Source organism: Syngnathoides biaculeatus, chromosome 6, assembly GCF_019802595.1.
Source record: "Syngnathoides biaculeatus isolate LvHL_M chromosome 6, ASM1980259v1, whole genome shotgun sequence".
Lineage (NCBI taxonomy): Eukaryota > Metazoa > Chordata > Actinopteri > Syngnathiformes > Syngnathidae > Syngnathoides > Syngnathoides biaculeatus.
The window spans coordinates 22354880-22643237 of NC_084645.1; the positions used below are offsets into that span (position 1 = coordinate 22354880).

General features: G+C 44.1%; 4 protein-coding genes, 1 long non-coding RNA gene and 2 pseudogenes across 18 annotated transcripts in view; 3 read left to right on the forward strand and 4 right to left on the reverse strand.

Annotated features, from left to right (window-relative positions):
• Positions 1-20310: 20310 nt before the first annotated feature.
• sema3e (sema domain, immunoglobulin domain (Ig), short basic domain, secreted, (semaphorin) 3E) lies at positions 20311-54005 on the reverse strand. 2 transcript variants are annotated; one of them, XM_061822745.1, is made up of 17 exons: positions 53235-54005; positions 37250-37410; positions 37023-37082; positions 36689-36808; positions 34795-34888; positions 34531-34647; positions 31800-31942; positions 31558-31672; positions 30406-30475; positions 30189-30333; positions 28868-29093; positions 28427-28518; positions 26574-26615; positions 26182-26348; positions 25199-25266; positions 24953-25086; positions 20311-22900 (listed from the first exon to the last, which is right to left on the reverse strand). In XM_061822745.1, exons 1-17 carry the CDS (start codon positions 53371-53373, stop codon positions 22403-22405), a joined length of 2391 nt encoding a protein of 796 aa, XP_061678729.1. In that variant the 5' UTR covers positions 53374-54005; the 3' UTR covers positions 20311-22402. The 2 variants fall into 2 exon arrangements, with proteins under 2 accessions (XP_061678729.1, XP_061678728.1); XM_061822744.1 differs by having other exon boundaries at positions 25199-25269; positions 53235-54004.
• On the forward strand, positions 32596-219215 carry LOC133502210 (uncharacterized). 6 transcript variants are annotated; one of them, XR_009795395.1, is made up of 7 exons: positions 32597-33192; positions 38620-38793; positions 50765-50861; positions 50965-51037; positions 163750-163872; positions 169557-169728; positions 218975-219215. It is a non-coding gene; the product is annotated as an uncharacterized LOC133502210 (long non-coding RNA). The 6 variants fall into 6 exon arrangements; XR_009795396.1 differs by lacking the exons at positions 50765-50861; positions 50965-51037 and adding an exon at positions 130875-131079 and having other exon boundaries at positions 32596-33192; XR_009795397.1 differs by lacking the exons at positions 50765-50861; positions 50965-51037 and adding an exon at positions 218236-218362 and having other exon boundaries at positions 32599-33192.
• Positions 69243-91982, reverse strand: sema3ab (sema domain, immunoglobulin domain (Ig), short basic domain, secreted, (semaphorin) 3Ab). Its single transcript, XM_061822747.1, has 17 exons — positions 91862-91982; positions 81303-81463; positions 80922-80984; positions 77401-77520; positions 76315-76405; positions 75562-75681; positions 75043-75185; positions 74586-74700; positions 74430-74499; positions 74207-74351; positions 73898-74117; positions 73722-73813; positions 73605-73646; positions 73036-73193; positions 71697-71764; positions 70709-70854; positions 69243-69814 (listed from the first exon to the last, which is right to left on the reverse strand). Exons 1-17 carry the CDS (start codon positions 91980-91982, stop codon positions 69299-69301), a joined length of 2391 nt encoding a protein of 796 aa, XP_061678731.1. The 3' UTR covers positions 69243-69298.
• Positions 114197-114315, forward strand: LOC133502797 (5S ribosomal RNA; annotated as a pseudogene).
• On the reverse strand, positions 154196-206428 carry sema3d (sema domain, immunoglobulin domain (Ig), short basic domain, secreted, (semaphorin) 3D). The gene is made up of 18 exons (XM_061822746.1): positions 206182-206428; positions 190941-191185; positions 184343-184503; positions 181071-181133; positions 180866-180982; positions 179706-179799; positions 179308-179436; positions 176786-176922; positions 174786-174900; positions 172469-172538; positions 172249-172393; positions 170916-171138; positions 170131-170219; positions 169865-169906; positions 166636-166793; positions 163957-164021; positions 163710-163849; positions 154196-158481 (listed from the first exon to the last, which is right to left on the reverse strand). The coding sequence occupies exons 2-18, from the start codon at positions 191146-191148 to the stop codon at positions 158062-158064; spliced, it is 2376 nt and encodes a 791-aa protein (XP_061678730.1). The 5' UTR covers positions 191149-191185; positions 206182-206428; the 3' UTR covers positions 154196-158061.
• On the reverse strand, positions 181478-181596 carry LOC133502805 (5S ribosomal RNA; annotated as a pseudogene).
• A 12456-nt stretch (positions 219216-231671) lies between the features above and the next one.
• The window catches only part of grm3 (glutamate receptor, metabotropic 3), a 90516-nt gene continuing 33829 nt past the window's right edge, over positions 231672-288358 (forward strand). For 2 of the 8 annotated variants that reach the window (XM_061823136.1, XM_061823128.1), the window contains exons 1-9: positions 236580-237066; positions 238781-238893; positions 248237-248395; positions 248507-248599; positions 249574-249682; positions 267436-267564; positions 267661-267832; positions 272077-272176; positions 280948-281003. The gene's annotated coding sequence lies outside the window, so the exon portion shown is untranslated. Of the gene's footprint in view, positions 231909-236579; positions 237067-238780; positions 238894-248236; positions 248396-248506; positions 248600-249573; positions 249683-267376; positions 267565-267660; positions 267833-272076; positions 272177-279417; positions 279553-280493; positions 280534-280947; positions 281004-288358 lie in introns of those variants that run through there. The other 6 variants (XM_061823133.1, XM_061823130.1, XM_061823132.1 and 3 more) reach the window with 6 other exon arrangements.

Below are 288358 nucleotides of genomic sequence, written 5' to 3' on the forward strand. Positions count from 1 at the left end.
CAGCGGCGGACGGACGGAGCGACGATCAGCAACATCGTCCAGAGAATGATGGGTTGAGGAGAGGAAGAATAAAAAAAAAAAAAAATCCCTCCGCAGTGCGCATGCGTTGCATCTGACAGGTGATCACAATGCACGGCCGACGAAATTAAAGGGACCGCGAGGTCTTTTTTTTTGAAAGATCCACGTGACTCACGTGACCGAACGAAAACCCGTTTTAAAAGGCAGCTATTGCAGTATTAGTATTTTTTTTTTTAAACAGCACACATGCATCGAGCATATAGATATTAATTAATATACTTCTGGTATGTTGAAGATGCCATTGGATATTTTGACGTACATATCTACTGGACACTTTTTTTTCCATTTTCTATTTTTATCATCCTTAGACTCTCAGGAGTGTATTCCTGAAAGAAATCCTTTAGAATAATCACAAAATGCACTTGGAATAATATGTTGCAAATAATGGGGTTATATTATGAATTATGACCAGTATAATCAGAATTATCATTATTCATACTATTAGTAGCAGTACTATGATTACATAGCTGTGTACATTTGATTGGAAATATTATGGGGCACAGTATCTCATTTTTCTCTCTCCCATAATATAAGATGTCATCCGTCAAAATGTCCAAATGCAAAATGGCTCCGTGGAATATAAGCCCACCCATCTTTGAATAATCACCGAAATGTCAACCTGAGATGGATTTGTCATAACGTTGAGGGGGGGGGGGCAAATTTCTGCTTGCTCAGCATTTCGGGTTGGGATACACCAAAGCCGATGTGCTGCTGTCCAACAGCAAGGACAAATGTAAAAAAAAAAAAAAATCCAGATTTTTCTTTTCATTTCATGAGCTGTTGTTTTTTTTTTCATGAAAACATCCATCCATTATCCATTTTCTTTTCCGCGTAACCTCGCAAGGGTCGCAGCAGTCCCAGCTGTCAAAGGCCAGGAGGCGGGGTACACCCTGAACTGGTTGCCCGCCACTCACAACCACACCTTGGGGCAATTTAGAGAGAGGATGTGGGAGGAAACCGGAGTACCTGGAAAAAACCCACGCAGGCACGCACGATGGATCAGCTGGTAAAACGTTGGCCTCACGGTTCTGATTTCTCGGGTTCAATCCCAGACCCGCCTGTGTGAAGCTTGCATGTTCTCCCCGTGCCTGCGTGGGTTTTCTCCGGGCACTGGAATACTCTAAATTGCCCCTAGGTGTGATTGTGAGTGCGGCTGTTTGCCTCCATGTGCCCTGCGATTGGTTGGCGACCAGTTCAGGGTGCGCCCCGCCTCCTGCCTGTTGACAGCTGGGATAGGCTCCAGCACTCACGGCGACTCTCGTGAGGATAAGCGGAAAAGAAAATGGAATGTGGATGGATGTTTTCATGAAAAAAAAATCCCAACAGCTAATAAAATGAAAAAAAAAATCTGGAAATTTATTTTTTTACATTTGTGCTTGCTGTTGGACAGCAGCACATCGGCTTTGGTGTACCCCGACCCGAAATGTTGACCAAGCAGAAATTTGCCCCCTTAACGTTATATAAGAAAATAGATAGATAGATAGATAGATAGATCCATCCGTCCATTTTCTTAGCTGCTTATCCTCACGGGGGTTGCGGGAGTGCTGGAGCCTATCCCAGCTGTCATCGTATATATATATATATATATATATATAGAGAGAGAGAGAGAAGAGAGAGAGAGAGAGAGAGAGAGAGAGAGAGAGAGAGAGAGAGAGAGAAGAGAGAGAGAGAGAGAGGAGAGAGAGAGAGAGAGAGAGAGAGAGAGAGAGAGAGAGAGAGAGAGAGAGAGAGAGAGACGAAGAAGAAATAACGTTTGAGTTGTTGTCATCAAGGTCCCACACCCCAAAAAAAACAGATTTTTAATAGCTCTTCAAGCCAAGCGATCAGCCCGTTCTGAAGGAGGGCCAAAATTTGAAGGCCGAATTTTGAAACTTTGACTTTTGCTGTACAAACCACTTTTTTTTCCCCACTAAATCCAATTTTCAACTCTGCCTCCAGTTAATATTTGCACAACGGATGAATTTCTCCTCCATTGGCGCTGGAGTGTGAATGAGATGCGGGGGAGGAAGCGAGAGTGAGACGTGCGAGCGTGGGAATCCTGCGTGATGTCCTGATGAACAATAGTCAGAGATCATTTTCATTCACTTTGGCGTTTCCAGCTCATCCTCATAATGCGGCGCTTCAATCAATTGTTGCTGTATGCTGACTTTTGAAAATCAAACGTGGGGGAGAAAAGCAAAGAAACAGAAAGGTGCCGCAAGCTAACGCTCGTAAAGTGCAACCTGCGCTCTCGAGAGCCACGCTCAAATCCCTCACAATCGCTCAAGCGTCGTCAAGTCGAGGGACGAAGAGCGAATCGTGTGCTTCCCCGTCCCGCTGGCGTCACGCAGCAGTCGTGAGCTCAATATGCATTTCATACATTCGCGCACAGACGGGCAAAATGGCCTTTTTCACGCCATCACGAAGCAGGAATTGATAACTGATACGGGCAGATGGGTAATCGTTCCACTTCGGGAACCCGGTTCAGTTCGACCCATGCTGTCTTTATACTGTACCGTCTATGCAAAATTGTTATAAATTCTCAATCACGATCCCCGTTTTTTTTTTTTTTTTTTTTTTTTGGACCCAAATGTGTTTGTCTATGCAAATATTTCAGATACTAAAATGTATTTTTTTCTGTAATCCTGCCAACTAATTAAGACAATGTCTAATTTTAACTACTTTACTTTAATTTTAAGTTTAATAGGAGCAGTGATAATATTCCCAGCTCAATTTGACCCAGCATGTGTTTAATTATATTATAGTGTCGGGAGGGCGGCACGGTGCCTCAGCCGGTAAAGCGTTGGCCTCACATTTCTGAGGTCCCGGGTTCGATCTCGGACCCGGATGTGTGGAGCGTATCCCAGCTGTCAAAGGGCAGGAGGCGGGGTACGCCCTGAACTGGTTGCCCGCCACTCGCAATCACACCTAGGGGCAATTTAGAGTCTCCGATTAATGTTGCATGTTTTTGGGATGTGGGAGGAAACCGGAGTACCTGGAAAAAACCCACGCAGGCACGCACAGTGGATCAGTTGGTTAAGCGTCAGTTCTGAGGTCCCGGGGTTCAATCCTGGACTCGGATTTGTGGAGTTTGCATGTTCTCCCTGTGCCTGCCTGGGTTTCCTCCGGGCACTCCGGTTTCCTCCCACATCCCCAAAACAGGCAACATTAATTGAACACTAAATTGCCACAAGGTGTGATTGTGAGGGCGGCTGTTTGTCTCGATGTGCCGTTGCAATTGGCTGGCAACCAGTTCAGGGTGTACACCGCCGCCTGCTCGTTGACGGCTGGGATTAGCGCCGGTGCTCTCGCGACCTTCGTGAGGATAAGAGGCTCAGAAAATGGATGGATGGAAGGATATATTTATCTGTACAAACGTGTTAGAAACTAAATAGTGTGACGATCGTTCTAACTCACAAGGGCAATCCAGTACTTTATCCCCACCCCCCAGGAACAGTAATCATATTTGTGGATCAGTTTACACAGGGCTTGTTTAGCGATACTGTAGTGTCCGAAACAATCTATTCAGCCAAGATATGATGATTGTTTTTCCCCCATTCAACAATGAGGCAATGGTGAGTGTGGTAAGGAAGTGAAGAAACTGGTCCAAGCGGGGTGGAACTGTTGGCGGAAGGTGTCTGGTGTTCTATGTGACAGAAGAGTCTCCGCTAGGATGGAGGGCAAAGTTTATATAACAGTGGTGAGGCTGGCCATGATGTACGGATTAGAGATGGAAACAACAGGAAATAGAACTGGAGGTGGCAGAAATGAAGATGTTGAGGGTCTCTCTAGGAGTGAGCAGGTTGGATAGGAGTAGAAATGAGCTCATTAGGGGGACGGCCAAAGTTGGATGTTTTGGAGGCAAGGTTAGAGAGAGCAGACTTAAGATGGTTTGGACATGTCCAGAGGCGAGAGTGTGAGTATATTGGTAGGAGGATGCTGAGGATGGAGCTCCCAGGCAAAAGAGCGAGAGGAAGATCAAAGAAAAGGTGGAAGGATGTCGTGAGGGAGGACATGAGGACAGTGGGTGTTAGAGAGGAAGATGCACGAGCTGCGGCGACCCCTAACAGGACAGGCCGAAAGGAAAAGAAGAAGAAGAACAGATTAACAAAATGTGTTCCTTTTAAGAAGGGCAAAAACAGCAATAAATTAGGAACACTTGTCGAACAGCCCTCGGACTGGATGTGGGGCTGGATGCAGCTGCACCTCATGTTGCGGCCCGTCAGCGTGCATTCGCTTCCACGGGTGTTTTCAGTTCCGACATTAGAAAGGCGGCATCGGCTTTTATGCTGGATTTATATTCTCTCCCTTGCACATTCAACTCACACACACAGCCTCTCCCTTCCAATCTGTCGCTGGCTTTCCGGCCGGCTCCCAGTCAAACAAACGGAGCTCACAAGCAGTACTTATCGCTCTCATTTTAATTGGGCCGACACAGCGTAATGCACCGTGGCGGTTTCCCTTTTGGATGCGACTGTCGTACTCGGGCCTGACTAACTTCTGCAGATAATCACAAAAGTCACCCCCAATGACATTGGACAGATTTTTTTTTTTTTTTTTTTTTATCCAAGACTCACCTTTGGCGACCTTTCAGGAAGGCGAAGCAGTTTTTTCCCGGCATGTTTTTTTGTTTTTTAGCTCCCTCTGTGGTAAATGGCAGCGACGTGTGTATGTGCGTTTGTCTGCTGTGTGTTTAGGACGGGGGGGTTGTCAGCGTGTAATCAATACAGTAATATGATCAGGTACACTTCGGCGCTGTCATTAAATTTACATATCCACAACAAGCGGGGAACGTGGATTCGGCGCCGACCCTTGAGCATAGCGTCAGCACGTTTGACGTCACAAGCAAGACTGCTGCTCTCACTCGCCCGTACGCCGTGACTGTACGCTTTACATAGCATGTATTTTATTGCTATGTGATGCTGCTGACTATGGGTTTTTTTTTTTACGTGACGTCACCCGTTGGGCTGCCTCGAACGGCGGCCATTTTCGATCCCTGAGCTCCGTTACTCATACGTAGGCAAGTTGGACGACATTATGTTTCGAACTGCTTTTATTGAAGACGCGATCGACAGCACATCGAGCCCAGACTGACTATTAGGGTACCTGGGATACACACATTATTGGACTCAGGACTGCGTACCAAAGGCGCAGTAATGTGCCCTTGATCTTTTACTCTATGTGACGGAAATCACGAAGGAGGATCACTTACCTGGATGCTAACACGGAAAACGAAAGGCGGTGCATTATTTTTTTTTTTTTTAACATCAAGGAAAACTCCATTTATTCAATTTTTTTCAAAAACCAAAACCTGCATATAAGTAAATAAAGATGATTAGCCACACAATGAAGTTATGGGAAAGTTTAGTGGAGGCTAGACTCAGTATCTGCGTGCAACAGTATGGTTTCATGCCGAGAAAGAGTTCCACAGATGCATTATTTGCCTTGAGGTTGCTCGTGGAAAAGTACAGAGAAGGTCAGAAGGAGCTACATTGTGTCTTTGTAGACCGAGAGAAAGCCTATGACAGAGTACCAAGAGAGGAACTGTGGTACTGCATGCGCAAGTCTGTTGTGGCGGAGAAATATGTTAGAATAGTACAGGGCATGTATTAGGGCAGCAGAACAGCGTTGAGGTGTGCCGTTGGTGTGTCAGAAGAATTTAAGGTGGAGGTGGGACTGCATCAGGGATCCGCGCTGAGCCCCTTCATGTTTGCTGTAGTAATGGATAGGCTGACAGATGAGGTTAGACTGGAATCCCCTTGGACCATGATGTTCGCAGATGATATTGTGATATGCAGTGAAAGCAGGGAACAAGCGGAGGAACAGTTAAGAAAGATGGAGACATGCACTGGAAAGGAGAGGAATGAAGATTAGCCGAAGTAAAACAGAATATATGTGCGTGAATGAGAAAAGTAGAGGGGGAAGAGTGAGGCTACAGGGAGAAGAGATAGCGAGGGTGGATGACTTCAAATACTTGGGGTCAACAATACAGAGCAATGGAGAGTGTGGTCAGGAAGTGAAGAAACGGGTCCAAGCAGGTTGGAACAGCTGGCGAAAGGTGTCTGGTGTGTTATGTGACAGAAGAGTGTCTGCTAGGATGAAGGGCAAAGTTTACAAAACAGTGGTGAGGCACGGCCACGGTGTACGGATTAGAGACGGTGGCACTGAAGAAACAACTGGAAGCAGAACTGGAGGTGGCAGAAATGAAGATGTTGAGGTTCTCGCTCGGAGTGAGCAGGTTGGATAGGATTAGAAATGAGCTCATTAGAGGCACAGCCAAAGTTGGATGTTTTGGAGACAAGGTTCAAGAGTGCAGACTTAAGATGGTTTGGACATGTCCAGAGGCGAGAGAGTCTGAGAATGGAGCTGCCAGGCAAAAGAGCGAGATGAAGACCAAAGAAAAGGTTGAAGGATGTTGTGAGGGAGAACATGAGGACAGTTGAGTGTTAGAGAGGAAGATGCACCAGATAGGCTCAGATGGAAAAAGATGACAGGCTGTGGCGACCCCTAACGGGACTAGCCGAAAGGAAAAGAAGAAGAAAACCTGCATATAAGTTCACCACAAGCAAAGCGAAATGCTTATTATTTGTTTAAAATTTGATGACACTGGAAGAAAGACAAAAGAATGACAAATGAATGTAATGTAAAGAATTGAACACTTTGTGCATTATGAATGCATTGCAGGCCCATCTTATTTCCAGATCTCAGCCACCGGTGGGAGGGGGGCATAATACAGTCTCGGAGACCCAAACGAAGAAGAGTTTCACAACTACTGTAAGTGACTGCTTAATTTGGTGTCTTGAAAAACTCGTAAATTGTGTCACTCATACCTGAAAGCACTGTTATGGTTTTCAAAATATTGAGGAATTGTCCCCTCAGTTCTAGATTGAACCATGTTCCAAGGCGTATTTTTATGCATCGTCCTTTAAAATGCGCAACCATGTGACGTCGTCACCAGCCATCTCCTTTCTCCCGTCAGCAGAAGCATCCAAAGCCTCTCTCGTGCCACCCAGCCAGTCCAGAGTGACCACGGCTGTCCGGCACGCTAAAAATACTCTTAAAGAGACATCGGCGCAGTCCTAATCGCCGCTTCTATTCCGGTCTCGTTTGGGTCCTGACAGGCCCCCTCCCGAATCAGCGAGCAGTAAGCCGGTTACAATGAAGAACTCGAGTCCAATAATTGATGTTCATCCACGACCTGACTGCCAAATGGAGGAGAGGTGGTACATCTGGCCTCAGAAAAGGCCCTTATAGAGTACGAAATGAAAGTCAACAACGCGTAAAAGAGAAACGCGCGGATACGTGACGCTTGCTTCACGGAGGGAATTAACTGCTTTTTAATGGTCGCTGCGCGTGTCGTGTCCTCGCCAATTCGAGCGCGTGACGCTCGTCAGACCGCTGAAAGGGGAACCGATTACTCGTGTGTCGCTGGAAATATTCACATTCACGGAGTAACGCTCGGAGACATTTTTGCCCTTACAGATTTAAGATGTGTAAAAGACATTACAGTGGTTTCACATACGTTCCCGGAGCGGCCATTATTTAGGAGTTATCACGATAGATTCTCTTTTGGAAAAAGGCTTTAGGGAACGATTAACCTAGCATGCACCTTGACATGTCCCCACAAATGCACAAATCTCAATTTGAAGAAAATGCATAGATGGATGGTATTGTTGTAGTTTTGGGGTCAATTCTTGTACGATCATCGTGAAATGATAGTTTTCCCCCCGTGTTTGTGCTGTGTTTGACTCGCCCGGCCCACGAAGGCCACGGGACTCTCGCAGCGTCGCTTTCGGCTGCGACGTCGAATAACACCTCGTCTGCCTCGCACATTAAGACCGAGAAATGCTACCATCTGGTGTGTACGCGTGTGTGTGTGTGTGTGGTTGCGTGCTTGTGTGTCCACGTCGAAGTCAACCTTGCAGAGGGAGGAGATCCATTCGCTCATCAAATATTCACCGGCGAGGCTCCCAGCAGCTCTGGCGTTTTGGCCTCGCTGCGGCTGCCTGATGGATGCGTTCACACTTACGCTGTTAAATGCCAGAAGAGCTTGACTTGCTGCGTATGTTTTGCTCTATAAAGTCCATGTAGTTTCCCTTCAACTACACATGCTAGCACGCTATTTCTCACTTCTCTTTTCCGTGTTAAGTCGGGCGTATTATGAGGCGGCACGGTGGAGCAGCTCGAACGCTTTGGCCTCACAGTTCTGAGGTCCAGGGTTCAATCCCTAATGTGGAAGTTTCATGTTATAACGTGATATGTTTCATATTATAATGTTGTTAATTACACATTGTAATATGAATCGTTTCAAGTAATGTAATTTGTTTCATGTTTCACGTTATAACGTGTTTCATGTTATGACGTAGATTTGTTTGATATTATAATGTAGAAAATGGGTGGCACTGTGGTCCAGCTGGTAAAGCGTTGAACTCACTGTTCTGAGGTCCTGGGTTCAATCCCGGACCCGTCTGTGTGGAGGAATTTAGAGTGTCATGTTTTGCATGTTTTTGGGATGTGGGAGGAAACCGGAGTACCTGATAAAAACCCACGCAGGCACGCACGGTGGATCAGCTGGTAAAACGTTGGCCTCACGGTTCTGAGTTCTCGTGTTCAATCCTGGACCCGCCTGTGTGAAGCTTGTTTGTTCTCCCCGTGCCTGCGTCGGTTTTCCTCTGGGTGGGCACTCCGGTTTCCTCCCACATCCCAAAAACGTGCGACATAAATTGGACACTAAATTGCCCCGTCGTCGTGATTGTGAGTGCAACTGTCGTCTGTCTCCACGTGCCCTGTGATTAGCTGGCGACCAGTTCAGGGTGTACCCTGCCTCCTGCCTGCTGACAGCTGGGATAGGCTTCAGCACCAGGTCGCTGTTTGGATGACCCGGTGGATGGCATTGAAGCAAATACTGCCTAGACAGCAGTTCGTTGTGTTGACGGACGGGTAGGGTCTTGGTTTCAACATGCAGGTGGTCGGTGGAGGACGCAGCGGAGGGCTGCAATTTTGGCTGCCCTGAAGTTCCTTCCAACGGCTGTCGGCTCGGTTCGGTGACCAGATCGTGGCGGGGTAGTTGAGCAGGGGCCGTCCGATGGTTTTGTAACTGGCGACTTGCAGTTGGCTTGGCTCGCGTCCGACCACAGCGTCTCAAAATCTACGAAGTCTCTCCTTGGCAAACGGACATAGACCAGTTTGTCGGCACCAACGGACGGATGGACGATCAACAATACAAGCTTGGACTTACTGAACTCCAGACATCGGACGTCACCAACTTCCAGGCTGGCCTACAAGCCTCAGATCGTCCTTGGTGGCTACCCGCCTCCAATTCACAACGACGAACGGTCTCTGCCTCGGGAACCACGCTCCGTCCAACTGCGCTCGGGCTTCTGTCGCCTGCTGAACAGCTACAAACCACACGACACGCAACGCCCGTTCAACTGCCCGGCGCGCCCTACTACGCTCACGGCAGAAGATCTATGGCGGCAACCGACCGAGGTGGCCGCTTTCCTCCGGCTGTAACGCTTTCGCACGATTGTCTACGTCGACGCAGCAACACTGTCACACTGACTATCACAACAACATAGGCTTCAGCCCTCCTGCGACCCTTGTGAGGATAAGTGGCTAAGAACGGGGGGGATCAGCCGGAACAGCAATCGTGCTGCGTAGCCATTAGCGTGTCTTACTGTCCTGGAATCAAACCTCAAACACTAATGTAAAGCGTCGGATTTAAGAGGTGACGCATGCGAATGAGGCAAATCTTTCTTCTCAGCGTGGCACCGGAGCGCCTTTATGACCACTTAACGGGCATTAAGTGCGCTTCTCAAAAGATTTGAACGGATATTTTGGAAGATGCCGTAAGAGGGGGGGAAAAAAAAAAAAATCTCCTTAACGCGCTTAATCAAATCACTCACGTAAATCCGTACATTTGTGAACGGAGGTCTTTGCGGCTCTTGTAACGTTTCTGCTACTAAGGAGCTTTATTGCAGGCTTAATGGCATTGTTGCGTTAAGAACATTACTTATACTTTTATATATCTGCTTATAAACAACTAAATTAGCAAGCGTTAGAACACCTCAAAACGTTTTTACATACTGTTAGCAATTAATAAATCAATCGCTTTTTCATCATTATTTTTCATGTGTATAGACTTGTTGAATGTTTTATGGAAATGAGCCACCGCTCCCCAAAATGGAGTACGTCTTCCGTTGCTATGACAACCGGGGGCAGAGCTCGCGGGTTGTGACGAGATGAGCGGACAAAAAAAGACAGGCGATGAAAGAAATGATGAAATTAAATAAAATTGACTGAATTGTCACTCACTTTGCCAGCAAGCCGCCCAATTGCGTTTCTCAATTAGTGCAGCGGATCCTTGCGTGTGGTGCATGCAGCAGACATAGAGTACCACTAAACATAGATCCACCATCTTCTAACACTGAACCCTCCCACAACACTGCAGGTCTGCTTAACCTTTTACCTTTGACATGATAGTGCGTCCAGATAGCTAGCAAGGGCTGGATTATGTACGTTTGGAAAAAAAAATGTGATATTTGAGCTTCAAATTGTCACTCGGGTCAAGGAACAGGTGAGGCGTTTTCAGACGGGTGTTGCACTTTATTAGCGGATCGGTACCACGAACAAATGAGGTCAAAATCCGTTTCTAAATAACGACAACAAAACAATGAAGCATGCGGTATAAACTTTTGAAAAATTACCTTGTTTTGCTTTGCGCAGGCACTAATCTAAAACTCAAATCTCATCTTTATTTCTTTTTTATCTGTAGCTAACGTTCAAAATTTGAAACATGAATGATAAACACGAATACAATGAAAATAGATCTGATTTTTCCTCGCTTTGTCCTGTGAAGCTCCTTTCCCCAAAATTCCAGCGATTATTCATTTCTCTCGAGGACCTCTCAGCCTCACTTTACGTGACATTGTCTTAAACGTCATTTGATTGATTAAGGTCTACGGTAAAGAACACAATGTCAATTTTTTTTTTTTTTTTGGACGTCTTCATCATGTTTTCATCTGTTGGCGTTTGACTGTTCGGGGCCAGCTGTTGAACTTGGGAGTGATGTAATGGCAATGGCGGAGGGATAAAGAAAGAAAGACGGGATTAGCGAGGACTGGGCAACCGCGAGCCGCTCCCGACAGAGTCACAAATGCGGTGATTACACCCAGATTAATTGCACGCCGCCTCTCGCGCGCATAACGCCCCTGGAGTTATGTAAACATACAAGCGTCCGCGGGAGTCGTACAATTTGCAAAGGAAAGCCGGAAATTTGTCGCTACGAATGCTCCGTTCGGCCAAGCTGACATCATTCCGTTGGTGCTGTGCATGTGTTTCGTTTTTTCCAAAAGAATGCACGGTGCCAACACGGGTTAAAATGGCTTTAATCCCAAAAGTGTCTCAAAAGTCTTCACAGGCCCACATTTCACCCAAAAAAAAAAAAAAATCAACGACACCCCCTGGTCTGGACTTGCCAGCCGGTGACGACTCTGTCACACCATGACGTTCTGGTCAACGTTCTCTGAACATTTCAATCGTTCTATTTTTCGACGTTCTCAAAACAGGATGACACATCTGGCGTGTGATTAACGTGTGTCTAACGCATGACTAACGTGTGTCTAACCCACGAGAAGCGTGTAACAGCGACCAAATAAGATGCCCCTAGAAACCATTAGCGTGGGCTAACGTGTCACTGGCGCGCGACGAGCGATTTGTCAACGTTAGACGAGCGTGTTGAGCGTGTGACTAAACGGGTGAATAACGACAGGATAGCGTTTTGCTGGCGTGTCATTTTTACAGTGGAACGGGAACGAAAACGGTGGAAATTTCATACTTCAGTGGTTCTCGTGAGTTTGAACAGTCAGCGTCATGCAGCCTAGACGAAAAAAAAGGTGGGGTGCGGACTTCAGCGACTAGCGCTGCAAGTAAGAATGCAAAGCATCGGTTTATATACCCAAATGCATGGACGTTTTGGGAAACGCTCGAATGACGCTCAATGGACGCCGAAAGGACGTTCGTTTGACTTTAGTTACACGCTGCGTGCGCTACATGATTGTTCAGTGGTCGTTGACAGGTCGCCAGTGAGTTGTTCACTGCAAAGCAAACGATTAAGCGAGAACCAAGTAACGCTACAGTAACCACTGACTAACGATAGCCAAACGCGTGCGACGCTCGGCGAACGTTAGTAAAACGTCCCACGAACGTCCCTGAACATTCTGCAGTGTTTAAAATTAAATGTTGATGAACGCTGGTCTCGGTGAGAACTTTTGTTCAATTTTTTTTTTCCGGACCGGCGTTCTCCGCCGATTCCCAGCGATCATTGACGTTCACTAGCGTTCAAACAACGCTCTTCTGGCGCTATCTCGGCGACAATGGGCGACTACCAACGTTTCCTCAAACGCTATAAAACGCTGACCAGAACGTCATGGTGTGACGGTGCCTTGAAGGAAAACAAAACAATCACTTTAAATCCTTGAGAGGGATGACAGACCGAGGGTTCCCCGTTCCAGGCTGCAACGGGCGACGAGTGAGCAACATTAATCACATCAGGTAATGCTATACAATGTTAGTTAGTCATTTAACAGCCTCGCTAGCTTCTCTCCTCTTTGAGCAGGAAAGAGTCGTAGGACGTGTAAAACGGCAGTAAAACAGGCCAAGATTCAGATGTTAGTGGGCCAGGTACGGCACGAGGCTAACTGCATACTCACCCTCTTTCCCTTGTCACCCAACGAGCAAACAAGGCGAGGGGGAGAGTCAAACCGACCACACCAACAAGCTACCAGACAGCGGATAGCTGGGCAGTGCACGAGACTGGAAACTGCTGGCAGACCTGGACAAGAAGTTTTGCTTTCCAGCTGAGATTGCAACTGCCACCCTATGACCAGATCTAATGCTTTGGTCTGCCTCTCTCAAGCTCGTCTACGTCATCGAGCTCACAGGGCCCTGGGAGGTTGCAGTTGAGGCGGCGTATGAGCGGAATGCAGGACTTGCGGAGGAAGTGCAACAGCAAGGCTAGAGAGCAGAGGTGCGATCGGTGGAAGTTGGCTGCAGAGGGTTTATAGCCTCCTCAACATCCAGGATACTCAGAGAGATGAGAGTCCGAGGGAAGGCCCATCGGCAGGCAGACCACCCAGTGGGTCTGGGTAAAGAAGAAAGACCCCAATTGGGCCTTCAGGAGAACTTATGGCACCTAGTTCGGGAACCTGGGACGCCGGGATTCACTGCTGAACCCTCTCGAGAGTGTTGTGGGCTTATCAGCGAAATAGTTGATGATGGAAGGAGGCCCACTTGATAACCCGTAGGGTGCCATCACTTATTTGATTTGACTTGGAGCCGAAATATGCATAAATACAGAGATATTAACATCCGGTCTGACATAATACATCGAGGTTTTTCTTAGAAATAAGCCTAAAATCGAAATTCAAACAGTCTACAGTGGGGCAGTAATTCCCCCAAGGTAGGATATTCCGGCGGACTGAACTGGATCCTGAATGGTAAATCCTCTCGAACCGGGTGGTTGAATGAGCGTGAAGGTTCAAATCTGATTCTGTTTTTCTGTGTTTCACCCATAATTGCAAAAAAAGCTGTAGGGATTTGCGAGTTTGGACCTGCGCGTGTTCACGAATCGAGGAAGATATGAAGACAAAAGCTACCCAGTACCACAAGGTTTTTATATGTACGGGTCCATGGTAGAAGTGGCCGCCCCCCCACCCACCCCGCAGCCTGGTCCTGGGCCGGGATGGTCCTTATCTGGTTTTGTTCGTCTCCACCGCAACGCAACGGGAGAGGACTATGGCGCCAGCCGATTTTCTGCGTACAAAGATCAAGAACAACCACCGGCTCCACAACACATCCTTGTCTGATTAGCAAATGGGCAACACTTTATTCGTTGATTAAATGTATAAGGCCATATTTAAGCAAATAATGCAAGTCTTCAATGCACATTAGCGACATCGAAGCATTTCCGTTTTCCACTGGTGCGAATTTGAAGGTTGAACCCTCGTTTGTCCGTGCGGTCCATTATTTCCTATCGGGGAGAATTTTGCACAACACCCGAGGCGCCGTGTTCCGTCTTTGAGGTCCCAAAGCCAAAGACGCGTCGCACGAATTCTATCATTTATTCAAAATGAAATGAGTTCTCCCAGCTCTCTCCGGTGCGTCTTCCGCACTCGCATCTGCGACCTGACCCACTTGGAGTTTGGCTGGCTCGCACGGCAAATCGTTGAAAGCCTTCCCATCGGGGAGGCCCGCTCACAACTGCAAAAATGAAGCGACCAGACGTGAGTCATCCTCTGGTTTTTTTCATTTCGCACTTCTTTAAGTGCTTCGCTCACGTCAACACGCTCTCAAGGTGGCAAACTTCCCAGGTTTGCCTGCGGCTGTCTTGAGGGTGCAATTTGACTCGTTTTACCATTTGACAGGAATAATAATGATTTAAAAAAAAAAAAAAAAAAAAACACCATGAATGTTATTCTTTCACCCCGGCACGTTAGGGTTAGAAAATCCAAAATCCATAAAAACTGAATTGAAAAAGGAAATTGAAAATGTATTGTCAAATGTGTGGACACTATTTTGGGTCAAAGCTGCTCCAATTTTTTCACATGCTTTCAACCCTGTGGTTTATGTGGTGATGCGGCTAATTTGTGCGTTTTTTCTAATGGCCGCAAGGGGGCGTTGGAGAAGAAAAGGTGGAATATATGTGCCGAGGAAGTGATATTTTCCCGTATGTTTTTTTTTTTTAGTCTGTTAGTGCTGTGCTAGCGTTGGCGCTGTGCACGCATGTTTTTGCTGTTACTGCCCCGTGTCAGTGACTTTTACTGATATGTTTTTTTTAACTGGCCCTGTTAGCGCTGTGCTAGCGTTGGTGCTGTGTTAGTGTGTTTTTGCTGTGTTACTGCCGCATCTCAGTGACTTTTGTCAGTATGTTTTTTTTTTTTTTTTTTTTAAACCAGCCCTGTTAGCGTTGTGGTAGCGTGTTTTTGCTTCGTTACTGCCACGTCTCAGTGACTTTTATCGGTATGTTATTTGTTTTTAACCGGCCCTGTTAGTGCTGTGCTAACGTGTTTTTGCTGTGTTACTGGCGCGTATCCGTGACTTTTACCGGTATGTCTTTTTTAACTGGCCCTGTTAGCGCTGTGCTAGCGTTGGTGCTGTGTTAGTGTGTTTTTGCTGTGTTACTGCCGCATCTCAGTGACTTTTACTGGTATGTTTTTCATTTTTATTTTAACCGGCCCTATTAGCGCTGTGCTAGCGTGTTTTTGTTGTGTTACTACCGCATCTCAGTGAATTTTACCGGTATGTTTTTTTTTTTTTTTAACCGGCCCTATTAGCGCTGTGCTAGCGTGTTTTTGCTGTGTTACTGCCGCATCGCAGTGACATTTACCGGTATGTTTTTTTTTTTTAACCGGCCCTGTTAGCGCTATGCTAGCGTTAGCGCTGTGCTAGTGTGTTGCTTCTGTGTTACTCCCATGTCTCAGTGACTTTTACCGGTATGTTTTTTTTTTTTTTAACCATCCCTGTTAGTGCTGCGCTATCATGTTACTGCCAGGTCACAGGCACTGTTTGGATAGAAAAGCTAAGGTATATTATTAAATTCTGTGTATTCTGTGTACCATCTTTCTCCGTAAATATCTCATGTTTCAATGTGGGCACATGCGGCTTATAGACAGGTGTGGTACAAAATACTTTTACCTTTAGAAATGTAGTGGGTGAGACTTATAATCGGGTGCGCTCTATACCCCGGAAATTACGGTATTTGATATTTGAAAATATCCTCACAGTGTAAGTTTTGCAATTAGTTTCTCAAAGTACTAACGCAGCCGGGGAGTGTTTTGAATCATGAGTATGAAGCATAATCCCGTGTGTCTCCTTTTAAGGCTTAAGCGCAATCACATGAGCTGAGTCTCGTTCCAAGCCGTCGCCTTCTCCGAGACGCCACACACAAGACTGAAGGCAAACAAATTGTCGTTTTCCGGCGGCTCTTTAATGTATTAAACGTGAGCATCTGCGCCAGCTAGATAACGCGCATCGACGCCGCAACGTGTCTTTATGATTTCACGTTCTGTTTGCATTCGCCGCTTGTTTTGTCTTCCCGCGTCCGTGTTTGCCAATGCCAAATATGCTCTTTCTTTCCCACGGAGGGAAGCGTCCGACGTGGAAGGACGAAGCTTTGCTGCCGGGGCGCCGGGGCTGTTTGTGGAGTTTATCGAGGGCCCCCCGTCAGCTGCCGGATTCAGTGTTTAACCTTCACGTTGGGGGGAGGGGAAAAAATAATAAAGGCTGGATGAAGTTAAAAGGAGAGCTTTGTTGTCCGCTTGATGATTCTAGATGAGTATACGCTCCACACAACATGTCAATTTTGACCGTGGGCACGAATCCACAATAATTGCCAGTATGAAATATGAAATGTAGATAGATCTTTTCAATGATTTCTACATAATCCCATTGTTTTTGTCAATGACTTCTGGTCAAAGGTCTGATCAGTTTCTTGCACATTTTTGATACTCTGAAGTCGTACCTTTTTGGCAGTAAAAATTTGTATAAATGACCATTCATATTGAATAAAACATTGATTGTGACGGTGATGTAGCAGCGCTCTTTTGGCTTTAGTTTTCTTCCTTTACATGAATCAATGAATGTCCATATTTAATGACATCACCGAGAGTGTCATTTTGTTTTAATAACAAGGGTCATTCGTGTTGTTTAAGATAATAGAAAACTTTACCTTATTGATTGTAGAGTACAGTACAGCGATGCCTGAGTTCTCAACCAGAAAACGGTTCAAGAAGTGATTTGTTCGAAAACCGAATCGACGTTTCCCATTACAATGAATGGAAAAAGGAATAGTGTGTTCCAAGCCTAAAAAAATTAGGCTTTTTAAATGCATTTTTTTTAACCTTTCCTGATAATGAACTGCATAGTAGAAATACATGTATAGTTTAAATACTTTATGTAATAAAACAATTTAAGAAATACATTTATTTTTTCTTAAAATATATGCTTTAGTAGTTTGTACTTTGACTTTTGCTGTATCTGTAGCGACTCGGCTCCCGGCCTTGTCAACTTTTTTTCATTAACAAAAGAGCAGAATAACTTTAAACAAGCAACTTCCCTTCTTTGGAGCCATGATTGGGGTTTAATACGGTAGTCCTCCATCACTACCCGGAGGTGTCTCTGTACAGAGGCTGCGTTATACAGAACAACAAAAGTGCGCTGGTTGCGCCGCGCGTGTTATGTCATTTCCTGGATTTTTCTTCGGGGGGCGTTCGAATTGACAATAGCAAAACACGTCGTGGGTGGGCCAGCTGCTTGGGTCACGCGCATTGTGATTTACGGGTTTCGTCGGGGGCCTTCGAGTCCTGATTTTCATTCGAAAACAGAAGAAAAAAAAATCTCGAAACGTTCGTTCGAAAACCCGATTTTTTCCAAAACGGGGACGTTCGAGAACCGAGCCTTTACTGTATATTGTTTTGGGAAGGGAGAAACAAATTTAGGAATAAAAGCAATATTTTCCTTGTCTTTTTCCTCTTCTTGTCATATTGGGCGTGACTGTTGCACTTTTTCTTCCCCTGAAAAAAATGTTTTCGTTTAAGATGATTTTCTTTTGTATTTAGTTATTTTGTTTGTTATTTTTATGTATTTTAGTGATTGATTATTCAAATAATATTGTTTGGATTTGTATTATATTTTGTATCCGATGCAAATATTTAAAATGAATTAAAATCAAAATAACTAAATACAGCCTTTGAATGGCTCGCTCAAATGATGTGGATTTGCACACTAGTAGCGACCCACCCAGAATAACGTGACGTTACACTGAAAAGTTCTATGAAATTGGCCTGTTGAATGTTTCAGTCTGAAGCTGTCCGAGCCTACCATTTATGTGTTATTTATTATATTCATCTCTAAAATTAAAAAAAGAAAACCTTTCAGACTTGACAGAGAGAGAGCAAGAAAGCACTTTGCTGAGGAGGGAAGCGTGTTGAGCTGCTTGAGAGCCTGTTGCTATGGCAGCCATATGGAATCCATCAGCGGCATGAATTCCATCCTCAGATGCCTTTAGCACCCCGCTGGCTCAGGTGGACCACGGTGGAATTTGAATGAGTGTGAACCCCCCCCCCAGGCAACACCCACCCCTCCTCCCAACCGTGTGTTTTCTGGGTGCAATCACAGAATCCGTCACTAGCGCATCATTCCAAAGAGACCGCGCCGGACCATTAAACAAAGAAAAATACGCTCCGATGACCGCATTGACCAGACATCAGTCAATAAAATATGCCCGTGCACTATTTTGCATTAATCAATTTGACGACTTGAGTCAGATAATAAAATAAACATACGCTCTAATTTCCATATGTTTGGCTCGAAGGGTTTCAGAAATAGTCAAGTCTGTGCATCCCTGAAGGTCTGCCAGATCTTGCGATGATTGTTTTAATTTCAAGTGTTTCTTCTTCTTCTTCACGAAACGGAACGATTAACACATTTACTGCCGGCCATTTTCAAAGCAGCGCTCCTGATATTTTTAACCATAATTTGAGCGAGCCACATAAAGTTGTGTTCTGCGATAATGCAAACATCAAATCCACAAAAAGAAAGTCCAGACCAGGGGTGTCAAACTCATTTTTCTCACGGCCCACATTGTTGTTCCGGTTTCACTCGGAGGGTCGTTATGACTCTGGAACAAAAATATTTAATCATCTCATTATCTTTACGTCATCAATTTATGAACTAGTTTTCGAATCAGAAATCAGGAGTAATGTGTTTTTCCAACTATTCGTGTTTGGTAACGCAAAAATGCTTGTAATATCTCAACTTTATCATTTATGATACAGGTATATGATAATTTGAAATTTTGGTACAGATTTTTACAAAAGTCATGGAAATTGACACTCTAAATGTGGCTTCGCGGGCCACGTAAAATCACGTGGCGGGCCAGATCTGGCCCCCGGGCCTTGCATTGGACACCCGTTGCCTAGCCTCTCCTAAGTTTGTTTCTATTTTTTTTCTGTTTGAAAAAAAAAAAAAGTTTGGTTTCACCAAAATCGCCGGTGAAAAAAAGTGACTTTACATATAAATTGCATTTGTGACACGCACTCTATGAATCATCAAGAGCAAGACCAAGGAAATTTGATGGCGACATGATTTATTTGCAGCTACACAACTAAGATCTCCACCGTGAGTCACGTTGACTCACCACATTGTTCAAACCTAACGTCAATATTTTTTTTGACGCGGCATTTGTCATTCACACCATGAACTGCGTCACCTTTTCTCACAATCTCGACACACTACTACTGCTACCCGCTGCAACACATACTTTTGTTTATGCGGCATTTTGTCATGGGCATGGCCCAGCCACTGGCCTGAGGGGCGTGGGCTGAGTTTGTTCCATAGTCTTCGGAACCTCGTTTCATGTTTTTGGATACTGCCTTTAGTTTAGTGTTATTGTGCCTATGCCTTGTTGAACTGCTCCACCTGGTATTGACCTATTTCTGTAATAAAGCCACTCTGATCATTATGTCTTTGCTTGGAAGTCCTGCATTTGTGTTATAGTCATCTGACCTTGTTTCATGTTTTTGGATGCTGCCTTTAGTGTAGTGTTTTTGTGCCTCCGTCTTGTTGGATTTCTACACCTGGTATTGACCTATTTCTGCTAAAAAGCCACTCTGATCATTATGCCGTTGCTGCATTTGTGTCCGCCCCCCGTGCCGCTGGGTCATGACATACTTTTACAGTGAATACTTCGAGGGTCAGTGCTAAATCTCATCTAGTGTCCATAATAATCAACATGCCAATTTGCCATTTACCTCCTTATCTTTATCTTCCACTCCGAAGATGTGCTGATCTCAAATCCAAAAGTGATGCAACCCCGCCATCTACAGAAATCTGCTGATCATTACACTTGTTTGCAAACCTAAATTTGACAGACAACCTGGGTTGGAAAACAAACTTGGGGAATTCATTCATCAGAGGGAGTAAACGGGTAGATTGGAGTTGATGAGTCGAAACGGCCACAGCAGTGAATGAGTTAAAGAGGTGCGTAATAATGAAAGAAAATGTGTTGTTGCTACAGCATAAATATAATATTTATATCATGTGAACTGAAAATATGTGGTCTTTAGAGGGTAGAGTTGCTGTGTTTTTGTTTAAAAAAAAAAAAGTAAAATCATCTCCATTGAAATTAATTGAAATTTTAACATTTCCCCCCTAATAATTCGCAAATGGGACAATTATAGATTCATCTGCTACAAGTGCTCAAACTGACTTTTATTTTCATCGATATCATGATTACAATTTAAAAAAAAAACCCTCTGGTGTTTAGCATAGTGGTTTTGTATCATCCTACTGTACATTGTCAATGAAACACAAACACAAATAACAGTATTTTTCCAGTTTATGTACCCCTAAAAACTACATAAGCCAGAACCAAGAGAATAAATTATCATCATACACCGGCATAATATTATTAATCCAAACAATATTACAAGGCCTTTACTTAGAACACATATACAACTCCAGGAAAAAAAAAAAAGTGAGACCGCTGTTAAATTATTATTGTTATTATTCTCAGTCTACACACCTCTGCTCAAATTTTATATACAAAAGAGACCAGAAGTTCAAAGTTTTTCCCACCAATATTGTGACCTACAACCTGAACATCTCAAGTGATTAACAAAAAAATAAATAAATCTTCATGAGGAGAAGTAAAAACAAACCATTGAGGTTGCATAAGTTTACACACCCTGTTGTAACTCAGGAAAAGATAACCAGACACATTTAAAGAGTGTAGTCACGGGTGTGCACACTAATGCAACTATATTAACCCTGTATTTTTTTCCCTTTGGCCTTGTCAAAAATATTTTTCTGTTCCTATTCTTTTGAATTATCCACGCTATAAGTCACATATGTAGTTTGGAAATTATTTATCTTGGTCACAAGAACACTGCATTTGAACCACGGTGTGTAGACTTTTGTTATCCACCGCATACGTGTGAGTAAAACGAGCATTTTTTTTTCTTTTTTTAGTCTTTGACAATGAAATTCCAATTACAAATAATATTAAGAGCATTTTTTTGCCCCCAAAAATAAAAGCAAACTGGTCAAAATACCTCCCAGAAAATCTCCAGTGTTATTTTGGTCCCTTATTTCATTTTTATTTTTTTTTCCAGAGCTGATTTTTATTTTTTTGTTAAATGTTTTGTCTGTCGTAAAGATACAGTGAGCTCCACATGCAGTGCGTATACAGCACTAGTACATTTGCAAAGAGACGGGCAGAGTACGGCGGGGTCAGTCCACGGTAGCTCGTATTTACAGTTTGTCTTGTCTCGGCGGATCAACGTCCTTGTCGCTTAATTGCTCGGCGCCCTCTTGCCTCGGAGAAGGGGGGAGCCCCCTCGTTTTTCGCACGACCGACTGACACCCCGACGGTGACAGATCATCGCTTGACGGCGCACAAAAACGGCAAGTGCTGCATTTATTTTTCATTATTATTATTTTTCCAAGTCGGTCTGAAAACAGGCTCATCGAACTGTCTGAAATGTAACAGCTACCACCGGAATTGAGTAGGAAGAGTACCAAAAGTCAAGCATTGGAACTAAACCTGTCCCTTGCCGCAAACGTGGTGACAAAATGTCCTGGGTTTGATTCCGTGGTACTATGTTTTTATTTAGTTTTTTGTTTTGCTTCCCTGCATTCTAAAAAAAAAAAAAAAAAACACACATGCACGCTGAGTTCACTGAAGACTTTGAAATTGTTCATTGGTGAAAATGGGAAGGTGAATCCGTGCCCCGCGGTTGGCTGGCGACCAATCCGGGTTTCACTCGGCCACCCGTCCACAAGTCAGCTCAGGCAAGCCCGAATTAGGACAAGCGCTATAGAAAATGGATGTCACGTAAGCTATGCTAAGCTAAATTGCGCTACAGCCACGCTACGGTGCTACTCGTTTGTGTGACATAGCGCTGAAACGGAAGTTCAGAACTGTGCTACGGTTTTGTTAGGATGAAAGCCTTTTTGGGCACCCACGTGTGCCTCACAGGTGAGAAGTCCCATGTCGGGTCGTGCACTTTCCTACCACATTTGGAAAAACATGCATGTTTGGTTCAGTGAAGACTAAAATGTTCATCGTCGCACATGTGGGTGTGAATTCGTCTGCGTGCCGTGTGACTGTTTGGCAACCATTCGAGGGTGCGTCAGGGATGCACCCACCATCGTGGGATCAGTTCCTTACTGATGGCCATGAACAGAAAATAACTGTCTGTATTATTTACAGTTCTTCTTTTGGAAGGCAAGGGGGGAGGTTACAAAATCCTACTATGCTCTCTAGCGAACGTGAGTGTGTGTGTCCTCAGGTATCGAGTGCGTGCCTGGGGGCTCGGTGGCCGCCGTCCGCCGCCCTGGCTTTAGCTTTCTTCTCACCGCTCGAGAAGGCAAATTTCTTTTTGCTTTTCTTGCGCTTCTTATCGGGCCACCACACCCTCTCACAATATTCCTCAACCCTCTGGGCGTCCCTGTAGTCAAGCAGCTGGAGGAACTCCTTGTACCACTGCCGAGAATGGGGGCCCGGCAGGGAGGCCGGGACCAGGGTCCTGGAGCTGAAACCGGGGCCCGCCGGGGGATTGGCGGGGGACCGACACGGGGCTCCGCTTCTGTCTCCCGGTCCGTCCTTTGGCCCGATGGAGGACTCCAACAACTCCCCGCTGAGCACGCGCAGAGTGACGCGCAGAAGCGTATGCACGTAGCCGTGTTCCACCGTCTGGCACACGTACACGCCGGCATCGGACCTCGTGACGCTCAGAAGAAGAAGCCCGTGCGAGGTCCGGATCACACGGTCGTCCTCGTGAACCTGCGTAGAGGGACGAAAGATCAGTTTAAGCATTGGGGGTTCTCAAACATTTTGGGTCTACGGACTCTCTCCTCCCCCCCAAAAATCAGAGACAGTCCAATTGTTAGCGGTATAAAACAGCTTCTCGACTGTTTTCTGAGGAATTGCTCACTAATTCTATCTACCAAACTGCTCGCTTCTTCTTCTATTGATGATTTCCTATAATAATGCATGACAAATTACCATATTTTCTCGTGTGTAATGCTTACCCCTGTATAATACGCACCCAAAAAGATGACCTCAAAATTCCGGAAAACCCTTCTACCCATATATAATACATAGGTTTTACAATGCAGGATTTTGCTTCTACCCTTATGATCGAAACATGAAGTATCTTTTTTTGTTGTTGTGGATTTAAGCATTTTATTTGAACGCATAATACTTTCTTTTTTATTTACTTGCTCTTATTTTGAAATTCGCAGCTCTGCTTTTATTTAATAGATGAGGAAACCCACAGTTGTGCTCATATGTTGGATTACCCAGGCAGAATTTGTAAAATGGATACAGTTATTTAAAAAAAAAACATGCAGGGCCAGGTGAAACAAATTTCATTTTATTTTAATGGGATTCAAATTAAATTCAAGCTTTTCAGAAAAGCATTATCATTAAATAAAACATATCCATAAAGAAATTAATGACGGTTGTTTTTCAGTCATCAGATGTACTTAAATAATTCACAAATTCTGCTAGGGTTAAAAAAAAAAAAAGGGCATTATAAATGAGAAATTACATTATTTTGCGCACCCTCAACATCCACCCTACAGATACCCAGAGGTACCCGAACTTCAGCTTGAGAACCACCGGTTTCGATCCAATATTTCCGTACACAAGCAACCATAAAATATTCGTTTTTTTGCGGCCAACAGAGTATCCTGTAATGATTTCCACTGGTTCAGCGATGCAGAAAACTTAATAATCTTTCATAGACATGACTGAAATACCGGGACATTGAAAATCACATATAAAACAATAACTTAGTTTATTTTTCCGATGTAGCATTTCGTCCTCATTTCATTTCCAATCGCCTCGGTTATAAAATATTATTCCCCAGTGTACAGCTCAGTGGCTCCATAGTGCCGACGATAATACGAAAGATTTGAAATTTGCTTTCTGTTGGATCCTGATGTATTTTTTTTTTTTTTTTTGTGCTGTCCAAAGAATTTAATAGATGTAGAAAAGTTTTAAAGCACTATCCTGAAGTATGAAATGAACTGGGACTTGTCCAAAAAGTGGATTATGTAATCTATACTGCAGTATTTTGTAGTGTTGTAAAGTGCAATATACCAGAGTGGTTCTCAAAACTTTTAGAATCAAACCAATTATGATCTATAAATCCTTAATACCCCCATAATGACCAACATTAAAATATAGTTGCAAATTAGGCCATATTGGTCATCAAAAACAAGGCGGTGGTTTTATTGCCCAAAAAATTATTATTATTGTAAACGACTGTGACATTAGTCTCAGTTTTAACCCTTTCCAGGCAGGGGTTGCAAATTTGCAACAGGTTTAATATCATCGAAAATTTTATTCTGAAAGTATCCGATTTTTCTCTCTTTTGTCCAGAGAGGGTTCACTCTGAGCAAAAATGTAATAAAATGAACACTTACTCTTCTTTCTGATAAAAATCTAAATGTATTCTACTTAAAACTGAAATACAATTAAATACAGTACCTCACCGATGTACTGAACTGGATAAAAAAAAAAAAAAAAAACCGCTATAAATTAAAGAAACACCGAAAAAAATCTGTCCAATTTGGTGTACCCCAAAAATCATCGCTTTGTTATTGAGAATCCCTGGACCGGCACCTCGTTGGCGTGTTTCCCTGCAGTTGGATCCAGTACTTTTTGCCAGCAACTCGCAAAAACCCTGCGCCGCTGACGTAATCCGGCGGCCGGCATTTAAAAACACACCCCGTCGTCGGCGCACATCGGTCGGACGAATTGGGAAACGCTTCTTCCACACAGGAAATGCACGTTGCCGGATAAATCTCATAGCTTTGTGTCACTCGCCTCTCGTTTGTCGTCTCCATTTTGCAGGAACCACAGCACCTTGGCGTGAAGCGATCGAGGCACGCAGCTGAGCAACGTGCCGTTGCCCTCCACGCCGAACACCGTCTTCTCCTCGGATTTGTGCCACTGCTCACCTGGAAGGAACAAACGGGGTCAAACGCGGGCTTGCTGCCCCGCCGTCCGGCACCCTTTGTACATATTTATACGAGATTTCTTTGCGCCGCGAGTCTGCTCTTTTCCGCTCACCGTCGATTTGGAGGCCGTTGCACAGCTGGACGGCGTTGCCATGGCGAATATCCTGTCGCCTGAATCGTCTGCTGAGATGGAAGGAGCAGAAAAGAAAGAAGAAAAAGAGGCAGAGGCGTTTCAATTTGAAGAAAAAGGTAATAGAGTACAAATACTTTGTTACTGGAGTTGTGCAGATTTTTCAGGTAGCTGCACTGGAGTGTTTATTTATCTGAGAAATTTTTACTTGTTTTCTTTATATTTGAAAAACAATATACATCTATCTGTACTCTACTCCTTACTTGGCTTGTGACGTGATGTAAATTATTATATTATATTTCATGTCTTGTGCCAGCCTAAAAAAATCGCCAGTTTCTGGCATTCAAAAAGTCTCCAAAATAAAAGTTCTCATCCATGAGCTAACATGGCGATTTTTTTTTTTTTGTTAATCACTTGATTAATTTTATTAGCCGCTTATCCTCATGAGGGACGCGGTAGTGCCGGAGCCTATCCCAGCTGTCATCGGGCAGGAGCAAGGGTACGCCCTGAATCGGTTGCCAGCCAATTGAAGGTGATCTGTCATATGCATGGCCAAGCCACTGCCCTGGGCGGTGCTGCCTGCGAGGGTACGCAATCGTTTTGTCGTGCTTCCCACAGTTACAGCGTGTCTGAGCACTCAAAGCCTAGTCTTGTTTTTCTTCCCGTTCTCAAGTATTGCCTCATAGCCATCGGACCTCATTTGGTGCCTTTTGGACCTCGCCTCTAGTCTAGCGTTTGTGTGCCTCTGCCTTCTCGGACTGCTCTGCTGTGTATGATCTTGATTTGGAATTGAACCACTCTTAATATCATGTCCTCGTCTTGGAGTCCTGCATTTGGGTCCGCCCCCCTGCCGCTGTCCCATGACATGATCAATGTATTATTATTTTTTATTTTATTTTTTTTTAACCCAGGTAGCATATCTATATAGTGCGTGAGTACTCTTTCCACCTCCGCTTTACGTTTACCTCTTGGTGTAGACTCCCGGTGGGTAGTAACTGGAGCAGGTGAGACCATCCCAAGCGCAGTAGGGGTCTCGAGCCAGGCAGCAGTCGGCACATTCGGAGCCGTAGAGGGCGCATTGGTGCAGTTTGACCTGGGCCACGCCTGCGTCTGAGCTCACGTACAGTTGTTGCTGGAGTCCCACAAAAAACAGGGATAGGAAGGATGTTTGATCCAGTCAACAAATCCAAGGCCAGCCAGGACTGATGGCTTGAAAACGGACGGCTATGCAAAGTGGTGCAATGTTATCATCTTGTGGTTACAAAGCAGAATTGCAGGAATCATCATTTTAATGCACCCAATAGGAATATCGGGTGGACTGCAATTTCCCAAAATGCACATAGATATCCAGTCTTACCCGTTTAGGTGATATCACAATCTCTTTTATTGGTGCTGGAACCTGCGAGACAAAACGACAAATATTTGTGGTCATACATTGTTAGTGCAGCGATATACTTTAGAAGACATAAAAAAAGGCCTTTTTCCTTTTGCTATATAGAATTAATTTTAGGTTCACCGACTGTATGTGTCAATCGTTGTTTAAAAAAATAAACAAACAAACCCAAACTTTTTTTTATCTTGAGCAAGATTTGAAGGAACGCAGTCATGCCAAATTTAATCTAGATCATCCACGTGTGAAATTGAAAGCAATATCAATCTTTTTTCGCGCTTATATTGTTGGATTTGAAGAAACTTTGATCTTTGCATACAGAATTACAAGATCTAAAAAAAAAAAAAAATGTTTTTCAGAACTGGGTCTATTGGGTCATTGATTTTAAACAAGTTCTACGCTTTGTATGCAAGTGCAAAAGCCGTTTTGCTGGATTAATTACTGTTCGGCGACCATTTACCTAAATGTCAATATGAATGATTGGTCTGTAATTACTTTCATTTGGATTCCATTAAACCTGAAATTTCGAAAGGTAAAAGTAAAGGCAAACTGCGTATTGTTGTAATGTCATTTGATGAACGTTTTGAAGATGAAACATCATGCCTGCTTTAATCTGGATCTCTCCATCCCATTTTTTTTTTTTGTTTGTTTTTGTTTTGCTCAGGTTCCGGGGATGTGGGGGACATTGAGTCCGAGTGGACCATGTTCCATGCATCTAGGCAAGGCAGTCAAGCCGGCCGGAGCTTCGGTCGTACTGTGGTCGGTGCCTGTCGTAGCATTCAATCCCTGAATCCTCGGCGGGGTCCTCGAGAGTGCGTAGGGAATTCGCCCAACCAGTCTACATGTATTTTGTGTACTTGGAGAAGGCATTCGACCATGTCCCTTGGGGAGTTCTGTGGGGTATGCTTCCGGAGTAAGGTGTACCGAACCCACTGATACTGTTATGGTCCTACCGGTCCAGCCCAGGTCCCCTGCACAGCTGCGTTGATGAGGAACCGCACACCAGCGCCTCGTCGCTGATAATTAACCCCAGTATAATTAGGACCCAGAGGACGGTCTGGCTTTGCCAGATCGTTGCCATCCATGCCTCGTTCCCGCACTTCCGCATTCCTGATCCTGAACCCCTGCGTACCGACCTTCGCCTGTCCTCCGACCAACCCCGTAAGGTTGACGCTCCTGATACTTCTGCTCGCTCTGAGAGACTCTCCGACATTCGACATTGGAACGAATAAAGACCTTCCTTTAACTGCCTTCCTGTCTATCAAGTCGTGCATTTGGGGTCGCCATAGCGTTCTGGTTATGACAGATACGGGCCGTGTGGTAACTTCCGGCAGGTTGTGGAACTCATATCCTTTTTTTGTCACCAATTCTGTTCATAATTTTTATTTATGCAGCAGAAATGAGTTTCCTCCACAGGGTGTCCGTTCTCTCCCTTAGAGATAGCGTGAGAAGCTCGGTCATCCGGGAGGGGCTCGGAGTCGAGCTGCTGCACCTCCACATTGAAAGGACCCAGATGAGGTGGCTGGGGCACCTGATTCAAAAACCTGCCGGACGCCTCCGTGGTGAGGTGTTCCAGGCAAGTGCCACCAGAAGGAGATCCCGGGGATGACCCAAGACACGCTGGAGAAACTAGATCTCTCGGGTGGCCTGGGAATGCCTCAGGATCCCCCTGGAAGATCTTGATGAAGTGGTTGGGGAGAAGGATTTCTGGGCGTCCCTTGCTAAAGCTACTGCCCCCATGACCCAAACCTCACATAAACGGTAGAAAATGGATGGATGATCCAGATTACAACCAAACTACGCTGTTGCCGTGTTCGCACCTCAAACACTTGCAGCTCCTCCAGCAGCACCTCCTCAATTGTGTTGGCATCTTTGTTGTCGATCGTGATAACTTTGAGGACCAGCCCGTCATCTGAAGGGAAGAAACCGCAACGGTGGATTTATCAGCTAGTTTCTATCGTATGAAAAAGGGTATCAAACCATATCATACCCAATCCTACCGTTTCTCATGGTTTCAAATGATAGTTACTAAATCATATCATTATACCAGAGTGTATCCCTATCATTTTGTTGCAAATCCTTTTATTGCCATATCATATTGTATCTCATACCATACTGTATTGTACGAGATCAGAATTTGCAGATGCATGTGAAATTCGTATTCACACTTTAATACATTGCTAATTATATCCAATACGAGAGCTGGATCTTTTAAAATGATAGCTATAATTGTAAGCGGAGTATCCAATCAGGAATCTTACCCGTCCCAATGTAGAGAACATGGTAGTGTCCGTCCTGGGCTTGGACCCTGTCCACCGCAATCTGGGTCAACTTCCTCCTGCTCGGCTCTGTTTGCAGGAAGACCGGCCTGTGATGTTGCGGCAGGACCGGACGATACATCACCGGGTGTGAGCGCACGAAGCGCAGAACCTCGTCAGGAAACTCCTTGGAGCTGGAAAATCCTCCGCCGTTGACTTTGCTGGCACACTGCCCGCAAGATGACGGATTCAGCAGAGAAAGTAATGAATTGCACTGGCACAGTTTAGCTGTTTATGTAACAAAAAGACGACACGCTGCGGTCTGTGCCTGCACCCGGAGCGACATGACCTACAGGGTGTAGCTAACGTTCAGCAAGGTGTTTTACATGCCCGCAGTGATATTTCATTCAAAAGACACGAGTCAAAGAGAAACAAAGTGTGCCGTGAATGTATAATACTGCAGCTTTTGGAATCAAGTCAATAAGCCTATGAGAAATATTAGCCAATAAGCCAGTTCACAGGTGTCGGAACAACACATCTATGAATTGTTTTTACCAAAATACACAAAGGATAAAGTATTGCGGTACACTATCACTGAGTACTTTTTTTTTGGCCTCGACTCATCAACCCGTTTTGAGTCTCATCTGAGCGGCTTTCCTTACTATGAGGACGATAGACAGCAGTAAAGGGGTGACCACCTTTCGAGTCCAAAAAAGGGAGTGAAAAGGGCAAAACTCATCCGAGCCCTTGTAAATTCAGGATGAACATGGATTGTATTTCTCTCCAGGAAGCAGAACATCACCAAGTCGCCAAATTACATTGATTGATTAAGGTATCTTGACATGGCAACATGGTGACCTTGTGGTGAGAGGGTCTGACTCAAGAGTACTCTGTTCTATTCTCACCTCTGACCATCTCTGACTGTGTGATGTTTGCATATCAAACAGACAAGCTGCCAATTCATGGATGGAGAAACTTTGTCTGCGGATTACAAGTAATTGTGTAAAAACAAAATGAAACTTAATTGTGGAGTTCCTCAGGGGTCAATCCTGGGACCTCTGTTGTTTGTTCTTCCTGGAGGCCAGCTAATACAGTATGCAGCTATGGAACATCCTACCACAACATGCATCGTTGTGGTGGAACACTCAGATCTACATGTCAGTAACCACAAGGGATCACGAGCCAGAATATTCAGACCCCGCCACTGAATTGCACCGATCAGTGAGTGGCTGAAAAACTTTTTACTTCAGATTGAAATTGTTTGTCAAAAAGTCGCTCCATGGCTGGTGACCCAAGTATTTGTATAGATGTAATCAAGATTTACAGAGCCAGGTCGCGGGTAGGGAACGCGGTCCTCAGAAGGTGTCCAGTGATGCTCAGGTCTCTCCCGGAAGGCGAAGGGACCGTTAAACGCGGCTCGGATATCGTCCATGTGATAGACACACACTGCGTAGCCTTTAAACACCGCGCTGCGAAAAGGAGACTTTGATTACCAATCGGTTTGTCTTCATGTCATGAAATGGAAGTGTCCGCTGCCTCACCTTGTTGTGCTAAAGAGGCCGAAGATTTCCGGGTTTTTCTCGTCCTTTTTCTTGAGCACATACACATCCTCTGAAAAACAAAATGTCGGATTTATTGTGAAAGCTCGAACGAGGAGAGAAGGTTTTCATTAGCGTAACCCCGCCAGGTTTTCCATTTGTTTAGAAAAGCAGACACTTGATATTGCGTCGTTTCAAGAATGTGAATGTAAGAGCAGAAACTGTAATGTCTCGGTTTTTGGAACAACATTGTTATAATTTGACATAATTATAAATTAGATGTGAACTGTGGGATATAACATGCTCACGTATGTAAATCTTTTTGACTGTCATGTGATTTGAGTGTAAATGCCAAATGCTGCCTCCGAATTTGACAGTTAGCATTTACAAAAATAATCTTTACATACATATGAAGATGCCCATCATTTGTGTTGAACACTTTTAACCAGGATCTGGTCCAGAATCTATATTTAAAATTTGACATGAAAAATGTTTTACATGTATCCACCAATTGTTTTTTTTTAAATGAATTATAAGAGAACCGACTCTGTCGAACTCATTTCAATCTGGACCTGGTCTGGCTCTATAGCTCTGCAAAACATTTCTAGTTTTAATTTGCTCTGTGATTAAAAACTGTCATGGAGAACCAAATTTAACCCATTCATGGGCAGGGTGGCAATTTTTTTGCCTTATTGAGATAAAAGTCTCAGGCCACAATCGAGGAAATAACACTTTTTTTTTTTTCATTTATGGTTAAGTTATATGATAACTTTACTAATTTATCATCTTGCTGCCTGTGAGAGGGTACTCGGGTTTTCTTAGTAGATTGTCCCAAAAAACAGAACCAGAATCAAATTAAAATACTTAAATATTTTGATATACTGAAGGATATAATGTGTGAAAATCAAGATGTCCCAAAAATGGGACACTGCCCACAAATGGGTTAATATGAATAATATTTCGATTTGCACTGATGCCTATATAGTATACCTGTCAAATCCCATCCAACAGTATCCAATTTCAGGTATTTATACTTACATATGATCATAATTCCTGAGAGACAATTAAGGATTTATGGAGTTTATCATCATATATCCCATCCCGTATAGGGTCCGTATGGACTGCAAAACAATAATGTGCGCCGCGTAACCTCACCAAGTAAATCAAAGTGAGTATCGATGCCGTCGGTTCCGGCCACGGAGCAAATGAGCCGAGTTTTCAGAAAGGAGCTCCATCTATTCACCAGCATCCTCTGTCCTCCTTGGTCATTCTTGAGAGGCGACAGAAAAGAAAATGACGGATGAGTGCAATCTCAACACTTTTGCTTTCGTGATGAATTTTATCCACAAAGCAAAAAAAAACAAACAAAAAAAAAAATCAACACATCAGAGCCTTACCGCACAGACTCGTCCGACGCGGGTGTAGACGGCTTTGTGGACCCCCTCTATATCCGCCTCGCGCTCGGTGAAGAAGAAATAAACTTTGTCATCATCCCTGTCGTCGTTGTCAGGGATAACCGCTGAACCGACAAATCTCGGTTCTGCGGAGAAACAAATTTGAAAGTTGTGCGAAGGGAAGTTCAACGTATGTTGGAGTCTGCAACTTTCGGTCTTGCAATTCTACATCACAAAAGTCGCTTTAAGAGGCTGTGGCTCAATTTTTCTTATGGTCTCGGACGTGTGGAAGAAGTTTCAAGGTTATCTGTACAAAAGTTGTTACACGGCGTACGCACTTTGAAATGATGGAAAAAAAAAACTTGTAAAATATGGGAAAAACGCATCAGTTGACAGTGAAATAACTGGGTAAGACAAGATTGGACTTACAAAAAACCAAACAAATTTTTTTTTCCCATATAAAAGTTGTTATAAGATGTACACAAATTGAAATGATTTAAAAAAATGTATAAAATATACGTATAAATTGACAGTGAAATAATTTGACGCGCGTGCGAATTAGAGCTGAAATGGGTAAAATGAGATTGGTTTTACAAAAAAAAACTTGTTTTACATTTTCTTCCCGTAAAAAAAGTTGTGTTTGTTGTTGGCGTACACAATTTGAAATGATCAATACGTGTGGGAAATGTATAGGTTGACAGGTACGCTATGAGGGCTCTGTGAGCCATATGGAATCATAAAAAGAGCCAGATAAGGCTTGCAAGCCACAGGTTTCCGACCCCTGCTGTATGGGAATGGAACCCTCGCTGAATAGACCACAACACTATCGAACACGCATTTTTGTGGCCCTGGATGTGAATGCTCTCGCTGCTAGAGCATCTCATACTGTACACGTGATTACTGTCATGCGCGCAACGCAAATGACGGATGTCAGACAGTTTGTCCGAGTGGGCTTGCCGTAGTTTGCCGAGTCGACGTGCGCGTGTGTGATTGTCAAACGCCAATCTGTTGGCGACACTAATTATGAAAACGCCTTTTATTTGACAAAGCTCGCTCAAAGAAAGAGAATGTGAGGAGTACCGAAAGTTTGAACAAGAATGGACGGCGCTTTGTGGAGAGAGGCGGTTCTGCCGTGTGTCTAAATTCACAGGTGGGGAGTGTGCCAAGGGATTCGTACTCGACGTTGCCAGTAAACATTTCGACAACTTCACGTGAAGATAAGTTATTCAAGCGAATAAAAGACACGCCTTCGTCGGCAAGAACTGGTCACCGTCCGACCAGCATGATGGAAAATCAAATGGAATGACACTCACGATGAATGGATGGAAGTTTCAACACCTGCACGGAGTTTAATAAACGGCAGGAAAACCGGACAGCACCAGAAGTCGCATAAATGGTAAGAAGTACTTTTGTCATTTGTTAGCAACAGCGTAACAACGTTACTTATAGACTTTTTGTACTCTAAAAGTGTTTGTCTTGCATAAATGCGCAAATACAACTGTATTTCTTTTTTTTTTTAGAAAATATTTTATGGCTCTTTTGAAATGACATTTTAAAATATTTGGCATTTATGGCCCCTGCCACAAAGTCAACTTGGGAATGGGAGTGCAAACAGTTGTCTGTCTTTAAAGGTCCACTGTCATGTAATGCGTGATTTTTTTAGTATGTTATTAATGGGGGGAAAAAAGACAGCCGGAATGGACCCATCCATTTTTTTTCACCATAAAACATGATTTTGGCGTTGTGTAACTCCCGCCATGAAAATCCTCTCGAGGGATTTGTTTTTGAGAAGAACCAGGAAGTGACGTTTGTCTGTTTATACTAGTTTTACCTGCTGGAAGGAAGCTCGTTGTTCCTCCGTGTTGGCCAAAATGCCGGCTCGTTCTATTCCTGGATATTCATTCCTCGTATGTTTAAAAAAAAAAAAAAAAAAAAAAAAGACCCGGTTCGTCGTGAAAAATGGATTGCATGGGTGCTAAGGACAAGAGCTTCGTGGGTTCCAAATGACAGGTAGGTGTGTATACAGCTACTAAAAAATACAATAGTTGGGGGACGGGACGTAATCCTGTCATAACGTAACATGTACGTAAATCAGGGGTGCTAAATGTGTTGATGTGCGCGGCGGAAGGACGGCCTCAGGGATGGGGAGGTGGTTTGGCCGGGCTCTCCGCCCTCCGGCCGCCGGTGTCCGGGCGCCCCCTAGCTCCCCCCCGCCTGGGATGGGTCCTCCGGAGTACGCTACATTTCTGTCGGGGAGTCTGTTCTTAGTTAGAAGTGATCCGCGTATCATCAAAACTTGGCTCGCAAATGATAAGTTAATATTGCCCAGGTCACTTCAATCGATTGTGAGATGTTCTTATCTTCGAAAATTGCTTCCGTGTTCCATAGCAAGTTGGCGCTACGTGTTTTCAACGGCGAATGTCCCGGTTTAACATCTGCTGATGGCCACCACTTGGATGTCGAATGAGACTTCTGCAACTTTGCCTATGGATGACACGCTCTCCACTCATATCTATTTTTTTTCGTATAGACGACAAAGTGAATAATATTATGTCTTTTTCATGACAATATCTACTTTAGAATGTTTATAGGCATGGCAGTGGAGCTTTAAATATCTGCACATATACCCTGCTGCACTGGTGACTAGCTTTGACCGGATCCAGCTCCCCACGACCCTGAACGGTCCACATTTTAGAAAATGGATGGATTGATGGATGGATGCACACCAACTAACCATTGAGCTGCTGCCTGTCATCCCTCTCAGTGCGCGTGTAGGTTCGGTTGTTGAGTCGACATAAGGCAGCGTCGTTTTCCCAGTAGTCTGTGTAGAGGCCGACATACAACTCTCCACCTGGGATAAAACAAACAAGCACGACAGGCTTGTCATGCATCCAAAACAGAAAGACCACAAGATGGCAGCATTGAGTGGTTTTAAAAACAAGCAACCGGAATGTGGCTCTGGGATCAAGCCCCCCCACATTTGGGAGTTTAGCCCCACCTGCGAGCGTGGAGGTGCAGGGACTGTTGTGGTTGAACGGACACCGTCCTCTGCCGCTCGCGACGCTCTCCTCTTGCAGGGCGAACAGTTTGTCCTGTCAGTACAAAGCAACGCGCTCAAAAACCGCCACAATTTCAAGAATCCAAGCAGACCAATAAAAGCTGGAGAATGTGAAAGAATGTGGAATTTTGGCTTTGAGGGAAGGAAACGTGACGGATGAGCCAAAAATGAAGGCCGGCTGTTTTTACAGGTACACGAGTTCAACACGTGCGCGACTGATCTTGTGGCGCACGCATGCAACCGCCGATGAGCAGCCCGCGGCTTTACGACAGTCATTGGCGGATCAGGGCTGTCGTTGATTTATACGGAAGGTGCTGGAACCCCCGCCGTGCTGTGAATTTGGCTTCTGAGATGAACAAATGTAACAAAGGCCGGCTCCGGGTCACCACTCGCCAGACGGGGGGGAAAAAAAAAAAGCTCTCTCACTCACGTTTGCATCTTTAATTCATCGATCTGTGTGTGTTTTGGGGGAGGGGGAAAGCAGGGGGAGGGGGTCCCCAGAGATGAACATGCAAACTTTTGCATCGAAGATTTGAAACCACAACTATCTGTGAGGCGTACGTGCGAACCGCATGGCCCCACGATGCTGACTGAGATAGGATTCTTCTTTTTGTTTTTTTTTTTTTGGAAATTGGCATTTCGAAAAGATTTGTTTATGAATGTAGTTAGCCCACACTTTTTGCGGGGGATAAGGATTGGGCTAGACAGCGAATAGTGAAAATCCATGGATAATTGACGCCTAATGTAAATGCCTTGAAAAAGAAAATAAATACTGTAATTTCCAGACTATAGAGCGCATCTGATTATATGCCTCACCCACTACATTTTTATAGGAAAAAGCATCTTGTACATACACAAGCCGCCCCAGATTAAAAGTCGCATGTGCCCACATTGAAACATGGGCTATTTACAAAGAAAGATGATACATAGAGTTTTAGTAATATACCTTTTAGCTTTTCTTTCTAAACAGTGCCTGTCACGCGGCACTAACACAGCAGCAACACGCTAGCACAGCGCTAACGGGGCCGGTTCAAAAAAAAAAAAAAAAAAAACTATACCGGTAAAAGTCACTGAGACGTGGCACTAACGCTAGCACAGAGCTAACCCTGCTAAATATTTTCTATAGAAAATCTATAGAATTTGTACAGAACAACTTATTCTATAGAAATTTTCCTGTGATTTTTCTATAGAATTTCTATACTTGGATCCTAATGTTCAATAGTTCTTTAGAAGTTCTTTAGAAATGTTCCATAGAAAATTTTTAGCAAGGAACAGGGCCGGTTAAAAAAAAAAAACATACCGGTAAAAGTCACTGAGACATGGCAGGAACACAGTAGCACAGTGCTAACCCTGCTAAATATTTTCTATAGAAAATCTATAGAATTTGTACAGAACAACTTATTCTACAGAAATTTTCCAGTGATTTTTCTATAGAATTTCTATACTTGGGTCCTAATGTTCGATAGTTCTTTAGAAGTTCTTTAGAAATGTTCCATAGAAATTTTTTAGCAAGGAACAGGGCCGGTTAAAAAAAAAAAAAACATACCGGTAAAAATCACTTCCTCGGCACATATATTCCACCGGTCTCACTCTCACCTTTTCCGTGCGCCCTTGCGGCTGTTTAGAAAAAAGTGCACGAATTAGCCACACAAGCTGCAGGGTTGAAAGTGTGTGGGGGAAAAACTCACGGCTTATAGTCCGGAAATTACGGTAAGTATTTTTTTTTTTGTTGTTTGGGGCTTGGCGTGGAAAAGAATTCCAATGACCGGATTTGATGAATTGGGCATTACGTGGCTGAAATATGCAATGCGTTGGCAGCACTGCGGTGACTCACCTTGGCCGTGTGTCCCACATGGACCAGCGCGCAGATGGGGTTAAAAGATGCCGTTCCGCACACCAAGAGATGGGTCTGGTTGTACTGCTGCAAGACCTTGATGTAGTTTGCACACTCCATCTGGTGGAAGAATTAGGAGGAATAAATCGCCGGGGTGAGGACATTGCATCATCGGGGGAGGGAGGGGGGGGGGGACGTGTCGTGGAAAAATGCCAGACGTTTACTGCATTATCAATGATGTCAATAGGTCAGGTGAAACCACGGTCATTGGAGCGCCGCGAGGCCTTTGCATGCGGTGATTTACTAACTGTACCGTATGTGGTTTTCGACTTACCTTTTCCCGTCCCTTCATCAAGCATTCTTCGATTTGAGTTTCAGTACTGGCCCACTGGATCTAGGGGGGGGGGGGAGAAAATGGATTGAATTAACTGTATAGCATTACTGACGTTAGCTAAAATAGGACTTTGCATTCTGTCTGGTTTTAAGGTCAAAATATTGTATATTTAGTGTCATCAAAATAGGTGACGGGTTTATGAGTTCATTATCTCGGACCGGGACTACCTCTCGGTGGTGCGCGTTGACCTGGTCCAGGCTGAGGGAGAACAGAGCATTCTTGGCCCCGACGTAAAGCCTCTCGTGGCCCTCGTCCAGCAGCACGGTCTGGGGCCGGAGAGGCACTCCGCTGCCCCGGAACACCCAGGTTCTGTTCAGCTGCCAGAGTTCTGCCATAATAATATTAAAACGAGACAGCCATTGAAGATTAACCAAAATGTGATTATGATGGCAGTTTGTATTATATTTCATGTTGCGCGAAGGTTAGACATGCTTTATTAACCCTGCCGTGTTGATGTGCAGTCACCACATCAACGCTTTTTGTTTTTTGAGATAAGGGAAAATATTTATAATTATGAGACTTCTGATTTTAAAAAAGGGATTTGGTTAGTTAACCTTTTTACAAATGGTTGCATGTCAGAGTGTGCTGAATACTTTGATTGTGTTTCATGTTTTACTCTTGGAATGTGTTATTCAACACCTCCAACTAATTCGTTCTCTATCAAGTTTTCCGAATTTTCGGGGAGGAAAGTGGTTTACTTGTTTGCGTGAATAATGTACAGATGAGGGGGAAAAATTTAAATTTTTTTTTAATTTTTTTTTTTAACAACTTTATTCCAAGTCCATGTTTTATTTTTTTTCTCTCTCTTTCTCTCTCCAATTTATTGTTGGAGTTGCGACCTCGTTTCTGGTGTTTTTACACAAACATGCTATTAGGTGGCACGGTGGCCCAGCTGTAGAGCAGTTTTGAAGGGCGGGGTTCAAATCCCAGCCCCGCCTGTGTGGCGTTTCCATGCTCTCCCCGTGCCTGCGTGGGTTTTCTCCGTGCACTCTGGTTTCGTCCTACATCCCCAAAACATGCAACATTAATTAGAGACTCTAAATTGTGTGATTGTCAGTGCGGTTGTCTGTCTCTGTGCCCTGCGATCGGCTGGCGACCAGTTCAGGGTGTACCCCGCCTCCTGCCCGATGGCAAGTCGGATAGGGTCCAGCTCTCCCGCGACCCTTGTGAGGATAATCAAATGGATGGAAAGCTTCAAGTCTACACAAGACTACATCTGGCCATCACAGTTGTGGTCATATCGCTTGCTGCACTTGTCCAGCATTTAATCCAATCATGTCGGCTTTCACGACTGAACAGATTTCTTTTGAATCTCATCACATAATTTTAATCAATCACATTTTTAGCTAGCTCGACCAGGCAAGCAGTTGCGAATGGATTCTAAAAGTACCTCAATTCTGGAGCTATAATTAATGTCACCAGTTTCTGCCACTGAGCTGAAACTGATATAAAATGGACAAAAAATGATTTAGGTATTATGGAAATTAAAATGTCCGTGTGTTGACTATTTAAAGTTCTTCGCTTGTCCCGGTTCCAGAATGTTCCGGCGGATGTTTCCTTCCCAAAGGAATACAAACCTGGAAATACGACCTGCAGGACGGCACTTTGGCTTTAAATGCTCAGGTTACATCGGATGACTGCACCAGGAACTCAAGGGAAATAAAGGAGGGATGGACTTTGTCTTTTATTATATCGCCGTACGGCGGTTTCGGTGAGTAAATGCTCTCGGTTAATATTTAATATCGTCGCTTCTGCTGCAGGTTGCTCTATTGATGAAGCCGAATTGAGTTTATTGTGACAACTATTGATAATAGCTATCTGTGAAGCAACTTCCCTGCGGACTTTTTTGGGATGGCGTTGCCTTCCTACCCAGGCACTGTAACTTGAATTTGTACACAAGTCACAACACGCTGTAGTCTTGTAGTAATCTCTCCTAGCGCAGCAGTAAAGTACAGTCTTAATAATGGAAAACACTTGTACAACATGAATATTAAAGTGATTAGATTTGGGATGTGATGATGGATGTACATACTACCGTATTTTCCGCGCTATAAGGCGCACCACATTATAAGGCGGAACTCCAATGAATGGCATATTTTAAAACTTTTTCCACATATAAGGCGCACTACATTATAAGGCGCACCTCCAATGAATGGCATATTTTAAAACGTTTTCCATATTTAAGGCGCACCACGTTATAAGGTGCATAGAATAGATGTAACAGTAGAGGCTGGGGTTACGTTATGCATCCGTTAGATGGGCTGCGCAAAAGGCTCAATATTGATCTATATATAAGGCGCACCTGATTATAAGGCGCACCGTCAGCTTTTGAGAAAATTAAAGGCTGCAGGTGCGCCTTATAGTGTGGAAAATACGGTATAGCCCATTGTAAACATGCATTCCCTCTTAAACATTTTTCAAAATCTTATATTGCACCTAATCTTTTATTGTTATCGCCTTTTTATATGTGGTTCACGAAAACCGAAATGGGAGGGATATCATTCGCTTGTAGATAAACACCGCAATTCCGAGATGTATGATAGGATTGTCTGAGTCATATGCGCGCATATTGTCCCACGTGTTTTTAATTCATCTCCCAAACGAATGGCCGAGAGCAACAACGGAGGGCTTTCTTTTAATCTCATCACTTCCTCCCATGTGGCAAGCCTTCCTTTTGCCGTCTTAAACTTTAAGTGTGTCACCTCGTGCATCAAGTCTGCCAGTTATACAGCTAAAAATGCCAGCTCTGCAGTTTCCCGGGGGGGGGGGGCGTTTAAGGTTCTCTGAAGGTTCAAATATATTTGGTGCATTTGTGTAGAGCAGAGTTTTCCCAAACTTGGAGTCACACTCAAGAATTAGTTGTCTATCATTTACTGTCAAAAGCAATTTTGCTGATCATGTATGTTGTAGATATGTTTGTCGGTGTTCTTTAAAATTATGCCAAGAGGCTATTTGAGATATTTTTGCAAATTTTGGATGGAAATGAGCATACACATGCGAGAACACTCCCAACTGCATACGTTCAGCAGAGATCTGCGCCCGTGTTCAGTATGCACACAAGTGGACGCACACAAACGTGCGACTGACGACGTGATTGAGCCGACAGGCTTTTCCGCTAAACCTGCTCGCCATGTGCCGCGTGAGCCCAGGGTTCGAATCGGCGGAAACCCCTTACAAAAGCTTTAAGGGCGAAGTGATTGAAAAATAGTTAATATTGAATCCGGTGTGCTTCCCGTGAGTTTCAACGGCTCTGTGTCTACAAAAGAGGAAAAAGAAAAAAAGCGTTTATTGTTCTGGAAATGTCTGAACCAGGTGTTCTTGTTGGGGGGAAAAAAAAAAAATGGTGACCTGGTGTGTGTTAAATTTTGAATGGTTTACACGGGCAACAAGGGGTTTGAGTTAAGTAATTGGCAATCCTGACACCAGACCTAAGTGAATGGGATTTAATTACTTCCATTCCTGTAGGAGTGCATGTTGAGCAGTTTTACTTACACACAAAAAAAACAAAAAAATGTCGGCCCTGTTGGAGCTTTTTTTGAGTGAGGTGAGAAGTTCACATCGCAACACAGCGTAGGATAATACAAAATGTTGCGAAGACTAATTATCACTATTACAGCTGAAACGAACTTGAATAAAATGATTCCAAAAAAGTTATAGCAGAATTTCCATTGAAGCTGGGAGCAGCGATGATTTTGTGTAGAAATAAGTCATGTCGATTAAAAAAAACAAAACAGCAAAACAATCCATTTATTGATATTGTCCAACTCCCAGAATCAGAATCAGGTTTAATGGCCAAGTATGTAATAACACACGAGAAATTTTTTCTCCGACATTCAGCACTCTTATTACCAAACTGTCTGATATACATTGGATCAGATTTCAAATTTGAAAAATGAGCAAGGTTTGGCCACTGCCAAGAGGTGCAAGCATTTAAGTTTGAGTTTTTGTCACTGGCATTTGCCAGTTCGTTGCCTTGTGTTAGTGAGTTGCATTCACTGCCTGTGGGACTCTCCGGTTCTACACGTAAGTTAGAGTAACCCTAGTCACAGCGATTCTGTGCCCTTTTGTTTGATCCTTTCCTGTTGAGTTTTTGAGTTTCCCCCATAGTCATCAGACCTTGCTGCCTGTGTTTTGGATCCAGCCTAGCCTAGCGTTTCTGTGGCTCTCCCTTGTCAGACTACCCATTTTCCGGAATAAACTTCATTGAACATTATGCCCCTGCCTCGAAGTCCTGCATTTGGGTTTGCTCCCGCACCGGAGGTTCATGACAGAACCATATAGAACCCCAAGAACATGAACTATACTATAGGTGCAAAAGCGCCCCAACATATTTCACCTTGACTGGAGCTGCCTCACACATCTGCCAGATGTGATTTAAAATCATTACATTGCTCTGCTGACCTAGAACAATAATCCATATAAGTTTTCACAAAACGAGTTTAGAAGCGTTAAGTACTGAAAAGTATCATCTTGAGGTGCTGTGCTCAGACTAAATAGTTCACTTATGTGGCCCACAACAATGTCGAACTTTGTTCGAGGTCTTGCTACCTGCTGTGGTTGCAGAGGCTAATTGCTGGATTTGCTTTCCTACCGTCTGTATATTTTAGCAAAACGTGATCACAGAAAATGATGCGGGCAGCATTTATCCCATTTTCTCGTTTCAATCAGTGCACAATCCCACCCCCGTTTGTTTAAAATAGGATTAGGTATCCGCAGAGGAGTGGGTGAGTGCGAGTAGTACTTTGTTGCCATTAAGGTAGACATGTTGAAATAACAAGAACTGTTTGTTTGAGTAGCATTGGGTCTGGAATTGCTAGGTGCTAGCGACCGAGGTGCTGTGCGGTGCGAGTAGTCATACATGCTCCCTGTAATTATCTAATCAGCACACATGCAGACTCACATCTCCCCTCGGTCGGTTCTCAGTTCGACAGAACTTGGCACGAAGCCTGCATTCCATTCTGATGCTTGGGTGTCAGTCTGGCTCACAAAACAAGGAACTCATTTTTGACGCGCACTGAAAATCTGTTAGCACTTATTTAGATGACAGACGTTGACGGCTATTTAAAGTGATGACGTAAACGGCGCGCATGCCGCGTGCTAATCCACGTCTCACTTGTCTTTTTTGATAACACGAGGGACAACTGCCCTTGAGAAATTGGAATAGGAAATAATCGCAGAAAAGTGGAAGGAAGAATGAGGACAGGAGGCATGGAAGTAAAAGAGGAAACAAAGGAAGTTAGAGAAAGACGAGAATAATGAAATGGCAGTTAAAGGTACCCTAACAAAGGAAGGAAGGTTGGTGTTATTTGACAATCAAGGAAAGGACAAAAAAAAAATTGCAAAGAAACTTTGTAAGGAAATGAGGATGGTCGATACACTAAAATATAATGGAGGAAAATAACTAGATTGAAGTTGTCATCATTGGTGTTGGGGCAACAAAGCATTGTTCAAGTGTATTAGTCTGACAGGTTCTGAAAATAAAGTGTTCTAAGCCTTGTGGTCCTTCACCAGATGCTCTGAAGCCTCCTGCCTGAGGTAAGCGGATAGAAGAGTGTGTGTGATGGACGTGGTGAGTTTTGGATAATGCAGCGAGCCCTTTTTCATTTCCGGGTGGTGAAGATGTCTAGTGTTGGGGAAGCTGCCCCCCCACAACATATATATATATAAGGGAGCCATTACCAGCCTTCGATGTGTAATGTTTCCAGTTATGATTGACATCCAACAAAATCTATATCGATTTGTGAAGTTAGGTCAGCTTCAAAAATAATTTGACGCAAAAACGTCTGCCTCAGAGCTCAGCCCGGACTGCCCTGGAAACCACGTTTCACACGGACATTTATCGTAGATGAACGCAGTGTTGGACCGCTTAGAAACTTTGCCAAATACAACAAATGACACTGTGAGATGGGTAAGGTGCATATAACATAATTTATGAATGAGCTGAATGGTGGCTAGTGTTTTTTTTTTTTTTTTTAGCTAAAACGGTATTCACTAGCATGCTCATCATAATTGCAATAGCTAACTATTTAGCATTTTGCTGTCTCATATTCTGTACACCAAATCTATACCATAAACTCAGTACCGACAGCCTTATGCAGTTAGCATCAAAGGACATGCCTCATAAATGAGAATAAAATGCACGTTGGTGATTAAGGGCTTTGGGAATTATTGAACGAATTATCAATGGATAGATTTCCAATGACGTCACCACAGTCCTTAGACCAAATGGATAAATTAACGATCGGGAAAAAAAAATTCACGCTTCACCTGCGTCGTCTGACCTGGATGACACAGAAGGTGGCGCCATTGGAAACCTATCCACGGGAGAATCAATTTGAAAACGATTTAATTGTGACAGCCCTAATTGCAAGATAAATAATTTGGTGGAAAAGTAGGAAAGAGGTCAGAAGGATGGAAGGAAGATATCAATGAACTATGGAACGAAGACCAGCATAACCAAATACAAAATAAATGCTTCCTTTCTAAAAAAAATCCTGTCCAAATAGTTTTTTTTTAACGGTTTAACTTATTACTATGATTAACCTGACTGCATGCGTATTATAAAGCACAACAGGTGTGAGCTCCAATCACGCTAGTCGGTCTCCTGTCATTACGCAGCTGTAGCCGCGGCTTGAACCGATAAAAAGGCAACGAGGGGGATTTTCGCATCTCGTCTCGCTGCTCTTCCTCCTCAAACTTTTGTTTCCTGTCATCCAAAGCCAGCCAGGACTTTCTTTGCCACTAGCTACAGATGTGAGAGGAGGCGGAGGAGGGTGTTCCTCCGTTGGCCGAGATCACGCATCAAATGGAAAACCTGCAGAAAAAGCCTCCCCCGCCCCCGAGGCGGAATCTTTCATCTGATACACGGTGAAAGGAGGTGGCGGGCTATAGATTCGGCGCTCTGCGGTCCCGGTAAACATTTGCATTCGTCTGGAGTCTGCGTGGAAACACTGAGACTAACTACAATGCGTTTGCCAGCGTGAGACCTATTTTTTCACTCGCACGTCGCTAAGCAGAGGGATTTGAGTTGCACGAACCAGATCATGAAAAAAAAAAAAAAAATCAAAAAAACTTTTACTCGTCATTCCATCCACTTGGAAGCTTGTGTTTTGTACCAGAAGTAAAACCGGCAGAGTTTTCTCACTAACTGAACGTCTGCTAAAAGACAAACAGCTCTATTAAAGGTTGCAAACAGACCAACTGAAGGAATGAGTCTGCTGTCCTTGTGGTCTTCAGTGTTACTGTGGTGTCCCACAGGGAGCGGGGTGGGGTCAGGAGGTCTAGGGTGTGTTGCCTTTATCGCAAACAACCTTGTGCTCAAGATCCCCCCCCGTGCACGTGGTGGTGGGGTGATGTCACTTTGTTAAGATGGGTTCCACATGGCGGGTGAGAGAGGGAGCGCATCACCCACATCGTTGTCACATTTTTCAAAGACAGTTGAAGCAAATCTCAGCTTCTCCTCGTCACTTGCGCTGAATGTCAGCGTTCAGGCCAGGACGTGGATTTTAGTACAACGATCTTCGCCGTTTAGGTTCCTCTCGATTTCTAACAATGTGTTGCAAGGCGACGTTAAATGTTTTCAACAAAGTGCCAGAACCAATATTTCACACTGTGCTGATGATAAACTTAGCCCAAAAAAACAATAAAGTAGCATGTGTGATTTTAAGATTTAGTTGCATATTTAATGTATATATATCTCGTTGTATGATGTTTAGTGACAACAATTGGCATTCTATTCTTCTAATCTATAACATGATAATTGAATTGATAAGTGAATGGAATGGTAATTAGCATTTTTTTATTTAACCTTAAATCTTAAATACTAGCATGGTAGTGCTAATTGCGCTTGCTAGCCATTTAGCATTTGGTTGTCTCAAGTTCTATACACCCAATTTATAATATACATTCAGTCCCAACGTATGCACTCTTCGGATAGAACTGCATCCCTTCTTCTTCTTCTTGTCCTTTCGGCTTGTCCCGTTAGGGGTCGCCACAGCGTGTCATCTTAGATGAATGCATATTTGTTTGGCACAGTTTTACACCAGATGCTCTTCCTGACGCAACCCCATCTGCATTTAGCCAGGGAGAATCTTACAGGACCTGGTATTCCCAGGCGGTCCCCCATCCAAGTAGTAACCAGCGCCAAACCCGCTTAGCTTCCGAGATCTGACAAGATCGGGCGTTCTCAAGGTAGCATGGCTGTATGCTATCGAACTGCATCCCTCATAAATGAAAATAAAATGCATATTACTGGTTTAAAATGAAAAAATTGCTATATTGGGGGAGGGATGATTGTTCAATTTGATCAGTAGAAGAATACATTTTAAAACGGTGTATTATGGCATTTCTAAATCAAGCCATTTTGAAGTTTAACCAATCCAAGTTTGACGTGCATGCAGCATTTAACTCGTCGTCACCATTTAAAGTCCATGGAACAAAGTGAATGTGGGGAAAGTCTGGTACATGTGGAAGACGTTTCTGGCAGTCGGTCACTTGTAGTTTTCTACTAATGCTTCATTATGTGAGGTCAAAATTGGTACATTTTGTCTGATATCATGCTGGGCTAAGGCTAACACCTGCATTGCATCACGTGACCAGCGCAGCACCCGTCAAAAAAAGTTCAGCATTTTAACGACGATTGGCCTGTTTTAGTCACAAACTGTGACTTATGCCCCCACCTTCTTTATCGATTATGCAGCATCAATAAATGTTTCATCTGGTCGTTTAGGCTTATTTGTTCATGAAGGCACACTTCCACGGTCGCCATTGTTGCTCCTTTGTTCCTTGTGACGGGATGGAAAGTAAAAACAGCAATTGGAAATGACCAAAATGTGGTGAGGAAATCTCACCCTGTGGCGTCCTCGCGAATAGCAGCTGTAGCGAAACCTCTGACTTGGAGAAGAACTGCAACACTTTTTCAAAACTGCGTGGGCGGGTTGCGCTGGAGCATAAAGGCGAACTACGCGCAAGAGAGCCGCAGTGACGTCAGCACGGTCGGTTTTCATGTTCTTGGTGGAGCCATTTTGTGTCCCTTAACCGGGAGTTATTGCTCAGACCCTCTTCAGTGCCAAAAAGTACAAATTTGAGGGTACCGGCAATTACATCCCTGAAGGTACAACAACATAATCTTTTTCGAAGCCCATATGTACCCTGTGAGGTCGTATCTGACACACCACGGTCCTTATTGTTTTGTTTTTTCTCACGGGGAAAAGGTCATATGGAACATTGGAGCTGCACCAGCTGCCTCCCGCCCTGACGCCTGATTAATGAGCACACGTACACGGTGGGAGGGCGACTATTCGGAGATATACGCAGACAAAATGAGGTGGAGAGATGAAAACCCGGGGAGAGTGTACGTTGAAGATATCGTTTTTCCTTCTCTGACCTAGAAAGTGTGATTCACCCCCATCAATGTCAGAGTTCCGTTTTTCCACAAGGTCCATCCAGTGTCATGTTTGAACTCCTTCTTACATTCAAGTTAATTGGGCTTCTCACTTCAACTTTTTTTTTTTTTTTTGATGAAACACACTGGTTTTCCCCTTCTTTGGAGTAAAGTAAAAGCCCCATCACTTTTCAGTGAAGTGTCATTTTGTCGGCACTGGTGGCTCTGAAATTACAGCTCAGCTGTGAAGTCTTTATTACACTATAATTGCTCCCTGACTAATCACTAATCTCAGCCCATTTTCACCAAGTATAGTTGCTTAGTCTGCTTGATGACACGGCATGCGGATTTGAACTTGAACGATAAACTGCGCTCAGGGTACGAGACCTTGTCCAAACTATTTGTGACGTGCCAACATGATTCTGCTGAGAATTACATTTTTGAGCATTGTAAGAGGTTAATTTCAAGGCAGGACATTGCAAATTGCTGTTGCCATGGTAGCGTGGACATCCATTTATTGTGTGTCTCTAAGGTTGGGCGTGCTTTTTGTCTCTGCTCATCTGGTCGGCAATCCCCTGCTTTACAGTCCAATGCAGTGCAGTCCAGTATATCTCAAGGCAGTTAGATTGAAATGAAATTACCAAACCTTCATCAGCATAACTAATTCAGTCATAGGCAGTGTGTAAATTGCTGCGTTCGACTAACTGGGGCTCACATCCCACCATTCACTCGCGTTCTCTGACACATGGTCCCTATGAAACGTTTCATTACCATCGCAATTTATGACTATTTTGCAAAAAAATAATAATAAAAAAGACTTCTGTAGTCCGGAAAACTGTTAAAATGCTGATCTAGTATAGAGTACAGAGCTACGGAGCAGTTTAAGGGACATTGAAAAAAAAAAAAAAAAACTGGTTTCTCATTGTAATGAGTAAGTTACTCATTACAATGAGAAACAGGTTAGTTTTTTTTTTTTTTTTTTCAATGTCTCTTTCAGGGCTCCGTCATAGAGACATCAAAACTACAACAAAAATCATTTTTGTTCTATAGAATTAATCTGCACTAAATTTTGAATTAAGGAGTGTAATAAGATAAAGCATTTGAGATGCGTTGTTTGCTGCACCGTAAAACGTTAGTGAACCTCTGCTCTAAATTCAGCTTGGAATCTTGGCTGTTTACCCGGGACGGCGTTTGATTGAAGGAGAAACTTGGAATGTCTCCCGTTTTTATGCTTATCTGAAATGAATCTGTATAAAACACACTGTGTGGAGTGGAGAGTGGAGAAAACTGTGAATGCGAACATGAAGGCATGCAAATATTTGACTCCTTAGAAGGTCGTCCAAGACTGATATGCAGATTAACCTTGAGGAATTCATGTGCAGAAGTCGGCAGAAAATTGATATGACTCCTATTGATCCAAGCGGGTTAAGCATACAAGGTTTCAGCACTCTTCCAGGATATCACAAATAGTTTCAGGGTATTGAATTAATTGCAAATGGACTGTTCTAGTTGTCCAAAAAGACTTTTCACCTCTTGTCCGAGCGGGCTTCATCAGTTCATGCACGCGTGCCGGATAGGACGGCTCGAGCTTGGGTATTGCTTTGGAAAGCAATCTACAGTCACGAAACGGTATCACTCTCAGGGAGGCAGAACGATATTCAAGATGCATTGGAGACGGCTGTTCCGCCTGCCAATAACAGTCTTTTGGGTGGAATCATCTTTAATACTCTATTGGATTGTAACAACGGTTGTGGAAGCAGGTGTTGTTTACTTGTTCAACGCTAAATTGATTGAGTCTCTTTCTGGTATTGTACGTGGGAGCTGCAGTCGGTGGCCTTTCTTGCGGATCCCCTGTGACCGAGCACATCAGCATATCCATGATTTAGATATTTCCATCCCATTAGCCCTGTCCATCACTCGCCGAGATGGATCCGGTTACTTCCGCGCCGTTATGACAGCACGTGTTATTGTAATATTTTTCTATACGTCGAGGGAGAGCATTTGAATCCGTTTCAATGTGCTCCTTGAACCGCATCCAAGCCACCAGCTTGTGAAAAACTCAAGTCTGCTCTCCCTGCGTACCACTGGGATTTTTTTTACACATGGGGAAAATATACAGAAGCCATCCACTTACAGACTGCAACATTGAGCAAGGGAACTATTAAAAAAAAGAAGGGGAAAAAAAACCATCCCTCGCTATGATGCAACGAAGTTCTGCATACACAACAACTCCATTACTGACACAATAGATTTAGTTCAATGTGTGGTCACGGATGACTACATTCTATTATACCAGCTCTTGAATAAGATCTCATTAAATTGTGAAAATGTTCACGTTTTGCTCAGCGACTGTATGTTTTTGTTTCATTATTATCATCTCATTATTTGGGTGCTTTAACAAAGTGCATGTTTCTTACAGCAGATATCGATCACTAATCCTGTATTATTAGTATTATAAAACTTGCATGTCCGTTTCCCTTTTAGACGTTCACAGGAACACATTTTTGGCACCGAGGATTAAATGTACTTTCATAATTCATACTATGCATTCTTTTGCACTTAGACGTTACGATGCCAACATGAATTTGAAGAATGAAAATGTGTCGCTAATCCAGATGAATATTTGAATTTGATTCTTTAATGGCACTGAGCAAAATGCTTCGGTAGTACTGAGTATCAAAATCTGCCTTTCGGTACCAAGTTGCGTACCTGGAGATTAATCATGTAATCAAGATCTGCTCATGCTGTCTGTGATTGTTTGTTACATGTGGTTGCGGCACGCAGGAAAAATACATTCCCTTATATGTAATAATTTAAAAAAAAAAAAAAAAAAAAAAAAACTGTTGCTAAGGCCAGCAGCACAATCCCCTGAAATGTCTGACCGTGCATGGTATCAATTTACCGGGAAGGCAAAAGTTGATCCGTGTTTAACTGCAAGAGGATCAGACCGTAGCCGTCCGCCTGTGGACTTCACAGAACCAGAGCGGCTCCGTTTCATCTGAGACTTCCTGGGATCGAGCTGTGTCTGGGATATCGACAGGTAAGTTTGCAAATCTGGCCCAACTTCTTTTTGTTCACCTAACATGAATATAACTCAATATGTGCATCTTGCAGTGAGTTAAACTGGAATTTACGTGATGTTATCTTTGAATATGTGTGTAGATTATTTTATTTTTATTTTTTTGACTATATACAATAGCTAGCTGAGTCAAAAGCAAACTAAAATGTGTCAAGAACAGATGGAACATTCAAACGTTTCTTTTTGTGAGAACTGATATCTGTCCATCTTATTTTCTGAGATGCTGATCCTCACGGGGGGCGCAGGAGTGCTGGAGCCAATCCCAATTTTCATCGGGCAGGAGGCCGGGCACACCCTGAACTGGTTGCCAGCCAATCGCAGGGCACATGGAGACAGACAGCAGTCGTACTCAGAATCACTCTTAGGGGCAATTTAGAGTGTCCAATTAATGTTGCATGTTTTTGGGATGTGGGAGGAAACCGGAGTGCCCAGAGAAAACCCACACGAGGACGGGGAGAACATCTAAACTCCAATCAGGTGGGGCAGGGATTTTAACAGAACTGCGAGGCCAACGCTCCACAGCTGCGGCATTGTGCCGGCTAGAACTGATATGAAATTGGTATCGATAAAAGCATAATTCGGGTACTATTATCAAAGTGATGGTCTTGATACCGGTATTGGAAACCTTCGATTGACGCTTAGCCGTCATCACCGTGTGGCAAAAGAATCCATGTGTGGTTAACACCATACTGACTGTTTTTCATGCGTTTATTGTCATTTTTACTGTACCACGCCTTTAATCTGTTGGACTGCGGCACGTTCCGAGTTGTATATAAATTTGGGATAGGTCGCCACCATAGAAAAGTAGATGCCCTCTACTGTCTTGTTACAATAAAAGGAATAAAACAATAGTTTTTGTGTTTGGATTTCATACATGAAATATGTACTGCTTTTACTTGTAATGCACTCAATTGTTTCAGTGGATATCTCAGTCTGTCCAAAAGAACTACCTCGCCTGAGTTGAGTGTCTTTAATATTTTAAAAACAGGACGCAACGTTGGAAAAAAAACAAACCAAAAAAAAAAAACCATTCCAATAAAAGGAACTGTACTTGCTCGCACAGCCTCGTTTGTGTCAAAGGATAACTATGGATGATAACCTTTGGGAAGGTCAAGTTAGCAAGTTTACACCTTCTGTAGAAGCTCACCATGAAATTTTAACACTTGGAAGTTTGATTTTTAAGGTGCGGATGGATAATAAACTGTCTTCCTTGTTTTTCAGCCCGATTCAAAACATCTTACTCATACCTTTTTACGCGTGCAGCCCAGATGAATACTGCTACACAGATGTAACTGCTGACCCACAAATTTTATAAAAGGTCCACCAGCACCGTGTTTATAAGTTATTGACCGTTCAAATTCCACACCTATATCCAACCATGACTAACAGGCTTATGTGGAATTACCACTCTGTTGCTATAGAGATCAAAGAAATGTGTGAGAAAATGACAGTTTACTCTGCAGAGATAAATCCCTTCATCAGCAACATCACCAGGTAAAGCCCACCTTTTCTCTTCTTATTAATACATATAACAAAGTATCTGATCGTGGAATTAGAAGACAGTCACATTGTGGATTCTTGGCCACTGCAGCGCCATAAACCCAACAAGGGAGCCAGTCTCTCGCAGAACCGAGGGCTTCAAATGTGCACAAGTCGCAGACTTTGCATGTTGGGATAGGCATAAATCTTTTGCGAACATCTCACGATGACAAAATAGAATTTCTATTCACGTTAAAAAAAAAAAAAAAAAAAAAAAAAAACAAAACTAAAAATGGCGCCTCTAGTTTTGACTCAATGCAGACAAAGATTTTACTTTAGTGTCCCTGTGACTTATTTGATCTTCTGTTAGGAGTGAAGTACTGGACCACTTTACTGCTCAACTTACTGGAGTAATTAGGTCAGTGCAGCGGGTAAAGTAAAAATCTTCAACTTTGTGAGAACAGAAAAAGCCTTGCAAGGAAATTGGGCCGGGCTTTGATGTAGTCCAGCAATTATTACAGGAATTTCCCAACATTTTTCGATGGGCCACTTTTCAAGCTTTTGGAAGTCCTTCCAACTGGAATCCCATAGTGCAAAAAGGGGATGGCAAAATTCTTCTAAATTTCACCAAAACAATAGTTGTACGGTACTTAACAAAAGTAAGGTTCTGAATTGACAGCATTGGGAACTGTCGGAATATTTCTTGTATATGACTATATTATATTGAATGACTTCCACTGAAATGAGAGAAGGGAATTTCCTCGTCCTCATTTATTCCTCATTCATAATGGTCAAATGTCGCCAACTCACTGTAACCAAAAGTCTGCTGCAACACTTTATGATACCCGACGGTCTCTCAGGCAAACGGGGACTGAGCCCAAATTTCCGTGACTACAGTAATTGAAGCCGCGCTAAGATTAAAACTATGAGCCCAAAAGACTAAAGCACTTCAAACACAAACATCTTCATGCATTCTTGTACCTTTTGAAAATTACAGTAGAGTAAATACCGTAAAGAAGAATAGTTTGGCGAAACCTTCATGAGCTAAAGCTGGTACGGGCAGCGCCGTCCAGCAACTCCTGCAGATCGTCAATCACAAGTCTCGCGATCGCTGATCATTTGTTGTCTCCATTAAAGAGATGCTATACAATGCAATTAATCAGTATTTGAGACAGTATTTCACCATAAAATGTATATTTTTGCAAATGAAGCGGTACCTCTACTGACGAACGTCTCTCGTAACGAGAAATTCACCTTATGAAATGCCTCCTCGGAAAAATGTTGTATATGAAGAAAAATTCAGGATATGAAACGAAAAAAATAAACGCTGGATTCGCATCGCCCCAAATTCCACCAAACGTAAACATCCTTATCTTGGTTTGTGTGGCACGATAGCGCTACGCTCCCATTGACTATCGCTGTAGCATATTCATGGCATCCCATCCACTAGGAGCGACATCAATGTTTACCCATGATTCATATCCTGTATCCTGGTTAGCGTGGGATAATAGAACTGCTCTCCCATTGGCCACAGCCGTGGCACCTTCCTGGGATCCCATTGGCTAGGAGGGATGTCATGATGCTTTTGTTTCCCTTGGACAGTCACGTGTCATGCTATCACAAGCTAGCGCACATTGGAAAAGTAAAATCCTTTTGTGAGTGTTTTGTTTGTGTTTTTGGAAGCTTATTCATCTTTCTTCACCATGGGCCCCAAGAAACCTTTGTGGAATTAAGTTTGGATTGGAGCGGATTAGGCTATTCACATGTAAAAAGCGCTTCTACTTGTGAAAAATTCATGTTTCAAAACAAATTTCGGAATGAATGAATTTGATAAGTAGAGGTACCTCTGTAAATATTTCTGGAAAAACTGAAGATCCCCCCCCCCAAAAAAAAAAAAAAAAAAACAAACAAGCTGAGATTAGGTGAATTGGTGAATATTGAACCAAGAACATGCAAGGTTACAATTCTTGAAACGGAATATTACAGAATGCAGTGGATTTGCAAATGAGGGCGTAATCTGGGAAAAGGTACTGATGACTGTTAGTTTCTGTTTCCCGGTTTTTGTCCATTTTGGCACAGACACAGGGCGAACAGCTCATTTTAAACATTGATCCACTTCAGGAACATTATGTGCCATTTGTTTGATCATCTCTGCCACTTTGCCAACAGACAACAAGGCACACTACTAGACACCACACTCCACATTTCTTACCTTTGTGTGAGAGGCGTATTCTGGGATAAACACTGTTTGCCGTCTCAACCGTGCTCAAAAACAAATACGATATCATCAGTGCCAAAAAGCTGGTCCTCAAGCAGTCCTCCATCCTCTTAGGAACAAGCTCCACATTCATCTTAAAAAAAAAAATAAAGCCTGCAAGGGACGCCCAACACGAGCATCAGTGGAAAGACCGTTTTCCCCTGAGCTAGACGATTAATAATCTTGGCGTAAACTATGCAAAAGGAGCATTCTTGAGCGTAACTGTCCATTTATGGATCATCATCGTTGCTCGCGCCACTTCCTCCCAGTCTCCTTGCTCCCTAAAAGCAGTCCGCTAGTAGCCGCATCCACCCACAAGCTTGGTGGACAGCGCTGACTATTATTCTCGCTTGCTCTTAGTAAGCGGGGAGAAGACCGGTCCAGTTGCTGCCTTCACGCTGCAGTACCCACTGCTCTCCATATGTTGGTCCTTCTGTTTGTCTGCATGTTGAGTAGGCTGCGTTCTTTCTCACTCCAAAGCGAGCAGTAGGAAAAAAAAAAAAAGAAGAATCCCACACACGTGATCAATAAAATCACTTCACATTAGTCTTTCCCAGCAGGCAGGAAGCGTTGTAGTGCGTCTACTCCACTTGAGTCCTCTGGAGTCAGTCATTCTCTGGACGGGAGCCCAGGAGAACGCCTCAGCGGGAGAGGGGAGGAGCGGGGAGCCTCGCGCCTGGCGTGCGCTCGCTGTGTACAAGGCAGGAACGTGAAGCTTGTAAAAGCTCTGCCCAAACAGGAAGGGAGGATCCCGAAACCTCACCTCTAAAGTGAGTCAGTAAAGATGATTGCGCAGACCGCTACCGATCTGGCCGGGCGCCATCGTACGTGTGCTCGGTAATGACCAACTTTGCTGTTCAAAGGCTGGAAATATCTGCCCGGAACCTCTTGCGAACTGTTTGAAGGGGTCCCTGTCGCTCGGGGGCAACCGGTTTAAGCGAGGCCGTTTCATCCCCGTGAGGAGCTGCCCTTTGAGGAACGCCGCCAGGTTCTCTCCTTTCACCGCCACCTTTTCACACTCTGGCCACAGGGCTCAGCCGGCCGGCATTGTCGCTTGCCGCGTTTTTTCTGTCTTGTCCTCATTGTGTTGCCACAATTAGCACAGTTGCCGTTGAATTTCACGTGGAAGGTGATCTCGTGGCGAGGATCTGGCGCTCGATTTCTTTGTTCTCCCACTTTGTTTTATTTCTAAACCCAAGAGTTTGGTTTTGTTACTCTTTTTTTAAAAATCTCTTTTGCAGCTTCTTTTAAGTATTAACAGGAGTCGCTTGTCCCATGACGAGGAACACCCGACTTCCAAATATCCAAACGTGTTGAAACATCCATCCTTCCATTTTCTTTACCCCTCATCCTCACGGTGTTGACAATTTTACACTTGTTTGACGTGACGAAATGTCAATATTTATGATTCTAACAGAGAACCTTGCCTTGTAGGCTTTAAATCTACTAAATGAATTCATCTAAAGCCTTCCAGTTCTTGCCCTATATGAACTTTGTTGTTTTGGCAGTGTTTGGATTGAGCTGGGCGATATGGCCTTAAAATATCAGATGTGATTTTCTATTTCATTCGAGAGACCCCCTTTCCATTAGGGAAAAAGAAAAAACCTCAAAGGATTTTGTTAAAATTAAAGTTTACTCTGTGGTTCCACGACTTCTCCCGGAACCAAGCACAGGCCATATACTTTTGTTCAACAGTGTAATGAATCTAACACAAATGTTCTCGATAGGATTGTGGAACAACAAAAGCGTCCCTGAAAACTGACATTGTTTGTATCTCTGAAAATATATTAAAAAAATACACTCCATACGTAGAAATATACTGTCGAGATGGATAATAAGCCCGTCTGCAACTTGAAGTGACGATCCAGACATCCAATTGGGAGCGCCGTGACATCCCGCCCAAGACATCTGTTTTCTCTTGACAATTCTTTTTCATACCTTCACGGTGACACCAACATGAAGTCATGTTAATCACTCTCGTGCAAAGTATTTCATGGATGTGGAAGGAAGAAAAACTCCCTCAGTTTCTTGGATAATGTTACGGTCTGAAACATTTCCCAGTCTTCGCTCATGACATTGGTTAGCAATTTTGGAGCGCATCCTCCAAAAATAATGACTTCAATGAGTTTTTTTTTTCTTTTTTTTTTTTTTAGGAGTTTGACTGCTTCAGATGGAGGTAGATGCAATGCGTTGGGAGTATTACGTTTCAGCTAGAAGTATAAATTGAGACAAGCCTGGATCGTGAAATTGCAATTGACGGCATTAGCTGTAGCAGCTGCAGCCCGGCCCCACGCACCAATGTGGGGGATCTGGTGGCTTCGACTCCCACGTTGCACCTGTTCCCCGGAGAACAGAAGGACTTTGTGGGCTCGCAGCATACGCAATCTCTGTTTTTGCCGCTCCCTTGTCGCAATTATAGGCTATCGTCTGCTGGTCAGGGCGAGACAACTGCTCAGTGTCAGGGGAATGTGGCCCGAGCGTGACACACTATCGCCCGTCTGGAGCCGAGGCATTTGCGTCCAGCGCGTGTATTAGCCTTACAACCCGACGAAAGGTGCTCTGCGGGATTTTGCCTAAACCCTCGGACCAGATGAATAGCCATTTAAAGGGGGCTAATGTACATGGCCGGTGGGCTCAGGATCCGTTTACTCCTTCATCCCAGTCTAACAGATCTAATCAGTCTACATTCTACCATAGATGGCAACAGTCCTGTCTGCCACATTTTGCTTCGTAATCCCCCCCGCTCGCTCAGTTTCCACTCCCCACCGCTTGATTTGTGTCAGACTTGTAGTGCTTGTTCCCTTCCATGTAGCACACATTTCTCACCGCAATAATAAAAGAGATAAGCGCTTGGTCATGATGGCCTTGAAATATAATCTTTTTCTTTTCTTTTCCCTTCTTCAGTTACATAAACAAAAACAAATTATGACAGTACTCATGACATACATTACTTGTTGGCTTTCTTTGTTTTGGGGATCTGTTTTATTTGTGTTGTGCTTTAGAATTGTTGCCCTCGCAATTAACTTGCTTCTACTCCTCCACAAAAATATGTCCCTTTTGTCAAAAATGTGTATAAACAAACGCACGTGACTACACAAAATGAGCCATCAAACAGCGTAGCGCGGCTGCTTTGCACGCGTGTCGTCGCGGATCCTCCCCGCACCACGTTAATCTCCTGCTCTTTTTACTTATAGAGTCGTACAAGTGAGGCAAAGCAAAGTCATTTGTGCCGCAAAAGGTTCCAACGTTGCTTTTCGAGCCTATAAATAGGCAGCATGTTGTTGGCAGTGTTCTTCCTCCAGACCTCTTTTTGTGTCATACACAGAACAATATGAAAATTATTCTGCTCAAGTTGTTTATTTGTTACCAGCAATCAATCTCGCTTGTAACCTTTTTGTTCTTTTTCTAATTGTTGTTAAAGGCCAAGTGTCATCCCTGTAAACATTCGAAAATAGATATTGTAATGAAAAATACATATTATTCACTTCAATGTCTATACGAAAAAATAAATGTGAGCGGAGAGCGCGTCATCCATGCGCAAAGTTGCAGAAGTGTCATTCTCCGACATCCAAGTGGTCGCCATATTGGCTGCATCCTCTGTTCGTGACGTCATCCGGACATTCGCCAATGAAAACGCGCGGTGCACCATAACTACGGGAGACTAACACGCCCCTTCTGACACAGAAGCTCTTTTTTTTCGAAAATGAGAACACCACACAACCGAGTGACGTTACCGCGGCGATATTACACAATTGTTTCGAGCCGTATTCAGATGATATGCGATCGTGGCCAAACCGCCTCCTGTCCGATCCACTTCCGCGGTGGAGATGAGCCACCGGCGGCTCATCGCAGCCGGCCGGTGTGGCTCATTTTCGGCGCCGAGCTTGCTTATCACGAAGCTGAGCCGTGCTGCTTTAGGGGGTTGTTCACAGCCGCCGCAGTACACGATGAACAACACCGTCGAGCCGGGGCGCTTCACTGCGTTGTCGCCGAACGCGGCTAAGTGACGCAGAGCCAACCCGTGCAGCTTTAACGGGTTGTTCACAGCCGCCGCAGTATGCGGTGAACAACACCGTCGAGCCGGAGCGCTTTACTGCATTGTCGCCCAACGCGGCCGAGTGAGGCAGAGCCGACCCGTGCTGCTTTAGCGGGTTGTTCACAGCCGCCGCAGTATGCGGTGAACAACACCGTCGAGCCGGAGCGCTTTACTGCATTGTCGCCCAACGCGGCCGAGTGAGGCAGAGCCGACCCGTGCTGCTTATGGGGTTGTTCACAGCCGCCGCAGTACGCAATGAACAACACCGTTGAGCCGGGGTGCTTCACTGCGTTGTAGTCGCACGCGGGTGAGTGCTGCATTGTGAAAGCGTTCTTCAGAGCCACCGCCATCTGGGAGCCCGTGCGTGTCATGATCCTGCCGCTCCAGGACGAGCTGTGCGGGTGTCCGCGCAGGTGCGCTGATTGGAAGGTGCACACCTGCGCCTCATGCAGCCTGATTATGCTGTGGATTTATATGACCGCGATGACAACTGGCCGGCGCCAGTTCGTTGATCTTCATGTCCCGTTCGTCTGCTCCGGTATCCTTGATTGAACCTGTGTGTACCGACCTTCGTCCGTTCTCCGACCAACCTTGTAAGCCTGACTCCTTCGTTACTTCTGCCTGCTTTGATTGTTCTCCTGTGTACCGACTCCTGCCTGCCCGCTCACCTGCTCTCTTCGCCCGACGTCCCAACAACCGCTGCTGCGCCGGACTGCCTGCTCGATCCCCTACCTCTGCATATAATAAACGTGTCTCCTTGCATCTTCCGAGTCGTGCATTTGGGTCCTACTCTCGTTCCGATGGGTCGTGACGGTGCGCTTTGCTGGCGAAGCGATGCAGCAGCCCGACGCCGTCCGACGCGTACATCGACACATTTCATACGGGTATCATTTGTTACGTGATTAGAGACGGATTACGTGGTCCGCCCCAAACAAATTTTTTTTTTAGTAGCTGTATACACACCTACCTGTCATTTGGAATCCACGAAGCTCTCGTCCTCTGCACCCGTGCAATCAATTTTTCATGACGAAACGGGTCTCTTGCAAACTTATGGAGGGTAAATCAATTCTCCAGAGTGTTCAGGCAATGTCCAGCATTGCAATGAGCCGGGATTTTGGCTAACACGAAGGTACAATGAGCTACCTTCCCCGAGGTAAAACTAATGGAAACAAACGAGTCCACTTGAGGGCGGGTCTGTCCTTTACGTCACTTCCTGCTTCTTCTCGAAAACAAATCCTTGAGAGGATTTTCATGGCGGGAGTTACAAAAAGCTGTATATGTCAAATACATGTTTTGTGGTGGGGGAAAAAATGCATGGGTCCATGTCGACTGTCGTTTTTTCATTAATAAAATACTAAAAATCATGCATTTCATGACAGTGGCACTTTAAGATGACTGTGGTTTTGTAACATAGCCCCTCTCTGTTTGCAGCCATTTTGTTGTTGTAAGCTGCGGAAGGAAGCGAAGACATGGATTATGAAGTGTTTTGTTTTTTTTTTTTAAAAGAAAAAAGTTTTACATTTGAATGGAACAATAAGTTTGATGAATCGACCGAGCCCTGGAGGACTTCATTGAGCTCAACGGGATTTTCTGGGGCATTCGCACCACAAGTTCCACTTGCGTACGCACCACTTCATCATAACAGTCCCGATTTGAGGAGTGACCTCATCGAAAGCTCCGTCACCTTTGGGTTTTCAGGCGCTTTAGTCAGCGTGAAAAGCTCCTTTGATTGAGTGCTGCAGTCTGGTGTTTGTTTGGATAGGCCCCGTCCAAATGCCCGCCGGTGTTCCTTTTATGCTGTCCGAACACAGCGAAAATATTTTCGGTCATGTTAATGCTGTGTCAATACACAGAAGCCTCTTACACGGACAGAGACACTCCCCACAGATGCGCCGCGAGTGACTTTCGTGAGGAAATGCGCCGAAAAGAAGAAGGTCTTAAAGCTGGACTGCGAATGGAGCGAGCGCAATTTATGCCGACAAGACTCCTAAAACCGAAAAATGAATCAGGTCTCCTGCGTCTGTACCTCAGCTGGTAGATACGCCGAGCATTTACACAGGTGGCCATCGCATGCGCCTTGAGCGTGGCCCATGACTAGAAACACACTCAGAATTTTAAAGCAACAGGTCGTGATAGTAAAAGCTTGGAAATATGTAGCGCCTTTATCACCACGGCGACCCCCGGAGGGGACTTTAATGGTTTATGATGGATGAGGAGATTGGAATTTTGAAATGTTAGCAATAGCCTTTGTGTCCTGCTAATGCACAGTCTATATTTATTTTTTATTAAATGTTTTGGTATTTGGTTGCTTGGTCAAGCAGAATTGAGGCTCGATGTCACTTTTATGCTGGAACAGTGTTACTGCGTAACAGCTTTTTTTTTTTTTTTTTTAACTGGCGCTTTAGATGTGAATATTTTGGAAATGTCATTTGAGCAGAATTGGTTTGACAATGGGGAGTGATTGAGGAAGAGAAAAAAAGACAAGACACTGGCAGTCAGAAAAACAAACAGAACAAAGCCTTGATTTCATACTTCAATTTCAAATGGGCTTTGGGTTTTATGCAGGACAATGGCATGACAACCTGTGAGGGACGAACAGGACACTGTAGGATGGGACATGACGGGGACAGGAGCGTGAGGGAACAGGAAATAGGGTTTTGGACTGGTGCACGGTGGAAAGTGGGTACATACGGTCTAATCATCTGGAAGAAAAACGATTGCAAGTGAAGTTTTCAAGGTCGTAGGAATCGTTGATAACAATTTGGGAGTTGCCGCATACTCATCGATTTGAGTATTGGGTGTGTATCCGCAGATAGTCTCACATCCACAACAAATATTAGGGATGTCCGGGAATTACTGTGCCAGCACGATAGAAACCGATGACGGAACCCCCACCCGAAAACGGCCCGTCCAACAGAACACCCCCCACACCAAGGGATCCGGGGAATTGGTCAAGCAACTCAACAACTGCAGCACCCCTACAATGCTGCTTTCTTCAGTACACCAACGAACGAGAATGAGAACACCGAGGAGGAAGCCATTGCTGTCTAACAAAAACAGTGCTGCACATTTGAAGTTGGCTAAAGAGCACTTCCACAGCACTCCAAGCAAAATATTCTGAGCACAGATGAAATAAAATTGGAATTGGGAGGAAAACACAATGCCATGTGTGGAGAAAAATGGCACATCAAAACTGTATTCCAAGTGTGAAGCCTGTTGTTGATAGGGTCATATTTGTGTGCTTTACCACCGCAGAGCCTGGACAGCTTGCTTTCATCAATAAAAAAAATGATTTCACCAGTTAAAAAAGAAGATCTTGAGACCATCTGTCGAAGAGTTGAAGCTCAAAAGAAGATGGATGTTGCAACAAAACACTGATCCAAATGAACAAATCACAATCAGAATGGCTGTAGAAGAGGAAAATATGTATTCTGGGTGGCAGTCAAAGTCTTGAATACGGTTCTGTTGAAACCCCGTGGGATACTCTTGAGAGAGCTACTTTATACCAAACATACTTCATCTCTTACATGTTCCTCCCTGTCCTGTTTATGCTCTAAAATATGAAAAACTATAACTGTGTTATTGGTTTAATCAGACTCATTTTCTTTATTCTTATGATTTTGATGCTCAGACCACATTTTATGAGCAATTTATGCAGAAATATTCAGAAATGCCAACGAGGTCACATACATACTTATCATTCCCTGACCCCTTATGCACGATATTGCTTATTAACAGATTTTTTTTTAGTTTTTTTCCCTTGAATTTTCCTCGTGTGTTCATCATATGGCGACAAGTGCAGACTAAACATCTGCCTGCAGTATGTACTTAGGGCCCGGTTTCTTCTCGCTCGCTACCCCGGATGATTGATGCCCAAATCAAAATGACCCACATCTCCTACAACATCAAAGCACGCAGACATTAGCGGATTGCTGGAGTATAATAACGTTTGAGACAAATATTACAAATATTTTCCATCCAAACGGTGAATATAGGACATATGCTGACGTGTGTCTCCTTCATCAGCATGAAACTTGCGCAAAGCCTGGCAGCACCACCCCAAAAAAAAAAAAAAAAAAAAAAAAAAGGCGATTAAAACGACACTCCGCAGACATGCCGAATCTTGAAGCCTCCAAAGTCAAGCAGAATTATTTGCGTTATTTCAAACCATTTTTTGCCCCCCAAGGAGAGTGTTACAGTTCGGAATTAGTCTAAGTTAACGCTTAACAGACTAAAATGTGAAAAGGGAAGTTAACTACAAAGCTGACATCAGAAGAGCTCACTGTCGCCCACGTGGCAGGCACATTAGTTTTATGGGTCTTTTTAGACCTTTTTGTGTATGAGTTTTTTAAATTGTCCCTTGTAAAATAAATGTATTTAATGATCTAAATAGCATTTCCTAGGTCTTAGTATTTTTGTTCCGTTATCAATTGTCCCGTGAATTTTGCCAGGTATTCTGACGAATGGATTTTGCATTTTTAAACACAATAACTTGTGCAGGTATTTTTCATGTTCTACGATACAATAATATATCATATATATAAAATTTTGAGTGCGTATGGCACTTAAAGAAGCTGGAAAAAAATATGATGATGATTTGAATTCTTTCCTACTTTTGAGTTACATTTTTCTGGACAGGGGGGCACGGTGAATCAGCTGGTAATGGGTCGGCCTCACAGTTCTGAGGACCCGGGTTCGATCCCGGCCCCGCCCGAGTATTCTGACGAATGGATTTTGCATTATTAAACACAATAACTTGTGCGGGTATTTTTTTTTCCACTTGGTGTAGCCATTTTTCATGTTCCACTATACAATAATATACGTACATTTTGAGTGTGTACGGCACTTAAAGAAGCTGAAAAAAAATAGGATGATGATTTCAATTGTTTCATACTTTTGAGTTACATTTTTCTGGACAGGGGGTCACGGTGGATCAGCTGCTAATGCGTTGGCCTCACAGTTTTGAGGACCCGGGTTCGATCCCGGCCCCGTCTGTGTGGTGTTTGCATGCCCTCCTCCCCCCACCTTCCTGCGTTTTCTCCGGGCACTACGGTTTCCTCCCACGTCCCGAAATTATGCAACATTAATTGGAGACTCTAAATTGTCCGTAGGTGTGATTGTGAGTGTGGCTGTTTTTCCTCAATGTGCCCTGCGATTGGCTGGCAACCAGTTCAGGGTGTGCCCTGCCCCCTGCCCGTTGGCAGGTGGGATAAGCTCCAGCACTCCCCGCGATCCTCTTGAGGCTAAGCGGCAAAGAAAATGGATGGATGGATGTATTTTTCTGTATAATTTAGCTTGAATTCAAAATTGGACCTCTTGTTGCATTTGGATTTGGTGGTTCCCCTACGCGTGTCCTGTAATTACCGCAAAAAGGCCGTTTGAGCTTAATCAAAAGGACAACAAACACATGTAAGTACTTTTGAAACTCCTTTTATAGAAGAAGGCTGTTATGAGATCATGATCTTTTTGTTTTTGGTAATTTTGAAAAAAAAAAAAAAAAGACATCTGTTTGGTGTAAGCAAGCCAGAAACTAAAGACAAATGAGTTATGTTATGAGTCAATGGTTAAAAAGAGTTACCCATATCCATGAATCAAGCGTTGAGTCACATTTTGTATCCCTCGTGAGGACATCACCTTACTTCGCTTGCTGGGTCCAGCTTTCCGAATGTATTTATTTTTGTAATCCCCGACACCTAATCAATGTCCGAACTCACGCCTTCCTTATCTCCGCCCGACGCCTCGCTCGCAGCAGTTAGCGGCACCGTGCGGTGTCAACCGTTGGCGAGAAGACGAGGTGAAACTGGGGAATGTCATTGGGAGCGCTGAGGCGAAACCTTTCCTCCAGATGTCTTCCTTCTGGCACTGTTAACGTGTTAAGCCTCAAAAAATTACTGGCATTGCTCGAGGTGGCGTTATCAGTGACCTGTGTGAAAATCCTCAATTTACGGACATTGCGGTGTTTACGCTTCTTTGCCGTGATTGATTGATCGCCCGAGTCTTGCATGAGGAAAATACTCCATATGTCAAAACATTGGTGAGCATTTATAGTTTAAATCCCTTCTAAAGGTTAAAAATTAAAAAAAATAAAAAGTTTTAAATTTGACACACTACAAAGAAGCTTTCACAAATCTGGTGAATTTGAATGATTAAAAAAAAATACTAAAAATTAGGCTTTAAAATTTTGAATACTCACAGCTGACAATGAGGCACTCCAAAATGGCCACACCGACCAAAAATCCAGGTCAACATCAGCTGTCATATATTACTTAAAAATAATAATGAATTTGTGATTCTGCCTTCTGCATTTCTCTTTCTGACATGTCCATACAGCTGACAACGAGGCGCTCTAAGATGACCGCAGCACCCCGAGACCTGGTCCACGTTAGTCGTCATGCGTGCGGGGAAAAACAAAAAAAAATCACTGTAACGTGCACTCAGTTTAAAATAAGGAGCTCGCAAGCTGTCAAGTTTTATCAGATGTCTCTCTCTCTCTCTCACCCAAGAGAGAGAGAGAGGTTTTTTTTTTTAATAACTTTATTGACCATCAGATATATGCAGTACTACATCAAAAAACATGAAAACACGATATAAATACTCGCGTATAAAAATAAACTAGCTTTTGTATTCAGATATATGTAACTGTGCAGGACGGTGATGCAAAGGAAATTCCTTTCTCGGAGCTGATCAATAATGATCAAAACCGATCGCCTAATCAGCGAAAAATGTAAATTATCGGCTGATTGATAAGATATGATTTAGTGATTGTTTTACGATATTGATTCAGTGATTGAACATGATGGGCATTTTTTAATTTCCTGAAAAGTTGTCATTTTGGAGATGCGATGATTCCTCCAAACAGCAACGATATAGTACATTGTTCATGTAATTACATTGTATTTAGTTTTTTTAACTCACTAAAATGAGAAATTTTCGAGTTATATCTGTAGTATCAATTTATTTTGGTTGCGGTTCATGCAACAACATCCCCTTTGAACGGAAAACAAGCTCTGAGTGAGTGACAGGGTTAACGTACACATCAGAGGTTTTAGTGCCAGAGTTCCACTTTGCAGCGGAGGGGGGGGGGCTCACGAGGGGCTCGCACACGCTTGTTATTTCTCACCGAGCTAATGAACAGGAGGTGTCGCGGGTCAACTTTAAGGGTGCGTGTCAGACACGTTTCGTCTGTCACGGAGGTGTCCGGCCACCCTCAGCTGTCGGCCTCAATGGAAAAAGCAACACATTTGTTTTTCATTCACATTCCATCCTTTGGAATTGAAAACATGAACATGAAAAGAATACTGAAAGACATTCATGACTCCAAAATAGCTCCATAAAAGTTACATTTTGGTCCATCAAACCAAGTTTAGGAATCCATGATCTAGAAGCCAGTGCGCTCTCTCTCTCTCTCTGTCTCTCTCTCTCTCTCTCTCTCTCTCTCTCTCTCTCTCGTCTTTTAATGTGTACTGAAAATGGATGGGTGGATGTTTATATCATTGTTGTGATGCATATTATTCTGTATAATACATTTGGAAATAAAGTCTCTGTATGTGTGATCTGGCAGCACTGTGGATTCAATCCCCGGCCCCGCCTGCGTGGAGTTTGCACGTTCTCCCCGTGCCTGTGCGGGTTTCCTCCGGGCACTCCGGTTTCCTCCCACATCCCAAAAATATGCAACATTACTTTGGAGACTCTAAATTGCCCATAGGTGTGATTGTGAACGCGGCTGTTTGTCTACATGTGCCCAGCGATTGGCTGGCAACCAGTTCAGGGTGTACCCCGCCTACTGCCCGTTGGCAGCTGGTATAGGCTCCTGCACTCCCCGCGACCCTCGTGAGGATAAGCGGCAAAGAAAATGGATGGAAGGATGGATGTTAACAAGTTCAAATCTGTATGGACGTCCTGCTCCGTCTTCCCCATCAACCGATACTTTCTATTTCTTCATCAGATAAGGATAAATCCGGGAAATCAGCGCTGACAATAACTGTGTAGGATTGAGCACATGACATGTCACATTGCGCACCGAGGTCAAGTGACGCGGCAAAATATCAGCGACCGGGAACATTCAAAATCGCCAATATAAACAACCTCAAATGATATCTGATGAAAATCTTTTAAAAATTTTAAAGTTACAGTACCAATGACATGACCTATCTGTTACATTGTTATTTTCAATGAGTGGACTTCCCCTTTAAATTCGGACATGGATACTATATTATACCGATACTGATAATCAAGCGATACAATGGGAAAAATGTAAAAAAAAAAAAAAATCAATGCAAAAAAGATGGATTCATGGATAAGAAAACGTGTGGAAAATTTGTCTGCATTGGGAGTTTGTGTGTGTACCGTCCTTGAGGAAGCAAGACTCTTGCATTCCAGCTCAGGAAGAACTGTGTGCAGCTTTCTTCGCCTCCATCTCATTTTTTCCCCCCCTATTAGAGCAACACACATGATACTCAGATCTTTACTTCTTAAACCCTTTATTACTTTGTTAGCCGGCACTCCCACACGAGCGTCGCAAAAACCCCCCGCGAGAGTTTCGTAGCGGTAAAATAATCCCGTCTGTAACTTTTCCCTGATCTTGGAATGTGACTCACTTTTTCCTCTGATGTGTGTCAGAGTCAAGGTGGACGCCTCCCTCATCCACGTGTCGGGGAGTCGACAATTTTCCTATCATGTACTCAGAAGTTTCATGTACTCGGACTGTTCGGCCGCCAGGGGGCAATCAAGTCCTGCATTGAAGAGCACTTGTACTCACTTCATTAACGCTCCTCGAAATGATTCAATTGCAATACTTTCGGGGTGTAAAAACTGGACATGATGCAAGCCGTTACACAGAGCACAACTGCAGTGCAGTATATAAAATACTGCCTTTGCTTGTACTGCTCCCTCATAAACACTGGAGGGCAGTCGAGCTGCACAATGCAAATGTCTTGTTGATTCTTGACCAGACGTTGATCCATTGTCATTTTGGGAGTTTGTCAAGGGTATTTCCAAGTGTTTTCGCACTCTTTGGGCTATACTTGCGGGCGAGAAGATGCCTGAAGAATGGAGAAAAAGTGTGCTTGTTCCCAGTTTTGAGAACAAAGGTGATGTTCAGAGCTGTAGAAACTAAATAGGAATAAAGTTGATGAGCCGCACGATGAAGTCGTGGGAAAGGGTTGTGGAGGCGAGACTCAGGACAGAAGTAAGTATCTGCGAGGAACAGTATGGTTTCATGCCGAGAAAGAGTATCACAGATGCACTATTTGCCTTGAGGATGCTCGTGGAAAAGTGCAGAGATGGTCGGAAGGAGCTACATTGTGTCTTTGTGGATCTAGAGAAAGCCTCTAACAGAGTATCGGGAGAGGAACTGTGGTACTGCATGCGCAAGTCTGGTGTGGCGGAGAATATGTTAGAATAGTACAGGACATGTATGAGGACAGCAGAACAGCGGTGGGATGTGCCACAGGTGTGACAGAAGAATTTAAGGTGGTGGGACTGCATCAGGGATCTGCTCTGAACCCCTTCCTGTTTGTTGTAATAATGGATAGACTGAAAGATGAGGTTAGACTGGAATCACCTTGGACCATGATGTTCGCAGATGATATCGTGATATGCAGTGAAAGCAGGGAGCATGCGGAGGAACAATTGGAAAGATGGAGGCACGCACTGGAAAGGCGAGGAATGAAGATTAGCCGAAGTAGAACAGAATATATGCGCGTGAATGAAAGGGGCGGAGGAGGAGGAGTGAAGGTCCAGGGAGAAGGGAAAGCGAGGGTGGATTACTTCAAATACTTGGGATTAACAATACAGAGCAATGGAGATGGTGGTAAGGAAGTGAAGAAACTGGTCCAAGGAGGTTGGAACAGCTGGCGGAAGGTGTCTGGTGTTCTATGTGACAGAAGAGTATCTGCTAGGTTGGAGGCCAAAGTTTATAAAACAGTGGTGAGGCAAGGCCACGATGTACGGATGAGAGACGGTGGTGGCACTGAAGAAACAACAGGAAGCAGAACCGGAGGTGGCAGAAATGAAGATGTTGAGGTTCTCGCTCAGAGTGAGCAGCTTGGACTGGATTAAAAATCAGATCATTAGAGGGACACCCAAAGTTGAATGTTTTGGAGGCGGGGTTAGAGAGAGCAGACTTCGATGGTTTGGACATGTTCAGAGGCGAGAGAGTGAGTATATTGGTAGAAGGATGCTGAGGATGGAGCTACCAGGGAAGAGAGCAAGAGGAAGACCAAAGAAAAGGTTGATGGATGTTTTGAGGGAGGACATGAGGAGAGTGGGTGTTAAAGAGGAAGATGCACGAGATAGGCTTGGATGGAAAAAGATGACACGCTGTGGCGACCCCTAACGGGGCAAGTCGAAAGGAAAAGAAGAAGATAGAGTAAGGCCGATCATGCCCGGTTCTCTGAATAAAACTCGCTTTGTGAATTGTTAGTATTCAGTCTGATTCATCACATAAACTCAGTTATGCAATTCTTTGGGCTGTGTGAGTAGCAGTGGCTGTAAATTACGAGTACGAGGAGAAGGAGGCTGTAGTATATGGAAAAAGACACTTAATGAAAGCATTATTTTATGAAGAGACATTTATTGGAACAGTAGACTACATCACCATGCCAAAGCAGCAGCAGAGTTTGAGATCCGCGCTCGGAATTATATATATTATCTCTGTAAGATCCTCATCTTATTTCGTCCAAAATAGACGATCAGATAAGGCTTAGAATGCTCCAAAGACGACATACTGATGTGCTGCACGTTTGTTTCTGTATACATTGTTGCTCGGTATCACGTTAGCTGGTGTGCGGACATTTCAGATGAAATCTTCTTTATACACCCCGCCCCCTTTCGATAAGACGGTATAATAATACGCTTCGGAATAGTATCTACAATGTTAACGTCGTGTTCTGTGTGCTCACCGTGGTTCGCGTACATTTCTGTCTCGGTGAAATGGGAGCGCTACGAATAGTAGTCACATGCACAAGCAGGCCATTTCCCCAAACACTGAGAATATCGTCTGTATTTACATCATGTTCACAGCTACATTCCAGCTTGTGCGTGTGCTTCATAAGAAAGACTGAACATTTTTCACGTGGCAAGGAATATTCTGTTATTGCTCAGTGCAGATCTTTTACCGTCGCTGACAAATATCTCCTTGATATTCCCAGTCCTAAAGTTTTTGTGATCATACGCTTGGTCCAATAAAGCAAAAAAAAAAAAAAAAAAGAAGACTTTTCTAATAAAAGTATTTTCACTATGCACATAGGAGTATCTGCAATAAATATACAGGTAGTATAAGGTTATTATTAAATGTCGGGATAACTGGTCGCATTTCATACACAAAGACGACGCGTTTGAAGACTCCTCGGGAACGCTGTTAAAAATTTGCCGAGATGGACAAAACTGGAGCGTACGACAATTCTGTTTGTGAAGCTCATCTATGGCACAGACGGATGAGTAGAAAATGGCTTCTTAAATAAATCTCTATTAAAGCAAAGAACATGAAAAAAACACGAGACACTCCCTTTTAGTATGTCATACACTATTTACAGGTTTTCAGCTACATATTTGTGGTGATTTTGCGTCGCTGCCCGGTGTCGTGCGGTGCTCGGGCTGTCGTCTTGTGCTTGTACCGGCACCTTCGTGAAGCCGCGTCGCCTCCACCAGTTCAGTAGCATCCGTGTCGTGGACGTTCCATTTTCATTGGACTCGCAATGTCTACCACGTGATCTGTGTGTTCACTTCTTCAGCTTTTTTTTTTCTTCTTCTTTTTTGACACAATTGTCCCAAAGCAGCCGAAACCAGCTGCGATAACGTGTCCCCCGACGGGCCACAGCGCCGCTACGCCCGTGGACGGAACACGGCAGCTGGCATTTTGGGGTGGAAGGAATAAACTTTCAATCAGTCACTGCGGTAGGAGTCCGGAGCTCGGTGGATGGGAACGGCCATGAGGGGGGACAGAATGAGAATCGGGGTTGTGCTTTCAGACAAAGTTTCTGGGTCAGACACTGCGGGGGGCCCGCTCCAGCTCGTGGGTCCTGCGGTTGCGCCCCTTTTGCCTCTCTTGAAGATGTTTCCACTTGGCTGCCAGGCCTTGATTGTGCATGTGGTTGTGGGCATTCAGCACCGCCTGCTGCTGCTGCTGCTGCTGCACCAGGTGAGCTTTCTGCTTCTTGTGCTTGCGCTCCCGCTTCCAGACTTGCTCACAGAACTCGTCCACGCTGTTCAGAGTCGGGTGGTTGACCAAAGACAGGAAGTCTCTGTACCATAGCCTGTGATTTTCCGTCTCCCGGCGGAGCAGGAGGTCCTGCACCGACGCGTTGGCGGCGGCCTCGTCGTCGCCGTTCAGCAGACCTTCAAGGTGTTCGCCGTCAATCACCTCCAGGGTCACTTTCAGTAGCGTCTGCATGAAGCCGTGCTCCACTGCCTGGCACAGGTAGATGCCGGAATCCTTCTTGTTGAGCGTGCGGATCAACAGACCTTGTTCAGTGCGGACAAAACGTTCCTCTGATTTAATCTGCGGGGGGGGGGGAAGAGAACATTTTCAAATAAGCAATGCCAATATCACGATCCCCTGAAATTCCAATTTTTCACCTTTATCTGATTATTTTGTTATTATTATTATTATTATTTTCCATTTAATTTATTTACACTCTTTCACAACATTTTTATGACTACATTATATCATTTGCTACAGGTTTTATTTAAAAATATCTTTTAGGGGGACTGGAAGGTATTCATTGCATTTCCGTTCCTTTCAACGGGAAAAATATTTTGTGGGATAAAAGCCTGGGAAGGGAACGACTTCAGCGCAAAAGTGTATTAAACGTTACGTAAATTTGAGTTGTTATTGGATGATTCTGTCCACCATTGATTAAAGTGAGGGAAATCTGTGCATTATTTCACTCGTCGTCAGCAATTATTTAGCCTATTCCTAAAATTTAGTACATGTAATCCATTTTTGAATTGTGTAGGCTTGAGCTGTTATTCAGCTTCCTTTAGCAGATAGCAGTACCTCAAAAAAGGTTTTTGGCAAACTTGCTGACTGCTTGCGTCAGCAATGGGAGGCGCTGTCGTGTTGCATCCAATGATCACTCAAAAATAATAATAAAAAAAAAAAAAGAAGAAGAAAACGGCGTTGATGGAAAGTTTTGCCAGTTTTAACTGTGACTTTTGAAAGTCACGCTATAACTTGGAAAGGATAACCGGGACATACAGGATGTACCACGTCAAGTTCGGATTGACTTTACGCGTCACTCAAATTGACTAATATCCGATCAGTTTTTCATGCACATTCCGAAGAGACCCGATTCTGGTCTGTTGTCATCTGATTCGTGATTCGTCATCACACATTTCATTTTTTTGCCACTTGAAATGAAAAATCCGATTAGATTCAGAAAGAAGCGCCCACCTCCTGTTTGCGCTCGTCAGGTGAGCGCTGAAACTGCCAGTAAGTCAGCGCTCGCTGCGACTTGGGGCTGCACTCCAGGAAGGTGCTGCTGTTCTCCACACCGTAGATGTTCTTGTCCTCCAGGGTTTTCTGCTCGCTGAACTCATCTAAGACAAATAACCAGAGCGTATGCTGTAAGTATCTTCTGTTTATACCTCATTTCATTGACTGGAGTTCCAAAACTTCGAGACATTCTGGCTCATGTTGGAAATATACTGTAGTCCGTCGTCCAATTTTGCACAATGTGAAACACATGTTGGCGTATCAACTAATCTCTGTCATGTAACGTAATACGGTCATTTTACCAAATCATTTGAACGCTACGTCGACTTGACAGGAAAATGTTCAAGGCCGGTCCGTCTGTACCTAGTAGTCACAATGGAGAATACTAGAGTTTACAAAACAGTTTCTTATGGACTATTTAATAACACTTTTAATCTTCAAATATCCCCCCCAAAAAAACAAACAAAAGGTTATCTGATCTCTTCAAGGATACACTGGACTCTCAGATTACTAATGCAAAGAATAGACACCAGAAACAAAGTAGGTAAATCGTAATACATCTCATTACTCATCAAAGATACTTTGCAATGTGTTTTATAGTTCTTCAATTCCATCATTGAGTCCAAATTAATCTGCACACTCGACATAGTAATTAGCATGTTATGCTTGTAGTCATTGGCTTAGGGTCTTGCAAAGCTTCATAGACTGACTTCCATTTCTACTAAATTGACGATAGTCACGCATCTCAACAATATTTGAATATAACTTGATCCGTGAAGAAGCCTTTGAGGAAAAATGTGGTTTACTGTCCTGTGATTGGCTGGCAAATGTTCAGGGTGTACCCTGCCTTCTGCCCATTGACTGCTGGGATAGGCTCCAGCACTCCCATGCCCGTTGTGAGCATAAGTGGCTAAGAAAATGGATGGAGGGGTTATCATCATCGTACCGTTCTGCTGCAGATCTGAACATTGCGTGAGAGGGTCTCCGTTCCTGATATCTTGTCTCCTGGTTCTCCTGTGAAAGCACAAAGGCCGGTCAAGGGCTGACTTTTACGCTTGTGTAGTTTATGAATTCCGTGGTTGGAGTTTGGGCCTTTGCTCTGTTGGTGTTGAAGACTGATTTTTTTCAACATCAAGTCACTGTTGCGTGTTGAAATCAATAAGCCCCGTGGAGCTTTGCGTGGGAGTAAAAAATGTTCACAACATCCACAGCCTCTTCTTCTATTCACACTGACCTCAAATATGCAGATGTTCAGAACGACGGGCTATATTGCTTTTGTCCAACGATTTGATCATAACTTCCACTGTAGCTTGAACACTGAGTTGTTTTTTGAGTTTACTGCTAATCGTTTGACTCATTTCTGTGATCAGCGCCCAAAGGTTTGCCTTAAATTAAATGAGATGGCGTTTCAAGTACATTTTGTGTGGTCTTGCTGAAATTGTTCGACGCTTTCGGTTCGTGTGTCAGTCGAGTTCAGCAGTTGCATGAAAATACCGACAGCGTGATCATTTTGGAATTTTCATTACTTCATCTCGAATTGAATCTTACTCATTAAATTCTTCGACCTGATCAAAAGATAACTGCTCAAATATGTTTGCTTCTTGGCAAAAATAAACCTTCCATGTGGTAAAAATCAGCTAAAATAATAGCAACTCTTTTCGTATTAAAATTAAGTTCCATGCACGTGTTGCCATAGGGTGTAGTCCAGACCTGGGCAAGGTACAGCCCGAGTCTCTGACTGGCCGTCCCGGTGTTTGTGATGTCAAAATAAAATCTAAACTCTTGAGTCTTATTGTGATGTGCGCGTGTGTGGGATGTGCAAGTCCGCAGCGGCTATGACTTGTCTGCCAACTTGGTGACATTTTGCAATATTTTGGGACTTTTCCGACCCCTCCCGACAACTCTTTTTTTTTTTTTCAAAAACGGAGACTACCGACAATGCCAACACTATTTCTTCCACAGCGGAGGGAAGCGTCCTCAAAATATGCACATAATCCGTTTTATATACTGTGCATCTTGGTTGGATTGTAATTCATCATGATATCGTCATGTGTCACTTTCAGGCGCATTATGTTTAACCACTTTGTCAGTCTGGCGATCGACCTATCTACAATATGTTCTGATTTATTATTTGGGAGCCCATTGCCCTGAAAATGCCAGGGTGCTTCTAAAAGGGTAGACAAAAGTTACACACATTGTTGACCGTTCCAGTGTCAGGCATGACCCATTTGGAACATTCACTAACCCCGCCGCAAGCGTGTTCTCGTTTAAGACGTGCCGTGTACCTCTTAGCCATGGGGAAATATCTGGAGCACTCAGTCCCGTCCCATGCGCAGTAGGGGTCCCTCGCCAGGCAGCACTCGGCGCAGGCTTTTCCATAAATCTCACAGCGATGCAATGGCATCTGAGACACGCCCATGTCTGAGCCCAGGTACAGTTGTTGCTGCACAGATAAATCAGTTGACGTTATATCAATCTTATTTCTTTTTTTCTAAGAATAACAAAACATTGATGATCTGTGTCAAGGTTCTAAACACTGAATGGTGAAGTGACTGCACTGCCTTAATTTCCCAGTCAATAGAAAGCATTTTTTTAATCTTAACGTTGTAACAGTTTAACGCTGAGGGTGACGTCTGCTAAAGGGCTCATTTCAGATAATCGCACCTCATTGTCATTTGTATAAGCAATCAAATGTTTTGTTCATAGAAACGTTTGTTTCCTGAACGTGCTATAAAGTGAAAAGTTGAAATAAAATGATTATAAATCAATGCCTCTGATGTTCTGTGGCACATGCAGCTTCTGGAATGGATCAACCGGTTTTCTTTCAAACTTGATTTGTGTTTCTTGTAAATACCTGCTTTGTTGAAAGCTCTATAGCTGTGATGGCTGTCGGCTTCTGGAAAACGCAATATTGAATGTTTAGAAGACTTGCAAGGATAATGATGATAGAAGTGAGGAGAAAATAGCTTACTCTGAAAACAGACATTTCCTCCAGCAGCACTTCCTCCAGGTCATGCCACGAGCCTCTCGGGATGGATACGACTTTCAAAATCGTTCCTACATCTGGTACATAACGGCAGTATGCAATACTCACTTTGTCCGGCTTTTTACAATAAGCTTAATTCTGAACTCTGAGAATTGTTATACCTGTGCCTATGAACATGACATCGTACTGCCCATCTTCTGCTTCGACTTTATCCACTACTAGTTGCGTGAACTGATAGTCCACGTCGGTCCTAACTATGATTGGTTTGTTGTTGATCGGGTAGACGGGGTTGAACATGGCCGGGTGGCTTCGGGCAAAGACTACCACTTCATCGGGAAGGTCCTTGGTTGTGTCGAATCCTCCGAACGTCTTGCTGGGACACTGCGGGTGCAGTGAGTCATTATCACAATCATTCCATTTATAGAGAATGAAATTATTATTTTTTTTTTTTTTCAGAATAGTACACTCACTGTTCCGGGGCGTGGGTAAGGAACTCGTCCCTGGAAGGGGACCCACTGATAGTTGGGACCGTCTCTATGAGCGTAAGGCCCCAGGAAGACTCGGCGGATGTCAGTCATGCTGTACATGCACACGGCTGAACCTTTGAAGATGTTGCTAATTGTATGGAGAGAAAACTTAAACTGTGAAATAAGTTTTCACAACGCAATTTTTTCCCACACTCGTCCACCGTACCTGGATGTGGTGAATACCGCATAGATGATTGGGCTCTTGGGATCCTTGGTGCTGATGAGGAAAACATCCTCTGAGAGGCAGAAAGAAAGGAACGTATAAAGATATTGACAATGACGGCACGGAAACATGCAATGTATGCAACGGTAGGCCACTCACGCAGTTCATCAAAATGTGTGTCAATTCCGTTACTTCCCGGGACGGAGCAGACAAGGCGAGCTTTTAAGAAGGTGGTCCACTTATTCACCAGACTCCTGTGTCCCCCTAGGTCGTTCTGAGTAGTCAAGAGCAGTACTTTTAATTCCAACACAAGTGCTGGAGCGTCCCCAAGTTCAAGAGGTTGGACCACCAGTTGCCGCTACTGTGACCAGAGTGACGAGAGTCTTTTCCTCTCAGTTTCAGCATTTAGTGTTTTTCCCAGATTTCTATCACGAGGAATGATTTTACTTTGCACAACAAAGGACATTCTCCTCTGAGATCCAAAAATAACCATAGACAACTACCTCTGATAGCAACGATTATACCAGCCTCTCAGACATCAGTCAAGTGTTCCCCCACCCCCAAATTAGAAGGCCCCTTCACATAATGTAGTCGGAGGGCCAACTATTGTTCATACTTTGCAGAGCTGGCCGATTCGAGCGTGTGTGGCTTTCCCGGCGTGTTCCCCGTCAATGGCGTTCTCTCTGAAGAACAGGTAGATCTTATCATCCTCCGGGTTGTCGCTCTCCGGAATCAGATGAACACCGACGAACCTGGGATCTACCCCAAACATAGATAGATATACATTAAGCAAGGCACGTACCAAACTCCCCACGTTACTAGAATAATACAATATTGTGCATTATCGGGCGTTTCAGTGTTTTCAATACCTTTTGTTCAATTAATTACATGCAAATCTGACGTCTGTGATTGAAGTTTGTTTCATGTACGCCGTCAGCGTAAGCACAACTATATGAAACGTGTTTCATTTGGGTAGTTGCACCTGCAGTGTAAATCCATCTTTAGTTCTCCATAACTTTTAATCCTCAATCTCTCACAGAGACATTTAACTCTATTCCAAGGGTGTCGGAAGCAAGGCGACACATTCCTGCATGATAGCGCAGGAATGAACTTCAAAGGGGAACTCTTATCTCACCGTTGAGCCAGCGGGAGTCATGCTGCTCGGTCCTGATTGGGTGATGCTTTCCGAGGGTCCGGAAGATGGCAAAGTCCCGTCCCATGAAGTCAGCCGACGTACCCGCATACAATTCCCCATCTGAGAGCACAGGGGAGGAAGTGAGCGGAAGCAAAACAGGGGAGAAACGCTAAAAAGTATACTTTCCCATTGGAAAATTACTCGTCACGTGATAGATATCTGACGAAAAAAAAAAAAAACACGAGGGTAAAAGTGACATGAATGCAAAGAGCAGAGGCAAAAGAAGAATGGGTGGGATGAAAACTGAGTTCATAATAATGGAGGGGGGTGTCCATAATAAGGTTGGGGAGAGTATAGACAGAAAAGTAGCGATGAGGAGTGACAGGCTGGAAAGCAGCCATCTGTCAGGTTAAATGGCGTTGATGTCACAGAAAGTGACGGGCAATAATTGCTGGCAGATCACCGTCTGGCACTTTGTTCACCAAATGCTGACCACTTAACACAACACAATAGCTGTGTCATCCACGGTAGTCACACGGCTACCTCTAAAAAGGAGCCATCCGGATTGAAGTGGTTTCGTCTCGTCAATGAGGGGCTCCCAGTGTGTCAGTAGCGACTCCATAGCGTATCCACTTGGAGTGAATGACAGACTAGCTAGCCCCCCTTACCATTCATGTTTAACATGGAGAAAGGCAGAGGGGGTTTTCAGGACTTTATTTTGATTTATTTCTTTTTTTAATGTCTGGCACTCACCGATCAGCACGGACGCGGTGAGCAGTTTGGGATCATACGGACTTTTTCCTCTGCCGTTTTCGGTGTGAGGCAGAAGTCGGAAAACGTTGTCCTGAGTGGGGAAAAGAATTGCGAAGTCACTGTCGGCAGTCATTGGGTATCCAAATTTTAATGAAATGAAAACTACGTTTGAGGAAGGGTTGTCACTGGAGTGGACTTTTCCATCTTTGGCGCTATATTTCTCGCACGTGGTCAGATGAAGTACATAATTTCCAAATTGCACCTTGTTCAAGAGATATACTCTTCATTGACTCCTGCGCCACTCTTGAATTGTCTTTTTGAAATTCTAAGATTACAAAAATTCCCGTGGGTGTGCCGTCCCATACTTTACAACCCACAAAACTTTGCAGTTGTGCAAATCATCCCGATAGTTTGTATTTGGTAACCCTCAAATTGAGTCTGCCCTAGAGCCAGTTTCACTTGGCAACATGGAATTTGGTATGAAGGAAATTTAGTTTTATTGCAAGCAAATTTGAAACACGTGTTAAACAGCTTCCTCCTTGCTGTGCGTCTGTGGTTGTTGCAGTCAGTCTATCAGTTTATCTTCATCGCTTGACATACATTGGTATATATTTTTGCTTATCTGTATTGTTTTGTTTTTTTTTGCTGCGTTTTGCTTTCTTTAATTTACATCACGTTAAGCACAACAGTTCGCTGTGTTGTTCTTAAAGAGCTCTATGAATAAATATGGATTGGATAAATTGTAATACTGCGGTAGCATTGGCTGTTACTATTAAAAAAAATCAATACAAAGAACCACAAAAGACATCAAGTTGAGGAATTAAAAAATGTCCCTGGCCACCATTGGCAGAGTTACAGTGTTTGGGAAAAGAAAAAACTCTAAAACGATTGCGAGTAGCCATTTCTATGACTCAACCACATTTTAAATAAACTTGTGAAATGTTTTAGTTTTCAGTGTTACTCAGTAACTTCGACACGCTTACAAAAAGATTTCACTAGCTCGCATTCGTACACACACGTGACATGAGTCATCTAAATTTCTAAAAGTGAATTTGTTTTCGAACCTTTGCTATTTCGAAGACGTACCTCTAATTTCTTTCCCACTTCGAGGTAGGAACACACTGGGTGGAATGCTCCGGTTCCACACACGTAGAGGTGGGTCTGGTTGAACGGTTGCAGGACCTTCACAAAGTTTGCGCACTCTCTCTGCGGGATAAAGACCAAAAATAAGCAATCGTTTCGGACCGGTTTCGGGACTCATGAGGCTCTGTTATGCTTGATCTGTGGGATGAACAAACAAAAGCCAAATCCAGTAAGAGAGCTGAGCTCACACAGAACTGTAATCTAGCGTAATCCCACAAAAGAGTTCACTATGTTCAGATGTAATTGTAGTTGTGTTAAACCGTGTTGGTCCTCGGTCCAGTTCTCCAGTTTCACACAAACGTGTTTCCCACTTTGCCGGAACGTCACGTTTGATCTCGCAGTGTAACTTCTTATGCAATTATGATACATTTCACAAAGCGAAATTAATGAAAAGAGACCACGTTGAAAAAGATCATATCCCTCTCTAGTATTTGACAGGTGACATTACTCATAACCCTTAATTTTACAGACAGCCATTTATTATTTATTACGCTCCTCGCATGTAACATCATATGTGTTTGTTTCCACTGTGCTGCTGCCATATGGCATATTTATTTCCTTGTGCACTCTTGCAGCACATGGTAGGCAGACCTGACCTCAAATGAAACTGTGTCATCACATATTTAAGAGGGCATCAAAAAGAAAAAGGGGGGGAAAAAAAGCCACAAATTATGCATAACTAAGCTCATCTGGCTTTAATGGGTCATATGCGGACAGTTTTTCAGCTGTCACACCTCAGGATTTGACGTAAATTTGTGCAACCAATGCAGTGTTAAAAGTTAAAAAAAATGTCATCTAAAGTACTATACAGACTGACTGATTTCTAAAATTTTTGTCAATTTAAATAAAATGTTTGAGAGATACGAGCATGGCCAGAAAATAAAAAAAAAAAAAAGAAACAGGAAGAAGTGAGGCTAACTGTTAGCTTGTCTCGTGACTACATTGTTTTCAAACACTTTGCCTTGTTATTTTTCTGTTGACTACTAGGTCCTATACAGTATATGTTTGGCAACAAGTCTAAGCACTTCCTTCTAGTTGAGGTCAAAGGCGGAGCCCTACGGCAAGAGACTGGAACAAAGCACAGTTAGTTTTTTTTTTTTTTTCCTACAAGATGTCTTCAAGAGCTAAAAAAGTTAACCTTGTCCATTAGATTTACAAGGCTACGTCGCTATCTGCCACCACGAAAATGGACATAAGTTTGAAGTTGTTTGCCTCGTGTATGCGAGTACGACAAAAGATACTGTGACCAAAGATAATAAATACTCTGATTCTCGTTTGTAGCTAGCCAGCAACAAGCAGCTCATTTTATCTGATAGAATTAGATGGGCGACGTGTTGCTCCCCTCTGGTATATTCGTGCAAGCTAACAATAACTTGGCAGTTTGCTGCATTATGTCATCGGCCTGTTGTTATCGCTGCACACACAAGAAATAAGATTGTTTTTCAGTTTAATCACAAGACAACAAACATCAGGACTATCGCTCAGGATAAACTTTTACAGACATCCGAGAATTGGCCGTTAGCTAAATTTGATTGCAAAGAAATTGTGGTAAACGGGGAGCAAAGTCCAAAGGCGAAGCTCTCAATTTACCAGTTGATCTATGTTCCTACTCTCACTTATGGGCACGAACTGTGGGTCGTGACCGAAAGAACAAGATCCCGGATACAAGCGGCAGAAATGAGTTTCCTCCGCAGGGTGTCCGGTCTCTCCCTTAGAGATAGGCTGAGAAGCTTGGTCATCCAGGAGGGGCTCAGTGTCGAGCCGCTACTCCTTCGCATTGAGAGGAGCCCGATGAGGAGGCTGGGGCATCTGATTTGGATGCCTCCTGGACGCCTCCCTGGTGAAGTGGTCTGGGCATGTCCCACCGGAAAGAGACCCCGAGGACGACCAAGGACACGCTGGAGAGACTGTGTCTCTCGGCTGGCTTGGGAATGCCTTGGGATCCCTCCAGAAGAGCTGGAAGAAGTGGCTGGGGAAAGGGAAGTCCGGGTATCCCTGCTGAAGCTACTTCCCCAGCGACCCGATTTGGAAAAGTGGTAGATAATGGCTGGATGGATGATTGTGGAGAGGAAACATGATCAAAATTGGCCCAATTATCAGCATGACCCTACCCATCTATAACATTACGAAATATCACATTTTCTGAATTTTTCCACTCTTGTCTCCATAGTCACATTTTGTATGCACTTTTTTTCTCCCTGCTGTATAACTCTGAGTACATCCCAGATATTCTCATCCTTTTCAAATTCTTACCCTGTTCTTCTTCCTCTACAAGGGCTAAAAAACCCTTCGAGCCACTCTATTCATCGGTGCTCTGTTTACTGATACCAAACGATGGACATTATGGTCCTTCAAAGCCTTTTCTAAAGTGGTCTAACTCAGGCATGGCATCTTAGTGCACTAACATGGAGCCTTGACTATGCTATGGACAAAATCAGACATAGATTTATTTCAGTTTGAACTAATGGAAGAGTGCTTTTGTTTTTGATAGTGCCGCTTTTATGGTTATAGGTCCGGACTCAAGACAAAACGGACTTGGAATGGTGTCTCACTCAACAGTGAACTGAGCTGTGGGTTATGGTCTTTGGACTGTAATGAATACATTAAACTACAATTTGCAGCACAAATATGCACTGCACCATAATGTGGCTCTTCTTTTCCTTTCAGCTTGTCTCTGTCGGGGTCACCACAGCGTGTCATCTTTTTCCATTTTAGCCTATCGCGTGCATCTTCCTCTCTAACACCCACTGTCCTCATGTCCTCTCTCACAACATCTTTGGTTTTCCTCTCGCTCTCTTCCCTGGTAGCTCCATCCTTACCGTTTTCCTACCAATTTCCTCACTCTCTCATCTCTGAACATGTTCAAACCATCGAAGTCTGCTCTCTCTCACCTTGTCTCCAAAACATCCAGCGTTGGGTGTCCCTCTAATGAACTCATTGCTTATCCTATCCAACCTGTTCACTCCAAGCGAGAACCTCAGCATCTTCATTTCTGCTACTACTACACATTACTCCACTGTAATGTGGATGATCCTGACTCTATGTATTGTTCATGCTTGGTATCCTAGCAGTAAATTACACTGGTGTATTGGAGATCCACTAGGCTTCACTCTTTTCAACGGAGATCCTGGAAGCTTTAGTGGCGATGGAGGTAAAATTCTGTTCTTTGACTTGGTGCTGACAGAGATTACCATCAGACCTCAGGCAAGTGAGCCTGTGTGTTCGCCGCATGATAGCTAGAAATATGAATGGTATTATTATGCTCTCTCAAAAAACGTGGCCAAACTTATTCTCTTTGCACTATTCTTTGCAGAAGTAGACACTGTGTACAAAGGGGATAGTTATGGCCATTTCAAGGAAATTACTAAGTAAATTGAAGTTATTTTGGTCATCAATAAATTGATTTGATTACCAAGGCTATTTTTTTTGGGGGGGCTTGAAAAAAAAAAAAAAAGTTGAATTACCGAGAGATCTTTTCCGGCCCACTTGCATTCATCTCTCCTGATGGGAGACGCCGGCCAAGGGATCTGCAAACACAAACCAAACAGACCAAAAGAAACATTCTTTTAATTCGCATATGTGTGTGCGTGTGTACAGTACATGCAGGTTGAAAGGGTCACGCCACGATTTGTTCTCCACTTTGTTTCAGTTTATTCTATTATTCATCCAGGTGAACACAGAGCAGCTAACGTGGCCGGCACAGCGTGCGATGGCGTGCGACAGTGCCGCCTTGTAATATTAATGAGAGCCTTTCCGGTCGAAAACCCAGCAGAAGAAGCCCGAGGTACATTCGCCTCTGATTGCAGGAAGTCGGCCAGACACAAATCTGAAAGGGGTTGTTTTACCTGTACGATGTCTCTGCTGATGTTGAGGAGGTTGAAGGAGAAAATGTGGTCTTTGGCTCCCACCACCAGTCTTCCTTTCTCCTCATCCAATAGGAAAGTGTGGTAAGACGAACTGTTGGGGAGCCCTTCAAACGTTACAAGGTTGTTGGACTCCAGCATGTCTGCAAGAGACGTTTGAGTGTTTTAAAGACTCTATGACGAGACAGTCACTCAGAAAACACGAGTTCTTTCTTTCAAGAGATTTCAAATGTCAACTTCACTCCCATCAGTGTCTCTGCTTGGCTGTGTTGTGCCAGTGATTTCTGCTTAGTATTAATGATTATTGTTGTGAACAGATCGACTATTACAATTTCCAAGTGATTCATCAATTGTTGCGTTTGAAAATATTTTTGGAAGCACTTAAGAATCTCTCTTGAATGAGCTGAACTCCTGTTTCAGTTCCAGTGTTGTAAGGGGGAACTCTGTTTACAACGGGTCCTACTTATTGCCGTACTTCCCGTTTTTGATTTCATTGTCTTATATTTTTAGTACAATTTAGTGATAAGACTATGATACGCACAAGGGATGCGTCATGCAGGCTTGGTTATCGCCATACAGTATTTACTTATCGTATAGTGTTTGAGTGTTTTGTTTGGGATTCACGGCCTGTATGGATTCAAATTTATACAGACTTTACAAGTGAGTTTGTGTGATCGTCGACTTCAGAACCAGACTTGATGACAAATTGATGGTCTACATACCTCCCATAGGTGACATTTCTTGGAGACTGAATCAGAAGCGCGTAAATAGTTACTTTTATATTACATTTATGTTTGATGGATTAAAAATTCACCAAGTTGTGACTACTTATGTTTAATGAACGAACAAGCAGGACAATTAGAAGCCAAGAATGATGACCTTTGATCAAATATAACCAAAGTGGCGTCAGAGTCCATCCACCAATAGAGACTACGAACAAATAAAAGACTCTTTTCTCCTCCGTGTAATTGAGTACACCATCAAAGTACATTTGAAGTTGTCATACCAGGTTGCGGTATAACATGGTGTGGCACCGATCATGTCAGTTTTGTCACTTGCGCTAGAAATTGTACAGCTGAGGCAAGGAACACAGCTGGCAAACACTGAGGAGCCAGTGCCAGGCTCAACAGGACTGGCCAGGTAATCCCAGTCCTCGGAGCCAATGATCAAGCTGCCTGCATAGTGAGGGTCACAACCTTCAGAGCAGCCAAACAGAACTCAGTGCGCCTGCAGTGTAGAACTATGAGGAATATTTAACACGGGAATATCGTCCGCAGCCCAAACTGCAGTATTTGCAGCATAACTCCTCACCACAGCTGCTATTAGAGCATATTAAGTACGGTCTGCAGCTCACGTTTTGCTGCGTAATCGGAGGGTCTGCCAAGATGACATTTGCTTTCACAGCGGAAAGCTCAACTTGTCTGAAAACGACAAAAACCATCATCTTTGAGCAACCTGTAAGCATGCAATTATCACATTACGTCCTTTGTGTAACGCAAATGGAGAAGGCGATCAACTCTGACGTGTGAGAATTCAACGGAATCTTGACAAATGAGCTGAAAACAAAGATGCTTTATGGGCAGCAAATCTTGTACCACATGCACATTTTCCATCTAATTATTTTTTTTACAGCACTACTGTATACGTTCAGCTATGAAATATTTCAGCGGGCACAAATATTCGGGCACCCAAATTAATCATAGTTAGTGTACAGCAAAAATATAAAATATTTACTCTCACTCTTAAATGATTCATTTTCAATGTCAGGTATTAGCTTTACTTTGTAATTATAATACAAAAAAAAAAAACAGTCCGTTGTGCAAAATATTCCTGTTTGCTTCCTGATGGTATTGCTTCGATTTTATTTATTTTTGTAGTTGATTTTCGGCCTTCAACACCCAGAGGAGAATTTTGAAATGTAAAGCCAGGGGGGCCGTGTTCACCGTACAAACCCCCACCTACGGACTCCCCGATTGCCGTCATTTGCCGAGAACTTGATACGTAAACCCCACTTCGTAAATCCGCGGGGGATTTGAAAACATTCCAGAAGTTGCGCAAGCAGTGAAAGCCAGATAAATTTGAAAAATAAATATGGTAACTTCATCGTCGTGCGTCCAGGATGACAAGTTTTGAGCTACTACTGTCAACACGGCCAGCATCTCCAAAAGTTGTCGCTTAATTCAAGCCAGTCCAAAGTCGCATTCCACATTTATGTTTCTCCTCAAGTCACGGTGATTAATCATGGGTAAAACTACTCGCCTGTTAGTTCTTTCGCAAACTGCACAGTCACCTCCGCCCGTTTCATTTTCCCCTCCACCGAGCCTGCGGTTGTAAATGTGGATTGAAATATCCATTACATACACGATACAATAATGCTATACGAACCTGCGTCCTAGAGACAAATTTTCCGCTTCGCAGCTCTATAATGACGGTCCGAGCTTAATGTCACATGTTTAATTGATGAGTGCACTGAATGAAATGGTGATTTCGAATTACTCCACCGCCGATGATGCGGTCCACGATTATAAGCAAACATTGCAAAACTGCCACCTTGCAGAAGCTGCTGCTGTGGTGGCCCAAGAACAAGGACGGGGTTCCAGTTTGGCCAACTTGTGCAAACTTGACAAGCCTCAGAGCGGATTTTTTTTTTCTCAGTCACGAAATACTATCACGCAATATCCACCGTTGAGGATATTAATATTGAGCTCGTGCACGTGACGTCACCATTTTCACGGCGCCATATTGCCGGTCAAAAAGAGCAGCTCGACAGTGTGTGGGACATTGAACCGGAGCAGAATATTCACAATGCCCGAGACTTGTTGTGCTGTTGATTGTTACAACAGACGAGACACACATTCAAAGAGATCTTTCTATAGAATATCAGCTGAAAAGACGAGAAAAGATCGATGGATTTCGGCAATTAAACGTGGTGGATGGTGCCCAACCAAATACACACCACTGTGTAGCGATCACTTCATTTCAGGGAGGAATTATTCTTCTCAATCTCAAATTCCCAAGAAGTATTTAGAATGCCAAGTTGGCTCATTTGAGAACAATGCGTTTAAGAAAAAAAATGAATAAATAATACGACAGGGTGTCGTCTCCAACCTACACGGAAGCGTTTTGCGGCCACACGTTAATCTTCGGTAAACCTCTTTCCTTTTTTCTAATATGCATTGTTCTCAAATGAGTCTCATGCGTTTTTAAAAAAACGAAAATAAACCATCCTTCACAGAGTGGTTAACGTGTGGCCGCAACATGCTTCCGTGTACGGGGGCTGTGCCTATCCCAGCGATTTATTTTCTTTTTTTTAAATGCGCATTGGACTCATTTGAGAAGAATGCATATTAAAAAAAAAAAAAAAAAAAACCATCTCTCTCTGAGAAGTTTACCAAAGTTTAACGTGTGGCCGGAAGACGCTTCCGTGTACATTGGAGACGGCTCTCTGTCTTTTTTTTTTTTTTCCCAGTCATAGTTAATGAATGCGAGTTTGTGTAAAACCAGGGGTCATTTATTTCAATATTAGTTTTTGTATTGAAAAAAATCTGAGTTGCTCCATCACTATGTGGTATTTATTTATTATTGATTTAGAACAGATCCAGCAATGAAGTATTTGTATGCGTCCAGACTTTTCTACGCTTTCAAACTCTTCCGTGTAAATCTCGCCGACTTACCCACCAGATACATGTTTATATCCAGTTGTCCAAGACAAGCGGAAGCGGGTTAACAATCCACTTTCGTATCGGTACAAACATCGACTTCGCCATTAAATATGGGTCCTCCATGACAAGTGTCTCTAATTTTTCCACGTTCCTTCATTTATTATCACCTTCTAAATGTTTAACGGTATCGGACAAAACTCTGGGCGACGTGCTGTAAGTCATATTTTCGTTTTGTTTCAACAGACTTAGCATTTAATGAGGCTTTGCGAGACCGGCAATATGGCCAGTCATGTGATTTCGGTGACGTAGGTGCATGAGCTCGATTGGGGAGTCCATCGTCCTAACCTAAGTATTCCCTCGTCCTTTGATATCTTTAAAGTGCTGCACAGAACATGTATCAGACATCAGCCAATCCCTACTGTTGGAGGATGGAAAGATCAAAAATACATACTGTCCATCATTTTTTTTTTTTTTTTTTACATGTTCGATTAAAGGCCTGCAGGGTAACGCACGTTTGCAAAAAGACCGTGTTGCTACCTGCATTCTGTGCAACGTAAACATCAGCTGATCCATGAGAGCTTTACATCAGAGTAGTGTATACAACTACAGTGTGGAGCTTGTGCACATACAAGTTATTCGAAGCTCATCGTCTAGAGAGAGACACTAAGAATATCGTTTGTGCCATGCGTGTATGAAGCCCGCTGGGAGTTATTAGAAAGAAACGGGATGTTTGTCCCCACGTGGTCTGGCCCGCCGCATGTGTGGCGGTTGGCGTTAGCTACAAACATCCATTTCATCTGGTTCAAGGTGGAATTCCGCAGTTGAAATGTGTGCATTTCCATTTTATTGCATCCAAATGAGTCGACCTAAAGACGGGTAATGGCGTACAAGCAGGTGGACTGGCGGATGTGCGGCTTTCGACAGGTGTCAGCTGCCCCAGCGCCAAACGTTTTCTCTCAACTGTCCACCTACAGTCTGGCATTTCCTCTTTCCCCAGCTGCTTTGCCCTCACTTTCTCTCCCATGCAGCTCTTTTAGCTCGGTAAGTCTTCGTGCTTCTTCTGTGGCACAGAATTTGCGAGCAAGGAGAAAATCAGCAGTGGGACTGCAGACGGAATGAACGCCAGGAATCAACAGCCCCATGTGAGACTGATAAAAATAAAACTATTTTACCCTACATTCTCTCGTTCTCCCTTGAGCGGGGGGCAGTGCAAGTCTTACCTCAGTTCTTCCAGAAGAATCGCACAAACACAGGTGGAAATACTCTATTTGTGAACACTGATGCGTCGCTCGTAGAACCGATCGTGTGATCGCACAGGTTGACAAAACACATGCGGACGTACGGTTCACATACGCTTGAGTAAATGCGCCGGTGAGCTTCATTAGTCGAAAATGTTCTCGCGTACAAAGACGCTGAAATGCAGAAAACATCTCTGCAATCTATTTCTGCTTTATTGCGTGCTGGTCGGTCTGCTGCTAATCCAGGTGCACGTGGGAATGTTGCAGATGTCGTCATTCTCATTCCGCTGGCTTCAGGCCTCGGGACGAGGTGGCAGTGTCTCGAGCTGCTTTTCAACCTTGTGATTCAGAAACGTTCGCCTCTTCTGACTTTCCTTTTGGCTGTTTTTGTTCATCTGTTCTGATGCCGAGACCGTCCTGCACGTGTTGGAGTCGGTCACCAGTCTTCCTGCCCCTTTTTAAACATATTGTTTAAAGTTGTGATTGTGTTCCATGCCATAATGTTTCAAGCAAAGTTGTCTCCCTTGTTGCACCCTCGTTGCTACTTTTTTAATCCCCTTAATTTTCCTGAAAATCTAAGGAATGCATGTATACATTCTTAGTAATGTTACCTTTTAGAATCCAATAACCGGCCCAAATGTAACCTTCTGCTGTCACATCCCAGCGGTACGGTGGCATACCAAAATGCAGGACTCCCAGGCAAAGGCATAATGTTCAGTGGGTTTTATTCTTAACTAAAGAGATCCACAATTACACAGTCCAAGAAAGCAGGATCCAAAATAATGAGAAACAGGGTTCGATAACTATGAAGCTAAGTAGCGGGGTAACACGGGATGCGGTGAAGCATGCTCACTAACGCAAAGCAACGAACTGACAAATGCCAGTGACAAAAACTCCAACTTAAATGCCTGTCTAATTACAGTCCGAATGTGAAATAGCTGTGACAGGTGTCACCGCCCAGAACAGTGGCCTGGCCACGCCCCTCTTGGCAGTGGCCAAGCCTTGCTCGTGACATCTGTACTATAAGAGTATCTGTCCACATTGAAACAAACAACAGGTGAATATTATTTTGTATCACCTATCATTCCCCTTTCTTAAGAGCTTGTCAGAATTAGAATTGTAGGTAACTGGGCCCTTTATCAACTAACTTTGGACAAGTGGCGCAGTACAATTCACACCTATGGACAATGTAGTGTTTTCAATGAAATAAAGATACACATTTGTAAAATGTATGAGGCCAGAGTACATATCATTTCAACCACGTCAACCAGCTAGTACTGACTACCGGAGACCAATTCCTTGTGTGTTGTTACCCACTTGGCCAATAAAGCCGATTCTGATTCTGATTATCTGACCCAAAGTCCCTGGTACAAGTCCAAACACTCCAACCGGTGTGTTTAGTAATTCTGTACCGGGTTGCAAAATTAATTTCATTGAATTCAAAGTTGGAAATTTTCGATGGGCATGAATGGAAATTTTTAGGAATAAATCATCCATCCATCCATTTTCTTAGCCGCTTATCCTCACGAGGGTCGTGGGGAGTGCCTATCCTAGTGGTCAAGGGTCAGGAGGCGGGGTACACGCTGAACTGGTTGACAGCCATTCACAGGGCACATGGAGACAAACAGCCACACTCACAATCACACCTAGGGTCAATTTACAGTGTCCAATTAATGTTTGCATGTTTTTGGGATGTGGGAGTAAACCGGAGTGCCCAAAGAAAACCCACGCAAGTACGAACTCCACACATGATGTGCGTCTGGGATTGAACCCGGGACCTCAGAACTGTGAGGCCAATGCTTTACCCGCGGCGCCACCCTAATTCACCAAATTGAGTGTTGGGTTTTAAGAGATAATATTTTTTAATCTCAATATACCATAATTGGGGAAATTATTTTCTAGCATATTACACATTTACAAACAAACTTCATGAAAGTGCCGTTGTACTTTTGACTTGAGTGAGCAAGTTACAATTTTTTCATTCCTAGATAATTCCATTTTTTTTTTTTTTCATTGGAATTAGTAGCAAACATGACACAGATTTAATCCCCTTCCAAATTTACTGGAATTTTCTACGAAACACCCTATGAAATGAATGGAGTAACTACCATATTGTCACTCCTTGGCAGTTAACACCCATTTTTTGGGGGGCTCATAAAGGATCCGAATGGCATTTTAGTTCCAGGACGATGAATCGACCCGCAGGCTGCGAGTTGTCCTCATCTCCATTTATGTTGTCGTTTATCATACGCAAGTGCAGTTCTTCGACGCCGCCGGCCCCTTCGGCGCCTCAGCGTCACCTCGCAGCGTGATTGTTGATACAGTTGGACCTTAGCTCGTGTTTAGGTAGCCGTGGGGTACCGTTGTTATCTTTTCTCCTGCGCCGCTGACCTTCTGGCCTTCGGCCCTCACTTCTAAAGATCAGTCAGAATCTCATGGGGTTCAGCTGGATTTGTTGGTGAGGAAATTCAATGTGGATCGGATAGTTGAGATAGTTTAGATTATGTCTACCTTATGTTTCATAAGGAACTCATACAATGGGAATTTTGAATTCAACACGTTAAAGCTACATTCCAATGCGGGAAGAGTTTGTAGTAGTTTGTCGAAGAATTTTGTAGCGGTCTGCCCGCGCCCTCGTTGGGTTGCGCACCACCTATTGACATCTACGAGTCCGAGTTCCTGAGGTTCAGCAGCCCACGTGCCGCTGATAATGCAGGATCGGACCATACGTCACTGTCAAGGAGTAAATTCCATTCTTGAATGAATCTCTGTGTGCGACAGAGTTAAAATATCACAAGTAGCTTCTACACAAGTGTCTACGTTAGTTTATTGTTCTAGTTATGTCGTTATGAATCTGTTCTTTTTGCAGTATATCTAGAAATCTGTATATTTATTGTTTGCCAATCCACACCTACATATACGCAGTATTTATAGATTAAGTTTTAGCTCTTTTGCTACACACGTTCACGTTGGATGAGTATAATCTATTTTTTCCACGTTATTTATTCAAACCTGACAATTCTTGCTGTTCACATTCACATCTGCAACTGCAGAAACAGGTTTTAACTTTACAGGTTGGCAATTGCGCTACATATTTTTAATATTGATAGAACACCTTTTTTGTTTGATGCAACACAGCTGACTATTATTATATTATTCATGTACAGCTGCCATATACAGAGCTGTTCACATTGTTTCATTTCCCGATGTATGTTTCAAGATATTTTTTTAAAATTCTTTCAATTCTTTTGTCCGGCACGGTCGATCAGCTGATAAGAGCGTTGGCCTCACAGTTCTGAGGACCCGTGTTCGATCCCGGCCCCCCGCCTGTGTGGAGTTTGCACGTTCTCCCCGTGCCTGCGTGGGTTTTCTCCGGGCACTCCGGTTTCCTCCCACATCCCAAAAACATGCAACATGAATTGGACACTCTAAATTGACCCTAGGTGTGATTGTGAGTGGGACTGTTTTTCTCTATGTGCCCTGCGATTGGCTGGCGACCAGTTCAGGGTGTACCCCGCCTCCTGCCCGTTGACAGCCGGGATAGGCTCCGGCACTCCCCGCGACCCTCGTGAGGATAAGCGGTAAAGAAAATGGATGGATGAATTCTTTTGCTCTTGATAGAGGAATATTCAAACCACCATTCTGTTCTGTCCTTCATTCCGTTCTATTCTTTTCCCGCTTTCCACTCGTGAATCAGTCTTTCGCCTATCACATGGGTAATGCAAAATTTATCTGCCGGTATGAATGATTCATAACGTGATAATCACAATCCTCTTATTGTATTGTACGGGCAGAGAAATTGTCTAGCACCTTATTTAGGGAGGTTAAAACCATAATGCCGCTTTTCTGGTCGGTGCCAGCGCTAAACAGCCCCCCCCCCTCCGCCCAAGCCCCCCACCCCCCGGTGGGTCAAATGCAAATGGGGTCCTAGCTGAGATGCACGCAATTAAATAAGCAAGTTGGCTTCCGCTGTAATGGAGATATCACCGGGTGTGGGCGTGGGTCTACCAATTGACAGCATGTACTTTTTAACTGACTGATATGCTCACAGGTATCATTAGCCATCTACAGATGGCAATGCGAACATATTTGTGTGCGCCCGTGTGTAATTATGGATCTCCCGGTGCCGAGCGAGGACCATTTCTCTTCGGGGGTAAAGCCATCTGCTTAAACAGACCTGCACCATTCATTCCGAGCATAATTGCCGCACGTTGCGGAACAGACGTGGGGGGGGGGGGGGGGGGGAATGACACGTGGGAAGAAAAGAAATAAATGACACTTGGCTGGCAAGGAGTCGACATCTGGCACCGTTTTTCACCGTGAGTACACTCCGACAAACGGCGCTTCGGCATAATTTAGGTGCAAATGGGATGATAAGAGTGGGTCGCGGGCAGATTTTTTTGTAATGAACAGTTGAGTAGGAACACGCGTGGTACATGACGCGCGCAAGAATCCAAACTACTAAAACCACAACAGCAGATTTTGGTTAAATGTCCAAATGACATCACGGGATTAGTCGTTAAAATGTGCATGTGTGTGTGTGTGTGTACCTAATGAAGTATCTGTATGGTGTGTTTGATGAAGAACATATCAAAATGACAAGTGGTTTTCTTTGCAACCGAAGTACGGTACAGATGTCAACAATCTGGTCAAATTTGACTGTTTTCCCTCCTTTGCGATCAAAGGCCCGATTATTGCAGTTCTCTAATGAATTTAGTGTATAAAAATGACTTCATTTTGTTCCCCCCATCCATCCTCGTTGATCGGGCTGATAATCATTAAAAAAAAAAAAAAAAAAGATACATAATTTAACGTAATTCCTCAAGTTGGGTGCATAGTTACCGACAGTCAGAGCCAACTTGAGCATTTTCTTCACAATTAAAGTCACCAAAGTTCAGTTTATCGGTTATTTTTGTAAGATTTGACTACGTGATTATCCTGTGGTGAGTTTTTAAATTTATTTTTCATCCCAGCTCAGAAAGCGGTCAGACTCGATGATGGTAAATTGGAAACCGACTCAAAATTTACGATCGAAAATCCGTTGTGGTTAACCAGAGTTGGGCTGAAGCACGGACTCCTTGGTCGTGACATGAAACGGAACAATAGCCAAATCACGGAGCTTTTGTGCTGTTGCCTGGACACAAATCGTTTGATTATAGTAAGAATTGGCCTCGTCTCTTTGCTTCCCTCGTCCGATACTGCAGTATCCTGCTCTGCTTTATTTCTGGCAGTTCGGATGCCCTGCGCCGAGTTACCCGTCTCGTCACGCTTGCTATAAAGATGGACATTGTGGCATGAGCGGCGTTTTGTGTCGTTCATCTTTAAAAGATCACAGTGACACCGCACTTTGCGATTTTCCCGCGTCGTGCGTGAGGTCTTTTAAGAATTGCGTTGAGGATCATTGTGTGTCGTGATTTTGTCAGAAGCGGAACTTGACAGGCAAACATGCAAACATGCCACTTGATAAATAACACATCGAGTCAAATGCAACTTCTTCAGATTAAATGATCTCGTGATTTTATGTTTTCTTGTCTTTTAGTGAAGATCATGTTTTTATTTTAAGGAAACAAAAAAAAAAAGGACTAAAAGCAGTTGGTGTCAGAATCATTTCAAGATAGTGTTGCAAGTGCACAGAACTCACCTTTGTACGAAAGTTTTAGTCGAGGGACGTTGGCCTTGGTCTGCTGGGCTCCGTCGCCCCCTTTCCGAAGTAGAACCAGTCCACAGGCCAGCGCGAAGCTGGCCCACCGAAGAGAGCCCATGGTGCCGAGGTGAGCCAGGCGGCGCCGTCCCTCCTCTGTACCCCTCCGCGGCACGCTTTCAGATCCACTCCCTAAATGTGTCCCCTGATTTTTCTGGGTCGGTCGAGACCTGATAAGCCAGTGGAAAGCCAGTCCAAGAGATGAGTTTGGAAGGGAGGGTTGCGGGGTTAACGTGTCACCGTGACGGCATGGGATCCCGTCCCGGCAGCAAGCCCAAGGTGAACTTTACTAATGGTGAGCGGAGAAGCGGCAAGGTAAATCTGCCATCTGCCCTCGTCATTTAAATCGCCGTCCACGCAAACTGAGGGAAAACACCCGTCCCGTTTGTTTTCCGTTCTGTATCCTCAGTCGTCTGGGTCGAGTTCTCGCTTTGATCCACTTTTTTCCCCCCCCCCTCCTTGAACTCTCCCTTTATCGTTGAGTTAGCGCAGCTCTATCCCGTCCACGCCGCACAGTGCAAGTGAGCACAGCTGAAGCGGACGGCGTTCACGCAGGCAGAGTGAGAAAGTGCAGTGCAAGCGGGGGACGAGAGAGAGAAGGAAAAGCAAGTTAAGGCTTATGAGAAAAAAAAAAAAAACAAAACGTAAAATATGAAGGCAGAAGATCCCGCTGCTGTCATGTTTTTTAGGGTTGGATGAGTTTTAGCAATATTTGTAACCCTTACTTGCATTTTATTACATAATTATGACTTTTTGCAGCGTTTATGTGGCCTGGCTTGACCGTTCGGCTCGGTGGCCCGCCATTGACAAATATTTTGAATATTTAGTGGTGGATATTGGCACTTCTAATGCACCATTTACATGACACTGAAGTCTGTGTTTTTGATGTAAAGATTGAGAGCGGATCTTTTAAAAATGTTCGTGGCTCAGGACGATGCAGATGTCTACCTCATGTTACAGAGCAATGTATTTTGATGTCAAGATCACTTTGACGTTACATATCCAATCTGTGTATTTACGCTGCACTCCCACTGGCAAATATCCAATACTTATCGGATTTCAGTCCACATTTTGAAGAGGTTTGTTTCGGATCTTAAGCCATCTGATCCCGTCTGTATTTTTTTTTTACATGCATCACCATAATGCATATCCAATTTATGTTACTTTGAGAGAAAAAAAAAATTAAATTGTCACTATGTACATCAATTGAGAGAGGTACTGATGTCATTTTTTTTTTTTGTGGTAGTCGTTTTCACTTTATGTACTATTTTGGTTATTTGTTTGGAATACTGTAAAGGTTGTGCACAGGTATGTAATGAGTAGCCAACATTTTCTGGAAGGCCCACTAGGCAAATATTCATTCATTTATTTTCCGTACGACTTATCCTCACATGGGTCACGGGTGTGCTGGAGCCTATGCCAGCTATCTTCCGGCGAGAGGTTGGATACACCCTGAACTGGTCACAAGCCAATCACAGGGCACAAATAAACTAGCACCCGTTGACACTCAAATTCACACCTACTGGCAATGCAAAGGTTTTTGGGTTGTGGGTGAAAATCAGAGTACCCACAGAAAACCCACACAGGCACAGCGAGAACTCCACTGCAAACTCCACACAACCGAGGCCAGATTTGAACTCGGGACTGCAGAACTGTGAGGCACATGTGCTGACTAGTTGTCCATCCTTACACTGCTCCAAATATTTTTGGGAAACAAATGAGCACAGCCGATACCAATTTTTGTTTTTCTGGTGGAAGTGGGTGAGAAATATTGCCAATATCTCCAACATAGACTGATCATCTATTGCGAAATGAACGCCTGAATTTTGATCCCAGTTGGCTTTCAAAAGCCACCCGTAAAACTGATTACAAATATCGAATAAAGCTTTTCAATTTCTCAATCATGCGGCGTTAATGTGTTGCCATGCGTTCTCTTGCCCTTGCCACGGAATGTCCTTTAGGCCAGTTTCTGCCCTCCCGGAAAACGTGCCGGTTTCTCTCGTGTTCAGATTTGAACAGACTTTCCGATTAGCTTTTGGGAATACCGACGTCTGCTATTTATTTAGATTAAATAAAATTGATTTGCATGTGCCTGTCATCAGCCCCTGACTGGGCCCGTCAATGTCTAACTACTTCAAAGTGTCTCAAAATACTTCAAAGGCAAACAATTGGGCCCATTTTGACCAATAACCAACACAAGATGGCCAGGGTAGCTTGGGGTCAATGTTTGTCAGTCCATTCTCAATTTCAGCTCTTGGGGGCAATTTTAGTCCCTAAATCTGACAGAGAAACGATCATGTTGACAAAAGGCTGGGGTCGGTCAAATCAGTAAATTTCCTGCCAGATATCCAGGATTGTTGCCAGGTATAAAAGCAAAGGACGCTAATGCTACTATATGCGATCAGACTTTAGGGCAGTCAAGAGTCTAGACCTGCTTGGGGTACGTCACAGTTTGAAAGTGAATTCTAACTCACCTGAGATGAGAGATGGGTCTGACAAGTCAACTGCATAATAAAACACAAAGGTCTTATCGGCCAATGCCATCTGACTGGTGATGGTGCCACTCACATTTTCAACTATCACATTTGGAAGCAAGTTACTTTAAAGAGTCACGTTAGGACATTTTCAATCCGAAGTAAGTCAGTAAATTATATTCAAGATTTGCACAGATCCTTAAGACACTTTAAAGTATGTTCAGTTTGAAGAACGTTCTGTATAAATGTGATCTTGGAACCATGCACGGTAGTACATAGAGTATACAGTTAAACTTTCACCGTTTCGGATTTTCTTTGGGGGGCGGGGGTGGGGGGGGGGAGCAGGGAGGGTTTGGGGTCCATGTCTAAAAGGGAACCGTGTGTTGCACTTTAAAGCCCGCCATGAGCCGGTCCTCCCCCTCTTCCTCCCCTGCCTTCTTTCACATCGACGATTATCTGTCACAATTGCGAAGAGCAGTTACCTAGTTTAGCTAGCTGGCCCTACACCCCGAAAACACATTCCTACAGATAGTCTGCTTCCCTAATCGCTTTAGAACGCCTCGTAGTTTGCCATGAGTGCACGCACACCACAAAGAGAAGGAAAGAGAGCAAATGAGAAAAATAATGAAGAAATTAAAGCCACCGCTTCGGCTGACGTGGTCGATTTTGAGCGGCTTCCGGTGTATATATTTTCGCTGCTCATGTTGTGTGTAGGCCCAGGAAAGATGTAATACAAAATAGCATCCATTTTTCCAGATCATGGAAGGTGGGGTCTCTTTAACAGTGGGGTGTGCTTTCTATGCATTCAGCAGATGCCCTCACGGCAATTGAGAGCAGATAGCAACAATTTGATACATCACTTCATGTATTTTGAAGCCTACTTTTTTTTTTAAATCATTCGACAACACGGAACAACACAGACGTTTACATTTTCAGTTAACACGGAAAGGAAATGATTATGATTGAGCAAAGCGACTAATTTAGCAGCAATAAATTAGAGCAGATGAGATGAACGGTTAAGTAGTGAAGACAGATTGACTGGCTGGCTACTCCATCATAGTCAAAGGGGGGAGTTCCCTATCCTTTCTCTCCTAGCGTGCCAAATGCGATGTCAATCTCTCAGCAAACAGCGGACCCTCAGTGAGCCCATTCCTCCTCGTGGTGCATGATAATGACTCCGGTAACCACGTTGTTGTTGAGGACCTCGAGCAGGGTGGATCTGTGTGGATAAAGAGCCATCAGACAGTGGGAGGAGAGCAGAACTAATCCAGTAGTGAGTGGATGAGGCCTGGCCGGTATGCTAATGTCCTTTGGGAGCCAGCGTCGTGCCACGGTCTCCGCTGAGCCAACTCCCCTCTGTGGGATTTTCATCACTATGCTCGGGATCTTGTAACGCAATCTGCCATTGCCGAGAAGCAATTGTTGACGATGAATTCAGACTGAATGGGCTGCTTGGGAATTTGCCCCGCACTTCCGCTGGCCATATACTTTGCATGTTAAATATTCGGGGGTGTCCTTGATTTACGAGTTCTGTTCCTAGGGCTGTAACATAATTTGTACGCAAGTCAGAATGTACAGCAACCTATTAGTAACCTTCCGCATTGGTAAATTTTTACAATTTTGGACATTTGAAAAGCCGTCATCTTGAATCACTTGACATCATTTCATGTTTTGTGAAATATGGCCAATGGTAAGAGAGGAAGAACATGAAACAAGAAGAAGAATCATGCGGAACGTCACGTGGGCAATCCAGAAAACAGGCGACCGAACTTCTCGTGTTCAGGCCGATGATATGATGGGTCGAATGCAAACTTATTCAGTATTCAGAAAAAAAGTTAGATACATCTAAACATATATTTTAGATATAATATGCAATAGTTCAGCCTCAATATTGGATGTCATCTTTGATGGGTTTTGAAGACATCTGGTCTATGACAAAAGACAGAGTAGACATTTAATGTTTCCACAGTTGTTTTGTCACGATCTCCTGGGCTTGGACTCCACCAGTGACTTGAACCAGAAAGAAGTGCTTCGTCCTATCTTGCCAGATATGAAAGTTGGCTATAACTCATCACCCAGACAACACTCTGACAAAATGTTGTCCAAGTATTCTTCCCAAGCGTTTCTTACCACATCATGGTAGAGATAATTGCAAAGAGTCTCGTGTGAGCTGGAACCAAGCCCATCTGATTTCGGAGATCCTTGAGTCTTCAGTGAACCTCCCATGAAAGTAGAAGCCCATGCAAGAACAGAGCGAAGGTGCATATTCTGCATCAGAAGCCTGGAGCTGAGATTTGAACCAAAACTTGAGAACTGTTAGGCTGATGACAAACCCCTATTCCCAAAGTGTAGGGGCCACCTTTTGGTTCTCTTATAAACTGGAACAAAAAAAAAACTAAATGAGATAAATATATTAACTAGCTGGTACTACTCTTGTCAAAGGATGGACATTGACTTGAATGTATTTTGGCTTATTCACAGCTCAAAGGAAGCAGTGTGTTTGAAGGAGGGGCGTGGGGGTGGTCTCTTTCTAAGTCGCAACTTACCTCTTGGTCTAAAGTCCCTTGGTCTTCATCCTCGTACGTTTCAAAGTGGAGCCTGACGATATCCATTGAAAACCAAAGGACCACATTTAAACAATGCAGTGCCCTCCTCACCACACTACTTGACCAAACTGGTGCCCCCCACTAAGCCTCCCACCTTACAACTCCACCTCCCCCATCTAACATAGACAGTACCCCAGTCCCCCAACTGCTTCCACGTCCACCACTCAACAGCCACTTTCTCAATTCCACCTTTTTTCGATGGTGTGGCCCCCTCCGACATTCCTCCCACTCGCTACGCAAGCATGGAAACGTAATCCTCTAAATGAGAGGATTTGGCTCAGCAAAATCAACCACAGGCTTCTAGACAAGCAAATTAACCACATTTGCCACCCACCTAAGCTTTACAATACCCGCCCACTGAGTCCCCCCCCCCCCCACACACACACACACACACACACACATCCACCCACCCAGCTGGAGTTCAGATTAGCTTCACGGCGGGGGCACTCTGGTTGTAGCAGGTAAAACACATGAATCATATTTAAGCAAGCTCAAAGCTCACATTCCAGTTTCTTTGCTCTAAATTATTACATTGTAATGAAAAAAATTAATACATTGCAATGAAAAAAAATCATTTGGCCAAAAAGTGAGTCTGCCTTGTGATATATTCTCACTCCGCTATCTAAAATGATTGACTGTACACCGTTTGGAACTTTTAAACCCCGTGCGTAGGGACCGTCGTAAACGGCGGACCTCTTATAATAGGAATTGAATTATATTGCATACAATTTTTTTGCCGCATCTTAACATTTCATTTTTTTCCTTTCATAGAAACTTGCTGTGTTCCAGTCATGAGGCTCACAAGGTCACGTGCACAAGCATGTGATAGATTTGACAACGATTTTGTTTACATGAGTGCGGGATCGTTACGCCACATATAGTTTTAAGAATAAATATTTGGACGACAAAAGCGTATGATTATGCCGCACGTAGCTTTGAGAATCAATGTTATGGCTTAAGTGGGTGTTTCTGGTGCCACAAATAGCTTTGAAAATTATTATTTTTGCTGGACGAGTGTTTGATTTTTGGCCATTATATTTTATTTAATGGGCCACACAGAGCCTGACCAAACCACACAGAGCTGCTAACAAGCGTTTTAAAAATATGATTTAATTTGGTGTATATCTTCTTTCCTGTGAATCAAAAGAATGATGATAATGAAATGCAGAGTCTCAAGTAATAATTCCTCCTTTTGCAGAATTTTTAATACGTTTCACACCTTTGTTCCACTTTTGCAGCGTTTATTTATTTATTTTTTTTTAATAGACAATCGTTGAGGCAGAGCGGACGTGGCAATTTTCTGCCTTCGGGTGTTAAAAAGCAGAGCCACAGAAGTGTGTGTAAGGCTGTTCTGCAACGCCGGGTCAGGGAGGTGAAGTTGAACACACTTCTCCCGCCGTCTTGTCACTGTCTGACTATTTATCAAGCGTCGCTGATGACATGAAAGTGAACAAGTTTGCTGCAAATTCCTCCTCACTGAAATCTGTACAAAAAGAAACTGGATCTCTTTTGTTGGCATCTTTGTGTAAAACAGCCTACACAGGTGCCATCCTGCCTCTCTTGTTCTAATTCTACCACAGAATGTTGAAATGTTGTTGCCGGGTCTACATTCTGCGTCAGGGCACTTCATACCAACATGACAATGGACTCCCGGTACATAAAACAGTCAGAGTGGATTTTCTGTCTTTGTGCTTATTTGTGTCCACCAGGGGTCGGGAACCTTTTCAACCCAGAGGGCCATAAAGCCCAAATATTTACAAATGTATTATCAAAAGAACCATATAGTATTTTAAAAACTAAGTACAGGTGTATTTGCGCATTTATGGAAGACCAACACTTTTAGAGTACAATAAGTCGGAATTATTTTAAATAACATTGTTACACTGTTGCTCACCAATGATGACAAAAGTACTTGTTACCATTAATGCGACAGCGAGTGCTGCACGGTTTTGCTTCCCGGTTTTGTTCATTGTGAACGTAATTCAGTTTGATTTGCCATCACGCCGGTACGATGGTGAACAGTTCTTGCCCACAAAGGTGTGTCTTTTATTCGTTTGATTATCTTGTCTTTATGCGAAGTTGGCAAAAGCTTGATTGGGAACGTCGAGTAAAAATGCTTTGGCATGCTCCCCATCTGTGCATTTAGATACACAGCGGAACCCTCGATCTCCATTCTTGTTGAAGACTTTGATACTCCCCATATTTTTATCGTTGGGCGACATTTGTCAAATTTTCCATAATTAGTTGTTCCGACACGATCAGCTTTAGACCCTTCTGCACCTCTGGACATTGACTGCCACGCAAAAACTACGGCAATTCACCATGTCAAACTGTCTCTATGTCATTTGCATTGCCTGCCACACCTAACTACGGCAATCCCACTAGGACAAACCTTCTCTCCACGACAGAAATCACATGCACAGTATGTCGTTATGAGGCCTCCGCGAGGCATATGCAACCACCAAAAGAGCCAAGTATGGCTCGCGAGCCATGGGTTGCTGACCCCCGGTGTACGCCATCAATCTCAATCTTGAACAAGAACAAAGACTGTGAATATGAGTTCCACCAATTGATGTATTTATAATGTACTGTATTCATTATTTGACCATATGAACCTGAGGTTATGGGAGACGGCTGTGTGTGCGGCGATGGATGGAAAAAAAAAAGGAGGGCATGTTACTCCTTGCAAACCGCTAACCCTTCTCAGTCCTGACCAGCCCGCCCCAGGCAATGTTGACAACGCGCAACAAGAGAAACATGTGCATCTTAGCCGCAAAAGCCTTGTAGCACAAACTAGGACAAAACAAAACCATAACTTATCTGACGTTGCTGCTGTGAAAACAAATTGTGGCAAAGTCTTTTCCACGCCAGCTCTTCAATTTGAGACGACACGCAAGAGTGGCACATGCAAAATTCATGACTACATAAACCACACGCTGTTGGTTATTTACTGTTTCTTAATAAAAAATGAATGAAAGCTCGGCAAAGACCTCAGAGCCATAAATTAATTACTGCCAACGTCGGACTATATCAGTTCCAAGACTGAGCTTAGCACGCCCTCAGCTTGGCGTCTACATGCTCCTCGATAGTGTTTGAAGGTCCACATACAAAAACGTTGACCCATAACTTCAGCGTTCCAATTTGTAATTCCAGGACATGTACCAGCATCATCCATCAATATTTCAATTGCTCGGGCTACCTGATTCTCGTCTCCATGGGGATCAACAACAAAAAACCACACACAGGCTCTTTTTGACAAGAGTTGCAGTGAGTGGTAGCGCCAGTACCCGCAGACTGGCTCGACTTTCCATTCTCAGGGGTTACAATGACAGCAGTATTCCTTTTTAGTAGATGTTCCACCACTTTAGAGCTAACTACATCAATAATATAAAGATGTGTTGATGACAGAAAAAAATGCTAAACCCTTTTCCGGTTGTGGTAAAACAGTCACCGCATAACCGATATGTTCTGTTTTTCATTATGTGACCATATAATGGTCAATTGAGCCCAGTGGTACAAAATTGGCACCCAGTAAAATTCAAAACAATCTGGACTCGCCCCAAGAGTTGAAGAAGCTGACAGTAAGCAAACTAAACTGAAAAGTGAATTCCAGCATTTGTAATTATTTTCACAGAACAGAGAAAATATGACTGAGTACCTTGAGGCGTTACTCCTGTCTTTATGGTTAATAGTTTTTATCATTTCTACCATGATGTTTTTTTATTTTACACTATCTTAGCATTAAGCTTACGTTGGGCTAATGGCAGTGATGCTGTGGAACTTCGATAAACATTCACGACATCTTGATATATGACTAATATGGTGATTGAGAAATCATAGTCTGACCTTTTGAATAGAAACTGTGTACTTTGCAAAAAAAAAAAAAAAAAAGCGCTACTTGACTCTACAGTCCACTTGCCAAGTCTCTGCCACGCTCTTGGAGGTTCACCCGAGCAGCCATATACAAAACGTTTGGGAACAGTAGGGGCAAATGAATCATGAAGTCCTGAAAACCAAAGCGCTGCTTTGAGAAGTAGACATAACACTAGCTTCTCAGCAAACGTGACTGGCTGTATTTCTTTCCGCTCTCTCAACATTTTGGTCTCAGCGGGACATACACGGCAGCTACTTTTTCCTCCATTCAACTTGTACACCTCTATGGTCACTTTCTGTTGCTCTGATTCTGATATACAAATTTAGTCTCCAATTATAAACTGATTTCAAGCACATCTACTGACCTGTCAGTGGTAGCACAGCGATGGTGTCACCTCTTCACATCAATTGCCGCGGTATGCCCCGGTTTATCGGTGAGGTTAAAGGCTTTCTCATTAAAAAGCAACACCAAAGTCTTTGGATTAGACTCCTGTTAAGTGATTCATTATGGGTCAAATCAAAGCGAGCTTTGTCACTCTGCATTAAAACTAACCTTCAGTCATGGAATGTCATTGGTTCGAAAACCAACCCTCATCACTCACATCAAACTAATGCAATTAAAAAAAAGGATTCATTGATATATTGACTGAAACTGATTTTACTCTCTGCAACTTTAGATGATCGACTTTCTCATTTTGTATTCTCTCAAGTATTAAATTGTAAATATCGAATGCCCTTCTCTCTCTGCCTTTTATTCAGATTGATTTTCTTATCTGAGCCCGAATGAGCACCTGATCAGCATCCATTTGGACAACTAATGATAGAAAACAGTGACCTTGTCGAGAGCCGTGGAGCCTGAGGGGCAAGATCCATCGATTCTCAGTCATCTTTTTTAATGTGGCTCCCGGTGTTAAGGCGAGGTCAAAACAGAAGGGGATCTAGGTAGCCGCAACCTTCCCCTTAGATTTATAACCTCACTCGGTACCTTGACTCGCACATAAACCCACTAATCTTTGTGTAGCCCTGGACTGTCAAGAACACCACATCACCTTTAACTCATTGAGCTGGACACAAAAGGACAATGCAAAGGCAAAGAAAAGCTTGGATGCCTCCATCACAGTCTGGTTTGCGGCCGCCACAAAAAAAGGACAAACTCAGACTGCAGCAGACCATCAAAACCGCTGAACGGATTGTCGGCACCACGCTACCCGCTATCGAGGACTTGCACGCTACATGAACTAGGTCCAGAACAGGCAGGATCCTTTCGGATCCTCCACATCCTGGCCACCAGCTCTTCCAGCTCCTGCTGTCAGGAAAGAACAGTTTTTACCTCTTGCATGACTTATCAGGAATTCTTCTTCTTCTTTTCCTTTCGGCTTGTCCCGTTAGGGGTCGCCACAGCGTTTCATCTTTTGCCATCTTAGCCTATCTCCTGCATCTTCCTCTCTTAACACCCCAACTGCCCTCATGTCTTCCCTCACCACATCCATAAACCTTCTCTTTGGTCTTCCTCTCGCTCTTTTGCCTGGGAGCTCCATCCTCAGCATCCTTCTGCCAATATACTCACTCTCTCGACTCTGAACATGTCCAAACCATCGAAGTCTGCTCTCTCGAACCTCGTCTCCAAAACATCCAGCTTTGGCTGTCCCTCTAATGAGCTCATTTCTAATCCTATCCAACCTGCTCACGCCGAGCGAGAACCTCAACATCTTCATTTCTGCCACCTCCAGTTCAGCTTCCTGTTGTTTCTTCAGTGCCACCGTCTCTAATCCGTACATCATGGCCGGCCTCACCACTGTTTTGTAAACTTTGCCCTTCATCCTAGCAGACACTCTTCTGTCACATAACACACCAGACACCTTTCGCCAGCTGTTCCAACCTGCTTGGACCCGTTTCTTCACTTCCTGACCACACTCTCCATTGCTCTGTATTGTTGACCCCAAGTATTTGAAGTCATCCACCCTCGCTATCTCTTCTCCCTGTAGCCTCACTCTTCCCCCTCTACTTTTCTCATTCACGCACATATATTCTGTTTTACTTCGGCTAATCTTCATTCCTCTCCTTTCCAGTGCATGTCTCCATCTTTCTTAACTGTTCCTCCGCCTGTTCCCTGCTTTCACTGCACATGACAATATCATCTGCGAACATCATGGTCCAAGGGGATTCCAGTCTAACCTCATCTGTCAGCCTATCCATTACCACTGCAAACAGGAAGGGGCTCAGAGCTGATCCCTGATGCAGTCCCACCTCCACCTTAAATTCCTCTGTCACACCTAAGGCACACCTCACCATTGTTCTGCTACCATCATACATGTCCTGTACTATTTTAACATACTTCTCTGCCACACCAGACTTACGCATGCAGTACCACAGTTCCTCTCCCGATACTCTGTTAGAGGCTTTCTCTAGATCCACAAAGACGCAATGTAGCTCCTTCTGACCTTCTCTGTACTTTTCCACGAGCATCCTCAAGGCAAATAATGCATCTGTGGTACTCTTTCTAGGCATGAAACCATACTGTTGCTCGCAGATACTTACTTCTGTCCTGAGTCTAGCCTCCACTACTCTTTCCCATAACTTCATTGTGTGGCTCATCAACTTTATTCCTCTATAGTTCCCACAGCTCTGAACATCCCCTTTGTTCTTAAAAATGGGAACTAGAACACTTTTCCTCCATTCTTCAGGCATCTTTTCGCCCGCTAGTATTCTGTTGAATAAGTTGGTCAAAAACTCCACAGCCATCTCTCCAAATTGCTTCCATACCTCTACCGGTATGTCATCAGGACCAACTGCCTTTCCATTTTTCATCCTTTGTAGTGCCTTTCTGACTTCCCCCTTAGTAATCATTTCCACTTCCTGGTCCTTCACTCTTGCCTCTTCAACTCTTCCTTCTCTCTCATTTTCTTCATTCATCAACTTCTCAAAGTATTCTTTCCATCTATTTAGTACACTACCGGCACCAGTCAACACATTTCCATCTCTATCCTTAATCACCCTTACCTGCTGCACATCCTTCCCATCTCTATCCCTCTGTCTGGCCAACCTGTAGAGATCCTTTTCTCCTTCTTTCGTGTCCAACCTGGTGTACATGTCTTCATATGCCTCTTGTTTAGCCTTTGCCACCTCTACCTTTGCCCTACGTCGCATCTCGATGTACTCCTTTCGCCTCTCCTCAGTCCTCTCAGTATCCCACTTCTTCTTCGCTAATCTCTTTCCTTGTATGACTCCCTGTATTTTGGGGTTCCACCACCAAGTCTCCTTCTCCCCTTTCCTACCAGATGACACACCAAGTACTCTCCTGCCTGTCTCTCTGATCACCTTGGCTATCGTCGTCCAGTCTTCCGGGAGCTTCGGTTGTCCATCGAGAGCCTGTCTCACCTCTTTCCGGAAGGCCGCACGACATTCTTCCTTTCTCAGCTTCCACCACATGGTTCTCTGCTCTACCTTTGTCTTCTTAATCTTCCTACCCACCACCAGAATCATCCTACATACTACCATCCTATGCTGTCGAGCTACACTCTCCCCTACCACTACTTTACAGTCAGTAACCTCCTTCAGATTACATCGTCTGCACAAAATATAATCTACCTGCGTGGTTCTACCTCCGCTCTTGTAGGTCACTATATGTTCCTCCCTCTTCTGGAAATAAGTGTTCACTACAGCCATCTCCATCCTTTTTGCAAAGTCCACCACCATCTGCCCTTCAAAGTTCCTTTCCTGGATGCCGTACTTACCCATCACTTCTTCATTGCCCCTGTTTCCTTTACCAATATGTCCATTACAATCTGCACCAATCACAACTCTCTCGCTGTCTGGGATGCTCAGAACTACTTCATCTATTTCCTTCCAGAATTTCTCTTTCAACTCTAGGTCACATCCTACCTGTGGTGCATAGCCGCTAACCACATTATACATAACACCCTCAATTTCAAATTTTAGTCTCATCACTCGATCTGATACTCTTTTCACCTCCAAGACATTCTTAGCCAGCTCTTCCTTTAAAATAACCCCTACTCCATTTCTCTTCCCATCTACTCCGTGGTAGAATAATTTAAACCCTGCTCCCAAACTTCTAGCCTTACTACCTTTCCACTTGCTCTCTTGGATGCACAGAATATCAACCTTTCTCCTAATCATCATGTCAACCAACTCCTGTGCTTTTCCTGTCATAGTCCCAACATTCAAAGTCCCTACACTCAGTTGTAGGCTCTGTGCATTCCTCTTCTTCTTCTGACGCTGGATCCGGTTTCCTCCTCTTCTTTGTCTTCGACCCACAGTAGCTGAATTTCCACCGACGCCCTGCAGGTTAGCAAACCCTCTGCATTTATCCGGGCTTGGGACCGGCCTACAGATTGCACTGGTTTGTGCCCCCATAGGGCTGCATTTATTCATTTATTCAGGAATAGTGCCTATAAAGAGAAATGTCTCCTGTTCTTTGTTCTCGTTGCTATGTTGTTCCTTGTTCTCTGTTCTGAATGTCGTACCAGGGCAGCACCGTCTGCCGGAGAAAAATCCCTTGTGTGTTTTTACACACTTGGCAAATAAAGCTGGTTCTGATTCTGATTTTGGGTCAAATGAGGATGCTTACCTCTGAAACCTGGACCTGGACCTCTTTGACAGGTGGATCTCAGTCTACTTGAAGTCGAGTTTAGGTTTGTAAATAAAAACCTTGGCGTGGTTGACCACAAAAATTGGTCAAGGCATTAATGTGTGCCTTGAGGCAATAAAAAAATATTCATATGTCTGCCTCCGGGAAACAATGTGAACTGGCCAAAAACATTTGACCATGGTCTATGTTTGCTGCACAGACATGTGTTGCAGACAGATGCACTGTTGGGCCCTATAAAAAATATAAAAAAGAGAGAAAAACTGAAAGTTTTAAAAGTAGACCATATTGGAGAAGCAATAAAAACACTTTTAAATCAGACTCGGGAAATGTAGATTCGGCCAATTGTCTTTGGCCTCTTGGAGTATGTACTGGAGGTGGTGGGGGAGGGGGGTGAATACGACAAGCATGACCTGAGGTTAGAGGCATCTTTTCACTTGCTGTTTTGACTGAGATGAAACTAGAAAGGAATTATTTTTCAGCCCACATTGACCCGTATGACAGAAACTTCCACCGGTTGAGACATATTTGAAAGACCAGATCACAGCAGCAGTGTTATTTATTTAATTTTTTTTTTTCTTTCAAGATAGTGAGGGGTCCAACTTCTTTGGGGCCTCGGTGGTTGGGGAAAATTGGACCATTTCTGCATCAATTCGTCCAAGGGGAAATTGCAGGTCATTTTAACTTATTGCTGGAAATGACGCAGAGATGGGATGCATCACGTTGGTCTCTACTGTCAGCACGTGTTCTTTTTCCCCAGTGCCAAATCGAGTACTTTGACACGGTTAGGAACATCAAACTGATCTATAATCCATTTCTCATTGTTGGATAAAGATAACAATAAATGCTTGAAAGCTCATATTGAATAAAAATGACAGTAAACACGTATTATGGAATGTGTTCCACTTAGGTCATGTGAAAAGCATATTTGCACAAGAGCACCTTGAAGTGTCTCTGCAGTGTTTTGGGTGTCACTCGTATGTAGACGACACCACCAGCATTGCTGTCATTTAACAGGCGTCACGTTACTGATGAGTGAGGGTTTCAGCTGCAAACCAAAAAACTGGTAGAACCCTCACGACCTGCAGGAAGAAAATCTGGTGTTATTGTATGACTTGCCGGTGTATCCCGTCCCCGCTTTGAGAGAGAACCCGTTGTATTGGAAGGAAAGAGGCTAACAAAGTAACTAACTCTAACCCTGCTTAAACTATTGAGTAAACCAAAAGGAAGATAACGGGACATGGTCTTGTCCACTCAAGATATGAAGTGTCACCCTGGAAGGAGCACTTGGCCTTGTTTCTGTAGCTAGATTCTCATACCTCACTTCTCACGTCTCACGTTCCGTTCCCTTCCCTCATCTGTACATCAAAGCATTTGGCTTGTTTTTGCTTGGGTGCCTCAGTATGGCACTCGAGAGTCTTAAGTGAACTACGGGTGGACAAACATAAAGGGAACCTTTGTTTCCACTGAGTGGACACGTTCTAATAATGCTGCCGCTTTGCAATCCAACCCAAACAAAAGAAATCCAAGTCAAACAAAAGACATCCAAGCAAGCCACAATGACATCCGCGGCTTTTTCTATTCTGGTGCTTGACTCTGTTGGATCCTGCACCCTACGCCTCTGCCCCAAGACAAGTCGAGGTGCCCAACCTGCCAGCAATCCATACCACAGTGTAAGGCATCGCTCGCGTCTGCCTGGTTCAAGCCGCTGTACTACAATACCATATTTTATTCATCTGTTGAAATCAAATGGATTGAGTGCTCCAGAACGACTCTTAATCAGACTTTTAGAGACTACCGCGATATCAAACTGGAAAAACCTGTTAAAATTGAATTGTATTCAGTTCCTTTCTTAGATTGCTTTTGTAGTTCTGTGCCAGCCATTCAATGACTTGAAGCTGGTCCTTGGTTTATGTTGGTCCCAACATGAACGATGCACAATGACGTAGTTTGCATAGTGGTGTCAGAATGTCATTGTTGTTATTGTTTTTCATCTGATTTATTTTTGTGGCTTAAAATATTTAGTGTCCTTACTTCTTTACTCCTACATCAAAGGTCAAGTGTCATCCCTACAAACATTCTAAAATTGATATTGCAGAGAAAAATACATATAACATTATTCACTTCACTGTCTATACGAAAAAATAAATATGAGGGGAGATGCATCCCATGTCCGTGACGTCACCCCGGACATTCGCCATTGAAAACACGCGGTGGACCCTACAATGGGAGACGAACACGCCCTTTCTGACCCGGAAGCTCTTTTCGAGGAAGAGAACATCACACAACAAGTTAAGTTACCAGGGCAATATTACCCTATTTTTTCGAGCCATATTCAAATGATATGCGATCACGGCCAAACCGCCTCCCCGTCCGATTCACTTCCGCGGCGGAGATGAGCCATCGCGGCCCGGCGGTCCATGTCGGCTGCCGTTTTTTCATGAATAACGTACTAAAAATCATACATTTCATGACAGACTGACAAACGTATTGAATGCGAACTTACATACAAATTCACGTTGCATCCTAAGCACAGGCCGGAATATGGACCTTTCACTAAAATTTCAAAAGTATCTTGTAAACAATGTGAAACTAAAACCGTATTTGTGGGTGATACAAACTTAAAAATTAAGGACTGGCTCATCTTGTGTAGTCCGCCAATGTCTGGCCAATCACTTGAGGAGATTCTAGAGCCGCTGAACCACAGTGTTTTTGAGTTCTGAGGTCCCAATTGTTCACCATCTATCTTGGATGTACACTGGACTCATTTTGGTACCAAGTCCCCAAGGACAGTTTTCAGCTACTGATAGGCTGACTCCATGTCAACTGGACACGCTTTCTGAAGAATTGTCCGAGTCGTAAATGCCTTTCTGCCAGGGAACCCAATTAGTGGCGAAATCTCAGAAGATGACCATGGAGGAACGAAAAAATATAGATCCTTCAGTGTGGAGTATTCCCTGGCGAAATGAGAACCCCATTTTGAATTATGTCGCACAAAATACGACCAAATGATGTAAAATTGAGGGATAATTAATGTTTGATTAAATCAAATGGAATATGTTACTGGGATAGGAAATACAATAGTAGTCATAGCATAATTCATGTTTACTGAAGAAATGTTTAAAAGACAGAAGTATCCCTTGGACAAACACTGTAAACAGCTTTTGCAATTTTGTCCCCCCTTCTTGCTGTAATCTTAAGTCATCTTTAAGCTTTCTTCAATCTCCTAACTAGGTTGGAATAATTTTAGCTAACACCAATCCAAGCCAAAGTCTCAAGCATCAACTCATATCCTTGTCTACGTTGGTATACCAGCTGAGCTTTTCAATGGACTTGTTGATTTTAAAGTGTGAGATTAGATCATTCTTTAATGATAACCAGAAAAGAAATTCAGGCATCAGAGCAGTACACAACACGTATAGCATACTAAGTCTGCTATATATCGATATCCAGTTAAAAAAAAAAGATCAAGTTGCTAATCAAAATCCATAGTGGTACATATTTCTTTAGTTCTTTTCCAAAGTAGCCATCTGCAACAGTTTTTCCACTCTTCAGAGCATGTTGTTTCTCGTTCACAGCACAGCTGACTGTTTTTGTCTCGTTGATTTAACGTTGGCCGATAAGGACATTGTGCGCTGAATCAATGTGAATACTTAACACACAATCGAGAACAGAGTGTTTTTTTTCTACTTTGCTAAATTGAGTCATTAACTAAACCTGCAGCGTTGGATCATCGTCTTCAACTCTGTCCAAATCTCTGCGGTATTACATAATGTATTGCGTTACGTTGGGCAAACATACAAAACAGTGCCTCGATTCATAATTCTTTAAAGTTTAAGGTCAAATCAAAGTTTCACGAGTTGGGCAATGCTGTTTATCATAAGATCATTTTTCAACCGTTCTGGTTCATTTTCCCTTCTGGAAGCTGCCGAGTACAACTTATCATTTAGTGCCTGACAAACTCGCAGAAACGGACCGAATCCTATTAACGTCACCCTATCCCATTCCTGCACTCCCTCGGGAAGGTGGTTAGCTCAATAAGGGGATTGGTTGAGTGACAAATAATGGCACACTTGAAAGAGTCTTTCCCAAACAAAGTGAAACTCACCCCATCCCATTAGAGTGTTTAAAACACCCCCCTAGCTGACAAAGTTCTCAAACAAAATAGATCCCAAAAGACATCTTATGAATGTGCGACAAGGTCCAACAGTCATTTTAATTGGCTGCGAAGAAAAATGTTTTTCATGAGCACATGCAGAACATTAAGTTAAGATATATTGTCGCATCATTTGTCAGGTTTTGGATTTCGTATTGTATCCAAACTTGTGAAGCTTTCAGGCTCCCGCGCTACCGTCTTAGATCCAATAGCGTCCAATGAGCACTATGACGCTTGGAAATTTTCCAGGAGAGGAAGTATTTGCAAAAAAAGCATGCTTAAGAAGAGTGGTTCCTATGGCAGCCTAATGCGAGGCTAATACCGCAATACCATTTCATATTTATAAATGTGCCACCCATCACTCTCTGATAAATTCAAAGTAACGTTCAGATTGACGTAACATTTTACTAAATATGGAGAGGCTATAGATATCCTGTCCACGTAATGACAATTTCCAATTTTGGACGGTGTTCTGAACAGTAGATCAAAGAGCCAATGAACACTTTGTATCTTTCCATATTAAACATCGACAATTCCATTAGTAAATGCTTTCATAATTGCTGTATGTGGTGGAATTTATGAATTATATTGCTATAAAACATTGTTTTGTTGTTCCATGTGAAAAAGTTAATTGTTGACTCTTCCAGAGACAGTTTGACAGCCTCCAATTAGATGACGAATAATGGTTTAATCCATTCCATACTCTACTTTGTATAATGTATCATGATGCGAGTTTATATGGATACTTCTGAGTTCCAAGGCGAGTTATTTTCTCTCTCTCTCTGTCTGTCAGTTTCTGGCAGCATTACAGAAACTTCAGGCGCCTCATGCATTTTTCTCTCTTTGCATAAGAATCTGCAAAGCACTGCACTTGAAAAACTAATGAAGAACAGCCATTATCTTAAAAAGTTCTTCACGGATGGAGAAAATGAACTGCCCTGAAAGTCAATGACACTTAAGTTTATAATGGGGTGGAAGTATAGTGTAGTAAAAGCAGACAAGTGTGATAAAGGCGTTAGATAATGTGCTCATGCTTCCCCGAGACACATCAATTCATCGTGACTTAATTAGACTTCCCTTCATTAATTTTATCTTAATAACACCCTGCTAAAAATTAATGACTCATTTGGTTAATTAGGATATCTTAAGGGAGTAGTGAGACAGACTGTTTGGCAACTTAAGCAAATGCCAACTGATGGCTGGTAGGCTTTGTCCTTCAGCCTCGTGCAGATGGATCAGGATTCACATTTTAAGTCCCATCCTGGAATGTGTGTTTGGTCTGTTTGACAGCATGCGCAGGCATGTCCATGCGTGTGTGCACGTTGGACATGGTGGTTAAATGCAAAGAAACCATTCCTAGATCCTCTGTTCTTCCGTGTTACCTAAACATACGAAAAAAAAGGGTAAACGTGACGCATTGGGAAAAGCATGCCATCCGGTAGGATGTTTTGGTTTACCTACGATGGCTCCGCCACCTGAACCGACATGCGGCTCTTGCTAAACTGCCCCGATGAGGAAAAATGAAGATGGAAGCTAAGGGATGAAGAGGGAGTAATAGCATCCAGACAGAAGGCATGGGGCGACAAGGGGCGGTGGGGGTGGGAGTGGGGTTCCAGAGATGGGGGTGGTGGTGGTGGGGGGATTAAGAACAACCACATGTACAAGAACAATACAAAGACAGAGGTTCAGAAACCCTCAAATGGACAAACAAAGAAGGAATAGCACTTCTAAATCAAAACTGTGGTATTTTTCAAACCAAAAATGTCTCCTTGAAGATATCGTTTGAGCTAATCAGCAACTCAACAGAAGTGGCGACAACGATAAACAATTGACAAACGCCGAGGCTTTGCTGAACGGATGATGACATATTCACATTTTTTTTTTAAATTTACAATGTTAATCTGATGCTTCTGAGAAGTGTTCTGCGTTGTAAATTAACGGGCCACAGTCACATTGTCATGATGTGAACTCCAAAGCTTCGGAGTGGTCTTAAAATGCTTTCCAAAATCAGTCTTCCGGAGAACAAGAACATCTAGATGGTTAAAAGTTAACCTACGCACTGTCTTACACAACCTGCAGTTGTTTATGTAGGCGGTCGTCGGTTTTACAGGCAACAACAGACGCACTGTTAACCAGTTTACGCAGTGGCATAATACATGGGATGAGAGGACGTATTTTTCAAACTGTAATCTTCTTTTCCGTCCGGCTTGTTTCGTTAGGAGTCGCCACAGAGCGTCACGCTTCTCCGTGTCAGCCTGTCTTCCTTCATCCTCCTCTCGAACGCCAACTGTGCTGATCTCTTCCTTCACTCCATCTATCGACCGCTTGGGGTTTTCCTCGAGCTCTCTTGCCTGGCAGTTCCATCCTTATCCTTCACCCAATATACTCACTATCGCTCTTCTCGGTGTATCCAAATCTTCGTCTGCTCTCTGTCCAAGTGTCATCTCTGTAATTTTGCTCCTCCTGTCCACTGAAAACCTGGTCTCACCTCGAAGCTGCACAACACTCCTCCCTTTATTACCACCATCCTATGCTGTCCAGCCACACTATCTCCTGCCACTGCCTCGCAGTCCGTAACCTCCTTCAGATTAGATAGTATGCACAAAATGTAATCCACCCACATGCTTCCACCACCGCTCTTGTAGGTCACCCTATATTCCTGGCTCTTCTGGAAGAAAGTTTTCACAGCAAATATTTCCATTCTTTCTGCAAAGTCAACCACCATCTGTCCATCCAAGCTCCTTTCCTGGATTCCATCACTTCTTCATCACCCCAATATGTCCCCTACACTCTGCATCGACTCTCTTCCAGAATTTCTCTTTCACCTCTCGGTCACGTCCTACATGTGGGGCATAACCACTTATCAGATCATACGCAACACCCTTAATGTCAAGTTTCAGCCTAATCACTCTGTCTGAAACTCTTTTCACCTCCAAGATATTCCTAGCTAACTCTTCCTTTTAAAATAACGCCTACTCGATTACTCTTTCCATCGACACCATGGTAAAATAAATTGACCCTTGCCCCTAAACGTCTCGCCTTACTGCCTTTCCACCTGCTCTCCTGGACACACAATACATCAATCTTTCTCCTAATCATCAAGTCAACCTACTCCTGAGCTTTTTCCTTTCAGATTCCCAACAGTCAAAGTCCTCACATTCAGCTCTAGGCTCTTTGCTTTCCTCTTCTTTTTCTCCATAATACTGTGATCCATCCATCCATCCATCCATTTTCTTAGCCGCTTAATCTCACAAGAGTGCTGGAGCCTATCCAAGCTGTCAACGAGCAGGAGGCGGGGTACACCCTGATCTGGTTGCCAGCCAATCGCAGGGCACATACAGACAGACAATGGTCGCACTCACAATAATACCTATGGGCAATTTCGATTGTCCAAATAATTTAGCGTGTTTTTGAGATGTGGGAGGAAACCGGAGTGCCCGGAGAAAACCCGTGCAGGCAAAGGGAGAACATGCAATCTCCACACAGGGTGGGCTGGTATTGAACCCAGGTCCTCAGAACTGTGAAGCTAACGCTTTCCAGCTGCTCCACCGTGCCGCCTAATACTGTAATATGGACTGTAATTATGACTTCATGACTGTATTCTATGGACTTGTGCACACATTCACCTCGTCCTTGCCATCAGAATAGGGGAAAAAAATCTATAGTACATTGTGAAACGGTTTTTTTTTTTTTTTTTTTAAGAGTCTGCAAATAATACAAGCAAGTCCAAATGTTGAAATTATATTGCTACATTGTCCCCCAACATACCAAGCCGTACTGAAGACTACTGGAAGAGATGCTGCATAATCAGCGGCAAGAATAGGGCATCCCTTGTGGGATAGTTATCAAATTTTATTGTTTTCATATTTGTTGCTCCCACAAAGCACAGAGAATATGTGCGAATATGTGTTGTGCTCTGTACATGCTGCTGCTTTGTGTGTGTGTGTGTGTGTGTAAAGTACCATATTTTCTGCACTCTAAGGCGAACCTAAGAGCCTTTAATTTTCTGCGCCAGTGCGTCTTATAATCCGGTGAGCCTTATATATGGATCAATACTGAGCCGCAACAGGTCTCTCAACTACCGTAAGCAGCCGCCGACTCCATTTTCCCCTGTAGAAGAAGTAGCACGAGGTGCATGCTGGGATATATGACTCCGCTAAGCGGGCCATTTCATTTCCATTTGCGTGTTTGTGCAAAGACCCACAGTGCCTCCTATTAAGAGACACGCTTACGACGCGTGTAAACTCAAGCCGATCAGTCACGGAGTAGAACACGGGAATTGAGCAGCGGCGAGAGATTTAACATTAACGTATCAATGGTGCGGAAGTGGAGGAAGCAACAAGATGATCTGCGCCAAGTAAAGAAGAGTTTCCGAGGCAACAAAACGAAACGGCTACCCCGCTCTCTACTGTAGCATCTGTTCGATGTGCCTTATATATGAAAACTGTTTTTAAACTAGGCCGTTCTTTGAAGGAAAATACGGTAGCAGTTTTTTGAACGTTTAAAATGTTGCGTGTCATGCTCGTTTGTGATTTGAATTTTATGTTAGCATTAAGCGAAGCTTACGGCCATGCTACCCTGAGAACGCTCAATCTCGTCAGATCTCGGAAGCTAAGCGCGTTTGGCCCTGGTTAGTACTTGGATGGGAGACCTCCTGGGAATACCAGCCGCTGTAAGCTTCTCTCCCCGGCTAGATGCGAAGGGGTTGTGTCAGGAAGGGCATCCGGCGTGAAACTGTTCTAAACAAACATGCGTTCATATAAGATGACACGCTGTGGCGACCCCTAACGGGACAAGCCGAAAGAAAAAGAACTTAGCATTAAGCTAAAAGACTTTTGTTTGACTGTCATTTCATCGATTTGATTGCCGTTTGAATATAATGGTTAATGGGTTTCTGTTTTGTGTCAGTTTTATAACAAAATAACAAATTTCAACTTGGAGTGACACACAGTTTGACGCAAGCGGACTTTACATCTTATTTGGAGTATTGTGCTACGGAGACTTTTTTTATTTTCTCCAAGTGATGTCGTCCCATTTCTCGTCAAGAGTTACAGCAAGTAGTAGGGAATATTTTAAAAACTGTTTTAAGAAGTTCAAATGTGTTTAAAGTGTGTTCAAACAAATAGTACGCATGGTCTCTTTACGTCAGATTTTCACCTATTGCTGGAGGGTCTGGATTGCATCCCCCGCGATAAATGGTTCACTGTAATTCCTTATGATGGCAGCTACATAACGCAAAACTCCACCGCCACATTCTTCAGAATTTCTTCCAGCTAAGCAGTACCACATTGGCAGCGACCTGATAGCATCTGCCTCTTGAACAAAGAGGCTCTAGTGAGAGAAAAATGCGCAGACATTGAAGGAGAAGGATTGTTCACTGGCAACGCGGCCACAATAACCACTTGATTCCCATTTGCTGCGCCGGTCGGTGACAGACTGCGCTGGAAGCCGTCCGACAGCACGTTTCTGCTTAGCCATTTTAAGGCCCAATTAGCTCCAACGCCGAAAGACGGGAAATAAGTGGCACAATGCTACGATGCATCTTGATTTAATAACATAACTATTGAAGATCATCGCAATTGTATTCTTTTTCAAGATGGATTGATTGCCTCCATGTTTACGCACCCAATAATGATGTTTCTTTGAGTGAATGAACGGAATGAAAAGCCCCTAAATGACTTACTTGTTTATTTTTCTTACAATGGTGCTTTGAGCGGTTTAATTTGTTCTCTTACCACATTCGTAACTGAAAACATTTTCCTGATTGAAATCATCGGAAATGTCAAGTCCGTTCCAGCCTCCCCCATAATTTTGTAGTCGTGCTTTGATGGTCCTGTATTTTAGCTATTTAGACCCCTGTACAGTGACGCTCTAAGCTAGACTTGGAATAAAAGTGTCAATTTCATTTAAAAAAAAATACGTGGGTTTTGACTAACCATTTTCCAGAAAAGGTTCCTGTGACACCTATATCAGTTCGACCTAGTTTTGTATCCGCTTTGGCCATATTTGGCTAAGACCTTCCCATTTCCTCTTATTGGTTGCCTATCAAGGAGAAGACCCGCTTGTTAGAGCACACGTGTTTGTTACGTTAGGAGTTCTGGCTCAGGAATAAAAAGAGAAGGTGGAGATCTTCGCTAGCGACATAGATAAGCTTGAGAAACTCAAAACACCTGATTTCAGTTCTCTCGGCGGAAAAATGTCTGCAACTCGGGAATGTGTGCATGGTTTTAATTCAGGTTTTAATTACACAATTACAACAATACAGAGCAATGGTGAGTGTGCTAAGGAAGTGAAGAAATGTGTCCAAGCGGGGTGGAACAGTTGTCGGAAGGTGTCTGGTGTTCTATGTGACAGAAGAGTCTCCGCTAGGATGATTGGCAAAGTTTATAAAACAGTGGTGAGGCCGGCCATGATGTACGGATTAGTGGCAACAGGAAGCAGAACTAGAGGTAGCAGAAATGAAGATGTTGAGGTTCTCGCTCGGAGTGAGCAGGTTGGATAGGATTGGAAATGAGCTCATTAAAGGGACAGCCAAAGTTGGATGTTTTGGAGAGAAGGTTAGAGAGAGCAGACTTCGGTGGTTTGGACACGTCCAGAGACAAAAGAGTGAGTATTAGCTTAGTGTTAGCTTATCCTCAGCTAACTTCAATGACTACACGCCAAACTGACCGCCACTACTTGTTCACGTATGTTACATAAGGATTATATTGACTGACATGACTGAATAACTGATGTTAAAGTTCGCCCGTCCGTGGCGTTTCACATTGTTTGTTTGGACTTTTTTGTTTTTTTTACTTTGACGGAAAAACTGTGAATGCGAGTGGCAAGTAATAGCTGGAAGCCTCTTTTTTGAAGAATTGTTCACAATCTGACAAACTGCTGCCTGTTTTGAAATGAGAGTTGCGTTCACTGCCAGAAAACAACGCTCAGTCCAACGTCTTTTACCCGGTACACGTTGTTGACTAAAGACTATGAAAAAGGTTGATTCTATGTCGCCTTTAAGGCTTTCCAGGACAAAATGGGCCTCGATCGTCTCCATCTGAAGTCGTGCCTTCAATCCCCAATGGTGCTTTCATTATGTGTTGTCAAAGTATTTATGAGGCCATTGAGAGCCAAACAGTTGGTCCTCTCATCGGAGCCGTGGACAAGTTCTAGCGCCTTATCTGAGAACACATTCAACTTTTCTCTTGCACAGAAGTTTGTCGGCTTAATTAGATATATTTTCTCCCTTTGCCAGACGCAACTGGCCTTTTTGTCGCGAAAGCCAAAGTGAAAAGATTGACGAAGACGCAATTTGTTTGTGAGGACGACTTTCCATTTGGTGTGTGCGCCGTATTTGTTGATGTTGGACACCTTCAAAATGATTTACTTCCAGTCATTGAAGGAGTTTTTATTGCATCATGACGTTACAGAGGCTCTTAAATTGGAGTGCGATTGCATCTTACTTTGTGAGTGTGCGTCTGTCTGTGTTTGTGCTCACCAATTTAACTGTGGAACCGAGAAGCGACTTTTCCTCATTCAAAGGAATTATATTTGGAATAATTTGATACAGACTGAAAGCTGTTAAAAGGATCCTTTTCTGCCCATTTTAACATCATTAACTAGGCCTGAATGTCTTCAGCAAGGAGACTATTTAAAGATCATTTTTTCAAAAAGAAGGCTTTTTTTTTTTACCCCACGTTGTGTAAAGATGAAAAATAATCAAATTTTTCAAGGATAGATCAAATCCCAGAGGGGAAGGAAAAATCCAAAAAAACAAAAGTTGTTTTGAATATTAATTCACAGTTTTTTCTTAATGAAGAAGGAAAATATAATTGGAAATGACATTTTTTGTCTATAAATAGCTAAATATTTTAAGGTCACGTTGCCCACCTCAAGAATTAAATGCCATACTGGAATAAATTTATCAAAATTGCCTATTTATGTTGAATCTAAAGTTTAACTTCCTTTGACATTAACAGTTCCAGTTGAGTATAAAATGAATTATACCTCGAATGGAAAGTAAAATGTTAACATCTACATAACATAAAAGCACAAGTGAGAAACAAGAATATTTGGGTGCAATGTTGTTTCAGATTTTTCAGTATAGGACATTTTGTGCCACCTGTCCAAAAGAATTCCATCCATCCATCCATCCATCCATCCATCCATCCATCCATCCATCCGTCCATCCATCCATTTTCTACCGCTTTTCCGGGTCAGGTCGCGGGGGAAGTAGCTTCAGCAGGAATACCCAGACTTCCCTTTCCCCAGCCACTTCTTCCAGCTCTTTCGGAGGGATCCCGAGGCGTTCCCAAGCCAGCCGAGAGACATAGTCTCTCCAGCGTGTCCTAGGTCGTCCCCGGCGTCTCTTTCCGGCGAGACGTGCCCGGAACACCTCACCAGGGAGGTGTCCGAGAGGCAACCGGATCAGATACCCCAGCCACCTCATCTGGCTCCTCTCAATGCGGAGGAGTAGCGGCTCGACACTGAGCCCCTCGGGAATGACCGAGCTTCTCACCCGTTCTCTAAGGGAGAGCCTGGACACCCTGCGGAGGAAACTTATTTAGGCCGCTTGGATCCGGGATCTTGTTCTTTCGGTCACGACCCACAGCTCGTGCCTATAGGTGAGGGTAGGAACGTAGATCGACTGGTAAATTGAGCGCTTCGCCTTCCGACTTAGCTCCCCCTTTACCACAACGTACCGATACAAAGTCCAAAAGACTGACATCTGTAAAATTATTTTTGTTTGTGTGTATCTTGGGTCACATTTGAGAGAGTAAAATAATTGTTGTAAAATGGCAAAAGTGGTCAAATCTGACTCCTAACAAATATGTAAGCGTGTCTTTTCCAGAGAATTCCCGTCAAACTCCAGTCTTATTATAATTGAGTTATTATTTCTGCAAAAGAGATTCTCCCCCTCTCGCATTGTGAGCCTCTACAGACTCCATGAAAGCCGCAAGTTTATGGGCAAACACGGAACGCTCCATCATTCCATTTAGCGGGCTGCATGCCATCATAAAGCGTACGATGACACACTTTAAGTCCCTCCTAGTTACTGCCCCCATATTTACCGCACTTTCACATCTCGCTATGAGCTTTCTCACCCCGAGGTGAATTTTCACTTGCCGTCACGGTATCTCTTACCGAGTACAACAACAATAGAGTAACTCACTTTACTACTGTGTACAGGGGCGTGAATTCTTTACCTTGGCAACATGAGATCCGAGATATCACTATGGATAATAATACACATGAAAGCCACGTAGGAGTAAATGATACTTTCATGCACCACATGTACTGTCGATATCCTCTCAATAAGTATTCCGACTCATGCAGTCCTGGCCAGTGTCCCGGGGCAATGGAGAATCTGATATATATAGAAAATAATGGCGGAGTGCCCCACGAGCACTTTTAACATTTTCTGGATAAATATTACCTCAGAAGCAACACAGGATGCTAGCCTGAGGGTTTACATTTCTGGCATGGATCAAAGTTCTGAGGTACTGGGCTGATTTTCAGCTCTCGCCTTTCTGTGTGTAGTTGGAATGTATTCCCCCGGTCTTGCGTGGGTTTCTCTCGAGGTTTTCCGGCGACCTCCCACGTTTCCAAAATCATGCATTTTAGGTTCGTTAAAGACTAAATTGTGCTTGTGAGCCAATGTGAGAGTTGCTGCTTGTTTGTCTTTACGTAGTCTACAAGCGCCTTGTGTACTCTCCCTCTCGCCCAATGCCACTCCTTTGGAACCGTAGTTACAGAATACAACAATACAATAACTTGCACTATTACCATGAACAAAAATATCAGCAAACAAATGCATGAGGGTCTCACTTACGTTCTGTGCAGGTTGTTTGTATTTCCAAGCACCTGCGGATAGCTTAGCTTCTGTCAACCGCACTTCTAAATCATGTTTGTGCACACTTTTCCTCCTCTGGTTTAAGATGTGCGAGGTAGACGTGTTGGTGCGTATGATACAATCACCTTGGGGAGCAGAGCGCTGACGTGGGGGGCTCTCCAGGGGGGGCACAGGCGTTGGTGGCGGGCATGCCCGTCTGATGCCCGCCCCTGTAGGGAGGGAACGGAAGAAGACCGCGGGGACAGGGAGAATGCGGAGGCGGGAAATCGCAGATGGGAACGTCACCTCTTTTAGATCAAGCACACGTAGCAATTTTTAGCACGTTACCTTTTTTAAAAATATATATATTTTGTATTTATTTTTAAGGAAGTGATTAACACTGAGTTGAACTGAAAATGACGACAAAAGCCTCAGGTTTAGGTTTGTTTTATATTTACTTGACCTGGAACTATTTTTTTATCCATCCATCCATCCATCCATCAAATTTCTTCACCACTTATCCTCACGAGGGTCACGGGGAGTGCTGGAGTCTATACCAGCTGTCAATGAGCAGGAGGCGGGGTACACCCTGAACTGGTTGCCAGCCAATTGCAGGGCACATCGAGACAAACAACCATTCACACTCAGGATCACACCTATGGGCAATTTAGAGTGTCCAATTAATGTTGCATGTTTTTGGGATGTGGGAGGAAACCGGAGTGCGAGGGAGAACATGCAAACTCCACACAGGCGGGTCCGGGATTGAACCTGGGACCTCAGAACTGTGAGGCCACCCTATTTTTTTTTTTTTTATGTATTGCAAAAAAAAAAAAAAGTTGACCGGATATAATAAATCGAATGGATTTACTAAATACTATTAGTAGATTGCAAGACTGCCGAGTGTCTTTTAAAGCATCACCAACCTTTTTAGCTCAAAATACTTTTTGATTACGGATAAAAGCACAGGGTGATTAATTTGATACACTTTTCTGAAATACCAAATTTGCTTTAAGTATTTGTGGGTAAATCATCTTGTGGTTGCGTCTTCTAGCTTCGTCACAAACGCTCGGATTTGGTCACCTCCAATACTCCCCTTTGAACTATATATATATATATATATATATATATATATATATATATATATAATTTTTATTTTTTTTAACTATTCTAACTTAATGCCAATACAATTGTGATTTCGGAGAGATTAGCACCAAAAAAGATCAATGATAAACTGTTGTTTTAGATTAGCAAGACAAAAAAAGAAAACATTTCACCGTTGTAAAGCAACAGACTGGGAACCAAACCTCCACCATCTGGTTTGGGGAAGACATTTTTTCACAAGTTTTTTGTTCGCGCTGTCTTTAATTTTGCAAAACATAATGACTAACCCGCGAGCTAGCATCAGCTCTACGTGGTGCTATCCTCTTTCAAATAAAAAGAGCATATCTGGATTTGTGAGCAACAGAAAAGTTACTACATTAGCTCGTTCCTCAACGGTTATGTTCACGATCATGTCTTTGTTTCCACCATTTACATTTTTGAATCAATTTACCCCTTGAAATGTAAATTCTGTCTGGTGCTAATTTCATTTTGAAGCAATTTACCTCACGTGACATCAACTTTTTGACTTTGTCGTCAAAGTTTGATCTTTGCTTGGAATAACCATGAAAAAGGGATCCGAATGCCTCTTCGTCACTGCTTAGTTTTCATAGTGTTTCCCATGAGGTTCTTCTGCTTAATCCAATTAAATATTACTGTTGAAATCATAATCATAACTTCTACCAATACTTCCAGGTTAGATATTCCGGCAGGAGGTAGTATAAAACCAATTAAAAAAAGGATTGTAAGAATGCCTTTCAGATTCACTTCTCTGTGATTTCCAACAGATGCACTTGTAGCTGAGGTATGCCTCAGACATTTTTTTTCAAGATATAAGCGTAATTGTTCACACTGCTGCCTGACACGCTGCATCTTCAACCCTCACCGGACTTGTCAGTGCAGTTGTCAGACCAGCGCAGGTCCAGTTACCGGACGTTTCCACACTTGGGCTTGACATAATAAACAGTAAAGGCAGGTCGTGTCCGATTTAGAGCTGGCAGCCTGCGTGTATTTTCATACAGCTGCGGACCAGGGCTACACACTGATGCGCTAATGCTGTGCAGATGCTTCCACTCGCTGGCGTGTGCTAACAGGACGTACACGGCCTCCATCCCGGCTATTTGATACGCTGACGCCTGACCAAGACGGTCTGATAGGACCGTGGAAAACGGCAAGGATATTACGCTCTGGGTGGGAATTTGTCATGATGCAAGAAGAAAACAGGTCAGGGGTAAAAGATGTCTCAGCAAACGAACGTTACGTACCCTGTCAAAAATTGTTACACCTAGTATTTTTAAACTCTTGGCCAGTTTCCGTTAGAAGTGATGTTTCCAATTTATATATGGAACGAGGTGGAATGCCCCGAAAGCAGCTTCACGCTCCGTGGATGTGTCACTCCTGCAGTTTAGCGGCTAAGACAGTACGTCAAAATATGGCTGAATTTTGGCTGGGTGATAATAAAAAGAGGAACATATCTCAAAATAAATTTTCCATGACGAAACTGTTAGATGCAATCAATAGATAGATTGCATCTAACAGTTTTTTATCATCTGCAAACATCACGGTCCAAGGGATTCCAGTCCAACCTCGTCTGTCGGCCTATCCATTACCACTGCAAACAGGAAGGGGCTCAGAGCTGATCCCTGATGCAGTCCCACCTCCACCTTAAATTCTTCTGTCACACCTAAGGCACACCTCACCGTTGTTCTGCTGCCATCATACATGTCCTGTACTATTCTAACATATTTCTTTCCCAGACCAGACTTGCGCATGCAGTACCACAGTTCCTCTCCCGATACTCTGTTAGAGGCTTTCTCTAGATCCACAAAGACACGATGTAGCTCCTCCTGACCTTCTGTGTACTTTTCCACTACCCTCCTCAAAGCACATAATGCATCTGTGTACTCTTTCTAGGCATGAAACCATACTGTTGCTCGTAGATACTTACGTCTTTCCTGAGTCTAGCCTCCACTACTCTTTCCCATATCTTCATTGTGTGGATCATCAACTTTATTACTTATAACTTATTATTATTTAACAGGCAATAACAATAACCACTAATAATGTGAGATACTCCGTGATGAATCAATTATGAGGGAAACAATTGAACCAAGAACCAGAAAACATGCTGAGCGCAGTTGAAAATAAGAGATTGAAGTGGATGTTCTCATTTTTGTTTTCATTTTGGTGCATCATTACTATGAACAGTGTTTGTTGAAATTGTTTAAAAAAAAAAAAGATGACGTGATTCATAGAGTGAATTATAAGCGGCGTACCAAAACACCATCGACAAAGTCCAGTTTCAGGTGTCACAAAAGTGAAAAAATAGGAGCATCAAAGTCACTGTTCTCGACTGACAAATTTTCACAAATAACGTTTTCATAAAAAGCTCTTTATTTCTCGTATTTTTAGTCAGAAATCAGTTTGAAAACCAAACCAAGTTTTTGCTGCAAACTGCTAAACAACAGAAAAAGCTACAAAGCAAACTTTAAAAAACAGAATGTTCCTGGTGAAAGAAGAAAATGCTTTCTTTTGGGATTGTGTGGGTTTTGAAAGATTGATCAAAATTCTCTGAAGGGGCGGAAATATGGGGAACTGTGCTTTGAAGACGGCTGGCATTCAATCAGTTATTGACACTCCATTTTCTAGCTCTCTAATTTAGGCTATTGGCTTTGATTTGAAGCCCGTCGACATTTTTTGCCCTACTCCCCGTTGTTATTCACACAAAGTTCTGTTGCGTACCAGCATGCAGGCACATAAGAACGTCGTGAGACTTCTTACCTACTATATTATAATTCCCTCGCTCTGTGGTCGCAGGAATGCAAAATAAATGGTTCATCAGCAAGACAGGATGCCATATTTCACTCTGAATGATTACATTTGGGGCAAGGGGCTAGAAATTACCGTCATATCAGTCATTGCACAAGTTTGATGCAGAGCCGTTAAGCCCAAAGCTGACCATCTCACTTGGATGCTTGCGGAATTTAATCGGGCGCGCCAGCAGTGGGCCAATAAGTCCTTCGATGACAACTTTACAGCCTCGCTGAGCACGGAGCGGGACGGCGACCAGGACACATGCTAAGTTTAGCTTCAGTTCTCACACAAATTATCTTCCCCACAACAGATGACGATTGCAGATGTTTGCCATTTTTTGACTGGGTCTTCTCAGCTGCACGCTGGACTGACTGGCCTCGAGACGACGCGATTATGAATAAAAGATAAGGACGAACAATAGAGAAGTGCCTCTGGCGTCGTCGTCGTCATGCCAAGTCATAATGAGCGGAATCAGAATCAGGACTGTCGTGTTTTCGAGCAGAAACATTTGTGGGCCACACAGAAAAGAGTTGTATTGTTGTGGCTCAGTGATGACATATTTGAATACATTTTATTGTGGTCGATGAGAATATGAATAGGAATAGCCGAGTTGATGACCTCAATTACATTTTTGAATGGTGGAAACTGATCTCGTAGGTCAGCGGAGTCTCCTGTATTGACATATTTTCTAGTGTCTCTGTATGACCTTGTCGCGTGTGGTAACATTGCAAAGCCGCTGAATCGACCACACGTGACATATGTATACTTTTTCCTAATTTCATCCCTAACCCTAACTCTGGCATTTGCCCAGACCCCAGCAATATGGCCACAACCACACGCTTTCACGTAGCGACACGGCATCCCGTAATCAAACTGTTAAATGCTTGATGACATCAGTGTCAGGCATGTGTTGGGAGTTAAAATAAACAAATAAAAACATTTCAACGAAAAACTGTTTGGAAAAGTGAGTATGAGTCGTTGCCACGTTTCTGACATTCCCTTTGGCCCGCCGCACACAATGATGCGATGAACGCGACTGAACTTTACCGTGATCGGAAATTGAGAATGCTTGCGATTAGTGTAGTAAAACTGCAGCTGCAACAGCTTTTTTAAAAACGCCATATTGTACTTTTGTACGACATCCAGCCAGTTACCTCCTATTCATATAAATATATTTGGTTTTACAGCGGTGCCTTGAGACATAAGTTTAATTTGTCCCAGGAAAACACACATAACCCAAACGTCTTACCTTAAATTACCTTTCACCAGTGAAATTATCGGAAATATGTTTACTCTTTTCCAGCCTCCCCTGAAAAAGCAACAAAAAACATTTTGTAATTTGTTTTAAAATCAGAAAATTGTCCTCGATAACATCGAACACTAATGGAATTAATGGAGTAATTTAAGGAATCCCAACAATTTTGTCACATCTTCTTTGCTCCAGTTCAATGGATATTGTGCTCCTCCTTCAAATGTGCACACTAATAGGCAGAGAGACACACTGAAGACTTTAGCAACGGACTAAGTAACCTTCTGTAATATGTTATTTTTGTCATGACCGTGCCGGTCCCTGTCATGGTTGTGCCCTGTCATGGTTGTGCCAGTTACTAATGCGGCGTGGACCTGCGGCAGTCAGCAGATGAGCACACCGGCGCCTTGTCGCAGTAATTGCAGCTCATAGATATACGGCCACGCGTGCGGTCTGGCCTTCGCCAGATCGTTGTCTTTATGTCACGTTCCCGCAACTCCTTGTTCATGATCCTGCTCTCCCGTGTATCGAATCCCGCCTTATCCCTGACCTGTCTCTTACGCCTGTCGATTCTGCTACTGGTGCCTGCGTGGACTTCCTGCTGATATTCTGACTTTGGACTGAATAAAGACGCTTCTCGAACTACTCCTAAGTGTTGTGAGAGCATCTGGGTCCAATCCCGTGTTCTGGTCATGACAATTTTATTATCTATCTATTTGATAGTCCACAAGTTGTTTCAATATCTCTTTCCCAAAACATTATAACATAGCAACAACGATGTTCTGGATGCTCTTCATTAGCCCGGCTATGGTGTTTTCCATTGTTTATTAACAAACAGACTTTATTGAGGCAAAACTCTGTGTTTTTTTTTTTTTTTTTTTTAAATACACATGTAATTCTCTTCATCGTAGGTTTACATGAAGTTTGAGTAAACTCCAACTGGGAGCGGTCATAAACAGCATGAAGCTCCTTCTAAAAAAAAAAAAAAAAAATGACTCTGCCAGTCTGATGCCTGTAGGGAAGCGAGCATGAGCGTCTAGGGTGGGGGGTTGGGAGGACCCAACAGCATCAGGTTAGGCACAGGCAGTTTTTAGTGAGGAATGTCTATTGTAGTCTGAGGCAGACTTGTGTGCTGAATCCGGGTGGGTTGGCAAAAGGTCCAAAGGATTTGTGCAGCCAGGAAATACGGCAATAAGGCCAAAAGATATACAGTAAAAGGTAGCAGACGCAACTGACAGTCGATCCTGCGGCAATATGGAATTTAAGTGCACCGTTGACTGTGTTCGATTGCATCTGGTTGTCGCTTCAAGTCTTGTCTTCAGTCCACCTTCATGGTCCAACATTGTGTTGAAAGGCACTGCGATCAGAACAGTTTTTGTTTCAAAAAACAAAACAAAATACGCACCCTGTAATCAGCCTGCGATGTTCCACATCCATCTAGTTCAGTCGCAGGTGTGCGGTCAGCCTTACATTACGTCTCAGTAACGACTGTCTTATTACCTCAGAAGTGCAAAAACCAGGAGATCGATTTTTCCGTCTTCCGTGTTCAGTCAAAGTGTAGATCCAAAGCAAGTCAGCCAACGAGATTGCGCATTAAGAGTGTGTGGTCCACGTGCAGTGTCACTGCTACTTTGTGTTGACAGCCACAGTCTTGATGAGCACCATCTGTATTACTCCGGTTGCCTCTTATTTTCTGACGCAGTGGTTTTTGGGTGTCAGATTGAATTCTCAGCATCGCATCCAAGTGTCAGGAATGTGTGATTGGCCACAAGCAGGCTTCCAGTGAGGCCACATTTTTAGCTTGTTTTTCTCTTTCCCACTGGGCCAAAGTCACTCCCACACTCGAGCTCCTCTCCGCTCGGCTTGGCATTATTGTTTCAAGAAGTACTATTGTTGGGCAGCATCTGCTTGTGGCACCAAGCATAAGTGTTTGTCAGCACTATTTAGTAGTGCCTATGGAGAAAAAACTTGCACATTTTCCGTAAAGCCGATGTCTATTCCATGGCCATTCTGTGAAGTGTCAGACAAGGTGTTGATTTGCAGACCGGGAACTCCACATGGTACCAAGCTGAGAGAAAAAACATGCCTGTATAGATTGGGGGGGGGGGGGGGGGGACTGGGTAACAAAAGAAAGTGCTAAACGTGAATAAATATTTTGTCAGAGCACCCGAGGTGATTGGCACACAATGCGACCTCTTAAACACACAAGTTAGCACATATGGCACTTGCATTGAGCATGTTAAGAACATTCTTTCTTCCGCTACAGCCAATAGCTTCACAAATCCCATATGGACAACGTACAAGGGGTGTGTTCGTGGATTTTCGAGTAGTTCATCGACTGGAACGGTCTGGGTGGTCGTAAATGAGTAGTAAAATATTGATCTGATATCATAGGGAGGTTTATTTCATTGACTTTACTGCTGTAGTAGTTTGGAGCCTTCGAAAACTTGGACTTTCAATCGTAGTTCATTGACGTTTTACAAATTTTGCAAATTTTCTTTACATGTTTTGGAAGTGGTGGTGGCTTTCATTTTTAAACGTCCCAAACAAGTCTGTGAAACTTCATTTTTGAGCCGCTAGCTAAACTGTTAAATTAGCTTGCTTGTCTTTGTGAGTTTGGTCGTGACGGATGAAGTTTGACGTTGTCTTTAATGGGCGAGTTGCAAACCAAGCAGGTTGCCTTTATCGACAAGACAATCCTGGAAGACAAATTTGATCATTTTCGGTGCTCCGTTCATCGTTATTCATGCAGGTGACTATGTCACGCTAGCACGTGCACAACAATGCAGACTGTGTTGCCAGGTTGGCACAAAGTACTCCTAAAATGTTTCCCAATTGCAATACACATTTCCACCTCTAAACAAGATGACTTGTCGAGTCGTAGTTCAAGTCAAGGTCAAGTCGAGTCTGTTGGGTGCCAAGTCAAAGTCAAGTCAATTCTTCCTGAAGTATTTGGCAAGCAATTGACAATTCATAAAACCGGCAACTCGAGTCAGGTCATTTGACTCAAGAGACCCCTCCCCAATTTTGCCCCTGCCAATCAAAGCTGTGGCTCCAGACTACAAACCCAGGTCCTGAGTTCGGTCTATGTACCCGGTCAGCAAAAGCAAATGAGTTGTCAATCATCGTTTTGGGACAATGGTCGCGGTGTGCGACATCACCGGGGGGCCCCCAGACCAACTACAAAGCCCCCGTGACAATCTCCACGTGTCCTGTTGCTGTCAGCACCCCACCTTCCCGTTGTTCTCTCACTTTTTTTTCTCACCTCAAGCCCCCGCTCTTTTTAAAAAAATTTCAACATTCCTATGAATCAGTTTGCCTACAGCGGTGTTGTCAAACCTCGACACCTGTGCCATACGGCGTGTTGTGACTCTGCTTAATGTAACAGTCATGAACGTGTAGGCCGTGACGGCCAAATGAAATCATTTGCATTTCAAATTCTGAGAACACGTGTTTTCGTTTCGCAGCGTGTAGCTAAAACTACTTCAAGTGAACAGAGAAGTTGTCTGGAAAAAGAACAAAACAATAAATCAAATAACGGCAACATGGCATTCAACCTTGAGCTGTATCCGCACGACTTTCGTGGCAGCGCTTGGGCAGCTTTCTTTCCATTTTCAGGGATTATTTGATAATGTCAATGCAGGAGCAATTTATTGATTTATTGAGTGATACGCCGACCCTGGGTGGAAGTAATAACTGAGATAAAAGTTCCACTTAAGGCCTTGTCTTACGTGGTTCAATTATTTTGTCAGAGTCCTTTTTACTTTTGCTTTATGTTCAAGATATACTTTTTCGTTTCAATATCCAGCATAATTTTCCTTCGACAACTCTGACAGAATATATTGTATTGATTTGTAAAACAGTTATCTCTTAGATAATGGGAAAATTTTGAAAGTAGCATTATATTAGTACATGTTAGTGTTTAAATCCATATTCCATTGTGGCATAGGAATGGCGCCCGGGCTCCTGTACTACCTGTACACAGTTTATCGTTGATTACATGACATTTTTTTACATAGAAATTGATGTTGACGATGTTGTTACCTTATGGAACATTTATGAAATTGAACTGAAAGTTGTGAATCATTTCTTGTGTAAAAAAAATAAAATGAAAAAATCTGGTAATAAAGCAAAATGCTAGAAAGTAAAGCAGGTATGAAGAGGCAAAATTGCAGAACTATGTTCAGTGAAGTGGAAATAAATATATATATAAGTACGTATCCGTGTGTATGAGGGTATAATTTTAATAGTTTGTAAGGGTGTAGTACCTATGTGTAATGCACGTACTCATTTTTACATGTATAAGTGCATTTATATGTCTGACTCTCTGCACGCATGCTTTTTCTTTTCTACGGGATATATAATGTGAATAACCTGTTATTATTTAAACACATCTTAGGTCATAGTATCTAGAAAACCTGATGTAGATAGTGGAAGTTTCTAAGTTCACGTTTGAACACGTAAAATGTACTTGAAAATATCTCAATTTATATTGTAATGTTTTCTGTTATCTGTTCAAAAAGCAGTGACTGGTATTTTCGTTGTAAGAGCAAGCATATGAGACTGCGCTCAACCGCATCCTAAGCGAAAACCTGGGGAGTCTGTGTGAAAACGGGTCATATAAGCCGTAAAATGTGTTTTTATACGACCCGTTCACCTCCGAGGAAGGGTTTGCAGGGAGGTAGGAGAACCGCCTCTAAATATATCTCAGTGATGGCGGTTGGCGCAGGTTCCCACTTCGCTGCCCTGTAACTGACTCCATCCCTTCAGACGGGCCTGGTCGTAAAGTACGACCGCGACTTCCCTCTGGTTTTGCCGCCGGCTCAGAAACACCCTCGGCCAAGTTAGCTCTGTCAACCACTTCCAGACTCAACATTCGACGGATAATTGTCAGGGATGGCAAAAGTACTCACGCTCTCTGCTTAAGGAGAGATTGTAGGGGGTAAAAATAAATATCAGGTATCTCTACCTTACTCAAGTGGAGCAACAAAGTATTCTTCCACCACAACACGCTCCATGTAAGTCATTTTAGAATTTTGATAATGAGTATTTCTGGGCCAAACTGTGGCAACGAACAAATTCAAAGCTGACTGATTGGATTTTTCCTCGGTACAACATCCCATAGTTTCCCTAATTAGTGGTTGCAACCCATAAAGATGCCGCGTCTTCATTATTTTCTGGCTGAGTCGTCAGAACTTGAAATAGTCTCCTTCCAAATAAACTGGGTTAATGCCGCTTTATAAAATTAGATTTTTTTTTTTAAATGATTTTCTCTTTTATGTGTTTGCCTCTTATCAATATTCTATCCTGCTTATCCTCATTACAGTCGTTTATGTGCTTGATCCTATCCCAGCTCGCGTTGCGGGAGAGGCGGGGAACGCCAGGGTCAGGGCGCCACTAGTTGCCCGCCAATCACGGCGCACAAATACTCCAAACATAATTGCATTTGCATTCATCATCATCCCCGTGGACAATTTAGACCTCAACTAACCCAACATACATAATTTGGACTCGAGGAGCAACTCCAAACACGAAGCCTGCAGCCCGGATTTGAACACCAAGCCTCAGAGGTTTTAGGCCAGACTTGATTTTTTTCTTAAAAACACGAAACCCAGTTTTTTGGGGGGGCTGGAATGGATTAATTGCGTTTCTATTCATTTCAAGTTGGGAAAATGACTTCATACTAAATGAAGTACCAGCTTGGTAATGGAGCCAATCAGTCATGAGTCTACCATACCATTATATATGCATTAGTCTAATGAATTACATTTTTCTCAATTTTTTTTTTCCGGTTAAAACCTTTTTTTCTGCATTTTCAAGAGCCGAACCATTCAAAAGTGTAATTCCCCACAGCTGTAAGGTGCTGAAAAATCTAGAAAAATGATCCGTAAAGTACTTGAAAAGTGAAAGATTTATGAATGTTGCGTTAGCGCGCGCTCTCGCATTGGTGAACGGGCGCTGCGTCGGAATGCATCTCAGGTTCAAGGGGATGTCATGTGGTTAATGTCGAGCCTTTTCATCCAGTCGTCAGACGTCTCCTGCGGAACAGCCCATCCATCAGCGCGAGTCGGACCAACTCTGGGCCCGCGGGTTACCTTACACCTCAAATCCCGCATCTCTGTTTCTTTTTACCCCCTTGTCGAAATCCTTCTTACCCTCTTTTCCTTTCGATGCGTCCAATACTTCCTTCGCTCTGCAAACTTGCTCCGTGTTGTATCTTTTTATTTATTTTTTTTTTCCCCGACCTTCTCTATTCCCCCCAGGCACCATCACTCTCATCTCTTCCGCCCTCACACGAGCTGGGCAGTAAAAACGGGAGCAGGCTCATGGGAGGCCATTAAAGACCAGAAACGTAGCTTGAGAGCTCTGCTTGCAGAGCTAACGATCGCAGGCGCACGGTTCACCACTGAGCAACAAACGCCAACTCTGTAACCTTCCCATCGACAAGCCAAACAACAGTGTATCAAAGTACGTCACTTTTTCTTTGGATTCTACCTTAAAGCGTAAAGATAATTTGAGCATTTATGAGCATTATTTTATGTATATTGCCAACAAAAACTGGGCTTGACCCAATTTTCTAGTGCGTCAAAAGAATCCTGGCTTATACTGACCGCAGTCAGCTTCTGGAAACATCCTGAAAACAAGTCAATTTCATCTTCTTCTTTCCCTTTCGGCTTGTCCCGTTAGGGGCCGCCACTGCACTCTTCCTCTCGCTCTCTTCCCTGGTAGCTCCATCCTTACCACCCTCCTACCAATTTCCTCACTCACTCGTCTCTGAACATGTCCAAACCATCAAAGTCTGCTCTCTCGAACCTTGTCTCCAAAACATCCAACTTTGGCTGTCCCTCTAGAACGAGCTCATCTCTAATCCTATCCAACCTGCTCACTCCGAGTGAGAACCTCAACACCTTCATTTCTGCCACCTCCAGTTCTGCTTCCCGTTGTTAGCAGAGACTCTCATGTTACATAGAACATCAGACACCTTTCCTCAACTCCCCCCACCCCCCCACCCCCCCACTTGAACCTAGCACCTGGACATGTACAAACCATCTAAGTCTGGTCTCTCTAACCTTGTCTCCAAAACATCCAACTTTGGCTGTCCCTCGAATGAGCTCATTTCTAATCCTATCCAACCTGCTAACTCCGAGGGAGAACCTCAACATCTTCACTTCTGATATCTCCAGTTCTGCTTCCTGTTGTTAGCGGAGCCTCTCCTGTCACATATAACACCAGACACCTTCCGCCAACTGTTCCACCCCCAACTTGAACCTAGCATCTGGACATGTCCAAATCACCGAAGTGTTCTCTCTCCAACCTTGTCTCCAAAACATCCAACTTTGGCTGTCCCTCTAACAATCTCATTTCTAATCCTATCCAAGATGCTCACTCTGAGCGAGAACCTCAACATCTTCATTTCTGCCTCCTCCAGTTCTGCTTCCTGTGTCAGTGCCCCTGTCTCTAATCCGTAGATCATGGCCGGCCTCACCACTGTTCTATAAACTTTGCCCTTCATCTTAGCGGAGACTCTTCTGTCACATAGCACACCAAACACCTTCCGCCAACTGTTCCCACCCCGCTTAGACCCGTTTGTTCACTTCCTTACCACACTCACCGCTGCTCTGTGTGTTTGACCCCAAGTATTTGAAGTCGTCCCAGTAAAAAAGAAATTGAAAGCAGAAAAAAAAAAATGGAAAAGAGTCAGGGCTGGGGGAAAAAATGTAATAACGCTGCAAAATTTGAATTCCAAAATAGGTCAATGCAGAATTTCTTACTCAAAGGCAGGCTGGCGACGCCCCCCTCCCCAAAGAAAAAAGCAGTTTCACCCGGAACTGTGTTTGCACTAAAGGAACCAATGTTTTACATGGATATTTATTGCAGTCTTGGGCCAATGATAAACTTTGGAAAATATGACGAAAAGAAGAAGAAGCATCTTTTATCTTTATAAACATGCATGCATGCACAGGAAATTGGTTCCGTGGACTTTACCCAGCCACGAGTCCCGGGGATGCTCCAGTTGGGGTCTTACATTTTTGTCCCCTATGGTGGCAGGTTAGGTTTGCTGGCACTTTGACCCTCTCTGGACCAAAATCTGGTACTTTTGGAAAATGATACTCTGGACTTAAAATTTGCAATTTCATGAAACCTGTTGCAAATTTGCAAACACTGCCAGTAAAAATATCGGGCCACAACTCCACATAGGATGTTTGATGTGTAATGTACATGACATAATGTATCAGAATTTACACTGCATTATTCAATTGACACAAATTGTTTTGCTCTCAAGTGGCGCAATCGTGATTTGTTTTATGACAGCTTGAAGGCGGGGGGGGGAGCATGGGAAATGGTCTTTAGATTGGCATCGGGCTTAAACCTTTGCCATGGTATTGCTTCCGTATCAGCATCCAGGTATTGTATCGAAGTCAGTTTTTCAGTTTTGTGAAATTTACATGGGAATAAACAGCCAAAAATCTCGGGTTGAATCTGAATGAGACACTTTGATATGCTGTGTGAATCCAGCCTCGATCATTTATATTAAGCAGAAGACGATGCAAAACTACATTTTCTGGTTGTAATGCTCCAAACACCATCAATAAGATCATTTGTCGTTGCCTGGATGAACGTTGTAATCCTGCTTTAAGGACAGCTGCATAGGGTCTAACCCGGGACCTTCTCCCAACCACGCCACACACGTGGACAGGATTTCTAGCCTCCTGCGAGACTTCCATGTTGCGTGTGGTCTGTAAGTCAATGCCCTCGTTACGAGGTGCTACGCGTTCGAGACGCCCACCTCGGGATTTACATGTGATGGGGCGCGGCGGGACAGGGGTTTGTGGGTCACAACTGCCTCTAATTCCCAAGGTGCTACACTCTCTGAAACAAATAGTCCGTGCGAATTGGGGGGCGAGGATAAAAACTTGAGAATTAAAGTCTTGGCCATCATATCTTAAGCGGAGTGTTATGTTACAGCTATCAAGGTATCGTGAGGCTAAGGTTCCCAGGGTGGGGGGAAAAAGGGTCAATTGCATCGTTTTCTTCCACAGGAATAGCATTTCCTCATTTTAGTTCAGGGGAATATCCCCATAGGACGACCTTACCCTCAATTTCCCCAACCCTGACCGAAGCAACTTGGACCGAACAGTAGGGTCCTTTAAAGGTGTGACTGTGACACACACGCGAGGTCTTCAGTTACATTTTAGAGTCCAATGTATCGTACGATTTGGAGCAGAGCAGACTTGAGGAATAGTTCAACCAAAACTCCACATCATAGCTGTCTTGGATTCAGACAGTCGTCTCTTGAACGTCACCGGTTGGCTCAGCATTCTGCCGCTCAACTCCTAACTCGAGTACACCGCATAAATCTAGTCCTGGCCTCCCGCCGCTGACTTCCTGTGCATTTTAGAATCCTTTTTAAGAATATTCGATTCATTTTTAAATCTCGACATGAGTCAAACTCAAGGCCCGGGGGCCAGATACGGCCCCGCCACGTGATTTTATGTGGCCCGCAAAGGCAAATCTAGGGTGTCAACTTCCATGATTCTTGTGAAAATCTGTAGCAACATTTCAAATGGTCATATAATGTACCATAAATGATAACATTACCATATTACCAAACATGGACAATAGTTGGGAAAAACCATGACCTTTGATTTCTGATTCCAAAACCGGTTCATAAAATGATGTAAATACGATGAGGCGATGAAATATTTTTATGGTTTCATAGTCATAACGCGGTAAACCGTAACTGCAATGAGGCCTTCGACTAAAACGAGTTTGACACCCTTGCTCCAAATGATCTTGCGCCATCTTACCTTGTTGAGCGAATCCATCCCCGTGCAAAAATCGACTAATATTTCATCTTACGGAGTCACGCACAATAGTTGTGACAGTCTTCATGATTATTTTACAGACACGCGTGCACACCCATTGGCCGAGTCACGCACACAAAAAGGTGAACTGTTTTAATTCTTTACATCCGACACATTGATATTGCTTTTTTGTTTTCTGAAATATGTTTTTTTAGGGGCAGAGGCTGGAAGGGATTAATGGTATTTTCATTCATTTCAAAGGGGAGAGGATTTGAGATGGGAGTGTTTCGAGTTAAGAGCGTGGTCATCCCGGAAATTTAAACTTGTGTTTGAATGCGCCATTTTACTATAGATTTGGCTGGCACCATGTTCCGTTACTTCTAATTTCAACTTCAATTTGTTTTTCCAAAATGTATCCTGTATAAAGACAATGAAATCCACGGGAAACAGTGTATATGAAATATGACACAGTTACTAGGGATCGCAACCGGTTACAAATAACCGGTTATAACCGGTTTTCGTTTTTTTAAAACGGAAACCGTAATCGGACTTTCGAACTCGGTTAAAATTTCCAATCATTTCCGGTACTCCACATTGGGCTATTTTTTTCAACATCATTTCCACTTTTTTCAAGTTTCGCTGTTAGACTAAAGTTGGACACAAATGAACATTCAGTTAAATCAAAGAAACATCAAACATGGCATCGAGGAAACGCTCGGTATACTTTCATGCCCTTTCGGAGAGGCCGAAAGAAGAATGTTAACATTAAAACATTTTTACAAAAAAAAAAAGAGAACAAAAATTTAACTTACACGAGTGCGTTGTTGAAAGCCACATTCAACAAGCTTGTTTCTCAATATTGTATACAAACTACCCCATGACCGCGGAGTAAATTAACGATCGATGGTGTAGCACCGGAGAAAAGGAGTCGGAGGCGGAGTGTCGGACACAGGAACAAAACTTGTTTTTTTGGCAGACATCAAAACACTACTCGCATAACGGGGGGAACTCTGTGAACTCGTCACTCCGGAAGAGCAACAACAAAAACAGTCCGTGCGGAACCCCGCCCCCCAACTCGAGGTCCCGCAGGTGAATTATGTAAACACCACAATGGTACCGGTTTTCTAACCGGTTAATTGTTTTTTTGCCACAGCTGTTCGGTTAAAACCGGTTATGAAAGTAAGCGTTTTTTTTTTTTTTGCGATCCCTAACAGTTACGCAAATAATATATTTGATTTTCAGTCATAGCGACCCTCTGACGGAAACCACATCTACAGTGAAAGAGATTTGGACACCCCTGACCTAAATAATGTAATGTTGTGCACCACTTAGAGTTCTGGAGTGACTTTCAAAAGGTGACATCACAAACCAGCATTGAAACCGACCTCATGGTCATGTTTGCTGTATAAATAGAGCCACGTTATATGTAATCATGTCATCGTTAAAGTCTGTAGACGTGCTCGGCGACCCAAATGAAATGCTCCGTTTCCAGAGTCGGGAATGGCTGATCTCAGCAACACATAAATGCCGCATGCTCTTTGTTTTCCGCCTGGGGCGGTCGGGCGGGCCGCTCCGTATTAACGCGCGACAACTGCTGCCTAGCGGCAACCCAATCTGCCGTCCGCGCAATTAATTGAGTTATCACGTGGCCGAACATGATCTTGCGCTTGGAGCATCGTGTTTTCCAATTGGTTTCAGTGGAGATGTCTGAGGACACCTGTGCGCATGTGTGCATATGTAATGGAATCCCCTCGACAACTCCCCAGAGACAGGCCCGACACGGAATCTAAGAATAGCCCCTCCCCTCTGTGTACTTATTACCAGCCGTCAGTGGGACCCTTGGGAGCCGAGTTTCTTGCACCTGGCAAATGCACATTGTTCAACCTTACTTACTAAGATACAAGAGGCCGAAATGAGTTTCCTCCGCACGGTGTCCGGGTTCTCCCTTAGAGATAGGGTGAGAGGCTCTGTCGTCCAGGAAGGGCTAATTGTCGAGCCGCTACTCCTCTGCATTGAGAGGAGCCAGATGAGGTGGTTGGGGCATCTGATCCGGATGCCTCCCGGACGCCTCCCCGGTGAGGTTTTCCGGGCATCTCCCGCCGGGAAGAGACCCCGAGGACGACCCAGGACACGCTAGAGGGACTATGTCTCTCGGCTGGCTTGAGAACGCCTCGGGATCCCTCCGGAAGAGCTGGAAGAAGTGGCTGGGCAAAGGGAAGTCTGGGCATCCCTGCTGAAGCTACTTCCCCCACGACCCGACCGAGAAAAGAAATCCAACACTAATATAGTAATACATTTTGGGGAAGCATTAAAGTTTTTCGATTTACCTCACGCTGACGGCATGGTTAATGGTAGTAATAATAGGTGCAAGCTAAAAAAAAAAAAAAAAAAAGCTGCCCTTGAGAAGGCCTTCACCAGTTGGCACGGTGTACTGAAATGACCCAGACGCAAGGAAATGCAGGGTTTTGTCATAGCTGAGATGGCGGGACTCCGTCCGTGACTGGCTCCACGTCAGCCATCAGAAGATTCAGAAACTCCGAAGCTGGATTGTTGAATCGAGGACATGGCGTGCTATAATTTGTTTCTGGCATTCCAACAATGCTTTACTCCCGTCACCTCATTTCAACTCCACATACGCGTTACCACAATAACCGCTGACTTCGTGACACCGACAGTTTCCGTTTTCAGCTGTCTTTGTGGCACCGCATTTCAAGATGCAAAATCAGCCATCACAAGCAGTGTCAATTTTGATTGATTTAATCAATTAGCGTTTGCTCCTTCAAGAACACGTCAAATGAACTCCGTGGCAATTTTGCCTACTTTGCACAATCCTGGCTGCGCCGAGTTAGGAAATCATCTTCCAAATCTATTTCTCGACATAATCTGCAATTCTGTGACCATTTTGTTTCACACAGAGACCTCGAGTAAATCAGGTCCGTATTTTTGACAGAAGAGTCTCGGCTAGGATGAAAGGCAAAGTTTACAAAACAGTGGTGAGGCCGGCCATGCTGTACGGATTAAAGACGGCGGCGGTGAAGAAACAACAGGAAGCAGAACTGGAGGTGGCAGAAATGAAGATGTTGGGTTTCTCGCTCGGAGTGAGCAGGTTGGATAGGATCAGAAATGAGATCCTTAGAGGGGACAGCCAAAATTGGAAGTTTTGGAGACAAGGTTAGAGAGAGCAGACTTCGATGATGTGGACATGTTCAGTGGCGAGAGAGTGAGTATATTGGTAGAAGGATGCTGAGGATGGAGCTACCAGGGAAGAGAGCAAGAGGAAGACCAAAGAAAAGGTTGATGGATGTTTTGAGGGAGGACATGAGGACAGTGGGTGTTAGAGAGGAAGATACATGAGATAGGTTTAGATGGAAAAAGATGACACGCTGTGGCGACTCTTTACGGGACACGCCGAAAGGAAAAGAAGAAGATTTTTGATCCACGTCATAACCACCCTCCTCCATCTTTAATGCAGAAACATGCTGTCACAGAAAATAAAAGCTGCGACTGACATGCCAGGCACGCGTGGGTTGTGCTGCTTGGAACCTACCATCTTATTTTTAGAGGGAGCAAACAGTGGCGCAGTACTGAAGTTGTCTGTTATCACTGCCGACTGATGCTGGGAGTTTTACTTGGTAGGCGGCGAAGAAGGGAATAAGGTGGACAGACAAAGGGGTGGAGACGGATAATCGTCAGGACGTGCAGGACTGCTAACGGGTTTCGTATGGGATGAAGAGGCGCCTTGGGCTGTGATTTCGGATCAGGACCAAGGTGTTGGGTGTATTTCACATTAATTAAAGCTCTGATTGACTTCCCCCTAAAGAACGTCCCAGACACCCCAAGTGTGGTGGATTTTCACCACCGTTTGCCTGGAAAAAAATATGCCATGATTTATCTTCTGGAGACATAACTCGTCAACCGCCAGTCCTCCATGTTAACGTGAATATTTGAATTGAACAGCCACCAACAGAAAGTGAATAGACATCATTTCACCCAGCATCAGATGATTAATTTGGTCCTTTTTGTGACACTTTTTCCAACGCTTTTGCTTTGATAACAGAGAAAAGACTGCAGTGTACAAAAAGAATAAACCAAAAAGATTGTCCGAATATCTGGTATCCCAATACCAAGACAGCATTCCTGCACTGTCGTAGCCTGTTCATGTTTCAGGTGCAACGTTGTGACCACGCACGGAAAGTTCTGTTTCTTCAAGTATGAAGTGCCATAAGTTTGAAAACAAGAAAGGAAAAAGCCAAAAATTCCAGGCATATTTTTTTTTTTTTTTTTTTTTTTTGAAGGGCCCTGAATAGGTTCATTGAGAAGGTCTTTTCTGAAGAAGTGGCGGCATGGGTGATGTTTGATAATCATCCATCATTTGATATAATTGGGTAATTGGGGTAATGGGTCTCCACTGTGGTCCTCTGATCTCATCCCAACAAAACACCACGAGTAGATTGCTCCCTTTTTTTTCTTCTTACAGATCGTCCAATAATAGGATGAGCTGCCGGTAATTGGCTATATTTTCATTTCTACTCGGATAATATTTTGGTTGGAGTAGAGCGCGTATTGTTGGATCAACACCAAAGAGAGCGTGGAAAAGCAAACAGATACGTGGGCCGCGGAGCACGAGCACGAGCCGCAAATTCCAGTGATCCGTTCCAAAAATTATCATCATAAATAACCCCTTTATCGTTTTATTTTAGGTTATCTTATTTGACGACATCATCGCTCTTTCGGAATTCATCATTTTAATATCTGAACTCCTGTTCTTCATGCCAGCATTGGTATCGTGCAAAATGACGTTGCCTGGAGGAGTTGTCTGATGTAGATGAAGGAATCAAATCAATCCAATTTTTACGCAACGAGACAGAAAAATGCCTACGAGCAGAGCGGCGCACTCCTCTTTGCCTCCGTTTCCCATCCGTCACTTCCAGACAATAGAATTCACGTCAATTCATTAACTATTACTCCCATCCCTTTTTTCACATGCCGTACGGACCCAAGTCATCTATTTCAGTCCTCTTGCAGAGCTTATTTCCATCCGTTTTCTTCACCGCTTATCCTCACGAGGGTCGCGGGGGAGTGCTGGAGCCTCGTCCAGCTGTCAAGGGGCAGGAGGCGGTGTGCAACCTGAACTGATTGCCAGACAATCGCAGGGCACATAGAGACAAATAGTCGCACTCCCAATCACACCTATGGGCAATTTAGAGTATCCAATTAATGTTGCATGTTTTTGGAATGCCCGGAGGAAACCCACGCAGGCACGGGGAGAATATGCAAACTCCACACAGGCGGTTTCCGTGATCAAACCCGGGAGCTCAAAACTGTGACGCCAACGCTTTACCAGCTGATCCACCGTGCCGCCAGAACTTATTTATATTTAATTTTCAGAATGTATTTTTCTTAAAAACTAAACACCAGATGGCCAAACAGGAGCAGGCGCAAAATCCTCTCTTAGGTAAAAAAGACATAAACCCCTAACGGCCCGACTTTCCTCCATGTGAAACATCTTTGCCTGCATTAGCTAAAGTACTGAATAAAATAAATAACACATGGGGTTGTTTTTGCAATAATTATGTAAGTATGGCCGAGTCAGTAATATACATAGATGGGGAAAAGCTTAACATATTAACGCAAGTAAATGGATGAGATCTGGTTTTGCTTAGATTGAACTCCACTGCCATTAGCGCTTTAATGACCCGCTGGCTGGCGCGCGTCTACTTTTAACGCTCTCATCTGCATAATAGCGCCGCAGTCACAATCCTCGCAGGGGACGGATGATGGCCGCGATCAATCTCCCTCACCTTTATCTCACGCGAGCAGACGCAATCACGCAGACAAAACGGGAATGAATTAGCATTAGCCGCCGCTTTGCATAAATAGAAGCGCGTGAAATGACCAGATGGTACTGTAGCACAAAGACAAAACACAAAAACGTGGAAAGTCCTGGTGAAAGAACGCCGAAAACATGAGCGACAAGTTTCCAGAGATAATATTTTTCCAGTTGCCAAAGGAATTGGTTTAATCCAAGTATGTTTTTCTACTTCAGTGGATTTAAGTTTGACGGTCTTGACATTAATTGACCTCCAATTTTGCGTTTGCGTTTGGGAAATAAAGTTCCAGGATTCAAACATCTCAAGTCACAGATAACATGTTTACCCTTTTTTTTTTACCGTCATTGTGTAAAAAAATAAGAAAAATGGAACCTCAACTCGGCTCTCTCATGACAGCGCCTGAAAATGATAAGCAAACGTTGACGCCAAGCCCCTCGCACCTGAGATGGCAAATGGATGCTTCGAACCAAAATGGCTGACTTACAGTTGCGCTTCAGTTATAAATGATTTTGTGTAGATTGGTGTTATGGCCTGTTAAAATACATAAAATCTCAGCATAATTCAGTGGATCAAAAAATGTTTTGAGGCATCGGTCACTCACATTTGAAAAATGTACGGGTGTGGTCAGTCATGCCCGCAGATATAAAGTTACAGGTGTGGTCCACCAATCTTGCCCGTAGATATAAAGTTGCGGATGTGTGTTCTGTTTGTTCCCATGGATGAAAATGCCATGAAATGAAAATGGATGGATGGAAATAAGTTCCGCAAGAGGACTGAATTATGAGTGTACCCCTTTAAGAGCAGCGGGGGGCGGTGTCAGGTAAACTCGGAAGTAGAAGTAGGCTCGTTGTGAGAGACCGTGTGCTTCCGCAAGACGTCTGGCTGTGGTTCACTGCGCTGGATCGGTTTTCATGTGCGCTGAGAGTGCGCAATTGCGCGGTGGCACAGCTTAGAGGGAACATTGGTCAAGACCAGACAAAATAAACGACGTCTTTCAATATGTATGCATTTCTACTCGGAACAAATTTTACGCGTGGGATTTTTCGCGCTCAACTGTGCAGATTTGTAAGTGCGATGGCCCGCGGGCGCATACGCGCCCGTCAAATCACAGTGACTGAGGCATATTACAGAGTTCCATACCACAAATTGACAAACGAAAGCTCAGGTCTCAGAATTAAAATAGATTTGATCTTAAAAATGGTTCTCGTGTGCTCCTAGTTAATGAAGCCTGGAAACGCTATTGTGACAGCCTTTAAACTTTGAATCCAATGAGGTCTAAACAGGTGGCCTCGCCGAGACCGATGAATCTCTTAAAATGACACGTTTCGCTGCGAATGTTCTGCCATTCATCAAGAAGATTGCCACTTTCATTTCATCTGTGTCGCTCCACCCCCCCCACCCCACCGCCCCCCACCCGTCTGGGAATATGAACCGCTATAAAATTCACGACGGCTCAAAACGCGCGACCTCCGGGTCTCCTGTGAAATATGCTCCCTGCTTATGCTCGGCCATAATTCAGCATTAAGCTTTGCGGAAGGAGCCATAAAATGTCTGCGAGCGAGGTCGTCCGTCACCGGGGGCAAGCGCCGCGTCCTTCACGCTAGCCAAAAGTGCTGACTTAGTGCCACTCACTATTGTGGCGGTTTAATAAATCGATGCATTTTTTTTTTTCATTTCTTCAAATAAGTGTCCGCACTTTGGGCCTGATGTAGTGAGAGGCCACCTGGTAGGATAGAAAACTTTTGTTCATCTTGATTGAATGGAACAAGCAGTCAAGCACTCACCAAAATGCAAGAACGTTGGCTTCACAGTTCTGAGGTCCCGGGTTCGATCCCAGCCCCGCTTGTGTGGAGTTTGCATGTCCCCCCCCCCCGTGACTGTGTGGGCTTTCCGGTTTCTTCCCACATCCCAAAAACATGCAGCATTAATTGGACACTCTAAATTGACCCTAGGTGTGATTGTGAGTGTGGCTGTTTGTCTCCATGTGGCCTTTGATTGGCTGGCGACCAGTTCAGGGTGTACCCCGGCGCCTGCCCTGCGACAGCTATGATAGGCTCCAGCACTCCCCGCGATGCTTGTGAGGATAAGCGGCTAAGAAAATGAATGGATGGATGGATGGATGGATGGATGGAATAACAGGTGGCACGGTGGGACTACTGGTTAGAGCGTTGGCCTCACAGTTCTGAGGTCCCGGGTTCGATCCCAGCCCCGCTTGTGTGGAGTTTGCATGTCCCCCCCCCCCCGTGACTGTGTGGGCTTTCCGGTTTCTTCCCACATCCCAAAAACATGCAGCATTAATTGGACACTCTAAATTGACCCTAGGTGTGATTGTGAGTGTGGCTGTTTGTCTCCATGTGCCCTTTGATTGGCTGACTTTGCATATTCTCTCTGTGGGTTTTCTTTGGGTTCTCCAGTTTCTTCCAACATCCCCAAAACATGAATTAATCGGAGACTCTAAATTCCCCCCGGGACCCTTGTGAGGATAAGCAGCCAAGAGAAAAGGAAATATATATATATATATATTTAAAAATTTTGAAGTTGATTTTATTATAATTTGAATAATTTTTAACATGTAAAAGAGTTTACAAATATTATATGTGTGTATACATTTTTTGGGACACCCTATATCAGGGGTGTCAAACTCATTTTTGTCACAGGCCGCATTGTAGTTCCGGTTTAACCCCAGAGGGCCCTTATGAAACCATAAAAATCTTTAACCGCGTCATATTTACACATGAAATCTATGAAATAGTCTTGGAATCAGAAATCAAGGATTTTTCAACTATCGTTTGATGTGTGGTAACATAAAAATGCTTGCAAAACCTCAGCATTATGATTTGTGATGTGACAATTTGAAATTTTGGTGCAGATTTGAACGAGAATCACCGAAATTGATAAACATGATTTGCCTTCGCGGGCCACATAAAATCATGTGGCGGGCCAGATCTGGCCCCCGGGCCTTAAGTTTGACACCTGTGCCATATATATATATATATATATATATATATATATATATAAAACATGATGGAAAAAAATGTTTTTGGAGGGCAGGAAGGAATTAATCTTGTTAAAAATGATTTGACTGGGAGAAATGTGTTTGAGAGTTTCAGCTAAAATTAAATTACAAACTTGATCACCGAACAAATTAACGGATTTTTATTTTTTTTTTTAGGGTGACGAAGAACGCACACTGGCGATGAAAGGCATTTTGTAATCAAATCCGATCCAACGCAGTCAAACGAGCGTGCGGCACACATTTTCGAGGAAAGCGAGTATAAATACATCAACTGGAAAGCAGATTTGGACACGGCGGAAGAAATTCAAAGAGGAAGGCAGGAAGGGAAAATGTGTTGCTTGTGAGCCGTGGACGCTTTGTAAAAGCGGTTATAAAATCAAAATTTGACTGTTGCTATTCTGATATTTTTTTCAAGCCTTTTTTTTTTATTTTCTTTGACAAACACATGTCGTGAGTAAGATTTTTGGGGAACACGCTGTATATATTCATTCCATATCAGAACTTTAGATGAAATGGGGTAGGGTTAGCCTAACCCCCGCCTCCCGTCTGTTCAGGGCAGATAACGTGAAATCGTGAACAAACGATGAGATCATTAAAATAATTGCATTGACAGAGAATCTTAACTCGACAGTTCAGATGGGTTGCTGAGCAAAAGGGTAAAAAATATTGAATCACTTCAAAAATTCCAATAAAAACGGTGGAAAGAAATGAAGTGCAAAGTTTCAAAATTTTTATATATACACTTTGTTGTGCACTTCTGATCAAATTGCGGCTTTGGGCAGCAATTGTTTAAGAAGGCCGAAACGGTTCATATGGAGCCCAGGCAAGAGAAACAAGCGCGTTGTTCATTTTGTGCCCCCACCCCCTCCCGAACGGCATGAATCCGTGAAACGTCGACTCATAGTCTGGCAAATCCAGCTGTTTTTGCCTCGGCCTCTCGGTGCTTGTACCCCTTTGCGAAAGCCCCGAATCATCCATCAAGCCGACAATCGTCGTAAAATGAACCGACGCGCCGCGATCGGCGGGGCTGCTTTGAGGCTGGACTCGTGTACATTTTTCATTTCCAGCTGTTTCTCCAAAAGCTGCAGAAAAATTTGAGTGCGTGTCAGCGGGCGACTGGGGTCGATTTACCGACAGAGGTGGCGAAAGAACTTTCCAATCAAAAGTCCTTTCTTAGTCTTGTTTTTGTTGTTTTACAATTTGAGGTAAGCGGGGAAAAAAAATCCTTGTTACTTTTTGTCATTTTTTTTTTCCACAAAATGCGTCGCAGTCATAAAAATCTTTTGGGTGAGACCAAACCAATCTTGAGTATGTTGAGAGCTTAAATTGTCACAGAACACAATCATTTGTGGCTCTTAAAAGATCCGTCGAAATGCTTTAAACGGCGCTGAATCAGATGAGAAAAAGTAAGAGGCTAAATACTCTGTAATGTACTTGAGTACAAAGTTACAAATTCTTCTTTTTTTTATATCTGTTCTGATAACTTGCCACTGTCTCTGCGCACCAAATACTTTCCTTCTTTTTAATATGTATATTGAGAAGAAGAACATCAAATAACATGTCAAAAGTCGGCTCAACTTTTTCAAGATCAAAACGTGTTCTCGTCGCTCTGCTAACCGTGTGAACTCTCCGTCCATCCATTTACTGAGCCGCTTATCCTCACAAGGGTCACGGGAGGGCTGGACCCTGTCCCGGCTACACCCCTGAACCGGGAGCCAGCCAATCGCAGGCCACGTAGAAACAAACAACCATTCAAACCGGCAATCACACCGAAGGGCAATTTAGAGTTTCCGATAAATAAAAAAAAAAATTAAATAAAAATCAGCTAATCCTATATTTTTTTGAAAATATGCAAGATTCGTTTCAGGTTACACTCTAAGGTGGTGTTATTTTTTAAGGATGGGATAAAACAAATTTCCCCCCACTAAAAAAAAAAAAAAATGTCACCTACAACATTGAACAATGCACCTTTCCGATGGCGATCATAAGCTCCGCCTACTTACAAAATGGCGATAGAACATAACATATTTGAAGTCAATTATGGCGTATTCCGGATAATGTTGGGATATGTTTTTTTTGCCAAATGCGTCAGACTTGTCCAAGAGGGTTCTACAGAGAGGTCTCGTCTATTTCACGCAAGGATATGTATATGGAATTATGGTTTTGTCAGAGCAGCACGCAATGTCAGAGTGATCGATGCAAAAAAAGTTTGACGCCTCACAAACTTCCGATTGAAATCCAACAGGATAAAATAGTGGAATCGTACTGCGCATATAAAGCAGGGTGAGTACTTTTTACTTGGAAAGATCACGAGTAATATCATCGTGAGTGGGAGTATTTTTTGACTTTGCTCGTAACGGAACCCAGTCCTCTGTCTTAAAAGTCAGACGTGATCCAAATGGGCAAATTGACATTTCTCTTGCATGACGTGGCACATTTACGTACCCCTAACCCGACTCTTCGGCATAAAACATGACACACTTCATTCAGCGGGTCCGTGATACGCTAACAAAGTGCAAGTTGTTCTCCTACACTGATAATAATTCAATCAAACTCGGAGAAGATACTTGTCCCTCACTAACCTCCGAACATACAGCCATGTTTGTTAATATTGTCCGCATTGAGTTGTACGTGCGCTCTTCCGCGAGCCTTAATCCATCGTAGCGCACGCTACTGGCAACCGGCATTGCTTGTGGGACAATACGGCGAGAGGGGCGTGTCAAGACAATGCGGCTATCTGAGTGGCTATTATTGTACGAGTGATGGACAGGTCAGATCGGTCCATTGGACGTCAGTGATGAGAGGACACTCGGAAAACTCCTGATTGAGCAGGAACTCTGGGCAAATTCCGTATTTTTTACAAACTGCTACGAGTGAAATGACCAAGTCAGAAGTATCAAAGACACGAAAAAGCCAAGATTTTTGGTATGTTCCAGATTTCAGGACATGCTACCCACACACCAAATTGAACAGGAAGCTGGCCGCGTTGCTGCGAAGCAGCCATTTTGGGAGATCTATCGACATGCTGGCGACGCTTAATTCCCAAACAAGAAGAAGAAACTTCTTCCTCTCTTACCTCCGAACACACAGCCTTGTGTTTGTTGATATTGTCCACATTGAGTTGTACGTGCGCTCTTCCGTGAGCCTTAATCCATCGTAGACACTTCGTCAACTGTGTTTTAAGGCTTTGGAAAATGAATCAAGCGGGCCCCTTGTGAGCGAGCAGGATATCTTGCATCACAATTGCACGTTCCCCAAGCGCATCTGAGGACCATTTTCTTCATAACATGAACTTTTCCAAGCGCACACTACTGACCACCGGGATTGCTTGTGGGACAACATGGCGGCAGGGACGTGTCGAGCCAGGGGTTAAAACGACGCGGCGATCTGTACGAGTGATTGACAGCTCGGAAAGGTCCGCTCTCTTCAAGAAGACCGTGGTTGGGAAATATCTTGCTCCTCCCAATCTAGAAATGACAGATCAGTTTGCAAATGGAGGATGTAAAAGTCCAAAGTAATAAAATGGAGATTCTTGAACGATTAGGAAGATTATAAAGGCAGGTTGCGTGTTTAACGAAGCAGGGATAAGGCGGCGGCTCAGTTTTTACAGCCCAGTGTTTTCTTCTTGGCATGTTATTGTTGGTTTTTGTTTTTGTTTTTTTTATATTCCTGTTTATTGCCTGTTCTCAGATTAAACGTTGGACAGACTTTGTTTTACTCAACATATTTGGCTCGGGGCCCCCGCCACTTCAATTAAACAGAACCACATTGTGTGTTTACAGCAAAACAAAATAACGATTGTTTGCTATACAGCTAGTTAAAGAGCATTGGCGTGACGCGAAATGCAAACAGGCCGACTGCGGCGACTCGCTCGGTTGAGCGCTGAACACACTCAAACGCGTGCGATGCTGCTGTTTTTGAAGTCGAGCGTGCAGCGCGAGCTTTTCATCTCGTGACACTTGTAGAAATTATTTGGCGTAAACCAGACGTTGTCATGGCACGCGTTGGTGTCGCACGCAAAATGTCGACTTACCTTATCTGGTTCGTGCTCGGATTTGGGACTGTTTATCTACATTTCTCGTGAAATCTCAGACACTCCATCGCTAGATGGAGGCAGAAAATTTCACAACAGTTCTTCTCGTTGGTTACACCACACAGAAAGTACAATTTATCTCTTGAGTTTTACTTTTTTCTGTCGGTATTTTTATCATTCCCCCCCCCCCCCCCAAGAAGTTGAGTGTTGAGAATAAGAAACTAAAACCATCGAATCCTGATAGCATGAAACCAGATATCGGCAAATGTAGCAGGGAAAAAAAAAAATAAGGTTCTTGTGTGTTGGTCTATCCACTCATTTATTATCTGGGCAGCTTATCCTGATAAGGGTCGCGGAAGTGCTGGAGCCTATCCCAACAATGTTCAGGCAAGAGACTGGGTACCCCTTGAACTGGTTCCCAGCCAATCGCAGGGCACATGGAGACAGACAACAGTCGCACTCACAATCACACCTATGGGCAATTTATTTTTCAATTAATGCATGTTTTGGGGATGTGGGGAAAAAACTGGAGAACCCAAAGAAAATCCACGGGGAGAATATGCAAACTCCACAAAGGGAGGGCCAGGATTTGAACCCCGGTCCTCAGAACTGTGAGGTCAGTCCTCTAACCAGTAGCTCCTCCGCTTATCCTCACAAGACTCGCAGGGAGTGCTGGAGCCTATCCCAGCTGTGAACGGGCAGGAGGCGGAGTACACCCTGAACTGGTCGCCAGCCAATCGCAGGGCACACGGAGTCGCACTCACAATCCCACCTTGGGGCAATTTGGAGTCTCCAATTAATTCATGTTTTGGGGATGTGGGAGGGGACTGGAATGCCCGGAGAAAACCCACACAGGCACATGGAGAACATGCAAACTCCACAAAGGCGAGGCCAGGATTTGAACCCCGGTCCTCAGAACTGTGAGGTCAGTCCTCTAACCAGTAGCTCCTCCGCTTATCCTCACAAGACTCGCGGGGAGTGCTGGAGCCTATCCCAGCTGTGAACGGGCAGGAGGCGGAGTACACCCTAAACTGGTCGCCAGCCAATCGCAGGGCACACGGAGTCGCACTCACAATCCCACCTTGGGGCAATTTGGAGTCTCCAATTAATTCATGTTTTGGGGATGTGGGAGGGGACTGGAATGCCCGGAGAAAACCCACACAGGCACATGGAGAACATGCAAACTCCACAAAGGCGAGGCCAGGATTTGATCCCCGGTCCTCAGAACTGTCAGGCCAATGCTCCCACCAGTTTCCCCACCATGCCACCCTTTAGTTTATTCATTTAATGTATTTATTGTAAGCAAAAGTATGGTGAGTAAAAATGAATCCAAAAACTGATCAAAAAAACAATGTCAAAAACACGAGGAACGCATCCAACTTGCACTCATACATAACAAAAGGCTGTGCGGATTCCGATCTCCTCCGGGATCGGACGCGGACGTCACTTTGGAAGCTGCGATGCATTAAGACTCCCACTCGCCCGGGATGATAATCCGTCTCATGTCAACACTGTTTGGAAAGGCGGGACGCTTTGTAAATCTGTATTTAATAAGATCCCATGTAAAAACTGCATCCAAAAGTTTTTGCCTCGACAAAAAAAAAAAAAAAAAAAACGTTGACTTATGATTGAGGGGTAGTCTTTTATCTTGTTCATTATCGTGTGTGTTTTGTAGTGGTGTTGAATTGCACTCAATCATTTGAGGATTTTAAGTTATCATATCCTATTTCAGTTATGCAAGTGAATTATTTTTGATATCCACTCCTGCCTTGTTCTTCTGTTATTAAATTGTCAAGTATTTTCTATGACACTTGTTAAAAGAGTACATTGGTTACGGAGAAGCGGTCAATCTCAGTAATTTGGGTTTTAAGACAGAGTTCATGGTAAGCCGCATATTAAATTTTTTTTTTTTTAACTTTCAGTTTTAATGTAAACCTGGACATGTTCGTGTTCGCCGTGTCAGAATTTCAAAAGAAAAGACGTGAAGTTGACACTTTAAAAACAAAGCGGTAAAATCTCGGGCCGACTCTCATATGCTCGCTCTTCTGAAATCCGTCCGACAATAAAAGAGACTGAAAGATTATTTCGAGTGTCGAATGTCAAAGAAGTGTTCACCCGCAGTTAATCTGGCCCACATTCACGTTCTAATAAGACGAGTCTCGAGTCTAAATCGGAGCGACACGTCCTCGGAGCCCCGGCCGCAACATTCTGGGATAATATATCAATGCACGTATTCGCCGAAAATGCCAAGAATGTAGAAATGTGTTTCGATTGAGCTTTGACGCGGACAAAATGTCACCGCAGGCTGTTTTGAGGGGGGTACGAAACAAAAGTCTGAACTGACTCGAGGACTGGATCGTGCGTGCGTGGTCAATGTATGGGTGTGGCTGTTGGGTTCTTCCTCAATGGGTTCATCAACGTGGGACTTACTGGGACAATTTTTGAGGTCGGGGGATTTTTCTGTCAAGGGATGCATCGACTTGTTCCTGTTTTGAAAGTATAAAAAGTGTTTTGTCTTTGGTTTTTGTGTTTTGTTGTTGTGTTTCGGTTTTTTTGTTTTGCACTCACGAGTCACCGTAATCGAGAACATTCTTCAGAATTAGTGAATTAACCGTGCTCAAAAAAAACAGTATCATTAAAAAAATATTGTTGTCATGGGGACGTTCCCCGTGCACCAACACACTTTCTTCTTCTTTTCCTTTCGGCTTGTCCCGTTAGGGGTCGCCACAGCGCGTCATCTTTTTCCATCCAAGCCTATCTCGGGCATCTTCCCCTCTCACACCCACTGTCCTCATGTCTTCCCTCACAACATCCATCAATCTTTTCTTTGGTCTTCCTCTCGCTCGCTCTTTTGCCTGGCAGCTCCATCCTCCGACTCTCTCGCCTCTGGACATGTCCAAACCGAAGTCTGCTCTCTCTAACCTTGTCTCCAAAACATCCAACTTTGGCTCTCGCTCTAATGAGTTCACTTCTAATCCTATCCAAGCTGCTCACTCCGAGCGAGAACCTCAGCATCTTCCTTTCTGCCACCTGCAGTTCTGCTTCCAGTTGTTTCTTCGGTGCCTCCGTCTCTAATCCGTACGTCATGTTCGACGCCACCACTGTTTTTTAACCTTTGCCCTTCATCTTAGCGGAGACTCTTCTGGCACATAGAACACCAGACACCTTCCGCCAACTGTTCCAACCCCGCTTGGACCCCTTTCTTCACTTCCTTACCACACTCACCATTGCTCTGGATTGTTGACCCTAAATATTTGAAGTCGTCCACCCTCGCTATCTCTTCTCCCTGTAGCCTCACTCTTCCCCCTCCACTTTTCTCATTCACGCACATATATTCTGTTTTGCTTCGGCTAATCTTCATTCCTCCCCTTTCCAGTGCGTGCCTCCATCTTTCTAATTGTTCCTCCGCCCGCTCCCTGCTTTCACTGCAGATCACAACGTCATCTGCGAACATCATGGTCCAAGGGGATTCCAGTCTAACCTTATCTGTCAGCCTCTCCATTACCAGAGCAAACAGGAAGGGGCTCAGAGCTGATCCCTGATGCAGTCCCACCTCCACCTTAAATTATTCTGTCACACCTACTGCACACCTCTCCACTGTTCCCCTGCCGTCATACATGTCCTGTACTATTCTCACATGTTTCTCCACCACACCAGAGCTCCGCATGCAGTACCACAGTTCCTCTCTTGGTCGGTCTCCCTGTCATGTGCTTCCTCTAGATCCACAAAGAGAATTTCCTGCTGTAACTGAATTATCTTTTTCTTTGCAGTGTTATGGATAGAAATGTCATTACATTGTTAGTTGTAAACTAGTTAGTGTTGCTCAATTGAGTTGGGGAGAAAAATCACCGTTTCATTATTACACTTTTGCCAATTTATGTTTCTTAACTTTAGTGAGATGTTCTATTAGCTCAGAGGTTTTCCAACCCTTGGACAATCGGTCTTGGCTAGCATGGAGCTGAGTTAGCAGGCCGGAGGTTACCTGCTTAACCCGCTATCGTCTTGAGGTTTTTTAATTCTTGCAAAATGATGTTTTTCAACAAGCACCTCTCCTCTTGACCGGAGTGATTTTGCTTCTCCCAGCACAGCTTGAACTCTTTTATGCTTGTTGTTGTTCCTCGGCCACCCAAAGTCAAATGCAATATGGCCCTCGGTCAGACCTTGGACATACCTACTTTCAGATCTGTATAATTCTGCACGTCACAAAAGTTGAGAAGAGGTGTGGTCGTGTATGTCGGTAAATCAGGAATGGGTATTCATTACTTGCAAGGAAACAACTCTTTGGACCCCATGCGCACATACCTCTTGTCCGCCGCTAGCCCCCGGGCTAACATCAACACCGGCCGGGCCCGACAGCTTTGACGCACCTCTTGACTCGCCTCCACCTGAGGCCAAAACGTGTCACAGTCACGTCTTGACAAAGAAGTACATCGGCACGGCTTTAAATACCCTCTGTTAACGTCTCAATTCCGTTCTCCATCCTGCTGACATGCTGTGCGGGCGTCTGCTTGAATTAATAATCAAACTCTAATTTTCACGCTCCATTTGGACACATGAGAAATCAAACTGCTGCGAACACAACTGACAAGTACCAAAGGAACTCTGACCAATCTTTGAGCATTACAAGACTGTGGGAAAAAAAAATAGACAAACTTGGCTAAATCGATCACAAAAATTGGTCAAGTCAAATATTTCTGCCTCGAGGATATAAAAAAAATATTTACGAGCATTTTTGCTATTTACACCTCGCAGAACCAATTTGTGCCGCCTGGAGCCATTTGTTTCCTGTCCACTTTTACAGCGCAGCCATTTATTGCAGCACGACCCGCTGTTGGGCCAGTGAAAAACATTGCCAAACACAACACAGTAGAAGCTTTTCAGACACTATTAGAAATGTTGTGTACATATAATGTAGAAAACTCCACGGTAGTTAACGCATTTTTAAAAAATAAATCTGAAATCTTGTCTCAGTAGTCAACTCTTACTGGATCTTTTTCTTTTCCTTTTGGCTTGTCCTGGTAGGTGTTGCCGTAGCGTGTCATCCTTTTCCATCTCCTGCATCCTTCTCTCTAACATCAACTGCCCTCTTGTCTTATTATGCGTAAGTCGCAGGTTTAGCGTAGACCAATCCTTTGTCACAGCGTGCTTCTGCCTCTTTAGTTTGACCATGTCCTGTCTTGTCCTGTTTCTTAGTTTGCCTCATCGCCATCGGACCTTGTTCACGTCTTTGGATCTTGCCTGTTGCCTAGCGTTTTTGTGCTTCCACTTGTTTTGGACTGCCTTTTCGCGTTTGACCTCCTTCTGTAATAAAACCACTCTTAAGATCATGCCCTTGCCTCGGAGTCCTGCAACTGGGTCTGCACCCTACCGCTGGCTCGTGACATGACCTGAAATGTTCAATGTGTATCTAGAAATGTTGAATGTAAATTGAAATGAAATTGTTACATTTACATAATGAATCATACCCCATAGCTATGGACCACTCCCAATGTCACCTAAAAGGCCTTTTTTTATACATTTTTATTTTTAAATAATGTTTGTGGCGGCACGGTGGGTCTGCTGGTAAAGCGTTGGCCTCACAGTTCTGAGGACCCGGGTTCAATCCCGGCCCCGCCTGTGTGGAGTTTGCATGCTCTCCCCGTGCCTGCGTGGGTTTCCTCCGGACACTCCGGTTTCCTCCACATCCCAAAAACATGCAAATTCATTGGAGACTCTAAATTGCCCCGAGGTGTGATTGTAAGTGTGGATGTTTGTCTCTATGTGCCCTGCGATTGGCTGGCAACCAGTTCAGGGTATACCCCGCCTCCTGCCTGTTTACAGCTGGGATAGGCTCCAGCACTCCCCGTGACTCTCGTGAGGATAAGCGTCAAAGAAAATGGATGGATTGATTTTTTTAATATATATTTTTTATCAGCGTTTTCAGTTCGGATCAGCACAGTCAATAATTCAGTCCTTCTGCAAATAACTGAACATTTCTTCTGCTCTGAGTTTTTTTTTTTCAAATGTTTTTCTGGCGATTTTCATTTTTCTCTCATTTTAAGATGCTTTTCGTCTTGTCAAACGCATTGAGTTAAATTATGATATCTGAATAAGTTACGATGTCGTACTTTTTCAGAATAACTGCCAGCGTTCAATTGCTCAATGGGTCGGTTTGAGTGCGTTCAATACATTTAAGTTGAACAACTTCTAAGTGTGGATTGCATCCCGTCTCGCAAGGCCACTCCGGGGGGTCCCGAGGTCCAGTCCGTCGCGCTCATTACCGCAATCACATCAAAATTGCTGCTTCTTTGCCCGCAATTTTCTTTCCTGCTGCTTCGCTCCGAGCACCAACACTTTTCAAGGAAAGCCCAAAATAACGACTGGAGAACGAGGATATTGTCTCCTCGGAGTGGTTTCTGTTTTTGCTGGATATGTTTTGTTGTTTGCGGGCCAGTCGATAAATAAACAATGACCGCAGAGGGTTAGGGTTGTAAAATATTCATAAGAGTGGAAGAATCACTGTGAAGCGTCGCTGTAATGTAATGTTCTTTATAAAATCCGTTTGACGTATTAATTATCCAAATAACTCTCGGTAAAAACGACGCAACGTGACACTATTGAGGTTTGCGTAACTCTGCAACACATGACGTTCAGCGGTTTATTCGCGGAAGCTTCTGCGTGATCACATGGTTTCGCATCCACAACAACTTTGGCTTTTTTATTTAGTTTTTTTTTTTATTTTTTTCGACGAAACGAGAGAGCAGCTGGTCCTGAATCATCCGGCTTTGCAGCATCCAGGGACCAGTGTTGCTATATCGGGACACCTGGAAGGAGGCCAGCCGGTCGCGAGGTTCTAGAATCTGCCCGCCTCTTACATTTATTCAACAACGTCAAGGACAAAGTTGATGCTTTAGGCGCACGAAACATTTATTTAAATAGTTTCAACAACAACAACAACAAAAAATCTCACAGTACAAAAATATAATATTGGCTGCCCTTGACATCACAGCCTTTGTGTTTATCATAAAAAATACTAATTACTGGACATGTTGTCCTGGTGCATCTCAAGAAATCTGAATATTGTAGAGAATTTTTCATTTCAGTAGTTCAATTTTTTTTTTTTAAAAGTCCAAATTGTTTATGATTTACTACAAACAGTGAGATTTTTCACTTTTTTTTTATAATTCAATTTTGATGATTACAGCTTACTTCTCAAGTTATCAAAATTATTTTACTATAGTAATCGGGAAATAGTTGGCCTTCTGAAAAATGTTAAGTATCATTGAAAATGAGTTTCATGTTTTGAATTCAACTTCTGAAATAAGTGAACTTTTCTATGATATTGGAATTTTTAGTTACCCCCCACCCCTAGCATTATTTCTTGGAAAAACTCGTCTATTTACCATTTTGTGTTCCGGCCAAATCCGTGTCTCATGTAACAATATTGCTTTGGCGCAATCTGGCTGCAACTTTGGGCCAACCTCCTACATTGAACTGAGGGCAGGAGCGTCCATTCCCTTAGGCCGCAGTTTTGTTTAATAAAAAAATGTGGGCCTTCTGATACTTTTTTTTTTCGTGGGGGCCTCTTTATTCATTTACATACAGAGCAGAACTGGAGCCCCATAGCTCAGTTGTTTGAGCATTGCTTTGGTAAACCAGGGGTCCTGAGTTCGTATCCCACTCCAGGAAGGGCATCCGGCGTAAAAACTGTGCCAAACAAATACGAGCGTTCATCTGAGATGTCACGCCGTGGCGACCCCAAACGGGACAAGCCGAAAGACACTTACTTACAGAGCAGAACTGGAGGTGGCAGAAATGAAGATGTTCAGGTTCTTGCTCGGAGTGAGCAGGATGGATAAGATTAGAAATGAACTAATTATTAGAGGGACAGACAAATTTGGATGCTTTGGAGACAAGGTTCGAAAGAGCAGACGTGGATGGTTTGGACATGTCCAGAGGCGAGAGAGTGAGCAAATTGGTAGAAGGGTGCTGAGGATGGAGCTACCAAGGAAGAGAGAACAAGAGGAAGACCAAAGAGAAGGTTGGTGGATCTTGTGAGGGAAGACATGAGGGTTTGTTGGTGTTTGAGAGGAAGATGCACGAGATGGACAAAGACAACACGCTGTGGCGACCCCTAACGGGACAAGCCCAAAGGAAAAAAAAAAGACACAATCTCATTTTTCTGGCTCTCAATTACTCTTGGAATTTTGCTAACCGCAGCAGAGAGGGGGTTAACTGTATTGAGATGCACCTAGTATAGCCTGTACAAGTTCTACAAATATTTACAGTCATTCAACATGAATGCATTGTCATCCTCCAGAAAAAAAATGTTATTGCCACCATCACTAACTTAACAATAGCTTACAATCTCTCAGTGACCCAAGAAGGGATGGGCAAAATAATCGATGAACAAATCGTCGTCCGTTACGTCGAATTTGTGTCGCCCGAGGCAAAATTAAGTGCACTACTTGGCTACAACCAGCAGAGGCGCTCTTAGTTCAGTCCTTGTTTGCATTAGCTATTCTAATTGTTTGACAGCATATCGTGTCTGTTAAAATAGTTGGTAAAAAAGGAAAAACAGATTTTTTTTTTTTTTTTTTTTAAAGTTGTGGAGTACACAGAATTTTCTGACATCTAAAATGAATCAAGGGGCTCATTGGTCCCCCGTTGAACTGACAGGATATTTTAAGGTTGCTAACTAGCAGTGAACTAGTTTGTGGAGACTTCACAACTGCATTACCATCGGTTAATTGTAACTCTTTTTAACTAATGTATGTATTTGTGTTATAACTAAGAGCGGGTGGTATACAGTATTGCCTCTACTTACGAAATATTTTGTTCCGGAAGTCATTTTGTAATGAGAATTTTTCGTAAGTACAAGCGCTTTTTACATGTTAATGGCCTAATCTGTTCCAAACTCTTTGGCACCACACAAACCAAGATGTTTACGTTTGGTGGAATTTGGGGGATGTGCATACATCTCCCATTTTTTTTCCTTTTGTATCCTGAATTTTCCTTCATAACTAGAGGCAATATTTTACCAAGGAGGCGTTCCATAACCTAATTTTTTTGTTATAAAGACGTTCGTTACCACTGTACTGCACTGTGGCAAATTTAACAATTTAGTTAACGATAATGTTACAATAAAATCCTCTAAAAAACTGTTTAACTCTCAACTTGGTTCCCAGGATATTTATCATGGGAATATTGAATGGCAATATGACAATATGATTTAATAACATTATGTACAGATTGTATACAAGAAGATAACTCAAATCAAAATAGTGTTTTAGTTAAGTTTTGTTTAAAATAAAAAAAAAAAAAGGATACACGTCCAAAAATGAAAAGACCCAAATGTAACCCTAAATAAATATTTGAAATAAAATATGTTTGCAAGTTTGCACACAGCACACAATCATACACGTAACGATAGAAAAATGCAGACAGAAATGTAGCTGACGACGTTCTTTGTCTTACTGACATTTACTTGTTTTTGCCATACGGCGCGTTTGTACCAAATGAGTCCACGAGGGTTTCCTTTTTTGTTTTGTAGGTTTCCTCATTTTTTTTCTTCAGCAGAAGTCGTGGACGGACGGATAGATGTATATTTTATTCACCCCCTGAGGGAAATTACATTTACGAGGGTCATAAAGTCTCAAACCTTTCCGCGCGACCGGGTATTTTCTAATGAAGCCTGAAATGGAAAAAAAAAAAGATCACACGAGCGCACGTAATTTTGAAACGACGTGTGACGTGTCACGACTGCGGGATCTTTTGTTTTTTATTCCCGGTGACAAGTTTAGCGGCTGAAATTGGCGCGATCGTGAAATGCAGCATATACCTGAAAAGAGGAGCGGCAGCAGTCAGGCTACGCTTGCTAGCTTTTCCGTTAGCATCACCAGCGTTCGGAATGACTTTGGCAACGCGCGCGTTTCTTTGTGAATGTTTTCCAAAATTAATAAATCGACCGTAACAGCGCCTTCTGTTCTCTTCGTTTGGAAAGCGAGCACGTACATGCATGCTTTTTTTAAATTTGCAGTCCATCTTTTTAATTCACCCACTTGTGAAGTGACTAAATCGAAAGATTTTCTCGGCCCGCTAGCGGGAAGGCAAGAAGTTTCTTTTGCCCGCCGCTGAGTCACATGACTGAATCATGTCCTCTGACTTGGCACTTTGCACTTCCTCCCTTCTCTCCTCCTCATATGCCATCCGTGCACCTCTTTGGTCATTTTTTTTTTTTTTTTCGAGACAGTATGAATACTCGATAACGTAAAAGTCTTCATCATTAAAGCAGCATCCGGCTATTGGCTTTCAAGTTTGTCCACCGGATGGCGCTATTTTTTGCCATGTTCAAAGCATGGGGCAAATTTTCATACCTTTTTTGCTGTTTTCTAAGGCAGCTGAACGGATAGCTGCTCCAAATTACTTTGAAATGCGGTTGCCGGCGGAACAATTCCACGGTAAATTTGACACCCTCACGTCCGGCGCTCAAGTTTGTCCATCAGATCTTCTTAATCCCATCCACAGCATGCCAGAAAATGTTGCCTTGCTACTGAAATGTTCAAACGAATGTAAAAATTCCAATTATGTGATGAATGAATTGTTCATTAAGCTTCCTGCATGGGCTGTTAGGTTTTGTATTTTTGGAGCATTTTACACCAGAGCCTGAAAAATCGAGTACAAAAAAAAAAAATGCCTGCAAGTTATCCTGTCAACTGTGAACCTTTGCATTTTTGGGGGGGCTACGGATCGGTTTTTACATCCCTCTTCGTCTTTCACCGTCCACTACAGCTTGTCAGACGCTTTTTCCTTCTGTGCGTGGTGCCTTCTGTTCCTACTCTTCTTCAATTCCTGCATGTGTTTCCATTTGCCGACGCCCAAGGCTCGGCCGCGGGCCTTCGACGGCCTCTTCTCGAGCCAGAGCGAATCGCAGTACTCCTCCAGGGAGCCCACGGGGGAGCTCATGAGCCTCAGGTAGTCTTTGTAACGGTGGCTGTGACGTAGCTCCGGCGTCAGGTCCTCGGCAGGTTTAGGCTTTCGGTCCAGCTGGCCGTGCGGGACAAGTTGCAGCGTAAGCCGGCGGAGCGTGTGGGCGAAGCGGGTGTGCTCCTGGGCCTCGCACTCGTACACGCCGACGTCGGACACGTGCAGCGAACGAATCAGGAGGCCTCGGTCCGTTTGTATCACGCGGTCGTCCGGCCTGACCTGTGAGATAAAGAAGTAGAAATGGTCACACTTGAAGAGAAGAAGAAACTGATTGAAAACTTAAAAAAAAGAAAGAAAAACTATACTTAAATATGGATTCAGTGATAATGTATTTTACAACAATCTTAAATGAAAATTATCCATAAACGTTTCAAAACCAATGATTTTAAAATATTGAGTAAACAAATAAATAGAGCTGTGCAGTAATTAATAAATGCACTGTAATGGAATAGAAAAGTGGGTGGTTAAATTGTCATATTCTCCTAAATTTAATTAAATGATTCATTCACGCACCACTAGAGGGAGCCATAATCCCTCAGGTCGAACGCCAAACTTAGAAAGTCACTGATTGAGAATTGTCCGATAACATCGAGTCATATCGTTGATATTTAGGATTATTATTTTTCTCTTGGCTAGAAGGGTTGGAATACTCGCTAAATTTAACAAAAGTTATTCAATTGCCAACGCGGAATCAACCTATGAATAGGGCCCTTCATGGAGCAGAACACATTTGTCATTGTTGTCGTCAAAGCCGGTTACCGCGTGTTCCAGAACAAATAAGCATCCAGCTTTTGCTCAATCACGCAGCAAGCCCGGCCCGTAACAAACAAGCAGCTAAAACCTGGTGACCGAAAATGAGAATCAACCCTGAAACAGGAAGCGGACTAAATTGGGTTGACTGTCACCCCAACAGTGTTGTTTGGAGCAGATGTCGCGGTGTTACTGGTCCGCAGTGGTTAAGGGCGAGTTCTGCTCTCATTCTGTCCAGGGTTCCGCCTCATCGTGAATGTCTCCTAGTCTTTGTTGTGGTTTTTCTCGAGGCCTCTCACAAGGTTTGTCGTGTTTGCCGTCTTTCCGCAAATATCACAAACCGCTTTCAGGCTGTTTGATCGGCCGAAATAGCCCTCGGTACCCTCGGCCATTGAGTTGACGTCTGGCGTACCGCGGCGGCACGGGACGCCGCCTGCACTTTTGCGTGCGTGATGCATGGAAGAAAAAAACTACGTATGAATTTCGACCATGCAGTTGTCTTCCCGTTAATAGCATCCTGTACATTATGTCAAGGGACTGACGTATCGAAAATGGATATTTCAGTGTGAACATCTGCTATTACAGGTATGATTACATCCATCCATCCGTTTTCTTCGCCGCTTATCCTCACAAGGGTCGCGGGGAGTGCTGGAGCCTATCACAGGTGTGAATGGGCAGGAGGCGGGGCACACCCTGAACCGGTCGCCAGCCAGTCGCAGGGCACATCTAGACAAACAGCCGCACTCATAATCACACCTATGGGCAATTTAGAGTGTTCAATTAATGCTGCGTGTTTTTGGGATGTGGGAGGGAACCGGAGTGCCCGTCCGGGATCGAACCCGGGACCTCAGAACTGTGCGGCCAATGCTTTCCAGCTGAGCCCACCGTGCTACCTAATATAATTACAGTACCGAATTTTATGTATTCATCAGACCCACAAAAAAGGCACCTCTGTATTAAGAGCGTAAACAGAAGATGGTTGAGATCTCGGGCCCGACAGAATATGAAGTTTCATTCAACCAAAAACTCTTCTCATCGCCACACCATCTGAACTATCTGACTGCAGGGATGCCCGTAATGCCGTAATATACCACTTTTTTATTATTTTTTATTTTTTTTTTGTATTATCTCAACAAACCCCCGAGAGAGATGTCCTCAATAGTTTGAGAGCATGTTACATACCGCATTACATAGCTGTACAATGACAGCCGTTCATGCTAAGTGTGTGTTTTTCAGGAGCGATAAAAGTTTTTATGGCAAGGTATTTCATAAACACTCTCCTCCAACGACCGTTATTAGACAGCTTTACCACCAGAAATGTAAATCTTTTCATATCGCCGAATGCCCCTGAGTGCGCACTTAATGTTAAGACAACTTGGATGGAATGTCCTGAGCCAGGACGTGCTGTGTGTGTTTGTGTGAAGGGACCGATGACACGCACTACATCATTTCAGAAACCCTCATAATTCCATTGAAGCATCGCACATGAATTATTTCAGGAATATTCTTAAAGGAGACGTTTGCTATTTCTTCTTCCACAATTTAAGACAATTTTCAGGTGTCTCTGAAGAAGAAAAGCGCTCTGACATCCTGTCCTCAAAATACATAAGGGATACAAAAAAAAAAAAAAAAAAAATGACACCTCACTTATAATATCCACTTGTCACACTTGAGGAGCGTTTCTGCCCTGTGGGGGTAGAGCGAGTAAGCAGCCACTCAGTTGTGAGGAGCTACTCAGTTTCGTCAACTTAGTGACTTTTAGGACCTGTCTGGGTACTGTCTTCAAAAACAAAACAAAAAAAAAAAAAAAAGAGAGAGAGAAAGTGACTTTTTGTCTGAGATTTCAGGAGGCTCAAGGGAGCCCCTCCCTGTCCAAACTGCTGATGAATGGGGGTAGGGTGAGACCACCATCGGATAATCTGACCTCAAGATTCACTTGGTTGGGGACCTTAACGGACCTTTCCGGCGGTAAACTTAAGATCCGCCCCTTTAGCCACGTCCCACAAGCTTTCAAAACGGCGATAGAACGGAACATGTTTGGAGTGGATTCTCTACCGCGTATTCCAGATAATATCGGGGTATGTTTTTTGCCAAATGCGTCAGACTTGTCCAAGAGGGTTCTACAGAGAGGTCTCAACTATTTCACGCAAGGAATACGTACACGGAATTAAGATTTTGGACGGAGCGGGACAGCGAAATGTTGGCGATGGATGCAAAAAAAAGTTTGATCAACACGATAAAATAGTGGAATCGTACTGCGCGTGTAAAGCGGGGTGAGTACTTTTTACTTGGAAAGATCACGTGTAATATCATTGTGAGTGGGTGCATTCATTTGACTTGGCTCGTAATGGAACCCAGTGCTCTGTCTTTGATATTGTCCACATTGAGTTGTACGTGCGCTCTTCCACGAGACTTAATCCATCATAGACGCTTCGTCAACTGTGTTTTAGGCTTTGGAAAACAAATCAAGCACCCCCCTTGTAACCCAGCAGGATATCTTTCATCAGAATTGCACGTTCCCCAAGCACATCTGAGGACCATTTTCTTTGTGACGTTAACTTTTCCAAGCGCCCGCTACTGACAACCGGCGTTGCTTGTGGGGACAGTACGGCGAGAGGGGCGTGTTAAGACAATGCGGCTATCTGATTGGCTATTATTGTACGAGTGATTGACAGGTCGGATCGGTCCATTACGCTCCATCTCTTCCAGTAGAGCTCAGCGTTACCCAGCGTGTTGTAGCACGACGTGGTACTCGACTGAATGTGCACAACTCTAAAGTACGACGTGCAAAGTGTAAAAACCCATTAATGATACTTTGGGAAGCTGCGGTATGGGGGGCGCAAAGGATGAACTGCAATATGGTGGGGGAATACTTTTAAGGCAATGAAAAACCTACAGGGTGGCGTTTCAAACAATGGTTTTGCTTCATTCCCCACTAAATTGAAAAAAAAAACTGACACCTTCCATGTTCTCCCGCTTGCTAATTATTATAATGGGCCACATTCCAGGCTCCGACCGCTCTGCACGAATCGAGCCGCAATTCCTCCCGCGTGGTTAAAGCTGTTTTTTGTGTGTGTTTTTTTTTTTTTTTCAATGAGGCATTCCAGACTGGTCAGTTGTTGTTCCTCTGCAAGCCATCATGAGGCAAGACGGTGATGGGGGAAGAGATTAGGGGAAATTGTGCAACACGTGGAGGAGGAAGCAAAGTAGACACGGCATTAAAATTGGAGTTACAGCATCTACTTTATACCTGGGGTGTCCAAAATTAGCTCTGCGGGTGGGGTCTAATTTGTTTTTAGTATATGGTGTGGGCCACTGAAAAATTGGATCTTGGACCACAAACGGCCCCTGGGTTGTAGTTTGGATACCTCCGATTTATCCATTTCAGCCAATATTGAGCAGCTTTGTTGTGGCACTGACATCATTGAGCTGAGAGTTGCGCGTTTAATGACGGGTCAATAAAAGTTGTTACCGTGCTCCATCGATTTTTTATTTATTTATTTATTTTTATGTCAATTTGATGTCATTTATCAGCTTCATTTAAATTAATGTTCAGGTGACACAATTCACCTATTTTGTTATTATTATTTAGTTTTTGCAGTCGTAGTACAATTTGGTGGTACGTCTTAGCAATGCCAATGGAAACCCAAACCAATTTTAACTAACAAAATGGTGCCAAACCCCGATATGCACACTCGTCTTTCTACTGTGGGGGGGGGGGCAATAAAAAAAAACATGGTGGCGGGGGGGTTGTTAGTGGCCTCTGCACTGCACCTGTCTGTGTTTACTTTCACCCCCGAGATCACTGAGAACTTGATCTCGGGCTCTTGGAGTCAATTGCGAAGAGTACTTTGATCTAAGTGTTTAATTTGTTCCACGACCATCCTTTTAACTCGAGCTACCGATGTCTCAAATCTACTTCAACCCATTGAACGGCATGACAATGCTATTAATCCGTTCTAAGACTACCAAAAAATTTGATTTTTTTTTTTTCAAGAAAAATAGCATTGAGCAGTATCATGTCTGAAAGCATTTCAACATTTCACACAAAACTATGACTAACACATTCCTTCAATGTTTTTAAAAGTAATGTCCACATATTACACACATTTCCTGTCTTTCAAGACTGATTTAAACAATCTTTACCCATGCAAACATGGGACTGGAATATCATATTTTTTCTTTGCTGTATTTTTTCTTTCCCAAGCACAACATTTTCCATCTTTACCTCGAACTCGTTTCCTTGGACTTCTTCCCGTTCGCCCGCCTCGCACACGCCCACTCACTCCCTTCGCAAATCAGGTCCAAAGTTACGGATCGAGTTTGGCACTGACAAGATAATGTCCGCTGAATATCAAAGCAACTGTCAGAGTAAGTGGGGCGGACTTCGGATTTTGTTCCGTCCTTGTGGGGCGACACTTCCCGAAGCCCTGGACTACTTTTTACATCGCAGTTTCCTACTGGGAGTTATACAATCATCTGTATGATAAGTAATTGGTGTCCCGAGACAAACTGATCCTCTAAACGTCCCGCAGGGTCTGCTCTGTTGTGATTTGCGTCGGCATTCGGGTTTCTGCCCTTCAATAAGTCAGAAGACTTTGACTAAAATGAAATGATATTTTTTTGGGCTCCTTTGAAGCTATACGCTGTAAAGAGAGTCCTCAGGAAATGGCTACTAAAAAGTTTGTAACGCTGACCTGCTCCCTGTGTTCCGATCCGGTCCTGCGAACGAACCAGCGGATGTGGGCCTGCTGAGATTTGGGGACGCACTCAAGGAACGTCGAATTGGTCTGCACGCCGAAGAGAACTCGCTCCTCCACTCGTCCGACGCCGAAGCCTGAAAGAAAAAACCACCCAGAGGTACAATATGTTGTTTGCTTCGACTACAAGTCCACAAAATCAGATAGAAATGAGGGAATCAGAATCAGAATACGGTCTTCGTACTATCTTCTGTGTCCCAACACTGGCTGGCGGGGTCTCCGTGCTTGATGTCCTGTCTCCTGGCTCTCCTAGGGGAGGGGGGAGAAGTTGAATTCCTTTAAAAACAACAGCAATCAAAGTCCTTCCAGTGGAACTTAATGCGATAAATAGTGAAAAAGGGCCACATGCGCTGAAGCACTTTCAGCCGTTTATAAGGGTGCGAGCACCCAAACACGCTAACACAAAAGGAAAAGACTCGCAGGGAGCACGGGGAGATGTTCGTTCAGTCAGTCGCTGAATTACAGGGGGGTGGGGGCGAATGAGAGAACGACACTCACAAATGTACTTGCAGACATTTGTGGAACAGGACAAGCTGCACAATGAAAGAACTTGCGAGGAGCACAAACTTCCAACTTTGGCCATCCCCCTAATGAGCTCATTTCTAATCGTATCCAACCTGCTCACTTTGATCGAGAACCTCAACATCTTCATTTCTGCTTCCTGTTGTCTCTCCAGTGCCACCACCGTCTCTAATCCGTACATCATGGCCGGCCTCACCGCTGTTTTATAGACTTTGCCCTTCATCCTAGCGGAGACTCTTCTGTCACATAGAACACCAGACACCTTCCGCCAACTGTTCCAACCCCGCTTGGACCCCCTTTCTTCACTTCCTTACCACACTCTCCATTGCTCTGAATTGTTGACCCCAAGTATTTTGAAGTCATCCACCCTCGCCATCTCTTCTCTCTGGAGCTTCACTCTTCCTTCTGGCTTACTAACGTGCATAAATCCGACTAATATCGTTGAAGTTGGATTTTTGAGGCCAGTGACCAATTAACACATTTCAAAAGACCGATCACGTATCCAACCACAAGGTGAAGGAATTGATCTCTTTAAATAACTATTTACTTTACTCGTCTACTATTGACTGAGAATTCTCAAGAATTTGTGCTGACGTTCAACCGTCAAACACATTGAGTTTGATCTGTCCTGGGCACCAGAAAGAAGTGCCATACCCACGACAGTTTCACTTTCATTTTATTTTTTCCAAAATATTTCTCGGTCATCACTTACAGGGTTAAAAATAAACCTGCGTTCGGACTCGAAAGGTGACACAACAGCAGCTCGGAACATCAGAGTAAATGAGATGGTGTCAGCTGGAATGTCTTGTGGCGTGGATCCGATCATTTACATCAGTAATCGGATTGGCAAATTGTGAGTACAGGGAGTCCTCGGGTTATGGCGGTCTCGATCTAAGACGTTTCGACTTTACAACGCCCGTCCCCGTCCGCCATTTTGTCTGGCTAATGCTTGTCTGCGTTTGCGCGCCGGGAGAATCTTCCCATTTTTCGCCCCAAAGAAGAAAGCTGTGTCTTTTAGCAATGCTTCTGTAGCCAAAAGAAAATCCATTACCATGGAAACGAAGCTCAAGATCATAAAAACATTGGAGAAAGGAGAGACACCAACATCACGGAGGCTTCACTCGGTCCACCGTGGTGACAATTGTTAAAGACAAAGCCCGTATTTTAGCGCATGTGATGAAGGGTTCCGTTCCTATGTCGGACACAATGATCACAAAACAAGTTTCTTTGAGACTGAGGACCAGGTTCCTTCGCAATAGCTCACTACCGCCTCCCCTTCTTCTTCTCCATCCGCCTCTCAGCGGTCATGCTAAGTACATCATCTTGTTTATTTCAATGTATTTATTTTTTTATACAAAGTATTTTCATATAAATTCTGACTTTAATGGTGGAATCCGACTTAAGTCGAAATTCGAGCTAAGTCGCGACTGTAGGAACGGATCTCAGTCGTAGACCGAGGACTCCCTGTCTTCAGCCGCTAACAAAATTTGCACAAAAGATCGGCCGATCTAAAATAACCATCGTTCAAAAGTCGACTTTAAATTCTCCATTAGGGTTTTATATTAACATTATAAATTCATTTCTTTTGTATATGTGTTGGAAACATTTTAAAAATGAGTATTTTTTTTCAGGTTCTGGAATGGAATAATGGAATTTCAATAAATGTCGATTTCCGCTGAACTTAGCAAGCAACGGCTGTGACGGAATGAGCGCTAATGCTCCACTGAATGCGTCTCGCTGCTCGCGTGAACCGTCGAAAGTTTTTTGTTTTTTTTTCCCGGGGGCGGCGTTGCACTCCTGGCCTTGGTCGTCTTGCGTCGACCTCACCACCTCCTCCACCGTTGGTCACAACATCCGCACACCCCCCCCCCACACACACACACACACACACACTCGCTGACATTCCGACGCTGAGCTTTCAAAGCGCCGCTACGTTTCCGCAAAGAAAAAAAAAATAAAAACGGCATCCCCGCCAGGCGATAACATGATACTCTGACCCGCTAGTACAACTTTAAGGTGATCATTTTCTGCAGCCCACCATTATTTTCCAAGAGGAAAAAAATTATAATGACCACACAAAAAAAGGTGTGTAAGAAGATGGCTTGAAATCCTGTCATGCGACAGAACATTGGTCAAGTGGGTAGCGCGTCTGCCTCACAGTCCTTCGGTTTGAATCTCCTTCTAGCGTCTTCCCACGTTCCCAAAACATGCCTGCTATTTTCACTAAAGACCAAATTGCTCGTAGGTGCGATTGTAATGTCGGCAGTCATTGACGGACGGGCACGCCGTCCACTTATGAGGACGACTATCGCTCCGCACGGTTTTATCATCCGGTGCTCACCTCTTGGCCGCGGGGACGTATCTGGAGCACGTGTGTCCGTCCCAGGCGCAGTGGGGGTCTCGGGCCAGGCAGCACTCGGCGCAGGCCTGGCCGTACAGGTGACATCGGCTGAGCGAGAGCTGGGCCAGACCCTCGCTGGAGCCCACGTAGAGCTGTTGCTAACGCAAGCAAACGCCACACGGTCAATGTTAGACATCAGAGCAGAACAAATGTTCAGTTATTTGCAGAAGGGATGAAATATTGACTGCGCTGATCTGAACTGAATACGCTGATAAAAGAAATATATATATATAAAAAAAAAATCCATCCATTTTCCAAGCTGCTTATCCTCACAAGAGTCTATTCCAGCTGTCAAGGGGCAGGAGGCGGGGGACACCCTGGACTGCTTGACAGCCAATGGTCGCACTCGCAATCACACCTAGGGGCAATTTAGAGTCTCCAATTAATGTTGCATGTTTTTGGGATGTGGGAGGAAACCGGAGTGCCCACCCGGAGAAAAGCCACGCAGGCACGGGAGAACATGCAAACTCCACACAGGCGCGTCTGGGATTGTTCCCGGGTCCTCAGAACTGTGAGGCCAACGCTTTCCAGCTGACCCACTTTGCGACATATTAAAAAATATAATGTTGAAAGATACATGAAAGTATTGGTTGAGAGGTTAAGAAATGCTTGAAGATTTCGCTTTTTGGTTAGTTTGTAATTCATTTTTTGCAGTTTTTTCCAGCTTAGCTCAATGCAACAAAGACGTAAAGTACTTCTCAGAAATATCCCGTCAGTGAGTCACGGAATAACTTTGTCTTCCGGAATTGTTTGCTTTATACATCTTAGTAATTACTAACCTACTTTTTCGCTGTAATATTAATTGCGCTGCAAGCAACTTGTCCAAAGGTGAGGCGGTTCCTCAACGGAACTTTCAAAACCCCCCACCCACCGCCCCCCTGAACCCCCCCCCCCCCCCAACCTCCGCACCCTCGGACACGTGCAGGTCAAAACGCTGCCGGAGATTAATGACGGCTTTGATTAGGGTTGAAGTGTCTTCTGACACCCGTGACCTTGTGGATAATGAGGCGCGAGGCGGCCGAGAGAGCTCCAAACCAACAAGGAAGTAGAACAAGCGTGATGAAGAGCGCCTGTTTTACAGTCGGAGACTAAACAGGACCTGTCGGTGGGTCGGGGAGGGGGGCATGAAAAAAAAAAACAAATAAAGCAACTTGTTTTGTGGCAAGCGCTGACGAAAAATGGCAACGCTACAAGTCTGCTGACAAGAAACATGAGCCCCAACAGCCTTTGACCCCCCCGGCTCCATATTAGGTTCTTGCTTTTGGGTTTTAACTGAAAACGTATAAAAAGTGTCACTTGACCTTTGTGTTTGCATCATTGATACACAAAATGTCGTATGGGCAAGTTCAATTGTATTTCATTTTCATTTCCAATACATTTGCAATTAATCATTTAAAAAAATCGTTCATAATTTTAATTTTAATAGCATTTTTGTTTAACTTCTACGATCAATATATTTGAACGAAATCCTTATTGAAGAACATTTTCCCCCCCTCCTGAACTGTACTCAAGCACAGATGTGATTATAATTATTAAAGCCAAATAAATTCCAAAATGTGATCAATCCTATTACCGTGTTTTCCAAACGCAGTTTTTTTTTTTTTTTTTTCATAGTTTTGGCCAGGGGTGCGACTTATTCTCCAAAGCGAAATGTATGGAAAATGATTCATCTATTTTTCGAGTCGCTTATCTGTTATTTTCACACTGACAACCATAAGAGGGCGCTCTAGGCCCGTGTATCTGATGACGGATGGAGAGCATAGCTTCCGGGTGAATCTGCCATGCAACTTTCTGGGAACCCAGTGGACGGCTCAGTGAAGGAAACTCTTCCGTGACAACCAAAACCATCCGGCCGGGATTCAGAAAGCCTGGAATAGGCTAGTTGTAACTGCAACGTAAGCGGCGTAGACGAGGAAGCGGCACGTCGTCTCCCGCTGGAGTTTATGGACTTGTTTAGAAGTGACACAGAGGAGGAAAATTTCATTGGATTTTAATTACAGGACATTTGGAGTGACACCGTTGGTTTTGGCAACATTTTTCGTATGTTATTTATGTTATAGTTATCGGAATAACTCTCAATGTTATGTTAACATAGCAGGCGCTTTTCAGTTGTGTCATGCAATGTAAACAAAAGCGTTCAGCCAGTTGTTGCCTCGATCCTAGTTTTATTTTAAAATGTTTGTCGTTTAAATTTTAAATGTCTCCTCTTGGTGTTGGATTTTATCAAATAAATTTTCCCCAAAACTGTACTGATACTCCAGTGCGACGTATGTATGTTTTTTTTTTATCTTCGTTTTTATGGATTTTACGGGTGTTGCGACTTGTACTACAGAGCGACTTGACTCTATACACTATAAATACTACAAATGGTGAAGTGGGCTACAATTTTTTTTAACACATTTTATGATCGCACACTCAGTTTGTGCGAGCTTCCAAAGAGATCATTTCAAGGCCAATTTAAAAAATAAATAAATAAAAATTGAGAAAATGTGGGATTTTTTTTTTTTTTTGCCCCAGTGTCGAAAGTATCAGGTTGCTGATTGAATCAACCCCCCCCCCCGCCCCCCCCATTCACCTTTTGGGAAAAAAATTCAAATTATTCTCTATCCCCCTTCTATGATTTATTTTATTGCACCTGACACAAAGAAATTGAGCAATTTTTATTTTTCCCCATCACTGCCTCACCTCACCTCAACTTCCACACATATAAACACTTGTTTTTAAATCTAGACACATAACCTCAGAATGTTTTTGTTGTTGTTAAAAATAATGTAAACACAGTCCTTAATAAATAAAATATCCCAGTGTTTACTAATTTAATGTTAAAGAAATTTGTGGTTTGTCTGTGTTTTGTCCAACAGGAACGCCGTAGCCGCCGCAGCTCACGTTCACTCTTTTTCTCTCAGGCGACGAAAGACGACCTCGGCAAAATATTTGCAGTTCAGAAGCGGGTACCAGGGGTCAAAGGTTTCCAGCATTCTGATAAATCATATTTACATACCAACGGACACCACGTCTACAGCCCGACCATAGGTAGGTGTCACCGACTTATTATTATTATTTTTTTTTCTATCTCGTGCCTCTTTTGGACTGAACTGATTTAAAATGACACAAAGGTGAGTTACACACTAACTAAAATAAAAATCCCCCCAAAAAAATGAAGTCCAACCTGCTTGGAAGAAATCTCCAGGCTGAGAATAGGAGCGGGAACCTGGAAAAAAAAAAAGAACAAAATAAGCATGAGATCATAATAAGATTAGTTTTTTTTGGACCATTTTCTGAAGAAATAGAAATTATGTTTCATAGTCTGTCACTGAAGGAGATTTCATCTGCACAACAGCTGCAGTCACGTAAATTCGGGCTTGAGCGTGTGTGCGCTTTAGTTTTGCGAGCGTGCGTGCGTGCGCGTCGGCGCCGGCTCGTCCGGCATCGAACCTGGAACACTTGAAGCTCCTCGAGCACCACTTCCTCCGCGGACCACTCGTCCCTGGCGATGCTCACCACCTTCAAAACGGTGCCGGCCTCTGTGACGGGGAAAGGCAAACATTTGTTGTGAAAGGGAATTTCAAGCCCCGCAAAGGAATTTTGTCCCAGATTTCGCTCTTTAAAATATATAAAATTTTGGGGTGGAATTATCTCTGTGCGCCGTGGCCACAATTTTAGCACAAACTCAAACTGTTCATTAGGAAAGACATTGAAATCGTTTTCAACTAATTTATACAAAATTCAAGCACTTAGATATATATTTTTTTCATGTTGTAAAATAAAACTCAAGTCTCTAAATCAATTACACGTTTAATCTAGTTATGGTTCTTCTTGTCAAAAGAAATTTCAAACTCCTCAAGTGGCGTCATTCCAAAAACAAATACAATACTTGAAAATTGAATATTTGTTATGAAAGGCAAATCAAAGCCTCTCAAAATCCATATTTCAAGCAATCCTATTATTTCAAAACGCACCCTTGTACTCCAATCAGCTGATCCTCAAAGTGTGCTGCGGGCCCCCTCTAGCGGTAGGCCTAAGATATACATACATTCAATATTCCAGCTTGAATGTTGCACTGATTTTACCATTTTTTTTCTACACTTCCGTTTTCTATTCTTATTATTTTTCATACGTGATCATGCCCCCGTCCCTCCCCTCCTCGAAATCCCGATTAAATGCCCTCCACCCGGCAGCCCGTTGGGTAACGCGAACCAGTTCCAGACTCCCGGACTCACCCGTGCCGAGGAAGAGAACCTCGTACTGTCCGTCCTCGGCTAGAACTCTGTCCACCACCACCTGAGTGAGGGTGTAGTCCACTCGCACCCGCGTGAACGCCGGCCGGCCGCTCAGCGGGTACACGTAGCGGAACATCAGCGGGTGGTCGCGGATGAAGCTGACCACCTCGTCGGGGAAGTCTTTGGTGGTTTTGATGCGGGGGTCGTACGTTTGACTGGGACACTAGAAGGGCGGGAGGGGGGGGGTGCAGTGGAATACAATGTTATACAATTGTACACAGAGAGAGAGGGGAAAGTATTTGCACATAGTATTTAAGAGGATGTACAGATACTTGAAGAAAAACTAAGTAAACTGATGAAGTGATTCAGTTTGTCTGCTGAAGTATTAAAAAATACTGCAAAAGTAAAAATAAGTTAAGTACAGATAAATTAAACTTTAGTACAGTTTTGAACCGCTCGTACTTTTTCTCCACTGATCGATTTCTACCTTGGAGTAAATGTCGCTCGCTTCGTATTTTTGTCACCCTCTGGTGGCCAGAACCGTCATTGCCAAAAACTGAATTAGTTTTAACGCTGCTTTTAAAACTGAAGTCAAAGGCTGTACATGTACATTAAAATTGAAAAATGTCATTTAAAAAATGTTAATAAATACATGATACAATGTTTAAATATATCTATATTTAAATACAACATAAAATCTTTAATCATGGGAACAAAAAACACATTACACAATAAAATATTTTTAATGTCATTAAAGATTGAAATAAATTATCTAACAATTTAAAATATTATTCAAAGTAAATTGAAGAAAATCGAAATAAAATTTTATATTGAATTATATTTTAAAATGATGTTGATTAAAAATACATTAAACTTGATTTTGCTACTTAGAGATAAATATGTATTTGATGTAGTGGTACACACAGCTGACTTTAGTGCAGGCAGCATGAGTTCAATTCCCGCTCAGTGATGGTGTCCATATGTGCCCTGTGAGTGATTGGCGACCGCTTCCGGGTGTTGTCCGCTTTTTGCCCCGAGTTAGCTGAGATAGGCTCCAGCGCGTTCACGACCCTTGTGAGGATAAGTGAATTGGAAAATGGATGGATGGCTACATGTTTAAGTAAAATTAATTTGTTTCCTTTTATGAACCTCCGACAACCCCATTCAAAATACGAACACCGTCATCTCGACTTTTTACTTTCAGGAAACGAAAAATGTCCATGAACCCAAAAAAGATTTTCTTTTTCGTTTTTTTTTTATTTTTTTTATTTTTTTTTTACCCTAAACGTTTTCCGTAGCTAGCCGTGTTACTTTTGTGCGCTGAGCGACTCACCGTTCCGGGACGCGGGTACGGTATCCTCCCCTCGTACTCCACCCAGCGGTGGTCCGGCCCCTCCTTGTGGGCGTAGGGCCCGTTGAAGGCGGCCCTGATTTCCGCCATGCTGTACACGCACACGGCCGAGCCCCGAAAAATGGAGCTGGCGACAGGAGATCCACATTTTTTCAAAAAAAATAATTCCAATAATGCAGTGTGGACCACAAAAAGGACAAACCTGGACGTGGTGAAGACGCCGTACACTCTTGGGTTCTTCGGATCTCTTGTAGGAAGCATAAAAATGTCCTCTAAAAGAAAGACACCCCGTTTATGTACTGCAAAGTTTCTGACGAAAGAGTAATCGGTACAGTATTTACTTTTGAGTACGTGGCGCTTATTTGTATTAAACGCGAGCGGCTCCTGCAAATTTACTGCTTCATAACCGTCTGATATTATTGCACCTTTTCCCACCGAGGCTCTATATTAGATTATATTAAAATGTCAGCCTCGATGCAATTTGTATTGCTTTTATTCGTCCCGGAGGAATGCAGATGCGATTCCGATGAATTAAGAAGTCTGAAGGGTTCTCACGTTTTATAAATGTTTTCATAACTATTTAAAAAGCCGTTTCGGGTGAAAACGGTGACGTGGACCACTTCGGATCAGGGTTTTCTCAATATTTTCAGTATAAAAGATTAAAAATGGCCTTCTTTTGTCAAACCATAATGTTGATTTTGAATTTATTTATTTATTGGGCTTGAAATGATCTTTTTGGGACCCTGAACATGACCAGAAAATCACACCCTGGTGAAAATGTGGTTAATTTAAGGCTCCCGCTGGAAAGTGAACAAAAAAATAGGAGCCCCCGTCACCCATTTCACCAACTGGCATGAAATTGGGAGGTAGTGTCTTATCTGGACAGAATTTATGAAAGTCTCAAGAACCAATGACCAAAAGTGAACAGGAATTTCTCCAATTCACCCAAACGAGTCCCAGAACAAAAGCAAGGATCCGAACCCGATCAGGTTTTATTTTTAACAATGCGGTCACCACTCGTGGCATCAAAGTTTGATGCTCACTTGGAGACTTCAACATGAAAATATGAATGTGTGGCACAGTCTTTGCCGCTCACAGTTAGAATTGTATTTCGTTCAGATAAAATCATTGCTTTTTAAAAGTATGAAATATGCTCTTTTTTTGTAAGCGCTTGGAACCCAAGGAAAATGTGGTGGGTCCTAAACCCTAGCCCTGGAAGTCAACTTGCTACCCCTTACCCTAACCATAAGTTTATTTATTTATATTCCGATCCCCTAAACCCTAACCCTACTCGTAGTGAGTCCATAGTAGAAAGTTCCCTAGAAGTCGTCTTCCTACCCCTTACCCTACGTTTATTTATTTCCCGATCCCCTTTCCTAATCCTAAACCCTAACCTTAATTTCACTTACATTTTCTCGATCCTCTATCCCCAAACCCTATCCTAACCCCAAGTGCACTTACCATTTTCTAACCCTAAGTAAGTAAGTTTCTTTCGTCTTGTCCCTTTCGGGGTCGCCGCAGCGTGTCATCTCAGATGAACGCACATATATGTTTGGCACAATTTTTTATGCCGGATGCCCTTCCTGACGCAACCCTTCTCAGGGAGTGGAGGCCCCAGTGGGATACGAACCCACAACCCCTGTGCTCTAACCACTGAGCTATGGGGGGCCTCTTTCCTAACCCTAAGTACACTTACCTATTTCCCGATTCCCTCTCCCTAACAATAATCCCTAACCTTAGTTATATTTTGGAGGTTGGTCGTAAAAATGTGTAATTCTGGATGTAGGGTGGAACGTATAATTTGGAACATTGGCATACACGAATTATAAAAGCATATTCAGGTATTTTAAATTTGATGAACTTGTTTTTTGTTTCAAGTCTGATGGACATCGAGGGGTCAACACATACTTGGGAGAGTAAGCAGCGCCTGAAGAAGGCGTAACCAGCCGAAACGTTCCGCGCAGGCTTACTCATTGGAAACAATTACAGTAGATGGGAGGGGGGGAGTCGATGTTTATTAACTGATTATGTCTAAATTTGGAGGTTGGTCGGAATCTAATTAGCATTAAACAGGAAGGAGGTAGGCATGCATAATTTGGCTCATTGTACTTGCCTAAATTTGGTAAATTTATTTAATTAATTAGTGGAGAGCAGGGGATGGTCTGTTTTGCTTTGAAGATGGGGAAGATGGATTGTTTTGGGGACTTTTAGAGTCAGAGGGCCCGTGCACCTCCCCTCTCTCATAGAGGGAGGGGTTCAGCCTCAAGCACCTAACTCACCTCTGTGAAGTTCAGGGGGGGGGCTGAGAATAAAAAAATGGCGCCCTGTACTCGTTACACAGCTCCTCATGAGCTTTGGTGGACACGTTTATGATAAGAGGATGCATGAGAAAGTCTCAAGAACCGATGGCAAAAAAAAATCTAAATCAGAAGCAGATTACAAAGACAATTGAGGGATGCTAAATCATCATCATGATTGGATGTTTTTCACCAAATCCAAGTCAAGTTAAAGGGACATACGTAGCTCATCAAAGTGTGTGTCCACGCCGTCGGGTCCAGGAATGGAGCACACCAGTCTGGCTTTGAGGAAGGTGGTCCATTTGTTGGTCAGACTCCTCAGGCCACCCACATCATTCTGAAACGCAACCGCACTCATCACTACCACCAAAGTGCACTCAGACATCTGGACAAACCTTTTTAACCCGCTAATGAAACGTTCTCAATGTTACTTACTAGCTGGGTTTGTTGTACCCCGACTACAATTACATCCTTGTTCATTTAATGAAATCCAGGCGATGGGGATGAAACGAGGAAGTGCTGTGTGTTGTTGGACCAAATTAAATTGCTGATTGGTAACCTACATGCGCAAGAGTACTTTGTCCACCACAAAACGAAGTGCACGCAATGAATTTGAGTTTCATCTGTCATCCAGACGAACCTCCTTCCCATCTGCCTCGCAGCTTTATCTCGAGTCGTAAATACAGCCGGCGAGAATGTAGCGCTAGACTCTGGAGAGCTAATCCTAACCGGCTAGGTGGGCTGCTCCCATCTGGCACGGGTCCAGCAGCGCACACCAAAGGTTTGAAATGAATCTTATCAGCCGTGAATCTGTCTGGACTCCCATCCTAAATCAGCGTTGCTGTAAGCGATAAGTTTAACAGGAGGCAAAGTTAAGATGTCAAACTTTTAATTCCTCCCCTGTGAAGAAATTGACGACCGATGTGGGGGAAAAGGGGAGACAATTAGAAATTATCAGTCACCATCGGTCAAAATATTACAGAAACGCAAAAGATAACAGTGAGAGGACTTGTAGAAAAGTTGCAGTATGATCATACATGAGCACTTAACACCCCCCTTGTAGAATGTCACTCCATTTGCTTAAAGCCAGTCTGTATGATGTCACAGAATAGTTGAAATTAAATTAACGTTCTGAGGTCCTGCCCATACTCACTGGCGGAGACCTCTGGACTTTTTGGTAAAATTAAGCCAGTTTCCCCTGAGCTTCCTGAAATTTGGTTAGCATGTCCATCGGAACAAGGTGCACAAAAAAAGTTTGAAAAGGCACAGGAAGTCTGCCATTTGGATTTTAGTTATTTTGACCATTTCCAAGTTTAGCTCAAAGTCCACTTGCTACCTTTGAATCCGAACCTTGCGTGCTGGAGTAATTGATGACGCCCAATTGTTAAATTGTTTACGGGGAATCATCACATTTCACCATAAAACTAAGAAGGAATTATACTGCGCAAGGCAAAATGTCTCCCTTATGTGAAGGGCGTTGCCTCCAAAACTGTTCTTCACTTTGTTTTGTTACTTTTGACCACATCGGATTCCTCTTGCAAAATATTTCGAACTGAATTTAAGCACCCTCTGGTGAAATCTATTTTGCTCCTGTTGCTTGAACAAACAGTGGCTACATGAGAAAAATAAAACCTGATCCAATGGTCAGGGGTACACCTACGCACGGAGGTGAATTGACTTACGATTTTCATTTGTCATGGAACATCCCCACATTTCCCCACGATTTCAAGCTTTAACGCAATGGATGCCATTCGCCGTCTTCTTCTCAGTCCTCCAAAATACGTTTGAAATCGCTAAAGACACGGGAAATGCAAGCACCAAACCAACAGCTGTCACCATCTACAGACGGAGTACCTAATGTTGAATTGCGAGTAGAATTTTGGCTTTGTGTTGCAAACTCAAGAAGAAATGTCTCCGACAATTAACAAATGTACAGGATGTCAAGTTCTGCACCCCGTTTGCTTTTGTAAGTGCCCGCAGCGCAGATCGAGGCTCCAGAACGTGATTTACTGTCCCTGACAGCGGCACCAAGCCTCTCTTTCATAGGGCTGCAAAACAAGAAGGCCTCCTTGTATGGGAGTGAAAGCACATCTAAAGTGGATGACACAGAGATCTTTATCCGATCAGATGACAGCAGGAGTTCTGGCTGCTTCTTTTCACGTGTGAGAGGATTTTTTTTCCCCATTGACCATCCTCGTCCGTTCTCACCGAGTCTCGCTCACCTTGCAAACGCGAGCCACGCGGGAAACGATGCTCTTGTCGTTGCCTTCCCACGACACCTCCCGGAAGAAAAAGTAGATTTTGTCGTCGTCCGGATTGTACGTGTCGGCGATGGGCTGTGCCGATATGAACTTGGCCTCTAAAGACACACAAACAAGAAGAGTCTCTTTTGAGTAATAGCTTGGGTAATAGCGTTGAGGTTAAGCTAGCGCAGTTAAGATAGCACGTACCCCGTCATTTACGGCGTATCCCGCTTTTATCCATCATCACCATGTAATTCTATTTCCCAATTTAAAAAAAGTTTATTTATGTGCATTTTCCAGGAGTTGTTTACTTTTGCAATGATTCTCAACCTGTCTGACTGCAGTGTAGCATGAATATAATCCTGTAATTTGAATACTTGGGCTTAAAACTGCCATTGGAGCCAACTTGGCTGTAAAATAAACCGAAACAGGGGCTGAGCCCTGACGCAAATACTGAAAAACCTGAATAATTGACGCCCTCCCTACAAATTTTTATTGCTGCCTGAGTAATAGTTTAAACCATAAATATACTACAAACAGTTTACTATCATTGGAAAAACATACTGTAATGATACCATTTCATTTCTATCTCGACGGGGCTTCGATGCTCTCTTGTGTTGTACAAAGAGCTCAAAAACAGTGCTTTGAGTTTTTCACTGAATCGCTTAAGAGGTTTTTCACAGACATCGATAGGACTACTATCCTTCAATTGTTAAAAAAAAAAAAAAAAAAAAACGGGAATTGGAAATTACTCCTGACAAGACAGTGTTGCAATATTTGGAATCGTATGCGACCAGCTACCGCGTTTGGGGATCTCGGGGGAGGCTAGTGCAAAGTGTCGCGGTGACGTTATGTCAACATTAGCTCAACCGCTGCAAGCCGAGCCAACAGCCTCGGAGAGACTAGCCAACTGGTGCGGCTAAACGTATAGCTCCTAACGCGCTCAATAACGGAAGGTTATTATTAGCACAGCGGTTGAAAGATGTTCCGCTGGCACACAGGAAAAGAAAATCACCGAATAATGACCGTTCTGCAGCACACTCAGTCAAGAGATATTTACAGTAGACAGTATTTTGCGTACTGTCTATACCAATCCGACAGAGCGGTTGCCAGAGATACATCGTTGCTCCAAACAGTTCAGCACTTGTGAAATGTGTAGACCATGTGAAATGGTTTGGATACGGTTGACAAATGCTGATGCGCGACAAGCCGTCAATGGCTGGAACGCACTTGAAAGTGGGAACGTGTGTGCCAGCGGAGACCATTCGGTCGTCACCGTTTACGCTGATTGCGTGGCGTTGACTCTCGTGAGAATTTAGCTGGCTTTTGTCCATAATCAAATGCGGCCCTCGAGAAAATTCTGGATTTTCTAATTCCAGATACTGTGTTTCAACAGCAGTATCTCAAGTTTGTGGCAGTAGGTTTTACTTTCCATTGTTTTATGGTGACTCGGGAATTGGAGCTAAGGAATGATGTGATGGTGGCCATCCAAAAATAGTCTCTTGGTAATGTAAAATACATTATAAGTGAGTTCGGTTGGAATGCCGATGATGTAACGTTACTCTATACCAGGGCTCAGCAACCTTTTTGAGGCTGAGGGCTACTTCGTGAGCACCGATCGTACGAAGGGCTAACGTGACCTGTTTGCGGCAAATTTCGGACTCAGTTCATTACATCAAATATTTTTGAGTAAATGACATTACAGGTATTTTAAAATTTTAATTCACGTAAGCAAGTCAGATTCAGAATTTAAAGCACAAATAATAGTAACAATTTGTGGCCTGTGGTATTTTTAGAACATACCTCGCGGGCGCCTTATGTGGTCTTCGCGGGCTACCATTCGGTGACCTCTGGTCTATACTGTAAGGGTCGTATGCTAAGGTAAGGTGATATATATGTATAGCAAACAAAACAGAACAATAACAATGAAAAATAATCATTTGGTAACTGAGTGTATCTCACTGTGGTCATAGGTAGCATCAAAGCTTTTTATGTTGGAAACCTCGTAAAGCGAAAACACCCTGAAGGGTTTAACTTTGTAAATCTCGTACTTAATTCCCAAAACATGCATGTTAGGTACAACGAAGACGCGACAGTATCCATAGGTGTTTGGTTGTGTATCTGCTGTAATGTGCTCTGCGAATGGCTGGCGACCAGTCCAGGGTGTACTTCGCCCAGGACACCAGTGAGGTGTAGAACATGGATGGATGAATATCCTGAGAACAGATCAGCGTTAGACTCTCTGTGTGCGGTTAACAGTGTGAACTTTGTTGCAAACTGTTAATTCCGCAGTAGGTGTGGCGGCCACGCTGTGCTATGGCGCTCATGTAAAAAAAAAAAAAAAAAAGAAAAGTCACGCTAATGAATAAGCGAGCTGTGTGTGCTCTGCGCTGGAATGCCAATAACCGTCCCGCAAGGCACACAGAGGCTCTTTGTGTTGGACGTTTTGGGAAGTGAAATGCAATCCGTTTTCAATGCAGTGTGTGTGTGTGTGTGTATACCATTGATCCAGTAGTACTCGGAGATGTCAGTGCGGATGTAGTGCTGGTCAGGTGGCGGGCCGAGGGAGCGTGTGAACGTCGCGTCTTTGCCCAAAAAGTCCGAAGCGGTGCCGGCATACAGAAACTGGTCTGGATCAAAAAGAGTAGAGGAAAAAAAAAAAAAAAAAGCTCAATCAGATGACAAAACCAAATGGTGATATTTATGCTTGAATATGATAGTCCTCCATAAAACTGCCCTCAATTTCCATTAATTCTTTCCCCGTGGCAAATTTCCCATTTGGAACGTTCCACAAATTCCTTATGGAAATTGAATGGACTAGGAACTTTCTGGAAATGTATTTGAAATGTTCCACCCCTTTGCAACTGTAGTTCGAGTGTCGCGTCGTGGCTCATCGTACCTGTGAGGACCGACGTGAACGTCTGCGATGGATCAAAAGGACATTTTAATCTGCCGGACTCCACGGTACCAGACAGCAGCTTGAACACGCCATCCTGACAGACAAAGCGGGAGTTAGTTAAATCCTTAAACAAAAAAACTGGAGATTATTGTGTAGTCGTAATGCATTTGTAAAAACCGTGTTGACCGTTTTTTTCATTTTTATTTTTTGGGCTGGACTCCAAGTTGATACTACCGTGGACTCTTATTTTGCGCTTGGTGCTGACTGACGGGTCTTCAGTCCAGATTCTACCCATGCTAGTTTCAAGGCAGGTTCAGAATTTGACAAATCAGGGAAACGGCTTTGCCGATGGTGCCACCAATAGAAGAATGCCACTGAGGCAGCGTGATGATGTAAGGCAGGATCTCCATCACCGGTAAAACGAGGCAATCTTGAGATATCAAGATAAGATCTTTCAAGCAGTGACAAATCCGCATGGCTGCATTTTTGGATCTAGAACTCCATCCGCCAAGATGACATGATCGGTGTAGGCGGGTGTTGAAAAATCATCTGACGTCAATCCAGCATCAACTTGGGTGTGGCGATCCGACATAACCACAAAGGCTGACTTGTAATTTCTCCTGAGTGTAAATTAGCAAAGATTCAGCACAGTGGCTTAGTGGCTAGCACATTGGCCTCACATCAGCTTTTGAAACTTTACTGCAACATCGCTAGTAAAAGTTTGTGTGATCTTCATATGCTTGGGATTATTTTTTTCTTCTGACTCATAGTTTCCTTCCTTATCCTAAAAACATTCTTCTTCGAAAAAAAAAATGCCCATATATCTGGTTCGTCAAAAGGTTTCCTGCAATTGACTGCCAGGCAGCCCAAATTATACCTCGCTTCTCACCCAAAATCAGATTAGACGGACGGTTGCTCGCCCGGGACCGTAATAAGGATAAGCGGTATAGAAACTGGAATGTTTGTTGCTTTTTTTTTTTTTTTTTTTTTCATCAACCAATGCACCAAAGAAGCAGTAAACAAGAATCAATAGAGCACAAATATACGATCCATACAAGTATAAACCTCAATGGCAAGAAGCAATCTCACAGAGACGTAATCCACCCAAAACATTTCTGAATTTTGCAGAGATTGCTTTCATTACTATTTTACTATTTTACCTGTCTGGAGCCAGTGATTTCCACGAAGGCACAGATGGGGTTGAAGGCTCCTGTCCCACACGCGTAGACGTGGGTCAGGTTGTAGTTGTGGATCACCCTCACAAAGTTGGCGCACTCCTGCCGGAACGTGGCACAAAAACGTTATCGGTAGTGCACAGATCAGTGAGATCTTTTCAAACAAGCAAGTAAACATGGATGGACTTACGTTTGAATTTTTGCCTGCCAGTTTGCATACTTCTACCCGGTCTCGAGGTGCAGGCCAGTGAATCTGGTGAGGGGCAAGAAAGCTACTTTAGTATATGATGAATTCAAGGGCAAAAGCCAACAGGCAGGGGGGAAAACCCTACTGCCTACTAGCAGACTGTCTTTTTGAGGTTACATTTTCCAAACCCTGCAAAACCAAACAAGTCTGACAGAGAAAAACTCAGCAAAAATAAAGTTGTTTTTTTTTTAAAAACCAATGAGTTCTTTCTTCTTCTTTCTTTTCCTTTCGGTTTATCCCGTCAGGGGTCGCCACAGTGTGTCATCTTAGATGAACGCACATTTGTTCGGCACAGTTTTACGCCGGATACCCTTCCTGACGCAACCCCTCGACATTTAGCCAGGGAGAGAAGTTTACAGCACCTGGTATTCCCAAGCGGTCTCCCATCCAAGTACTAACCAGGGCCAAACCCGCTTCGCTTCCGAGATTTGACGAGATCAGGCGTTCTCTGGGTAGCATGGCCGTAACTTGCCCGTTTAGAAACCAATGAGTGCCGTCTACATTTCGCTGCCATAATCCACTGAAGTCAGCCACCAGCCCAAACACGTTCACATCTCAAATTTGTCACATCCTCAAACGTCTGTGCCTGTTTTTTTCTCGTAACTCGGTGCTAATACACTGTAGCTTTGATTGTGATGTATGAGCGTACCAGTTGCATATGATAATTGCATAAAAATAGTCCAAAACAGATGTCATGAAACGCTTCGGAGTTATGATGGTTCGATTGATGGGTGCAAAACTTCAATTAATTTCTTGGATTTGTCTGGTTTTGCTATATCAGTGATCTCGTTGAAATATTTCTTTAAATGAAAGTTTTTTTTCCCCAGCTCTTTATATCAACTTTGACAAAAATTACAGGTTTTATGCTGGAAACAAAAGTAAGAAAATCCCCCAAAATGGAGCGTTGCGCTTTGCAGCCGAACTCTTTGCGTTTATTGGGACGAGATAACCAACTTGTGACTTTTCCAGGTTCTGAGAATTATCTCGGTCCAAAAGAGCAATAGAAGTAAAGTTCAGTCACGGAATGAATGAACCTCATCAATTTGGTAGTACTGGATTCAAAATAGAGTATTCATGTCACTGGCAAGACTTTAGACTTACATATTTCAACCCTATTTAATGTGTTTTTTTTTTTTTTTAAATGGTATTACCACGGGATAATTCCCATCATAGTAAAAGATGACTTTCTCCCTCCTGTTGTGACACAACACGAGTGGAATTTGGTGCTTTTTACTGTAGCATGGTAAGATAGCACCTCTGTGTGCAGTTGCAATAAATCAGACGTCGCACAACATACGCTTTCCCGTCGGTGCGCCTCGCCGTGTTCGCACATGTGTCATAACAGGCTTATGTGCTCAGCGCGTTGCCTCGCCCCTGAACCTTACTAAGGGGAGCTATCGCCAAACATTTTCATCGGGGCTCGTACAGGCATGCAAACGTACCGCCTTCAATGTTAAAACATCTCATGAGTCAAAATGCCGGCGAGGAATTCATACAGAAAAGCGGCCGAAGCCCGTGAAAGGAATTAATCGGGAACAAGATCAATACCCTTGCTTTGCTCCATCACTTTGGGAATCTAATAACCGTTAAATAACCACACACCTTTCAAAAAGTTGGGGGGGAAACACCTGGAATGCTCGCAATGTGCTTCAACATCTTTTCGGCAGGTCTCGATTTACACAGAGACCTCAAGATTGTGCCTCAAAGTGGTCCCTAAAGGGCCCGAATATGTTCCTTGCGGTGCTAATCTCCCCAGCATCAGTATCAGCGACCAGAAAGCCAACGCTCGGGGAGCGGGACGAAGAGTTAAAACAACCAGATAAGAATCAAATAAACACACAGCCGCTCCGCTCGCAGGTCAACCTGGGCGGCATTAACACTGAAACACATCAAGAATGCATGCGTGTGTTTATGGAGAAACGGTTGTCAAATGGGTATTTATTGAATGTATATGATTTTCTGTTTACATATAATAACCTATCGCCGACAGCCGCTTTCAGTAAGCTGTTGAAACAATACTGAGGGCCTTTCAGTGTAGCCGTGGACTGTGTACGCTGGACCAGAAAGCAAGAATCCATCAGTCCAAAACGTAGCTGGGTCTTAGCGTTTAAAAGTCAGGACACGAGTCCTTAATCATGCGTGCTTGTCATATGCAGATGTTATTAAGACCTCGACACTGACCACAAGCAGCAGTTTGGTATTTCGGAGGAGTGGAGGGTTTCGGTATTCGTGGTTCCTGACTGTCCCGCTTCAAATTGAGACCAGTAAAGTTCTGTTCTACACTTCAGCATAGTTGTTACCAGTAAGAAATGAGCTGGTTTGATCACCAAAATTAACTTGAAAATAAAATGAATGGAGTCAAACGCTGAAGACGACTGTTGGCCAATGTGTGCACATGGAGAAAATGACCACTGTGATTGGCTGATGTGTGAAAAGAGGCAGTTTTTAATCGGGTAAATCTGTTTCCCAGAACTCCTGTGAACAACGGACAATGGCGAAAAGGACTTTTTTCCCCCACCTCGACCCCCACCCCACCGCACCCCCAGTAAAATTAGTGGGGCCACAAGGGAGGGATCCTGGCAATAAGTCAGTCATATCGATATACCATTTTGCGTTGATGAGTGGCTGGGCAATTTCAATTTATCAGTAAAAAATTTAAAATTACAGGAAGTTTAAAGGTTTACTCTTCCAGTCCATTTAAGGTGTGCGTACCTTAAAAAAAAAAAAAGAAAAAATCTTGTTGCTACATTTTTTTTAGTTATGGGCTACTGTGCTCCTTAAAAAACAAAAATAATGGCTTAATGGCCATGGATCGTTTTGTTCTGACCTGCATTTTCTGCACGACCTTCTTTTTAGCGAACTCCAAAACGTGGATATTGGGTTCCCACTGAAGGCAAAGTTCTCGACTGGTTCTTTGTCGTCATGAAACATATGATTGACTGGTGACCAGACTCGGGTGTAGCGCGCCTCTCGCCCAAAGTTAGTCCACCTCTAACCTGAACGAGAACGAGTGCTATCGAACGTGGATGGACAGACCGTCTTTGCGCGGGTGTAGGAGTTCTTACAGCTGTTCCAAACACTTGGGCTTTGACCCAAACAAACTGTAACCCTGGCAAATGGTCTGGAAAGGTTGCAATGTTAAATATTGCTGAGAGAATCATGTTTGCTTCCACCTTTCCACTCATTCATATTCACGTTCCCCTGCTGTTTTGTACCTTTCTGGGACCTTTGGCCAGGTTGTCTGGGTCAAGCAGGTAGATGTGATCCCTGGCTCCCAGCAGAAGATGACCCCGCTCCTCATCCAGCAGCAGGGAGTGGGATAGGAGGCCATCGGAGGGACCCAAAAACAACGAAACGCTGCCTGCTTGCAGCAGCTCTGGTTGAGAGAAATGGCAAAAACAGACAAATGAAAGATTCGTTCCACGTCGTGTGGAAAAATGTGGACGTGAAGTCTCTACACAAATAATATTTCGGCAGGATATTGCTCGGATTCCTTCTCCACGGAGCACAAACCCCAAAACAAGCACTGGATTTCCTCTTCCAGAGAGAAACGTGTCTTGGCTTGAAGTGAAACGGTCTAATCCTCTGCGGTTCAACACCTTCACTGAGAAACCGGATCGTAAAAAAAAAAAAAAAAAAGATACAACAGCAGAGAGTCTGCTCCTCCTGTGGGTGTGTTTATGGATATCTGTATCGGGGTATTTTCACAGCCCGTTCATTGACCATGAAGACATCTCTCAAGTCGAGGATTTACATTCCCAGTGTGCAGATTGAGCGAAGAAAAGCAAACGCGTCATCTCAAGCCATCTGTACCGTAAACTGATAAGAGCCTAAAGTAACTCCAGCTATCTTGACCACCTTGTATCAGATAACATTCATTATCCATCAAGATCTCGCGCTGATGAGCTGTGAAAGAAAGAATTTGGACAAATTAGACCAGTAGGTCACTGCCAAGGAACACCTGTCGATGTCCGTCTAGCAATCCAATTCAGTTCATCACACAGCAGTACAGAAGAGTGAAGTCTGATCTGGATTTGTGTCTTCACTGTGGCGCGTGTCGGGAGTGGCTGCATAGAAAGTACGATATCGGCATGGTGAACAAATGAAAACAGCGGAGGATGTTCCGTTCTTGGATTCCAGCCATGTGCTGCATTACAAGACGTCATTCGAACCTTTACGAAGAAAAGGTGAGGTTGTATGTTGACCCGTGACCTGACCTCAGATAGGCAGAAGCTGATGGATTGACGGGTGATGGAAATTTTGTCTTGTTACTCATACCATTCCCATTGTTGCATACTGTACACCCGAGTAACAGTTAACAATTAGTTAATTAACGAGTTATTAGTGATTCCTACCGTTTCCGCGTTCATTCTCCAAAGATGGGAAAATCCAAGGGTAACTGATGGAAAGTGTGAAAGCGGCTTTCGACAACAAGCACAATACTTTCTGGATTTCGCAACGGAAAATAAAGTTTGAGGAAGTTGTCCATTGAGACGACGGAGTCCTGACAATGCACACGCGCCCAACGATCTAATGCTCAGCTTGCCTTAGAAAGTCTTTTTTGAATAATTGAAATTGTAGCTTTAATTTTTCGTGAAGGATTTTTCAAAGGAGACCAGAAGAATGGTGACCATGAAGAGGTTAGGAGCTTCTGATTTATCTTTCAACCTGAGAGGTACTCAGCTGCTAAAGCGTTGGCCTCACAGTTCTGAAGACCCAGGTGCGATCCTGGCCTCGCCAGTGTGGAGTTTGCTTGTTCCCACCGTGCCTGCGTGTGTATTCTCCGGGCACTCGGGTTTCCTCCCGCATTCCAAAAACATGCAACATTGATTGGACACTCTAAAATTGCCCCTAGGTGTGATTGCGAGTGCGCCTGTTTGTCTCAATATGCCCTGCAATTGGCTGGCAACCAGTTCGGGGTGTACCCCTCCTCCCGCCCGCTGACAGCTGGGATAGGCTCCAGCACTCCGTGCGACCCTTGTGAGGATAAGCGGCAAAGAAAATGGATAGATGTCCCAGAAAAATTATATTTACTGATCAAATAATAATCGTAAAATACAAGAAAAATTGTAATCAAACAATAATGTCAATATTTTCAATGGCAAAACTTTCCGTGTCATGGGTCGAACCACAGGCAGACTTCGTGACACGATGGCCATTTAAGAAGCGACCTAAAGGCGGTGCTGTTGAAGGACACAAATGGAGGCGCAACTGGTTGTGTTGGAAAGTTTGTAACACACCTTACAAGTAATTCACCGCGGTAGAAATGAAGAAAGACAACTGACCATAAACACAAAGAAATCACCAGATATGCTAACCAGTTACCCTACCGTCTGCTTCGTTTCTACTACTTTTTTGTATTATTATTGGTTTTATTTTACAGCAGTCTGAATGCCCCGCGGCACCGTGCTTCCCTTTTCGAAACGAGCGTGTGTGTACCTCACTTTTGAAAGTCTTTTATAATCAGCGATGCGTTTTCCTTCAGATGTCCCTGAAGGTTTTAACAGACAGTCTGTTGAAGAAATTACCAATGAAGTGAATCGAGGGCAAGACGATGATGGGCAAATGGAAGGACGCTCTATGACGGGATTTCTTCAGGTTGCCACGGAGATGAATGCCGACTCTCAGCGCCGTGTCCTTTATGGCACTCTGAGGAAAACTCTCATCTTCCGATGCATCAGTGCAGCACTGTGCCTTGGATAAACTTTGCCTCGCTGTGCGGGGAGTCCTAAGGGAGTCGCTTTGAAAGGATTGACACTGTGATTACCCTCGTGGTGTGAAGGATTTGGAGAGGTTACCAACCTTCAATATTTGAACTTCTCCCTCTCATCCAGTCCTCACAATCCTCCTCCTAAGCGTAAACCCTTGCACACACAGGCGCTTGTACACAAAAGCGAGCCCCACTTGTCCATATCTCTCACCCCCCCAAACCACTCACACTCCTGGCAAGGGAGGGAGATTACGCCCGCTCGCCCCATCGGCGAGCGCTAATCTGTTCTGTAAACACGCAGCGCAGCGAGTCCTTTTAAAAGAGCCTCATTGCCTGATGCTCTTCAGCACCACATGGCAGACCTTTCCTAAAAAAAAAATGACAACAGTCCCTCAGCAGTCCGCAACTCTTCATTTTTTTTGCACTTGCAGGGCATTCACACCACGCCTTCAGCAAATTGGTGTAGACAGTGTTGAGCAACGTAATGTTTTTGTACACCCATCTGCTGTTTCTACTACAGTCAGCCAACTAAGCATTTGGACCTGGCACAGTATTTAATTTTAATCCCAACAATGTTGTCTCGATTGACTCATGCACTGACATCAGGGCCACCTGAAATAAGTACACACCGTCCGAGGTCCAAAACGTAATGTCCTCGCTTCCGATTCCCCAGAGCAATTTGTCCGTGAGTCAGGACCTAAGATACACTCGCGCAGTTGTAAAGTCCTCCATCCTTTTCTTTTCAACTGTGCTTCTCCACATTAGGGTGCCAGGTGAGCTGGAGTCAAGGTCAGCTGACTTTGTGCAATGGCCAAAGTACACACTGAACTGACAGTCAATCGATCGCGAGGCGCCAAGAGACAAACAACCATCCAGACTTGCATTCACATGTGAGGACGTTTTAGAGTCTTTCGTGAACCTCCGTTTTTTTGGAAACTCGGAGGAAGTGGGATTACCCTGGGGGGAAAAAAACATGCAAGGACCGGGAAAATGTAAACTATTTACTGAGCTGAGTGTTAGACGCAGAAACTCAGACTTTGGAGACTGACCTCCATCCACTAGCTCCCTGTGCTGCCTTAGTGAAGCCATAACCTTCTTTTTCCCAAGTGTTCCCCATTTTTTTGAGGATGAACCGTCTCCTAATAATCCCGCCAACGGCGTTTATTTGTGCACTCCTTCCTTCCTCAATTTGAGTAAGGTTTGCATGGGTTTTAAGGATGGATGCCCTTCCTGGCTCCGACCTTCCTTATTGTTCCGTGTTTGGCACCTGCAATTAGTCGGTCTGCCTTGCCCCCATCCCCAGAGGCCAGTTTGCCCAAGTAAAGTCATAATAAAAGTAAATCCATCCATCCATCTTCTACCGCTTCTCCGGGTCGGGTCGTGGGGGAAGTAGCTTCAGGAGGGATACCCAGACTTCCCTTTCCCCAGCCACTTCTTCCATCTCTTCTGGAGGGATCCCGAGACGTTCCCAAGCCAGCTGAGAGACATGGTCTCTCCAGCGTGTCCTGGGTCGACCCCGGGGTCTCTTGCCCTGAACACTTCACCAGGGAGGCGTCCGAATCAGATGCCCCAGCCACCTCGTCTGGCTCCTCTCAATGTGGAGGAGCAGCAGCTCGACACTCAGCCCCTCCCGGATGACCGAGCTTCTCACCCCATCTCTCAGGGAGACCCTGGACCAGCCACTTCTATCCGGGATCTTGTTCTTTCGGTCTAACGACCCACAGCTCGCGCCCATAGGTGAGGGTAGGAACGTGGATCGACTGGTAAATTCAGAGATTTGCCTTTCGACTTTGCTCCCTCTTTACCACAACGGACTGATACACAGTATAAAAGTAAATATTTCTATTATATATACAACAATCAAATGAGTAACAGTAAATAAAGCGATAGCAGAGCCTGCCTTCTGGACAACCTTTTCTTACACTACTGCACAAACTAGTGTACTGTACTCTGTCCTTAACCTTGAAAATGTCATACGTCGTAAACCAAGGAGTCTTTGTAACCTCAAGCCACTCAGAAGTAAGTATGGACCGCAACTTTTTTAAGATTGATAGTCAGCTAATTTTGTGAGATAGGTGAAGCTGCAATTGACCATGAAGATGACTGGAAAAGGTCACCCCTGACTCTGCCGCTGTTTGAGGTCCGTGAACCAGGGATGATTCTGCTTCTTTGATCACGTTCCCTCGGTGAAGTGAGGTTTTCATGGGGCGTTAGCTCCAATGTGGTGTTTTGTGTGTTGCGGTGCATTCATATGTGCAGTGATGAGACGAAGATGTGTCCACTGTCTGACCGAGATAACCAAACATGGAAGTTCTTTCTACTGTCGCGCACTCTGAGGTCCAAAAGGGTATTCCCCTGAGTCCAAAAACAGATGAGCACATGGAAAACAGCAAAAGAGGATGCCAAAATACCGAAGAGTGTGCATTCAGATTCCGATTCTGTCATAATGGCTTGGGAAGAGAAACTTGAAAGATCTACAGCGGTTTTAAAGACTACCTTAACTGCTGAGTAAACTCTACACAGCACAATCATAATTCCCACAGCTACTTGCATTTTATTTATGGTAGAGACTCGGGACATAAATATGGATCTATTTGCAGCCACGTATGCTTTTGGAAGCCTTTGACCGGGCGAGAGCTCTGTGCGTTGGGTCAGCCTCGGTTTGCTTTCAGGTTGCTGTGGGGATTCTGTTTTATGAGCGGGACTGAAGGTAATCGGTGTGGTTTCTGTCAGTGATGCATAGCGCGAGCGATAAAAAGACTTTGAAGTAGCGTTTGTGCTTCGGTCTCAAATGAGTTATAAGGCAAGCCATCATTTGGCGTTACCCCGGTGGCTCAAAGCTAATACCCATGGAGACCACAGCAGAAGAAACTGGATGATATTCACTTAACAGACCCCAACCAGGCTGCTTTAGACCAGGAAATTGGACTTGGTGACAAACCGGACTCCTCCACGTTTCGCTGCAGAATATACTCTCAGTACTTTCAGGTGACAAATTATAGGAAAACAAACAAAGTATCTTGGAAACCAGCCACTGAAGCCACTTTAGACAAGGCCAGTACTGTATTGGGGAAGTTAGCACTGTTGCTCCTTGTCTAAATTTTCACTTTTATACCTTGGAAACATACTTGTACATTTATCACACAAAATAAATTACCAAAAAAATTCCAATAGTTATCCTTAATATTAGTTTAGACCAAAAGTGGGCAATGTAAGGCCCGAGGGCCACAAACAGCCCTCTGTGTTCTTTAATCCGGCCCACGAACCAGTTGCACGACCAAAAAGCCTTTAACATATGTATATATTTTTGCATTAAATTAGCATTATCTTAAACTTAAAAAAATGTACTTTTTTTTATTTTGGATTTGATTTGTCTTGTTAAATCATGGGTTTAGTGATTCATTGTAAATAATAACATGCAAAATACATTTTTCTTCACATAGGTTTAATATGTCTGGTCAAATCACCACTGAAATGATTGGAAATGCTATTAATCTGTTCCATCCCCCCCAACAAAAAAAGCACCAGGGGACACTATAATGAAGTCAATGTAGTCCGTTAGACCGTGTACGGCATTTTGCAATGTTTTCCAGTTGCGTGGTTGTTTTAAACACCCAATGTGAAATTGTCCTTGCTTTATGTTTAGGTTGACAGTAAATAATAAACAGCTGTATGTTTTTGGAAGAATCGGTCACCATCTTCCATACTGCTGCAGTTGAGTTCACTTCGTATAACAGCGCTGGTATCTTGACTTTCTGTTAGCGGTCGGGTCACTTGTACCGCAAGACACCTCGTTATTATTAAAACCATTCAACAATGCATTCAACATTTTTCACATTTTAATTCCTTTTTCTTATCATGGCGGATGAATGTCGCCCATTATACAATCCTAATGAAAAAAAGTATTTTGGCTTCTCTGTCGTGCATCTGTAGTCGCTTTCAACATATAATCGGAAATGAGACCTAACAGTAAATTACTGTAATAATAATAATTGGGGAAGCATAATCATACATTGGGGCGAGCAGGGAACGGTTGTAAAGACTGCCCGCAAAACATAAACATCCAAAGTCATCCTCCAACTCAACAGTGTGTCAACCCTTACCTCTCTGGCTCAGTTTGACGCGAGGGACACTTTGTTTGATGCTCGCTCCAAACGGGATGACGGCCAAGAACATCAATCCCACTAATGGGACTCCCAAACGGGATAGCGCTCTAATCCCGCTGTCTTTGCTGCCGTAATTGCTGCCAGACATGCAGCGGCGAGACCCGTCTTCATTTGGACTTGGTTGGCTGGAGCTTTCTTCCGTCATGGCGCGTGGACGGGTCTGGTTTCCCCTCTGTGCTGCCCTGGAGAGAGACCAGTGCATAGGATGAAGCCAGGGAGGAGCAATCATAAGCGTGTGTACGTGTTGGTGAGGGAGTCTGTTCTAAGTCCGGTGCAGGATGTGTACACACACTCTTGTTTGTGACCATTGAGCGCCTTCTCCATGGAGCCCCGCAGGCATGTCGGACTCTCTCCTCCGGCGTCCTACCTCGCGGCTTTTGTCTTTTGTGCTGCCTTTAAACCTGTTTGCTCACGACAAAGGTCGGCTGGACGAAATAAGTTACACTCCGCTGTCATCCCGCCTCGCTCCGTCTTCTTTCTACCCAGAGTCAGTCCTTAGTGATACTCGTCGAAGGTTCCGAGCGCTCGCCGATGATGCCGTCAGTTCTTAATTTATGTCCTATCAATCGTCAATTTGCTCGTGTCCTGTATTGGTCTCAAAGAGGCCTCCCACTTGTGGACATTTGTTCACACTCGTGGATGAGTGACATATATGAATTGGCAGCCTTGGAAAGACTCACAGACTTTTTATCATGATAGGACAAGTCCGTGAACTGGGCGTGAGGTGGCAGAAACTGTTTTAGTGATGCTCTGAAGTAGGAAGAGACATGATTCATCGCCGATTGAGTAAAGACATGGGAAATCACAGAATATTTATTTGGGCGTCTTTTGCGCCCTAAAACTTACAATTAAAACTCACTCTTACATGTAAAGAACACGCAAAAATATTGACATTCATACACTATCGGCGCCAAACAAATTTTGCGCTACAGTGTAGGAACCAGCTAGTCGAAGGACTCTTTCGATGAGTTTTCAACTCTGGTGACGTGGTCTCTAGACATTCTTCTGTCTTCGAACTAAGGCCATTGAACCCTTCACTCCACTTAGATTCAGCTACTCCACCCATCGCTGCAATTTTTATCACAAGCTGGGATGGGCACCTTTACCTGGAAAGCAAGAAGACATGCACTGGCTCATCTTTATTTGCAAATCTTGAAAGACTTCCGCAATGTGTTGTAGTCACTCGTCCAGACTCCAGGGAAGTTAGCCTCCGGTTCCCGAACTGGTGACAACTAACTGACCGTACAATAAATAAATCCTGCTGAATTTGTACCGAATGTTGTGACGACTTCTCTGGACTAAAACCATCATCTGTGTAATCTTATTTCCCAAATTGGAGTCGTATTTGGTCGAGTTGAAGCTGCGCAGCCTAGCCTAGCCTAGCCTAGCTTAGCCTAACCTAACGGGACAAGCTAAAAGAAGAAGAAGAAGAAGAAGAAGTTGAAGTCACTCCTCCTCAGCACACTTACCATCTACCAGTTCCATACCGATATGATCAAGTACTACAGTAGCTTGCTTTTGTATGTACAAAATGTTTTTTTTTGCCATGTCGGGATCGTTTCTTTACACAATTTGGGAGGACCAGGTTGTTAGTTGGTTAGATATTAAGAAATTACACTTATAAGGTGATCTGTATGTCAAAAAACATAAATATTTGCAGTGATGAACTGAGATTGGCCTCAATTGCATGACTTAGGGGCCACTCGTCCAATGGCGATCTTAAAAGTAGAGAGTGAAGGTCGATGACTGAATGAAGTGATGTAGTCAAAGTGAGCGTACTCTGGTACTCAACAAGGTTTGAGGAAGTCTGGATCGACGTACAGACTGACTTGTGATGTTTGTTATACGTAGAAGCTTTTGACCAGTCACTGCCTCCTGACGTTTTTCAAACGACTCCGTTCACATTTTACGACTCAATCATTCGTCCTCCGCTCTGGGAATTTCCAACATCCACCGTTTCAACCGCCACCCTCCATAAGGGCAATTGTTTCCCACTTCAACCAGGGGGTGATATATTCCCGCAAGAGATTGCATCTATTGAATGTATTGAACTACCACATTTAATTACGCGCCAGCCGGCTTGATCAAGCCTGCGTTCCGGCTCATTTGACAGCCATCTGAAGCACTAATTTAACCCGACAAACAATGAAGTGCTTCACGAGCTTCAGCTCGAACATCCCCCTTGTCCTCCCCCCAACCCCCCCTTCAGCCCTCCGCCGCTACATCTCCCCGATTTCTCCACGCCCTCCATCTCTTGTAACGTAATTAGCCTCTCCGTGACCGCGTGCACAAAGTCAAGCCAAACTAATAGCGGCGGCGTAGCAAGCGCGCCGCTACCGCTTGGTGTCATTGATAGCGTTCTTCCCAGTCTTCTTGTACCAAACTCATTACAAAGGTGATGACATTCAGCGCGCAAATGATTCATTCACGCCCACACAGTGATTACAATGTCCAACGGCATGTTGGCGAGCGTGTCCATTCCCCGCTTGACTTTTGATTTATTTACCACGTCCTGGCTCGGCTCGTGCCGAGTCTTTTTGCGTTGAACAAGGGGTGTGATGATATCTGCAGCAATAAACCGTAACGGACCGAGCACAGACTGTTTAGTTTGCGTGACAAAGTGAGGTGTCTGTTTTTTGACGGATGGCCGATCAGCAAAGTGCTCGTGTAAGTGTGATAGACAGCTGCGTTTCAGTTAAACGTCGTCGCAGCGAAAATTGTTTGTATTCGTGTACACTCGGACTAAAACAAACCCCCAAAAAAATCTGTTTTGTCACTGTCAAGAACATCTGCGGGCTCTCAACTGGTATTTAGCCAATGAGAGTCCTGAAAACAAAAGGAAGGGAGCACATTCTGATCCCCTAACATAGTGAGGGATAAGTTCTATATTTACGTGTTATGTACAGTATGCAAAAATGTCTTCCATCTATTTTTAATGTGATAGCGCAACTTCATTAGACATTTGAAGTTGAAATAAAGACACAAATCCAGTTTTCGTGGCCCCAAAACATTTTTTAGGATGTTGACAACGGGCCAAAACTCATAGAAGATTGTTTTTAAGACAAACCCATTCTCGCATAAACACGGGCTTAGGCGTTTCATTTTTGAACAAATGAAAGAAGATGTTAGGAGTGATTGTGGAACTGTCCAAAAAGGTATTATTTTTGTATTTTAAAACTCTGTAACAGGTTTTTGAGAGCTGATCGAAGCACAAACTTAGTGTGAACAAATGCTGTAATAAAAGTAAGAAGAATGGTAGAATCTTCGGTCCTGCTCTTACCCCCTTTCCACTGAGTTTTCCAACCAGACTCTCATGTAAAGCTGCTTAACCTTTGCCCTCTCTGCATCCATCTGTCCTGAGTTTGAATTTTGACCCTGACTTTCAATGCAGTCTTTGCATCCTCCTTGTTCTTGCGTGTATTTATTTTTTTTAACGATTTCTTTTGGCGGCACGGTGGATCAGCTGGTAAACCATTGGCCTCACGGTTCTAAGCTCCCGGGACCCACCTGTGTGCAGTTTGCATTTTCTCCCTGTGCCTGCGTGAGTTTCCTCCGAGCACTCCTGTTTCCTCCCACATCCCAAAAACATGCAACATTAATTAAATACTCTAAATTGCCCCTAGGTGTGATTGTGAGTGCGGCTGTTTGTCTCTATGTGCCCTGCGATTGGCCGGCAACCAGTTCGGGGTGAACCGCGCCTCCTGCACGTTGACAGCTGGGATAGGCTCCAGCACTCCCCGTGAGCCTTGTGAGGATAAGCGGCAAAACAAAATGGATATCTTTGGTTTCCTCCCAAATTCCAAAACCAATCCTAATTGGTCCATGGCTGTGAACGTGAGTGTCTGCCGATACAGTTTGGTCACCCCTGGCGCGAAGAAAATACACTAGATGGAGGCGCATCGTTAAATTGCTTTAGATACTGAGCAATACGCCCTGGAAGTTGTAGAAATCATTTGAGTTTTAAGCCCAAATCCTACAGGCCCTTTTCATCATGTCTTAAAACAATAAGGACTAGTGGAAAATTCGGGGCGCAGAACACGAGCGACGACCGCTGACCTGATCTGAAATCAATGATTAAACTTGTTGTATTTGTAGTTTAACCACCGAATGTGCTCCCAAAAGTTTATTATATGTATTTGTCTATTTAATCTAAACAAAAAATCTAAATGATTCCAGCCGGCCCTGTAAATAGAGGGTACGTCGTAAATAGTTGTGCAGAGAAGATCGCAAAACTCCCTCGAGGAGGAGCAGCCGCTTGAAAAGAAGATTTTATCACAGGTATGTAGAAAATGTTTGGTTGGCTTGTCTTGGAGTAATTTATCAAATCATAATGGCTAGCGTGCTTGCTAACGTCAGCGCTATCCATTTCAGCCTTAAGAGCACGTCTGCACCGTTAGTCCGAGCAGCAGAAAACTCAATGAAATCCCTCAGTGAGTGAACATGTCAACTATTTTGTTTTCTATTTTGTTTCCATCGGGTCTATTTTTTTGAAATGTGCTTAATAGCCGGTGTTGCAATGTAGCTCACGGAACAACTTTGTTGATGGCGTGAGGTAGAGGAGAAGGCTAAAATTGCCGTGCTAGCTATTTCCTCTCTGCCTTGTCAAATTGCACGGAAGGTTTCGTTAACTTGCGGCAGAATCGCTTGGCATTTCAACAAACCCGAACTTGATTCAATAAACCCCGTGTCACCCAAAAATTCAGGGAGCCGCCTCGTAGCAGACGTTGGTCCTCGCACAAAGGTGCGCAAAAAGCCTCGCTGACGTAATTTGGCAGGAAAACGACGCGGTCCATCCAGCTTGCGAGTCAATAAAAGAGATGAAGAGTGACAGCAGGGGGAGAGAAGCGCACAGCTCTGTGTGCCATGCGAGTTAAACAAACCCAAGTGTTTCCTGGCAGTCCCGGCCTGGAGTCCCCCCCCACCCCCCCGCACCCGCCCTGTTGTCTTTGGCACGGCGGTCTGCAGACGGGCGGGGGCGGGGCGGGGGTAAACAAACCTCACGACATCCCTGGCAGATTTAATGCGTACATGGGCAAAGTACGGTGGCAATCTTCGGCTACAACTAAAAAAAAAAAAAAAAAAAAAAAACACGCACACAAGTATCAGTTTCTCTGGTTTTGCTATTTATCAGTGCTGTTTAATTGCTGTTTAATCCGATAAACTACTGAACAGAAATGTCAAAAGATACGAATACTGTCCATGTATTTTAATTTTCAGTATTTGCAAGAAATTAAAAAATGGTCAAATGCTAAAATATGTTTTGTTTTGTTTTGTTTTTTAAATGCAGAGCTGCCATACATTTAGCGACTTTTCCAAAGCCTCGAGCTACTTTTCCAACGGCGGTTGAAATTTGCCCCGATGATTTAATTGTCCCAACTGGGAATGACTCACGAGATGATTTAGCGGTTAATGTTCAAAATGTCAAACTGCATTTCAAATGTAGGGAAAGCACATCACATGTCGACATGTTTTTCGTGTTTTTTTTTTTTTTTTTTTTTGTGCATGTGAATGCTGATGAGCTCATTGACTGCCAGGCGTTTTTCAAGCACTTGATTTCAGTCCCATATTTCCAGTTCTTTTAGCGCATTTTGACCAATCTTTCAAGACCTGCAGAATATTTCCCTAACAATACCACCTAACATTCCAAAAGAAAGACTCATCTTTGTTTTCCACCAGGAAACATTGTTTCTACATTTTTCCATTCTTTAGTACTCAGCAGTGGAAGAACATGCCGTGAGCGACGCTGACTCACTGTATAACTTGAGTTTCTCAAAATCACGACTACCATCTGCGACGCATCTGTCTGTTTGTACAATACATATACCGCTATATAGTGAGACTCATACGCAGACTCGGGCATCTAAACCCGTCCGATGTGTTTTTCATTTCTATCCCTCATAATCGACACTGCACCCCTGTTATTGTTGTTGTTATAGCCAAGTACGACCGTCATTATTCAGTATCAAGGTCCAGAAACTGAGCCAGATCGGCCGGGGCGCACCACAGGTGTTTCTCCGTCAGTGTGGTCGGTTTTTGAGCACAATTGAAGAGATGATGCGGATCGTGGGGGGGGGCGACGTCACACAATGGGCATTTATCGACGATGTTGTTGTTGAGTCGATGCTGATAGTCGTTGAGCTTGTGACATCAACCCGAACGGAGTCGCGATAACGTCAGTCCCATGAGCCGGGGGAGTTGTCTTTTGGATTCGGCTACTGGAGGCAGCCAACACGATGACCGTTCGTCCTTGGGTTCTCGAGACTTTGGGAGACTCCAGGGGTGGAGAGGCGTGGTACAGGCACATATTATCCATCTCGAATGAGCACCGACACTGCACCCGTCATCTACTGTATAGCTTCAACTCAAAAGTTGAAATCAAAGTGATGCAAGACTGCCATCTGTCGAGATCTCTTGGTCATTACTGTGATCTACAAGATGAACAAGACCCTCTTCCCCACAAACGCATTGATGAATGCAATTAACAGAGGTTCTAACTGAGGACGAGAATGCCCACCTCAGTGAATTAGTTAAAACAACACCATTAACTCTTTTGTAGCAATGCACTACATTAAATTAATGAAGATCCAGGGAGAAGAGATAGCGAGGGTGGATGACTTCAAATACTTGGGTCAACAATACAGAGCAATGGAGAGTGTGGTAAGGAAGTGAAGAAACAGGTCCAAGCGGGGTGGAACAGTTGGCAGAAGGTGTCTGGTGTTCTATGGAACTGTTGGCGGAAGGTGTCTGGTGTTCTATGTGACAGAAGAGTATCGGCTAGGATGAAGGGCAAAGTTTCTAAAACAGTGGAGAGGCCTATGATGTAAGGATTAGAGACGGTGGCTCTGGAGAAACAACAGGAAGCAGAACTGGAGGTAGCAGAAGTGAAGATGTTGAGGTTCTCGCTAGGAATGAGCAAGTTTGATAGGATTAGAAAGGGGCTCATTAGAGGAACAACCAAAATTCGATGCTCTGGAGACAAGGTTCGAGACTGCAGACTTCGATGGTTTGAACATGTCCAGAGGCGAGAGACTGAGTACGTTGGTAGAAGGGTGCTGAGGATGAAGCTGCCAGGCAAAAGAGCGGGAGGAAGACCAAAGAAAAGGTTGATGGATGTGAGGGAGGACATGAGGACAGAGGGTCTCAGTGAGAAGGATGCACGAGAAAGATGACACGCTGTGGCGACCCCTAACGGGACTAAGCGCAAAAAGAAGAGGAAGAAGACACTACATTGAATTAATGTTTATCACATTTGAAGTAAGCAGCTGGCATCGCCCTTGACAACCATTCCAGTTTTGCACAGGAAAGTTTCAAATGAACGCCCACCCGTTGCAACATTCTCTAGTTTACCGTAGCATCAACAAACCAAGCCCCCCCCCGGCCTTCGGTCCGTTCATAATGATCCCAAAATGTAGCCCGGGCGTTAAAAGTTAAGTCTTTTTTGAAGGATGTTTCCCGGCGCAGGTTGTCAAATCGCAGATGGCAGCGAAGCAATGTGGCCTTGTGAATTCGCACACGCAGACCACCAGCACTAATGAGGCAGTTAGCGACAACCCAGGTGCCCCGTGGCGGACGCCATTATCAAATCCCTCCATTTTGCCATGACAAGGCGCATTAGCCGGGCTATTTGTCCAGTCCCGGCCGCCGAGCAGGCGGAACAACGCGGGTAATTGTTGCCAACTCTTGCGACGTACTTTGTTTTTCTTGGCAATGGTCAGTCACTTTTTTTTTTTTTTAAGATAACCTTGCATTTAAGCATGCAATTCCCCTGTGAGTCGCTGCGAGTTCATGTCTCAGTGAAAACACGAGGCCGCCACAGGGCCACACAACTGGTGTTTTCATTTTAAAGCTAGAGATGAGAAGCCTTCAACTTTCCTTTCTGGTCTATCCTTCAGTAACGAGGGACGGGTTGATATCAGTCCCGAAAGGTGGGGTCACTTTTCACAATTGGCTTTTTGTATTCCCTGAAAAACATCTTAAAGTGCGTTAGTTAAACTAATAGACGAGAAAGTGTTAAAGGTTTTACACCTAATCTTGGTGTCAGCTCTCATTTCTGAAGGCTAAAGATACAATGAAAAACTTAACATCGTAGAAGAATGAGAGGTGGAAAAACAGATGGATCGTGTGTCTCGCTGTTTCTAATCAAAAATGAGTAGTTGGTATGCTAACTACAAAAAGTGCTACGGCAGATGGATAAAGCCCTTCTTGTGCGGAACTATATCTTAAAAAAATGTTCACAGCTGGTTAGAAAATCCATCTGCCTCACAGATCCGAGCATCTTCTTTTCCTTTCGGCTTGTCCCGTTAAGGGTCGCCACGGCGTTTCATCTTTTTCCACCTAAGCCTATCTCGTCCATCTTCCTCTCTAACGCCAAGTGTCCTCAAGTCCTCCCTGACAACATCCATCAACCTTTTCTTTGGTCTCCCTCTCCCTTTCTTCCCTGGTAGCTCCATCCTTACCATTCTCCTACCAATTTGCTCACTCTCTTGCCTCTGGACATGTCCAAACCATCCAAGTCTGCTCTCCCGAACTTAGCCTCCAAAACATCCAACTTTGACTGTCCCTTTAATGAGCTCATTTCTAATCCTATCCAACCAGTTCACACCGAGCGAGAACCTCAACATCTTCATTTCTGCCACCTCCAGTTCGGCTTCCTGCCACCGTCTCTAATCCGTACATCATGGCCGAACTCGCCACTGTTTTATAAACTTTGCCCTTCATCCTAGCGGACACTCACCTGGCACATAGAACAGCAGACACCTTCCGCCAAGTGTTCCACCCCGCTTGGACCCGTTTCTTCGCTTCCATACCACACTCACCATTGCCCCAATTATTTGAAGTCGTCCACCCTCGCTGAGTGCGCGGGTTCAAATCTGGCCTCGCTTGTATGGCACATCCCAAAAACATGTAGTAGGTTGAGTGAAGACTCTAAATTGCTCGTAATTGTGAATGTGACTGATTGGCAGGTGACCAGTTCAGGGTGTACTCATGCTAGGATTTAATACACTAACGTATACCCATATTTCTATTCTATAAAGTATTACAGCAACCTGAATACATACCTGTAGAGTGCTCAAGCTGACTGATAAGGATTTTTCAAAATGCCATGTAGGCAGGTACTAGAAAAAGTACTCGTGTGTTTTTGTACACGCTATTCCGACATTTGCTTTGTACAACCATTTACTGCCTCCATTTGAAGGCCAATGTGAAGCATGTGATGGTCATGGAGATCAAAACTTCACCCCACGCCAACATCAAAGAGCAAAGAAAAAAAAAATAATAAATTGGCAACATTGATGGCTACGTTAGCTCATTTTCTACCGCAGTGATTGGTTTTCTCTGGCTGAAACATCAAGGCGGCACGCATAATGTCATTTATTTGACATGCTAACCTCAAACGCGACTTGCGCGCGGCTTCGCCGGGACACGGCAGCCGTCTGGTTTTCGCTAATCAGCGTGAATGAAAACGACGTTGCCCAAATAAACACAATATGCGGACACGTCAATGTCGGAGTATCTTTGAGGTCGCCAGCAATGTGTCGTGGAGTGAAACGCGTTGCTGTAGATTAGCCCACCGATCAGTTTTCTGCGGAAAGTGCAACAAGGCGCATGACCGTGAGGGAAGTTCGAATTCCCCCACAGCTGTTTTACCTTCCATTTAAAAACTATAAATCATAATTGCGCAGGCTCGTTTGATCATGGAATGATTTTTGGGATGGAATATGTAGAGCTCAGTCAGGGTGCTGAATGTTGTGCATCACTTGTTTCATTACATCAAAATAAAAAAAAAAAAAAAAAAAAGGAAAAGACCTTACAGGACAAGCTGTGTCCAAAATCAAAGAATGCCCCCATGGGAGGACGTTCCACTTGAATTCCTTTTGTTATGACAGAGGGGGGGGGGGGGGGAGTTTTGAGAACCCCCAACGCGGATAAAATTGCAAATTTCCACACTCCAGCCCATCTCCGGTTATCGCTCCTCCCGTTCTCTGTTCAAGAAAAACGGTTTTGAACGTCTTAAGTGAATTGTAAAAGGTGGGAGACCCCACACTCGACCACGCAGTTAAGGATTTACGATCGTAACTACTGAACAGGTGCGACGTTTACGATTGTCGACCCTGATGGTTTTGCGTGTAGGTTGTGGAGGAAATATGACGAGATAATCGCCCAGGATTGTGTTGCTCAGAATAATCTTTCAGAAACATCTGAGAATCGGCCCCCTGTCCGCTTTTATCACAAGCGAGTGAAAATGCTCAAATTTGAACAGATTGTCCGTACTTGTGTACAATGCTATAATCAGAAAACAGTGAATACTTCACCCAGTCTTGGTCATACACCGTTGTTAAAAAAAAAAAAAAAAAAAAAAAAGATTGTGTACAATGTGACTGTTTAATCCATAACTCTGTCTATGCGAGCCGGGCTGGATATGAAAGTGATACAGTGTCGGGTCAGCGACTGCGGGCTCCGATAGAAATATGAAAGGTTACTGGATCTGGTGTTTATCACAACCCAAAGTGGAAACAAAGTTGTAGCGAAAACACAGACGCCGGCGCGTAACCGAGACGCGGATGAATACGCCAAAAGGGCTTTGTCCATGCGGGACAACAAAACAAGTAACCCTACACACGCCAGGCGCTCCGCGAGCCCGGACCCGCCGCGCTTGAATTTCTATGAGCGCGCATGTACGAGCATATGGGCGTAAGATAATCCCGTCCCGAGGCGGGCAGATGGGAGCAGCCGGCCATGAAAGCGCGACGTGACATCTCTAAGTGCTCTCACTTGTCTGGCCATTGCCCAGAGGAAAACACAGCAAGACCGGCGTAAGCGAGACCAGCAAAGGCTCCTTCTATTGTCCCTTTCGGTCCGAGGTCGTACCCACAATGGGTGGTTCTACGTGTGGTTTGCCCATTGCATTTTAAGGGTTTGGGGTTGGGACTTTTTTGGGAACAGAAATTGTTTGCATGGAGGGGGTCATTCGGGATATATGATAGAATTGAAAAGCAAATTCTTCTTCTTTTCCTTTCGGCTTGTCCTGTTAGGGGTCGCCACAGCGTATCATCTTTTTTCATCCAAGCCTATCTCGTGCATCTTCCTCTCGAACACCCAACTGTCCTCGTGACCTCCCTCACAACATCCATGAACCTTCTCTTTGGTCTACCTCTCGCTCCTTATCCTGGCAGTTACATGCTCAGCACCCTACTACCAATATACTCACCCTCTCTCGCCTGTGGACATGTCCAAACCATCGAAGTCTGCTCTCTCTAACCTTGTCTCCAAAACATCCAACTTTAGATGTTCCTCTAATGAGCTCATTTCTAATCCTATCCAACCTGCGAACTCCGAGGGAGAACCTCAACATCTTTGTTTCTGCTACCTCCAGTTCTGCTTCCTGTTGTTAGCGGAGACTCTCCTGTCACATAGAACAGCAGACACGTTCCGCCAACTGTTCCACCCCCCACTTGGACCTAGCATCTGGACATATCCAAACCATCGAAGTCTGCTCTCTCTAACCTTGTCTCTAAAACATCCAATTTTGGCTGTCCCTCAAATGAGCTCATTTCTAATCCTATCCAAGCTGCTCACTCCGAGCGAGAACTTCAACATCTTCATTTCTGCCACCTCCAGTTCTGCTTCCTGTCGTCTCTAATCCGTACATCATGACCGTGCTCACCACTGTTTTATAGACTTTGCCCTTCATCCTAGCCGATACTCTTCTGTCACATAGAACACCAGACGCCTTCCGCCAACTGTTCTACCCCGCTGGGACAGGTTTCTTCACTTCCTTACCACTCTCACCATTGCTCCGGATTGTTGACCCCAAGAATCTGAAGTCGTCCACCCTCGCTATATCTCCTCCCTGGAGCTTCACTCTTCCCCCTCCGCCCCTCTCATTCACGCACATATATTCAGATTTACTTTGGCTAATCTTCATTCCTCTCCTGTCCAGTGCATGCCTGTATTTGAAAAGCAAATTATGCAGTTTAAAGACATGGCAATAATGGATTTTGCATTATGAGATACTCGTACATTCTGTATGTGAGGTGCGGATATTGTTTTTGCGCTCGTGTACTCAGGGTTCGTCACTCTCAGGTTCCACTCTCGTTTTTGTGACTATGAGTGTGTATAGAGAAATGTTGCTTTGCAAGTTTTTGTCAATCAGATCATTCAAGTGATTTGATTCATCGTTGCAGCCGTGTCTCGCACTTTGAATTCGTATTATGATATAAACTGTTGAAGGAAATTTTGCGGTGGTCTGTGATCACGTGAAAGATCCGGAATCATCTTTTCCCTCCCAGAGTCCTCTGTTTCTCATCCACCTTTGTTGTGATTGTTAATAACTTTTCCATATCTGTGTTTGAGGATTATACAGTGCTTCACATCCTGTGAATGTTTTCACCAGGGGAAATGTGGTAGTTTTAACCCCACTTGGGGAGGAAAAAAATAGATCTATTTTTTTGGATGTGGCCTCAGAAAGGTGCATCCTGAACTCTTATTTCCAGAGGACTGGGCCAGCGCAACCGAGACCGAAAGTCTGCCCGCGAGCAATCGGCACCTCATCACCGTGGACTCCGCAAACTTCACAATTGGCGTACATGTGCCCATGCTCACAACGAGGCTAGACACCCGGGACGCCGCGGTCGCGTCGAAGCCCAGCAGAAATGCGCCGTGGGCCAAACTGAAGGAACCGTAATCGCTTATGACAAGACCCGGCTCCTCTTTCCCATACCAGACCTTTAATAGAAAGTGGATTAGGACGGAGCGTGTTGTTACCTGTCAACACGTCCTCATTTTAGAGTACGCGGGCGCCATGCGGGGACGACCCCGGCGATGATGTCATTTTTGGAAGCGTCTTTGTCTTGGAAAAACCTCAAACGTAGCTTTGGAAATTCACATTCTGACCCCCCCCCCCCCCCCACCTCCACCCCTCCCAATCCCCCGACAACCCCCGCCCTCGTCCTCAAGGTCCTCTTAAGGGAGTTGCAGAAAAGCTCGAAAGTGAAGCCAGCGGAGAGCGGGGCCTTCAGACAAAAGCCACAAAACTGTCTCTTTTTTTTTGCCTTTGTGCGCTACTGCGTTGTAAATATTCAACGCGCGCACAATGTTTGACACATTTTGACTGTAAGCAGTATTTTGCCGGCGGATGAAAGGCGGATGATCGTAAAAAAAAAAAAAAAAAAAAAAGCAAAAACAAAATCCAAACGTGCTGTCACTTCAAGATTCGGGCTGTTTATTGTCAGGTGCAGAGTGAAATTCTTACTTGCGTGCTTCCGTTCACCAGTACAGAAAAGCCCAATAAAAAAAGTAAAAGGGACTAAAAATGAAACTTAACAGACTTCTCAAAGTATTTTGACACTTAACTCCGCGCAGTGTGATAAAGAATATTAAAAATTTATGCGAGACAGCAGACTGCATTTACAATGCAGGTCCAAGCCCCTGTTTCTGTGCTCGTCGTGATAATAAATAATACACAAATAATAACAGTATTAAACATTGTGTTTATTTGGAGTGGGCCTTTTGAATTTAATGAGGGTAAACTTTATCGCACAGGCCTCCAGCTATACTTATTCTCTTTATTTAATAATGGTCATACTACAATTGCAGCATATTTACATCTTATTGAATGGTCTGTGCTTTCTATGTAAATAAAATTAGTTTTTATGCTTCTAGTTGCATCGGCAGATATGTTTGGGACTTTTATACATAATTGGAAGATGCCGGATTCAATGTGTTGGTTTTTTTTTTTTTTTTGGGGGGGGGGTAGGAAGGGAGTATCCATATGCCACCGTTTGTGTGTTCTGTCGTCAAATATTACCCCAAAACATTGTCTCATTTAATTCTTCTTCTTCGTTAATTTTAAAGTTAAGCGGCGCCCCCTGGTGGGTTACCGTTCTTCTAACATGGTGGATAAAGTAAATAAAATGTGAATTAATGAGCCTTAAAGGCAGCTATTTTGTGTATAACAAATATATTAGACCAGCACCCGACAGGTACTGTATTTAGTTTTGGTATTTACCAATTTTGGGGGTGGGGGTAGATTGTACTTAATATCCTGGTATGGAGAAACTCTTCAACTCAAATTCTATTCTAACTAAGGCGGCACGGTGGATCAACTGGTAAAGCGTTGGCCTCACAGTTCTGAGGTCCCGGGTTCAATCCCGGCCCCGCCTGTGTGGAGTTTGCATGTTCTCCCCGTGCCTGCGTGGGTTTTCGCCGGGTGGGGACTCCGGTTTCCTCCCACATCCCAAAAACATGCAACATTAATTGGACACTCTAAAATTGCCCCTAGGTGCGATTGTGATTGATTGTCTGTATGTACCCTGTGATTGGCCGGTGACCAGTTCAAGGTGTACCCCGCCTCCTGCCCGTTGACAGCTGGGATAGGCTCCGGCACGTTCCGGGACCCTCGTGAGGATAAGCGTCAAACAAAATGGATATTCTAACTAAAACATCACAAGTGTTTCCCCTTGACTTTTTGGATACAAAGCACATTACAATTTCTCAAGATATCAAACTGGACATATTGACGTGAATTTGAATTATTTTCAACTTTTCAAATTGTATTCAGGGTTATGAATTTGAGTTTGAAATTCCTCATTATTTTTCCGACTGGAAAGCTTCCTGAAAAGAATTTTGATTAAACGTGTTTTACGATTCTAGGGTCGTATGAGTCGGACCTGTGCTTGTTTTCTCATGGAAATTGAGAAATAACACTTTTTTTTTTTCCAAAAGTGTTTGTTGTTGAATTCTCAATCACATGAGTAAAAAAAATTTTAAAAAAGTATCCCAAACACACAGAAAAAAAATGGTTTTTGTTGTTAGTGAGTTTCTGATAAAAAGTACAAAGCACATTTAGATTATACGCATAAAAACGCACACAAAAATGTATCTGTTGAGTTCCTGATGAAAACAATAACATTCATCCAAAACATAAAGAAACGCACGGGAATTGTTTACAAATAACCATTGGTGATGAAAAAAAAATTAATCTTCATGCAGTCATATTTGATTCTTTAATAGTTGGTAGAAACAGTTCAAGGTGTTTATTATAAAAAGTCATGCTAGATAGGAAGGCAAGCGAATTACTTTATTCTAAGCTTGTGGGGGAAAAACAATAATTTGCAGTAAAACGTACTTATTTCTCCAACTGCACTTGCGTTCGAACGGCATCAAGCTTGCGTCTTACCTGCGCTGGAGATTGCCTCTTTCGCGCCCGTCCGTGTCACACCTGAACGCCCCTCGGCTCTTTGCTCGCTCCCCTACCCGCGAAAAAAAAAAAAAAAAAAACGGCAGCAGCCGCAGTCGACGCTCCTTCCTCTCGACTCCAAATCTGCGCAAGCGATGCCGCCTGATACGGCGAGCAATTTTCCGCGAAATGCGTCCACTCCCCTCGAATCGAGCGCTCTTGAACTCTCGGTGCACTCCGAGCGTGTGTTTGCATGTGTGTGTTGGACTGCAGGCTCGCCCCTTGAGGGACAGACCACTCACTTTTAATTGGGCCCCTAAACTCAGTGGGAGGGGCCCCGCAGCATCTGTCCGGAGGAAGATGAATAGATAATCTTTTCCAGTCCAACAAAAAAACACTTAGAAGATTTTTTGTTGTGTTCTTCATAAAAAAAAATATATTCCCACCAGATTCCCGGAATCTCGCAAAGGTTCATTCTTGTAAGATTTTTTTTGTAGCCTCAAAAAATTTTCTCGAGTCTCTCAGTATTTACCGCGATCTCTCTACAATATTTTGTAAGGTCTCGTGAGATTTGCTGAAGTCTCACAAGATTTGTTGGAATCTCACAGGGATTTTATGTACTCTACAACATTTAATTAACACTCGTAATGAACTCTTTAGACACTATTTTCTGAAGTCTCTCAAAACTCTGAAGACTCACAAGATTTGATGGAAACTCATAGGATTTTACTAACCTTCAAACATTCTTTAAAGTTTCTTGTAACTTTGTAAAGTTCCCTAAGTCTCACAATATGTGCCAAAATCTCACAGTATTTGTTGAAGTCTCACGAGAGTTTCTGAAATCTCACAAGCTGTGCTGTAAACTCACAAAACTGTATTCTCCGAAGTCTCACGAGAGATTCTGAAGTCTCAGAAGACTTGTTGCAATTTCCTAAATTTTTTGGGGCATCTCACAAGATTTGCTACACTTTCTTGCTGGAGGATTTGCTGGAAGACTTAATGAACTCCCCAAGCTTTCCTTCTCACGAAATTTCCTGGTCTCGCGATATCTGCCAAAATCTCTCAAGATTTGCTGAAGTCTGACCAGATATGTTGAAATATCACAATATTCTCTGAAGATTTATGGGATTTTCTGAAACTTTACAAGATTTGCTGCAGTCTCCACAGATTTTCAAGAATCTTAACAGATTTGTTTAAATCTCTGAAGAGTTTCTGAATTATTTAAAGTCTCTCAATATTTTCCCGAGATTTACTAAAGAATCGCGGGATTTGATGAAATCCCCAAAGACCTTCTGAAGTCTCACAAGATTATCATGACTTCAAAAATAAAGACTGCTCAATTTTTTGTAATTTTTTTTATTTTAGAGGCCTATTCTTTGGAAATTTTTCTGGAAAACTTCAAATGGTGCCAGTTTGTTGAGGTTTTGTTCCATGAATAGCTGAATAAGTTATGAGTGAGCAAAAAATTAACTCCCATGGGGTCCATCTCCATTTTTCCAACTTGCCATTCCAGACGCAACCTGAGTATGAGCTCCAGTTCCAGCTCCGGTTTCTTCCTTCAAAGGCGAGTGGAAAACAGCAATATTACAGATATGAATTTTGTGGATCATGTTTTCCAAATGATTTACTCAACGATCAAAGGCCGACTTGACGATGAAGCACATGTGGCAGACTTTCATGCATCCAAGGACGTGGTTGCAAGTAAAGTACGCATTAGTAAAAACGCTTCCTCCCGAACGTTAGTTTCATTTACAGACGGGAATTTGGTAGGTGTGATCACATTCACGATATGGTTGAAAAGCGGTGAAAAACATCTGGGAGAAACCAGTTGGAAGTCAAACTGTGGACATTTGGAAATGCTCTAAAATCTTAGCCTAATAGCATAATTGAGTGTCATTTTAACTTATTCTCACGATATCAACAATTTCTTTTTTTTTTTCCGTCAAGGAAATGTTTACCTGAACTTGAATTATGCATATTTATAATTAACAGATTTTTTTTTTTTTTTAAAGGTAAAATGAGGGGCAATGTGTCACATGCAACATAGCTTAGTGAGAGAGCATTGCTGTACTTTAGATGTTTTGATCTTATTTCTTTCACTTGGTCATACCTCAAAATTTGACAAAAACAAAAAAAAAAAAAGCATGGTTTATAACTCAAAAAACTAACTTGGTGCACTCTTAAATCAAGGTGTCACTGTGCTCCCTGAAATCTGGTTCTTTTAGTCAGGATTACGCTCAACTACACTTTCACAGACGACATTCAAGTTCTCTATTAATAATAATTTGCATTCACGTGCCGGTTCCATTCCAAAGAGCATCAAATTTTTGCAAGCGCAGACCGAGACGGCCTGTTCTTGTCCCTTTTCCCGACTTCTTTTTCCAAATGGAGGTCTGAGAGTCTGAAATCCCGACACCGGAACGTGTGTACAGTAAATATAATTTCTTCCACGTTTCATGTCGGCGGCACCGTGCCTCAGCTGGAATGTGCTGGCCTCGCAGTTCTGAGAAACCGGGTTCAATCCCAGACCCTGCCTGCGTGAGTTTCCTCCGGGCGGTCCGGTTTCCTCCCGCATCCCAAAAACATGCAACATGAATTGGACACTCTAAATCGCCCCTGGGTGTGATTGTGAGTGCGGCCGTTTGTCTCCATGTGCCCTGGCGACCAGTTCAGGGCGTCCCCCGCCCCCTGCACTTTGACAGCTGGGATAGGCTCCAGCAGAGTAGCACACATCATCTCCTCAACTGTGCTCAAAAACCGACCACGCTGACGGTGGAACACCTGTGGAGCGCCCCATCCACTTTCTTTCTCGTAGAGATTCTAGTTCTGTATCAATAATAATTTCATTTCACGTGCTGGTCTATTCCAAACGGCAACACATTTTTGCAAACACAGACCGAGACAGTCTCTTGTTGTCCCTTTCCAACTTCTGTTCCCAAGTGGAAGTCTGAGAGGCTGAAATTCCGACATCGGAACATGTGTGCAGTAACTATAATTTTTCTGCCATGTTTCATGTCAATAAGTCACTTTGAATAGTCGGAAATTTGCAAAAATATACTTTCCCCGATTTCTCTACGAAGAGCCAACCTTCAATTTAGTCCTGTTTTTCCCCTTTGCCTTTGTATAAATTCTGAATTCTCATGTTGCGTTTCCAAGTCCGAAGCGTCCCGCAACCCCGAACGACGCCTCGCTATCTCCCTTGGAAACGTCCGTTTTCCTTCTGCAGGGTGGGGCAACCCGGCCTGACGTCTCCCAGACAGGAGTGTGCGGCCTTTGTCCCCTGGCGGATTTCTAAATAAAAATTGATTTCATTGGCCCGCCTGGTACATGAACACACACAGATGTTATGGGTTTTTTTTTTTTTGTTTTTTTTTCCCCCCCCTCAATCTGGCACAAGTTGTGGAAGTTTCAAAGAGCAAAGTACACACAGGGGTGCTGTTAATAGCGAGCCAGAGTTTTGGACTTCATTGCTTTTTGAATGCCCGACAATGCACTTTGAAGCGGGAAGAAGCCATTGTGGGTTTCGGTCATTTTACAGTTGCGCGACCTCAGGGGAGGAGGTTACGGGTTGACGGGTTAAAACAGAGTCCTCCCTCCCAGCTGGGCGATTTAGACGGGGGTGTGGACTTCCCCTGGAACAGCACACACACATGCAATAAATCTGAGTGATGAACAGCGCGGATGACGCATATATATGTGAGGGGAAATAAACGTGGGTGTGTCCAGCGTTCTCTGTTGGAATATTGCCTGGATTTGTGCCACCGTGCACGATCACTGCTCAAATAAATCCCCAAAATACAGTACGGAAGTGGTGATGTGATGACATTCTTACACTCCCTGACACTGGATTTGTTTTGTTTTTCAAACAAATGAACTCATTCACAGCCGTCAATGTACAACATCAAAGGCGGAATATGATTTTCAACGGGCAGCCATGAAAGAGGGTCCCGCTTAGTTTCTTTGTGAAATTCCCGTTTGCAAACCACTGGAAAGCGTATCAGATCCCTGTCGACGGCGGCAGCGAATTGGGATCAGCATAGCTTTTGGGTGGAAGACAAAGAGTAGACGGTCAATCTTGGCTCGTCACCTCACTTTAGAGGGAGAAAAATTCCAAAACGGTAACAGTTTAAGCAACTCATAAGCAAACAAAACATGGATGGTATTAACTGAGCGAGGCGGCATGTTGGATCAGCTGGTAAAGCTTTAACCTCACAGTTCGGAGGACCCGAGTTCGATCCGGTCCCGCCTTTGTGGAGTTTGCATGTTTTCTCCGGCCCCTCCGGTTGCCTCCCACATCCCAAAAACATGCAACATTAATTGGACACTCTAGGTTTCCCCTAAGTGTGATTGTGAGTCTGGCTGTTTGTCTCTCTGTGCCCTGCGACTGGCTGGTGACCAGTTCAGGGTGTACCCCGCATCTTGCCCCGTTTGACAGCTCGGATAGGCTCCAGCACTCCCCGCGACCCTCCGTGAGGATAATCGGCAAATAAAATGGATGGATGGATTAACTGAGCGTCTATTGCGGTGGGTAGTTTGAAGTGTGTGGCGCGATCGTGAGAATAGATGATGTTTACTGAGTGAATTATTAAAATTCATGTTAAAACAGTTTCAACTCGAGCCTTGCGGTCAGTCAGCGTGTCTTAGTTGGATAGCTGTAAAAAAAATAAAATTTCCTGTCAAAATCCCTTTCTCAGTCTTGGTTTTGTTGTTTTATAGTTTGAGGTTTCACAAAAAATAAAAATTAGGAGCATTAAAGTCACTTTTTTTTTTTTTTCAAGAAAATGCTCGTTTTTTCTTCTCCTGTGGTCACTTTTGCGGCGGGAACCAACACGTGATTTAATGTCGATTACCAATGAACAAAAAAAGCTAGAAGATTTTTTTTTTCTCATGGAAAAAGAGAGTCTAGGTGGTTTTAATCGTCGTAGACAATATTGCGCACAATATAATGGGGTTTTCGAGTTAAAATTCAGTTAAAATTTTGAAAAACAACTGGCAATATGATGAGCCATGCTTCAAAACTGCTGTCGGCGAAATAGTTAATATTTTGCATTTGGACGTAGTATCATATGTCACCTATGTGTGTGTATATGTGTTGGGGGGGGGGATAGTGGATTGGGTTGTGTGGTACATTTCACACTTGGCACTCACTCGTCCCTTCCAGTTGTGTTGAGAGCAGTTGTCATGACAAATGTTTTTCTCCGTTGCGCTGACCTCGTGATGCGATGGCGGGATGACAGTTCTTTCTCCTGTTGTGTAAAAAGGCAAAAGCCAGATGAATACCAGATGTTCCGGCCCGGCACAGATACTTTTAATTTAGCCGCATCTCCGTCTAAAAGGATAATAGGGCCCTTGCGTTGGATCTCATTATATCGTGCGAGGCTTGTAGATTGTTGTGGTTGCGGTTGTAAATTAATTGAGGGATGTTTGCGGGTCTCGGGGAGACTTGTTCCCAAAGCAGCTGTCAACTGGTTTTAAGATCCGGAGTAAGAGGTCTGTGACAGCCCAGCGTGGGGTTCTTTCATCCAATTAACCCTCCTTGAGCTTCATCCACATGGGAAAAAGTGAGGGACAAAGCTGCCTGTTTTTGTCTGGCACGCTACAAAGGAAATATTGTGCTTTTTTTTTTTCATATTTGAAAGCCATTTCCAGGAGTCTCCAATAATGTGTCTGTATGATTTAATCGAAATACTTTCCACCGATCATATCTGGCATTTTATTAATATTTTGGGATTGGCTGGAATACCTGAATTTGCCAATCCGACGAATTACCTCATTCGTGAGCTCTGCCGTGCCGCCATTGTATGCTTGAGTAATTATTTTCTCAATGACTGTTGCATGTTTTACGACTATTTTGTGCAATCACTCGGGCAAACGGTTGGTTGGCTACGGCTAGCTCGCGAGCATGAGTTTCATTTTATTTCCTGAGGATGCAATTGACACCGATTCGGCAGCAAGGCCCAGGTGCGCTCACCCGACAAATGGACAAATACAAGCCATTCTGTTCACTAACCATTCTTCGTCTTCTTTTTCTTTCGGCTTGTCCCGTTAGCTCCATCCTCAGAACCCTTGTACCAATATACTCTCTCGCCTCTGGACACGTCCAAACCACCGAAGTCTGCTCCCTCGAACCTTGTCTCCAAAACATCCAACTTTGGCTCTCCCTCTAATGAGTTCGCCTCTAATCCTATCCAAGCTGCTCACTCCGAGCGAGAACGTCAACAGCTTCATTTCTGCCACCTCCAGTTCTGCTTCCTGTTGTTTCTTGAGTTCCACCATCTCTCATCCGTACATCATGGCCGGCGTCACCACTGTTTTGTAGACTTTCCCCTTCATCCTAGCAGAGACTCTTCTGTCACATAGAACACCAGACACCTTCCGCCAACTGTTCCACCCCGCTTGGACCCCTTACCACACATTCTGTATTGTTAACCTCAAGTATTGGAAGTCGTCCACCCTCGCTATCTCTTCTCCCTGGAGCTTCACTCCTCCTCCTCCGCCCCTCTCATTCACGCGCATATATTCTGTTTTGCTTCGGCTAATCTTCATTCCTCTCCTTTCCAGTGCGTGCCTCCATCTTTCTAATTGTTCCTCCGCCTGTTCCCTGCTTTCATTGCATATCACGATATCATCTGTGAAAATCATGATCCAAGGGGATTCCAGTCTAACCTCATCTGTCAGCCTATCCATTACTACCGCAAACGGGAAGGGGCTGAGAGCGGATCCCTGATGTAGTCCCACCTCCACCTTAAATTCTTCTGTCACACCTACGGCACATCTTATCGCTGTTCTGATGCCCTCATACATGTCCTGTACTATTCTAACATATTTCTCCGCCACACTAACCATTAACTAAGGCTAATCTGCGCTAACACTACTAACATTACAATGATGGCTACCGTCACGAGAACCCATAATAGAAGAGGAAACATCACTTCTGTTTTCACTCGTGGAAGCAGCACTTTGTTCCTCAGCCTTCGTCAGTCCTGCATAAATGAGATCGGACACAGTGCCAAACACAAATATCGCACTCGTTGGTTTTCACGTGACTCGCATAAGAGAGCAATTAGCACCGCTGGAGGAGAGCTGCTTGGTAAAGGATCAGGCGGCCGGCCAAATACTTTCCCTGTTGGAGGGATTAACACGTCATATTGGCAAAACTTTCACTACTTCTGAATGTTTGTGTCGTAGCTCGCACGCTGTCAGTTAATACAAGGCAGAGGGTACATTTCTAGTCTCCGTTTGGCTTTGTAAAATGAGGTGCAAGCGCTCTGATGCGCTTTTATTAGAAGCCCGACTGTCTTTTGGGGGTTTATAACTCGTTTTTTGGGTTTGTTTTTTTTTTTTTCATATAAACACTCGCGCGGCGACAGCAGGTCAGCGTGTATGCTTGTGTATGCGAGCATGCAGTCGAATCTGTAAGTCATTTCAGGCTGCAATCAGGAAAAATCTCGAGCGAAAGAGCCGGCTCGCTCGCCCAGGCAGCTCCCGCACGCGCTTTGCGAGGTTTTTAATGGCGCTGTAGCTTAGCGCTCATTTGTTGATCTTGATTGCACGCAATGCCACCTAACAGGCGCAAGCTGAAGCGGCCATTTGTCAAGTTCACGCAAGCGATCACGGGCCTTATCTCAAGTAGACTAAAAGAGCGACAATAAACGCCTGTTATTTACCAGATCCCTCACGACACCAGTAAACTACACAAAGCCAGGAAATGAGTACGGTACGTGAATGGGGTAAAACCGCATCCCCTGATATTTACACTGGACTGTCAATAAATGCTCCATTGTAAATGTAGCAGTTTTAATGTAAATATTTCAAGCTCAGGAGCACTTTTGTCGGAGTCATGTCATGTTTTTCTCAGGAAGAAAATTTGTATTATCTATAAGAAGTATTTAACAATAAAGTCACAATTTTACCATAAAAACAATTGTAACGTTGAGGACGAAAAACACTGATGTAAAATGTATGTATATTGAGGAGTATTAAAAGTGTAGTCATATTTTTTTTTTCTTCAAAGAATCATATCACAATAATAAAGCTGAAATATACATCCATCCTTTTTGCCAGCCGCTCATCCTCACAAAGGTCGCGGTAATGCTGGAGCCAGCCTATCCCAGGTACAGTGAAGAAAATAAGTATTTGAACACCGTGCTATATTGCAAGTTCTCCCACTTAGAAATCATGGAGGGGTCTGAAATTTTCATCGTAGGGGCATGTCCACTGTGAGACAGATAATCTGAAAAGAAAAATCCAGAAATCACAATGTATGATTTTTTTGTGTGATACAGCTGCAAAAATGTATGATAACACCTGAGAAAACCAATGTTAATATTTGGTAAGTAGCCATTCTTTGCAATTACCGAGGTCAAACGTTTCCTGTAGCTGTTCACCAGGTTTGCACACACTGCAGGAGGGATTTTGGCCCACTCCTCCGCACAGATTTTCTCTAGATCAGACAGTTGTAGAGAAACACGGAGTTTCACCTCCCTCCAAAGATTTTCTATTGGGTTTAAGTCTAGAGACTGGCTAGGCCACGTCAGAACCTTGATATGCTTCTTACGGAGCCACTCCTTGGTTTTCCCGGGTGTGTCCTTTGGGTCATTGTCATGTTGTGTAGCACACAAATCAATTATTTTAAAAAATCATACCTTGTGATTTCTGGATTTTTCTTTTTAGATTATCTCTTTCACAGTGGACACGCACCTACAATGAAAATTTCAGACCCCTCCCCTCCATGATTTCAAAGTGGGAGAACTTGCAATATAGCAGGGTGTTCAAATACTTATTTTCTTCACTGTAACTGGACGCCAGTCAGTGGCAGGGCAAAAGATGAAATATGTATGCGTGTATTTGAATGTATTTATTATTTCCAAAAGACGAGGGGGTGGAAAACTGTCATAATTACAATCCTTTTTCTTCTCTTGAATTGTGTCAACCCGACAAACGTTCTGCGGACATGCACAAATAATAAGCATTCCGCAACATCGTGTCAGAACTGCATCCATCTTCGCATATTCACACAAATGTTTCAAATCTGGATTAAACTGATCATTATCCCCCAAACTAAACGTTCACTTCATAACAAACAAAATGTAGTACATAAATCCATATCGGGGCATAGCAGTCGGACCTCGGCAAAACGACGACAGCAAATACGAACGTCAGCAAACCGCGGCCACCGCAAAAGCCACACAGTCCAATTAAATGCGCATAAACAAAAAGGCCCATTTGGGAGTAAACATGCAAGCGCGGAGGGGACGCTGTGCATGTTTATTTATCACGTCTTTGGCTTTGTTAGCGATGGACGACTCTCTGAGCGTGTGATCATTTATTTATTTACAGCTCTGCTCACTCTCTCACGTTGCTGCTTCCTAATATTAGCATACGCCACAAAACTCACACAATCACCGGTGGCCAGTTACCGAGTACAAATACTTTATTGCTGTATTTAAGTAGATCTTTCAACTGCAGTATTTTGTACTCCATACGTTGTGAAAATTGCCTTAAATGTTGTTATTATCATTAGCTAATTGATCATTTTTTTATGTATCAGTTCACAACATTTGGTGTGGCGGAGGAATATGTTAGAATAGTGCAGCGGTGAAATGTGCCATAGGTGTGACAGAAGAATTTAAGGTGGAGGTGGGACTGCATCAGGGATCCGCACTGAGCCCCTTCCTGTTTGCGTTAGTAATGGATAGGCAGGACAGATGAGGTTAGACTGGAATCCCCTTGGATCATGATTTTCACAGATGATATTGTGATATGGAGTGAAAGCAGGGAGCAGGCAAAGGAACAATTAGAAAGATGGAGGCATGCACTGGAAAGGAGAGGAATGAAGATTAGCCGAAGTAAAACAGAGTAGATGGGCGGTGGGGGAAGAGTGAAGCTCCAGGGAGAAGAGATAGCGAGGCTGGACAACTTCAAATACTTGGGGTCAACAATCCAGAGCAATGGTGAGTGTGGTAAGGAAGTGAAGAAACCTGTCCCAGCGGGGTAGAACAGCTGGCGGAAGGTGTCTGGTGTGTTATGTGACAGAAGAGTATCCGCTAGGATGAAGGGCAAAGTTTATAGAACAGTGGTGAGGCCGGCCATGATGTACGGATTAGAGATGGTGGCAGGAAGCAGAACTGGAGGTGGCAGAAATGAAGATGTTGAGGTTCTCGCTCGGTGTGAACTGGTTGGATTGGATTAGAAATGAGCGCGTTAGAGGGACAGCCAAAATTGGATGACTTCGATGGTTTGGTCATGTCCAGAGGTGAGAGAGTGAGTATATTGGTCGAAGGGTGCTGAGGACGGAGCTGCCGGGCAAAAGAGCGACAGGAAGACCAAAGAGAAGGTTGATGGATGTAGTGAGGGAGGACATGAAGACTATGGGTGTTAGAGAGTGTGAGAATGTGATTAAAATGTCATTAAATGGCCAGGTAATCCCACAAGTGAAGACGGGCCACTTTCCCTAATCTGCGGCTTGCAGGAGTCGGGAGGAAAGAACCAATAACGGGCGTGGAGAGGAGGGAGCGTCTGCTTGAGGAAATGGACTGCTCTCTTATCTTGTGCTCACTTTAAAATTGAATGTTATTTTAAGAAAAATGCAACCCCCACCCCCTCCCCAAAAAAAAGAAAAAAGCTGCTTCATCCACATGTTGAAGTTCTGCAAACGAATGAATTTGATTTTCACAGTCCAGAAAAGATGCCGCCGTCTTGAAGCCGCTTTCCTGCTGCTCCCTTCCTTTGCGTTCGTTTCTTTTGGCAGAACGCGCGGGCGAAATAGTTGCGCCGACGTCTGTCTGGGACTCTTGACCGGCCCTCGCATTCCTCTCTGCTGAAATAAACACGACGCGGATCTCATCTTGATAACGTCGACGGCGCTTCTGAAGGAGGTCCGAGAAGCTCCACGGGAGGGCGACGTGTTAATTGGGACCCGCAGGAGAACTTTGAACACAGTTAGCAACCTCCTCCCATGTCCACTCGGATGTGTGTGCGTGTTGATGAAGGGCAGCTGTGTGGTTTTATCGCAACGGCCTCTCCCGCCTCCACCAGCTGCCGTCGCTGCGTAAAGTAAATATTCCAATCCAACGGTAACAATCTTCTCTTCCGCTATTGAGTCGTTCAGCTCGATAGCGGGCTTTATCGCGCGCGATATGACAAACAAACAAGCCTTGTGATCTCCCTTGTGCGCGGCTTTGGCACGCGTCTATCGCCAGGTCTGGAAAAGCTCTGACTTTGTCATCTTTTGCACTTGAGCCCAAACCCTAACCCCCAAAGCCTTCCGGGTTCTGACTTTTCTTGACTCTTCGCCAACCGCAGAAAAGCCTTTTCACACCGCACTTGATTTTCTCAGTGTTCACTTCACAGAGACGGTGTGTTTATTTTTACGTCCTCCCTTTATTCCATACCGTTAACTGTAAAAGTCTGCCAAAGTTGTTTTTGGTGGGAAATACTTACTGGCAGTATGTCCCCACTTCAAGAATTTGGGGTTTAAAAAAAAAAAAAAAAAAATCCATGACTATCCATTTTCTTCCCCACTTATCCTCACGAGGGTCTCTCCCAGCTGTCAACGGGAAGTAGGCGGGGTACACCTTGAACTAGTTGCCAGCCAATCGCAGGGCACATAGAGACAAACAGTCGCACTCACAATAATACCTATGGGCAATTTCGAGTGTCCAAATAATTTTGCATGTTTTTGTGATGTGGGAGGAAACCGGAGTGCCCAGAGAAAAGCCACGCAGGTACGGGAAGAACATGCAAACTCCACACAGGCGGGTCCGGGATTGAACCTGTGAGGCCAATGCTTTCTAGCTGATCCACCGTGCTGCCCACATTAATAGTCATACGATTATGATGGGGATCAGTTATCTGCAGATTTTCACTAGTCGCATTCGAGGCTGGTCCCTCACCCTGCAAAAACTGGGAGTCCACCTAAACTGGTGCAGACTTCCCAAAAAGAAGAAAAAAATTGATTGGAATGTGTTTTTCATTTGTAAATTAGTGCTCTATCATATAGTGTAATAAAATGGAAATAATCCATCCATTATCCAAGCCATTTATCCTCACAAGGGTCACAGGAGAGCTGGAGCCAGACCCAGCCAGCTTCGGGCAAAGAGCAGACTCCCATGCTGCCTGCACCAAAGTCTGGCGTGTGTACCACTAGACCATCAGTGACCTACAACAGAAAGAATGAAATGTAAAAATGTTTTTAGAATTTTATGCTGAAATTCAATTGACATTGCGCTACTCCTTTTGTTGTGCGCACCTTGGTCACTTGGGAGTTTATCCATATTTTGCAAGAGGCCTGATTCTGATCTGAAGATACAGTTCCCCCTTTTAATGTATTGTTTTGAGCGACCCAATCGTGGCAATTAAAAGCAAAATCTACACTGTGAACTGTGTCGCTTGTACCACGTCATGAAAATCCAGGTTTAGTGGTGGACTTATCCAGTTTTTGGCCGTCAAACAGGCAGCGGAGCTATTTGGATATTTGAGTGTCGCGCTGGGACAGCCAGGAAGGTCTTCCTGGGTCATTTTGAAGCAAATCTCACTGGAAAGTCACGGGGGTGGTCCACTGAGGTCGCCTGACTTTCCCCAAACATTGAGACGGCGCTCTTCGGGAGATGAAATCAGGAGTCGACTAGTTTGAATAAATTGCGGTTGCCCTTGTTTCCTGTGAGCCAGAGTGCGGTCAACCCGTCAAGTGAAAACCAGATTTCAGAAGCGTTCAACCCAAAAGGACAGGCACCATTTTAAAAGGCACGCGTCCGCTCAACCGGTGCGCTTACTTTTTTTTTTTTTTTTACAGCACGTCTATAGAAGAGGACGGGACGCGGCGGGACTACGCGTTTCGGCGCGTCGGCGCTCGGCATACGTTAAACGGATCTCCGTAGATTGCGGCCCGCATCCTGTTGCGCTGGCCTCGGCGCTTAAGTGCGCTCGCTGGAGCAGAAAGAGCACGGGTGGAAAAAAAGAGAAGGGGAAACCGCCAAGATGGACTTCATGATAAATGGAGGCAAGATGGACTCTACGATAAACTCACCACTGCTTGTCGAGTCAACTCTTTAAAAAAAAAAAAAAAAACTGGTTTTTTTTTTGGGTGGAAAAACACAAATAAAAAAAACATGATTCCTAAATAACAGCCGGTCATTCCTGATAGGAGACATGGCGTCATAGGACAGACATATTTGGCCCGTTCGGTCACTGACAGAACCTCCACTGTTTGTTCTAAGTGTCTTTGCTCCACCGTTGGATCTGTTCGTGAGTGGAGTCCTTTCTCTCAGCAACTTTTCATTCTCAAAGAATTGACACAAATTTCATGAAGTCAAAGAGCGTGACTCCCATTTCAAATCTTCAGCAGGACTTGTAAAGAAAAACATAAAAAAAAACACAACACCGTGTTAGCAGTGGAAAAACGGTCAAATAGGTTCACATAAAAAGTTTACTCTTGGCTATTACTGAAAAGATTTATAACATCGGGCAACACAAACCAGATGTGATTTTTCCGGAATTCCGCCTTTTAAAATTACATTGAAAATTTAAAAAAAAAAAATGTTCTCCGTAACCGTAACCCGTGCCAGAATCCACACTCGTTCATTTTCCGGTCCGACTTTTGGAATCGAGGTGGAAGATTAGGTACGCGTCTGTTGATTGGTCGAATGTGTTCCCTCTGACCAATGAAAATCCTCGTTGTATATGAGGCGGTTCACGGGGCCATTTTCACGTCAACACGATGGTGGTGCTCAAGAGGAAAGACGCGTCTCGAGTGCAGTGATGAAAGTCCTCTGGATTGCCCCGGAATTCTGGATTTTTTAAATTTTCAGGAAAATTGAAGAAAATTTGCCTAAAATTAATCCAGATATTAGTTGACAACTTTGAACGAACATGCGTTTGAGTTCGTTGTTTTTGCTTTCACGAGCGTAGCCTTGTTGCGGCACTAACACCAGTAACAGTAACGCCCCTCCCCTCGCATTCTCTCAAGACGTCGCTTATTGTTCACAGATATCAGCCATCCATTTTTTCAAAAATTTCCCGCGGGGCATGCCCCCCGGACCACCCGTAGTGCTCGCATTTGTACTTTCAGGGATTTTCACAAAAGTCCTCTTTATCTCTACGAGTGAAAGAAATTACGTTCGACCTGGTAAGGCATTGTGCACATGGGGTCAGGACATACTATTGACGATGGATCGAAAGATTTTAAAGGCATTGGAAGTTCACGCAAAACGACAAAAGCACGTCAAACAACTGGAAGCGACGAAAACATAGCTGGTACATTCAGACGTCAACCCAAAGCCAACAAACCTTCCGGACTTCATCCCTTGTTTGCGTCCACGACTAGCGGTATTGCGAGGCAAGATCCGCCGAAACAACTAACCCCAGTCGCGGACAGGGTCGTCAATCACGACTTCAGAGTTCAGAAGCAATTGCTTGTAAAAATGTCTGTATTGTTTACTGATAACGAAACGTGACGTTAATAATTGTCAAATTCATGCGTCGTTTACAAAAACAAGAAATCAAAAAAGTTTTTGGATGGATACGATCTACGATTTAGTTTCACTTCTCGTAGTATACTTGAATTTGGATTTGAATTTGTAATTTTTTGGGGGGGTAAAGGTATGCACCTAAATAATGAAAACGGAATAGCATTTATTCATAGATGTAGTAGATATATTTCATTCATAATATATCATTTGTAAAACGACAGATGTCCTCTTTCTCAAGTTGGCATTGCCGAGCAGTCGCGACAAATAACGTTCCTGAAAATGGCCGACTGGAATTTCTTCAAATCCGTCAAGTTCACCCTCATTTCTGGTTTCTTTCTCTCTCTCTCTCTCTCTCTCTCTCTCTCTCTCCTCTCTCTCTCTCTCTCTCTCTCTCTCCTCCTTTCCCTGATCACACTCTGCGCCGTCGGGCACATCTCCATCTGAGCTCACTACCCAGAATGCACTGCGATGAAAAAAACTGCCATGCTATGCTGAAATTGCATTTTGCAAAAATATAGAAATCTGAAAATGATAAGGAAAGTTGTGATGTTACTCGAGTCGAAAGAGATCATATACTAAACCATAAGTGTCATCGCAATGGGAGTTCACTTTCATGGCCACTTTCTGGTCCTGGATCTGGTCTCGGATCTCATGAATCGCTCGTTGTTTCAATCATTGGAAACAAATTGCATAGAAATCTGAAAATGATTAGAAAAGTCGTATCCTATTGTTATGTTACTCAAGTCGAAAGAGATCATATACTAAACCATAAGCGTCATGGCAATCGGAGTTAATTTTAATGGCAACTTACTGGTCCTGGACCTGGTCTCGGATCTCATGAATCGCTCGTTGTTTCAATCATTGGAAACAAATTGCATAGAAATCTGAAAATGATTAGAAAAGTTGTATCCTATTGTTATGTTACTCGAGTCGAAAGAGATCATATACTAAACCATAAGCGTCATCGCAACGGGAGTTCACTTTCATGGCCACTTTCTGGTCCTGGACCTGGTCTCGGATCTCATGAATCGCTCGTTGTTTCAATCATTGGAAACAAATTGCATGCGGTCAAGTGCCCAATTAGCACCGTGCGCGGTTATTGTGGAACTTTTGCATCATTTCCAGTTGAGTTGCGCCATTGTCATAATCCGAGCTTGATGCGAGTCAGTGAAACCCAAGACTGGAAAGAGCAATTACGGCTAATTGGAAACACTTCGCGGCAGTAAAGACTTGGAATAAAAGTTGAGCCCTTTTTAAAAAAAGTGCTTTTGTTGGGGGGGACCAGGTTGGTCGAGGCCAAGACTTGACTTGACTTTGTGTGTATGGCCATTTGTGTTGGTACCCGATCCAGACTTGAGCCATTAAAAAAAAAAAAAAAACGGCTTCTTCGCCATTCGTTTCTAACGAGGCCACGCAAAACGGCAGACAGCCCCGCCATGCTTCAGCTCGAGAGGAAATGAGTGGCGATTGGTACAATGAGTCACTGTGGAGCGCGAAGTGGCGCTAGGCCTGTGGCTTCGGTGAGCAGCGTTAGCGGCGGTGTCAGTCAGGCATGGCGTTTATTGACCTCCGGGGATTGCACGCGGCGGAGACAGGAAATACGTTGGCTCGTTTTGCCCTACTTGATGTCCTGGCGGCCTTGTACTGCTCCGGTAAATGCCGTGGGTTACTGTGTCGGCCGCATGGAAGAATTTTTCATATTAGTCCTCCTCCGCACAGGCTAGTAGTACCCAATTATCATGTATAACGGTCATCTCGACCTCGTCTCGAATTTTTACCCCCAAAATGAAAACAAGTTCAAATATGAGTGACTTTTTTTTTTTTTTAACTCGATAACTATTAAATCAAATTAACCTATTCATGGGCAGGGTGGTAATTTTTTTTCCTTATTGAGATAAAAGTCTTCGAACAGGCCACAATCAAGGAAGTAACACTTCTTTTTCATTTGACGAATAAAACAAAGGGCAAAAAAGATGTACCCTCTCGAGAGACGGGTATGTTATCAGTTCTGTGAAGTGGTTCATACTAAAAATAATTCTTATACTCGAACGACACTTACGCATTAATAATACTGATGGATTAGCATTTTGAAGACAAACTTGATCGCTTACTGACGTTTCTTCCCTTCTTCTCTTGGAAAACGCTCCACGTGTACTCGAGGCAGCCATGTCGGGTCAGGAAGGAAAGGGAAATACCTCCGTGCTAACTTTGACCGATGAGTTATCCTCTCCTGATCCCAAGTTATGGCTTCGGATTGAAACACGTAAATATTTTGACATACCGAAGGATAAAATGCGCGAAAATCATGATGTCCCAAAAATGGGACAACAGAAATGCAATCAAACTTCAGATACTGTCATCTCGTCCCGTTGGGGGTCGCCACAGCGAAAGGCTCATATTTGTCTGGCACAGTTTTTAAACGCCGGATGCCCTTCCTGACGCAACCCCTCTCGGGGAGTGGAGGCCCCAGCGGGATACGAACTCACGACCCCTGGTTTACCAAACCAAGGCGCTAACCACTGAGCTACGGGACGTCAAATCGAAGTAGCTCATTCCCAATTCAGAAATCCACCTGCCCGCAAGACCAACGCAGAGTACGTCTCTCGTTACCGGGACGCCAAGCGTTACTTGAGGATTTTTTTTGTGTGGACCACAAAATATAAACAGTACATTGTATTTTCCCTCATGGAGGCAGCTCTTTGTTGCCAAAATGGTGATGAACTGCTTATGTACATGCAATTCCAAATTCCATTTAAGCCTTAAAATGCTTGTACAATTCATACGGGGTTCGTATTATCTTTAATTGTGACTGTTTACTGACTTTTTTTAAAAATCTCAAAATTATTGTTCTGTATAAACTGTATTGCATTTCCATCTTTTCTAATTTAATTGGGAATGTGGATCAGCCTGGAGCAGATTGTGTTTGACCCGAGTTTCACCTCATCTGTGTTGCGGGAAGAAGCAAAAAAAAAAAAAACAAAACAATTTTTAAATGTATGTGAAAACTCCTGTTATCTGAACTGGGGAGGATCATAATTGATCAGTTGCAGTCCAAAGAACAGCAATGAGAAGTTGAGTCTGTGCAAGAGCTCTGTTTTGGCTCCCAAAAAAAAAAATAAATAAATAAAAAAATCAAAAGAGGAAGACAAAACATTCAGAGGAAAATAAAACTAAATTCTAAATAATCTTTAGTCAAGGATAATGTCTCCAAATTGTATTTGATTAAATACTCAAGACCTGTGTTTAGTCGATAGCTGCGCGCTATGGGAAAAACTACTTAATAATCACAGGAAACCAATGAAAACGATACTTCTAATGAGTACTTAGCCCCACTGTGACACTTCTCAAAAGAGAATGCGATCGGAAAGGTGTTCTAATTCGAGTGGATAGAAGGATAACAAAGCCATGTAAATCCAGATAAAGAAAACCCACGATCTGGTTTTCATCCGTGCTCGCGGTCCACGGTGGAGTTTGCTATCGTCTACATGTTTAACCTTTTGGAATCCCCGGGTCACTCCTGACAAGTCAGATCTGCTTGTAAAACCCAAAGAGTGTTTTTTTTTATTTTCCTTCCACTTGGGATTGCTCATTAGATCAGCACATCGCAACTGAAATCAAGACCATATGCTTGTCAAAGTACCAAATTCAATTAGCGCGCAAACAAGCTCCATGTGATGTAGCGTTGAGCTCCGGGGAGGACGCCTCGCACGGTGCTGGACCGAAAAACAAAAGGAGACATCTGTGCTTCCCAAGAATAACCGTGATTATATTATTATAATTGCATGTGACTTCCCCTCCGAGGGACCATGATTACAGCCTCTCTTTGTGAACTGCTGGAGTTTCACCTTGGCTGCTTCACTCGTCTGGACTTCAGCTCGAGCACGTTCTCGCCCTGGAAGTTCAAACGGCAACGTTCCCAGCTGCTCCAATAGCGCCGCTTTCTCACAGCCCGTGCAGCTTACACAGACCAAGACGGCCATCTGATCTGTCTGGCCGAAGGTGTGCGCTGATATCCGGCACCGTTGTCGGTGGCTGAGGTGTGGCTGCCTGTGGATCGTTCTGGACAGATGCTCAATTGGTTGGAAATACGTGGGGGATTTGGAGACCAAGTCGACATCCCGATCATGTTGTTCTGTTCTGACGAGCTCTTGAGCGGGAACACCCAACGAGACCTGAAATTTGTTCACAATCACCGCCGGACTGATGCATAATTTCAAAGACTGCGGTGAAGAGCAAGAAGAGGTCAGCGTTTGCGGAGTACAATGGTACCGCAGAAGTTCACCACAGTCCGTTCCCTGACTTGAGCTCATTTTGATTGACATCAATTTCATATGGAATACTTTAATCAGAATAATTACTTCCAACACCCAATAAGATCTAGACAATCCAGTGCGGTCATCTAACCTTGTTCATTTCTCCATGGTGAACAAATAAATATGAGGTCACATACGACCTAATACAGTGGTACCACTTGTTCCTTGGTTTTTGTTACCCTCAAGTGAGTTCAATTAAATTAAGCACAACCAGAATCATTTGTTTCAACACCAGTCAAGATTCGGAATTTTGAAGATGATGGGACCCAGTCATCGTGCCGCTCTCATTTCTCCTGGGTGAACGGAACATTTTGAGAAGACTGAAGGGATAAGACTCTAAAATCAGTTTCCAACAACAGCAGCAGCTGCTTGTCTTGTCCGGAGATGGTGCTGTCCAGGTACATACGAGGTCACTAACTCAAAGGCCGAAATGTATTCACTGACTGAGTTTACTCTCAAATGTGACCAGGGACACCCATCAAGTCCTAAAATTCTAGAAGGCATCTGATTCAGTACTCAGTTCTCACGATCACTGCTGGGCTGATCCAGCATTTTTAAGACTCCGGTGACGATCAATAGGAGGTCACCAACCGCCGAGTACACTGGGCCCCCGAAAGCTGACCACAATCTCATCCCTGATGCTGGCCACCCTTGAATGAGATCAAATCTTATCAGGACCAATTGGAATAATTCACTCCAACCCCCAACATGGACTGGAATTTTGTTGACGAGTAGTCCACCGCCGGTCTCCTTTCTCTTAACTCATCAACTTGAAAGCTCCACTGAAAGGTCAACTACTGCCTAACACGGTGGTACCTCAAATCTCCACAACAACAACAACATGTCACCTCGTCGACAGTCGGACCACCGGGGACTCTGTTGTAAGCGCTCTTACCTGCGAGAGGACCCCAGAGTGAATTGTGAGCTCATCTGGGCGATTTAATCACATCACTAAACACTAAAATGACCCACGCAGGAAACGGGACTTAAAACCAGGAAGTTCAGATAGCGGGACAGCCTGAGGCCAGTCATCAATCATCAACTTTGTGTGTGTGCGTGTGTGTTTTCAAGCGTTAATTGCTTCCACCACAACAACAAACAGCACCAAAGTTAGGAGCTTCACCACAGCAACGAACTTGCAGTTATAACTTGACGGGCCTTTTATATGAAACTGCTTTTATTTGATTTGTTTTCGCGGAGCTCCCCGGTGAATTCCGCTGCCGTGCTTCTGTAGTTGCTGCACGACTTCCCGTTTCCTAGGTTACACGCGTCACAGATGCGCCGCCGCCGCCGCGATATTTCCCGAGCATCACAACCTTTTGTCGCGCACCGCAACAGTAAGCAGAGACAGCTATTTGTGGAATTATACGCAAACAAGGCGAGGCGCTTTTTCTTATTTTGAGTCCAAAAGGCAATTTTGGAAAACCAAATTCATATGTTGTCGAGTACATACTCTAAATGTTCTAACTTGGATTTTAAGTAGAGAGAGAGAGAGAGACAGAATAAATAAGTGATTTGATCTTGTTTCATCCATGATTTTGCGACATCTCTCCATTTACACTTGAATTGAGTGCTTTGACCAAGGCAGAGCGAATGGCTTGATGGATGATTTCAGCTTTCTCCTCTACGGAGAGCCCAGTCAGAATTTGTGAAGTATCAGAACCTTTCGGCTTGTCCCGTTAGGGTTAGCCACAGCGTGTCATCTTTTTCCGTTTAAGCCTATCTCATGCACCTTCCTCTCTAACACCCACAGTCCTCGTGTCTTCCCTCACAACATCCATCTGCCTTTTCTTTGGTCTCCCTCTCCCTCTCTTCCCTGGTAGCTCCATCCTTACCACCCTCCTTCCAATTTCCTCACTCTCTCGCCTCTGAACATGTCCAAACCATCAAAGTCTGCTCTCTCTAACATTGTCTCCAAAACATCCAATTTTGGCTGTCCCTCTAACGCGCTCATTTCTAATCCAATCCAACCTGTTCACACCAAGCGAGAACCTCAACATCTTCATTTCTGCCACCTCCAGTTCTGCTTCCTGCCACCATCTCTAATCCGTACATCATGGCCGGCCTCACCACCGTTTTATAAACTTTGCCCTTCATCCTAGCGGAGACTCTTCTGTCACATAGAACACCAGACACCTTCCGCCAACTGTTCCAACCTCCTTGGATCAGTTTCTCCACTTCCTTACCACACTCACCATTGCTCTGGATTGTTTGATCCCAAGTATTTGAAGTGGTCCACCCTCGCTATCTCTTCTCCCAGGAGCTTCACTCTCCCCCCCCCCCCACTCCTCTCATTCACGCAATTGGTAATCTTCATCGTCGAAAGAAACTTACGTGAGGTAAATTTCTTCCAAGAGAGACGTGAATCTGGCCGTAATTTACATTTACTACAAGTATGTTAAAAAATATAAACTCCTAGTTCATTGAGAGACTGGCTGCTTGCTGGCCCAGTTGTGGCTCATGTTTGGTCTTTTGACGGTTTAAGAGATATCCTGTAGAACTTGTAGAACTGCGGCTAGCCCTTCTGTTTTGCTCAATGAATCAAAGGCAAACCAACTAAACATTTCCTACAGACTGTACCTATGAGAAAATTTCTTCCAAAAACCCAATCATTAAGGTTTGATTCCCTTTAGAAGTGGCTACTAGCCAGTTCGACCCGAAACACAATCATTTTTTTAAGTTCAGGTCACCCGGAAGTGCTCATTCTTTCCAAACATGAAAAGGTTTCTTTCTCTCGCCCACCCCCCACCTCCAATAGGGTATATCAAGTGTCTCTCCGTCACGCTCGCTCCCCCCGCCCGCCCCTTACACAAACAACGAGCTGACGGCGGCTTTTGCGTTCGCATTCATCATTCACGTTTAACTGGAGGAGTCTTCCTCGCAATCCCACCATCCCGAGGGGCACGGGCGGCTACAGAACGTCGGCTATCAGCAAAGAGGAAACCCAAGAAAGCTGGCGGGCCCGCGCCGTGTGGCATTCGCTGGAAACGAAGTCGATTCCGCTCGCTCTGCGCCGTGGCGTTTTGGCTGCGCAGCAGTAATAAATCACATTAATATGGAATGGGGGTCCACTTGATTAGCTTCCTGCTTTTGGTGCTTATTCACACGCACGCATGCATACCTTAAGAAGTCTCGAAGTTCTTAGTTACATTCGCGTGTTCTTTCCGCACGCATGAATCAATCAAGCGGCCCTAATTTCTCAACTGCTGACCTCTTTGGCCTGGTTTGTTGAGGCTGTCTTGTAATGGTCCGTGTCGCACATCATCCCATGTGGCACCTGCTTTCATCTCACCAGTCCCAGCTCAGAAAATGTGCGCATGTTTTTACGTCGAAGTCACCGTTTTCATCCGCCCCCTTTTCTATTCCGCTTAATCTCATTGGTGTCACGGGTGATCTGGCAGGTCATCAGCCAGGGGACGGGAGGCATTTCGACAACTCGGGATTCACGCACACTTACGTCATTGGATCATTCTGACTCTAAAATCAGTTTCCAACAAGAGCAGCTGCTTGTCTTGTCCGGAGATGGTGCCGTCCGGTAGATGTTACCCATCGTCCACGATTAGGCAGAAGCGCAGATGTTGGGCTTTCCCGACTCCCTACCCACAACGGAGTCTGCCTTTGGACTGGGATTTGCACCCCCAACCTTCAAATTATCATACACATGCTGCCAGTTGGGTCCAACAAAGTACTGACTGGAATTCCAGTTTCAAAATGAAAGCATCACATGTCATCAATTACTGGACGCTTTTATGAACAGAACATTTGCACGCGACATTCATAACCCTTATTGTTCCTTTTCCACGAACTCATAATATGTCCATAGTGTGTTTCGACCCGAGCTCATAATAGTCGACATGAAATTATGAACTACAGATCTTTACAAAAGGTTTCGATACCCTGTTTAGCAATCAATGGATGAATAATTTTTTGCCTGCGTTTCAAAGAAAATCAAAGTCTTTTCTTTTTTTTGTTTAACAACATATCCATCCATCCATGCATTTTCTTAGCTACTTATCCTCACAAGGGAGCCTACCCCAGCTATCAAAGGGCAGGAGGCGGGGTACACCTTGAACCGGTTGCCAGCCAATCGCGGGGCACATCGAGACAAACAGCAGCACTCACAATCACGCCTTGGCGCAATTTAGAGTGTCCAATTAATGTTGGATGTTTTTGGGATGCGGGGTGAGACCGGAGTACCCGGAGAAAACCCACGCAGGCACGGGAAGAAAGATGCAAACTCCACACGGGCGGTTCTGGGATTGAACCCTGGAACTCAGAACTATGAGGCCCACACTTACCAGCTGAGCCACCGTGCCGTCTGTTTAACAAATCTCAACTATCAAAAAATGTCCTCGTCTAGACGTGTCATGGAACGATGATGATTTTGATCCTCTTGACCGTTTGAAGATTCCCCGCATTTATTTCCCTTTCAAGACGACAGGACGGAGCTTTTTCAAACATCTTCGAGGCATTCGTGATGCAGTCATTGCGGAATTGAGCTGACCAAAGTCGTTTATGGATGCTGAAATTAATCAGCAAGCACTTAAACTCGTGCGGGGGTGACGTTGGCTGTCTTCCCTCCCCGAGGACGCATTTCAACAATTGAGTTTCCCCACAACGAAACAAAACAAAAAAAAAAACAAGCCGATTAAAATGTTTCATTTTCAGTCGTCGTCGTCTTTAAAAAAAAAAAAAAAAAAAACATTCAACATGCTTTCAATATTGGATATAGTTCCACCGCCAAATATTTTGGGATTGAGAGGAAATTTTGTCACCTCCTGCATTTATATAACAATAATCCATAATAATAATGGTAAAGATCATAATAAAATGGGAGTGGACCAAATATTTCCTTTTGAAAATAATCTTGAATTTTTTTACCAAGTCAATTTTGAGGGAAGTTCTTTTTTGTGCCGACATTTGGAAGTCAAGAACTGTAAAATAAGTTCATCGGATTGGCAAATTTCAACCCTTCATTTTCTTGGTGTCTTTTGATATTTTCCTTCATTCTCGTGTGTTTGATTGTGTTTCATCTTTGGAAAAACATTCGCAAATGTTCTATTTTGCACATCCTCTTGTCAGTTGCGGAAGCGACAATACAGGTCGGAGGAGAGGTTTCGTAAAAGGGTGGCACCGGCTTTACGTTGACTGATGGAGGCAGCGCCTGTCGGTCCTGCCCGAGGCCCGCATGCCGCTCGTGACCCCCGCTGACATCCGCGACCCGTTTCAAAGTCAAAGCATTACGCATATTTCTAGCAATTCAGTCCCCGCCCGCACAAACTCCAACCCGGGGGCCAACGGCGCCCCACGTACCGTCCATTTTTTTCTTCCTTTCTTTTTTTTTTTATGAGCCTGTGCCATATATCGTCGTGCAAATGAGATAAGAGCGAGAGGCGATTTACGACTTTTCCGAGACACAAAACAGACAATATAAAAATATTTGTTCTTTATCTTTTCCAAACAATGATGAATATGACTCACGCACTTGCGGTAACTCTTCTTTGTTGGGGTCTGCTTGATTGTGTTACGCTGCCCCCGGTGGGCAAAGCGCGCACACATATTTGAGTTTTGTCTCGCCATTTGACCAAAGATGGGCGCAGATCTTAAAGAGCCGAGCGTTTCCTCTTTTGTTTTGTTTTGTTTTGTTTTTCCACCTCCAGATGTCGACGTTGTGGGAGAGATTTTGCGCTCTCCGAAGTCCACCGATGAAAGTCGTTTTTAAGAGCTCGCTAAGTGCGCTCGTGGAGGGCGAAGCGTCGTAAAAACTTTTTGCGCAAGTCGTAAAAGCGTCTTCGGGACTTCTTTGAGGGTGAAGCCGGCGGATCCCCTCCGACAAACACTGTAAAAAATGCATCACAATATCAACGGTGGTGTAATATTTTTTCATTTTATTATATACCTTTTGTCGTCAATCTGTTTCAAGTGTATTAAATTATTTTTATTTATGATGTTATTAATCGGTTACTACATTAGTTGAAAAGCTACATGCAGAATTTCAAGTTTGTTCTATTTTGGAATTGTTTATGATCTAATTGTAAATGAGAATTTGTTGTTTTATTCAAAAATCCATTTGACATAGTTTGCAGGGTTTAACATTTATTCTATTGTATTACATATTGTATAATTAACATTTGTGACTGTTTAAAAATAAAAGTTCATATTTTAGCATAAAAACTCACGATCCACATTTGATCTATTTTATTGTATCATTAATCTCGAATTATAAGAGTTGAGTTATGAGTTAGCATTCTTATATTCAAATAAACAATTTGATATATTTCATATACAGATTCCTATTTAATTTTATTAAATAATTAATCAACTACCCTTAATTAGTTATGGAGAAATAATATTAATAAATGACTGAAATCTTATTGTATGATTATTTAAAATAAAAACTGGATATTCTAAATGTAATTAATTCCATATTTTTAATTGCATACATTCTAAATAATGGGGATGAATTGTTTTATTTAAATTTTTATTTATATATTTTTTATTTTATTTAATTAATTTTGAATAATATTTTTTTTATGTATTATTATTTATTTTATATTGAGCTCCTGTGTATGCTATTAAATTATTATTATTATTAAATTAAGATTGCCTTAAAAATGCTAATGGTTTCATTATTAAAAGATTTACTTTTTCATTTAACTTCATCTACAAATGACCTGGCCTGTGGTTTTTGTTTTAGAACTCAAAAGAGACCCTTGAGGACAAAAGTTTACACACCCCTGGCCTTCACGGTATGAACGCGCGGACCTCCCGATCCGAGCCGTCCCACGTCGACGCGCCAATTAAGCGCCGCCACATGGAAGTCGTCGAGTGTGAAATTGAAAACAGGGACGGCGCCACATTAACGCCGTCGCCGCTCCGCCTCGACGGCGGCCGACCGGTCGACCTCGCCTCGCAGCGCGAACGCCCGCAAATCACCGTTATCAAGGTGAGTCACTCGAGTCAGAAGATAAGCTTGGAATTGACTCCGCTGGAGTCCACGTTTGCCAATTGTCCGTAAACGCGCCGGGAAGGAAAAAAAAAAAAAAATGTCGAGCTGAATTAGCCCAGCAGCTGTGCCCAAGTTGCACTTTTCACCAGTAATTAGCCACAAACGCTCCTTTTCTTCACAGAAGAAGTCGGCACTGAGTTAATTACTCCTGTAATTCTTAGATAAGGACAATTAAGTCATAAACTGAATCAGAGACGAGTTACGAGCGGCGGCGACGCGAGGACAAATAAAATCAATTTTATTGGCGCCGCGATAAAGCCAGCCAGACACTGAACAACTTTAGTTCGGTGTTAAGTTAGTAAGTCAAAGGGAAAGTTTGCAATTTGGAAAAAAAAAAAAAAAACCTCATTGATGATGCAAGGGTTGGTCGACTTGATCGATGAAGTGCTGCCTCCATCAGTGAAAATACAACCCAGGCCTTTACTGTCTTGCGTGCGCTCTGCAATTTTGAGGACTCGGGGCTCAACAAGTCGCCACCCCCAAGCTGTCATTCTAATGAAGGGGTGCCCAGCCTTTTTTTTTTTTTTTTTTTTACCCCAAGATTTACTTTTCAAGCAGCCAGCCTCTCGCGAGCAACCGATGGGGGAAGAATGATGCTTCCAAACTGTTTTAAGGTTAATGTTATGTTGCCTCCTATTTTTAAAATACACAATTAGGTTTTTGAGCACTGTATTGTCCCTGGATCAGGATGTGCCAAGGCGGAATTTTAAAATTAGACACCATCTCTACTTTTCAAGCAGCCAGCCTCTCGCGAGCTACCGAAGACGGGGGGTGGTGGGAGGAAATGATGATGATGATGGTCCCAAACTGTTTTAAGGTTAATGTTATGTTGCCTACTATATTTAAAAAACAGAATTAGCTTTTTGCGCCTTGTGTTGTGTGTGCTTTCATCCTGGTTCAGGATCAGTTTCTTATCCTGAACTTTCTACTTTGGCTTCATACCAGACCATTCCCACTCGGAAAAGAGAAAATCACATCCGGTTTAACCACTTTTCTTCTTCGATTATTCACATACTCTGACAGTCATTGCATCTTAAAACAACAGCATTTCTTTTTTTTAACATTCTCCATTAATATTGAAAGTAAACATAAGCAGCATGTCTAGCTCGTCTTTGCTCTACGTTGCCCGGACTGTGTTGCTAACTAAAGCAGCGGTGGTGGGCGCTGTCATTATAAAACACATTGAGGGGCTGCGTTAGTACTCTAACATTTGTAATTATAAGTGTACGTCTTTTAGAGCAGGGGCGGTTGGTGTAAGGTCAGCTCGGAAAAAGAGTGTGGCGGAGCAGCGGTCGTTATTAGAGAAAGTTCCATGTGCTGCCTAAAAGAAACCAGTGGCTTCTTCTTTTCGTTTTTTTTTTTTTTTTGCTGTACGTATGTGAATTGTGCCATTGGATGTAACCCCACTGATTGAACTCATATTGCAAAATGCCACAAATTGAATAGCTGTATGTTTTACTTTCAATTTGCATTGATTTTTTTTTTTCAATCGACGCATTGATTACCCTTGTTCTAATGTATATAAGGTCTCATTTTATTTCCTAGAACTGTCACCCCTTTGGTATCCAAGGAGCGAGCTGCCGCCAACTACATTGCAGTTCCCCCTACATATCGTCAGAATCCTTTTTGATAAATCCACCCTTTGCCTTTCTCCTGCTTTCCTACTGTTCAGTTTTACATTTAAGACTTTTGTTTTTTGGCTTTGGAGATGTTTTTTCTGTCAGCGGCCAAAACATAGCACACAAAATTCTCTGTCGAAGTCTTACCCACACCCCCCCCACCCCTCCAACCCGCTTCAACTTCATCACCCAGGTTGTCAGGTGTCAAGCGGGGAGGGCACAGAGGTTGGTGGGGGGGGGGTCAATTCGCCCCCCTGAGGCGGAACTCTTCAAAGGCTAGCTGCAGGGGATGCGCACCGCGTCGGGCCGCTTTAATCGCCCGCGTCGTCGTTCATCACAGAGTGACGGCGAACCTTTTGTTGAAGTTTTGTTTTAAAGTCAAGCGGGCCCTGTGAACCGAAAATCCGCACAGAACTCACGCTGGCACAAAAAGGGTTGTAGTTGAACATCGATGCCACAAGATGTCGGCAAAGTAATATAGCGGTACCCTGACTTACCCCAAGTTTTTGGAGATATTCGCCGTTCCGTGGCTAATTTTTCTGTCAAGCGAAATCGAAAGTCCGCTAGCTTTATGTTCACACATCATGCAAACCGCCACGTATATGCTAACAAAACTAGCATCAACGTTGCGCTGGGGAAAAGCCTTAAGCAACGGATATTTGAGCACAAACAGTCCATCCATCCGTTTTCTTAGCTGCTAATCCTCACAAGGGTCGCAGGAGTGCTGGAGCCTATCGCAGGAGGCGGGGTATACCCTGAACTTGTTGCCAGCCAATCGCAGGGCACATAGATGACAAGATGTGGCTTGGTTTTTAATTGATTTTTTTTTTTTTTTTGGGGGGGGGGGGGTATTTTGTTCAGCCTTTCCAGTTAAGGCAATCGAGAATACATTTTTGGTTGTAATACCGATTTGGCTGCAGACAGCAGATTAAAATAAAGCAAAATAAAGTACATACAAATATATTTATCATTATGTTTAAAGTCATGTGACCCAGATACTGAGACAGCATAAAACAATAAAATAAAACAGAAGTATTGAAAGTAGTAATGTACAGTAAGCATCATAATATATTTGTATATCGTAAATATTGCACAAGAATTTTTTTTAATAAAACCAATAACATGAAAATGTTAAACTTATCTTTTAACCCTAACTGCATAAATAATATAGTGCATTTATTTGACAAGTCAATAAAAACTATTAAAATTAACCTTTCATTGATGTAATTTAGTAATAAAATAAACAACAAGCAATATGGTATATGAATGATAAACAAGCAAAATGCTAAAAAAAAGATATCAAAATCACATTGAATATTGTCGTAAAATCAAGTATATCTTATCTCACAAATTGGTGTTAAGGTTGATAGTTATTGAAGTAATTCTCGCAACATTTGGGAGGAGGAATTTTGTCTTTTGCATCCAGAATTTTTTTTTTTTTTTTTTTTTGCAGAACGCAGGAGCAAAACCAAAATGGCACTGCTCGTAATATTTTTTAGACTTGCGCTGCACACCCGAAGCGCCACTGGGTGTCACTCGTGAGCCTGTGTAATCTTTCTGCCAGAAGGCCCTGAGGACATGTGGCTTGACTTTTTTTTTTTTTTTTCCCCCAGCCAAAAATACTCAATGTGCACAGATTTGGCAAATTGTATCAAGGATCCCGCACTAAAGATCCAATTTCTCGACTTACGATGGCTGCTGCTCCTCATTTAAGCGCATTTGTGTACAAGAGGGAGCAAAAAAAATAAGGAAAAAAAAAAGTGAGGGCCGTATCGACTTGAAACAATAAATGTGCAAATGAAGAGCAAGTCATCAAAGTTCAGGCGCAATTGTTCGGGAGGTCATTGAACTGGAATAAGAAATTAACAAAACAGGAAAAAAAAAAAGAAAGCAAGAAAGAAATGACTTGAGCTTGTCGCCGATGCGCTAAATTAATCACGACCTGAATAAATGGATTAGCGGGCATGCTCTGCGTGTGTGTGTGTGTGTGTGTGTGTACGCGCACACACTCACAGTCCTGGGGAAGACGACTTTGGAAATGGTTCCAATCCCGAGTTCGCCTCTCAAAAATGAAAAGCTGCGGCCGTGTAACTTTCGATAACGTCCAAAGTACGGCGAAGCGTTTATTTAAAGGACCCTCGCATATTTCTGCGTTTTACTTGAGCAACGAGCAGTCCGCACATCTCTTCCCCCCTTTCAAACGGAATGGCATGTGTCCTACGCCTCGCTGTGTTGTCATGGCGATGTTGTTTTTGTGCACTTTTTTTTTTTCCTTTCTTTTTTTTTGAAAAAAAAAAAAAAAAAAAAAGGTTAGGTATGCACCACATAAGCAGCGCTTGAAGGTGAAGGTTGTTTCCATGCTTACAACTCCTTGGGAACAGATTTGTCGTGCACGGGATTAAAAAGTGCATCACGCCCGCGCGGGCTTATTAAGTATGCCTGCGTTTATTATTCTGCCCCATCAATCGCCCCCCCCCCCAAAAAAAAAAACAATGCCCTGTACCCTGGTTAAAAATTAAATAAAAATTGCCCCACGGTGTGATTGTGATTGCGGCTGTTTGTCTCCATTGGCTGGCGACCGGTTCAGGGTGTACCCCGCCTCCTGCCCGTTGACAGCTCGGATAGGCTCCGGCACTCCTCATGACCCTTGTGAGGATAAGCGGCAAAGAAAATGGATGGATGTATAATTTGTTGGGGGACTCATCTCATCTTTTGTGGGCGGAGCATTGAATTAACGTTGACGATTTGGGCCCATGGGTGCATTCAGCAATGCTAGCACCTTTAATCATTATGAATATTGTCATAGAAACATGCTTCGACTTTGAAAATAGCATTTCAAAGCATTTTTTTTTTTTTGGGTCATTTTCAGCCGCCCACTTGAATTTCTCATTTTCCAATCAGAAACCCATTACCCCCCACACACACCCCCACCCCCCACCACTGCTTCCCGCTCTTTAATTGCACCACTGCAACAAAGCCAGGCATTAGTAATCGATTAAGAGGAAAACGGTTGACTAATCCGATTTCGAGTTGACTGAAGACGGGCGTGAACGGGCCGCTTTGACCGTCTTTTTTCCACACACATTACACACACGCAGATACGGTAGAATTTTAGTAATGTCAGTGGCTGATTAATTATCGCACGTATCAGATGTATCAGCGTTAACGCTCTGATGAAGGGGCCTTATGTCATCGACTGAAACGTTGACGTTGCTTTTTTAGCCCTGACAAAAAGATAAAATAGCGGCAGTTTAGTTGGCGTGCCTCGAAACAGTCGTCTGTCGTCACCCATCGCGGGAATTTTTTCAGCGTCAAAAGGGAAACAAATGGTTGCATTATGTGGGTATTCGGTGTCCCAAGTACCGTAATTCCCGGCCTCCAGAGCGCACCTGGATATAAGCCTCGGTACGCAGAAAGAGAGCAGGCGGGACTTGGACACAACCCTCGACTTTTTGAAACACCCCAGGGACTTTGAGGTTTGAATTTCTTGTTCATATTTGTATGGGCCCTTAAGTTAGCCTAGCTTAGCTCATGTGTCCATTATGTACCTGTTATGTGACGGTTTGTTTTGTATACATGTTTGATTTTTCATCCTTTATTTTGTTACATAACCAGGTCTATGCTTTGACTATCTGCAAGACAGTTAAAAAAGTGGGGAGTTAATATGGTAGCTTGGTTGTTTAAATTAGGATAACCTTAACTCACAATAGAGCAATATTATTTCAGAGACCTTTTGAGAGGGAATAAGTGCACAAGTAGAGAGTAAAGTTGTAATAGAAGTTTAATTACCATTAAGTTAATTGATGAGTTCCTAATTTTGATTGAGGAAAGAAGTCAGGTTAGTCACCTCTCATCAAAGTATCATATACTTGTGAGGGGCTACATATTGTTGTTGTGTGTGATTGAATTATCTTAAACGCAATACAACAGCTTTGTCACATTTTGTTGGTTTGAACAAAAGAGATTTTAGTCTAAATTCACACGTAACACTCACATGTTGAAAGTAAAGACGATCAATCAATGAAAACGGTCCTGCAAATTTCGCAACAGCTCGCTCAGACACATTTGGGGAATCCGGGGTAACACATTTTATTTACAGTTGACCGTAGCTTTTATGGTGGTGACCAGTGTTCCCTCTAAGCTGCGCAAATGCGCATTTGCGCACTTGTCGCACACTCTCAGCGCAGAGGAAGACGGAACCAGCGCAGTGAACTACAGGCTGACGTCTTTTTTTTTTTTTTTTAAACATGGCAGCACACTGCCTCTCACAAAGAGCTCTACTTCCTAGTTTACCTGACACCCCACTCACCATTTTAAAGGGGTACACTCATAATTACAAACACCGGGGTATGTGAATAATAGCTGAAAAAGTGGTGAAACTGGACGAGATTTTCACTTTTTTGAGTCAAAAAGGTCTGGAAAGTAGAAAGTACAGGATGAGATGGTGTATAATGTTAAAATTCCACCTTGACGCAGCCTGATTGAGGATGAAAGCACAGACGATACATTCCACCAAAAGCTAATTCTGTATTTTAAATATAGGAGGCAACATAACATTAACCCGAAAACTGTTTGGGAGCATCATTCAGTTTCTACCATGCATTGCCAAAGATTTTCTGCTTGCAATAATTCAGTTTTACACCAAGAAAAACAGACGCTGTCATTGTGGGCTAAAAAACAAAACAAAAAAAAAATTTATAGTTGAATAGTTGGCTTGGTTTGTATTTGTATTGTAATTTTTTTTTATTTGTTTGACAATTTCAGTGTAAGTTTGCAAAAATACAAAATTGTTCCGATGGGAATGTAATCGGAACCTTTTAACGAGTTATGTAACTTCAATGGATGCCACTGATTGACCGCGGTGCGTACGTCTGATGTTGCTCACAGTGGTCAAAGGGGGCGCTCACAGCCTTAGCGCGTTTGCTCAGACGCGTCAAAAATTAGAGGGAACATTGGTGTTGACCGTTGAACAGTGGTCCGTACGCGCTTTAAAGTTTAACACGCACCTGTAAGCACTCCACCCATATAAACGCAACCTTTTGTTCGACAGAAACAGCCACAAATAGCAAAATAGACCGAGAGAAAATACAATAAATAAAAAAACATGATTATCAAGGCAGGCGGACAAAACAAAGCATTGTGCCGACGAGTGTTTTTTTGTTGTTGTTTTTTTTTTTTTTTTCCTATTAGTGTTGAACAGTGAGCAAATGAGGATGAGGAGCGCCCGACCGGATGCCAGGTGCTGCCGAGCGTCCGCGTTTGCATACGAGAGATCTCGCACGTGTTAGCACGCACCTATGCAGGTACTCGTGCGCGAGACTGAAGGCCGACGGGCCAGACAATCGGGCGGGAGGAAGCCCATCTCCATTACGGCCGCCCCCCCCCCCCGCCATCCATATTCAGACCGGGAGGTCGTTAGCAGATGAAAAGTAGTTTAGCATGACAATGAACCCGCCCGGTCACCGGAGGAGAGGGGACGGCATTCCAGCCGCCGCGTAATTGCTGCAAGGCAACAATGTGCGGCGCCGTCGCCTGAATGCGGCTGCCCGTGTCTGAAAGGAACAGCTGCCGGCAAAATGGGGCCATTGTTATTAGCCTGCGTCCGTCTGATATTGAAATCCCACGTAAACGCGCTGGTTTACACCACGAGTGCAAATATCCCTGGATTAAAGTTCCTTTCTGTCCTTTGATTGACATTGGACGTCGAAGTCGGCACAGCCCTGTTCCAATGCCGAAAAATGAGACCATTGCGAAACGTTTTCCACCCCAAAAAGACACAAACCCTCCTCTAGAAAGAAAAAACAAGTCAGGAAAAGTCTACTAGAACATCCGAACTTTAGTTGGAGTTAATAAGAGGCACTTTAAATGGTGGCAGGCATGTGCTGAGTCCTGATTAGCATGAGTTTGAGTGTGATTGTGTAATTACTAGCATACACACGTCCCTGATTGGAAAAGGGTGTGTACACTTCTGCAGCCACATTTTCATTTATCTGCTTTTACTTTTAAAAATAGTTCTAGATGTTATACTGTAAGTCACAGGAGTCACTGATGGTATAATGGTACACACGGCTGCCTTTTGTGCAGGCAGCGTGGGATCGATTCCCGCTCAGTGATGGTGTCGATATCTGCCCTGCGACCAGTTCAGGGTGTAGTCCGCCCTTCGCCCGAAGCCAGCTGGGATAGGCCCCAGCTTTACCGCAACCCTTGTGAGGATAAGTGGCTTGGATAAGGACATGACTGTAGGGCACATTGTCTTACGGCCATGCTGCCCTGAGAACGCCCGATCTCGTCAGTTCTCGGAAGAGCAGCGGGTTTGGCCCTGGTTAGTACAGGATTGGAGACCGCCTGGGAAAACCAGGTGCTATAAGCTTCTCTCTCCGGCGTAAAACTGTGCGAAACAAATATGCGTTGGTCTGAGATGACACGCTGTGGCGACCCTTAACGGGACAAGCCGAGAGGAAAAGAAGAAGAACTGTAGTTCACATTGATGGTGGATTTTTTTAAGCGAAGTATCTCAGTCTCAATTCTTTAGACACAAAAACTCAGCATTTGAACAGGGGTGCTGAGACTTTTTATATTTACTGTGCCTCTCTCTCTCTCTCTCTCTCGCTTACACACACAGACCCAGACAATGGTTCAGTCTGGCTTTTAAAAGAAAAAATCTGTTTTTGTCCCTAAAATCTGATTTTTGATTGGATTTTCTGCGTCTTTGTTAAAAAACAAAACAGCAATCACACTTTTCAATTTTTTGTTTTGGTGAATTGTTTTCCCAGCTCTGGGATTAATTTAAGAGTCCTGAAACCAAACACATACTTAAAAAAAAAAAAATATTCCCCAGAATCAACTTCCACATAAATGTATGTTTTCATTTACAGACCATGGGAAAATAAAATTCCTCTCACTTGAAGATGGGGGGGGGGGTTTACACATAATGCTTAACACACTTTCATCAAACGAAAATTTTATCTTGTAAACAAAATCCCGCACACACTAAGTGCAGAAGTTAGCAATTTTGGCAAGGAAAATTAAATGCCCTGTTCCTTTTTTAAAAAAAAAAAATGCCACCCGTACACTCAAACGCATCACGAGCAAAGCTACGGAGAGGGTGATTCCACTCCAAAGTCATTTGCGAGTGTTTGCTCAGCAGTGCGCTTGCGGGTAGAAGAAGAATGCTAGCGTGCGCTTCAGATGAACGAGAGTTCAAATGAAATGACACGCTCCAACGTCAACGGCGCAGGCTACCTCCTTCTGCTACCTTGATGTCATCGTGTGGGGTCGACAGGTGCCTCTTATCGACTCCCAAGCTCTCGGGACGTAGCTAAACGCTGGAAATGTCAACATGGTGTTTAATGGGAACAGACGGTCCTCCCGTTGAATTTTCTCCACCTTGTCCTGCTCCAAGTGTGGAAACAAACCATATTTTTGAGGATTCTTCGTGTTCCTTTTGGACCCCGCAGGAAGATGTTCGTCACGGGCCGAGCCTCAACAAGACCTCCGATCAGTAATCACGATCAACAGAGGTCTGATCCAATTTGCACTCGATTCGCAGGAGCAGCCACACTCCACTGCGTCGACAACTTCGCTTTGTTCGTTCTTCTCTCCCGTACGCCCGTCTTCTTTTTATGTGGGCCGAAAGTCATTCAGTTAAGTTAAGTGACGGTTCAGCCCGAGAGGACCCCGGCTGGCGAGCGCGGACCCTCAGCGCGGCGGCACCGATTTGCTCATCTCCAGCGTTTGCGCGCCCATATTAAATTATGAACTACTGAGCTTTTCAAAATGTTTTTATAGTCTGTCTAATATTAATAAAAGGAGGATGGCTCCTTAATAAATATTCAGAGAAGAGGGGTATTATTTTTCTTTTTGCCTGATACCAATTCATTTTTGGCTATAAATGTTTACTATAACACAACACGGTGTTAAATTTTTCGTGAGACTTTTGTCAAAACTGACAGACTGTCATGGACCAGCGGTGCAGGGGCGGACCCAAATGCAGGACTCCCAGGCAACGGCATAATGTTCACAACTTTTTTTATAAACTTTGCCCTTCATCCTAGCAGAGACTCTCCGGTCACATAGAACACCAGACACCTTCCGCCAACTGTTCCACCCCCTAGGACCCGTTTCTTCACTTCCTTACCACATGATGATACACACTAGTACCCAAAAAAATAATTATTAGGAGACATAGGTCAGATTTGGCCCGGGGCAGTTTCAGTGCACAGAAAATTTGTAGCGCCTGTACCAAATAAAAAAAATACAATTCATTTTTGTAAGTTTTGGGGCATTTGAGGTAAGTGATCAACATTCAGCGGGAAATATAAATGATATTTAGCGTGTTTTTATTGCTGTTATTCATCCAAACAGATCAAATTTGACACATGACGCATTCAAACTACAGCAGCGGAGAAGAAGGCTAAAACCGTCATTCAAGCGCTTTCCCAATTTTTATTTTTGAAAACAGCCGCTGCCTCGGTCAAATATTTTCTGTCCATGAAGTCAATATTTGGATACAGCAACGGTCGCCTGTACTGTGTGTGCATACACACACTATCCGACTTGACACGTTTGATACTGAAACGTAGACGAATTTGCATGCGCAACTTTGAAATATGAGAGCGTGTGTAAACCTCATTAAGCTCACGACACAAGATCGGCCAATTACACTGTATTCTCCTTTTTCTCTCCTCCTCCTCCTTTTCCTGCCTCTCTTCTGGTTTCCATCCCTCCCTCAAAACAAACAGCGGCGCACGCAAATTGCTTAATGGATTGCAAATCACTCCGACCCGGCAAAACGAGCTTAATTGAAGCCGTCCATCACGCCGTTGTGGGCCGATTCAAGGCGGTTCATCGTTTTGGGTGGAGGTCGCAAACATTTCCTTGCCCCTATTTTGCGTTACGTCGCTGAAATAATTGAAGTGCCCAAGAAAGACGTACGACATGAGTGCGTTTCAGCTACTCGTGTCGCATCTCGCTAGCGCAAGCGCTCGATTGCTGTCCTTTTCATCTTTGGACGATCGATATTCATTTTACAAACTGACACAAGAAGGACAAAAGATGAGTGACACAACTTTGCGATAGACAAGCCGTCATTCGGACAAAATGTTTTGCTTTGACGAGCGAACAAAAATTGGAGACGCCAGCACTACTTAGCGGCAGTCACTTCGCGAAACAAATACAGTGATGCCTCGGTTCTCGACCACAATCGGTTTCCGAAAACTGAATTGTTCGAAGACCAAATCGATGTTTCCCATTGCAATGAATGGAAAAAGAAATAATGCGTTCCAAGCCTAAAACATTTGGCTTTTTAAAGTATTTTTTTTAGCTTTTCCTGATAATAAACTGTATAGTAAAAGTAAGTATAGTTTAAATACTTTAAAAATAAAATAATTTAAGAAATGTATTTATTTTTGTGCTTAAAATGTGTGCTTTAGTAGTAGAGTACGCTTGGCTGGGAGTGCATTGTCGTATCTGTAGCGACTCGGCCCCCAGCCTTGTAAACTTTTTTTATTAACAAAAGTGCAGAATAACTTTAAACAAACAATATTGGGGTGGGAAAAAAAGATATTTTTTTTCATTTTTACAAAAAGTGACACACAAACATTCGTAACTTGAGTTAACAAACAAAACAAAAATACAGAAATGCTTCAACTACGTATCAAATGTCTTCGAGGGTGGTGACTCGCCCCCTTTTAATAAAAAAAAAAATCTAGTGTCATTTGTTTCTGCCATCTCTTAAGAACATTTCTGACGTGGCTCATCACGACATCATTCAAAGTTCGGATTGCTCTGCTACATTCAGATTTATTGGGGTGGTGAAGTTCGATGAAATTATGGATTTCGCCCCACTCGGCACAAACGGCTTTGATGTCAACACTTGGGACTAACAACAGTCACTACCGAGACAAGTCTTTGTATAGAGGCGGCGTTCTACAAAAGAACAAAAGTGCACTGATTGCGCCGCGCGCGTTATGTCATTTCCGGGTTGTTGTTGTTTTTTTGTTTTTGTTTTTTGCCAGGGTGCGTTCGAATAGACAATAACAAAACGCGTCGTTGGTGGGTCAGCTGCTTGCGCCGGGCTCGATGTTATTCCCGGGTTTTTTCAGCAGCATTCGAGAACCGATTATTGTTCAAAAACAGAAGCAAAAACATCTCGAAATTTTCATTTGAAAACCGATTTGTGTGATTTGTGCTCGAAAACCGAGGCTTTATAGTCATGCAACGCACCGTTGCGTATATTTCAAAACCAACATCGAAGCCGCACATGTAGACAGACGCAAAATATGATTACAGCTTACTGCCCAAATGTTCAGAATCTTCTTCTTGTGTCTCTCTTATACTGCCCCCAGGTGGCCAAGGTCCACACACCAAAAGGAGCAGGACAATGTCCATTGAACTGAAGCAAAAACTGTTGAATGCTATGCATTGTATTCTACAGTTTTCTTGTTCAAAAACACATTTCAAAATGCGAGGCTTCAACAGATTAAGAGCATGAGCGTTTTGAAGAAATGAAATTCCCGATAAATTAGCCGCGCGTCATTTGAGGCGTATCATTTTATGTTGCTGACGTTGCTGCGAAAGATTTTCTGTTCATTTTAGAATTGCAAACGTAATTGTTTTCACTTATCTTAAAACTTCCACACCTCATTGTCTTTCCCTTATCCAAGCGGGAATTGTATGAATTTTTTAAATTTTTTTTAAAATGGTATCTAATGTCAGGAGATCAAGCTAACAGCCATTATTTTACTACACGCCAAATTTATTTCACTTAGCTAATGATCATGATAAACCTTTTATTAACTCAGCTGTGAACGCCTCTAAAAACAATACATAATCCAATATACTGTAACAGCAATACAAATATCACACGAGCAAGACATTAAGTTGCATAAATAAGTAATTAAGGGCTCGTTAAAGTATCGCTCGTCCTCTTCTTAAATTGACTTAAAAATGCTGTATATTATTTGCCTCATGTAAGTGCACACACACGTTTGTGTGAGCAACGTGTGTGTGATGAAAGCAGCAACACGAGCGCCCAAAATGGTTGCGATAAACTTCATTTAATTTTCGACATTAGCTGTATGAAAATAAGCAATCGGCCTACTTCCGCGTCACGCGGTTATGAGTGAGCAGAAATGATGGAAATACATTTTTGTAGCAAGGATTATTTCTTCTGAGAAACCACGGGGATACGCTGAAAAGGCGTTGAATATCGAAACTGTCGTGACAATAGCGATGTTTGCTCGGGCGAGAGCAGCTTGAGGAGAAAAAGGAAACCTTTGACGCAGCACTGTGGACAATAATAAATTAATTTGTTGGAAGAACCCAGTGATACATGCTGTCTGAACCTTTCATAAATTTTCTGCATTGGGTTTTTCTTTTCCCCAACTATTGTTAAAAAAAAGCAACCGTGTCACAAGGCGTGGGAAATGCTATAGCTTCGAAACATGGGCACATTTTTAACACTTCAGCTACTTGTGACAGAAGAGACTCCGCTAGGATGAAGGGCAAAGTTGATAAAACGGTGGTGAGGTCGGCCGTGATGTACGGATTAGAGACGGTGGCACTGAAAAGACGACAGGAAGCAGAACTGGAGGTGGCAGAAATGAAGATGTTGAGGTTCTCGCTCGGAGTGAGCAGGCTGGATAGGATTAGAAATGACATCCTTAGAGGGGACAACCAAAGTTGGATGTTTTGGAGACAAGGTTCGAAAGAACAGAATCCGATGGTTTGGACATGTCCAGATGCTAGGTTCAAGTGTTGGGTGGAATAGTTGGGGAAAGGTGTCTGGTGTTCTATGTAACATGAGAGTCTCCGCAAACAACAGGAAGCAGAACTGGAGGTCGCAGAAATGAAGATGTTGAGGTTCTCCCTCGGAGTTAGCAGGTTGGATAGGATTAGAAATGAGTTCTGAGGAGGGACAGGCAAAGTTGGATGTTTTGGAGACAAGGTTAGAGAGAGAAGACTTCGATGGTTTGGATATGTCCAGATGCTAGGTTCAAGTGGGGGGTGGAACAGTTGGCGGAAGGTGTCTGGTGTTCTATGTGACAGGAGAGTCTCTGCTAACAACCGGAAGCAGAACTGGAGGTGGCAGAAATGAAGGTGTTGAGGTTCTCACTCGGAGTGAGCAGGTTGGATCGGATTAGAAATGAGCTCGTTAGAGGGAAAGCCAAAGTTGGACGCTTTGGAGACAAGGTTCGAGAGAGCAGACTTCGATCGTTTGGACATGTCCAGGCGCGAGAGAGTGAGGAAATTGGAAGGAGAATGGTAAGGATGGAGTTACCAGGGAAGAGAGAGCGAGAGAGGAAGACCAAAGAAAAAGGTTGATGGATGTTGTGAGGGAGGAGATGAGGACAGCTGGTGTTAGACATAGACAAGATACACGAGACAGGCTAAGATGGAAAACAATGACGCGCTGTGGCGACCCCGAACATGACAAGACAAACGGAAAAGAAGAAGCTAAGCTAACTTCTGCTATATAATTAAAGGGAAAACAGATGAATTTTTGCTGTAGGCAGAAAACAGACTCCGGAAAGTCACTTTGTCAAGGAGCGCAGATTTCAAAAAGGTTTTCGTACAAAAGTACAGCAATGATTATGCCATTGTCAGAAAGGGCTGTGATATGACCAAGAAATTCTCAGATTTTCAATTCAACAGAGGTTAATCAGGTAAGCAGAATACTCCCGAAAATCAAACCGATGAACACGGGCAGATATCCGAAGGATTTTCGTTCGACTGTGCAGCCGTGATTACTTCAGTATCAGAATTCACTGTGATATGTTCAGAAATTGTCTTTCTCGAAATTGAGTTTTTTTAAACTGTGCTGAAAAAACAAATGCAAAATTATGAAACAAGTCCTGAAGTTCTGTGACTTGAAATGAACCTAGAACTATAGCGACCCCATCACTTCAAATTACAAATCACTCGGACAATGAGGAGGCCTCGGTTTTTAGACTGACTGAGCGGAAGGCTTCCCTGTCCCACGCTTTGAAAAGCCCCTGAAGTCGTCACCGGAAGCCCCGACAGACGGGATCGGCTGGCCCTTAAAGTGGACTTTAAGTGTGTACGGCTGCAAAGTGGTGGACCAAAACAAAAAGTTGGTGCTAATCTATTCAGGAGGGCGGCGTGTCGCCACGGCCAATGGCGACCGAGCGAGACGGGTTTCCCATGACCCCTTCGAGTCCAATTGGAGGATCTCTTCAAGTCGGAACGGGTGCCAGTGACACTCATCCACAAACGTACTCGCTGACCCGCTGCGCTCTTATCGAATGTGATCTCAGACTTGCTCAATGGCTCCAAATCCAGTCAGTGGAGATAATCATCAAGCTCAAAGAAACTTTTGTCGCTCGCCCCGCTGACGGAATCTTTAGTGTGTGTGTGTGTGTGTCTGTCAGAAACACTCCGGATCTCTCGGCAGCAAATCGGACGTTGAATATTGATAAGACACGGCCCTATCTAAAATATGAATTTGCTAATCAGAGCTAATAAATATTTGACTCGCGGAGGCGACGGCGCAGATGAATCGACATTTGGGGGCTGAATTGTTAATGCGATACGGCTCGCGTCCCGTCAAGAAGTCCAGTCATCTCTGTCACGTGAAGACGTCATTTTGGAACCGCCGCATGTCATCAGCGCTTTGGACTTCTTTTTCAACATTCAAACTCTTACATTCGGGGACCAACCCATTGTTGAAAAGTTACTAACCCTTCACTCTTACAGTATTTGTACCATTTTTTTACCCATTAGAGCACATCATCGTAATATTATACAGTCACTCACATTTGAAAAATGTATGGGTGTGGTCAGTCATGCCCGCAGATATAAAATTACGGGTGTTTGTTGTTAGTAAATATGAGTGTACCCCTTTAAGAGTGGAGGGGGGTGGTGTCAGGTAAACTACGAAGTAGACTAGGCTGAGCAGCAGCTTGTTGTTAGAGACCGTGACGTCAGGCTGTGCTTCACTGCGCTGGATCGGTTTTCACGTGCGCGACAAGTGCGCAATTGCGCGGTGGCGCAGCTTCGAGGGAACATTGGTCAAGACTACACAAAATAAGCGACGTCTTTCAATATCTATACATTTCTACTCGTAACAAATTTTACGCGCGGGATTTTTCATGCTCGACTGTGCAGATTTCTGAGCGCTATGTCAAATCACAGTAATTTGCTGCTTACCAAAAAAGGTTTTTGGCGAACTGAAGAAAGGTAGCGCTGTATTGTATGAAAACATAATGAAATGTTCAAAACTTTATATCTTGAAATGGATTTAGTTTTATAAAGGGAATTACTGTGGCATTTTCATTTGAGAGTTTCACTCTTTCTCCCGTTCAAAAAGCGGATAAAGTTTTCCGGAAAAGATGATTTCCGATCAGCCTAAAACTTTAGGTAGGGTGGAAAGGCAGGTGGGTTCGGTAAGTCCGTGAGGTACATATTGCGGGTACGGCAGGATACGCGCTATCCTACATCCGACTTATACAGTACATGGGCTGTTCCTTGGGCATGGTAGATAATCCAGCAAACTGTTCTACGTGCCGAGTCATAATTCGATCACTTCCATTCCAAGTGGTGCGTATCCAAACAGGTGAAGCTCTCAGGCAAGACACTAAGTAGTGTGTGTGTGTGTTCAGCTGGTGCGCTTGTGTGTTTCTCCAGCGCACATGTTCGGGGAATCGTGATGCGACGTGTTTGAAGTGCGGCGGCGGCGGCGGCGCCAACCCGAGTGTTGCACGCCGCCGGATGGCTTTGTTGCCACATGAAACGTCGAGAAGGAACGGCGGAGAAAGACAGAGCGGGAGCCAGCGCTGAACCCAAGTAACCCGCCGACGCTTTGAATTTGAGCGAGAATTTAACTCAAAGTTTAACTTTTCCTGATTGTCGCACCCCCTACCCCCCCCCCACCCCCACCCCCGAACTTCGCGGCAGAACACTGGAGACGCAGCTTTGTCACTTGGTGTGTTCGTCAACTAGGGAAGAGATGTCGCTAGATACACGTTTCGTGGCAAGTACGAAGGCAAGGTAGGTATCGAGTTAGGTTACGATAGTCGTTTAGGAAGCCTAGTACCGTAATTCCCGCCCTACAGAGCGCACCTGGTTATAAGACTCACCGAGTACATTTGTAAAGGAAATACCATTTGGTACATACATACGCCGCAACTGTGTAAAAGCTGCAAGTGCCCCAATTTGAAATCCACATTGAAACACGAGATATTTACCAAGAAATACGGTACACAGAAAGAGTTCAACGCTAGTGCAGCGCTAACGCTCGTGCTAATGCTAGTGCTAACAGGCCCGGTTAAAATAAAACTTAGCAGTAAATACCACTGAGGAGCGGCAGTAACGCAGCAGCAACACACGAGCACAGCGCTAACAAGGCCGATTAAAGTCACTTCCTTGACACATATATTCCACCAGTCTCATTCTTACCTTTTCTGCTCGATTGCCCCCTTGCGGCCGCTAGAAAAAATCCACAAATTAGCCGCATCGCCGCATGAACCGCAGGGTTGAATGCGTGTGAAAAAAGTTTCAGCTCGTACGCTGGAAATTATGGTATATACCTGTAGTTGCTCAGTAGTGAAATGGTTGCGTGGATGTAAGAAAAATGTCATGAGGGGCGTGGCCACGCTGCTGCTCTGGGCGGTGATACTTGTCACCGCTCACAGCTGTTTCACATTGGGACTGTAATTAGACGGGCATTTAAGTTGGAGTTTTTTTGTCACTGGCATTTGCCAGTTCGTTGCCCTGAGTTAGTGAGTTGTATTCACTGACAGTAGGAATCTTCACCACTGAGAATAGTGTACTGTTGAGCTATCCTCGTCACAGCGTTTCTGTGCCACCACAGTTTTGTCCTGTCGTAGTTTATGTTTCATAGTCATAGTCGAGTCGTAGTTCGTGTTTCCTAGTTTGTCTCCCAGTCATCAGACCTCGTTGCACCTTTTTGGATCCTGCCTTTGCTTACCGTTTTGTGCCTCTTGCCTTCTCGGACTGCTTAGGTGTGACCCTGTTCCTTGACTAAACCACGGCTAACATCATGCTCGCGTCTCGGAGTCCTGCATTTGGGTCCACCCCTGCACCGATGGCTCTTGACAAAAGCTGCATACAGTAAGTGTTGAGGCCAATTGCCGTTCTTTCCTGTATGCACTAAATAAAAAGTGTGGAACTTGAGCGGCGACAGCTAATTGGGTAATCCACAGCTAATCAATTGGGAAATTAATCGACAGCTACCTTGATAATTGATCAATTCGAGATCTTATTTAACTTCAAACTGCGGCGCTGCTGTGAATTACAGACTCAAAACGGTAAATATTTAGCGGTTTCTGTCATCCTCCGTGAAAGCAGACTGATTATCTTTGTGTTGAATCGAAATAATTATAATACATTTGCAAACATCTGCTTTGATGTTGGAAAAGGACGCGCTACATTTTAACCGTAACTGAATCATAATTAATTTCTTTGTGCATTTTCTGGAACTGTCAGTTAGATTGTCCTGTATTTTGAGGGGTGGAAATTACATTTTTTTTTCCATCGGATTCTTCCATGATTTGAAAAAAAAAAATGCTCAAGATTAATCGATTATGTAACTAAATGTTAGTTGCAGCCCAGGCGGCACAGTGGATCTGCTAGTAAAGCGTTGGCCTCACAGTTCTGAGGACCAGGGTTCGATCCCGGCCCCGCCTCTGTGGAGTTGCATGTTCTCCCCGTGCCTGCGTGGCTTTTCTCCGGGTGAGCACTCCGGTTTCCTCCCACTTCACAAAAACATGCAACATTAATTGAACACTCTAAATTGCCCATAGGTGTGATTGTGAGTGCGGCTGGTTGTCTCTGTGTGGCCTGCGTTTGCCTGGCGACCGGTTCAGGGCGTACCCCGCCTCCTGCCCGTTGACAGCCGGGATAGGCTCCGGCACGCCCCACGACCCTCGTGAGGATATGCGGCAAGGAAAATGCATGGATGGATAGATAGTTGCAGCCTAAAGTAGCATTTTTTTCTCAAGGAAGTTTGTAGAAGTGACACGTCGCAACTATATCATTTTTTTCATTCTTTGACTGTCAGGACGGAGCTAAGTTTAGCCTGGGTTGTTAGCAGAAGTTACAGCAAGTCGTCACCATTTTTTTTCCCTTCTGAGCAGCATTTACTTTAAGTTTAATGTAAGATGAGTTTGAAATTATTTTAAAGCATTGTGGGATCATCTTTTGTTGTGCAGCGATGGATAGAGAATGTTTTTGACATTTTTTCTCCTGAGTTTTTTTTTTTTTTTTTTTTTAGCGCGTGAGTCATTCTAGCGTTTGGTTGACAGGGAAAGGGTGGGTTTCGGGGTTGGGGGGTTGGGGGGTCGTGTCATTCATCTGATCAACATGGCCCACAGCCATGCACTCTTTTAAAAGAGCGGCGGGGCTCTTTCATCGTCACCTTGATCCCCCCCCCCCCCCATTGAAGACTGACTCGACTGACTCGCGTGTCAGCGCTCGGGAAGTCGCAATTTTATTCGCGTCTGCACCGAAACGGTTCCGATATTTTTGCTTATTTTCTTCACATGACGCGGTAATTCGCTCCCAGGCCGAAGCGTTACGCATATTTACGACAAGACAAAGAAGTACGGATAAGATTCAAAAGTTATGGTTGACTTCCATTAATATTCCATGTAGATTCGTATTCCAAATTGGATGTTCACTTGCAATTGACGTCAACTTTTATGATCACGTGAGTATTACACATTTAAACATTTTATTTTCTCATAAACAACATGATCATTTATCTACTAATGACTAAGAAGCCGCTTCAGCTCGCATTCAGGGTCTGTGGTTTTTGTATACGGTGTTCAACATTCATGATATGAAGTGATTCATATCTTCTCGCCTTATTTCCGCACACTTTGCATGAACTACAATGACGCATGCAATGTTAATACTATACAAATACATACTTGGTTCAAGTGCTGACGTGAATAACGTCTTCATCTTCGACTCGAAATCTGTGCTGATCTCAAATCCAAAGTCTTCCATCACCGCCATCTAGGGTCACTTATTCATCATTACAGTTAGGTCAAAGGCTGGATTTCACAGATGAGCTGGGCGAGACTCTCTTCTGCCCTCGCCCACGGAAAAATGTATCCGATGAATATTCGGCGGTTAAACGGCTGCATTTCGGTTGCTGAATTTAAACGGCAGTGAATGAGTTAAATTCCCGACATGGTTTATTTTTCGCTCCACCCGAGCGGCTGCGTATCAGACGGATCTTATGAAACGAACGCTTTGTGTGTGTCATCTTTTTTTTTTTTGCACTTGCGCGACCTTTTCTGTAACGTCGCGTTGATTTTAGACAACTGGCCCTTGTTCCTGTTTTCGGAAGACGCGTCACCTTTGCTCCTTTTTCACTTCTACATTTGTAGGTGTGAAGTCTGCGTATTTTTGCCTCAACGGGTTCTGTTGTGTAAGACGCCGCAAACGTGTTGCTACGTTAAAATGACAAAGCCCGTCTAAGGTGCAGCCTTCTAATTGGTCGTGCTATTTCGGTCTCCGTCTGATTGGTGTTGCTCGCGCGCTACGGAAGAAGACGGCTGTTTTTTGTGACCTCAACGCCGTCTCTTGCTTCCTTCACGTCAGCGGATTTTCTTAAACGGATTGAGCAGCGGGTGAGACTGAAGTACGTAGATAAATGGGATGGGTTCCCCCCGCGTGTTGCGGTCCCGATGCTTTGGTCGCTTCCATTTTAGTTCTTTATTTTCTTGGCGTCACGGTGGATCAGCTGGTAAAGCGTTGGCCTCACAGTTCTGAGGACCCGGGTTCAGTCCCGGACCCGCCAGTGTGGAGTTTGCATGTTCTCCCCGTGCCTGCCTGGGTTTTCACCAGGGGCTCCGGTTTGTCTCTATGTGCCCTGCGATTGGCTGGCAACCAGTTCAGGGTGTTCCCTGTCCGTCTCTTGCCCGTTGACAGCTGGGATAGGCTCCGGCACTCCCCGCGACCCTCGTGAGGGTAAGCGGCAAAAAATGTGGATGGATGGATATGCACAGTGGCTCAGCTGGAAAGTGTTGGCCTCACAGTTCTGAGGACCCGAGTTCGATGTCTTCCCTGCCTGCGTGGGTTTTCTCCGGGTGGGCACTCCGGTTTCCTCCCACATCTCAAAAACGTGCAACATGAATTGGACACTCTAAATTGACCCAAGGTGTGATTGTGGGCGTGGCTGTTTGTCTCCATGTGCCCTGCAATTGGCCGGCAACCAGTTCAGGGTGTACCCAGCCACCTGCCCATTGACAGCTGGGATAGGCTCCAGCACTCCCCACGACCCTCGTGAGGATAAGTGGAAAAGAAAATGGCTGGATGGATTTTGTTCACTAAAAACAAATTATACTGATATTCTGTGATTGGGCGCCATGGTGGCTCAGCTGGAAAGTGTTGGCCTCACAGTTCTCAGGTGCCGGGTTCAATCCCGGACCCGCCTGTGTGGAGTTTGCATATTCTCCCCAGTGCCTGCGTGGGTTTTCTCCGGGTACTCCGGTTTCCTCCCTCATCTCAAAAACATGCAACATTTATTGGACACTCTGATGGTGTAGTGGTACACACGCCCGTGGGATTGATTCCTGCTCAGTGATAGTGTCAATATTTGCCCTGTGACTGACTGGTAACCAGTTCAGGGTGTAGTCCGCCTTTCGCCTGAAGCTTATCCTTCCTCCTCGTCTGTCTCTACCTGCCCACCCAACCGATTGTCCTCTTTCCTTGCCATCTCACTGAAATCTCACTGCAAATTATCTGACGCGCTTAAATTAGATCCAAAATCCATCTCGGAATTCCCCCCCCCCCACACACAAATCATCTTTTTCAAATTTGCTGGCCCGACGTGCGAGCGTTTGCGCACACTCGGGCCAACGCTGCCTACATCGCACATCCCACTCGGTCCTGACCTCTCCGAGACGTGACTGCTGCGCGCAAGAGAGCTGGAAGCGAAGCCAAGGCGGTCGTTTCCTGCCACTTTCAAAATATCCCCGCCCAGGACCTCGTGACTCAAATTTAAGCCAAAATGAACGCACAAGGAAAGCGCGTGGGTGACAAAAGAAGCCGTGCAGATTGCTATTTTTCGCTGTCGGGTATTTGGAAGACTTTTTCAAAGCGCCTGACAAAATATTGATGCCTGACGTACGTTCGCTTCAGCCTGCGCATCAACGTCAGTTCGCCTGTTTACCCTCGAGCGTAAACACGCGCGCACACCCGCAAAGGTGGCCTGACTGCACAATAAGAAGTCAACGTGTAGCATCGTGACGGTGAACATTCTGATGTGCAACAAAATGCTGGGGGAAAAGATTTTGATCAGCGCCTCAGACGCACCCCGGAAAATTCAGTAACAGATTTGATTTGCAAGACGCAGGATAACGTAAACTGAATTATGCTAACTACGCCCCAGTGACGGCTTTGCGTAAGGTAGGCAGGGCTGCGCTGAGCGTACGCGTCCGATGAGCGGCACTTACGTGGTTTTGAATTTTCGTCTCATAACCAATTAAAACATCATCTAGAAACTGCATTTGGTTTTCATATAGATTGTCACTGTGATGATTTTTTCCTGAAGTGACCCAAAATGATTGAAATTAAAATGTTTAAATATTTCATTACTACAACATTCGTGTATAGTTTGATCGTAATATTTCTACAAACTATCTTGCAGGACTCGAGCAGTGGGGGCAAACGGTTGCCAATCAAGTTACTTGGATGTCTGTAAAGGTGTGCCACAAGACTCTGCTTTAGCACCACTGTTGATTTCCTTGCATATTCATGAATTAACCCATTCGTGGGCAGCGTCCCATTTTTGGGACATTCAGATTTTCAGGCATTATATCCTTCAGTATAACAAAATATTGAAATGTTTTAATCTGATTATGATTCTGGTTTTTGGGACAATCTACTAAGAAAACCCAAGTACCCTCTTGCAGGCAGTGGGACGAGCTTATAAATTAGTAAAGTTATCATATAACTTAACCATAAACGAAAAAGAAGTGTGATTTCCTTGATTGTGGCCTGTAAGGAGACTTTTACCTCAATAAGGCAAAAAATTGTCACCCTGCCCATGAATGTCTGTATAATTTTCTTCATCAATAGAAAGCAAATCAGAAAATATTTTTTTTTTTTTTGGTCACTTTTGGAGTACGCAAATGAAAGAAAAGTTTGATGGATGTTGTGAGGGAGGACATGAGGACAGCGGGTGTTAGAGAGGAGAATGCACGAGATAGTTGGAAAAAGATGACACGCTGTGGCGACCCCTAACGGGACAAGCCGAAAGAAAAAGAAGAAGAAGGAGTATGCAAATGTAATTTATACAAAGAAAAAAATGCATCTACTCCCCTCTACATAAAATCCATTCGATAAATTTTATCATCTCGCAATTAACTTCACGTGCGACAGTCTCTACGTAGATGGAAAATGAACATTTGTCACGGTTAAGTGTAAAAATATGTTTGGAAAAAAAAAAAAAAAAAAAATCTCAAATCATTAAATAGGGCAAGTACTTTTCTCACATCGCTGTACGCCCGAAGCATGCAATTACCCGAGTGCAAGTGACTACCTGGCGGCGGTGTCACCTTTTGGATGATATTAGCAACAGCAGGAGCGTTTGACATCCCACGGGGCTGTTTAACGGTGCAGAAAATGAAGGCCCGGAACGTCATCAAGACTGCTACTCGGCGGTCTGTTTTGGATCCGGCCCCGCCAACCGTGAGCCGGCATGCAAAGTGAATTTGCACCCCGTCCCGGCTTGCGTTGCAAATGGTCCCCCTGCTACTCGTGGAGGGGGAATAATAGGAGACTTGTCCTTTTCCGAGGAAGATGAGCGCCGTATGTAAATCGGCGCAACGACCTTCGTTATTTTTTATTCTTAAGCGGAGTACACGGATAGCGTCTTGAGCGACGTACGGGGGATATCACTCCTCGAGATTCAAACCGTATTTCTTCGGGGAGAGCCACATTCGCTGATGCACTTTACAGGCAAACGCTTCGATACAAAATGAAAACACTGGCAAGGAGCATGTAGTTTACGATCACGGTGAAGTGGCTGCCAATCTAAGTGAGTCCAACACCAGATTTTACTCACTTGGCCGCGCCGCCTAAAAGCGCAGATCGAAATACCGATGCCACAGTCTGTCTGCTCAGTCCCATTTAATTTTTTTTTTTTTTTTAACCGTGGGTCCTAAGAACGTAAGAGCTGGGAACTAAGACGTGAGTCCTGCCCATTGAACTAAAGTAGGGCAGTTTTGGCCGATCGCGAAGACGCCAACTGTCAGGTTCACCAATTAGACATTCATTAAACAGGACAAAAAAGGAAGCAGAGACACCAGTTCAAGTCTGCGTTGCGCGCAAAAAAATAATAATCCAATGCAAATTGAAGGCATAACATCCAGCTATTCAGTTTATGGCATTTTGCAATGTGATTCAATGAGTGAGGGATGACTGGTTGGTACATCCAATGGCACAATTCCCATACGTACTGTAAAAAAGCCACTGGTTTCTTTTAGGCAGCACACGGAACTTTTTCTAACGTCGACCGCTGCTAACCACCTTACACTCCCCCGCCCCCGCTCTTAAAGACCTACACTCATAATTACAAATGTTACAGTACTTACGCAGCCCCATCAATGCTGCTTTCGTTAGCTCCACAGTCCGGGCAACGTAGTGAAAAGACGAGCTAGACATGCTGCTTACGTTTACTTTTGATATTAACGGAGAAAGTTGAAAAAGAAATGCTGTCGTTTTGAGATGCATTGACTGTCGGAGTATGTGAATAATCGAAGAAAAAGCGGTGAAACTGGTTGAGATTTTCTCTTTTCCGAGTGGGAAAGGTCCGGTCTGGAGCCGAAGTAGAAAGTGCAGGATGAGATGGTGTGTCATTTTAAAATTCCACCTTGGCACGGCCTGATCCAGGATGAAAGCACACGCAATACAGTGCACAAAAAGCTGATTCTGTACCTTAAATATTGAAGGCAACATAACATTAACCTTAAAACAGTTTGGGAGCATCATCACCCCCCAACCCTCCTGTTGGTCGCTCGGGAGAGGCTGGCTGTTAAAAGTTAAAGAAATGCTGCTGTTTTAAGATGCAATGACTGTCGGAATATGTGAATAATCGAAGAAAAAGTGGTTAAACTGGACGAGATTTTCTCTTTTCCGAGTGGGAAAAGTCTGGTGTCGAGCCAAGTTAGAAAGTGCAGGATGAGAAACTGATCCTGATCTAGGATGAAAGCACAGACAATACAGTGCACAAAAAGCTAATTCTGTATTTTAAATATAGGAGGCAACATAACATTAACCTGAAAACGGTTTGGGAGCATCATTACCCCCCCCCCTTCTGTGCACCCCTGAATTAAAGCATAAAGTTTAAAAAAAAAAAATGTTTTTAGGTGGCCGTAACGGTTGAATGGCATTTCCATTCATTTCAATTGGGAAAGTTGTTTTGGATTATGAACGTGGGTTCGGAGGATTTGCAATTCACGTGTGTACCTAATATTCCGGCTGCTTTCCTTTCACATCCAAAAAACTAAAAAAAAAAAAAAAAATCGATAGAAAGACAGAAGAAGGAAATGACTCCACTTATTCAGCGCTTAAAAAGTTCATTTTCCCCAAACGGCTCCATTGCCTCGGTTAACCGTTCGCATAAAATCGCACAGGTAATTACACGCCAACACAAGCTGGCGCATATGGCGCCGTCTAAGTGTGCGCTCCTTAAAAAGCCGCACGATCGAAAAGGGTGGCAAACAAAACGCAAATTGCCGTACGAGAGCCCTTCCTTTTTGAACCGGCCGTCTTGAAAATTGACAACACAAGACAATTTTATTGCGCTTTTTTTTTTTTTTTTCAAATTTGTTTTTCAAACAAGCAGTTTGACGGCTTTCAGGACAGTTGTTGAATTGTATTTATCGTTTTTGAGATGTCTGAAAGCAGCTGTCAAGTGTTTTTCAAACTGGTGAAGAAACTTTATCCCAGATTTTGCTTTCTAACTACAGTACAGCGGTGTCTCGGTTCTCGACCACAGTCCGTTCCAGGAGGCCGGTTGAAACGTGAAACGTTTAAAATCCGAAGCGTGTTTTCCCATTACAATGAATGGAAAATTAAATAATGTGTTCCAAGCCTAAAAAATAGTTTTTTTAAAGGACTGATAATAAACTGCAAACACATATTTTAAATACTTTATATAATTAAATCATATAAGAAATACATTTATTTTTTTACCTAAAATGTATGGTAGAGTGGGAGTGCATTGCCGTATCTGCAGCGACTTTATTTTATTAACGAAAGTGCAGAATAACTTTAAACAAGCAATATTGGGGGGGGACTGAAAAATTGTTTTTTATTCACACAGAAAGTAACGTGTACAAAAAAATTTAACTTGCAACTAGAGGAAAGGAGTTAATGGAACAAAAGAAAAAAGCAATGCAAAACAATCAACTGTCTTGCGCGGCAGCCTGGTCCGAACTTGCAGCCTCCCCTTTGGCGAAAAACCTCCAAGATCTGTGGCCTCTGCCTGGTCAACACGGTTGTTGGTCACTCGCTTTGAGGGCATCCTTGTTTCAGAATGGCGCTGATCGTCGATTTCGCCATGCCGTACTCCTTCGATAGCTCAGAAACGCGCACACCAGATTTGTGCTCGGCTATCAAATCCTTCTTGAAGTCGACAGTTTTATGCACCCCTTTCCGTTATTCAGCACCAGCAGTTCCACTTGCCTTCTTTGGAACCATGATCGGGGGTTCATATTGCTCAATTGGAAGCAAAAAAAAAGTCACTACCGGGACACGTCCGCGTGCAGAGGAGTGTGTGGGTTAAACTATCGGGGCGTTCAAATACCAGTTTTCATTCGAAAACCAAAGTAAAAAAAATTTCGAAATCTTCGTTCGAAAACGGATTTTTAGGAAAACCGAGGCCTTTAGCCGCGCTTCGGCGTCCGGGGCTAAAGGCCTCGGCCGCCTGGAAGCTCAGCTCGCGACCCGCCGTTGGCGGCAGTGAAAGCCTTTAGCCGATTTTCGGTGGAGGTGGAGGCCTTTAGCCTAACTTCGGCGTCTGGGGCTAACGGCCTCCGCCGCCGTCGAAGCTCGGCTCACGGCCAGCCACTGGAGGTCGCTCGTCAGACTCCGCGTCATTCCCGTCCGAAGAACCATCCACGACTGCCGGCCCGGAGCTCCCGGGGGCCTTTGTTTACGCACTTATGTCGCACGTAGGCCTCCGAGTAGTCAGACTCCGCATCATTCCGCCCAAAGAACCATCTGTATATTCAACATTAATTAAAGCCACAGGTTCAAATCTGTACGGAAGTATTCCTCCGCCTTCCAGATCAACCGATACTGGTATTTCTTCATCAGATGAGGATCCATCCATCCATTATCTACCGCTTTTCCGGGTCGGGTCGTTGGGGAAGTAGCTTCAGCAGGGATACCCAGACTTCCCTTTCCCCAGCCACTTCTTCCAGCTCTTCTGGAGGGATCCCGAGGCGTTCCCCAAGCCAGCCAAGAGACGTAGTCTCTCCAGCGTGTCCTGGGTAGTCCCCGGGGTCTCTTTCCGGTGGGACGTGCCCGGAACACCTCACCTGGGAGGCGTCCGGGAGGCATCCGAATCAGATGCCCCAGCCACCTCATTTGGCTCCTCTCAATGCGGAGGAGCAGCGGCTCGACACTGAGCCCCTCCCGGATGACCGAGCTTTTCACCAGTTCTCTTGGGGAGAGCCCGGACACCCTGCGGAAGAAACTCATTTCGGCCACTTGTATCCGAGATCTAGTTCTTTCGGTTACGACCCACAGCCCATAGGTGAGTCTAGGAACGTAGATCGACTGGTAAATTGAGCGCTTCGCCTTTCAACTTAGCACCCTCTTTACCACAACGGACAGATACAAAGTCCGCATCACTGCAGACGCTGCACCGATCCGTCTGTCATTCTTCCCTCACTCGTGAACAAGACCCCAAGATACTTGAACTCCTCCACTTGGGGCAGGTCCTCATCCCCGACCCGGAGAGGGCACCCCACCCTTTTCCGACTGAGGACCATAGTCTCGGATTTGGAGGTGCTGATTCTCATCCCAGCCGCTTCACACTCGGCTGTGAACTGCTCAAAATGCGGAGGAAACTCATTTCGGCCGCTGGTATCAGATGAGGATAAATACGAGAAATCGGCGCCGGGTGTCCCACGTAATCGAGCCTTTGTTGCGGCACGGTACACGTCACATCCGCGCACGTAGGTCATGTGACTCGCGAAAATGGCAGCGCCCCTGAAAATTCATAATTGTCGATATTAAATGAGAGAGGATTTAACAACACATTGTCAAAAATAGAGTACATATTACATGACCCATTGGATACACTCTTCATGCAAAGCATTCATGACATATTTCAACATCAGATGATTTATTTTCAGACCAGCCTTGAAACTTCCTGCCATATTTCAAGCCAAAATAAACATATGATCCTGCATCCTTCGTGCTCCCTGCATCCAGGACACACATTTGCTTGTCAACGTGTTCCCCTTTCTTCATTTTTTTTTTTTTTTTTACATTTTTTTTATTATTTTGAGCACAGTAGCGTTTGGGATTCCAGCGAGCGCAACCTGTCATCCTACGATAAACACGGGAAGTTTCTAGCACAGCACGGAGCGTCGATAACAGAAAAAGGCCTCTCGGCTGCCAAGTTCCAACCCGGGCGTCGCCTCAAAGCTCGTCACGGCGGCCATCGCGAGGAGATGCCGGAAATAGCGGCGCGAAAACCCGGGGAACTCGCGGGCGCCGCCCGTGCCAAAAAAAGCGTCCCTTTGTCTCCGGCCGTCCTTTCCCAACTTTGTTTTGTGTGCCACCTTGAGCGAGGCGACGCAAAAATGTTGAGAGGGTCGGCTGGAGGTTTCGTAAATAGCGACTGTGATAATGAAGCAGATGGGAGATTAATGGACGGGGGGGGGGGGGGGGGGATTTGGACGCTGTTCAAGCATGCGTGTCGCCAGAGACAGCAGAATCTTGTGGCAGGTAATGACCGCATACGCGCGTAGCACATTACAATAGGGTGAAAACATCAGGCTAATATTTTACTTTGTAGGAGTGTTTTGGCAACAGGACTTGAAAATTTTTCTTCATAATTTGTTATTCAAACTGATGGGAAAGTCACGGCAAATGTGAAACCCAAATTTTATTTTTCGATACCATAATTCAATGTTTAACTTCTTTAAAAAAAAAAAAAAATCTGGAAAATTCATTCCGCGCTTCACGCCATTCTTAGTGTTTCATGTATGTCTTTATAAATTTACATATCTAAAAAATGTTTGAAAAAAAAAATCTAAAAAATATAAATGTCGAACAAAAAAATTGTCACATAGCTGGTTTAAAAATTCCTGTTAAAATGTTAAAGATAGTTTATTTTTCCATTGAAGAATGGTTCAAAAATTCAAGGCAAAATGTCCAACCAAAATGATTCATTTTTTTATGTATATATATAATCCAAATTTCATGTCAAAATGATTGTGTTTCAAACATAATATGCAAAAAAAATATATTGATATATGAGTTGAATTAATTCCATGAGCATATTCTTAAGTCAAATCAACTTTCCCAATTGAAATAAATGGAAATGCCTTTAATCCGTTTCATGCTTTAAATGAAACAGCGTACACAATTTTTTTCTGCATGTATTTTTTTAATAAGAAACATACTATACTGCATACAGTGTTAGATGCCATAAAAACACCCATTGAAGTGAACCCATTCATCGGCAGGCTGGCAATTTTTTTGCCTTATTGAGATAAAAGTCTCCTAACAGGCCACAATCAAGGAAATAACACTTCTTTTTCGTTTATGGTTAAGTTATATGATAACTTTACTAATTTATAATCTCGCCCACTTGCGTTTTCTTCGCAGATCGTCCCAAAAACCAGAATCACATTAAAACACTTCAATATTTTGATATACTGAAGGATATAATATAAATATAATGTAAAAAAAAATCATGATGTCCCAGAAATGGGACGCTGCCCACGAATGGGTTAACCCAATGTTTTTTCCAGCTTCCCAGAAATTATTTTGACACCCCTTATTGCTGATTTTCATCAACTCACTCCGCGCATCTCGTTCGTTCTCGCTCGTTTGTGCGTTAATTCACTGAACATCAGCCGCTTCTTTTCAGAAATCGCTTTTGTGGGATCCATTTTTAGGTGGTGGGGGGGGGAGGTAACACCCCCCCCACCACCACCACCACCACCAGTCAAACACGTGAACTGACGGTGGGCAGATGTTGTGAAGTAGCGCAACACTTCGAAACTTGGAAAACTTGCTTGGTGGGGCTACTAGTAAGTCGAGTTACAACTACATGTGTAGAAGTATCACTTTGGATTGCTCCTTTGGGGGCCCGCCGCGAAAGAAACATTTGTTCCCATCGGAACGATGAAATATTAAAAACGTGTGATTTCGAACGGCGGGGCCCTCCTTTGCGAGACGGGACTCGCGCACGTGCCGATCATTAGCGGATTTTAAGTAGCGAGCGCGCCGCCCGTTCATCACTGCGGCGACTGGTCCCGGTTCCGTTTCGCCGGCGCTGACTTTTGGGCCGTCTGCGAATAGCTCGCTCGTCCCTCAGCCTGACAGGTCAGCTCTCGTCTTCCCCGCCGTCGTCATCATCGGTGTCAATGTCGTTATCACGATTTCATTTTGTCATGAGGATGTAATATGTATGTAGTTCAGGAAAAAAAAAATATATATATATATATATATTATAATATATATTAAAAAAATATATTTTATTATTGGTAATATTATTATATTATATAAATATAATAATATTATATATATATATTCTAAAAAAAAAATATATATATATATATATATATATACAAAAATGACACGATGAAATATTAAAACTATGGGTGAGCTCCTTTCCTTTCCTTTCTAAGAATAATTGAAATAATATCCAAAAAGTGAATACTATTCATCCCACAATTGGGCCTTGGCCAATTCGGGTTGCTCATATTTAATGGTTGGCATGCGTGTACCCCAATTTAGAGGAAGTAAATGGACCGTTTTACACATTTATAAGAACTTTGGTGCTCATCACAGACGTTGTTTTTCTTTCCTCTTTATATAAACTAAACAAAATGTCAGGTCGACTCCAGCAAAGCTCGCCAAACTATCAGCTAGAACAAAGTGCTCAGATTTTTTTTTTTTATATAACTTAGCAGGATACGAAGCAACATGGGGGGAAAAAACAAGGAGCAAGACTGATTATAGGAGAAATCCATCATTAAATGTATATTGATATTGACTGAGACATTTTTAGTTCGCCAACGAGTCAAGTATGGTCAATTTCTCATTGAATGTGTTTGTCATCTCTGAGGTCGCCACCTGCTGGCCGTTACTAGAGATGCACCTTCCAGTCGCCTGAAGGACATTTTTAAGCCGGGCCGAAACAAACCCGGGTGGCACAGTTCTGGCCTCACAGTTCTGAGGTCCCGGGTTCAATCCCAGCCCTCCCTGTGTGGAGTTCGGATGTTTTCTCCCGGCACTCCGGTTTCCTCCCACATCCCAAAAACATGCAACATTAATTGGACACTCAATTGCCCCTAGGTGTGATTGTGACTGTTGTGTCTCGATGTGCCGTGCGATTGGCTGGCAACCAGTTCAGGATGTTCCCCGCCTCCTGCCCGATGAAAGCCGGGATTGTCTCCAGCACTCCCACGATGACCCTTGTGAGGATAGGTATCTCACCCAATGGAAAGATGAATAAACAAACACTTTTCCCTTTTGATGTTTAACAGCAATCAGTTTGTGCTAATGTCTTCCTTTTCTTTCACGCTGAAATTTGGTGATTCTTCTTTAGTAACTCAAAATACATAAAAAGAACATGATTTTGAAATAAATGTACAACAAATTTTGTTCATGCTCAGACTGAAGACTTCATACCGCCTGCCAGGATACAATTTTTTTCCCTGAAACATTGATTTAGGATTATTCATTCCTTCATTAATGTGAGGCGGGGCGTTCACACAATTTCAAAAGATCTGCACCGCGAATAATGACAATCCATCCATCCGTCCTTTGCTGCTTATCCTCACGAGGGTTGCGGGGAGTGCCGGAGCCAATCCCAGTTGTCACCGGGCAGGAGGCGGGGTGCACCGTGAACTGGTTGCCAGGCAATCGCAGGGCACATAGAAAAAAAAAAAAAAAAAAAACCAGTCGCACTCACAATCACACCTATGGTCAATTTAGAGTGTTGAATTAATGTTGCATGTTTTTGGGACGTGGGAGGAAACCCACAGAGGCACGGGGAGAACATGCAAACTCCACACCGGTGGTGCCGGGATCGAACCCGGGTCCTCAGAACTGTGAGGCCAACACTTTACCAGCTGATTCACCGTGCCGCCATAGTGAAAATCCATATAGAATTTTTTTTTTTTTAAACAAAAATAAAAAACTCATGAAAAGCTGGGTTCAGCCATCAATGAGCATATATATATATATATATATATATATATATATGAAGAGTTTGTTTTCAAAACGAGACATAGGCATTTTTTTCAGATTTACGAAACTCGCGCCAAAATTATCCATTCGGAGCTGGATAATTTTGGCGCGAGTTTCGTAAATCTGAAAAAAATGCCAATGTCTCGTTTTGAAAACAAACGTCATATATATTAAAATTATTAATAAAAATAGATAAAAATTAAAAATGACCAAAAATTTGGGGAAAAAAATCTGTGAATAAATAAATCCCTGGGTGCTAAACTCCCAAGTATGCAGGGGCTCTGCCGTGGGTCATAATTTAATGTTAATCAATTATTGTGGTGATTTTCTTGACAAAAATGGATCTGCGACATCGTTTGTACACGTGGAAAACGGAAAGGACTTTTTTGATACGGTGCTGCACGTTCCAAAATACTTTTTTTTTTTTTTTTTGCAATCAGCAAATTAATCTTCAACGTCATCCAATATAAGAGACGGCGCCGCGGGAATATGCGATAATGCATCGAAATGAAACGATGAGCGAGCGATAAAGCGAAAAACGACAGAGTGGCGCGACGCGTGCGTGTTTTCGGGGCTGCCGCGCTCCGGCCGCCGCGCTTATTGTCGGAACGCCGCTGCAGACGGCCTCATATCATTAATCAATTATTCACCACGAGCGTGTTAATGTTTCATGAGCGAGGCTGCTGCGGTCAATTACTAATGAATCGCGCTCGTCGTCAGAAAAGCTCGGAGGAGACCACAAATCGCAAATTATACGCCGGGTTTTGGGGTGGGCGGGGGGGGGGGGGTACTGAAGAACTGAGATGGGTTCTGTGACGTCATCACTTTTTTTTTTGAAGTACTTTTGGATTAGTTTCTTGCAGTGAAAATGAATAATATGAGCAGATGAACACTAGACAGGTCAGTGCATGTCTTATGAAGTGTGTGTGTGTTGGCCCTGCAGTCTGTTAGACATGGCCGTGTACACAAGTTAATTACAGCCCCCCCATACCCCCACCCCCCCCCCCCTTTGGAGACCCACACAGCCCAAAACAATATGACAGACATTGCCACACGTACAATACATCCAACTTTTATTTTTCCGTCTCGAAATGTTCTGATGAGAGACGACGTGAGAAGGGTCGGGTATTTACAGCCCTGAGCTCCACCCCCCAACCCACCCACCCTAGTCGCCATGGTAACAAAATCCTTTTACTGTAGTCGACGGTGCCGTCGAAAGCGGGTGTGCTGTAGTTTGGGATTTTCAGGTTATTTTGACCACTCAGCTAAACTGTCGGGGGGGGATCCATTCATCTCCTTTTCACAAAGAGAAACTGTGTTGCCTTGAGATATGAGCTGACCTCATCCCGTGAGCACACTCTTAACTCAAAGTTCTCGTGTCGCAAACCATCTTTCATTGGAAATGGATGGAAATGCCGTTATTCCGTTCCGCCCTCCTCAGGAAATGTTTGGGTTTAAATAGTTATTTTGTTCTTACAAATGAGGAAAAACAGAATTAAACACGTTGCGCATCACGATTCATTTATTGCACGTCCTTCTGGTGTGTGGGGGGGCGGGGGGGGCAGTATAATAAAGTCATACAAACACAAATAAAGAAGAATGTCATAAAGCCTCTAAGTCACCAAGTAAGTGGGACCAAAATGAGTTCTCGACCACAATCTGTTCGAGAAAACGGTTCGAGAAGTGATTTGTTCGAAAACCGAATCGACGTTTCCCATTACAATGAATGGGAAAAGAAATAATGCGTTCCATGCCTAAAAAAATTTGGCTTTTTAAAGCATTTTTTTTTAGCTTTTCCTGATAATAAACTGCATAGTAGAAATACATGTGTAATTTAAATATTTTATATAATAAAATAATTTGAGACTTTTTTTTTGCTCAAAATGTATGCTTTAGTAGTAGAGGACGCTAGGCTGGGAGTTCGTTGCCGTATCTGTAGCGACTCAGACCCTCGGCCGTGTGTGTCATTTCCGTTGTTTTTTTCGGGGGCATTCAAATTGACAATAATAAAACGCGTTGAGGGTGGGTCATCTGCTTGGGCCGCGCGCGATGTTATTTCCAGTTTTTTTTTTTTCAGACGGCATTCGAAATGGCAATAAAAAAAAAAACACGTTGTCGGTGGGTCAACTGCTCGCGCCGCGATGTTATTTCCAGGGTTTTTTTGGGCGGGGGGCGTTCGAATTGACAATAACAAAGCATGTCGTGGGTCGGATGGTCTGGCCACGCGCAATATGTTATTTCCGGGTCTTGTCGGGGGCATTCGAGTACCGATTTTCATTCGAAAACAAGCAAAAACATCATGAAATTTCTGTTCGAAATCGGGGACATTCGAGAACCAAGGCTTTTGTTTATATGCCAGTGAGTATTGTTTGTGATTTCGTCTGTCTGCATGTGTTGATACTCCATTAGTATCGAATATTTGTTGCTTAGAGTGTTACAATACCACCGCATGGATGTTATCCATTAGCACATCAACGGTGTTTCCAATTATCTTTTAGCCTCAAGCTATCAGATTTCGAAGCTGAATTGTGTGGTTATGTCTAATTGTCTTTGTTTTATGTTTACTTTGATGGTAACCTTCAGCTGGGAGTGACAAAGAGGTTCAAGTCTCTATTGAGGGGAAAGTTTTAAGTGTATGCCAAACCTGTCATGGCCATGACCTGACCACCACTGTAGGCGGTGCTTCCTGTGACGGGCGATGCCACCTCTGACAATTGTCACAACTGTGTTGCATTTTGGACACTAATGGACCAAGTACTTAAGTTTTAAATGTGTCAACGGGATTTGCCAGTTTGTTGCGCATGCTTCACTGCATCATGGGGTACTAAGGAAAACGTATGGTTAGTGTAGAGCGAGCCTGTGCCTCTTTAGTTTGACCACGTCTTGCCGTGTTTCTTAGTTGGCCTCATAGTCATCGGATCTCGTTTATGTTTCTGGACCTTGCCACTAGCATAGCATTTTTGTGGTTCCACTTGTTTAGGACTGCCTTTCGGGATTGACCTCTTTTTGGAATAAAACCACTGTGAACATTATGCCTTTGCCTGGGAGTCCTGCATTTGGCTCCGCCCCAGTCCCGCTGGTTCATGATAAAACCGCCGCTCGTTAAGAAGTGTCATTGAGTTTGCTGCCACGATACAGCGCTTGGTACTTAAGTTTGGAAATAAACATCTCACATCTTGGAAATCGTAATCATTTCAAATGTATCCGTGGCTTAAAAGCGAAGCGTGGAGAGTCTCTGTTAAACAAAAGTGCGATCATTAGCAAAATCCTTTCAAATATCTACACTCTTCCCCTAACTTATCACCAATTTATGGTCTCTGTATTCTTATATCTGTTCTTTCCCAGTAAGACCAGCAGGTGTCGCCGTTCTTTTCAATGCAGCAAGTTGTTTTTCCTTCGTGAAGGTCCTTCGCCGGGCGTGCAAGTGCGACTCGCCGACTGTAATTCGTTGGGCGTCACCCGCTTCGCTCGCGGTCGCTTGAGTGACTTTTGGGAGACGTCGACCGCATCACAAGTGGCCACCGAGAGCAAAAGTCAGTGGGAGCTTACGCTCACAAGTGTGGGGCGCACAGCAGTTGGGGCACACTCGCGAATCGTGTGTGTGTGTGTGTGTGTGTGTGCGAGCGCAGGCGTAGCACTCCATCCATCTCGGGGGCCTGGGGACGGGGAGCGGAGGGGCGTGTGAAATGAAGCACGGCTAACGCTATTAGCGCACGGACGCAAACCATCTGTGGGGAATCGGAGAAGGAAGCGCGCGCGGCCCCGGCGGACTTACTTCCTGCTACGTGAACCGGCGATGAGGTGAAGCAAAGCATTCCTCAACACGCACACACGCAGTTAATGGAGCCATGTGGTCTTCAAGTGGTCCATTTTTTTATTGACCATCATCCGTACAGCTTCCTGCATTAATGTCCTTCTTTCCATCTTTTTGCCCGTCCTTCTGTGGGGAAGTATTGGACACAAAGACCCCCCCAATCCCTCGCTGAAGTACCCTTATTGGACAAAGGGGCTCGCTGCATATATGCATGCCACACGGACAATGAGGCCCTTATTAGAGCGGCCAGCATCTCGCTCTGGGACGCTTTCGGGGGGAAAAGCTGTGACTGACGCGGTGCGCAAGTGTGCACGTGCACGCGCTTCCCACACGGCCGCACGCATGCGAGTCGCAGGGGTGTGAAGTAGATGCTCTTAGTCCTCCCTCGGTCACTTAAGTGATCAATCACTGCCTGATCACACGCAGCGTGGCAGCACATCAGGGGCGGGGACCAAAATATCACCTTGGAGCGCATCACAAATCCAAAGTGTCCAAGGAGGCATACTCATTAGTGACGTTTTGGACCCCACTGAGGACTAGAGTGGGCAAACTCCGGTGTTTTTGGTGGTTTTTTTTTTTTTTTTTTTTTTTTTTTTGGGGGGGGGGGGTGTCATCAACACAAAAGTGATTTTGAAGTTTTATGGCTGCAGTAAAAGCTGAGGGATTCGTACCTGGGTGATTTATATGTGGGAGGAATTACTTCCATCCATCCATCTATTCATTTTCTTTGCCGCTTAACCTCACGAGGGTCGCGGGGAGTGCAGGAGCCTATCCCAATTGTCAACGGGAGCTTTTGTCGCCAGCCAATCGCAGGGCACATGGAGACAATCGGCACTCACAATCACACCGAGGGGCAATTTAGAGTGTCCGGCAATCCTGCAACCCTCGTGAGGATGAGCGGCTTGTAAAATGAATGGGCAAATGAATGAATGGGATACACCGAGGTACAATTAAGAGTGTTCAATTAATGTTGCATGTTTTTGGGGTGTGGGAGGAAAACCCGGAGGAAACCCGCGCAGGCACGAGGAGAACATGCAAACTCCACGCAGGCGGGTCCGGGATTGAACCCGGCACCTGAGAACTGTGAGGCCAACGCTTTCCAGCAGACCCACCGTGCCGCCTCTGTTGTAAACATCTATCCATCCATCCGTCAATCCATCCATTTTCTTTTCTTTTTCCGCTTATCCTCACGAGTGCTGGACCCTGTCGCAGCTGTCAACTGGCAGGAGGCGGGGTACGCCCTGAACTGGTCGCCAGCCAATCGCAGGGCACATGGAGACAAACAGCCGCACTCACAATCACACCTAGAGGCAATTTTAAAGTGTCCAATTAATGTTGCATGTTTTGGGATGTGGGAGGTCGCCGGAGTGCCCGGAGAAAACCCACGCAAGCACGGGGAGAACATGCAAACTCCACACAGGCGGGGCCAGGAATCGAACCTGCGTCCTCAGAACTGTGAGGCCGTTTACTTTTACGTTTACGTTGAATTACTTTTTACAGAAATTTGGATTTTCCTCAATTCTTTGCTTTGACTTGCAAGCCGACAGGCGGCGGTTAACGCAAGTCAGCGCCACAACAAGCAGCAGTTTGGCAAACGGTTAAGACGTCTTTTAATTATTTATTTATTTTTAGCGCCGCTAGATTTTGACTGCCAAACGAAACATAAACATAACAAACACGTCAAAATTAAACTAAGCAAAGAGAATTTCACTTTGCGCAACTTACCAAACCAAATGTACATTGCTTGAGCAAAGTAGACGGGCTCCTGAAAATCATTGCTACCGGCTATTTGAACAGAAACTCTGAAGCAACACAAGTAGACAGGTAATGTACAGCAACAGCCTCACAGTCACAGGCAAATCTTCTTTGTCCTCTGTGGAAAAAAATGATGGAATCGCACCAGAAAATAGCACAAAAACTGTCATTTTTTTTACATTTTAAGTGATTATGTCATTACCGTATGTTTTTGTAAATTGCAATATCCTCGGGTGCAATTTCTTTTTACTGAAAAAGACGATCCGAAAAAACTTTTTGCGCAGGGCTCGTCGCTCAATTTCATGGGCGCGGTGACGAGCGCGACGAAAACAGCCGCACACCTTCAGCGGCTAGCGGCGATCGGAGCGCGCTCGCGCGGCCTCGCGCTCACGAAATCCGGCCTCTCCACAGAACGTGTGTGTCAAACAGCGAGGAGGCTCTGCGACTCAATCACGCGTGAAGAGGATTTTCTGTTCAATAGGCGCCGCAGACGTGCATACTTGCATTCTAATGAGCGCGGCGTCATGCAAACAAGTTGGCTCTCCACCTCGGGCTTTGGACTTGTTTACACGTTAGCTTTGGACGCTCATCCGGAGAGACAATGGATTTCAACGCGTTAGCTGGCACCTCGGAAAAGGCTGCGCTTCAGGGGGTGGGACATGCCCTGAAAAGTTTTGGAAGCAGTCTCCAACGCATCTGTTAAAGAAAAACAAACAAAAAAAAACAACACAAAAGCATCCGTCACCGGTTTTAGCGATCGGCGAGAAATTACAGTCGGACGTCGGTGGTGAGAGGACACTCGGGGAAAGTCTTGAGGGCGCAGGCCTGAAATTTAGCAGGACCCGGTCAGGAGTATCCCAGACAGATGCCAGATCTTTGCCATGTGCCAGATAGTTTGGGGCGAAAATGCCATATAAATCTGACCATTTGGAAGACTTTTAGCAAATAAAAACTTAAAAAATAGCCCCCAGAACTTGGTGCAAATATCTGTCACGGCATGATACATGATACCCACGCCCCAAATGGACGTTTCCGATGGTGACTTTAAGCTCCGCCCCCTTACCCACGTCCGACAAGCTTTCAAAATGGCGATTGAACATAACAGGTTTGAAGTCGATTCTCTATCGCGCATTCAAGGGTATGTTTTTCGCCAAATGCGGCAGACTTGTCCAAGGGAGTTCCACGGAGAGGTCTCGTCTATTTCACGCAAGGATTTGTACGCCGAATTAAGATTTTGGACGGAGCGGGACGCAATGTCAGAGTTGATCAATCCAAAAAAAAAAAAAGTTTGACGCCTCACAAACTTCATATTGAAATAGTGGAATGGTGCTGCGCATGCAAAGCAGGGTGAGTGCTTTTTACTTGGAGAGATCACAAGTAATATCATTGTAGTCCTTTCCAAGCGCACGCTACTGGCAACCAGCATTGCTTGTGGGACAATACGGCGAGAGGGGCGTGTCAAGACAATGCGGCTATCTGATTGGCTGTTATCGTACGAGCGATTGACAGGTCGGAAAGGTCCATCGGACGTCAGTGATGAGAGGACACTGAGGACGCAGGAACTCTGGGCAAATTCCATATTTTTTTGGGTGAAATGACCCAGTCAGAAGTATCAAAGACACAAAATAGCCAAGATTTTTGGTACGTTCCAGATAATTTCGCGACATGCTACCCACACACCAAATTGAACAGGAAACTGGCCGTGTTGGTGCGAAGCAGCCATTTTGGGAGATCTATCGACACGTTAATTCCCAAACACGTTTGCCTTTGCCATCTAATGTGGGCGGGGCATGCTGTCGAAGCCACCGCAACGAAAAATTGGGCGTACGTGTCGGTCATAACAGGAAGCACAAAAAGGTTTCTAGGCCCCCGACCCGACATTAAACAGGAAGTCTCTTATTTTGGTCTGACCGAATTTGACAGCTCTACTATGACCAACTTCTACAAGGCAATTAGCCAATCAGAAGCAGGCGTACTAGAAACTTGGGATGGCGACGTTGCCAAGTCAAGTTTTTTTGATGCTGCACCACAGAAGACGGGCGGAGCACGGCGTCAAAGTTCGATTGTTCCGAGGATTCGACGCACGGCCGCTTGCATCTTTTTCTTTTTTGTTTTTTTTTGTGGACTCGCGGGTTGGACAGATGGACGAAAATGAATTCCCCATCTCTCCGCTCCTCGCCGTCGCCGTCTGCCGGCTGGCCTGTCGATCCGAGCGGTAAACATGCGCAGAGGGAGGATGGCGGCGGAATGGCTAAGTTTTCTTTTTATCCAATAAAAAAATGTCTCCGCACAAAGATCGATTGTTGTTGCTAGGAGACTGAAGCATCCTTTGGCAAGCGGGCTTCGGCTCCCCACGTCTGTTTTTTTCCCCTCCCTCCCTCCCTCTCTCTCTCTCTCTCTCTCTCTTTTTCTCTTGCCCTCTCTCATATCCAAACCAAACACACATTCTTCCTCCCTCGCTCTCTCACTCACACAGCGACAGCATCCTCTCTCTCGGCGTGACTCCTCCGGGGACCGCGAGTAGACCCGGTCCAAACTTCCAGCTGAGAACGGATTCCCTACGAGACGACACAAAGGTGAGTAAGAAAAAAACGGCGACAACCTTCCCTTCATTCTCTTTCTTTCTGCCGGGTAAAAAAAAAAAAAAGAGGAAAGAAATTGCCCGCAACGGGTGTCGAAGTTTGATTTGTTTTTGCTTCGACCGGTCGCGGGTTGGACCCGCTCGGATGCTGCGGACGCACGCCAGACGAGGCGAAATGGTGCGGTCGGCCGTCGGAACTTTGCGTACAGGTGGAGCCGCGCGGCGCCTGGATGCAAAATCCGATTAAAAGTGCCCCGACGTCGTCAAATAAGTGAAAGGCGGAGGAGGAGCGCAGCGGTTTGCGTGAATTATGCGCGGATTACGTGGCGTCGCCCTTCCGGCGGACTGAACTTTGCCGTCGGTTTAGAATGTGACAGACTTTATTTCAAAGGGACGCGTGTTATTCTGGAAGTGTGACCTTGCGTTCTCCTGACTTTGGAAATGAATGCGCATTAATATTGTTGGCGTTGGGGAGTGACTGCAACATGAGGTGCACCTGCACGTCTGGGAAAGAAGAAAAAATAATAATAATCTGCTTTGGCAAATACAAAAACGGCACCTCGAAAACGCTTGGAAATCCACTCGCCCGATGTTTTTCATTGTTATTTTAACAGCATTGCTGGTAAATGGTTGGCCTCACAGTTCTGAGGACCCGGGTTCAATCCCAGACCCGCCTGTGTGGAGTTTGCACGTTCTCCCCGTGCCTGTGTGGTTTTTCTCCGGGCCCTCCGGTTTCCTCCCACATTCCAAAAACATGCAACATTATTTGGACACTCTAAATTGCGCCTAGGTGTGCGGATCTTTGTCTATGCGCCCCGCGATTGGTTGGCAACCAGTTCAGGGCGTCCCCCGCCTCCTGCTCGTTGACAGCTGGGATAGGCTCCAGCACTTCCCGCAACCCTCATGAGGATAAGAGGTCAAGAAAATGGATGAATGGATGGATGGATAAATTGCCCCGAGGTTTGCGGATGTTTCTCTATGTGGCCCGCGATTGGCCGGCAACCAGTTCAGGGTGTCCCCCGCCTCCTGCCCGTTGACAGCTGGGATTGCGACCCTCGTGAGGATAAGCGGCAAAGAATATGGATGGATGGATTGATTTTAACAGCAAATTGAATTTGAAAAGTCAAGTCATGGAAAATATTTCGATATACTATCCATCCATCAATCCATTTTTTTTATTGCTTATCCTCACAACAGCCCCACTCACAATCACACCTCGGGGCAATTCCATGTGTCCAATTAATGTTGCATGTTTCTGGGATGTGGGAGGAAACCTGGAGCGCCCGGAGAAAAACCACACAGGCACGGGGAGAACGTGCAAACTCCACACAGGCGGAGCCGGGATCGAACCCGGGTCTTCAGAACCGTGAGGCCAACAATTTACCAGCTGCTCCCCCATGCCGCCAATTTTACAACTATTGTTCAATTTATGCTTCAACAAGATTTGGTGGGGAATGAAAATTCTCGTTCTATTTATGACAATAATAAACCGAAAAAACTAATTGTGGTCAAACTGTGGTCAGTTTTCTGCGTAGATGAAAATATGTAATCCCTTTAAGATATTCTTTTATCAGTTTTTCATAATCGCCGATTTCCTTTTATTGGGTTTGCAAGACAATTTGGTTTGGAAATGTCCAGAATGTTCTTTTTAGGCTATTCGAGTTGGCCCCTTTCTGCCTGGCATTTCAGACTGCTGGATTTCTCATTAATTTGCAAATGAAATTTGGCGACATCTCTTAATTGTCCTTCGGTGTGAATGGTCGTTTTTCTATGTGTGCTCTGCAATTGGCTGGCGACCAATCCAGGGTATACCAAGCCCCTTACCTCAAGTCAGCCGGGATCGGCTCCAACTTACTTGAAATTGATGGCTTGATGATTTTCTTGGAAAAATTCATAACAGACACCCATCCATTTTCTTAGCTGCTTATCCTCACGAGGGTCACAGGAGTGCTGGAGCCTATCTCACCTGTCAACAGGCAAAAGGCGGAGTACTCCCTGAACCGGTCGGCAGCCAATCGCAGGGCACACATGTATACGGACAACAGCCGCACTCACAATCACACCTAGGGGCAATTTAGAGCGTCCACTTAATGTGGCGTGTTTTTGGGATGGAGAAGGAAACCGGAATGCCCGGGGAAAACCCACACAGGCACGGGGAGAACATGCAAACTCCGCACAGGCGGGTCCGGGATCGAACCCGGGACCTCAGAGCCATAAGGCTAACACTTTCCAGCACGGTGCCGCCACACCCATAATACAATGGTTTATAATATATTGTAATTTTTTTATTTTACCCAATGCGATGGACTGACTACATCAAGCCCCTCCCCTCAGTTCAAAATGGCGCCAGATTGCACCAAATTCATATCTTTACGGAATATGGTTTTGGTCCGAGCACAAAAGCAGCGAATATTTATGTTTATCAAAGGATAATGGAAGATAGCGTCCCCCCAAAAACCTAAAATGCGGTGGTCCTCTGTATTCATAATTCCGTTTTGGCAAACAATATCGCAAAATTCACAATACATCCGACAAATCAACATTTTTGAATGGATGGACTATTTGGGGTTGTGCGCGTGTACCTAATGTTCTGTCCAGTGTCCAGTATTGTTAGCCTAATCGTATCATTGCCATCATTTTTATTTTATTTTATTTTTTTTTAAATCGTGACACGAATTAACAAACGACATTTCCTCGTACGTGTTTGTTGTCGCCGTGCGTACGTTTCCCCGATAAGCTGAGTAAGGGCGGTTCAAACACGGTGCAGGAGCCGGCGCGGGCGTTCGAAGCGCGCGTCGGGCCTCGACGACGGACGATACACTCGTGTGCGCGTTCAAAGGCGGCGTGCACTTATTTGAGAGGGGGCGAGTCTGCAGCGCGGCACTTCTGCGCCCGGCGAATGTGCTTACACGAGCTCCTGTTGGAGCACCTTGATGCTGATGATGAGGATGATGGCGGCGGCGGTAGCTTCCACCTTTGTTCGCGGTCACGCCGCGGTGACGCAAACGAACAGCGACGTTGTCGTTGAAGCGCGTGACGGACGGCGTTCGGCGTGTCTACGTTCCTGCGGTGACGGCACAAATAAGCCAAAGAAAAAGCAAAGGTGTGCGCTGGTTGACTCGTTAAATGGGAGTCAATTGAGATCGCGAGTCCTGTTGACAAATAATCGTGGGAGCTAAAAAACTGAACGACCAGACCGGATTTCTATCAATAGAAAATGGGTTGATTTCACCAAAGTTGCCGCTCAAACCATTAAAAAAAAAAAAAAAAAAAATTCAAAACGAGATCGAGAAATGGATTTTGATGGTAGTATGCGAGGGCCCACACGTACGCCATCAGGTGCTTGGAGTTGTCCATTTCTTTCCCTCATAATCGACGTGACGAGCCGAGATTACCCCCCCCCCCGATCGTCGTCTTCTACTCAAAAGCGGTGCTGATCCAAAGAAATGCAACGGCGCCATCTACAGTGTTCCAATCGTCATTGCGTTGATTTAGAAAAACCCTCTTAAGTGTAGTTTTATGTGACGACGCCGGTTTAAATATTTGTCCGGCTTGTTTTCATTTGACTTTTGAGATGTTTTTCTACAGGACGCGTTCTACTCTGTTTTAGTGATAATAGAAAACCATATTTCACCTTATTTGATGTCAAAGCGGCGGCACGGTGGATTAGTTTAAGCGTTGGCCTCCCAGTTCTGAGGTCCCGGGTTCGATCCCGGACCCGCCTGTGTGGAGTGTGCGTGTTCTCCCCGTCCCTACGTGGGTTTTCTCCGGTCGCTCCGGTTTCCTCTCACATCCCGAAAAACACGCAACATAAATTCGACACTAAATTGCCCGTAGGTGTGATTGTGAGTGCGACAGTTTGTATCCATGTGCCCTCTGATTGGCTGGCGACCAGTTCAAGGTGTACCCCGCCTCCTGGCTGTTGACAGCTGGGATAGGCTTCAGCACTCCCCGCGACCCTCGTAAGGATAAGCGGCAAAGACGATGGATGGATGGGTGTTCTTGTGTCACAACTTCCAGTCACCATCAGTTCATGCGTGTTTTGAGCTTCCATTTTCATTTTTTTTTTTGGGGGGGGGCAGCTATTTTGTAAAATTTCTTCAAGTCAGAAGAAAAAATGAAAAAACACGAAGACTAGTGGACTGCGTGAAGTCGACTCGGCGAACTATTCCGACCGTCTTTACTCCTAAGATTAGATCTGCGATTTGGACTCGGTTGCCTCGGCCGACCGCCAGCTGAGGTGAAGTCGCGGTTGCCTTCGCCGCATGTTTGATGGGCAGTCCACTGCATGTTGGGGCTATCGCAAATTTGGGGGGAGGGGATGAACGGTTACATGGTAAAATTCCACTTTACACAGCCCCTGAGCAAACTGCAACGACAAGCAAGGAATCGTTCCTTTGGACAAGCCGGCTCCCCGAAGTAAGCCGAAGTTGAAATCGCAGGCAAAATAGTGATGAATGAAACCGTAGTACGGATCCATCTGTCATCGGTTTTCTTTCGCGCTTGTCCTCATTAGCGCGGCGGGTGACTTGGAGTCGATCCCGGCCGACTTTGGCGGCGAAGCGGCCTACGCGCCGGACTGGCGGCCAGTCAATTTCAGACAGCCGTTCACGCTCAACTTTCACATCCATCAATTTGGTCTTCGGTTGACCTCACCCCGAAACGCGTTCCCCCGACTGAGATTTGAACCCGAATCTGGGGACCGCGAGGCAGAAGCGCTGACAGAACACGTTTCCCAGAGCGTACCGGTTCCCTCGCTGATTTGACGACGACTCTCCATGAACGCAGTTTTTGTGGTTTTTTACATTGTCCTGCTGACTCGTGCAAAAAAAAAAAAAAAAAAACGATCCTTCTTGCCTTTGATTTCGAGTAAACTTCAGTCTTGCCGAGGCTGCACATGAAGCATAAATCTCACCGTAGATCATAAAAATCAGTAGCTCGAGTTGTCCTGTAAATAAGTTCAAAGTCGTGTATGTATCAATTTGCATCCGCGCCATCATGCGAACGTGAAATTAATATCCGTAAAGGTTTCCTGCAGTGCTCCTCTGCTTTTCAGGCGTCTTTTTTTTTTTTTTTCAGTCATTGTTTTTTTTTTTTTTGCTGTTTCTTCTGTTTTAATGAAGAGCGCCTGAAGATCGGCGCCGCTTCCGTCTCACGCGTACGCATAAAGGTTTGGCGGTGCGGCGCCACAAGGCCCCACGCCCCTCCTCGCAATTCGCCGCCATTCATACGCAGACGGGGGAGGATGTTCGCCTGCGATGTTTGCGAGGGGGATCAGACTCTTAAATAATTGATGGAGCCGAGCACAGAGTTGTGTGTGTGAGTCGTCACGTCTCAGGTAAATAAAGGTGGGAGACAATTTGTGTCCCGTCCGCAGCCGAGGCGGCGACGGCTCCGAGAGCTCGGAATGTTGTCAGCTGGCCGGGATCCTAATTGGACCAGAGGGTGCAGAACTGGGTCGCTGTTTGTATTGGGGAGAGCAATTATGACAGCGACTACAATCAGCTCGGCCACTTTCTCTCTCTCTCCTCTCAGAAATGCAATTTTCATCAAATTGAGTCACTGCCCTCTTCTGCTTTTCTTCACTTCATCCATCCATCATTCCATTTTCTTCGCTGCTTATCCTCACGAGGATCGCGGGGGGTGCCGGGGCCTATCCCAGCTGTCAGGAGGCGGGGTACACCCAGAACTGGTCGCCGGCCAATCGCAGGGCACATGGAGAGACAGACAACGGTCGCACTCACAATCACACCTTGGGGCAATTTTAGAGTGTCCAATCAATGTTGCATGTTTTTGGGATGTGGGAGGAAACCGGAGTGCCCACCCGGAGCAAAACCCACGCAGGCACGGGGAGAACATGCAAACTCCACACAGGCGGTACCGGGATCGAACCCGGATCCTCAGAACTGTGAAGCCAACGCTTTACCAGCTGCTCCACCGTGTTGCCTGTTGCCGTCATTTTTCTTTCCTCAATTTTCTTTTGGGTCTTGAGTTGCTGGTGGCAGTGAAATTCACCACAAGCAGTGATTTGGCAAATTGTGAATGAATTCTTCCCAAAAAAAGTGGCCTCACAATGCTCCTCGCAATACAAATTTACTCTACAACTAAACACAAAATGACCAGGTTGTATACCGTATTTCACAGCCTATACAGAGCACCTGGTTATAAGCCTCACCCAGTACATTTGTAAAGGAAATACCATTTGGTACACACGTACGCCGCAGCTGTGTAAAAGCCGCAAGTGCTCGCATTGAAACCCACATTGAAACGAGATATTTACAAAGAATGACAGTACACAGAGAGTTTAATGTTAACGCTAGTGCCGACGCGCTGACGCTAGTGTGGCCGCCCTAATGCTAACGCAAGTGCTGCACTAACAGAGCCGGTTTAGAAAAAAAAAAAACATACCGGTAAAAATCACTGAGACACGGCAGTAACGTGCTAGTGCAGGGCTAACAGGGCCGCATCGGTAAAAGTCACTTCCTCTGCAAATATATCCCACCGGTCTCACTGCTTCCGCTGTGCCTCCTTTGCCGCCGTTAGAAAAAATGCACAAATTGGCCACATAAACACACGGGATTGAAAGTGTGTGAAAAAAGTTACCAAAAAAAAATTACAATATTTAACCAAAATAAGCTTTTGCCTTGAGAAAGTCTGCTAGCTTAATACTAACACCTAACTGAAAACGCCATAGACGGGCGCACACAATTAGCAATAGTTCTGAAGCGTTAAACAACTGTAGCGAGACAGAATACAATAATATTCACAGGCATATATTCTTTATCCTCGCCCAAAGCTAGCTTAGTAGAGCGTGTCTATTTCTGTATCTTATCATCAAATCTATGGATATTATGGCTTTATGTCTGTATATTATGCCTCTGCGTGTATTGTGGAGCCCGCAGCAGCTCTTTGTGACTCGGCATCGCATGTAACATTGTGTCGCACCTCGTTGCGACTCCGAATGGGAACATCTTGTGGCACCTCTCGCGCTCCCGCCGCCGCAGCCTGGATATGAATCAAGCGGGAGCCGACCGCCGCGCATTTAAATGACGCCTCGGCGATAGCTCGCAGGGTCATTACGTGACATTTAGGTTTGATAGATGTCACACCCAGATGGCTAATTCTGCCTCTGACGGGCCGGGCCGTCAGCCAGTTGATGGAATAGTCGTCTGACAGATGGGGCTTCGCGCTCTTCTTTCTTTTCTTTTTCTTTTTCTTTTTCTTTTTTTTTTTAAGGTTATCCACAATGTGAAGAATTTGCTCGAATTGGATCTCAACTGGAAGACAGTGGCCAGATGCATGAAATTCCTTAACTTCACCTTCACCACAGTCAATGGTTGTGGGTTCCAATCTCGGCGCGGGTCCTCTAAGGTGGACTTTTGCATTTTCTCCCCGTGCTTGTGAGAGTTTTCTTCTTCTACTCCAGCGTCCTCCGAAATTCCCAATGTTTGGTTCATTTGAAACTCGGAATTATAAGTGATGAATGCTTATTTGTCTTAATTTGCCTAGACCTGTCACGATAATTCCGATATTGACTTATTGTTCGATAAATAAAATGGACACATAGTTTTTCCGGATTTGATAACTTGTCCTTGTTGTCGTGAGCCGACTGAGAGTTGGACGACTGTGTCGTCAGCTGCTCGCGGCCACACGGAACACCGACGGACGGGTGTGGTTTCGGCTAATTCCAGTTTTCCACTGCCTTGCTCCGTGCGCAGCGCATAGCACACACTTACACACTTGAGCTAACTGTTTATTATGTTCGCTTGCCCATGAGCTAACAAAATAGCCCGCAAGCTAGCGAGCTGAGGCGCTAAACAGGCGGCTCCACTACTGCAACATTGTTTAAAACATCAGAACCTGTCTCGGCGTTGTCTTGTACATCCCCACTAGACATTAACACGAGAAAGTTAACTATCTATTATGTCCGCTAGTCTGCAAACTAGCAAGCTTAAGTGCTAAGCAGCTAGTTCCACCACAGAAACATCCTTTAAAATGCCTGCATTTCTCTCTGAGTTGTTGTGTGTTAGTCCCATTTAACACACAAATGGTGAAAGTTGTTTTTTTTATAAAAAAAAATTTATGTCAGCTAGCCTGCGAGCTAGGGAGCTAGCAAGCTAAAGAGTCAAGCAGCTGGATCCACTGCGGCAAAGTCATTTAAAACATTAGCACCTCGTTCCGGGTTGTTGTGTGTCGTCTTTTTATTCACACAAACAGATGAAAACGAACTTACGCTTAGGAGCCACGTTAATCAGCTAGTAGTACAGAAAATGTATTTGATTGACAGGTGGAGGGCTCGTCTCTAGCGCCTTTACCCGGGCCAACTACTAAGCTTGAACAACAAAAACAAAGGTATTATCGTTTACCATGGTTTTGGAAAAATTTATTGTCCTAAAAAAAATCTCGAGAGGGCTAAATGTGCCCCAACATTGACTAGCGACCAGTTCGTTGTTTTTCTATGTGTGACCTGACTACAACTGCGAGTGAATGGCTCGAAAGACAAAAACAAAACCAAATGGGGCATCATACTGTAGCGAGGCCACAATGAAATCTGCCGGGCTCGGTGCACCGAGGTGGTCTCGACGTCGACCCTGCACGGATGCGTGTCCCGCTCTGCGCTCCTCCCTGTTAGAAAATGACACGATGCCGCGGTATGAAAAAAACGGTGTGTTCTTTTGTGCGTCCGTCAGCTGCTCTTCTGTTGTTCATGATGTATTTTTCTATTTTATTATTTTGGTCTGACTGTTGTATGTCCGTCTTCAATAGATGTGGTGATGTTGCTACCTGACATTCGCCATCTGCTGACTTCCATCTTCTCTCAGGTGAGGCTCTTTACGGTGTACATTGCTACGTTGACTCAGGACTTTATTTTGTGTGTGTGTGTGTGTGTGTGTGTGTGTGTGTGTGTGTGTGGTGTGTGTGTGTGTGTGTGTGTGTGTGTGTGTGTGTGTGTGACCAAGCTTGTAACTTAATTTGTCACATCACTGTGATGTAAACAAACAAAAATGTCACAAAAGTACCGTATTTTCCGCACTATAAGGCACACCTAAGACCCTTTGATTTTCTCAAAAGCTGACAGTGCGTCTTATAATCAGGTGCGCCTTATATACGGATCAATCTTGAGCTTTTCGCGCAGCCCATCTAATGGCTGCATAACGTAACCGCAGCCTCTACTGTGGCGTCAATTCTATGCGCCTTATAATGTAGTGCGCCTTATATGTGAGAAAAGTCTTACAATCGGCCAGTCATTGGAGGTGCGCCTTATAATGCAGTCCGCCTTATAGTCCGGAAAATACGGTACATACACCTAATATAAATATCTCAATTTACACCAAATGTATTTGGTAAGACCACAATTTTTGGCTTTGTTAATATTTATATATACTTCCAATTTAGTGAGTTGGATAATTCCACACTAATATTCCTTGCCTAGAGACTGAAATGGAAAAACCGTTTCTTTACGTCGCAAAAGAGTGATGACATCACACGCATGAAGTGGATTTCGGTTTGGAACTTTTCCAATTTAGCTCTACCGTACAACAATATAAGACCATCTCTGGTTTACAATAAGGAAAACAAGTATTTGAACACCACTGAAGATGGGTCGTGGCTGGGTCTTTCAACACGACAATGGCCCGGAGACCACAGTCAGGAAAACCAAGGAGTGGCTCCGGAAGAAGCGTATCAAGGTTCTCCAGACCTAAACCCAATAGAGGGAGCTGAAACTCTCTTTCTCATTGACAGCCAAGAAACTTGTCTGATCTAGAGAAGATGTGCGCGGAGGAGTGGGCCGAAATCCCTCCTGCAGTGTGTGCAAACCTGGTGAACAACTACAGGAAACAGCATACAAAGGCTACCGTACCAAATATTAAGGTGTTCAAATACATATTTGCAGCTGTATCACACAAATAAATCGTTAAAAAAAATCATACATTGTGATTTCTGGAATTTTCTTTTTAGATTATCTCTCTCACAGCGGTCTTGCACCTACGACGAAAATTTCAGACCCCTCCGTGATTTCTAAGTGGGAGAACTTGCGACATAGTAGGGTGTTCAAATACTTATTTTCTTCACTGTATGTCGCCATTTCGACATCTGGGTATTGCGTTCGCCGCGTCAACAGTCGTCTTTATGTCATTCTTGCGTCGGAGTTTATCATAAAATGTTTTCTGTGTCACGAAATTATGAGGCGCGTAAATCAATGTACGGAAAGTTTAGAAAGCGGTCCGACTTTGACATTCAATAGCAGCTCCGAAGTGCACCTCTGCTCTGTATCGTTTCTGCAAGTTCCGCAGTATTCAGAAAGTAAATAAATGTGCTGATATTTGCCGGCTTCGCTTCGGCGTTGGGATGATTTTTTTTTTTTTCCCCCCAAGAAGATTTAATGAAGCACACGCTCAATAGGAGATGCTGTTTGGCCCATTTTGAGGAATTGTTCAGCGCGCGAGCTGCTTTTATATAACGACACCTCGACGGCTGTTATGTAAAAGTTAAACAACAAAGCACAGACTGTAGCTGTTTTGGAGATCTCGGCGCCGGAAGCGTGATCGTCGCGCGGCGACGAGTCCGCTCGAGCTCCTGCGGGTTTTTGCGGGGTGTGTGGGTGTGTGTGTGTGGGGGGGGGGGATGAAGACGAGAGCGACTCGGTCAAACAAATCTGACTTCAGATGTCTTATTAGCGCCCCGCTCCTTTCGAAATCGGTCGTTTACGGCGTTTGCCGAGCTTCTCAGACGTCTGCGAGCCGAGAGAGGGAGGTGGCGAGGCATAGAAATAGTCTGCTTTTAGGTCAACTCCTTCGAGAAGCCGCAGAGGTGTGTGTGCGTGTGCGTGTGGGGGTGGCAGTTTGTCTTTACGTGTGTGTGTGTGTGTGTGTGTGTCATATTACAGAGTAGAGTGGTAAAGATATGGCAGCAGCCTGAAGAAAAATCTCTGCTGCCTGCATCCAAAGGGAAGCTTTCATCCTCCTACCTAACCCCCCCCCAGCCCTCCACCCCCACATACACACGCACACAAATCGAGATTGTTCCAAATCGTGATGATTCCTGATTCTGATTCCATTTTGTACATTTTTCTCCTCGTTTTAAAAGGGGTTTAATTTTTTTTTTTTTTTTTAGCTGCCCAAAGACAATTAAAGATCATTTAGAGACTCTATATGTGGTGCACGCAATATTTTTATTGTTTGTGTAGAAAAACAACAAATATCTGTGAAATGGCAAATTCCAGATGGTGAAAAAAAAAGTTTTACGGTAGTATTTTGCTGCCATTTACAGTAGTAGTGTATTGTTCTCACAGAACTAAGTTGAAGTGAGATGAAGAGCTTCAGTTAGTGTGGGTGAGTTTGCCTAGCCTGAACTGTGAATAATGCAGTGGTTTAATGCATGAATAATGAATAATGCAGTGGTTAAATGTGCTTTTCTGCCACCTTGGTGCCAAACTACTAAATTGGAGTGAGTTGAGGAGCTCAAAATGGGCCATCCATCCATCCATTATCTACCGCTTTTCCGGGTCAGGTCGCAGGGGAAGTAGCTTCACCATGGATACCCAGACTTCCCTTTCCCCAGCCACTTCTTCCAACTTTTCCGGAGGAATCCCGAGGCGTTCCCGAGCCAGTCGAGAGCCATAGTCTCTCCAGCGTGTCCTGGGTCGTCCTCGGGTTCTCTTTCAGGTGGGACGTGCCCGGAACACCTCACCAGGGAGGCGTCCGGGAGGCATCTGAATCAGATGCCCCAGCCACCTCATCTGGCTCCTCTCAATGCGGAGGAGCAGCGGCTCGACACTGAGCCCCTCCCGGATGACCGAGCTTCTCACCCTATCTCGAAGGGAGAACCCGGACACCCTGCGGAGGAAACTCATTTCGGCCACTTGTATCCGAGATCTAGTTCTTTCGGTTACGACCCACAGCCCATAGGTGAGTCTAGGAACGTAGATCGACTGGTAAATTGAGCGCTTCGCCTTTCAACTTAGCACCCTCTTTACCACAACGGACAGATACAAAGTCCGCATCACTGCAGAGGCTGCATCGATCCGTCTGTCATTCTTCCCTCACTCGTGAACGAGACCCCAAGATACTTGAACTCCTCCACTTGGGGCAGGTCCTCATCCCCGACCCGGAGTGGGCACCCCACCCTTTTCCGACTGAGGACCATAGTCTCGGATTTGGAGGTACTGATTCTCATCCCAGCCGCTTCACACTCGGCTGTGAACTCCTCAAAATGGGCAATTTTCCAAATTCCAAACTGCAAATCATGCAGGAGTTTATTATAGTGCTTCACCTCAATGTTGAGGCATCTTGGTGCCATGGGTCTATGTTGAAGTTACAGGAGGAGTTTCATTTGCAAACTCCGGACCAGCTTTAACGTCGCGCTTCACTGCTGCTATCTTGTGGCATGTCAGTATGTTGAAGTGAATTGAGGAGCTCCATTAAGACAAAAGCTGCACCTGACTGCATGTGTTGTCATCTTTTAGCCATTATATTCCTTTTTCAGCGCGGCGGCGCCATTATTTCTGCTAATCCCTGCCTGCTGGGATCCATCCCATTCTATCAGATTCCGATCAAAAGTGTGATCCAGCTGAATGTTGCTACGTTGTGAAAACGGGACGGGAAGTGTGACCTTTGATTCGGCCGGCTGATTGCGACCTTCGTGTTTCACTCGGCCGTCATTAGCATGCGGGCCAGACCGGATCGACCCGATCAGTTTTCTGTGCGACGCGTGGAAGTGGATGATATGATTCAGGCAATCGCGGCCCCCTTCGCTGTATCGATCCCGACCTTTTATGCACCACAAGTCATTGATTGCACCGTTCCGCTTTGCGATACATTCAAGAACCCGTTCTTGAGCTTCCTGAGCACAATAAGAAATGCTTTCACGTCATAAAAAAGAAAAAAAATGAAATATTGTGACATTTTCTTTACAGCGGATGAGTGCACATGGTGAGGGGCAAAATAACACTTTTTGATAGCTTGCGCACAAATAACGCCAAATAAAGCCATCGTGCCTGCCCACCTATGAAACGTGAAAATAAAAAAGCAATTAAATCTTTTGTGAGCGGATGAGTGACCGCACCATGACTTGGCAGCTAAGCTCGGCAAAGATTCACAATTTTCAAGCGACGGATAAACGACACGGGGAAACTGTCATGTTAGAGACAAAACTTAAGGAGGGTTGTCGTGTTGTTGGATGCAGAGATCGTCAGCTTCTGATCACCAGCTCATACGCAATTTAACCCTGACCCCTGACCCCCGGTCATTGCATTAATTTCTTTAAAGGTCCAGTGGCATGAAATGCATGATTTTTAGTATGTTATTAATAATAAAAAAAAAAAAAAAAAAACAGCAGCAGGCATGGACCCATCAGTTTTTTCACCACAAAACATAATTTTGACGACGTACATGGCTTTTTGCAACTCCCGCCATGAAAATCCTCTCGAGGGATTTGTTTTCCAGAAGAAACAGGAAGTGACGTCCAGGGCAGTAACACACTCAAGCGGTCTCGTCTGTTGAAACTAGCTCCTTCATGTTAGCCAAAATGCCGGCTCGTTGTGTCGCTGGATATTGTTCAAACCCTCGGGAGGATGGATTCGCTCTTCATACTTTTCCAAAAGACCCGGTTCGTCATTAAAAATGGATTGCACAGGTGCAAAGGACGAGAGCTTCGTGGGTTCCGAATGACAGGTAGATGTGTATACAGCAACTAAAAAAAAAAAAAAAATAGTTGGGGGAGGACGTAATCCGTAAATCAGGGGTGCTATATGTGTCGATGTGCCACCCCAGCTGAAACCGTGATCGGCGGACGCGGCTCTGCTGCGGTGGCTCAAAGTGGCGCTGGATCGGGTGGGGAGGTCGTTTGGCCGCATGAGGTTTGGCCATGATCCGCATATCATCTAAGTATGGCTCGAAACAACAGGGTAATATTGCTTCCGTCTCGGAAGGGGCGTGTTCGTCTCCCATAGCAGGTGGCACAGCGGATTTTCAATGGCGAATGTCCCAGTGTGACGTCACGGGCAGAAGATGCAACCATTATGGCGACCACTCGGATGTCGAATGAGACTTCCGCAACTTTGCGCGTGGATGACGCGCTCTCCACTCTTATTTATTTTTTTGTATAGACATTGAAGTGAATAACGTTATATATTTTTTTCATTGCTATTTCTGTTTTAGAATGTTTGTAGGCATGACACTTGACCTTTAAGGACAAAACACGACTGATGATAAATGTTTCAAAATTAAGAATTTCGATGAGCTGGTTGAATCGTATTTAGCTGATGATGAGCAAAGTTTTTTTTTTTTGTTCATCTTTTGTGATGAGCTTTTGCATTTGACACACAACTCCTGCCCCGGTGGCAAAGGGGGTGGGGTGGGGGGGCAGGAATTTGTGGGGGCACCAAGAAAAACAATTGTCAACGGGGAGGGCATCAGTGACCACCCACTGGCTCCGCCCCTGCCCCGTTAACGTGCGCAGTGCCGGGTGAACATGTCGCCCTCCAATCACACCCCAAATGGGCGTCAGATTTATTGATGGTCTCTTTTTGGGGGAAAATATTTGTTGGAGGGGTCGGAAAAGTCGCTAAGTTGCCCCTCACCTTGTCGCAACACCCTAGCCCCGCCTCCGGTCGTCACGGATATGAAGCTGCACTCCGTATTTTTGTGACACCGAACCACGGCCCTGAGAGCGAGTTTATTCTTCTTGCCTTTTCTCCACGTCTTCGTGTTTCCTCACCTCTCGATTTCACCTAAAACGACGCCATCGACTTACTTTGTGTCCACATATAAACGGCGGCCACGTTTTGAAGACGTTTTCCTCTGGATTGAACCAATTTGGGCTTTGATTTCCTCCAGGTTTTCGTATTTGAGGCGAAAGTCTCGGGATCGCATTAGCGAAAGCGGCGGCCGAAACGCAGCGCCTGATAGCTTTGATTGAGTCCTGAACTTGGTAGTATCAGATGTCCTTGTTGTTAGACGCTCGCACGCTCGCCGGAGGAGAGTGGAGAAGTGTTGCGAGCGAGATCAGATTAGAGCGGCTTTTCTGATTTGTGCTATGAGAAGTCTCATGTATCAAGCAGCCATCTAAGCCGGTTTATCCAGATACAACCAGGGGCGCATACACACACACAGCCCAAAGAAGAAGAAGAAGAAGAAGAAGACGGGAGGAGAAAGAGCAGGAGGAGGAGTAGGAGGAGGGTGGCCGTGTGATCTAAAGGCTAGCCGACTGGAGATCAGCAAGGCGCAATCTCCAAACAATTCCAAATCCCTGTTAGTCATGGCGGCAGATGTATCACTCCCGACTTTCTGATAACAAGTACATCCTTGAACCTTGAGGGGTACATTTTCTCTGTTCCCTGAAAGGTACCACGCGCTTTTTCAAGGCAGGATCTTAGACCTTACGTACTTTGTTACTCACACAGAACAGTGACGCCCCGGTCCTCGCTTGGAAAAGGTTCCTGGCTCGCTTGCTGCACTGAATATGAAATTCGGATGGGCGGTTACTAATATCAGTGTCGATACCAGACTTCTGTGCTCCTTTTGCTTCAAATGGTCTGATACGACGCCACTATAACAACCCGACATACTTCGTACGTGTTCGCAGATGATATTGTGATCTGCAGTGAATGCATCAGGGTTCCGTGCTGAGCCCCTTCCTGTTAGCGGTAGTAATGGATAGGCTGACAGATGAGGTTAGACTGGAATCCCCTTGGACTATGATGTTCGCAGATGAATATTGTGATCTGCAGTGAAAGCCGGGACAAGGTGGAGGAACAATCAGAAAGATGGAGGTACGCACTGGAAAGGAGCGGAATGAAGATTAGCCGAAGTAAAAAAGTGAATGAGAGGGGCGGAGGAGCAAGAGTGAAGCTCCAGGGTCTAGAGATGGCGAGGGTGGATGACTTCAAATACTTGGGGTCAGCGATTCAGAGCAATGGTGAGTGTGGTAAGGAAGTGAAGAAACTGGTCCAAGCAGGGGTGGAACAGCTTGCAGAAGGTGTCTGGTGTTCTATTTGACAGAAGATCCTCTGCTAGGATGAAGGGCAAAGTCTCGAAAACAGTTGTGAGGCTGGCCATGATGTACGGATTAGAGACGGTCGGTGGGAAATGTGAAATGACAACAGGAAGCAGAACTGGAGGTGGCAGAAATGAAGATGCTGAGGTTCTCGCTCGGAGTGAGCATCTTGGATAGGATA

Excerpts from the sequence above, each read along its gene's own strand:
- sema3e (XM_061822744.1), bottom strand. The coding sequence starts at position 53,373 with ATGAATGTGGAGCTTGTTCCTAAGAGGATGGAGGACTGCTTGAGGACC. Across the intron at positions 37,411-53,234 it reads AATACGCCTCTCACACAAAG|AACTCTGGCAGCTGAACAGA; the intron begins GTAAGAAATGTG and ends TTATTATGGCAG. Across the intron at positions 31,673-31,799 it reads GCGTCGGACGAGTCTGTGCG|AATGACCAAGGAGGACAGAG; the intron begins GTAAGGCTCTGA and ends TCGCCTCTCAAG.
- sema3ab (XM_061822747.1), bottom strand. The coding sequence starts at position 91,982 with ATGGGCTCTCTTCGGTGGGCCAGCTTCGCGCTGGCCTGTGGACTGGTT. Across the intron at positions 74,500-74,585 it reads CACACATTTTGATGAACTGC|AGGATGTTTTCCTCATCAGC; the intron begins GTGAGTGGCCTA and ends TCTGCCTCTCAG. Across the intron at positions 73,814-73,897 it reads TGTCATGTTCATAGGCACAG|ATGTAGGAACGATTTTGAAA; the intron begins GTATAACAATTC and ends GTTATGTACCAG.
- sema3d (XM_061822746.1), bottom strand. The coding sequence starts at position 191,148 with ATGACGGAAGAAAGCTCCAGCCAACCAAGTCCAAATGAAGACGGGTCT. Across the intron at positions 172,539-174,785 it reads CACACACTTTGATGAGCTAC|AGGACATTTTTATGCTTCCT; the intron begins GTATGTCCCTTT and ends TCTTTCTTTTAG. Across the intron at positions 171,139-172,248 it reads CGTACCCGCGTCCCGGAACG|TGTCCCAGTCAAACGTACGA; the intron begins GTGAGTCGCTCA and ends CCGCCCTTCTAG.